The 276,336-nt window shown below is 28.6% G+C and overlaps 8 protein-coding genes across 15 annotated transcripts; 3 read left to right on the top strand and 5 right to left on the bottom strand.

The window, feature by feature from the left end:
• Window positions 1-5,447: 5,447 nt before the first annotated feature.
• Window positions 5,448-15,948, bottom strand: Duba (Deubiquitinating enzyme A). Of its 2 annotated transcripts, none has more exons than XM_016058600.4 (2): window positions 15,671-15,948; window positions 5,448-7,684 (listed from the first exon to the last, which is right to left on the bottom strand). In XM_016058600.4, exon 2 carries the CDS (start codon window positions 7,575-7,577, stop codon window positions 5,973-5,975), a length of 1,605 nt encoding a protein of 534 aa, XP_015914086.1. In that variant the 5' UTR covers window positions 7,578-7,684; window positions 15,671-15,948; the 3' UTR covers window positions 5,448-5,972. The 2 variants fall into 2 exon arrangements, with proteins under 2 accessions (XP_015914086.1, XP_015914089.1); XM_016058603.4 differs by lacking the exon at window positions 15,671-15,948 and adding an exon at window positions 15,478-15,532.
• Window positions 15,949-16,139: 191 nt separating this feature from the next.
• LOC107444464 (leucine-rich repeat-containing protein 40) lies at window positions 16,140-42,968 on the top strand. Of its 7 annotated transcripts, none has more exons than XM_016058612.4 (15): window positions 16,140-16,268; window positions 18,202-18,404; window positions 20,567-20,760; window positions 24,349-24,422; window positions 26,231-26,360; window positions 27,862-27,985; window positions 29,394-29,536; window positions 31,466-31,638; window positions 33,382-33,472; window positions 34,696-34,859; window positions 36,730-36,837; window positions 37,068-37,178; window positions 38,559-38,636; window positions 40,648-40,833; window positions 42,753-42,968. In XM_016058612.4, exons 2-15 carry the CDS (start codon window positions 18,212-18,214, stop codon window positions 42,859-42,861), a joined length of 1,878 nt encoding a protein of 625 aa, XP_015914098.1. In that variant the 5' UTR covers window positions 16,140-16,268; window positions 18,202-18,211; the 3' UTR covers window positions 42,862-42,968. The 7 variants fall into 7 exon arrangements, with proteins under 7 accessions (XP_015914098.1, XP_015914096.1, XP_015914099.1 ...); XM_016058610.4 differs by having other exon boundaries at window positions 16,146-16,200; XM_016058613.5 differs by having other exon boundaries at window positions 16,152-16,281.
• Window positions 42,969-48,492: 5,524 nt separating this feature from the next.
• On the top strand, window positions 48,493-104,255 carry LOC107444469 (multiple PDZ domain protein). Its single transcript, XM_016058620.4, has 35 exons — window positions 48,493-48,731; window positions 52,939-53,045; window positions 53,901-54,035; window positions 54,779-55,087; window positions 55,928-56,054; window positions 56,993-57,084; window positions 61,094-61,229; window positions 61,563-61,637; window positions 62,077-62,153; window positions 62,321-62,482; window positions 64,900-65,223; window positions 68,089-68,331; window positions 73,218-73,286; window positions 74,644-74,869; window positions 76,176-76,377; window positions 76,504-76,623; window positions 79,393-79,413; window positions 79,737-80,053; window positions 81,671-82,005; window positions 83,012-83,116; window positions 84,054-84,236; window positions 85,305-85,380; window positions 85,956-86,152; window positions 87,289-87,383; window positions 89,396-89,465; window positions 90,593-90,649; window positions 90,772-90,873; window positions 90,985-91,056; window positions 92,875-93,037; window positions 96,038-96,240; window positions 97,796-97,879; window positions 99,078-99,299; window positions 100,436-100,552; window positions 101,458-101,555; window positions 104,180-104,255. The coding sequence occupies exons 2-34, from the start codon at window positions 52,977-52,979 to the stop codon at window positions 101,536-101,538; spliced, it is 4,866 nt and encodes a 1,621-aa protein (XP_015914106.1). The 5' UTR covers window positions 48,493-48,731; window positions 52,939-52,976; the 3' UTR covers window positions 101,539-101,555; window positions 104,180-104,255.
• Window positions 104,256-114,309: 10,054 nt separating this feature from the next.
• LOC107444457 (E3 ubiquitin-protein ligase MARCHF2) lies at window positions 114,310-120,862 on the bottom strand. Its single transcript, XM_016058595.4, has 4 exons — window positions 120,577-120,862; window positions 119,387-119,496; window positions 115,598-115,833; window positions 114,310-114,761 (listed from the first exon to the last, which is right to left on the bottom strand). The coding sequence occupies exons 1-4, from the start codon at window positions 120,749-120,751 to the stop codon at window positions 114,491-114,493; spliced, it is 792 nt and encodes a 263-aa protein (XP_015914081.1). The 5' UTR covers window positions 120,752-120,862; the 3' UTR covers window positions 114,310-114,490.
• Window positions 120,863-123,477: 2,615 nt separating this feature from the next.
• Window positions 123,478-152,225, top strand: LOC107444460 (RNA-binding protein 47). Its single transcript, XM_016058604.4, has 7 exons — window positions 123,478-124,308; window positions 139,575-139,749; window positions 142,610-142,796; window positions 145,327-145,450; window positions 147,074-147,200; window positions 149,057-149,143; window positions 151,102-152,225. Exons 1-7 carry the CDS (start codon window positions 123,637-123,639, stop codon window positions 151,155-151,157), a joined length of 1,428 nt encoding a protein of 475 aa, XP_015914090.1. The 5' UTR covers window positions 123,478-123,636; the 3' UTR covers window positions 151,158-152,225.
• Window positions 152,226-154,091: 1,866 nt separating this feature from the next.
• LOC107444467 (chitinase-3-like protein 1) lies at window positions 154,092-181,831 on the bottom strand. The gene is made up of 9 exons (XM_016058616.4): window positions 181,760-181,831; window positions 179,304-179,393; window positions 175,954-176,163; window positions 173,471-173,727; window positions 166,991-167,094; window positions 164,095-164,218; window positions 159,994-160,179; window positions 157,761-157,886; window positions 154,092-154,629 (listed from the first exon to the last, which is right to left on the bottom strand). The coding sequence occupies exons 2-9, from the start codon at window positions 179,371-179,373 to the stop codon at window positions 154,108-154,110; spliced, it is 1,599 nt and encodes a 532-aa protein (XP_015914102.1). The 5' UTR covers window positions 179,374-179,393; window positions 181,760-181,831; the 3' UTR covers window positions 154,092-154,107.
• Window positions 181,832-185,959: 4,128 nt separating this feature from the next.
• On the bottom strand, window positions 185,960-265,602 carry LOC107444465 (sodium channel protein 1 brain). Its single transcript, XM_016058615.3, has 28 exons — window positions 265,358-265,602; window positions 246,953-247,232; window positions 242,445-242,572; window positions 242,015-242,095; window positions 240,529-240,657; window positions 240,220-240,326; window positions 239,246-239,352; window positions 236,787-236,941; window positions 232,709-232,853; window positions 231,274-231,408; window positions 229,377-229,617; window positions 224,195-224,382; window positions 220,362-220,440; window positions 219,232-219,437; window positions 216,954-217,124; window positions 211,157-211,350; window positions 209,288-209,513; window positions 207,241-207,460; window positions 205,386-205,468; window positions 205,169-205,269; window positions 203,837-203,969; window positions 201,900-202,073; window positions 199,951-200,070; window positions 196,335-196,598; window positions 193,539-193,730; window positions 190,872-191,026; window positions 189,896-190,122; window positions 185,960-188,954 (listed from the first exon to the last, which is right to left on the bottom strand). The coding sequence occupies exons 2-28, from the start codon at window positions 247,190-247,192 to the stop codon at window positions 187,966-187,968; spliced, it is 5,190 nt and encodes a 1,729-aa protein (XP_015914101.1). The 5' UTR covers window positions 247,193-247,232; window positions 265,358-265,602; the 3' UTR covers window positions 185,960-187,965.
• Window positions 265,603-269,053: 3,451 nt separating this feature from the next.
• Window positions 269,054-276,011, bottom strand: LOC107444470 (flavin-containing monooxygenase 5). The gene is made up of 3 exons (XM_016058621.3): window positions 275,744-276,011; window positions 271,497-272,146; window positions 269,054-270,095 (listed from the first exon to the last, which is right to left on the bottom strand). Exons 2-3 carry the CDS (start codon window positions 272,130-272,132, stop codon window positions 269,097-269,099), a joined length of 1,635 nt encoding a protein of 544 aa, XP_015914107.1. The 5' UTR covers window positions 272,133-272,146; window positions 275,744-276,011; the 3' UTR covers window positions 269,054-269,096.
• Window positions 276,012-276,336: the final 325 nt, after the last annotated feature.

The raw sequence follows: 276,336 nt of genomic DNA, 5'->3' as shown, positions 1-276,336 counted from the left end.
TAATTAGATTATTTTAGTTATTAATTTTCTTCAAAATTAATGGGTAAAAATATGTATCAGTATTTAAAATTCCTATGGATGTAATATTATTTATAACTAATTAGTTCATCTAAGTTATAACTTAGACTTAAGTTCATTGATGATTTTGTATATATATGTTTATTTGATTATACATAAAATAGATGAGCAAATTTACTTTAGCAATAGTTTTTAAAAGTAAATTTTTACATTAAAAGCGTTTAAATTTAAAAAAAATATTTCATAGTTTCATTTATTTTAATTCTTGTTTTAAAATAGCATATATATAACTCTTAGAATTCAAATAATTATATTTATTTTATTTTATTGTGTTGGACACTTACTCATAATATAACAAAGAAATATGGTATTTGGTTAAATTACTATAATTCAGATTTTCACATGCTTTATCCAATCAAAATTTTGTTAATTAATTACTGACTAATTAACGAATTGTAAAGTTTTTAGCATTCACATCATATTTTTCTAAAGAACCCTTCCAATGGAAGAATTAAAAATTTTCATCTTTATTGTAAAAGATAGGGATAACATAGTATCACTGGAAGATTCAATGATAAGCCATATTTTCAAATTCTTCAGTTAAATGTTTCTGATGAAAAAAACCCAATTACTTCGAAGCATGTAATAAAATATTTCTGTGTATTGTACTGCCTTCTAGTATATGCCAGCATATGTCTTTAAACGTTTAGCATATTTATATTATTTAATGCAATTTTAGTTCAAGTTAAGTTTTTAATAACTCAACATGTTGTGAAGAATTCTGGCTAAATATATTTTAGTAAATTCAAGTAAAGTGCTTATTACAAGAGTGTTTCTAGTTTATTTTTAGATTTCGATTGCAATCAAAAGAAAACATATTTTGATAAATGAGCATTTAGAAGGCATACTCATATCATGAATATTATTCCTGTTTTTTGAAGGAATGTCATATATCATTTTTAATCAAAATGTATACTTAAAATCCTTTTAATGTAGTTTTTCTCTAGATAAAAATTAGTTTTTAAGTGAAAAGAAAATGTAATATTTTATCTTTCTTCTTGACTCATCACTATTTTTGTCAAATAGTGCCTTGTTCATTATCAAGGATCAATAAATTGTACATATATGCATAATAAAACAGACTTTTTTCAAAGTTGTTCAGTGTGAGCTTGCTTTAATTTCCAAAAAAAGGTTTTATTTAATCAGCGATGCAAAACCTATGACACCTAAAGTGTATGACTTGAACAGTTTGAACTACAATAGTAAAATATATAAAAATTGTGAGAAAATGTCTTTTTTTTTCAAACTTTGAAAAAAATACTGCTGTATTAGAAAGTTTTTCTATTATTAATTTTTTTTCTTACTGGTCATCCTTCTCTCTTACTGGTCATTTAGTAAATTAAGACCTGAACTTAATTGTAACCATTTTAGTTTTTAAGTTTCATTTACGGCCACGAGTTCCATGCTTGTAGGGAAATCTAATTTCTTGAAAATTGTTACTACACATATAGATCGATGAATTCCAATTAGAATCTTAATCCACTTTACATTTTTATGATTCTGTTGTGTTGTTGACGTATGCCATTAAGGCAGAGGGGATGCGAGTGTTCTTGTTTTCCAGTGGCGCCATCTATAGCCAAGAATTCGTCTTCTGCCACACCCGTTTATAGGGTGGAGCCATTCATACATCCATTTATTCATCCACAGATCGTAATTTTGACCTGAATCAGCGAACGATCAATCTCCAATTCAGTACCCCCAGAGGTATTGATTTGTTATGAGGACATAGAGACTCAACAGATTTAACGTGCATCAGTCACAATTTACTACACATAGAGTCTTTAGCCGGCAGGGATCGAACGCACGACCACTTGGACATAGGCCCAGTGCCTTACCAACCAAGCTATCCCGACCTTTTATGGTTCTAGATTTACCTACTCAAGCTGGCTCCAAACATGGCATTTTTTAGTTCTTGTACCCAATTACCAAAAAAAGATTATGCATACCTACTTTAAATGTTGTTTGCTTTCATTAGACACATAACTTGTCATCTATTCAACGACTAAATTTTATTCAGATTATTATTGCATAGGTAATAAACAGATTGTTGTTATATAGGATGTTCTAATATAGGGTTCTCTAAATATATATTGGAATCCTTACCGAAAGGAAACAAAGTATAAAAGGTTTACACATGTTGAAGATAAGTTAATATTTAAGCAAAAAACAATGTTTGATTGCTACTGAGAAAGTTCAAAACCTGTTAGATGGCAAAAGAAAAACAGAGTGGTTGAAAGTTGATCAGGTAATTTAACTGATTTCATATTCTTTATCCTGCCTTGCTCTATAGTGATTAAACAGATTTTGACAGCATTTAGTTGCTTAAGTATATCATTTTCTCCATATGAATTACGAAATTTAAGTTTTTTTTATCCCTTCTGTAAATTCATAAAATGAGTAAAGATATTCAAATATCATTATTCATTAGTTAGAATGTGAGCGAGTTACTATTTTCCAAATATTTGTTACATTCCTTATGTAAAGGGCAAAGAGAAATAAACCAATATTCCAAACAAACTTTCATTTTTAAATACATTTTATATTTACAACATTGTATGAATTTATAATTAATTTTATCATTAATCTCTATATTTAAAAAATTTTAAAATGTCACAATTTTTATATCAATGGAATTATTTAACACCCTTTTTAATAAAATTCCCTGCAGTTTTTGGTATAGATTAGCTGACTAATTTTAATCATGGGCATCATATATGTAAAATAATGGAATGCCTGTGTCATGAATACATGTTTCCTGAAAATTTGCAGTTTACAAATAATCCCATTGGTTACAGTTTATCACTATCTGCCTGCAAAGCGTAGTAAGGGCACTTCATCAACAAAAAAAAAAATATACTAAATTTTACAAAACTCTTCAGTGGCTGCTTTAACAATTTTCTACAATTTATTGGTTCTGTTTTGCAATAATTTATTCACTTGTAATATTCAAAAAAGAAATTTTTTATAGTTTTAGAAACAGTATAGTTACAAAATGTTTCCTTGAAATTAGTATTTATGATACAAAATAGTCAATATTGTATACCACATGGAAACTAAAATAATGTAACTTTCAATTAAAAACTTCTATAAAAAAAAAAAAAAAAATTAAAGTACCAATAAGTCAACTACATATTATTTTAAACTTATCTTTCAAATGTTTAATACATGAGAAAATTTTTTTTTAAAAAAAGTCAAGATTACATGGAACATACTAAATATAAATTTTAAAAAAAATGACCTGCTCACAATTATCTTATTTAAGTACTACTACTTTACAAAACATACTCTAGTTTCTAATGCCACTTAGGCATACCAAGCTTGCCAGCTATTGGTCTTTACAAATTAAGTCAAAAAGCGCCTTTCTTTGAGAAGAGAGTGCCACTAGGGTGAAAGCGTAACTTAGCTCAGAACTCCCAGATAAATGGCAGCACCACTCATTCATAAAGCTACATCCACAATTTAGACAAAGACCTGAAGGGGAAGAAAAGTTTTTCTACATCCCTGTAATTGTGGTACGGCTTAGTAATCAACTGCAGTACTTTTTATTCCAAATTTTCCTAGCATGTATATCGCATTTACTCTGGTCTCAGTGGCTTTTAGGATGAACATGACCAAAGTTTGATACTCTAACCACAGGGCTATCATGGCCTCTTATAAAACGAAATTTAGTATTCATTTTCTTCCTTCAAAAAAATTGTGTATCTATTGAAAAAATTGTATGCATTACCATAAGATAATTTTTTATGCTTAATATAATAAATCAGAGTGGAATATTTCTATTCGGAACTCACCAACCTGAATAACCTATAAGAGTCATTTTGTTGAGTTTTATAACAGCATTTTAAAAAAGATACAGCAAGGATCAATTAATTTAATAACAATATTTTAACAAAAAAAAAAAACTCAAACTTAATTTTTTTGAAGAAAAAAATTATTTTACTCCTTTTCAGCTGGCAATGTCTATGCCTAATTTTAATATTGTATTCCTATCAGATGATGAAGACAAAATATTTTCTTGTTTAATATTGATATAAATCATGTAGCGACATGAATATCTTACTGAAATACAATCTTGAAATTAGGTACACAAATTACATAGAAATTTTAAAAAAATATCAGAAAAATTAAAAATTTACTTTAAAAAAAAAAAGAAGCAATGTTTTCTTGCCATGTTATCTATTTTATAAAATGCTATCAAAAACTGAATAAAATATTGCTCTCTGGGTCAATTAGTTCTCGAGTTACAGCAATTTAAAACAGGAAAGAATTTGCAAATATTCAAAAACACAAAAATCTAAAAAAAAAAAATCTGGAAATTGGTATTTTTTTAGTCATTCTGCCTTTTCAACCTTAGAGTCACAAACCTAACAAAATAACCTTAATACAAAGACCAAACATTTTGACCAGTTGATTTGATGTGGAATCACCTACAAGTCCTTTTATGCATTCTCTGAAATTCAAAATTTAAGGTGTGTTACTCCGAGATGGGTATAATATATGCTACATTAAATATTTTTAAATAACCTTTCATCATATGAATGCTTTTTAGATAATATACTTTTTTTATTACTGTCGTAATTTACACAGTAGCAATCCATTATGAAGAAAAACAAGATTTTAGAAAATGAATAGCATTAATTAATTCCGTTTATTAATACTATTTGAAAAGTTTTTTTTACTAACCTTTAGTCCTATTTTTCTTTCTTTTTTTAAGAAAATTGATTATTTCTTTGTTTACATAAAACCAAAGGTTTTTATCAACTACATTATTTATAGTTTAAAACCAAAAATTTGCTTCAAGTTAAAGGTACTAAAACTGTGGCTTATTTATTTTTATTAACAATTGAGCTTTGAAAAGCATTCTTAAAGAATCTTTAATTCATTCTTTCAAGGTAACTCTACATTTCAACCTCGTTTAATCATAATTCAAAACTAAAATATATTTTTTATTTAGAAATGCAAGTGGTTTTGAAAGATACTGACGAAACAAAATCAGAATATATGGTTCCACCTGATGAAATGTGATTAAAGCTTAAAATCTGTATCCTATGTGTTGTATAACTGTGTTGTTATATTTAAACACATTATAAACTTTCAGAAAATACAAAAAAAGCTAATTTTCGGAGAGGTTTAGATTGTCTTCTTAAGAACTTAAGATAATGAGAGGTAATGCATTGCTGCATTACCACTCATTTTAACACATTATACTCATGAGAGGTAATACCTCACTGCAAAACCTCTCATATTAAAACACATTATACTCATAATGAGATGTAATACCTCTCATTTTAACACATTATAAACTTTCAGAATACAAAAAGGAGTCAATTTTTGATTTTCAATCTCCTACATAAGAAAAATAAAAATTCTTTTGCATAGTATGTACAAATTTATTTATTGGAAATGATAGCAATATAGTCAGAAAATAAAGTTTAAAAACAGCAATGAGCAAACATTTAAATATAAAAACAGAATATCTCAGAAAAACAACAATACATACTAATTATTAATTTTTTTTATCTAAATTTATTCTGATTTTAAATACAAAGAGTTAACAATATTTCCACACTGCACTTAAAAAGCAAGGAAAGTAACACTATGAAGAACAGACAGCAATTTTCCAACCCTCTGCAATGTTTCAAATCCTTTCTGATAAATTTACATAGTGTCTTTTTAATCAAATACAACAGAAGCATAACTAGAAAAAAATATTTTTATACATATAATTCTTATAATTTTATGATTCAATTCTGGCCATGCTTTCATGACATCACAGTAAAAGAAGTAGAGTCAAATAGAAAAAGTTTTGACTGAACTATAGTGAGCACAGAAAGAAATGTCACGGTAAAAATACCAAAAAGCTAATGATAGGTATTTAATCGGATGAAGTTAAATTAGTTGGTACTGGTACGCTTCAAGGAATCAATATATTCTTGCTGAGACTCGGCAAGAACTTTTGCTAATATACCAGACTCTTCCCATTCACTTAAACCGAACACAGATGGTGGAAGTTCATTGAGAAATGAAGCAGATTCATCCAACATAAATTCATTATTACCAGAGGAGGAGGCACAGCTACCGGCCATTCCATCTACTTCTTTTTTTCCAAATAAAGCATCATCAAAAGAAGTACCACCATGACAAGCTTCAGGCGTTTTTGATTTTTTATCAGCAGCATGACAATCAGATATTTTGGGACTCGAAGAAGCAGAAGTAGAGCACCTTGACTTTGTGTGTGTTCGATTGTTGGACTGTGGTGACAAGCTGCCAGAGTAGCAATCCATTAAGCTGGAGCTGCTAGTTGCTGTTGCAGTACGTCCATTTTTCTTTCGAGACTTAACTTCATTGTCCCTGAGCCATTCTAAATAAGATTCTCTGGCAATCTGCTCTTCTATCGCTTCATTTGTGGCTTCCCAATCTGTTGCTCGCAATTTATCTTCCAACATGGCTTGTTCAAGCTGAAGGTTTTCAGAAGCTCTTATTGCATCTGTAATTAAGGATTTGTTCATTACGTCAGGCTTAAAAGAAGGCAAACCCAATCCAACACCAATGGTTGCTTTGTATGGGTCGACTATGGAGTTATAATGGACATTTCTGTGATAACTGAGCCGTATTGGTTCATTATCAGTTTTTTGAGAACCATGGAAAATATTGATGGGCTCAGAACTGTAATGATAAACTTCGATGTGTCTGTTGAACATTTCAGACATAGCCTGCATCTCTATATGATTTCCATGAATATGGTCACTTCTTTTACGTTGAACGTATTTTTCAAAATCTTCAGTTACATACTGCGAATAATAATCAGAATTTTTAGCCATGTAATCCATGCATAATTTTCGAACTGCTGCATGCATATCTTGGTCTCCGTAAATTTGGTCAGCCACAGCTCTGAACATACAAGCTCCGTCTTCACCCATCTTTTTAATTGAATATCCTTTTTTCCCTAACCTTTCTTCAAACATCTTTTCTTTTTCTAGCAGCTCCTCTTCGGTCATGTTGTCTAAGGAACGATCATATTCATCTCCACTATTATATCCAGATGGATCATCTTGGCACTCAGAAGCGTTACCTTGGACATTATTATTTTGTCTTTCCTGAACAGAAACTTGAACCTGGGAAGGGCCAGCAAGAGGAGGATAGGTCAGGGGGCTGCCAGCACTTCTTAATGAATGATTAGAATGAGTACGAGCTTTCCTGACACTGCGGTGTGGAGAGGTCTGGTGACGCCGTTTTGAATGGCTTGGCCCTGAGTCACTACTTCCATATTCATCGAATCCCTGTCCTGGAGAATGAGAAGGCCTTTTTTCTTCACGAGATGAATGCAGAGGCCAAGCAGGAGGAGAAGTTCGAGTCGTAAAATTAAACCTTTCTCTACTTTCTGGAGGATGTGCAGAGTGTCCATGACTTTCGTTAGTATAATTATGATTGACTGAGTCAGCAGGCTTTTCTGTCTCAGACTTTTGTTGAGAGTTTTTCTTCTTTGGTAAGATAGTCATGTTTGTGTAAAATCAAAACATAATATTTAGAAATATATAAGTTGTTTAGACGAACTAACCAGTAAGTATAAAAAAAAAGTTCAATATCTCTTCTTAAATATCCTTACCTATAAAGCAAAAAATATACAGAATTACTAAACAGTACAAATTAAAAAAATGGTACAAAATATATGAACCTATTAACAGTAAACAAGTATAACATCATAAATTGTAACTGTATTGAAAAAAATCTCACATTTTCGTTAATAAGAAGAAAACCAACTATCGAGTTATTGAAAAACAAAAAAAAAAAAAACTTTGCTTTATATTTTCAGGGCTTAGGGATTTTTGACAATGTAATATCTAACAAAAAATAAATAAAATCAATTTTGACAACTTACATTATTTTGGTTTGGTCCACAGAAATCATATTTACGATTTAAGATGTTATGTATTTTGTAAATAGTATATGAATATAAAAAAATTCTGTCAAAAGTTAAAAAACTTTAAATTGGAATAACTTTACACTTACAGGGGTGATTGTGAGCCCAACTCAAAAATCCTGAAAATTTCTCCAATAAAATCATTAATTACGTATTGCAAAAAAATAACGTCTTTATAAATTTAAATCATTGATATTTTCAAAACATGAAATTCTAAATAAATTATATGCAGCATAATTTAAATGAATAATTATGCATAAGTTTACTTTTATCTCTAATCACATTTATTATTTTACTAGAAAAAATATTTACAAATGAAAGAGATGCCAAGTATATTAGTTCTAAATATTTCTAAATAAAACATAAATTTTTTTTTAATACATAAATGTGATTAATAATTTCTTGAAACTTTTGCACCTCGGATTTCCGGAAACTTTTGGATCGTGTTTACCGAAAAATCCAGAAATCCGGATTTTTCCCGGAGCACTATCATCTCTGCACTCAAAATATTTTGGGGCATTCTGGGACTAATCTCTCTAATACCTTTCCACAAGATATTTTTAATAATAAAAAATATATACATATTACAAATAGAAAATTTATTAATAAAAAAACCGTATTTTAATAAAATAAAATTGTATAAAATTTTTTAAAATTGAATATGTAATATTTCTTTATTCTAATATTATTGGCGATATTCTTGTATTTTCTAAACCATCATCACATTAAAAAAATAATTAATAATCGCGAAATCGGTAGCAGTTATAACCGTAAAAAAAGATCAACGGCGAAATCATGCAAATGGTACTCTGCAAAATGGGGTTATTTGACTTGTGCTTCAATACCAGATTCAGTTGTCATAATAAGTAATATACTTTAATAACTTTTTACCTCTCAAACGAAAAATCTTTCTGTAAGAAATTTGCGACAATGTCGCCATGCCTTCGCGATTCTGGCATGAGGTATATTTCTTAGAGTTCTCCCTGGGAATGAAAAAGGGCAGGGCACCCATTGTAAAAACTTTCAAAATGTGTAAGATTAGGCAATAACTGAATTTCATTCTCAACAATTTTTAAATTACCCTCTTATACTATTTCGTATGTAAATTTCAAAAAATAATTCTTACTCATTATCAGAATAAAGAGAAAAATTTGTAGTTCATAAGAATAATTAATTGCTAAAACAATCTCTGAGCATAATTTTATTTTTTTTAAAAAAGCAATCTAAAAAAAATACTAATTGATAAACAACTTAAAAGATTTTTAGATAATTTAAACTGAAAATTATAAGAAAATAAACAGTTAAATTTTAAAAAGTTATTAATATCCCCCATGGAAAAAAAAAATACATATAAAAATTTAATGAGTTGAGATTAATCCCAACAAAGTAAATATTTGTAATATAGTAATCAGAATTAAACCTATAGACACAGATAATTTTACTAGCATGTAATTATCATTTAAACAGTGAATAATTTTGTTTTTAAATGCAATATGAATAAAAAGGCAGAGTTTTTAAGGGATGGTGGTTTATTTTTACTTAAAGGACAAAGAGAGAGCATTTTTACAGGGATCAAAGGGCAGACAGGGCAAACCGCCCTTTTTAAAAATCCTTAAGGAAAACACTGTATATCATTTACAAATTTCCCATAATTGCCAATAATTATTTTTCCTTCTTTAAAGAAAAACAGTTAATAAATTATAATTGTTTGATATCAAATGGATATTCTGATATAGTTGCATTGTATCTAATTTATTTTGCTACGACTAGAGATGAGAAGATGAAAATTTTCAAACGTCATAATTATGCGATTTTTTAGTACAGTAGGGAACCGATTATCCGGAACGGTCGGGATCATCGCTATTCCGGATAACTGATTTTTCCGGTTTTCTGAATCGCTACAAAAAGCCGTTTTTTTTATTGTTAAACCCAACTTAAAAAAAAGTATTTGAAAATAATCTTAAAAAGAAGAAAAAACGATGAAGTGATACACTAATGATTATTTCCAAAATGATGGTAAGGTAAAAATCTTTCAAAAAAGAAAGAAAAATCCTAAAATCTTATGAGAAAAAAAAATCTTTTTTTAAAAAATGGCGAGAAAATTTATCGAATTTCGTTCCGTTTTTTTGGTTTTCCGGTTTTCTGATTTCCGGATAACGGGTCCTGTACTGTATATTTTTTAAAGGAAATATTTCCACTTTGATTCTGTTTTTCTCCAAGTACTTATACTGTTTTAACATTTATCATACATCATTCATAACAAATTCACACTATTTTAAAATAAAAGACGATATTCAGAACCAAATGTAGATCAGGATTTTTTAAAAAAACAAAATAAAGTCTGTTTTTTTATTTAAAATAAAAGGTTAAATATTTTAAGGCTCAAAGAAAAAGTAGCCCAGTGTTTTCACAACAGCGCGAGAATCTCACATATTTTTTTCTTTTCTCGCATTAAAAAATTATTACCGCAAGAAGTTCGCGCATTCTATAAAACCAATTTTAAAATTCGAGAATTTCTAGCATTTTGAAAAAAATTTCTCATTGCACCATTCAGAATAAAATCCGTTTCACTTTTCTTTCTGTATCTTTCATTATTTTCAACATCTGTTCCATTATCTAGCTTCCCTATTTACCAGTGTTGTTCAGAGCCTTTAAGAACAACGAAACACCATCCCTCCGAACCACGGAACCTCTTTCAAAAAGCATTTCTCTGCAACCACGTGTTTACCGTAGGTAAGGTTTCTTTATGTAAGACGTTCAAATTTTTCGCGCAATAATGTAAGATGGACAAATACCTTGTAAAGGCAATATCTTCTACTGCGAAACGGACAAATTAAAATGAAACAAACGCGGGTAGAAACGATTAAAACGAAACAAATACGCATTTGAGCAACCTAATGAGAATAGCTGATGAAAAAGTAGATGTAGAACATTTTCCATATGATGATGCAGCAAAAATATTCAATGCTTAAAAAATTAGAAGATGTTAAAAATTTATTATAATTAAAGAAGTGATTTTTTTTCAAGTGTCTGAGTTTTTTTTTTAGAAATCTCACCCAGTTTTTAAAAAAGGGTGAGAAATTCTCACCCATTTTTATTCTGTGATGAAAACACTGTAGCCAAACCATTAAAAAGCATTTAACAAATATCTTTCTTAACTATTGATTAAAATTAAACAAAGAATTCAAAAATATTCACTTTTGTTCCATTAATATGCCAAATGATAAAACAGCATAATAACTTAAGATTTTAAAGAAGCCTAATATACTTTACAACTCCATTTAACATGCAAATAAGCATTAAATATCAAAATGTTTTAGAAGAGCTCGTAAAAATGAAGTTTTCTTCTTAACCAGTATGTATAAAAATTTCATGTTTCAGCATTATTTAATGTCATTATTCAGCAGTACAATTTGTATTAATTGTTAAGATGAAAATTTATTTTCTTAATTTAATGTTACAAATTTTAACATAAAGGAGCATGAGATATTTAAGACAATGAATGTACCACTTCAATTAAAAAAAATTTCAAATTAATAGAATAATGAAAAGGAATAAAATTGCTAAATGGGCTACTTAAATAAAAACACATATACTATAAAAGGTATAATTTTGTTCTAATAGTTAGAAAAACGAATAATAATGCAAAGAATTTCTTTATCATTTATTTTAACATTATGAAGCTTTGAATATAATTATGTTTTTATTGATGCATTGTAAGATTAAAATGCATTAAAAATATTTTAAATGAATTTTGAATATTTTTTCTAAACAATTTTTTATTCTTAAAATATAGTATAAAAATTATAATTTAAAAATATAATAATAATGAATGTAAACATACTGCATATAATAAAAATTCCTTTACCCAAATTTAACACAAAATAAATCCAAAATCTAACTGAAAAATAAAATTTAGAAAAGCACCTTATTCTAATTTATACTAGCATTATTATAGCAAGCATTATGCATCTTTTGTATAAAAATAAAGTTTGAGAAACTTTAATTCTTTCACAATGTAGCTAATTTTAAAACTAACAAGACATGATATTAGTGATGGTCTATTTTATTTTAAGCATTTTTAAGAGATCCCACGATTTTATCTTAAGCTCACATAAATTTATTTTACATATAGATATTCTTGAAGGAAACTCAAAACATTTAAAAATGCTTAACCATTAAACATTTAAAACTATGTAACCAAATGTAAACATTTAAAAATTATAGATTAATATTTTTTTAAAATAAGCAAATTTCTATTAGCAATATAACTCAAAATTACAAAAAATGTGACAAAACCATCTTTTTTTCATTTTGTAATATTCATAAGGAAATTTTTTTTATAAAAATAAGAAGGAAAAAAAAAATTTTGTAGTTTTTTTTTTTTCCATTTGGTTTTAACCGTGGTTTGATCACATTGACTGGTCACCATAACGCTGATCATTTTGAAATGTTAATCCACATTATCTTAGACCAGTGGTCGGCAAAGTGCGGCTCCAGAGCCGCATATGGCTCTTTGGCTCCTTAAGTGCGGCTCTGGCACAAATATTCACGGAAGACGCAATAATATTTTCATTTAAAAAAAAACTTGGCAAGAGAAAAATTACGTCTTATTTTGATAAATTAAAATTCTTCTATAAATCGAGAACATGCATAATTTTTTGTTTAAGTTAAAAGATAGATAGGTAATTAAAATTTTATATTGTTGTGAAAATACGTAACATCGAGTTTAATTTTATTAGTTTTTGTAAACGAAAACACAAACCATGTACAATATACCGGCTGAAATTGTTCGTATGTTTTCGGCGTACTCCGGTGTGATACAATGGTACCACAAGCATGCGCGCATACTTTTCTAAAATAGTGGGAGTACAAATTGGCATCACAGACCTGTCGTGTGAAGTTATGTCTTATAAACCGTGTCTGCCGTTGTCCTGTCTTATTAAAAAGTTGTTGTATTTTTCAATCTAGCTGCACATTTTACAGGTATTTTTATACAATTTTATTACACCTGCTATGTATGTTTGCGATTTCGGTACAAAATTTGCCATCGATTCTTCGATAACTTCTATTTGTCCAAATGTTGGAAGTTTTCTTCCGATGCTTTGCATTGCAAGCAGATTTGGCTCCCAATTTTTTATTAAATTGCTGTAATGTTCATATTTGGCTCTTTGGCTAATAAGTTTGCCGATCACTGTCTTAGACCAAGCAATCCTGTTCAAAAATTTCAGATCATACTTTCGTTTCATTTCAGATATCGAAAGATCATTTTAATAAATTTATCGATTTAATTTAATAAATTTATCGATTTAATTTAATAAATTTATCGATTTAATTTAATAAATTTATCAATTTAATTATTTCATAAAGTTAATTAAATTACCCAAGATTGTATTTTCAATTATACTGAGACCACATTATATTAGATGCATGATAATATTAAAGAATCATTATATTTTAACTTTATAGCTTTAAACACAATTAAAAACTTATAGATCATAATTTCTTTGTGTCATTTTCTTTTTTTTTCCTTTTTGGAAGAAAAATTCAAATGGGTAACATATTCAGAATCTAGGAAAATACTCCAGTTTTGTTTACATGTAACCTTAAATGCATGATAGTTTAATTTGTGCAATATCTATTTAATTTAATGTCTTAAATTTTCTGGAAAATTTACAAAACATTTCCCTGAAAATTTCCTGGAAAATCATCATCTCTAGTTACAACAGCAGAAAAATATCAATATAAACAAATTACATAGATCTTTTACATAGACCACACAGGCATTGTTAAGTAAATTCTGATATTGCTGAAGATTTAGAAATTATTAAGATTAAAATTTGATTACAATTCAAAAAAGGTAAGCCGTATCATGATCTGCAATAGAATAATCAACAACTTGGCAACATTTGGACAGCAGATCTGCTGTCCAAAAGTGAATGGAATTTTTAAAAAGAAAAACATCACAGAATGGGACCAACTCATAGGGTATAACTCACAGTCAACCCTTGTCAAACCTCTACCTCTTACATTAAAAAAAAATAATAATAAATTAAAAGAAATATATCAGAGTTTAAGATTTATTTGGCACCTTGGCGAAGTAGTAAAGCTTAAGATCACGATATGGAAATATACTCAAATATCTCACTTTTAAGTTATTTTCTGCATCAAGTAGATAAAAATTTACAAAGTGAGATGGGCTATTGGCTATTGCCAAATTTTGCTACTAAAAGTCTTAAAATTTGGTTAAATAAATAGAAATATACACATCGATTAAAAAGTTCCATTAGTAACCGAAATAAATATTCTCAAAATTCTTTTACTAAAAAATTAAAACCAAGCTTTTAAGTCCATATGCACATAATCTGAAACCAAATTTACAGTCAACCTACAACATCAAGAAATTCAAATTTGTTTTAGACCTCAATGCATTCAGACTTGTAAACATTAGACATAATCAACATGGATTTAGCATAATTCGTATAGAAAAGATATGTCGTTTAAAATTGCACAAAAAGTCTTGTGTTTAGAAAAATGTATAATAATTCATTTTGAATTCTATTCAAATATACTTTTTTAATAATAGGAATAAATTTCTGTGTAATCATTATAGGACTTGTAACCAAATAACCATTCAGTTAATTATTAAGATTTTTAGAAATTTCAGTAAAACTAAGTTTTTTTTTTAAAGAAAAAAATCAATCTCCTTTTGCATATATCTCTAATTACTTATCTCAAATTTTTAACACATGTAAAAATTTTCCAGAAGATTACCCTACAACCTGGAAAGTAAGAAATCACTGTTTCTATTATGATAACAAAATTAAGGATTTTATTCATTTAATGTATATTAAACTAGAGTTAAATATAAAATATCAAATTATATACATATCAAATCATAACGCTATTGAACTACTTTCTATGCTTAAATATATAAGAAAAATCATATAAAATTTAATTTAGTTTATCTTTTTACACAAAAACATGGTAAAAACTTACTTTTTATTTTAATTTTCGTAAAATAAAATCTACAAACATAATTAATAATTAGGATTCATTCAAAAAATTTCGATTGATGTATTTAAAAATTTATGATTTTGATAGCGACTTTATGAACTTGAAAAACAAAATCGATAACAAAAGTAGTCAGCTCGAGGTATAACAATAAAACGCGTGCCTAGATTGCTTTCAGAAAAATATATCTCCAATCTTAGGATTTTTGAAACATCTTTCACAATATGCAATTAAAATTTTAACGAAACTTTTAAATTTAGAACTACAGTTTTAACTTTTTTAAGAGTAGAAACTAAATAAGATAATCACGCTAGTACTAAATAGCATGATATGTTAAAACTTTAGAAAATATTTACTTGAAACATTATAAACAAATAAAACATCATATACACAGAACAAATTAAATGATTTCTGAATAAGTAAATCACTTAAAATATAAAAAGTATTAGAGACAAATTTCATACGAGGTCAAATTAGACATGGCGGAGTAGTACCTACTATTCAAGAGAATTAGTTTAACGTTACGATTATGATGTCCAAATAATATTTGGAACACAATGTGCAAAAAGTTATATCCAAAATAACATAAAGTAAATATACCAATTAATAATAAAATTATTAGAGAAAAAATCGATCAAAATTTAAGAGTAGACATACTATTTATTCCTCAATTGATTGAGAAACAGGAAACAAATAATAATTTGAAATCAATTCTAGAATATTCACGCAACACGATGTTAATGAGTTATCAGTATATATAATATAAACAATATGCTATTTCATTCCACCTTATGGAAATATGCTCAATTTGAGATGAAAACTGAAAATATCATTACACTACTTCTCCTAATTCAACTAAAAATAAGTAAACATTGCTATCGAACAACTGCCTATGCAATAGAAAACGCATGATAGAGGTCACCGCCCTGTATGGAAACATATGAAAGAAATTTACACATTAGTTGATAGGTGTCACTACAGTATATATTTCAGTAATTAAATTTTAATATTCAATATTGTATTAGTTAAAATTTTCATATTTTAAATTTATTTAGCTGTTCATTTGTTTTTGAAATACAGTTTTTTAATTTCTTTTGAAACGATATTAATTTCCATTATTGATGATGGAAACAGTAATGTTTATTTACAAGCAACGGAGAAATGTCAACAAACAAAAATTTTAAAATGTCAGCTGATGCGGTTTGAAGTATAATTTACAAATAAAGATTGAATGTCACTTGCGTCAATTATTTATGTAATAATAAAATGTATATCACTTAAATGAAGTAACAATTACGCAGTATATATGTTTCATTTTAAATTTTTGGCTAGTTAAACGAAATCATGTTAATTTTAAATTTTCATTTTAAATTTTAATGATTTTGTCATTTAGAATAGGTTGTAATATTGTGCGTTGAAAAAATTTTTGTTGTTTGTTATATATTTTTAGTTCTTCAGTGTAAGGCTCTATGTTATTATTTTATTACGTACCCGCAACATTCTACGTGCAGTTAATACACTGACCAATTATCCTACAGCTTTGTGTGTCGGCTTGCTAAAAAAGAATATGAACACGGCTGTATCATATCATTTTTAGCTAACTTAGTAGAAAAAAATTTCTCTGACTATCAAATGACTTTAATTTCTGGAGTGCAATTTGCCCTTATTATATTTGTATCTACATAACTACTCTTTGCTTATAGTTAGATTCGTTTCATTTCCGCTACTTTATTTATTTATATTTTCTACTAGACAAACTGTAAAAGAGTATTTACAAATAAATCCTACATTTAATTTTTTTCTCTGTAATTTGTTTATATGTATTTACAATTATTCATGACACTTGAAAATAACTTAAAATACACTTGAGCTAAAATCAGAGATGCACAACCTCTCCTGGGTAGGCTAAAAGTAACTCACAAAGCCTTTGGACGCAGTCCTTGAATGTCTTCAGTATAAATAAATTATTAATTAAAAGAAAATAATAATTTTTTTTAAGCCTTGTTCTGTCATATTCAGTTATCAACTGAGTTAGTCCATCCATCCCAAGAATTGTAATCAAATTCTATAAATCAAAACCATCACCTTATCTGATGCCTTAATAGTGACAAATTCTGTTTTCTTAATAGTTGTAAAAATTAACTTCTGGAATAATGAAAATTTTTAATTCTTTCCCTTTAGTATACTTTATTGTGAATTCATTGTTATAATTTGCTTTGAAATTGCATATAATTAGATATATCTAATGTAATTATATATTTAACAACATACTTTAAACTCTATTTTTAATAAATAAAAATATTTACGTAAATTATATATTTTAATTTATTTTTTTCGATGTTAGGATTTAGGACTAGTGTTTAAAGTGTCTAGTCCTTAAAACCAGGTTAAAACTGTCAAAAACCTGTGCTAATGGTCGTGATGCATTGTGAAGAGTTGTGTTATATATCTAATTATTTAAAATACAGATTTATGCCTAATCAGTATGTGCTAATATATAAATATTGATATCTAATTAACAATATTTAGACTTAAAAGTGAAATTATAATTTTGAGGAGAAAAAATTACTTTATGTTCTTTACTCTTTTATTTTGAGAGCTCCTACATAGTAAGAAATTTTGAAATAGAATAATTGAAATCTGTATATGTTATAGATCTCAGATTGTTCAAATGAAAAAGTAAAATCTTTATGTTTAAATATATATACAGTTCCTTCAACAAAACAATATTAAATTTAAATAATAATATTAGATTAATTTTATAAACAAATGATTATTATACTGAATTAATTTTATAAATATTACAAATTTTTTGTGCTGCTATTTTATTAATATTTATTTACTTTTATCAAAAAAAAATATTATAGAGGTGTGTAAATGGACCGGTGATAAGGTATACAGATTTATAGTATCTATTAGTGGTTGTTAATTTCAACCCTTGTTTTGTCCATTTTTATAAGGATCAGTTTTAAACAATATTAAATTCAAGTTAGTATTGTAAAATAAACAGGTACATTGTTTTAATGTTCTTATAATTATCAAAGTATTTATAATCATTTTGAGAGTTATTGTTCTAAATAGTATAGATTTTTTTCCATAATTTTTACCATGTACTAATGAATAAATGGAGATGTTTTCCTCATCTTTAGCCAAACATTTTTATGAATTTATTTATTTTGATATTTTAGTCAATTAACCATGTCATCCAAACTGAAAGAAATTAAAGCAAGAGGTTTAGCTGAGAAAAAGAGACAGGCTGGAGCTGTTGTTAAGGATAATGTTGAAACTTGTTTCTTTCGACAATTGAAAGAATCATCATTGCACCCAAGAATCATCAAACAAGCTCGCCAAAGTGGAGTTTTAAATCTTTCTAATCGGGGAATAGCAGAAAGTAACTAATGATTCCTTTATTTGGATAATAATTTACTGGATATCTAAATAATTAAATGTAAATAAACATTTTATTGTTATATCCTAATTTATTGCATTATAAACATTTGATGATATCAAAATGCTGTATTTTAGTTTTTTGTACTAGTAAGTTATTTATATTTCTTTGCTATTTTTTATAATAACTGTGGGTGCCACTCTTTAGTTCTGGGGACTGAAATCAGTCTTGAGAAAAAATTGTGAGACTAAATTTCATCAATTAGGTAATATCTCTTTTCATTTTGTTCTTTGAATTAAAATGTCCTTTTTAACAATAAAAATATTAATTCTATACAAAGATTACAATTTAAAGAAAACATTGTTACTTTTTATTATTATTGCGAAGTGATCTAGTAACGATGTCACACCGCAATGAAAGAATGGGATTGATTGAACTTCAGCTCCTGCTTGCTTAAACAAAATTTGTACAATTGTTGTATCTAAATTTATTTCAGTTTTCATTTTTCCTGAAGTTGTGAAATGCTGACCAAAGTTAAGATTCTTTTTTGTTTTAATTTATAGAGATAGGACAAGAAATAAATGCTGCAGCAAAAAAGAAAAAAAGTAGACCTATAAAATATATCCAGTGATTGGTGCAAAAAAATCTATGTTAACTATTATTTTTATCTTGTTTGCTAGGAAAAACTAAATTAACAAAATTAAGAAAAAAAATCAAGTCATCGATTTAATATTTGTGTCATTATTATAGAAAGTTGCATTTTGATGTCAGTCAGCTATAAATTTCTGAAAATTCTGGTAAATAAAGCTCGTGTTAGTTATTCACAAAATAAGTTCTGTCTTAAAGTTTTTTAGAGTGGAACCCATGTAATAACTAATTCCCTTAATGTCTTGTTTTTAAGTCAAATAAAAAATTTTTTTATTTAAAATTGAAAAGTTTAAGTTACCACTATTTGAAATAAATGAGTGAAAAAGTTAAGAATAACTAACTGATACTTTAATTAAGTTTTTTTCTTTGCTGAACATACACAAAATCCTACTTTTTGAAGTCAGAAATAGAGGATTAACTTACGTAACAGCAACTTGATTACCAGAAAAAAATTTTATTCTTGATTTTAGTTTTTTAGAAGGAAAATTTCATATTTAACAAGAATAAGTCCAAAGGTCTGTTTAGAAGAAGTTTGGGTCCGTTAACGGATCCTTCACAGAATATCTTTTCATAAAAACGAACCCTTCACAAAATAATATATCTTTAAATTGGACCCTTCACAAATTTGTTTATCTTCATTATTGTTTTGTTAATCGAGTAAACCCTTCCCGGGGGGAAGAAAGACGGTTCGAGACAAACTAAGTTCCCTAAGTTTAAATTCCAAATGTAGTATTCTAAGAAAGTATTTTTACTTTTGCAAACATCCTGTGTGCATTCTTATTAATATTAAATCATAATTTTTTTGTGAATAAATAATTGATCTATTTATATTTATTCATAAAATTAATTATAATAGAATATTATGTAAATAAAAATTAATTTATGGCAATTTTTTAAATAAAATATTATAAATTTAAGAATTGTTTAAGTTTACTTAATGCGTAACACATTAAAAGTGATACATTACTAAGGTGTGTTATTTAAAATACGTAAATTGAAATTATTAAAAATGTGAGTGATTTTGTTTATATTATTTATCCGAAATGAATATTCTGTGTTGAGCAGCAGTATAGGCTAAATACCAAATATTTGTATGTTGCATCCCTAATTTAGTAGCAGAAATTGTTGAGCAGAATCTTGTATCCATTTACAATTTAAAAACTTCTTGAAAAGGTTTTTAGCAATTTTTGAAATAACAGGACCTTATTTGCACAAATTCACAAAAGCAGGATCCTGGTTGAAAGAATGTGACTTAATGTTTATTTTATATTCACAAATTATGAATAGTTTTTTCACAATTTTTCAAAAACAGGACCTTTCACAAAATGTCTGGACAGACCCCTGAACTCACCTGTTCCCTCAACATTCACGAAATCCTCTGCTTTAAAGTCAGAAATAGGGGGTTAGCTTATAGGACAGAGCAATTTCTGTACCAGGAAACATAGTGATAAGTTATTTATATTGAACTAACCAATAAACTAAATTGATCTAGTATCTTATTTTTTTTTTTCTTTCAGTGCCTGATATAGTCTGGAATGTAACCAATCTTACTGCTGAGGAAAACAAAGCTTTGTCAGTATCTTTAGAATCTGCAAATGATGATGATAAGTGGTGGGAATATGTGGATTTGACTAAGCTTGTTTTGGCATGCAATACTCTTAAGTTCATATCCCCAGAAATTTCAAACTACCGGCGTCTTAATACCCTTGATGTGAGTATATTTATTGATTTCATAATAATATCAATATTTTGTTGCTTATGTGTCTAGTACCCCAAGCTTAACACCAATTGCAGTGAAAGAGACTTTGAAGTGTTTGGCATAGTAACGTAAAATGTTCGTTTCTAATTGGTAATGAAATCCACAATGGTAAAAATAAGCGTTAAAAAAAGTGAATATTCGTGGTGAAAAAAAAACGGATCTTATGAAACTAAAAATTAACGTTGAAAACTTGGTTAAAATAACGTAAAAAATGCGTTAAAAAACGGATCCTCTAAAACTGAAAATTAACGTTAAAAACTTGGTTAAAATAATGTAAAAAATGTGTTAAAAAGGAAACCAACTTCGTTAAAATAACTTCAAATATTGGTTTCAAAATTCATTATAGTCAAAATAAGGGTAAAAATTGATCATTTTTAGGACAAAAAGCAACCAAATTGTAAGGTTTATTTAAAGGATTTGAAACTACCATTGAAACCAATAAAAAACGTAAGATAGAAACGTTAAAATGCTCGTAGCCTTATGGCATATTAATGTTATTTTCGCATAAATTTTACTTTTCTCTGCTGCATGGGTTAATATGTTTCAGAAAATTACTTATTATTATTTACTTGTCTTTTTAAGATTGTTCTCATTTTTCTATTTCTTTATCTTTTTTCTATTTTGGTAAGTTAGTAGATTTTTACCTTGTGAATCTTGTTCCAATTAGGGAGCTTAATAATCTGTGGTCAACTTATAAAATTCATAGCTGCCAACTCTACTGGATTTTCCAGTAGACTACTGGATTTTTCCAGTTTCTCCTGGTCTACTGGTTTTATAAAAATTCTCCTGGTTTTTGTACATTTTAGAAAACTCCCTAAAATTGAGTCAGTTTCATAAAAATCCCTATTGAGATAGAATTTTTATATAGAGATTATTGCTTGAATATTTAAATAAGTATTACTAATATATGATGAAGAAATCCTCATTTATAAAAATCAGTTAGAAACTTTTTTTGTTCTAAAATGTTCGGTTTATTTTTATTCAGAACTCCCTTTATTACATGTATTAAAACATCTTAATTATTTCGTATGAATTATATGCTTATTCAAAATTACGAGTAAACATAATTCACAACATTTCAAGCATATTTAACGCCAATTATGACTGGAATAATTGCAGTTTTTCTATTTTGATGTCTATAAAAATCCCTAAAATTCCCTGTGTTTAAAATATTTAGCACATTTTGCTACAGTTATCATGAAATTTATATTATTTTGTAAAATCTACTGGATTTTTGTCTATCTATGTTGACAGCTATGAAAATTATATTTGTACATTTCATTTGTATTTTGATTCGCCAAAGTATTAGCAGACACATTTTAGAAACATTGTGTAAATATTCAGTAAAAGAAAATATTTTTGTTATTCTGTTTCGAAGAACAGAAATAGAAATAAAAACTTTCAGAAATTTTTTTTTTTTTGTTCAAAAATACCTGCTTAAATTTCCAAGATTTTATTACACTACTAGGGTAGTTATAACCTCCAATTTTCTATGGACTATGCTACTCACAATATATAAAAAAATTTATGTTCTCAGTAAAACTGTAAATCTATTAAATGTTCCAGCAAAATATTATTTAGTGGTGCATTTGTGATTAAATTGACTTTTAACTTATTTATTCAGGTTTCTCAAAAAATAAGTTTTACTTTCATCAATATCCAAGTTCAAGTTTATTGAAGAAAAGAACTTAGTAATGTGCAGAACTTCTCCAATTATCAAAGCCAAACACCATTACCTCGGAGCAATTTTTCTTTCTAAAAGATGTATTTTTCCTAAAGTGCATGAATCATTTACAAAAAATACATGTGTGTACAGTGATTTCGCTTACATGCTTAAGTATCAAACTGGTCAAAAATCGTACATGGGACTAAAAAAAGTTATGGCACGTCCTCTGAGACGCATAGTTTTCCAATGGAAAAAAATTTGAAAAGAAAAAATTTACCTAACCAGCAGATTTATGTTATCCAAAGTAAACCAAACATTAAAAGGAAAAAAATAATTTTTACTTTTCTGCATTAATAGCATAAGAAGAAAATAAAAATAATTCTGAGTCTCAATTTATATAAATGCTTTTTCTTAATGCAAGTGTTTGATCAGTTTTAATTAAAAACTTTGATTTCAAATACAACTCTTTCCTTGTTGACTAACTTTTTTCCTCCTTTATAATTTTGAAAATGCAGTCGGACTTCTATTTAACGAACTTCCATTTTACGAATTTCTCTATTTTGCGAATTTTTTCGTGGAACCAAGAACATTTTGGAAATTTCTTCGTTAAATAACTTCTAAATAGCGAAGTGAATTTTCTATTTAACGGATTTTTTTTTTAGATCTACTTTCCCCATTTCCCAAAATATTTGAGAAAATTATTAACTAGTTAACGCATTTTATGAGGGAAATAACCTTGAACTGATTTTCGCATCCCCTTAACTTTTAGAGAAAGCAGTAAAATTCCTTTCCCTTTTTGTTTGCATTTCATACAGGAAATGCAATCCCACTAGATTAGGGGGGAAAGGGTCAAATTCTTTGAATAGGAAATGAGCAGAGAAGATAAAAGGAATGGGTCATCAAAGTGTGTGGTCCCTGGTCCCTTATTGACATGTCCTATTATCTCCACCCCCACTGTTCGCTTCCTTTCTAGAAAAACTTTCAACTTTCTCGTTGTTCACTCGGTAGAGCTCCTGTTTTAAGATTGCTGATCAGAGTGCTGCTTGTTGCTTTTCTTACGGCTGCAAAATGTCGAAGCGAAAGTGCCTGACTATTAAAGAAAAAAATTACAAGATAAAGGTGCATCAATTGCAATTTTAATTATTTCTAGTATCCATGAATTTAAAACCTATTCTACGTTGTGTAAGTATTTCCAAAGATGATTTTCTATTTAACGAATTTTCCATATAACGAACTTTTTTTCGGGATTTAGCGACTTCATTAAATAGAGGTCCGACTGTATAAGACTTTTTAAATGATTAGATTTTTAGAATAATATAGATTTTAAATAAGAAACTGCTTTTAGTTAAAAAGAACCTGGAAAGTCTGTTGTTCTCAGGACCCATAGTTTCCAAAGTCTCAATGGACTGACTAATATAATTAATGCATGTACTTCTCATAAAATGGCTAAGAACTATTACTTTCTGCCTAAAAAATTCAAAATTGGTCCAAGGTAGAATTTTCTCTATAATCATTTATCTTAATTCATTCAACTTTATTAAATATTCCAGTGTATCAAAACCTTTTTTACTCCTATAAAAAGTTGTATTGATACCAACCAAATATGTCCTAATATTTGATATTTGGTACACTTTTCTAATCCGTTTTATTTATACCTTTTTATAAGAAAAGTTTAGTTGTGTCTTGCATTACACATTTGTAGAACAATTTACACACAAATTTAAAAAATAAATTTTTTATTTGTTCTTTTTCTCTTTTTCAGATTTTTACTTGTAAAGGTAAACTATAATCAGAAAATATTTGATTTATTTGAAATTTTTTTGAGTTTTAAAATAATTTTTACTTTTTTTTTAAAAAAAATAAAATCTTTTTAGTTGCATGATAACTGTCTGTCAGATCTACCTAATAGTGTGGGAGAACTTGTATGCCTTACTAAGTTAAACATAAGGTTAGTTGATTTGATTACTATTTATTGTCATTATTCTTGATTTACTTTGATTACTGCAGATATTATCTATGAATTATTCGTATAACTTTGAAAAGCATTGTTTTTAACCATCAAATATAGCAATCAATGTATTCTCAGATTTTCTAGTCTAGTAAAGATTATGAAATTTGTTTACAATATAGTAACTATTATAATTTAATATTTTGATTTCTTTACTTTCTTAATGTATGCATATTTTCTCTTAAATTCAGTAGCATTATATTAATTATGTTAAAAATATTTGTTGTAAACAAGTCTCAAAAATTACTGTCCTACAGTGGACTGATCGTCAAGACACAGTTCCCAGTAGAATACCGAAGTCAGGCATCACTGGCTGTGGTCAGTGCGTGGGTGGATTACCACTTTGATCAGACTGCAAAGAGACCAAGGGCGTGCGGTATCGGGCCTCGTTAAACTGTTCTACCATAAAGTGCTCGACTTCGCGCATAAGCCCTCAGGCTACCAAAATAGGAGAGCCATCCGCTTTGTGGCGGATCAGAATTGTGATGGCATGTCTTCTGATCATCCTCAGGGATGTTTCCCAAACCGTCGCCAATAGCCCATTGTGCAGCTCTAGTGCAGTGTAAATCAACAGCAACAATAAAAAATTACTGCAGTAAAACAAACATTCTAGTAATTTTCTATTAAACATGATAGTAAAATTATTTCTTATTGTCTTGAATTCTGAACATTTTGAATAGTTATATGCTAAAACTATTTTATTTAGTTTGTAAACCAATCTTATGGAGTTCCTGAAATATTTCACACATCATTTTATTGTATTTTTCATGACTTTATTATTTAAGTTTAAGAAAAGAAAAGTTGGACATATCTGGATTAAATTAAAATAATTTTTCTTTATAATTACTAAAATATCAAATTAAAAATTCATTAATGAATTAAGCTTTAAATTTAACTATTCAGCTTCTAAGGATCTCATTTATACCCAAAAGGGATTATAATTCCTTAATGTTTATCTACCATGAATTATAAAAACACAATTTCACTTTTTGATAAGTAGCAGTAGCTAGTTATCAAATTTAAGATATATAAGTCTTTAAAAAAAAAAATTTAATATTCCCAAGTACCAAATTTTAAAAATATTTACTTTAAAATTTTGTAGAAAATATGGTAACTGAATTCATTGAAACATATTTCAATGAATAAAAAAGAACAAAACATATTCAAAAATACCACTTAGTTGCTTAATAAATATCAAAGTTATATTCATATAATGCTAAGCTATTAAACTCATAACTCAGTGGCGTGACAGCACAAAGAGGGTGAAAAGTGTGTTTTATTAGATAATTTAATCATAAATCTTTGTTCAAAAAAATTATATTAAGTATGAATGGTATATAAATTTATATCTTGTTATCGAGTTTTTGCACATAAAATGTCAAGGTTTTTTTACGTTGGGTCACAACTACCCCTGTTTTTATTTGTTTAAATATATGACCATTTAAAAGTGTATTACCCCCAATAATATTTTAATATTGCATTTGAATAAGTAAACATTTAATACTATAGCAATTTATGTCTTTTTTTCTTACAAATTTTGAAATATTTTAATTTAATGTAACATTCAAAAATGTTTTAATGTTGCATTTGAATTAGCTTCTTTCTTTTCTTAAAAATTCTTTTAACGCCTCTTTGGATACTTTAAAACCTTTCTAAAACATTTATAATATATTTGGTTATTTTTGGACTTTATTTTGTCAATTGCAATCTTTATAAAAGAAACTAATGTGTTACTTATTTTATTATAGTCGAAACAACTTCAATAATTTGCCAGAATGTATATTTCTTTTGAAATCTTTACTTATTTTGCAAGCTCAGCATAATAATTTGTGCACTTTAAATGATGATATTGGAAATTTATCCTTCCTTGAAGAATTGGTAAGATTATCATATATTTTTTTATCTAATGCTTTAAAGAAAACTTTCTTAATAATATTAATTGTTTTTTTCTTTGAATTTTTAGGCTCTATTTTAGAGTAGAAAAAAGTAGAGTAGTTTAGAGTAGTTTTTCATTACAGAAAAAAAATGAGAGAGAATTTCTCACCCTTTCTCAAATACAGGGTGAGATCTCAAAAAGTTAAGTGAGATTTCTAAAAATTAAAAAAACGCGAATAGACTTGGAAAAAAAAATTTTCTTTAATTATAATACATTTTTAACATCTTCTAATTTTTAAAGCATTGAATATTTTTGTTGCATCATCATATCGAAAAGGTTCTATATTTACTTTTTCATCAGCTTTTCTCATTAGGTTGCTCAAATATTTATCAGTCATTTGTATACGATATTTTGTCTTACTAATTTGGTTTTGAGTGCTGAATGACCTTGCAACAGATGCTGAACAATTCGGAATCACTTAGTAAATTTGTAGCATTGAAAAAAATTTAAACGTGTTACATGAAGAAATCTTTCCTTCTGTGAATACGTGGTTGCAGAAAAGTGTGTGCTGTCATTCGGGGGGAGGGGGCATTGTGTTCTGCTGTTCGCACCGGTTCTGAACAATACTGGTAAATGGGGAAGCTAGATAACAGGGATCCATGTTGAAAATAATGAAAGATCAAGGAAGAAAAGTGAAACGGATTTTATTCAAAATTGCAGAAGACTAATTTTTTTCCAAAATTCGCTCATTTTGAAATTGATTAATAGAGTGTGCGATCTTCTCGCGTTAATAATTTTTTAATGCTAGAAAAGAAAAAAATAAGCGAGATTCTCGCGCTGTAGTGAAAACACTGTAGTTATTTGTTAGCATAAAATCTCACATTTCAATTATATGCTTGAATTTCAATGTTGCAAAATAATTTTAATGGCAAAAAAGACATTACATTTTATTTTATAATCTAAACCTAAATATGTTATTGTATAATATCTTTTAAACAATTTTAAGTATATTCAAAGTTAGTTCTAAGTTAGTTAAAACATAATACTCATGTAAATGGTAAAGCTTTGATCAAGATTTATTCTTTTGATAAGCAAATTCAACTATTCTCAAACGGAACTTTAAAAAGTCATAAAAAATATTGTTTAGCAGTTGAGCAGCAGGGCTTAAACTGGCCTTTTGATTTAGATGTATTTCCAACAAAAAAATTTAAAGATTAAATGAAATATTAACTGATGGTAGGTACTAAATGAAAAATTAACTGATGGTAGGTACATGGTCATTCCTTCAATATATTCATCTATTTTAAATTATTTGCTTTAATTGAAATTTTATTGCTTCTTTTTCTTCAGAAGATAGATATTTGTTTGAACATGAGAATCAAAATTTGTTTTTGTTTTGATCATTAATTGTATACCTTCTGCATTTTGTAGTTTTTTCAATGCTAAAATATTGTTTCTTGACATTATTTCATTAAATGTAGATTACATTTTTATTGATTTTAGGATTTATCAAATAATAAATTGAAGAAACTTCCTCACTGTATTGGGTTTTGTTCAAGGATCACCCACTTTAATATTTCGAATAATGAATTGGTTGTTTTGCCTGTTGAGATTGGAGATATGAGTGGTATTTAATTTAATTTTTTCATATTAGCTAATTTAATATTCCGAGCAATAAGATGTTTTCAGAATTCTTTTTATTTTATTAGTGATGAGCTAAATATACATATGTTCATTATTTCTTCAAGAATTAAATTTATAAAGAATATTTGTCTGATTCCATTTAATTACAGTTTAGCACATTTTATGTAAGCATTGTAAATCCTTCTCCAGTCTATCTATTGAGTTTTGTTAATTATGATAAGAGAGAACTTGGTATAAACTTTAACTTAACAAAACTCTTCAAGACAAAAAATTTTGCTACAGAATTATCTGTAGGTACTGAATTTGCAAATGTTTTTGTACTATGCATGGTAAACATTTTTAGATCCATAGCAATTGAAATTAAAAGTGAAATTTTTGATTTGTTTCATTGCCTGATCCAGCCTATATTCCTGAATCAATATTAATTTTTCAAATAGTATTAAAATTATGAAGCTGTTATTTAATAAGTGACATTTTTTCTAGAGTTTTTCACACGTGAAATATTAATTTAAGTTTTTTAAAAAAGGTCAGAACCTCTTCCTAAAAACTTGTACCTTCATTAAAAGAAAAGCTTGCTTAATTAATCTAGATTTAATAAAGTGACAGTGAAATGCCTCACATTTAATTATGTCTGTTCAATTATCAATCATGTAAATAAGGTGTATGGAATAAATATGCAATTTTTCATTGTGCTCTTTTAATTGTACTAAACGTAATATTTATTCTAAATATTTAAAATTTTTAAAGTGCAACTACATTTGATTATATTATATGTACTTGCACAAAAAGTATGTATACAAAATATTTAACAAAATTAACTCTAGATGTGTTAACCCTATATAGACTCCTGAATTTTGCTAATTTTGCAAAGTCTAGGTAATAATGTAACATTTTAACATCTTTAAAGATTACGAATGTTAAATTGTATCCCTGATTTATATTTTAATATATAAGTAACATTCATTTACTTAACATATAAAAGTAAACATTCATAATGATCATAAATTTATTTTAAAATTCAATTTTTGACTTATTGGCATAATTTCTTATAGTGGTCTTTCACAGGTTGATAATAATTTTAAAATATTTGACAGAGTTGAGTTATTTATAATTCTAGTTTTTTTAAGTTCACTATAGTATGAATAGTAGTGAATATTGTTATCTTATTGAGATAGCTCCTAAATCAGGATTAAATTTTATTCCTTTAAATTTCAAGTAATTTCATAATAATTCGTGTTCAATCAATCTAATAAGTGTTTTGCTTTTCCAAAATTTAAATTTTGTTTTTGTAATTCAAAAATAAGTTGTCAACTTCATTAATTATTTTGTTTCACTGTTGAACAGAAAATGCACCTTTTTGTACTTTGACATTCTGCTTTACTTATATTTAGCTCTAAGGCATTTTGATGTATCAAAAAATAAATTGAAGTCCATACCAAGCTCAGTAGGGATGCTTAGCCATTTGGAACAGTTTTACATTCAACATAATAATATTGCAGATATCGCTCCCCTGTCTTGCTGTTCGTCAATAAAGGTAAATACTTGCAACATTTATTATTTTAAAATTTATTATTAAAAAATGTACAAGTAATATTAAATGTTTTTACTTGAAAATAATTTGTTAAATGTAATGCTTGCAATAAAAATAATTTGTATGAACTTTAATATACAAAAATTAAAAGCTTTTTTCTCTTTGGCATGTCAACAGTTAAGTATACAATTTTTATTATTATTATCAACAATATTTTAAGCTAATAAACATGTTTATGTGCCTTGGCTAGTTTTGCCTCTTAATCGTAAGCAAGATATATGATTGTCTATGTGACTATTAATAAGCTTTATTACATTTAGTTTTAAATTTTTTCTGGCTCTTGTGTGCAATATTGCTTGTGTATAATAAAATCTGTTTGTTAAACTTTCACCCCGTATGATTGTTTTTTATAAAACATAATGTGTGTCGCAATTTCCATAAAAAAAATAGTAATAATTATAAGCTTTATTGCTTTTTGAATAAAAAAATCTTGTAGCAAAAGCATGGTTTGGAATTTGACTGACAGCTCTGAAATTTTCCAGGATAGTTTATATAAGTCTACAAGTTTTATTTCTGAAATTGAATAGGAATCCTGTAAATATAAAGCCACATCTTTTAAATGTGTATAATAAAAATAATTTAAATTTAATTTTAAATAATAAATTTTAGCCTTGCTGTCTTAAACTTCCCAAAACAAGGTATTGCAATGAAGTTTCACAATAAACAGTTAAGAAAATGGCTGAACCTATAACGGGAAATTAATCTGTAATTTTAATTAGGGAAACATATTTAAAACATAAATGGCTGGTTTTTTTTAATTATTCAAAACTACTATTTGCCTGAAGTGCAATTTTAATCAATATTATTTGTATTTAAAAATATTTCTTCAATATCATTATGTGTCTTAAAAATAATTAGCATAATCTCAAAAATATAATAAATTGTGGAATTTCAGTTAGTTATGGGCAAATATTTAAAATCAAATATCAGGTTAACTATACTAAAGATATACATTTATTTATGTGCACTGAATGCACAATGATTACATTTGGAGATTACAATGAAACAATTCAGATTTTTTAAAGTTTAAGGTGGTATTGAGCAATGAATCCCATGCATCTTATTCGTGATACATGTACAAATAAATAAGCTTTTTTTTTATCTGTGATCCTAATTTAGAATGTAGGAATTCTTAGATGAATAATGCAAACCTGATTTTTATGAGAAAAAAATAATCTGGCTTTCAAGTGCCGCAACAAAATATCATAATTAAATTCTTTTTTAAAGTACAAAAAGCAACATAAATTTTACTTCAAGATTAATAATATATAATAAATTATGTATAATATTTGTAAATCGTAAATTAAATGAATTTTAATTGTTTTCTTGTTTAATAAAATTAAATTATAGTAGTTAATTATAAAAAAAATAAAGGTTTTAATAGTTTAAATATGAATACTTTAATTTTGAGTGAAAAATTTTTACCATTAGCTATTAAATAAATTATTGAATTGCATTTGTTTTAAATGTATTTCAAATGCTGAATATGTAATTTGTATCTCTATAATTTGTAATTTTAATGCTACCTATAGTTAAAGATGTGTTTTAAATATGCATATATCTGTTCAAAAGGAGAGGTGTTCCAGAATTTTTTTTTTTAAACATTCTAATATTTGAATATTATTTAGTATATAAAGTATATTTTACTTTAAACAATAAGATAATACATGTGATCTGTGTGTTTCAATGGTATAAATCATTTAACATCCATTGCATTAAAAAAGTGTAGGTTATTTTAAATGTACAATAATAATTTAATATCATTAATGATTTTAATGTTTGTATCTTTTGGTTTTTGTATATTTTTTATTTGTTACACATAAGTTCACAGATATTGTATTGTATTATGAAATGTGTTTAACATTTTAATAGGAAGTGCATGCTGGCTTCAATAACATTATTGAACTATCCCTGGAATTCCTAGAATCTATTCCTAGTATAAAAATCCTTGATTTTAGAGACAATAAGCTTTCTCAGTTACCAGATGTGATATGTACTTTACAAAATATTGAGAGACTTGATATTTCAAATAACGGTTTGTCTAGGTTTGTTGCTTTTTTACCTTCATAACCTTTTCATAATTTCATTGAAATGCATTTTCTGCTGCCATTTTTGTTTTTTATTTTCTAATATATGTTTATTTTGATGAACTCAAATGTTGTGCTGTTCAATTACTTATAATGAATACTTAAGTAAGTTTGCGAAAAAACTGTTAAACTTTTTATTGCTGATACTGAACTCAGTTGGGGTAATATTTGGTTGTTTTCCACGCAGAAAATAGTTTTCTTTCATGTTATTCCATGGAAAAACTGTTGCAGGGAAAGTCTGATTTTGACATTCGTCATCCTACATCATTCATATAGTCACTTTGATGAATGTCTTTAATATTTTCAGAAAATTGCTTTGTGCTTATATTGGTATTCGATTACAATTAAGGTAAACACTTGGAATCTGTCTTAAGTATTGGCAATTTTATGTGAACCACAAATACCTGCCAGATAATGAGATATTCTTATGGTTTTATTAATAATAATCACGTCTTTTAATTAGATAAAATACCCATTAACCACTTTACCAAATATTCCCTATGCTGGTGCTTTATTTAGATTATTTAAAGGTCCAATATACTCTAAATAATTATAAATAAGAAATATGTTGGTCATTCCCTGATCAAAAAAATTTATTCACTTCAAAATACGTAAAAAGGAAATAACAATTGACATGCTTCAAACACTTCAAAAATAGGTGCCCTCTTTCGAGACTTGCAAGGACACGAAATATGAAAATGTAAAGTTGTAAACAAAAATGGAAGAATAAAGATGAGAAATAAAACTAAAAAAACCATAGTAGCAGAGAGAGGAAAAAATGATGAAAAACAAAATCAAAGGGTAATCAGGGTAATCCCAAATCAGGGTAAAATGCATTTCCACATGCTTTGGTGAGGTGGCAAAGAACTAATTTTGTTAACAAAGGAATCAGCATTTGTATTATATATTAAGAGAATCAGCATTCACATTATAAGCTGATTTATTCATATTGTTTACGCGGAAATGCATTTTATTCTGTTTTGCCCCTCTTGGCCACTGTGATTTTACTTATTCTGTTTTTCCTTTTTTTCTCTCTCTCTGCTACTGTGGTTTTTCTAGTTTTGTTTCTCATCTTTATTTTTCCATTTTTCATTGGCAACTTCACATTTTTATGTTTTGAATCATTTTTGTTTCTTCTCATTAACATCTGGCAAGTCTTGAAAATGAGCACCTATTTTTGAAGAGCTTGAAACATGTTGACTGATCTTTTCCTTTTTGTATTTTTGATGCAAATGAAGTTTTTAATCAGATAAAATCTAACCGCTTCAGTTTCTTGGGATTATTTATTTAATATTAGTCATTCATTAAAGCATTATGTGAAAGTCAAGAGTAACTGGAGATTGTTGTTATTCACTTATTTTCGTTTTTTCTTTTAGTAAGCTTTTTTGTGTAAAAGTCCTATAATCAGCCTACAAAGAACATTTTTTTCCCATTTATAACTTTAAGTATGTAGGAATAAATAGAAATGGACATGCATATTATTTTTTTCTTTTGAAAGGATTTTTCTTTTTTTCTTTTCTGCTCTACAGTCTAAAATAGCTGAATGCATATTTATGTTTCATAGAAATTTTAATAAAATAAATGAAAAAAAGTTTTGTTTCACATTTTTAGAAAATCTACAGCTACTAAAATATATGATATATTACAATTTTAAAATATTTTGCAATTCCACTTTTTTTTATTGCTTTAAAAAAATTTCAGCTTGCCATACACTCTTGGCACATTACCACATTTAAAGTTCCTTGCAATTGAAGGAAACCCTATGAGAACCATAAGAAGAGATATTATTCAAGTAAGTTATTTAAATTGATCATTACATATAAATAAATTAATTGATCATTACTAAATTCATTACTAAATTGATCATTACTCAAAATATCAAACAAAGCTATGAAAATTCTAACTAATTTATATTTATGCCTTTTCTTTTGGAAAAATACTCACTTTTTTCAATTAATTTCATGATACATCTATATAATTCTTAGGAAATACAAAAAAAATCCATATATTTTCAAAACAAAGACTTTATGAATCAAACATATTTTTGTGAAAATTTTTATTTTTGTTGCATGTGTATTTTAAGCCATTTTTATTTCTTTTGAACTTATCGAAATGCTTTGAATGAAAATCAAGAAAAGTATTATATATTACGAAATAAAAAATCTGTAAAAGCTCTAAATTTTTCTATTTTTTTTCACAATAAAATTTTTTGTGTTTCTCCTTACTTAAAATAGTTTACATAATGTCTCTAGATACTGCATGAGAAAATAATATATAAATATGAGCTAAACTCAGTGGCACGACAGCAGATAGAGGGCCAAGGGTTACTGTGCACATCTCAGTTGTCTTGACCTTTGGGCTCTGGAGTGCAAGAGCAGATATTTCGGTTAGGTGGTCAGCCCAACGCAGAATGAAACATATTCCTTATAGTAAAATAACAATATTTTTAGCACAACAAATTGCAACACTAGGCTTCTGCTAAGCTTCATGATTTTTCGAGACCACTAACAAAAAGAGAGTGTGATAAAAATCATTTAAAACAGAAAAATTACGAAGAAAGCATTTAATGTTTTAACAACGTTTGTCTTGTCGGCCCTCATAGTTTCTTCTCTATTTTTAAAAGTTTTTATTGCACTCTCTTCTCGTTTGTGATTCCAAAAAATGGCAATGCTTAGCTAAAGCCTTGAATCGCAATTTCTTGTGCTAAAAATATCCTTCCAATTCCATTTTATGCTTTTTACTGTAAAGATTATGTTTCACTCATAAAAAGTGGTTGTTGCAATTTGAAATTTTAACTTTAACCGTAACCGCAAGAGCTACGCAATTATTTTGAACATCATTCTTCAGCACATAGATCATAATACCAATGTACAAAATTTTATTTAGTTCACTCAAATGGTATGCTCTCCGGAGGGTCATATGCCGACAAAGTTATTTAAAATCGCCATGTATTATGCATTGCCTATATTTCAAATAAATGCATCAAAAAAAAATTTTTTTTTTTTTCAATTTTAGAGAGGCACTGTGCAGCTTTTGAGATGGCTTCGTAGCCGGCTTGAAGATCCTGATGCTGTTAAAAGTATGTCCAATTTATCAACTGAATGTGATGGATCAAAAAATTCGTCTGCCTGTGATGTTGATAAATATGCTTTAAAGTCTACTAAAGCTTTACCTCTAAGGTATATATGAAAATTCAACAGATATTCTAATATACTGTTTCAAGTCACATTTTCTATACAAAAACTAGTGCATTAAGTTTTGTTTGCTATTCCACTCCCTTTAATGCCCATTATATGTTATTTTTAAGCCCATTAAAATCTGAAAATTACAGGCAATAGTTTTCCTTTCTTTTTTAATAGTTTTCCTTTTTTGTACTAAACTTTAATGCTAATAATTGTATATGTGTCTTTAATAAAAATAATTTGGCATTATTTTATGGTTAAATTATTTAAAACAAGTGTAATTTTTATCTGTCAATTTTATTGGCTATAAAATTAGCAATATTATGTTTTTTTTTCTTTACAATTTAATGATAAATATTTATAATCTAAAAAAGTAATGTACTTTTTAAAAAACCTTATTGATTAAAATACAAATGAATATCTCTTTTTATTTGAAACAGAAATTTTATTGATATTTATTTTATTTTAATTATTCTGATACGTTGTGTGAAAATGTTCCTTTAGCATATTCTTTGATAAAAGGGATGTATTTTTTTTTCACTTTAATCAAACTTACACATTTTTATTGTTATTATCTAAACAAATCTCATGATCAAAACAGTTTCTGTTCAAGTTATTCATTTTCTTAACACACATTACCTTTTAGGGTGCTTAAATTTTGTGTATATTTTCCATTCATAAAAAAAAATATTCTGATTTCTGAAAATAATTCTTCTTTGGTACTACTTTAAATACTCTACCTTTTAGAACATTGCCAAAGTTAACTTGATATAAGTCTGGAGTTAGTGTTGTTTAACATTTCCCATTATTAAGACATTCTAGTTTATGTTTCCTATTGTTTAACACTTCCTATTTTACTTTTATTCTAGTTTTACTGAAGTTAAATATTTAAATATACGAAAAAAATAATAAAAATAAAATCCTAGTTAAAGTTTTTCCACAATTTTTTTAGCTATGTTTTAGTTGAGTTTAGTGTGTTTGTTTTTAGTTTAGTTTTAGTTGATTATTTTATTTATATTAAAAGAGTTCTTTTTTAAAAAAATGTTTGTTATTTTGTGAAATGTTGTTACTAAAATCTTACTTATAAAAGGATAATTTTTTCGACATTCTTCAAATCATAGAAAATAGACAGTGGTGAAGAACAAAATTAATTTATTATCAAATATTATGTATAAATATGCAACCTTCTTGATATCATTAGCCATATCTACATATGGTTTAAATAGCTTAAAAATCTTCATACTATAAAAGTAGATCCTAATTAGCAATAAAGCTCTTTTTCAGTTTGAAAACTAGGGTCTTCAAATCAACAAGGAACTACCTTCTTTATCATGTTCACTTATCTATTAATGATGTCAAAGGGTAACTAAATTTAGTTTTCTTTAAGTTTGTATAAAAGTTCTAACCTGGAAAAGCACAAAACCTCCTAGCTCATTGGACGTCATTTAAAGAATTGATGAACTATTGTGCTTAATGAAAAGGGAATGTTCATCGTTTGTCTTGCATGAAGACTAATATTTTCTGACCAATAAGAAGCTTCAAACTCCTTTATGACCATTTCATAGTCTTCAAAAAATCGGGGGTTGTTTTTCCAAGAGAAGAGTTTAAAGCTCCTTCAATCTTATGCCAAATGTTGCATCTTATGGCAATTATGTCATAAAATGCATATACAAAACTATACATATTCTTCAGTATTAAATCTATTTTGTTCTTCATTTTTGTCTTTTTTTTCTTTGGTGCAGTTGGATTTGAAAAAAATATTATTTTAGTATTTTATTTATTCCTTCCTATCTTGTGGTTAGTTTTTGTCAGTAGTTTGATTAATTATTTTAAATTTATTTCATTTTCTAAATAATTTTTTTTGAAGCAATAAAAAGCTAAACACCATTCCTAAAGATGTTATTGAAACTGCAGCAGCATCTGATGTGACATCAATAGACTTAAGTAAAAACTGCATTTCTGAAATTCCTGAATAGTATGTATGAGTTTTTTCATTTTACTTCCCATTGTTTTTTGTCGATATTTTTTGTTTTCTATTTGAAATATAAGTTTTCTGTCACATTTTTAATTTTTAATATTTTAATTTCTATTATAATAAATTTTTAATTTCTACAAATATAATGAAACTTTATATACCTATAGAATAAAATGTCCATATCGTAGTATAATTTCTATATATTATAATATGTATTATAATTTTTATAGCTTTTCAGTCATATTACCTAAGGCAGTGGAAGTTAATTTGGGCTATAACAAATTAAATAGCATTCCTCCCTTCTTTGGATGTGGTGAACATTTACAATACTTAGATTTCAGGTATTCACTCATACTATTTTTTTCACAATTATTTAGAACAAAATTGATACAATTTCAAATAAATTGTTATTCTACCAAAATATTTAAAATAGTAATATGCTATAATTATTGTGAAAACACTCATCCCTGATTAAGCAATTAATTTAATATTTGGTAAAAATAAATATCTTGGTTAACTAAGCAAAGTGCTATCTCCATCCACTTCTCTTTAATTGATTTTTAATTAGTGGATGGGCATATTCAATGAGTCCCTATTCAGAGTAAAGTTTCATATTGTATTGTGACGATTCATAATATGATTCGAAAAGCTTCGTAAAAAATGGAATGGCAACTACTAAGGGAGTGGTACAAAACAACAACACCTGCTATGGTGTCGCGGTAATATTCTTGTTAGTGTTGGTGTAAAGTTCTTTAATAAAAAATATATATTAAACAGTGTAATTAATAACTAGATTATAACCACAATATATTTATATGCTGTTCTTTAATTACAAATCCTGATCTTCTTAAATGATTTGCAAAGTAATGGTATTGTTATTTTTTTATTAGGATAATAAAACACTGATATATATCATAATAATTTTAGTTTCCTAAAACTAAAGTTATGTCTCTAAATTGAAATCCAGTTATATCAAATATCATAACTTAAAACTTTTTCTTACCAAATTATTTAAAAAAAGCATCAAAAATGTCCTATTCATTTTTGCCCCATTAAATAATGTCTGTTATACACTCTGGGAAATATTTTTTTCATAATTCAATATTTTCTAGTTTTAATTAATTAATTTATTAACTCTCTTTAATTTGGGACTTACACCACATTATAAGACTTTAACTAGGGTTAAACATTAATACTTTGTTTTATAACTAGTAGTTGAAAATGTTAATGAATCAATTAAAAATATGAAATACTTACTTGCAAAATTGATTAAGATAAAAAGCGAAGAAATGAGGAATCATGAAGTGGCGTCCTCTAACAAAATATCAACTACTAAATAGTTCCATAGGTGCTGTTCAACTCCAAATAACTATGTGTTGCCAAGTAAGAATGATAAACAAAAAAACATACATGCATCATATTACAGAGACAGACAAGTTCCAAAGAATTTTTTTATTCTGTTTCAAGGCTGTATGAAAAAAATGTTAGTGGGGCTTAAAAGTCCTGTTGGTACATAAAGGGTTGACTGAGTTTTGTTTTACTTAATCTAATTATTTATTGTTATTTGCCAGTAGTAATTTAAATTTAATTGGCATATTTACACTGCTCATATGTTTTTGTTTTGTTTTTAAATATTACATAAAATTAAATAACATTATAAAAAAAGTTGTAGAAAAAATATGCTTTTTATTAAAACTAAATTTTCTTTTTTTTTTTTTCAGAAATAATCAGCTGAGCAGTTTGCCTGCTGAAATAGCTAACCTTTCGCATTTGCGAGAAATGAATGTATCATGTAACAGGTATACATTACAATGTTTGGTTATGTATTTTATATATATATATATATATTTTTTATTTTACACTGGAATAAAGTATTTGAAATGTATTTCAATATATTTTGAAACTGTATATGTTTATTTATTATTAAGTTAATCCTATTTCAAATTCTATGTTAAAAGCATGATGTATAGCTGTTACTCTTACTGGAATTTTGAGGAACCTTATAGTTTCTTATCTAGTTTTATTAAAAAATTTAATTTTTTTGAAACCTTTATAAAAAATTTCCTTGTTTTTGAATTGTATTCATTTTATTCAAACATACAGTGCCTGCAATATATAAATTCATTGATTAGTTAAACTAGCCACTTTTTATCGTATTTAGACCTATCAAAAAACAATTCTCATATTTAAATTTTTTTCATTATATTTAAATATTCAGTGTCTACAGTTTGTAAACTCATTGTTTAGCTAAACTAGCTGCTTATCTTTAAAGAATTTTCAACTACCGAATCAACAACTACTGATAGATTTGAAATTTCTTCCGCTACTGAACTTAGGAAAACCGAATATTTGAATCAAAACTTATTAATCAATTATTGAAACTAAAGTACTAAAAGTGAGATAAAGCTTTTGATTTAGAAAATTGCCACTTTTAAATTGAATTAAATTAAATTCTTTTAAATTGAATTAAATTAACTTCAAAGAATCCTATTTTATATTTATACTCAATGATGCTGTATAAAAAGGAGAAAGTGCTATCTCATTTCTTATGCAAAGCAGATATTCTCTTAATGGACTCTAAATACAGAGTTTTAATTCTAATATTTAACATAGTTAAAAGACAGTTATAATTTTCTTCGAGTAGTCATTTGGATTACATTTAAACAGTAAGCACTGTATTAATTCTTATCGAAGTAAAAGTCTTTAACTATGCTAAATGTTACAACTTTAGTTGAACTATTTTAGTGAACTAGTAAATATTTTTATTTCTTTTTAAAATTAAAATTATTTTAAATTATGTATAAATTTTTTTAAATTTTTGTTACTTTAAAGTAGCATATTACTAATACTAATAGAAATTGTGCATTGTACAGTTATAAAAACAGTATGTAAGGAACAGTGGTAGGCACTATAAGGAATAAAACTGTTTCTAAATTTTTTTTGTTCGATAGAAAACAATATCTGATGTATTTTTTTTTACATAATTAAGTGAATCATCACATTATTTACCACTGATTCTAAATTGTCTCCAAAATTTGTATATATGTATGCATATTTCTTGTGTATTGTATTTGAGCTGATACATTCTCATGGTTTGCATTTTCAAATTATAAGCCAAGTTATTCCCTGAATAACTGCATATTTCTTATTTTCATAATTAACCAAGATTGTGGAGCCTTTATCTCCATGACCCCTCTGGCTCAAAACAGGCTATTGTGGGAATGCTTTCCTTATTAGCCAGGAATTCCTCTGCTTTTATTTCACATACTTTCTAATAATTGTTATTCAAGAAAAATTCGTAAATTTTGACCACACATTTTCTTTTTATTACTCAGTCCTATTATCTCATCTACTGAGTTAAATGGTCATCAAATTCTAGTTACTCATATTTCGATGATACTGTTTCCTTTTGCTAAACTTTGTTGCTATACATGTGTAAAACACCCATTACCTTTGTTTTGTTTAGGAGTTAATTTATTGTAAATTCCTATCTTATTATTTATTTCATTATCATAGTGTTCATCCTTATGTTCGCTTATTTCTGAATGTTTATTAAATTTCTACCTGTTCTCCGTTTGTGCTATTCATTAAATGAGCCTGTGTCTCAGAGAGTCAGTGTTTGTGCTACCTACTCCAATGTTCAGTTATTATTATTATTATTATTATTATTATTTTGTACAGAGCTGGTGAGCTAGTATTCCTTTTGAGATAAAGTATTTCACAAAGTTTGCTAAGACTCATGTAAATGAACATTTTATTTAGGCTAATAATTTTATTTGCCTCATTTTTAAAACTTTCCTTTTTTTTAAGGTTAACAGCTTTACCAAGTTGTTTATATGGTTTGAAACACCTTGAAATAATATTGGCTTCTGATAATCAAATTGAATTTATTGATGTATCTGGATTATCAAGTTGTTCAGCTCTTGCTGTGTTGGATCTTCATAATAATAGTATTAAAACAGTACCTCCTGAACTTGGGAATTTAAAACAACTTAGGTGTGTTACCTTTAATTTATGTCTGAATCTGAAAACTAATTTTGCAATGGTAAAAAATATGCTTTCATAATGCTTCTCAAAATTTGCATGCTATATTAAATATTTCAATGTAATGTATTCGTGATTTTTGATATTGGGTTTTTGTCTTTTCCTATTACAACCAAATTATTATATTTCTCAATAGATATTATGTATCTGATATATGCTCTAGGGTCAGAGTATGTCAGTCTGGAAGAATTCAAATAATGAATATTTTATGAGTAATAATGAATATTTATAAATGTAATTAATGATTTACAAAAGTAATAATGAATATTTTATGAGGTTATAAATGCTATAGGCTTTAATTTCACGTCAATTTAAATAGTTCAGTTGGCTAATTGCTACACATATATTTAATTTTCAAGCATTTTTTGGTCGATAGTAATTAGTTTAAGCATTTTTTTTTCCCTTGACCCTTTTCTTCCAGTTTTTGTTGAATGTGGCTACCCTGATGACAAAGATTTAAAATGTATATCCTTTATTCATGTTTTCTTATTACTGTATATACGAGGCTCATCCAGAAAGTAAGTTTCCCGAATTTTTTTTTAAAAAAAGAACTCTCACTTTTAGGAACATATTTATTGGCAACAAGTGCAGCAATGTTTCAGCTATTTTTCAACATAGCCACCACCAGAATTGAGACACTTGTCGTATTGTGGGATCAACTTTTGTATCCCTCTGACATAGAACTCTGTCTCCTGTAAATGGAACCAGCGTGTGACAGGCGTTTTCAGCTCTTCGTCGTTGCCAAAACGCTCACTAGAGGACAGGAATTTCTTGAAGTGCAAGGAAACGTGAAAATCGCTGGGAGGCTGGATGATCAAACAACTCCCAGACAAATTCTGTCAAAACAGCTGCTGTGCATTGTGCCGTAGGTGGACAAGCATTGTCATGGAGGAGCACAACACCCACAGTAAGCATTCCACGACTCTTGTTTTGAATGGCACGTCACAATTTCCTCAGTGTTTCACAGTAACGGTTGACGTCTGTCACACGCTGGTTCCATTCACATGCGGCAGAGTTCTATGTCAGAGGGATACAAAAGTTAATCACACGATACGCCAAGTGTCTCAATTCTGGTGGTGGCGATGTTGAAAAATAGCTGAAACATTGCTGTACTTGTTGCCAGTAAATATGTTCCTAAAAGTGTGAGTTCTTTTTTTTTAAAAAAAATCGCGAAACTTACTTTCCGGATGCGCCTTGTATTCTGCCGCTCCTTTTTGCTTAATTAATGTAACAATGTCATACAAACAATTTTTTATCACTTTCAAAGAAACTGAATCGCAGTTGTGAATTAAATTTATTTTAATTATTAATTTTATCATCATTTGTGCACATCCCACTCAAGAAGTGACATACCTCGGGCATTAATTTACAGTGCCCAAAGCCAAGAATTTGAATAATCATTGTGGTATCGGTCTTTGCATGGAAAACCATCCCCTCTGCAGAGGATCAAAATTGCGATGGCATGTCTTTGGATCATCCTCAGGGATGTTTCCAAGACCAATAGCCCGCTGTGCAGCTCCAGTGCGACGTAAATGAAGTACCTACCTGGATTAATCATAGATTGCTACACATTATTCAACTTGTAATAATAGAAAAAAGAAGTTTTTTCTAAAATCTACTTTTGCACAAGCCAAAGCCAAGCAAAGGTAGCTTATGTCTTCATAATCCGCATTTGAAGAATTGTGAGTTCAGTAAGGATAGCCAGTTTTATTTGTTTTTCTTTTTTTTTAAAAGTTATGTGCTTTTCCACAATTTTAAATGAATTTCTTTTTGTGGTAAACTGGTAATTGCAATGAATGACTTATACTAATACTATTTCAAACCGATTTTACCATTGCTTCTTTAAAAAGTTATTCACATGAATTTTTCAGATCATTATTGCTGGATGGGAATCTATTTCGCAATCCTAGGCCAGCTATTCTCTCTAAAGGAACACTTGCTTTATTGGAATTTTTGCGAAGTCGTATTACACAAAATTAAACTTCTCAGAAATGCTTGTTATTGGTTCAACTCTGTATTATTCGTGTTTTAATTAAAATGTTGATTTTTTTTACAATTTGCAATGAAATAAAACAACTTTTATATAATTTTTGTTCTTTGTCCATTCTATAGGTTTGTTAATGAATTCAATTTATAAAAAAAAAATATGTTAAGTCCTACTTCATTAGTACTTTTTCCCATTTTTTTATGTTAATATTTAATTAAAATTATTTTTGTTTCGTTTTTAGCAATACTTTCAAATGATATTTTTATAATCCTTAGATGTCTAAACTAATTTATTTAAAAGCAATGCAGTTTTTAAAAATTAGTGATCAATGGTTTATTTTCGAAAATAAAATAAGGTGTATGTGTATTCATATTTTTAGCACTTGATAAGTCACTGAATTCTCTTGAGTCTTCACCAAAAAATTTATATTATGGAAAAACAGAATAAAATAGGACTTTGAAGTTGAAATTGATGATATTCTGGCAAATGAGAATAGTTAGTCAAACTATTCTGTTTGTTTTTTTTTTTTGTTCTTTTTTTTCCGTATAAATCATAAAAAAGAATCGTAAATTTTGTAAAGAAACAGAATATTTAAATACAAAACTGAAAATTCTGATGCCATTAGTTTTCTTCTTTTTTTCATAATTTAATTTTTTTCCAAAATACAAGAAATTATAACAATATCATCTTGGTTAAGAGTGTTACTTATTGCTTGTGCTAAATTCGTCATTTGTTCCTTCATATCTTTTTGTATTCAAATATTGCTGAGAATTTGTATTAATTTTTAACTTAAATATTGACGCCTTTTATTTCTGACAGAAGTGAAGATTCCTGACTGGCCATGTAGGACTTAAATTTTGAGAACGATATAATTTTATATGTAAGGTTTATTTACGAGCATTGAGTTATAATTTCAGGTGGGTTTGAATATACAATTTGGATAAATTTGACTAATAGCGTCACACTAATAAACTAATATATATATACTAATAAACTATTGGGTGATTATGTCATTTTCACTGCATCCGAGTTTATTGACGTTAAGTCTATACCTGTACATTTCACATCAGCATGATATAATTTTCTAACAGAAGGAATGAAAATATTTAAGAATCTGGAGCAATGTATTCGTTTTCAGGAATGATCTAAAAACAATACTGGGGCATGCATTCACTATATGGTGACACATATTAGATGATGGTTGTAATCATTTGGAGATTGTCTCACATTACCTAATTGCTGCTTATTTGATGAGCACGCTTAGAGTACTATTTTAAAGCATCCTACTTATGCGTCTGCTTGAGTAGTTTCTATTCATGCATTTTCTAATCACTCGCTGTCTGTTTATGCCACACTTACAGGCTGTAAATGGCACTGGCTGTTACTCCTATTGCATTTTATTTGCAACTTGCATATCCATACACATAGAGTGTGGCAACTCAAGCCACGAATAAGGTTAAATCCCCACAAAAGGGATTTCTACTTGGCGTCTTCCCTAACCGAGGGAGAATTCAATCAGATTGAATCTTGAACTGGCGGGATAAACATCTCGTGAAATCGGAAAAATCCGATTTGAATGTATAATGCACAATCAGAAAATTTTTATGTTTATTTGTGTTTATGTTTAGTGTTCCTATTATTCTGTTTAATAAATATATAAAAAAGAGAAATTTGGAAAATTATTACAATTTCAACGGAAGGCTATCACTATTGAATAATGCAACCTACAGGCTTGAAAGATAAATAAAAATTACATAGAGTGCTATAAAAGGTGCCCTGCATAAGTAGTTTTTTTCACGTGTGTCGTACCGTACGCAAGCAAACCAGATGTTCACACACCGTCTGTTAATGTGATACATGCTGGCTGTTGGGGATCATTCAAGTTGCATCTGACTACCTTACTCGTGTGTAAGTACTTCTAGATACTATCTAGGAGCATTCAAACTGAATGCGGTAGCTGCATTTTCCATTGTTGTCATGAGACAGATGGAACTTAATTGCTAAGTTTTTTCTAGTGACATCATATTTCTCCAATCGGGCTGTCATATTTTCTCGGCAGTGATTAACGTTGGTGAGTTCATCTTGTGTTATTCTAATGAAGCATTTTCACACTAGATGCAATTAAGATGCTTGCATGAAGGTTTAGAAACTATACGTAGGACGAACTGCCCTTGCAGGACCGATCCGTGCCGATTTTCATGTGTATGCATAAATATTTTTGGAGACCTCTTACTTTAAGAATAGTAATAAATATGTGCGGAATAAAATAAATTTTAGTCAATCTACAATTTTTTTTTTTTTTTTTTTTACAAAAATGCGGTACAAGCTACTCATATAATGTACTTTTATTTAAATTCGATAAAGCAAAAAAATGTCCTTCCCTTAGCGATTTCAGTAGAGCAATCAAAATATCAGATATCTATGTATTATATCTACATTTTTATCTACTTATGATTTATGCCTGGTATTCTCAAATGAAAAAATATTGTTTGCATACAATTATAAATCTTACCTTTTTATATTTTGAAATTATTTTATTTGATAATGATAAAAATAATTGGATAATAAATTATATAATAATTTTGTTTTACTTTTTCATGACGAAATACAAGACATAAACGAAATATTGCTAAAGCCTCAAAATTGCCCAAATTATACATTAGATTATTCAGGTATATGCAGATGTTTCTTACTTGATTATGTGAATTCACTGCTAAATATTTATTATAAACATTAGTACATTTCTTTATTTCATTCATCCACCCCCATTCATAATTTTTTCATGGGCTGTTTTGTACAGCGCGTCTTGAATAATCGTGTAAAATTTAATGAATAAAGGTAGGATCACTTCAAACACATATCACAATTAACCGACTTTAAAAAATCAGATTTTCATACATTCTGATCAGTATAACATTTCAAAAATACCTGTTTCTGACATTTTGCTTAAAAATAAAAATGATTTTTATCAATCCGATATTTCAATTTTGTAAACAAGATAGCAAAGAATTTTTAATAATGTGGACATTTACATAAGTAAATTAAAATAAGAAATAGTTATTGTTCAATTGTATGTAAAAAATACATTGCAAATTTTTTTTACAATATATTGTACAATTTAATGTAAAAAAATGACATTTCCGGTACATCTAATATGATATCAAAAAGGATTGATCGCAAAAACTTAATGAATTAATAAAAATTAAAAAGAAAGATTAATGTGATAAATGTCATAAAAATAAATGTCTTAATGTCTCAAAAATAAAGTCAAAATTTGACGCTTTTAAAAATTTTCAAAATTTTTATGGAATGTAAGAATAAAAAGTAAATACAGTGATATAATTTTAAATTTTTTTATATTTAGGACATTTTTTTAAAAAAAATTTTATTAAGAGAACATTTTTAAGAAAGCGAAATTAAACTGAACTAAAATACAAATGTAATTACTACATTTTGAAACGGGAAAAATAAAAGCAATGTGTTGAACTTTTTCTGAAAAACAATTATTATATATTTAAGATTATACTTTATCGATAGGTGAGGTTAAAAACAATATTATAATTTCTAATTTTTTGAAATTTGACACAATTTTAAGTTAAATATTTAGAAAATTAAGGCACAAAAATATAGAAACACATAAAATTTTGAAATCTCAGGGATAAAATCACAAAATTAAAGAATAATTAACCAATGATTTCAATTTAAATTAGAAATGTTTGAAATCACAAAAAAAGGTAAAGAAAACACAATAGATGAAGAAGAGGGAAATTATTTAATAATTAATTAAGAAAATCAGTACTAATCTAACAGGTTCACATTATTTCATACTAATTTTTAAGTTTTCATAATTTTTCTTAAAATCAAAGCGTTATTAACAAATTATATTGTAATGGTAAAAGAAAAAAAAACAATATTATTATAAAGCTTTTAATTTAAGTGAAAATTTATAAAATTATTATTCAACTTGAAGGAAAGTAAAAAATTTTGTATTTACTTTTAGAAGGAAGCAAAAAGTAACTTGAATCTGAAATTGCTAATATACTCTCAGAATTTGAAAAACTAATAAAAATTTTAGATGGATATTTTCTTTAAATTACACCCTTGATGGATATTACACCCTTCCTCTAATTATTAATTTATGTTAATGTTAATGAAATAACATGCCATGGTAATTGTTAATTTTTCTGAAAAATTCGAACCACCTTTCGCTTATTTATTTTCTTTAAAAATTTAGACTTCTTTTTTTTTTTTTTTTTTTTTTTAATAGACCAATGTACAAGGTTGTTGCACCAATAATTGCAATTTCCCATTTTTCTTTTAAAAAAAAAAACGCTTTCCTTCAAAAAATAATTTTTCTTAGAACATTTTGGGAGGTGAAATTATTATAAGCGAGCCGCTCCTCTCTCTTCAAAGGTTTTTTTTTTTTTTTTTTTTTTGTAGAAACATTAAAGGAAACTTAACATTAGTCTCTATCAGTGACAGCTATCTGTATCTGCAGATCGTAACTTATCAGGGTAGAATATCATCGGCACTCTTGAAAGAATCTAAAACAAGGAATGCTGCATTGCTCCATAGTTTGAAGGGTTATTTTGTTACCTGACTATTAATATTTAAACATTTTATTATAAGAAAATAAGTACACTTTAACTTTTATTTTTCAGCAAGCAAACGAAAAAAAAGCTTTTATAAGGAAAAAAAAAGTTTTATTATTATTATAATGCTTGACTCAGGCACTCCCTTACTCGTCGCCCTACGCAGCCGCTTACTGGGTTTATACCTAGAACCGACCCTGTGCATACGCATGCGTGAATCACATTATACATATGTTAGAGCCGTGATAGCTCAAGGGATACAACGTTCGCCTTTCAATGAAGTGAACCGGGTTCGAATCCCAGCGATGGCTGGTCGATATGAATTCCGCATACGGCTTGCACCAGCAATAATGCTGACACAAAATATCATCAATAATGGACGTTTCATGGGTTAGAGTCCCTTTGTTGTCAGGCTATCCGTAAGAGGTTTTCATGGTTTTCTACTTCATGTAACGCAAATGCGGGTTAGCTCCATCAAAAGTCCTCCACGAAGGTAAATTTCTCCCAATATTGGTTCCAGGAGTTCCCTAGTCTTCTGGATTGGGTTCAAAATTACAAGGCTATGGAGTTGAACATTAGTAGTCGCAAACTCAAAAAGTTGGGTTGGCTGATCAATGACGTCTATAAAATAAAATAGACATTTGCGAATCGTATCCAATGAGAATGTTTTATATCACAAAAGAGATCATCATTCATTCACGACTGGTTTTCGCTAAATCTGCCGGGTTTACAAGTCCTTCAAGTTCCATAGCAAATCAATACCTCTGGCGGTACTGGATCAGAAATTGATCATGCTCTGGGTTAAAATTATAACCTGCGAATGATTGGATGTGGTGTGTGAATTTGTCTTTCCTGTAAAATTGGATGTGACGCATGTATTTTGTCTCCACGGGTCATCCCGGTCATCCTCAGGGTTGTTAGACCGTCGCCACGAACCCATTGCGAAATTTGCATTTATAGGCAAAAATATTTTAAGCAGTGAAAACAGTGCATAAATGTGCTCATGCTGTTTTTTTTTTTTTAAAGTTAACTGTAACTTTGTTTAAAAAGGTTTCGTTTTCTGAATTTCGTCGTAAACCCTGTAAAAATATTATAATAACGCAAAATGCTTTGAACTTATTATTTATTTACGTCAAAAATGTTGCGTATTTTTACCCTCGATTGTTTTTATTTAATGTGTACCTAATAATTCTTTCTTTCTGATCTCATTATTTAGAATAATTGTTGTAATTGTTGATGTTATACCTGCTTTCTCCCGAAAGCTTGCATAGGTAAATTTTTAAATGTACCTTTTTCAATTTTTATTTTATTTCCTTTTTGTTGTTTTTGAGTATATTACAGTAAAACCGCTGTGGTTATACAAAATATTTTCTTCATGCTTATATGACTTAGGCTCTATTTATTATCTTTGGCTGTAGATTTGTTTGACTACTCTCTATACAATTTATTTTATGCATTTTATGTTATGAAATTTGTCAAAAATGCTGAGTAATATTGAAATTATCTTTAAATATTCTATTCTGCTCCTCTAAGTCTAAATTTACTTTCGTTAGTCACCTGTTGGTTTATTATACTCGAATTTTTTTAAAATCATAACTGCTTCTAATTTTCTAAAACAGCTTATATCGAAAATATCGCAGATATCTTGTTTATCTGTTATTCATGATAAGTCATTTGCATGGTTGTAGTGGCAAATTCAGTGGGTGGATGCTAAAAACTGTAACATTTTATGTATGTTAATCAAAATTATTGGGAATATTTTTGTATTGTTATCGATGCCAAAATAATCTCTAAAATTTGAAACTAGAAACGCCAAGCGAGAGACTAAAAAAGCAACAAAACAAACAATAAACTTCTGCAACTTTCTTTTTTAAACTTGCAAGTTTAAAACCAATTTGTCACTATGATAGTAGTAGTTGGAGCAACAGATTATGGTATGTAAATATCCCCAAATTTCTTAAAAACTGCATTTAGTTTAAGATGTTTGACATCAAAGGTGAAGTTTTAACTATTCGCATTAAATTCATAACAAAGTTTTATGGTGCCTTAAAAATATAAAATAAAAAGGTTGTTATTAACAAATCTAAACATCATCAGGGCTGCGTGTAAGGATTGGCGAACTGGATCACCACCCGGGGCCGCTAAAAATTCAGGACTGATGAACAGTTTTATTACAAGTTTTTCTTTACATTTTCTAAATCCTGTATGTATTTTTACTATTCTTTGGATTTACTATTCATGCAAGTTATTGTAATATATATTTACAATTGTGTCTAATTTTATTTCAGTTAATGTTCCTTTTTATCAGAAATGTAATTTTTGAAATAACAACAGGGAACTTTTTGTTAACTTTCAACTTTCATGTCATAGAAATTTACTGCATTAAGAACTACAACTATTACCAATTTGTGTGTGTGAGGACGACAATCTGTAAGAACTGCTGCAGAAAATGTCAAGAAAAATAATAAGCAGGGTTGGCATGTTTTAAAAATATGTAATTAAAAAAAATCATAATAAATTTATGATTTTTTAAGATCATAAATTTATACTGTACTACATTATATAATAATACTGCATGATAATAAACCATTGATGTCAAATCTCTGATAATAAATGTTTTATTCATAGAATTAAAGAGTAAGTTAATAAATTAAAAAGAAATATATCTTTTTGTTTGTTTGTTCAAGAGGTTCTTTTAAATTATAATTTTTCATTATTCATTTCTTATCAGTTTCATATTTTAATGTGCGCTTTGTAGTATGTAAAGTAATTTGCTGTTTTATTATTTATCAATAAATATACACAATTACTGTACACATTAAATTATATACATATTTATTTCAATACAAATAATTTGGAAACTTATTAAATGTGTAGTTAGGCTATCTACTTGTAAATAAAGAATAAAAACTTGTTTTGCAAATATTTTATTTTTTAAAATTTTTTCAGTTCTAAATTAAATAACTTTTTATTTGACAAGTTTGTTCTCGGCTTTTGTAATTCATTAATGTTTTTAGTTAGATGAAAAAATAACTGATTTAATTTATTCAGTAATTAGTTGCAATAATTAAATAATATTAACCTTTTTATTATTAGTGGCATTAAGAATTATAGTTGCAGTATTATTGTTAAATAATATGAAGTATTATATCTACATTTTGTCATAGTTTTAATTGTTTAATGCGAAAACAATTTTTAGAAAAATCTCATTGAAGTAACAAAAATCCAAAGTTTAATATGTGCTTAGTTAAACAAAACGTGATTTTTATTAATCATGATAAATTACTTTAATGTTTCACCCAGGGCCACTAAAACCCAAAGCAAGCCCCTGAACATTATACATAGTTATTAATTTTTATTTCATTTCAAAGTGAGGTTCCTTAAATGGTTGCTTTAAATTTATGCTATTAAGATTGAATAGAAAAAGTCAATTGAAAATGTGGTGTATATTCTTGGCAGGTGGCTAAGTATTTTGCATTAAATATGCTTCAAATAATATCAAGAAATAATATTGCATTGAAAACTTTTAAAAAATATTCTAAATCTAATTATATGCATAAAAAATTGTTGCATTAAGTGGATTTCACAACAAATGCTACAATTCTAAATTTAATTACACTTTAACATTTATAAAAATGTAATTTTATCAAAAAACCAATGTTGGTATGTTTTTACTACACCTCTAGTTATTCACAAACTGTAGTTTATGTTAATATAATCTCACTTATGATATTTAATTTAAAACGAGAATGTGTGAAGAATATTTTGGAAATGCAATAAAGGCATAAAAAAAATTTTTTTTTGTTGCTCTGAACTGCTTTGGTGTTTTTTGTAATTTTTTTATTTAATATTTTTTTATACAAAATTTAAATTTGTATCTTAATTAAATCTCAACTTTCTTAATAGCAAAAAGCAATTTTTTGTGGTACATTCAATTAAATTACTTGTTAAAGTATTTTCAATCATTATTTGTATGAAGTAATCTCATTATGATCATAGGCAGTAGAAGCCTATTGTGAAATAGTAAAACACTTTTAAAAATATAAAGCAATTATTTCCAATAGGCTGCTTGTTACAGTTAATAAAAATCAAGTGGGGTTAGAAGGGAGTTATTTTTTTCTCTTTGAAGTTAAAATCAGTTAACTATGACAATTTAGCACCTTTTGACCTTTTATTTACTTTACTCACTTCACAAAATGTTTGAGTTTTCATAAATTCACTTTCTATGCACAGTTGCTGTGGCACATTTCTCAGTGAGGGAATGCTGAAAATTCCAACATTTTGTGTACTCATTTAAGAAAAAAAAACACTAATAACACTCAGTAGTGTTATAAAACTTTTGTTTTGAACTGTATTTGGTATAAAATTCTTTAAATGATAACCATTTTAGACTAAGTTTATTTTTATGTAGATTTTTGGAGGGTAGCTTTACTTTTTTTTGTCAAATAAAGCAGCTGCAAGAAATGATACTGCACGCAAACTTTAATTACACATAAAATACAGAAAAAAAATATACAAATTTTAAAATAAATGGATAGAAATTTACTATCAATAAAAAAATGCCAAACCAAAGAATAGCAGGGATGATTTTATTGAAAAACCTGTAAAATATACCTGTGGGGATAGTGTTATCGACCATGCCAACCTTTTTCTATCAAAAGATACCTGAAGATTAAATCAAGTTAGCATGTCTTATATGCTAGTGAATTGATGTTTAATAATCATAGTGGTAGTTGCACCACAATGCTCCCCCACCAGAATTTTATCAGGGATAGAATTCGATGAACAGACGACCACAAGTAGTTGTATTTGCCAAAGGATGGGAGAGCTTTAGCACTTGTCGTGAAAGCCGTATTAAGTTCACAGTTGTGTCTGTAGTGTCTTCTGTGTTGCTATTAGCATTCGAGTGTACCCCAAGATTGAATTGAGTTAGCATGTGTTATATACTAGTAAATTAATGTTTAATAATCATAGTGGTAGTTACACCACATACCTATTCCCCTCATATTCCCCCCATTTCAAATCTAATCCTATTGGACACTCAAGACTTTTGGATTTCTGCTATAAAGTTATCTTTGGATTTAAATCTGTAGTGGCAAGATATAGCAAAAATTATTATAAAAAATATTTTTGTTTGGATATAATTTATTCTCTTTGCTTACCTTTCTACAATCCTTTTTCATTTATAACTTTCTACCAAACATTAAAATAACATGATGTAGAATTATTATAAACCGATTAAAAATTAATACTTTTCATGGTTGTCAATGTCAGGAGAATATGATTTTGTTACAAATGAATTATTTAAAATTTGTTTAAGGGAAAAAGAATTCCTTTTTTATTTCAGGCTTTTGTCCTATATGAATCTCCCTTATTTATAATAAAGACTTTGATATTAGAGTATATTTCATTATATTTTTGTACTGAAATAGGTGATAAGTTTCTTTATTATTTATATATTTGATTGTATTATTTCAGTCAGGATCTGGTGCTTTCATGTTTTATCAGCTGTCTCTATGTTCATTCAGGTGGAACCTGTCAGAGCCTCAGTTCTGGATGTATTAGTCTGTTGTGTAGATATGGTTGTGAGTAAATTCTATTTATGACAGTTGTGAATCTTTAGCTTGCATTTAACTATAAAATTCCTAAAACAATAGGTGGTTTAAGTGCTACATCATTTTGAAACATAATCATTAATTTCTTTTAAGTAAATAACTGTGTGAGAATAAGTTTATACTGTATTAGAGTCATTAAGACACTTTATGAAAGACTAGGGTTCTATCCTTAGTATAGCGGTTTAAGGCCTCCTCAGCTTTAGATCAATGGGCACCAGCTTGTCTTGGAAGTAAAGGAGGTTGGTGTTCTATGCTGATCTCATTTTATGTGCACCTGGTTTTGTAACCCTCAGGATATGATCACAAAACTTTAACCTTCATTATCCTCCTTGCCCATTGCTTGCTTTTTTTATAGAATTTTGCTTTATATAGAACATTTCAGATATCTTTTGACTTATACCTACTAAACACGGCAACTTTATTAATCTAAGACAGATCAATCATAAAATGTTTGAAAATAATTTTTAGATACAATGACTTAAAGGCACAATAATTTGAGCTTAAGTATCATTTACCCCCCCAAGAAATTGAAATTTCCTAGAGCATTAGAACTTATAATAAGTTTATCAATTTTAATTTGGTTAGCTTTTGAAATTGTAACCTCTTAACAAATAATATAACAATTAATGTAAAAAATATAAGGTTCTTGATTAGTTACAGAAATTTGTTCAATGGGATTGTTATTGTTTACAACCCACAAAGTTAATCTGGTTTATGGAAGATTGTAGTTTCTAGAATTGTGTTATATCCATTTTTAACTCTATTATATTTCTATAATTTATGTAGTGTAATTTAAAAGCTCACTACAGGTGTTTTTTCCCCCAGCTTAACACCGAATGGGTGCAGATTGAAGCAATAGACTTAAATAGTGATGGTTCTTCTTGGGGATTTGGTATAACTGGTGGTAGGAGCACTGGTGTTGTGGTGAAAACTATAGTTCCTGGCAGTGTTGCTGATAAAGTAATTCTTTGTTTCATTTATCCTATTCTTATTAAAGTAACTTTGCTTAAGTTCCTGCATGAAACAAAGAACATATAGTTAATTTATTTCTTTTTATGACATTTTAACCCCTATGTCACCTGATAAGTAGTAATATAAGTACACAGATAACATCAAATGGAATTTCTCATATAGCTACTTTTTTTATTCCCTAACTTGCTGTGCTAAGCATATTAAATTTCTATTTGTTTTAGTGAAATAAAGTTTTAAACCATTTTGTTACACATATATTTAAGCTTGCTTGCTCAATAATGGCATGCCTAATGCACAACAAATGCTACAAACATTTTGGGTTGTCATTTTTATGTATAATTTCAGTTATATTTATTAGTGTGACTGATTGAAGTATATATATGGATGATTGTTAATTTCATAAAGCAGTCAATTCCTAATCAGAAAATATCCATTAATATACTCAGAAATTGTTTTTTCTTCTTTGTGATACACTTTTTGTTAAGAAATTAAGTGTTAAAAAAGTAATTTCTAATAAATTTTGAACAAAGAGTAAGTAAATAATTTTTAAATCAAACTTCTAACCTTCTGGAAGTTTAACAAACCAGTTACATTTTAATATTTTCGACAATTTAATAGTTAAACAGTGTGGTATTTATTATAATTATATTCTAACTTTGTATAACAATTTAAAAGCATTGTTTTGACCATCTTAGAATATAAATGATATACTTTGACTTTTTCTCTTTCAGGATGGCAGATTGCAGATAGGCGATCACATTATCCAAATTGGAGACATAAGTCTTCGAGGTATGGGTTCAGAACAAGCTGCCATGGTTTTAAGACAATGTGGTTGTCAAGTCCATCTTATAGTTGCTAGACCTGTTGAATCTAACCCCCCTAAGGAAAATCTAATTTCAAGTGCTTCTGCTATCGTTCCTACCCGTATTCTTAATGAACCAGAAGAGTTAGAACAACAACTTAATTTATACCAATCTGGATCAAATGGTTTTCCTGATTCTATGTTGACAGATATGTATTGTCAGGAAACTCCGGCCTTAGTGAGTGTTTTCTTTGATGTATAGTCCACTAAAAAGTAGGCAGGGGTTTCTTAATGGTAACATGTTGTGCTTTTAGCTGGTATCAAACGTTAGTTCATTATTAAAAGTAAAAATGAATCTAAGCTGTGATACTTTTTGAGTAATTTGTGCGGGAAATAGGAGAAAGTCAGGAGCTAAGAAAATCACAATATCTAGATGCCTAATATGCTTTTTATGATATTTCAAACTCTTCTTTGCCAAGCTAGACTTTTAAATATACTTTTTATTCCAAAAATATAGTTCGTCATTTTTCTAAGCATTGGTATTTCCCCATTTATTCAGGAGACAACTATGAAAAAGATTTATATAATTTTAAATGTTTTTTTCAATCATTGTTATTTAATAAATATTATTAATTTTAATTAAAAGAAACTGTCATTTTCAAAAATTTATTAATAGTACTTAAAAACAGATTGTAGGTATAAGTTTTATGTTTATATGTTTTTGTTATAAATTTATTTAAAGATAAATGACGTAAAAAACATAACATAAAATCTTGATTTCATTCCAAATATTTGCTTTTTCTTTGTGATCTTTTTTAATCTAAGTAATTAATGATTCAATTTATAAATTTTCTCACTTGTAACAGGTTTTCAATTAGATTCAGTAAAGTATAATTATGTGTAATGTATGAGTTCTCAATCAAAACTAAAAGTATTGAGTAATTGCATAGTAATTAAAGTATACCTGATTATATGAATATAAATCAAAAGTTTTTGATATTTTTTGCTTAAGGTAACTTGTGACAAAATTTAGTTGTTAAATGAAATTGTTAAAAACTTTCATAATTTATATTCATAGGTTCATAGAGATTCTGTAATATATAGAGGTAGAAGTGATAAAATGGATATGGAAAGTTTTGAAGTCAACTTGGTGAAGGATCATCAGGGATTAGGCATTATTGTTGCTGGCTATGTATGTGAACGAGGTAAATTCAGATAACATACTTGTTGGAAACAAAATATTTCCTTTTAATAGATTTATTTTTACTGTGATAATCAATTGTTTCTTTCTATAACTATATACTTTTAATAAAGCTGGTTTCAAATATATTATATTTATAATAAAGTCAAACCTTGATTCTGGAATTTGTCAATAACTTGGAGAAAAAATTTCCTTTGCACTCATTTTCAAAAAATCTTATGTTCTTTTCCTGTTAACTTCAGTTTTTTTTACCACAATTGAAATTGTATTTTTATCCTAAAGGGGAAAAGAAGAATAAACAATTACAAATTTCTAAAGGAACACTTTTTTAAAAAATTGGAAAAATAGTTTCATGTGATTCCAAATTCTTTATTGTACATTGTGTTATGAATAATACAAGCAAAAGTATTTAAGTATTGTAACAGTAATATCCACTTTCAACTTAGCTGGAAATTTATGGCCACTGTGTTTTATTTATTTTTATTTCATATCTTATTTATTGTTAAAAAATGTCTAGCAAATTTAAAATAATATATTTAGTTAAAAAAGGCACTTATTTCTCAAAAATTCAAATGTACGCTACTACTCTTTAAATTCAACTACTTTTTGCCTCTCTGCTTTCTTTTCTTTTTTAATTTTTCACCAATAGCATGCAAAATCAATGTGATAACATGTAGCTGTTGCTTGTTGCTTCCATCTATTTCTGTATAATACATATTTTACAAAAAAAGGGAGATGAAAATTAGCTCATGGTCACAAAACGAACATTTCAGAGCTAAGTTTTGACCATTTCTTTATTTTATGCAAAATATACATATCGTTATGTATGCAATATGTTACGACTATGTGTCATCTTGTATCAATTAAAAAATATTATTTTGTCTTTGTCTCTTGCTGTTTGTTAGTACGCTAAATATAATTGTATTGCTGTGTACTTTTTAGAGGACATATCTGGTATCTTTGTTAAAAGTATTGCTAAAGGAAGTGTTGCAGACTTATGTGGCCAGATACGAGTTCATGATCAGGTTGTAGAGGTAACAACAATTGTCAATGTATTTATTTAAAAAACAATTATTCTTATACAAAGTGTTACTAAAGTCTGCTAATAAAACAAGAAACATTATAATAAAATAGTTTAGTGCAGAACACATGACTCTTAAATTCATTGATTAAACCAGAAAATAATAACTCTTTAATTGTTTAAGAAATGATTATTTGCAACTTATGTTTAATTTTGAAGAGATTATGTTGCTCTTTAAAATGTAGTTCTAGAATGTTGTTCGCTATCAAGTTAGCAAAGTTCTCTAAACTGATATATTCTGTTTCTAATTTTCTCAAACGAACAAAAAAGTTCTGCTCAATTATCTGTGCTAAATGAGTTTCAACCCATGTTTCTTAAGATATATATATATATATGTAACATAAAAAGCTTCAATTAATCTTTTTATGTTAGTTTCTTTGCTATAAAACTTCATCCTAATTAATTATTCTAAACGAAATACTTTCTCACACTTTTAAAAGCCACATCCTGTTCTTAAATCTATTTTTGGCTCAAGTATGCATTTAATTAAGAGCAGGACATTTTTCCCTTGCTTTGTGTGGGAAACGCGCGATCTCTCTCACAAACCAATAGCAACTACTAAAATTTCCCTCTTTCCCTAAATTAAGACATTTTACGGATTTTACTTTGCAAGATTTTCCCTAACATATAACCAAGGAGCGCAACTTTTCATGTGCACTTTTACTCATTCTCATGACTGCTCTTGTCTAATAATTAATAAATAAATTTTGTACCCTCCTTCCCGACCTATGACCTGTTTTAATCCTTCCACTCGGCAACGACGTTATAAGTCGCCAGGATTGAACGGTCGGGAAGGGGTACAGTTCGTACGGTACATTAAAGATATTAAATATCTCATTTGAAAATAAATAAATCATTTTCGGAAGAGGGTACATCAAAAATATGGAATAACTTCAAATCAATTTTTCAAATGGACATTTGGTAAATAAGCAGTCAAATTCTTCTTCAACTTATGGCAATAATTAATTCATCCTGTATCTTCATCAAAAAAAAAATAATCTCTTCAATCATCAAACGTTTAGTTTATTATAAATTATACCTACGCACAGTGGAACTAAACGATCATCCGTTTTCCATGTCTATGCTGCATATTTTGTCTACGTTCCTGAGAATACTAGAAAGCTGAGCTTCAATTCCTTCCTTGGACTAAAAAGAAAAACTGCATCGAATTCCTGTTAATTAAAATGTTTTATTGAAACTATCCCTTTGAGAAAGCGTTGATTTTGCCACTCTTAAGTGCTGAGCTGGATCTTATCGTCGATGAATAATTGTTCTCACACCCACGATGGTCTACTTAAATATTCGACATTCAAAAGAAAAATAAGCTTCAATTTCTCCGTCACTATTGGTGTTAATTTACGATTCATCTTAACGAAGAAACAAATTTTTTCCCTAGCAGCTCACGTCTTTGGTTTTGGAATTGTGTTTACGGAATTTCAACGCATTCCCATCTCTGTTGTGGTTTTCAAAATATCTCGGACTAATTCGAACTTTTTCAGGTATCCTTTGAGTTAAAGTTTTTTACATTTCTCATAAATCTATTTCTTAAATGATTATGATTTTAATTTTTTCCCATATTTGATGTTTCAAAGTGAAACTACTTTTTATATATTGATAGTATTTACTGTTGAAATTTTTATTTCTTTAAATTTTTATTTTCAGTTAATTGATTTATTTGATTGAAAAGTGTTTCGAGAAATTATTTTCATATTGTTTTATGTGTTACAGCTTCTATGATTTTTTGAGTAGTAGAAATTATATTTTTGTTTTACAGTGATTAGGGTTTAAATGAAAATGCCATTTAAATTTTTTTTTCTCTTCGTAATGCAACTGCAGTAATTATTGAAATTTAATTTAGATATGTGAATGCAATTACGGTGTTGCAAAAATTAAATCAAGAAATGTTGAAACTAATGCAAATAGTTTGGAAAAATGAATAAAAAACTTGTTGTTAGAATTTAAATTGAAGTACAACCAGACATTAATGCTTTAGTCCAACGTTGGTAATTAGTTCATAGCTCAGATATGTCCATAAATAAACAAAGTCTCTTATTGCTGAGTGACAATCCCAGCATAAAGATAGGAAAATGATCAAACACAAATTGAAACATTTAGTAACCATCACACTTCAAAAACACGTTTAAAATAGAAATGAAAAAATTTGAATTCCCTAACAAAATTGTGACAAATGAAATTATCAATTAAGATCTCTGCACAAAAATTACTTTAAAAAAATATCCGAGCTAAAATTTTTTTAAAAAAAAAAATATTTATGTCCAAGAAAAAAGAAAGAAAGAAAGATAGAAATGAAAAAAAAAAAAAAGGTAATTTGCAAAATAACCAAACTTGCACCTCAGATTAAAAATAAGGAAAATAGCTAGATCAGTCAAAAATTAAAAACTGATTTACCTTAATACCATATTGAATTTGAAAGCTTTGTTTTGGATTTCAATTAGCGATTAATTGTGTTAAACGGGTTGTAATGTAAAATCTGAGAAGACTGATCACCTTTTCTGATAATAAAAGCAATTTGTCTGTACACATATTTCCTGAAATCCGGGTTAATAATTGCAATAAAAATACCAAGAAAGAAAATAAAAGTACAAATAAATAAATATAAAGAAAGTAGAAAGAAAAGAAAAGAAAGTAGAAAGAAAAATAAGAGAAAAGGAAAAGAAAAATTTTACAGAAGGCATATTTTGGACATAAAGAAAAAAAAAAGAAATTTTTTTCGGATAATTAGCTATTAAAGTGATAAATATGTAAGGTAAATAATAAATAAAGTGAAATGAAGACAATACTGAAATCTTGGACTTCAGAATAACAACCACTGTGTCATTTTTGTTTTCAAACAAGGTAAACAAAACTCAAATCTAATTTCAGATTGAAATTTTTCCTGTAAAACTGTTTTTTGCATTTTGTGTTTTACATTTTAACTTGCACATTTTTTAAAATGTTTATAAATTTTTTTATCATGATTGAAGAGTTAACTTAAAAATTGTTTTTATGAAGAATACTTCTTATAGTGAAAAAGCTGTGTTGTGATTTTAAACAAAATACTTTTGAAATTGAAAAAACTGCTAAGTCAAAAAAAAAACATGTTGAAAATTTTAAATTTGCTGATGATGCTACTACAGATTTTTAATTGTGTTAAAATTTTTACAATAAGAACATATGTAAATGTTTTATAATTTATATTACTTTTATATATTGTTACCATTACAAATTTGGTTATTTTATTTGTACTTCTACCATAGGGAAGATTTTGCAAATGGATAATTTCAAAATTTTTGGATTCTAATTAGACAATTTTGGCGAAGGGGGATGTAACATAAAAAGCTTCAATTAATCTTTTTATGTTAGTTTCTTTGCTATAAAACTTCATCCTAATTAATTATTCTAAACGAAATACTTTCTCACACTTTTAAAAGCCACATCCTGTTCTTAAATCTATTTTTGGCTCAAGTATGCATTTAATTAAGAGCAGGACATTTTTCCCTTGCTTTGTGTGGGAAACGCGCGATCTCTCTCACAAACCAATAGCAACTACTAAAATTTCCCTCTTTCCCTAAATTAAGACATTTTACGGATTTTACTTTGCAAGATTTTCCCTAACATATAACCAAGGAGCGCAACTTTTCATGTGCACTTTTACTCATTCTCATGACTGCTCTTGTCTAATAATTAATAAATAAATTTTGTACCCTCCTTCCCGACCTATGACCTGTTTTAATCCTTCCACTCGGCAACGACGTTATATATATATATATATATATATATATATATATATATATATATATATATATATATATATATATATATATATATATATATATATATATATATATATATATATATGTATCCCTTTTTATTAGCTTAATTCAAGAATATCTTATGTGCAATATAATTGATTTTGTGATAATACAAAGTTTATACTTCAATTTTATTGATTTCACATTTAGGTTGATGGCCACCCTTTAAAAGGTTATTCTAATTGTGAGGCTGTGGAAATTTTAAGGAATACTGGAAAGTATGTTAAACTTCAATTAGCTCGGTACAATCATGGTTCAAAGTTTGAACATTTGCAAGAAGCAATGGGTATAGTATAGAAACACTTTTTTCATTCTTATAGTTTTTTTTACTTACTATATTCATGATATTAATTCTAAGTAATTATTTCAACATTTGATCTAGTATAAAAACAGAATTACTTCATTCCGATTTATTTTATGATTCAGTTAAGAAAATTGTTTTTAATATTTATGCATTTTTCTCTAAACTCTTCGAACTATTAACTAAAAATGTTTTTTATTTCATAGCTACTAATTTTGAGCTGACAAAAATATTACCTCAGATTTCTTTCCATTAATGTTCATTAAGGTTCAATAAAAGTCATTAACATTAGGTATTTTACTCATTGTTTTAATTTAGGAGCTGAAAGAATACATAATGCATATGATTGCACAACTTATAGGAAATCATTAACTACTTCCATTTCTGATAATAGTACGTATTCAAAACACATTTTTTCTATGTATTTATTTTTATTTCCTTCAAAATATATCTTTTTTTTTTACATTTATGTATGCTATGCAAATAATGATGCATATATTTTTATGTGTAGAAAATGAATAAAAATTTATTATGTACTCATAAATTATTATAGATGTAAATCGTCATATAGTTAAATGCTTAAATATAAAATATAAAAACTTTATTATATAATAATAAAATACTAAATATTTTCGCCCCAAGATGTTAGTTTTTAAAGGTGTTTATATTTTTATAAGTTATAATTTTAAGTCGCATTTTTTAAAATTATAATTTTAAGTCACAAATTTAAGAAAAAAATGCAATGATCAATTGAGCTAATTTTGTGTTTTTACATTTGTAATTTACTCAAAATCTGTTTTTCTTTTTTAATTTTAAATTTTTTTAACTGCAGACTTTCCTGTGCAATTTCCAGTTGAAGAAATAAAATCAAAGTGGGAAAAATTGCTAGGACCTCGAAGTGAAGTTATTGTAAGTTACTACTTGTAGTAGAAATAGTGTTAATAAAAATTTGATTTTTTATCTTTTATGTCGACAAGATAGACAATTACTATTTCTCATTCATTGTAGCTTAGTACCTTGCAAAATAAATGCACACATATATGGACATGATAATAGTTATTTCATATCTATTTTAGGTTAGCACTTTGCAAAAAAATGACAACGAAATAGGGTTTGGACTAAATGTTGAAACTAAATGGGACGGCTGTTCTTCTCTTCACCATTTTATTTCAGATATTTGTAAAGATTATTCTGTTGATAGGAGTGGGATGTTTTTTATTGGAGATGAATTATTAGAGGTATATTTATTAACCATTTCTAACTTGCTAAATATGTATTTGAAATATTAAATATAAGCCCTGAATTGCTTGCTTTGATTTATATGCATAGGTTTATGATCCTTTTTTCCATTACAACTCAGAGCATAGTTTCGAAACAACTTAAAATTCTTGAACGTTTGCTGAAACATTAAATTTTGTTTTTTGTTAGAAATTTTGTCTAGAAATATTTTTTTTAAATACACCAAAAAATTCACAACAAGAAAGTTTTGAATAAAGTTTAACATTTAGCTGCTGTTTTATAGAAGATATTGAATGTCAATCCTTTTCTGCAAACCAACTGTGCTAAATCATTAGGCAAAAATGTTTGCCTAAAGGGCCAACATTTAAGTGAAGAATGTGAAGATTTTGATCAAAATCAATTTCAATGCCTACTCCAAGGTCGGCTGAAAGAAACACTGTCTTAAAAGAATATTTTAAAATCTGATGTTGAATATATAATTTTAAAGAAATTCTCACCAGTTTTAAACTTCTGATTCCCTGACATTTTTCCAACCTAGTTAAGAAAATATACATTACAAATTTATTTGTTTTAATTAATAATTGGTCAAATAGTCCTCAAACCAAATAAATTGCAGATTGGAATATATTTATATATCTAAAAACCACGTAAGGGAAAAAAATAATAAAAAAGAAGAGAGATTAAAGAAGAAAAATAATTAGTTTCATTTACTGCACATGAAGTAGAACACATAAAATAAGTAAAAACATGATGAATACATGGAAAAAAATGTATAAATTTTTTAAACAAAAGAAAAAAAATCAATAAATAAATTATTTTTAAAAAAATATTTAAAAATTAAAAAGCCAGAAAACAATATAAGGAAAAGATATCTCTTCATCCGCTCACATGATTAGATCTGCAAAAAAGAGTGCATTTTAATATCGTATTAATATAGCCAAAGCAAAATATATCAATACTATATTGTGAAGAGTACCAAAAAGTTGATGCAAAAATGGAACATATTAAGCGAGAAACAGAAAATAAAAATCCAAGAAAATAAAGAATAAAACACAAAATGTAATGTATAAAGCAAGTAGCGATTTCAAATGTACTTACACTTTCTATTGACGAAAAAAAAAGTTTTTTAATTGTCTTCATAATATGTATACTTTTTTATTTTCTTACCAATATAATTTAAGAAAATGGGTCAATTCTTTACACTCATATGTACAAAGTAAAGTTCATTTTTTAAACAGCAATTTCTGGTGATGAAATTCTTTACGCTATTATGAAAACAGTGGTTGGTTCATTCTCTGATCATGTTTTAAAAAAGTTGATCGCTAAATTATGTATTTCAAAAAATAAAACAAAGAGAAAGCTTGTTATAAAATTTTCATTTTATCCTTTTGCCACAATTTTAAGTTACCTAAATATGGTTGAGATTCAGCGATAAAATCTCATTGATGGAAATCCCAACATATGGTACAAATTGGTAATGTAGAAAGATATTCCTCATTTTGAAACACTTTTATCATGTATTTATTATTCCATAACAAATATGCTTTGAGATGTGTTTAAACTTTTTCTCATATGTCAGATGTTGCTGATTTTTGGAAAATTTGAAATTAAAATATCAAGCAAATTCTTACAGAATTAAATAAATTATAAAAAATAATATAAATATCTAATTTTAGTTTTTTTTAAAACATGTTTATAAATTATTTGAATTTATATTGAGTAAACAGAACATTTTTCTGAGAAAATATAAAATTCACTATAAATAGAAAATTCTTTTTTTTTCCTTAAAAAAATGTAAAAGTGTTCCTGTATGAATTGAAATGTTTGTTTGTTGTTAGCATGCTAGTTTCTTGTATGTTGTAGTTTGTTTCCTTGTACAAATGGAGTGTTTAATTTTTGTTTAGGAAAATGCACTAGCAAATAAAAGTGAACTAAATATTTCATTTTCACTATTTTGAAAACATATCTATCATATCTAAATAAGTGTTAAATTATTTATTTTGATTGCTATTAAAAAATTATAAAATAATTTTTTTTAGTTAAAATATTTTTTAAAGGTATTTCAAAGTCAAATAGTATATATATGTTTTAAAAATTTCAGTTTTTAAAATTTAAAATTTTCGTTTTTAAATGGAAATTTTCTTTTAATTTTTAGGATAACATTTGCTTCCAGCAAATTAATTCAGAATAATAATAAGTGCTTAGTTTTAAATAGTTCTCTTCAATTCATGCTTGTAGAACTGTAATTTCATGCACAAAACATGATATGAAGATTAGTTTTTTAGATGTTTGCTATTGAATTTAAAAAGCAGAAACGACTTACATTGATAAATGAGTAGTTTATTTCATTACTTTTCTTTTATGCTTAATATACAAATTTGTCTTATTCAACTACATATTTCCAATTTTGTTTTAGGTGAATGGTCATCAGTTGCGGAATGCTGAATATTCAGAAGTGCTTTCCATTTTTAAGTCACTGCCTCCAAACATATATTTAGTGTGTGGGAGATCACATCATTGGACTAGTAATTTGTCTCTCATTCCATGGTCAGAAAGAATGGTGAAAGCAAAGTCCGACTCCTCCCTCTTGACCAAAAAGTTCTGTGAAACTGATTATAACAACATGAACAGAAGATCATTGGAAGTTTTGTCATCGCTTGCAACATGGAGCAGTGATCCACACTTCATTGATCTTATTAAGGGAGAGGAAGGGTTGGGATTCTCTATAGTGGAATACAAGGTTTGAAGTTGATTCAATTTTATTTAGTTTACTGTGGTTTAAAATTATAACATAGTGATTTTATGCAATGGAGGGCACCAAATTCAAATTATTCCTCTTCTTGGATTTACCCTTCAAAAATAAGGTGGTAGTAAAATTTTTTTTTTTTTTTTTTTATTTCTTCCGTTAATAAAACAACTTTATATTCTACTGATAAAAATTATATTTTTGAATATGTTTTTTTTTCTTCTTCAGAATTTGATAAAAATAATTTGATAAAAATGTATTCAAATCCATTTTAAAAGAAGGAAAGGATTATTGAAACATTGAGTATCAAAAACGAAATGTACTTTTTATTTCAAAATTTGTCCAATTTAATTAAATGTCATTTTTGTTTGTTATTTTATTTTCATATTTTTAAAAATTTGTACATGAAAATTTAGAAATTTTAGAAACAATTTGCACCGAACTTTAGAAATTTTAAGAACCGATGTATATTGCTGATTAAATCTCGTTACTAATCATAGATTATGATTAAAAACTCATTCACATGACTTATTTTAAAAGGGGACAAATTGATAGAAATAGACAATTTTCAGTGTCTAGTAATTATTGGAAAAGGAATGCACTAAACTATATTAGTGAAATATTAGCAACCTTTAATGCATTTGGTTGTATATTATATTAAGGGTATGTTTTCTTTTTTTTACTGTCTATCTTTTTTTAAATACATGTTCAAACCTATATTTGAAAAAAGAATATTTTAATGGTAAAGAAATTTAAAAAAAAATCTTTTATTAAGATTATTATCAGTACAGTTTAGAAAGTTTTTGATTAAAGATATTTTTTCAATGTATGATTATTTTTATACATTCTATTTCTTTCCCTTAAAGTTTATTCAGAAAGTTTTAATCCACTTTGTACCAGATGCTTTTTAATTGTCACAATTCTTATACATAACAATTTAACAAAAAAAAGGCTTGTTGAAGTATACTTTATGAATATGTGATTACAATTATATTTATCAGTGTGTTTACTTGCCTTGATCAGGAAAATTTTTAATTTCTAAAAAAATTCAGGTAAATTTTGAGTCTCAAAAGAAAAGAAAAACATATCAAATATCAGAAAAAAAAATATTTTACTCTTATGCAATGAATTCTTTTTACACACTCTCCATGCTGATTTTTGATTTTACCCTCTAAAATTTAAGTTTCACCTGATCATTTTTTAATTAGTTGTCATGAGGTAAGGAAACTTCAGTGATAACTTCGATTTTCTTTGTATTTATAATTTTTAAGGCATGCAAAATGGCATTTTTTTAACAGCATGATTTTAATTGTATTTTTTGGTTTATTCATATGTTGCATGCATTTTTTTTAATTCAATTCTTTATATATTGACTTATTATTATTATTTTGTGCATGGATGTCTTGTCCAGTATGTGCATAAATGCAAGCTTGAACTATTTTGATTATGTCTTGAATGTTTAAATTTTTGTTTTTATATACTATTATGTATTTCACCTTTAGGTTGCATTGATATGGTTGGCTTTGACTTGTTAGCTGTAAATTTTCGGCATCTGACTATATTGTTTGGTATATTTTATTTTTTATTTACTATGCAATTTTATTATTTTATTTTTAAAATTTTAAATCAATTTAAAAAAGAAATGCTGGTTTTTGCTTAAAAAATATTTTTGTTTTATCAGATGCTTCTGTAGGCCTTCATTTTAAGTGTTTGAAAGATAAGCATAACACATGTTTAAAATAATTGGAATGTGTAGATAATATATCCTATTTATAAATAATTTGCTTAATGTCTTTTTCATTGCAAATGCAATTTTTATTTCACTTTTTTTCAAAATGTGTATTTTTTTTAGTTCAAAATCTTTTTATTTAATTCTAGTATGCTTAGTTTTAATTAAAAAAATTTCAGAACTAAATTATAGTTATCTAATTTTTTATTAAAGTAAGGTTTTTGAATTTTTTCCAAAACTGAGAAATAATATTAATCTGTACTGTAAAATTAAGCACATTTATAAATAACAGGCTTTGTTTTAGCTAAAAATATTTTAATCTTTATTGTTTTCTCCACTACGTGCATATTTTTTTGTTAAAATAAAACCTTACTCTATCATTATTTATGAATAGTTAATTTTTTTGTTTCGATTTCTGTTTTCTACTTGTGTAATGTTTTCCCAATTAGGGAACCTAATTACAAGACATATTTTTTAAGTGTTCCTTTTTTGTAATTATTTGAATTAAATAGATACTCAAAATATAACTCAAATGTATAAATATGAGTATTTTCATGATATCAAATGTGTTATTACCATTTAACCATAACCATAATTAAAGTTAGCATTTATGAGCAGCCTGCATCAAAAATTAGGCTATGGAAATTCATTAAAATCAAGTAATGGTTTAATTAAATTGTGAGAATTTTATTGAATTAATAAAATATAGTAAAAAATTTTATATTTTGTAAAATAATAAAATACTTTTATTGCTTAAGACTCATCTTCTATTTGTTTTTTATTTAAGGAAATATTAAAAAAAAATCAGTTTATAAAATATTATAAAAAAAATGAAAAGCAAAATTTAAAAAAAACCTAATCCTTTTATAAAATGCTTAAGAAAATGTATAAAAATATTTTCTATTAAAGTATAAAACTCCATTTGCTAGATTAAGTGGCAGTTTATCAAAAAAATATTACTATACATTTTTTTATGCTTATTAGATGATATATAAAATTATATGTATAACTCTAATTGATTTTGAATCTTTATTAGGCATTTTGAGACTCCTAAACTTATGTTTTTAATAGTATGCTTTGAACTTCACTTCTTCATTTTAACTTTAATTGGTATAATGTTGAATTTCTAGGACAATTTAGCTCCTACTGTCCAAGATGAAAATGTAATCATAATTTGGAGCTTAGTACCAGGAGCTGCAGCGCAACGAGATGGTCGACTCTTGCCTGGAGACAGGCTCCTATCAGTAAACAACATAAATTTCCGTCATACCAATGTTGATATGGCTACTCAAGTATTAAAACACCTGCCTAAGGGGGTTGTACGCTTAGGAATTGCTAAACCTACCACATTATCCAAAAGTGTTCCTTGTAAGGTTTGTATTTTATTTGTGGTTTTTAAATTTTTTTTTTTGTGTGTGTGTAACATTTTAGTATTTCATGATTTTTTTATACATTTGGAGTTATTTTAAGAATATAAATATGTTGTTGACTGTTTTATGGTATAATTTTGTATTTTATTTACACTTTTATTGTAGGTATCTTAAAAAAAAAAAACACTTAAATTAATTGGGTATCTTGTTCATTAAATTGTGCTGACAATTAAAAAATTTTAGGATTTCTTTTAATTTTTTAATTAATTCTTAATTTTTTGACATGGAAATCTTGAATTTCGGAAAAGTGGGTTAAAATGTTATTTTGAATGTAAATTTTATTTTTATTTCAATGGGACAGAATAAAATTTTTGAGTACAGTGGAACGTCGCGTATCCGGAATCGGTGGGACTTCCCGAAGTCCGGATAATAGATTTTTCCGTATAATACACCCCTAAGATAAACAAAGCTTAAAATGATCTAATAAACGATCTGAATCTAAGAAGCAAAAAATAAATAAGCGTTATTTTTTGGGCAATAATGTTTTAGTATTTGAATGTGATATTTAATCAATCGAAAACAAAATATTAGAAAAAAATAATTAGTGCTTAAAATTTAGAAAACGAAAAAAAATTGACAGTAGTAATGAAAATATTAATTTGCTCTATCCGCCATTTTGAACTAGAACGATTCAAGGAAGAAACGGGATTCCCCGTCATTCATTAAGGTGGGTAGGTGGGGGAGAAAAATCCATTCCCTCCTTATTTGTGTAGAGAAAATATGTGTAAAGAGATCATTCAAGTTGAGGGCGGGGAAGTTATCAATCAAGCGTTAGGGCGCGGCATGCTGATGGAGTTATCTTTATTTTTTCTTGTGGGACTGAAAGAATCACGTTAGTGGTTGTCAAAACAACGTTAAGGAAGGGCATATTAATTTCGCCTGGCTTAAGAGGGGGAGGATTGTTATCACTTGACAAGTTGAAAAGAAATCTTTTAAAGAAAATACACAGCTATCCTTTACTAAATGAGGTGAATAAAAGAATTGCATTGGAATTCTAAAACGGCCGAAATATGTCTGTTCTTTATTCATTAATAATGTTTAAATATTACTATGCTTTATTTAATCGTTTAAAAAATAATCTGGCGCAATATTACACCTCGAGACATAATTGACCACACTAACTTAGAAAAAATACAGAAAACCATCGTACTTATTGAAAACGACAATCGACGTCACGATTATCGACACGCCAAACTGTTATTTCTTCTTTTTTTTTTATTTAAACTTTAATACATAATTTGTCAATTTATCGTGGTCGTCGGGAAAATCAACTAACCATTAGCATTATAGAAAATTGATTATTTATCAAAATTACGCCAAATACGCAGTTATAAAATGCATTAAAGAAGAGGGAATTACTGACTCAACCATCTAAGGAAAAAAAAACTTCTGATTTTTAAAATAAGCATAGTATAAGTCCATAACACATCACGTAAATAAATCGCAACTAATCACTTAAAAAGCTTTAAAATGACAACAAAAAAAATTAAATTAATGTTACAAGAAACCAGAAAAAAAATTGCCTTTCTCAACGATTTAAATCAAACAAAATATTAAAAAAATAATGCTTACGTAAAATAAAGATCAATTATTTACCTTACATAGAAATCAAAAACTCCTAATAAAAAATGCGTAGGCACTATAAGTATTTTATTTTTTAAACATATCCTTTAAAGAAAGCTGTTTCATTTTCGGTTTCTTATTGAGCAATTTTTCCTTAATCCTATGAAGGGACATGATTTCTTGTTCAGAAATATAGTCTCTTTGTTCCAGTCCTTTAATGGCAATATCTAAATGATTAACTAAATCGTCAGTTGAAATCCTCTCTTCTGCTATTTCTTCTTCACTATCTACACTTTCTGTGTCACTATCCTGCTTGTTTAAAGCTATGTTTTTGATCTCCTCGTCGGTTAATTGGGACACAGTTGGGGCATCATCGTCGCAGTTTAGTGTTTCTACAACATCTTCTTCATCTAATTTTTCCCTCTCACAATGACTTTTGATGTAGTGCAACAACTCTCTCACACTTTCTTTCTCTTTGTTTGGACGAAAACCTTCAAAGAGGGGCTCGTCCTCATCATTACCAAAAAAAATAGTTGCTGGCCAAATATTATTCCAAGCATTCTTAAGGGTCTTTTGATCAACTTCATCCCACGCTTTTGCTATATTCCATATGGCAGTCTTTATGGAATAAGACTTAACGAAGTCTTGGCCATCATTTAAAGAGGTCAGCATTGACATCAAGAATTGCGTTTTATATTTGCACTTGAAGGATCTTAAGATACCGTTATCCATCGGCTGCAAAATTGACGTGCAGTTGGGTGGCAAGAACACAACAGAAACATTTGCCCTTTCCATCAATAACGGTATTTTGTGGGCAGAGCAATTATCCAGTATTAAAAGTGGTTTTTTTCCTTCCAAGCCAATCGACTGAAAATGCTTTCTGACTTGCGGCACAAAATCGTTGTCCAACCATTCTTCCATTAGTTGCTGGGTCATCCAGGCTTTTCTGTTAGATCGATAATTTACGGGTAACACTTTAACACCCTTTAGGGCGCGAGGGCGTGCACTTTTACCAATTGTAAACAATTTGCATTTGTGTGTACCTGAAGCATTTGCACACGCCATAATTGTCATTCTTACTTTACAGTCCTTAACACCGGTTGGATTCTTTTCCTCAGCTGCGGCTAAAGTCTTTCGGGGTACATACCGCCAAAACAGTCCAGTCTCATCGGCATTATATACTTGTTCTGGTGACAAGTCTTCATTTTTAATCAATTCTTCAAAATCTTCTATAAATTTTTCAGCAGCTTCGGTGTCAGCTTCCGCACGATCTCCGCAAATAGATAGCTGGCGCATACCATGTCTTTTTTTAAAGGCTTTCAACCATCCAGTGCTGTAGCTGCACTCCTCTTGAATGGCCATATCCTCATGAAAAGTCTTTGCTTGAGCCATTAACATTGGTCCCGTTAACGGTACGCCTTCACTACGGCATTGTCGTACCCACTCAATCATAACTCTATCGTGATCCTCGTGTTTAGCATTTCGTATATATTTTCGATCCTTCATTGCCAGAGGTGTGTCTGAGTTTGAAAAATAGTCAAAAAGCTTCTCTTTCTGTTTCTTTATATCGTACACAGTAGACTTTCCTACTTTATATTCGTCGCACAACTTAGATACTGATGTGCCCATGTCCAATTTTCTCAGTAACTCTACTTTTTCTTTAATTGATAAAGAAACATTTTTTCTTTTCTTCGACGGACGTGAAGACATCGTAAGAAAAATAAAAGGTAATAAACAAAAATAACTTTTAAAAAAACTTAACACAAATAACAGTAACTCAATTAAAACTTAATAAAAATTACGCAGTTAAAAACTTAAAAAAACAATAACTTGTCAAAAAACTTAATAAAAATAATTAAAAGAAGCAAGCTGTCGATAATCAAAAATTCTTAACTCACAAATGCTAGATCGGTAAAAACGAACAAATGTGACGTGTTGGATTGCTTTAAATACGAGATATTTGGCGAGAGAAATTAATTTCAGAGTATTTTGCAAGACTTATTTCGCCAAGGTATTCGCCTGTTCCTATAATGTATTTGCAGGTGCACTGCATGAAAAAAAGGAATAAATTTCGGAGAAATCTAATTTCGTTCTTGGTTTGGAATAAAAGGACTTTTGTTAGTCAAATTCATATTTCAGTGGCATGGGAGTCTTGAAATCTTTTTCATGTCAATGCTAAAGAAAGAATGTTACCCCCTTTCTTTTCCCCGCCTCCTAAATATTGAATGGACAATGTTTCTCAAGGACATACTCCCCCTCCACGTTTACCCTTTTCTACAGTAAAAAGGTTCCAGGAAATGCCTCATCTACTAGCCAGCTGCATACGAAAGAAGGGGGGGGAGGGGACTCAGTTGTGCTCTATTGAAAACAAATTACCCTCTTCCCCTGCATTCCAGAAGAGGAGCGTCACTAATGGTCACTCCACGGACTTGGTGGTCTTTTCTGTTTCTTTTTTCTTTTCTTTTTTTTTGGGGGGGGGGGAGGGGAAGATCAAGAGATGTTTGTTTATTTTGATTGTTAAAAAGTGTCCGGGAAATCGATCCTTCCGGGAAAGGGACGTCCGGATATGGGACGTTACACTGTATAACATTTTGGGGGTGTAAATCTTAAAATCTTTGTTATAGCTAGCTTTTATTGTACTTAATTTGTTTAAACTTTTGTTATAAAGTAATTACTGAGCAATCTTAAAGTAAAATTGTACTTTACTCATTTAAAAAGTAATTTTTTTATTTTCAATTACTTGGACTCAGGACTCATTCTTAATGATTTGCAGATATAACCTTAAATTTACTTATTATTAGTGCAAACGATATTTTAAGTAACAAAATTGGATTTTCTCTGATTGAATTTACCCTTTTTTTATGGATTCTGACTCAAAATATGGAGGCTAGATGCAGTCTGAAAAAAAATGGTTGAAATAGTATGTTAAAGACAATGGAAAGTTCAGGCCCCTTAATATTTATTTAATTTTTTGCGTATTACACCACCTTAAATGTTATTTCAAAATTTTTATTTCTCAATAATTATTCGACTTTTTCCTTTCAAATGATGGATTTTTTCATTTAAAATTACCTAGAATAAATTGCAATAAATTTTTTTTATTAATTATCGAAGTTTTTTTACCATTACCAAACAATATGAAATAACTCTTTATGTATGATTACCCTGATGATTCGATAGTGCATACTAAGTTTTTATTGAAAATTTCTTCACTATTTATTATTAATTGTTATGTGCAAAATATGGGACAATTGATCTTCTTACAGATATCTTTTAAAGAACCAATTGAAACCAAACGTGAATATCTACCAAATGGATCTTCTCTGCGAGTTTTTGTAAGTGAAAACACTCGCCTTTTTGTTTTAAACCCTTTTTTCATGCATCCCAGTTTAGTTATATTAATTTGTAGCATAATAATATACATTTTTATTAGCTTTTTATAGCAAACCTTCAGTTTTGAGTATTACATTTTTGCTAGTATCAAACCCTCATTTTTTTATTAAATTCCAATTTAATTTTTTAATTTTCTGCATTACAAGGCAATGCTTTTTATAAGCTTTATACATCAGGATCTTCAGTTTTCTGAATGGTAAACGTATTATGAATATAAGATTATTTTATTTTTATTTAAGAAAGATGTTTATACGTTTTTTAACCCATCGTTTAACTGTATGCTTTAGTTAATTTTCAGTGTCTTGTATTTAGTTGCATCTGTCTATTAATCTAGATTTGTTATTCCTCATTAAATTTATTTCTATTCATTAATTTGTTTGTTTGGTTGTTTATGTTTTTGTACTACAGTAAAAGTCGTCTATCTGAAATTTGATTTATCAGAATGCTCAAATAACGAAAATTTTCAGAAGTGATGAAATAGAATAATGTAATAAGTTATTTTTGCTTAAAATCAAATCAAAACATTTGAAAAATCAAATCTCATTTCTTTTGTTTTTAGTAAAACTGGATTTTTCTGGAATTAAAATAGAATCTTTCCATAAATTTAGTTAAAATATTGCTTTAAAATATTCCTGCTCTTTTTCAAAGAAAAAGAAGAAAAAAACTTTAAAACTAAGGTAGAGTGAATTACAGAAGCCATTAACAAATTAAAAAGATTTATAAAATGATGGATATGCAGGTAATGTTGATTTCCAATAAAATTAAAAAGGAGAACATATTAGAAATGTGTGTTATGTTGTTTTAATTTGTGTCTTAAGTTTCTTTAAATTAAACTAATTACCATATAATTTCTCATATCTTGAAGAAAAATAAAACTATTTCATGAACTATGAATATTAAGTAGATTGGATTAAATGGGAACAGTTTTGTTCTATTCACTATTTTGCAATTTTAGTTTATTTTTATTATTTATTTTTTTATTGCTGTTATTCAGTTTTTCATTTATCTTTAACCATAATTTAGAAAACTACTATATTTAATAGGAAACTAGAAATAAAAAAAAATTCTGACTCTTTCTCTTCTAAATTTTTACTTAGCAATTAAATTTTTTTTATTTACTTTTAATGGTTTTTACGGCAATTATAGCCTAAAAGATAATAAGCGTTGGGACGCTTAATAATCACGAAAGCTTCAACACACATCAGAAATCTGGGTATTCCAGATAATAGAGCTTGTACTTTGCATTTTTTATTCTTTCATTGAATTTCTTTTGTCATCACTAATTTTTATGTTCTGTAGGAGTACAATGGTGTTTGTCATACTTATGAGGAGCCTTTAACTTTGTATGGGACGCGGTCTCAAACTCCTTCCTCTTTATTCTCCTTTGGAAATGATTCTCGTTGCTCAACTCCTTTTAGCAGTCCTGGATTATCATCATCTGGAAAACTTTGGGCCTTTGATGTGCCTATCTTGCCAGCTGCCCTTGAAAGAATTGTAAAAATTAAAAAAGGAAATAATAAACTTGGTAATTTTCTTATATTTTTAATACAGAAGTGTGAAATAGCATTTTCAGATGTGGTAGCAATATAAAATATTTGCTTCACCATTAAAAAAATCAGCTGAGAGAAAAGAATATAGCTACAAAACTTATGAGAATTTAAAAATATTTTTTATTAAAATATTATTCTTTAGTAGACCTCTTGAAAGAACAGTAAAGATTAAAAATTAAATACTATATGTATCAGTGTATAAGTCAGCTTTTCACGCATGTAAGATTTTGCGCATACAATTGGGATTACTTATACAGCGGTAATGAAGTTGGACATTTGTTGATCAAAAAATACCGAATCATGATAGATATGAATAACTTGATTTACCTCTTTCAAAAACTATTTTTAATATGTTATATGCAGTTAATTTTTTATTATTCTTTCATCAAAAAATTTTTACACATATAGTTTTTTAAGAAATGGTACTTCAGATACCTAGATATACTTTGTTCAGAAAAAAAATTAAGAATAGGAAAAGTTAAGATAGTTTATTCAAGAGTAGAAACAGTGCTTTGAATTTTGTTCAGAAAATTAATTTGTTCAAAAGTATTTTAAAAACATAGCAAAATTTAAGATAATAAAGATTCAATAACGTGTCATCATACTGATCCCTGATCCTGTCATACAGCTTCTACATCATCCTCACCTTCTGTGTCCCACAAAAATTAATCTTCACCCCCATCCAAGAATTCAAAATTCCATATTTTTTAAAGATCTTACAATAACATTTGAATCCACATTTTGCACCTAGTATAATTTATCATGTGATATTAATAAATTTTCTATTTTTGTAAGCATTTTTGATGTAAAGTAAACTTGAGACAATTTTTGTAGACTTCATAATTTTTTTAAGTTTTTTTATTTATTTTGGAAATTTTTATATATGTTTTTTTTTCAGCAGTCGACTTATACACCCAACATACCAGAAATTTGCTATATCATAATAAAAAAATAGAGGGTTGACCAATGTTTACCAATATATTTGATAAAAACTTGATTAAATATAAAATTAGTTAACTAAAATGCAAATGCAGATTTCAACACTCTTTACATAATATATCATTCTTTTCTATTTAATTCTTCATTTTCTTCTTTTGCTCATGAAGGGGTTGTAATGATTAAAAAAGGAAATTATAAATTTGGCAATTTCTATTTATTTTTAACAGCTGTGGGAGTACTCCAAAATCCCCCTTGCTGTGATGTTAGAAAAATTATTAGTTTAGGATAAAAAATACAGCAACAGTAACTATGATTTAAATTTTTAATTATTTTGTTTTGTAGGTCTTATTCTTGACATAGCTGATAGAGGGCAAAATGGCATGATTGTAAAATCTATCCGTCCTGCAAGTGCTGTTGACAAAGATGGAAGTATTCAGATAGGTGATTACATTTTAGGTGTAAACTCCGAAAATATGCGAAATATAACTAGATCGCAAGCGAGAGCTATAATAAGGCGAGCAGAATTAACCAGTTCTGATATTGTGTAAGTTTGCTTCATACATACGTATTGAATTTATTATCGTTTTATTATTTAGTGTGAGTTTTCTCATGCAAAATTTTGAAAGTAATTTATGCAGTTTGAAGCATCAAATATTTTTTTTACCCTTAGGGTCAAATACATACCAGCTGGTGATGCTGCTGTACATCAACAGTCTGCAGTTTTAGCAAAAATCCATGAAGGTTCTGTTTCACCTACACCTTCAATTATATCACGTCAACCATCACCAAGGTACCTTTTATTTGCTTTTATATCTCCACTAATTTTACATAAGAAAGCGGATTTTTTGTTGATGCTTATCAATCTTTTTTTTTTTCAATTAAATTTTTTTTTAATATTGTTCGCACTTTAAATTTTTTTCTGGATGGTATTGAAATATTTTAAATTTATTCTTGGTTGGGAAATTATAAAAGAACATTTAGAATTTCCTTTGGTCTTAAGCATTAAAACACACAAAAATGTATATTGAGAATATTCTTGTATGGTTTAGCAAACCTCTTTATGTTGAAAGTAAAACTTGAATTTTAAGAATATTAATCTTCAAGTAATCTTTGAATCTGTAATAGAGTATAATAGAACATTGGCACCATACCAAAACCACAAATTTTCTACCTTGGCCATTGCAAAATTAGGCACACCATCCAATCATGGCCAAGCGCCTAGCTCCATTTTTAGGGCTCTATCTTTTAACAACCATTGAAAAAATGGACATATTTTTTACCCTGATCAGATGGTAGCCTGGTCAGCCTAATCTGGTATCCCTCTCTCCAAATTTCCACACCTTAACCAACAAGAGGACTTTCGGCTATGACAGATTTAACGTACACCTTGCTGCGTATACATGCCAATTGTTTTATTGGATGCCAGGATTGAACTCACAACCCCCAGCTCTCCAACCAGCGAGAGTTGGAGATAGTCTCATGCTTTAGGCATGGTGCCAATGATATATATACATCATTAAAATTCTTTGTTACTATATAATGATAGTTGTGACGTTCAGTCAATAATTATTTACATTTTAATGCTCTGTTATTTTTAGTATTTGATTTTTTTTATCATGGAATAACTTACATTTTTGATAGGGCACTCTAAATTTTCTAATTTCTTTCATATTACCATGCCTTAAGGAGGAATAAAATGCTCTTCTATAAAAATATGATTTTCTTCTCATTTTTTTTAAAGTTTTTATTTTAAATTATGTACTTTTAAGTTTTAAGACGCATCTTTAGCTAAAAAAAAAGCTGTTCTCAGCCTCAATTATTTGCATAAAAAATATATAAATTGCCATTTCTTTATGCCTTAGAGAATTTTTTATCTCTTTTTGTTAGCAAATTATTATTCACAGTTATCTTTTAGGTAGAGTTCCAAAAATGTATCCTCTCACAGCAATTGTTTTTTTGACAGAAATTACAAAGTTGTACTTTCTTTAAAATTTTATCTATGGCATGGAATGGTGCGTGGCATATCAGACGCTTAGGGGGAAATGCAGCTTTTTTTTTATTTTCGTGCCAACATAAATATATTCTTCCAAATATTTTAAAAGAAATGCATTAAGTATTTTTATTTATAGATTTATTTTCAAACAAATGTCTTATTAAATTCAGTGCTAAACTATTTTCCTTGAGATATCAAACTTCATTTTAAATTTTGATAGTTGTGTGATATTCTATATTCTAAGTAAGAATTTTACAAAATTTGTAACATTTTTATATGAAGCAAAAATTTTATAGGTTGAATTTCTTTAAATTAATAATAATATACAAGGCATTATTTAAAAATTGCAATAAATACATTAGTAGGTTTAACTTACACTCTTAGAATTAATTTTTAATATTCATTAAATAATTGAAACTTGAAGACTTTCATTAAATTATGATGAAGTATAAAATGTTTAAAAATATTTTATCAAAAAAAAAAAAAAAAAAGAAAAAAGATTACTAACCAAATAAAATGCGAAATTCAAATTCAAACAAGCTTTATTACTAATGCATTAATACACTTACTGTGGGAAAATAGTGAATAAAAAAGTTCAAATGTGTAGTAAATCTCAGTAGAATTTAGTGAAATATCTTGTTTAGTTCATATTACATTTACAAACCTAATAAATTCTTAAGCTGTTTCATTTTCTGAAGTTCATATCGGATTAATTTCTTAAAATTTGATAAAATGTTAGCCTTATGCTGTCTAAAATTATTCCTAAATACAGTTTTAATTGTAAAAATAAATAAAAATTAATTTAAAAAAAACTTATATCAATTTTTAAAATATTTTATGTTAAAATAATTTTCAAGTTTGGAATATTGTTAGCCTATTAAATTTTTCAACTTTTGTAATGTTTAAAAAAGTTTGAATCAACCTTTGAATTCTTTCAAAGGATATCAAATAATTTATAATAAAGTCAAATAATAAAGATTTTTTCCCCATTATCATTTTCATTCTTTTTTGTGGAATTTATATATGTTCTTTAACTGAAATATTTGAATTCATTTTTAATTTTCTAATTTTAAAATTCATAACTTAATTAATTAGTTTATTTCGTGGTCAACTCTCAAATTATTTGTGGGTCAAATTCAAAATTGCAAATAATTTATGCAAGTATGTTAATTCTGAAAGTTTTATTTTGTTCATTGCAAAAAGATGATTTCTTTAATGCAGCATATTCTTAAAACTTTATATTTTAGAGCTTAAAAGTTATTATTTTTCATTGTTTAATCACATTCTTTAAATAAAAATCTATAGCTTTTCTTAATTTATTTTTCATAAAAGGAATCTTATTTGAGACAAAAAGTACTGTAAGAAGCCTTATAAGTTCTTTTTCTTTTTCACTTTTCTTTACCCTCTTCTATCACTAATGGGATTAAGTTATTGGATTGTCTGCCTTTTACACTTCTGTGTCTCTCTTTAAAGTGATAATGTTGATGATCTTTTCCTTGTCTTCCTAAATTTTCATTTTTTAAAAATATTAATTACCTAGTGTTAATTAACAATTTTCTTTTGCAGAGTGTTCCCAGCATATTACAGGTAAGCATTTATTTATATTTTTTACATTGCTATCCCTGCAAAAATATTATTTAAAAAAAGGCAATAAATTTTATTTTTAATTTGCTAAGTTTCTCCTATTTTTTTTAAAATTGAGGGCAATATTGATAATGTCTAATTTCTCCCATATTTTCCCAAGAGATATTTTTCATTGCTCTGTAGATTCTCTTTTCTTAGTTTTTCTGTGAAAATCCTATTAGAAATGTGGAAAACAAAATACTTGAAGTCTTGAACAAAATACTTGATACTTGAAAAATACTTGATCTTTTAATGTGAAACTGATGTGAACTTTAATGATTCTTTAGGTCTCCATATTTTCCTCACAAGAGTTCAAAAAGCACACCTGACCGTGATGATGCTGATGGCCAAATTTCTCCCTTCAGCTTCCTGAGTGAAGATGATGTTTTAGCCACTCCTTCATCTTTGTACACTGACAATTTTGATTCTTCTTCGGATGATCTCTTGCTAGATCAATCTTCTGATGGTGGGATGAAGGAAAACGAGCAGAGTGAAGCATTTCCTGGAGTCGAAGATAGGATACTACTCTTTCAGGGAAGTAAACATCAAGTGCCTTCAAAATTCAGCAGAATGTCAACTTCACCCACAGTGTCTCCAGTACAAGGTTAGGAAATTGTTAAATGCTGGTCAATAAATTTTCCAGACGCAAAATTAGCCATCCTTCTTTTAAACGAAAAGATTTCAGTGCTTTGAATAGTTTTAGGGTATCCTTCTTATTTTGGATTGAGCCTACTCACTCAGGGGACTACTAACATGAACTAGTATGCTTATTTTAATACTCTGGATGATAAGGTGTTTTACTAGAGCAATGGTTCCCAAATGGAACCTTAGGGTTCCGTGTAAGGATCACAGGGTACCGAGAGTTACTGCTCTTGTTTCAACCAGTTATGGTCTTTTAAATAAATAATTTGCATCTAATTAATAATGCATTATTTATTTAATATTTCTGCTATTTTTTGAATTTATTTAAGTGAGTTGCTTTTATAGAAAGAAGATTCAAAACAGCTTTTCTATTAACAATGTAACAAATGAATTATGAATGGATATGCATTTATGAAAAACAACATTAGTATTTCACATCGAATAAAAATAAGCAAATTCAACAAAGGAGAAGTATGTCTCTCTGATAATCACTTTCTACATTTATTTCTGTCTTTTGTTTTTATTTAAGCAGAAATCATATTTCAGCTCAATCATTTTTCAGTATATATATATGCACTAAAATCAACTTAAGAACTAATCTAGATACCACCTTAGACCAGTTAATTCAACTGTGTAACATGAAACTTAATTTTTAAGACTATTTTGAACGAATTTCTTTCTTCACTCTCTTTGGATTACAAAATGAGCTCAACTACTGCAGTATGAGCAGTATTTCAGCTTATTCGTATATTTTTTTTTGTCATGAATAAGATTTAATGTTTTATTGAAAATAAGTCTACAATTGAATAAGCTTCCAATTTTAAAAATATAATTTTTAAAAAGTTTTCCTATTGATTGTTGCATTGAATGTTGGTATTAAATTTTGTATCAAATAAATGTATCTTAAAGCCGAAAGAAGGTGAGAAAATGAGCTAAAAGTTACGTAAAAAATCATTTAGATCTGATTATAAATTCAACTTTTTGTTATAAGTTTTCAAATTTTATTTTAAAAACTTTTGTAGCATTTTAAATAAAATTAAGGCAAACTAAATAAATTAAGTTAATTACATTTTTCAATCTTCATATTTTTTGTTGTCACCCAGTCAGTATGATGAATATGATTTAAAATTTTTATAATTTAAGTTATCTGTTCATTCAGTTTATATTTTTGAATTTGGGATGAGAGAATTTTCACAAATATCCTTTTTTATTCTTATTTTGTCAAATTTTTTTTTTCCTTTCTCCTTTCTGCTTTTCTTTTATTTCTATTTTGTCAAAAATTATACCATTATCTTCCACCTGAGAGAGAGAAAGTGAAATAATATTTGTATTAAAAATGATAACAAATTTATTTTAGATAAAAATCAACATTTCTTAGCTTTAAATTTTAAGAGTAATTAGTAAGAAGTGTCTTGTTGAAATCATTTTCAATATTGTCATCGGTTTGATTTTTTCCCCATGATATGTAATGTGAATTTAAGATGTTTGTAAATGATTGGGGAAATTGTTCTTTGAGTAAGATTTTTCAATTAAGAATGGAGCAAGCTGCTGAATACTATACAATTTTTAATTTTTTTAGATGAATCACCTCAACAACAAATAAGTCCTGAACTTCTAAGTCCTGACTCAATTCCAGAGCATCCATTACCTGAATCATCATCGATGATTGTAAACTCTGAAGTAACAAGTCCAGTAGTTACTTCTGTTGGATGTAGTTGGGGTGTGAATAAAACAGTTGAGCTTGTTCGTGAGCCTGGTCAAGAAATTGGAATTGGTGTGGTCATGGGATGTATTGATGTACAAGAAGAAGATCAACCTGGAATTCCTTTGTCTGGAATATTTATCAAACATATTGTTCCAGACAGTATTGCTGGGAGGCTTGGAACCATTAATCGAGGAGATCGTATTGTTGCAGTTAGTTGATATCTTGATTATCTCTATTTTGATTACTATCCTACATTGTCTAATATTTTTTTATGCACTTTTGTAACTTGGCATTTTTCGTTTTATTTAAATTTTCATCATAGAAAAATCAAATTCTCTGATTAATTATTTAATTTAATATTTTAATCGCAAACAATTTACTATTATTAACAATATAAAGAAGTTTCAGTAAACAAAACAATCATAAAGGAATAATCTTTGAATTAGATTATGCAGTGTATGGCATTTTTTGGTTTATTTGAATTTTCTTCTTAGAAAAATGAAATAATCTAATTAATGTGTATTTGATTTAATATTTTAATCACAACCAATTTAGTATCAACAATAAAAAATACTAACAATAAACAAAGCAATCATAATGAAATAATCTGTAAATTAGCTTATGTAGTCCTTTCAAATTTAAATATTGTCAATATCATCATTCAAATATTTTAAAATTACATGAAAGAGGAACAATTGTTAATTATTATGTATTTTAGGTAATCTGTGTAGAAAGAGGTTGTTATTTAAAAAAAATTATTACTAAATACTTATAGTATTATTATAATGTAATATTTTTGCTTTCTGGAGAAAAAATATAAGCTGAACTTTGTTAAAAGTAGATAAAAATTATTTTGTGCTTTTAAAAAATTTATAAAGACCACTAATTTTATGTGCTAATAATAAAGGATGAGTGTAACCAGTGCCTTGACCCATAATTACATTTTAAACCTTTCTAGATCATCTTTGTTATTGAGTTAAATTATCTTATCCAAAATTGTCTAGTTGTTCTGTTTTCTTTTATAATGTTCCTTGCAGAATAAATTATTTTTTGTGTAATTACTATTATTTATAAAAGAAATTTTAAATAAATAAAAAATTTTCTTAGTTCGTTTTTTAAAAAAGGAACTATTTAAAAAAATTATTGTTAATATATTTAAAGGAACTATATAAAAAATATTGAATATTATTTTTAATTTAATTTTGAAATTCCTAGGTCAATGGAATTGATTTACAGAATGCCTCTTATAATGAAGCTATTGATATTATTCAAAATTCAGAAAATCCTATTCGTCTTACTGTGCAGAGTTTAGTGCCTTGGGTATGTAACAACAATTTTCTTTCTTTTTAACTAATGGCAAGTTATAATTATAGTAATTGTATTAAATAAATAATCCCAAGAAATTGAATCAGTGAGAAATTACTTAATTAAAAACTTCATCCCCTTCAAAAATGTATAAATTAAAAATAATAACCAGATGTAAAAGTCTGGTAAGTCTTAAAAACGGGCACCTGTTTTTGAGCCCTTGAAACATGTTGACTATTATCTCCAATTTGTATATTTTTGAAGTGAATGAAGTTTTTAATTAAGTAATATAGTGATTATAGTTACTTGTATTCTTAAACTAATTTCAGATTACATTTTCAGAAACATTTATAACCATCTGAAATTGACGTTAGAATTCAATTATCTAAAAATTGAGATCTTTGCCAAATAATTTGGAAAAGTACGATTTCTTAACGATATATGAAATTGAATTATTACCTATTAATTAATGAATTGTAATTCAGTGTTATTTACATTTGTGTATTATTTTCTGCTTTTGAGTTTTTGTTTACACCTTACCACTTAAATTTTACATAAATTCTATCCACCATGAATGCTGTTTTTACTCAGAAATTTTAACCACTTATGTATACCACTTATTGTCTTTTATCCTTTTGATGATCCATATGATTGAAGTTTGAATAACTAAAATCTTACTCTATTTATTTTTGGCATTATGAATTATGAAAAAAGGTCACTGATTGACATTTACACTTAAAAACTATTTGTGTTTTTCACTTTTATTTATGTTTCATAATTAAAATTTCAATTTTTGGATTTTTTTTATAATTGAAACTTGGATTTTTATTTAAATTACTTTTGAATTTAATGAACTGTTTGAATCTTTATTAAATTACCTTTCTATTTGTAAAAACTTAAAGATTTTTTTTAAAATTTAAATATTAGTATTTATCATTATTTGTCATTATAGCTTCCATCTAGCAATGAAAATATAGCACAAAATCCATCCCCCGAGCCAATATCTAGTCCACTTCCAAGCCCTCGAGCATCTTTCCATGCTGAGAAGTTAAAACAACGTTCAATGTCTGAAGATGAAGATCTAATACTTGATACTGATTTTCAAGGAAAGGTATACACTTCCAAAGGAGTTGAGGTATGTATATTTTTTTCAAGGGTTTGTTTGTTATAGTGTAATTGTTACATGTTATACAATACATGTTATACAATATTACATACATGTCTTGTTTATTAATGTACTTCAAAATTTTCATGTAATTTACATTGTTGAATATTGGTGGCAATGGGATACTGTGCAAATTCCTACCTCTTTTCAAAATTTGCGCATCAAGTTCAGAAACAGCCAATATAAAATTTTTTCATTTAATTGTCATTTGATATTTTTTAAATTGTGAGAGAAAAGTATTTATCAAAATGTATAATTTCATAAAATCAAATGATTTTTTTTCTTCAATATTACTGCTTGATACACTATGTAACCATTATTTTTTCAAATCGTTAATATTATGATGTTTCAAACTCAATTTATTTTAAAGAAATCCTGTTCGTTACTAACTCTAATTGCCTTGTTAAATTATAAATTCATTGTTCCACATAAAGTTCAGATTACAATTGTTTATATAATGGAACAAAAAAAATATGTACTCTCCTGTAAAATATTATTTTTATATATAATTCATTATTCTCTGAATATGATTCATTATTTCCCGTTAACATTTTAATATTTTTACAAAATCTTTTTTAAATTACACAAGATACAGTACTTTATAGTGTTGTAATATTGCACAATAGAGCCCTTATTTTTTGGAAGGGAATTATCTGTGTTGCTGCTTAATCGTGAGTTCCACTAAGAGATCGAAAATTATATGGCACCTGATCAGTTCCGAACCTTTCATTCTGAATATATGAATTTTTATTTATCAGCACTTTTATGAAATATGATTTTTTTCTTGACCATTCATTGCTTATGTAATTTATATGTTGAACAAAGTTTTTTGTTGCTTGAATACAATGTATACGCATATATGAATGCATTTGAAAATTATTAGTGTTTGAACCTTACTTTATGAGATTTTTTTTACTATCTGGGTTTCTTTTATACTCTCTTGCCTCCCAACTCTGTGGATAATCTGTGCTCTGTGTTAATTTTACTATAATTTTTTTAAAACTTTTTATCAATTGTAATTTGCTCTAAATATTTTAGATTGATCGTAATAGTGCTGGATATCTTAAAATACCTGATGATGATGAAGAAGAAGATGAATTTGGCTATACTAACAGTATGAAGAATTTTTTATATATATTTTTGCTTCATTATCAAACTGTTTAATAATTTTTAAAGAAAGATTTTTCCACCAAACTGTTGCATTTGACTTTAGATAGATATCTATACCTAACTATTAGATGACATTGTATTTATTGATTTATGTATTTTTTTATTTTAATCGAATTTTTGAAATTTATATTCCGTTTTATTAGAATCATTCTTAAACTAGCAAAATTTAAAACACTTTTTTTCATGTTTTGCAAATTACAAACTTGTGTGAATATTTTTTTTCTTGTACACTATTTCAGAGAATTGGGGAAACTGGTCTGCTATGCACAAAAGCATGCATGTTAAAATGTAATTTTCAATGTAGTGTAATGAGACAAAATTTCTTTATTAATTTATATTCGACACTCGGGTAGTCAGCAACAAAATAGAGTTCCATATTATTAACTATTCCTTCAGTATTAAATGCGTGTAACTAAGATAAAAATATGATACAATTTATTATTTTTATTGTATGCCTTTACGTCTCTTAAATATATCTTTTAAATTTTTACATTTTCTAATTTAATTTCTTTTTTGTAGGGAAAGTTGAAAGAAAGTATGGTGATTTTAAAGGTAGTGCGATGTTAGTTGAAATTGAAAAGGGTGCTAATGGATTAGGTGTTAGTTTAGCAGGTAATAAAAATCGCTCTAAGATGAGTACTTTTGTTTGTGGACTGTTCCCAAATGGGAATGCTGCAAGAACAGGTACAATTTTAGTTGGAGATGAATTGTTGGAGGTAAGATAAATTCAGTTGAAATAATTAATAAGATTAATTTAATCTGAAACATAATTATTTTCTTTGAAATTCAAAAGTTAAAGTTATTTTTAGTTTTAATTTTTATCAATTTTCCATTTCAAGTAATGTTTTAATCCATATTCTTTAAATGTTTTAATCTTAGTGTCATACATTTATGCCTTTTGAATATTTTGGCCCAAAAATTCCGTGTATTAAATAAAAATTAGTATATTAAAATTAGTAAATAAAAATTAGTATATCCTCTAATTATAAAAATTTATTTCTTTTTAATTTTATAACCCATTACAGTGTAAAGAAAATGTAATTTCATTGATTGGTAATGCTGAATCATAATGTAGATTATGAAAAAATGACCAATGACAGATAACTGTTAAAAATTTTAATTTGAATACATTTTTTAAAAACATCCATTTTTTCTTCTTTTTTATTTGGCTTTTTGGTAGTAATGTCCTATTATTTCTATAAAACTTATATTTGTTCTTTCTTTGCTAATCATTTCATTTTTAGTATCATTCTTGACAGAATTTATATTCATTAAGATATCTATTTATGATAAAGATTATGTATTGTTTATTAATAATCATTATGTTTTTCATGTAATAATTTAAAAATTCTTATATTTCTTTACTTTGAAACTGAGAAACATATATTTTAAATGAGAGGGGAAAATATAAATCACATCTTAATGAAGTTGGTCGCAGCTTCTTCTATATAATTGAAAATTATTTTAGATAACTTTGAGTAAATACAATAGATAATTAAAATATTTGTATAACTTTGTGTAAATTAATTAATATAATTTTATGTCTTAAACTAACAGGTGTTTAAATGAGAAAGAAAAATTTGGGACATAGCTAAATGTACCACTGTTTTCTATTTATTAATTAGAAATGGCTTAGAATAATTTCGTATAAATAATTCTTATATGTGTAATTGTTTTGAGATACTTAATAGTCAAAAAATAAATATTACTATCTACGATAAAATACTGGATACTTTGCAATTTTCAAAATTATATATTCAATATCTTCCTCTATAGTTTTCAATTTCTTATTTAATATATTCATTTTGAAATTTCAGTCATCTTAAATTTGACTCAATGTTTTCCGCTATAGGTGAATGGAATTGTGTTATACAACCGGTGTCATTTAAATGTTTCGGCTACAATTAGAGGGATAATGACAAAAACATGCAAGTTTGTTATTCTGAGGTAAGTTTATTCTAAAACTTTATTAATTTTAATGCTTATTTATTTCATTTAAAACCTGCAAAATTGTTTACACCCTTTGATCTAACATATTAAATATTTATTAGTGGCAGAAAAGTTTGTATTTCAACATTCATAATAAGTTCAATTCGAATTATAAAATCGGCAGATAAATGGGTGTTAATAATAGCCAGATCAAGGCAAATAATATATATATATATATATATATATGTCACGTCGAAAGACCGAAATCGGTGGTTGTTGACTTTCACCGGTTAATGTCGACAAACATCAAATACGTCGGTGAAAGATCGAATATTTCATTACATTCTTGTACATTCGGACCCTCACTGGTGTATGTCGACAATCACAGATATGCTTTGGTGAACGTCCGAATTATTTATTACATTCGATTTGATATGAATTTAGTGGATATAATTACATTTTTTCGATATTTTAACCCTACACTGATGTTTTTTTAGGGTTAAGCGCCACTGCCCGGTATACCCTACACTGATGTTTTTTTAAGGTTAAGTGCCACTACCCAGTATACCCTACACTGATGTTTTTAAGGTTAAGTGCCACTGCCCGGTATACATTTGCCTGGTATACCCTACACTGATGTTTTTTTAAGGTTAAGTGCCACTGCCCGGTATATATTTGCCCGATACTCCAAACACTGATGTTTCTTCTAATCTATCGTCAGTAAGTATTAAAATATAGAATAAATATAAATATAGTAATATTAACAAATAAATTAATATTAAATCGGATATAACAAATATTTTGGACATTCACCAAAGCGACTATGTGATTGTTGACATTCACCGGTGAGAGTCTGAAATAAGGGTATTTAGCAAATATTTTGGACATACACCAAGCAACTATGTGAATGTTGACATTCACCGGTGAATGTCGACATTCTCCAGATTTCGGTGTTTTACTGTAACATATATATATATAAATGGTTATCAACAGTTTTTTATGGTGTGTAAATATTTAGTTTTGGGAGTCCTGAATTCTTGAACTTAATTAAGAAATTAAGAGAAACTTATTGAAATGACAATAAGAAAAATGGGACACTAGTAATTTGGCACACATTCTTTTGATCGAAAGACATCTTTATACAACCTAACTTGTATTCACTGTACTCAAATTTCTGCATTATTTCATATAGCTAGGAATTATGTCAGAAAAACTGTGTATTTTTGCAAGAAGTCTTCATTCATGTTGATTTTCTGCCATGTTTTAAGCAAAACAATAGCATATTTTAAAGTAGAGCTCTGTCATATTTTAAGTAAAGTATTGGATGTTTTTAAGCATCTTAGAGTATTCGGTGATGTTTTGACTTTTTCTATTATTTAAATTTTTTATACCCCCCTCCCTTTAAAATTTATATTTAATTTTGTTTTAAGTTATATAGTTATCTTTGATATGAAACTATCTAGTTCGGCCATTAGCTTATGACTTCAGTATTTGTAACTGCAATGTTACTAAATGAAATAGATCAGTCTCCATGATGTTGAGCTAACCAAGGAATGATTTTCATAGTTTTTCTCCTCATATAATGTAATTGTAGATTAGTTCCATCAAAAAGTCCTTCATTAAGGCTAGTTTCTCCCAATGTTTAATCCAAAAGTTTCCTTGTCTTCTACGGTGAGTTCAAAATCACAAGACAAAGGAGTTGAACATTGATTGTCATAAACTCAGAATTTGGTCGGCTCTTTAACGCTGGTTTTAAAAATAAAACAAAATGCTTACTATGGTAATAAAAAAATTATTATTGATGTTTGCAAATGAAGGTCCTGAGGCAGTATAATGATGATCCACATTTTAAAATCAAGCAGGTAAATAATTTTTTGTTAAAAAAAAGCAGTTTTGACGATATCTGAAAACAATATTAAAGAACAGTTTATAAAAAATGTCACCTTCAAGAAAAGTGTGACTTATCACGGTGTTGCCCTTCAAATACATATGTATATTTTAGCTAACAATTTATGTTTTGAACTTTTTAGGAAAGAAAATAGTATTGAGGAAATGGCTGTTAAGCCTCTTACACATTTCCCTATGGACTTAGAAAATGAGGTATGATTTTTCATTGAACTTTCTTTGTTTCTTTAACTCAGCTTTTCCCATTAAGGTGAAAGTTATAAACTAGAATAATACAAAAGTAAAGAAAGTTTGGGTTTTATGCTGCATTACATGCAGTCATTGATCACATAGTTGCCCTCAAGCTGTACCCCTTGTCTTACAGTTTCAGTGCTGTGTGCTTATTTTTCAATTTAGAGACTATTTTTGAAATTGCATGCATTCATAAAAATATTCTGTTAAGTGTGTTCAGGAATCTTGATTTGTAGTAAGTATTTCACATGTGGACAAAATCTCCTAATTTATTTGAAAGATTTGTTTAATGAGCCTGGCTTCAAATTTTTTTTTTTAAAAATTGAAGCAGTTGTTGGTTTCTTACTAAACAAAGCAGCGATATTTGTTTAGTAAGTTTCTTTGAATATAATTTACTATTTTTCTCACAAATAGCTTATTAATTGAACAATTATATGGTAAAAACAATATACCTGTTAGTTTATAAATTTCTGTGGAATTGAAATTTTTTTTTTTTTTTTTACATTTTAGAATTTTTGTTCTTTTTTTGTTTCAACTATTTTATGTGTTTTTCATTTTATTACTTTTTTCTAGTTCTGTTAATTATGTAGTTCTTTTACATAGGATGAATGCATATTCTTGTATAACATTTTGAAAATTGAAAAAACAAATAGTTCGTTGGATTTTATCCTTGAAGTCGTTTTCTATTGCAGCAACCATTTTAAAGTTTGAAGACTTGGAATTAAAAAAATGGCTTGCAATGTAATGAAATTCAATTTTGAGTTAGATGGGTGGTGCAATTTACCAGCAATCACATGCTTCACATAGTATAGTTTATAGCTGTTTTTTTTTATTATTATTCAAGTTAAATTAAGATTAGTTACATTTCTGTAGTCAAGCATAACTCTCTGATATTTATTTATTTTTATTAATATAAATTTTTTTCACTTAAGAAATAAAACATTTTTTTCTCTATTTTCAGTTAATGTTTTTCATGTATTGAAAATGCAAGTGTACACAACTTTAATTATATATAGTTTCATTACATGCATTGTTTTATTTCATATATTGTTTTATTACATTTATTGTTTTATTGCATACACTGTTTTTAGAAAATGGAAGATATTATAGCTGCTCATCCAGGAGTGCGGATGATTACAACCAAAAAGGTGAATTATTACAATTTTTTTGAAACTTCAATTGTGCATTGAAATGCTTCTTAGCTTTTAAAAATAATTTTCATGAAATTATGTATTTACAGAATTTAGAAAAATTGCTTTTATATTTTTAGGGTGACTGTGGTTTAGGAATCATGATTTTAGAAGGAAAACATGCAGAATTAGGTCGAGGTATTTTTATATCTGATATGCAGAAAGGTAGTCCTGCTGAAAAGGTATGCTATATTACCTAAACTGTTTATTTTTTTACTATTTATTTTGGAAATAGCAATAAAATTTATTTTGTAGACTTGCAGTTTTTTATTTTGGCATATTTTTTATTGCAGTCTGGGCTTAGTGTTGGTGATATGATATTAGCTGTTAACAAAATGAAACTTATTGGTGCTGATTATGAGTTGGTATGTCTTTTTATTTTAAGTTCATAAAGTAAATTTTTAAATGCTGTATAGTTTAGTTGGAATAAATTTTGAAAACTTATATTCTAAAACAATATTCTTTGTGTTTCGGGCACTGAAATATCGTTATGAAGAACTGTGGAACCCCAGCTGCAAATAGAAGTCCATCCAGCTTCAGATCCATGTGTACCAGCTTGTCTAGGAATTAAAACTGGCCTGGCTGCAATGAGGACCACATTGTCACAATCATGCCATTGGTCATAATATTGTGGACCCCTAACCTCTATTACCCCTATGGCTCATAGCAGGATTTAGCTCGAATACTTTTTATGTATTCGAAAACTAGATACTTTTCTTAATTTAGTGATGTGATGCCACAATATGCATTACATATTTCTTAGCTTTTAAAATTTCTTTAATTTCGTAAACTTATTTTTTTAATTATTCTTAACCAAATTTTAATTAAATTAAACCAATTGTTTAATTTTTGTTAACATTTATAAAAAGGGAATATAAAATATTTTATTCTTTTCTTAATGATCAACGTAACGGCTAACTTAGTATTAATTCACTGTTGCGACCAACTCGAAAACAAAAATCTATTTTGAACTCTTTATACTTTATTTCTTACCACAAAAATGTTTCTGTTACATGGTTATACTAATTCGAAGTCTTTTTGGCAATTTATTTTCACCAAATTATTTTCAAATTTAATATTGGTTATGGGGTGTTGGCTTCATTTTTGGCTATGTTATCTTATGATAAATCACCAACCTTGGATCTCTTCTCATGCTCCTAACTGTCTGTTGGGAACTATTCAATAACTTTTTAATTTGACTTTTGATTAGGCAGGTCATGGGGGATTTATCTCCCATGACCCTTGAGATTAGTCCTTATTAATATTATTATTCAAAATTTATTGTTTAACTTAGAGAGTTTTATTATGGATAAAATATGATTTTGTATCTGGAGCTCTACAAATACTAAATAAAAGTTTTATCATAATTGTGATCCAGTTTTCATCTTCAACTGTCATTTTCGTTATTCTGTTTTCACCACGATGTTCAATTAGTCAATCATACAATTCCAACCGCACCTAATTTTATCATTATATAAAATATACTAGAGAAAACCCTTGAATTATATCTGAAATAGTTTCCTACAAATATTCCTATTTTTTATGTTTAAGCACATTTGCTATCGATCTCACACCAGCCTGTGATATGATAACCAATAAAATAGCATCACACACTGGTGCTAAATTGGCAATAAATGATGCATTAGAAATAGAAAAGTTTCAAATTTGTTGATGACACAAGACAAAATATTTGTCCACAACTTTTCATCATTTGTAGCAAAAATATCATTATCTAATACCTAGATATGATCCATGGTGGCTCAGTGGTTAAGGTAATGAACTGCCATTATGAAGAACTGAGATTTGTTCCCTGATGGCGGCCTGAATCCTAACTATCTTTAGATCAATGGGTGGAAGCTTGTCTGGTAAGTAACAGCGGTTGGTGCACAATGCTTCCAACATTGTCTCCATCATGGTGTTGGTCACGAAATTGTGAACTCTTAATCTCCACGACCACTATGGCCAACAATGATCAGATTTAGGAATGCTTTAATTTAATACCTAAATATTCGAAAATTCTTTAGAACGAAAATTCTCAATAGAATGTGTAAAGGGATTCTAAGTTTAAAATTAGGCTATTTTTTAAAAGTATGAATATTAAGGCCAAGTGCATTAAAATGTGTTTGATCTGTAAAGTTAATTTCTCCGAGGCTTTCTAATAACTTAAAACGTTTCACTTTTAGGCTGCTTCTGTCTTAAAGAATGAAGATGGCCCTATAACTTTTCTAGTTGTTAATTCACAAAAACCTGGTTCTTCCTCCAGCCCAGTGCACAATGATATCAATCACGAAAAGAAACCCAGAAATAGCTTAATACCTCTACCTGAAACAAATGGCCGTCGTAAAAGTAAGTGTTCTTTTGGCTGAGTTATTGCTTTTCTTTATTATTGTAATTTTATCTGAGAGAAAAAAAACTAATACATTCAGACTTGATTTATATTTGTTTAAATGCTAAAGTATGATGATTTCCATTCGTTTTTATTTTAATTCATCATGCATCATCAATTTAATGCATCATCATGTTTTAAAAGTGATTTGTGCTTTATAAAAGCATACATATTCATCCAAATTCAGTGGATTAATGTGATTTGCAGTGTTGTTCACAGTATAAATTTTTTAATGTTAAATTTAAATAGTTAGAGTTTATTAACCCTTACACGATTGGTTAATTTTCAAGAAAACGGTCCTAAAAGTGACTATTTTGCCAAATACACGTATTTGATTAGTGCTGGCATTTAGTTTAAAATAAACTATCTACAATTGCCTTAAAAATATCCTGGTACTGCCATCTGGCGTGTAAAATGTGAAATAAAATGTTTTCTGGAAAAAAGAGATGAATTAGTTTCATTCTTATTGGTGCATTACTACTGAACGCTCCAGCCTGGAAATTTCACGGGAGCGAGAAATGGAGGGCGAAACCTCACCCCGTCATTTTCATGGAAGCAAGAAGGAAGGGGTAACCTTTTGGTACAATCACAAATGGGTGGATCATTTTTACATCCACTAATGTATGCGTGATTAGTTTGTCATGCTGAGAATCGTGAAGACTAAAATGTTATTTTCGACATTCAGAGGGTTGAACATGAATTGCATTGAAGCAGCTACAGTGCTTATTGCCATTTGAACATGCTTTATTTCTTTTTTCTAATTAAAGTTTATAATTTAATATGGTTCTAGTTAACTTTTGTATGCATAAATTTTATTTCTACTGCACAAATATATTTTAATTAAATATTATTACATATAATGAGGGAGATGTTTTTTAACATATATCTTAAGAGTTAAATAACAATGAATAAAAGGTATTTCAAATGCTTGGAAGTTCTTATGTCAAAAGAATTAATCTAATTAGCTATTTTTTGGAGATTAGCATTTGTTATGTGTTTCTACATCTTGAGATTAGATGATGACAATTACTTTAGGTTGGTTAATTACTTTTTAATTTTTGGAACTGTGGGTTTCTAAGTATGTCTGTAAAATATAATGATGATGGAAAATGTTATGTTTTTTAAATTAATTACTTTGTCTTAATAAGCAATTCTACATAAAAAGATGAAAAAAAATTGAAATATATTTCATTGCTATGGAAAATTTAAATAAATGCTTTTGTTATATTTAATTGAATTCTCCATTTATTCAGTATTGAGAAAGAGAGAAACTTAACTTTCCAAATATAGAGCCCCTGTATAAAAGTGTATGGAAATTTCCTGTTACACATTACCCTCCCATTGAATAACATGGGGGAAATCAGTTGTTTGATACCGGAAAGCTTGCAGCTAAAAGTTCGGAAAAAGCTGCGAATAACGCTGACAGTGCTAAAATTGGTTTCTTTCTTTGTGTCTCAATTGTTTGCTTAGTTGCAATATAAAGTTTAATACAAAGTATATGTGAAATTATTTTTGAGTCAGGGCTCAAAAAATCCACAAATTGTATTCCCTAAACTTAAAGCTTTGCGTGACCAAATTTTTTTTCTTTGATTGCATATTGATAAAAATTTGTGACCGTATTTATTATTAATCTGACAAAAGAAAAAACTTTAACAACATTATATTTACATTAACCTTTTTATTTTAAGTATTCGGTATTATTAGCAAAAAATATATTAATTACAAGTAAGTATTGAAAGAGTTACCTGAGTGGATATTTCATTCGCTTTAAAAATAAACAAATAGGAAATAACAGTCAAAATGTTTCAAGCGCTTCAAAAATAAGTGCCGATTTTCAAGACTTGCCAGGCATAAAAGTAAAAAAAAAAGTTTTGAAATAAAAAATGTAAAGTTACCAATGAATATGAAAAAATAGAGAAACAAAACAAGAGAAACCATAGAAGGAGAGAGAGAAAAATCGCAGTGGCCGAGAGATAATGAAAACCTATTTTTGAAGCACTTAAAACATGTCAACTGGTTTTTCATATTTGTTTATTTTTGAAGCCAATGAAGCTTACAATCATTTAATATCTTACTGTTACAGTTTCTTGAGATTATTTATTTAATATTGAAAGAGTTGTTTTGCGTTGCTTATTGGTTTTTTTTATACAAAATAGGCATTGATGAAATAAATACAGAGCATTATTATTAAAAAAATAAGTATGATAAGTGGATAAATGCTTTGTATATGCCTATTTTCTTTTGTGTAATCTACAAAATGTTCAATTTTAGCTAATGGATGAAATTTTGAAGATTCTTCTTTTCAATCGATTTTTATTGTTTTTTTCAGTGGTTAATCTGCATAGAATCGTGATTTTAACTCAAAATGTTGCATTGAATCCTTTCTCATAAGTAGATTCTGATGAAATGTATACATACTTACCAGTCATGTGAATTATACTGGAAAAATAACCACTCACCGTGTGGTAACTTACATAAACAACTGGTCACTTTTTCCTTTCTTTTTTTTTGAAAATTGTTTAATGATAAAGGTACATCAACACAAAAAGATTCTGGAGTACAGAATTTTCATTAAAATGTTAATGTCTCCATTTAAAATTTTGATCCTTCAGAATCTAACTATTTGTGATGGAACGATTCATGTGGACAGTATATTTAACTAAATTTTGACACCGGCTCATTAGGTTTGAGGAAAAAGTGGCTACTAAATTTTAAGAAAAGTTGCCGGCCACTGGTTACCAACTAAAAATTTAAATTTTCAGGTCTAATATGAATGCTTAACTGCTATATAAAGTCTAAATTTTTACCTGTATAGCTATATAATTTTCAAAAACTCTTTTGCAGAAGTGTATATAAAAATATTTTTTTTTAGTATCTAATCTATTTTATCTAGTATTTTTTTTTAGTATCTAAGGCAATTTTGAGTGATTTTTTTGTTCATTAAAATCATTGTTTCTTAGGTTCAACCCCTTCTTCCACCTGTCCATCGCCATCCCCAAACAGTGTATCACCAAATTTGCCTGTTTGTCCTATTCCTCCACCTGCTGAGTTTTCTGATCCGTGTGTTACATTAGATTCTGTTGGAAAAGAGATGGTGATTGATATACACCGTGAAAAAAATGGCCTTGGTTTGGGTATAGTTGGTGGTTCAGACACCCCTTTAGTAAGTGTATAAATGCAGTTTGATGATATATTCTTGAGAATATATTATGTATATAATGCATAGAACACTTAATGTAATTATGTTTCGGAATTCATGGAACCTGTATAAGAATGTGTTATAAAATAATGGAATATGTTATAGAAATAAAGAACATATTACAATGTAGAAAAATTTATTCTAACAAATCATTAGATTGGTTTTTAATGAAAAAATCAAGGTCTTATTGTTTTTGTTTGAAATCAATTCTTTTTTTAAATTTGATTTGAAAATGTTACATTTAGTCTATCTTAATCTGATCCCCTAAAATACTTCTTATACATAAAGATTTATATTATGTAGAGTGCTCTGAAATCCCCATTCTTAATATGTATTGTTAGAATCCTTCTAAAAAAAACAAAAATGCTATCAAAATCTGTTGAAACAATATTGAGTAAGAGGGGACGTAAAACATTGAAATCAATTTGTTTCCTTGAGGGAATTTGGCTTCATCGTATAATTGCCTAATTGCATAATTGGCTTTAACTTTTTTTTCCTTCTGAATAGTGTGATAAGTTTCAATGTTTTGTTCGCCACTTTTACTTTGTTTCCTTTCAATTATAATTAAATATTAGTTTGCTACCATTTATGTTTTTACTTCTTTGACTTCATTTTTCACTGAGGTTTTAAAATTATAGGTTTAGGGCAGTCATTGCAGAACATCCTAAAAATTGAGTTAACATCTAAAATATTTTTAGAATTAGCTTGTACAGTTAGGTAGAGGTAAAAAAGAGGCTGGGTGGCTGAATGGTAGCGCTTCACGCTTCTGTGCCACGGATCTGGTGTTTTATCCTCAGACTGAGCAGAATTGACTCAGCCTTTTATCCCTTCAGTGGGTGGATTAAATGAGTATCAAGCATGTTTGGAGACTAAACACTGGTGGTTCTGTATTTGACTGACCATACACCTAGAACATCCTTTCCTGCACCCCAGAGCCCAAGGGCAACAAAACTGGGTTGGGCACAGAAAACCTTGGCCTTCCATGTGCTTACATGCTACTGAATTTGATTTAGTGGTTAAGAAATTCCATAGACTATTCAGATAATAAAGTCAAATCAAATTTTATATAATTAAGAATAAATTAATTTCTAATGAAACTATGTTTAGTGTCTGTAAGAAATATAAATGAAAGCTTTTTATGAAATGATTGCTTATTTCTAATCACTGTCTTTATTAGTCATATTTTCAATATATTTATTAAATTTTCCGTATTACTTATTAGTTTTTTTTTATTAATAGTGTGAGGTGTGAGTGATCTGTCTACATTATCACAAATATATACATATATATATATATATATATATATTGTTGAAATTCAGTATGCATGATGCTGTTTTTCACCATTTGTTCACTCTTTGTTTAATCTCTTTTTATGTTTTATACACTTTAATCTTGGAATTTTCATTTACTTTCTAAGGTGTTTACTAGTTTGTTAAAGTTTTTTAAACGCATGAATTTGTAAGCTGGATTTGTATAAAATGTTTAGAAATAGTTCCTTATTTTTCTGTTTTCTAAATAGGGTTGTGTAATAGTTCATGAAATTTATGCTAATGGCGCTGCTGCTCTAGATGGAAGGCTAAAACCTGGTGATCAGATCCTTGAGGTAATGCTTTCTACTTATTAATAATACTGTGGAATAATAGATTCATTTTTAAAGCAGTTTTTTTTTTTGAAGTTCTATATTGTTATGGAGAAGGTTATAGTGAATTAGTCTGAGTTAATTAAAAAGCTTTGCTAATAGAATGTAATGTATATGGTTGTTATGGAGAAGGTTATAGTGAATTAGTCTGAGTTAATTAAAAAGCTTTGCTTAATGTGATGTAATTGGCTTATTTTAATTTAATAACCAATTTAATTAGCTTAGACTTTTTATTTTTATAACCAATATAATTGGCTTATGTTTTTCATAAATGTTTACTGTGCGTTATGTTAAAATGTGATTCATTTTTATGATAGTGTCATACTTTGAATTTGAATCTATTTATTTGAAAAAATTTTTTGTCATTTTCTTGGTTTAAATTTTTTTTTTCTCAAGTGCTTTTAATTTCATAGATTTTTGTGTCACAATTTGTCTACTTAAATTTTTATTACTAATTTGAATGAAAGTTTGATTAATCTAATTATCTTTCTTTTTTGGCTAAAATTATAGCTTCCAAAAACCAGCATTACATTTTCTAAGAAATGCCATACTTATTGAATGGACAATTGCATTTACCTGCTGTTGTAACTCAATTAATAGGCCAAACATTTATAACTGCCTTTTTTAATATTTTTAAAAAAACTATTTATGAAAAGTAAAATTATTTTTATTAATAATACAATAAATTGTTTTAGCATATATTCAACTTTATTTGTATCTTAAAATAATTTTTCAATGTACAAGTAAAGTTTAATGTGTGCTAAAATGATTCATTGTTCATTGCATAGCTAAGAATTTTTATGAACAGGAATTCAAACTTTTTATTTTATTCACAATATGAATTTCTATAAAAAATAAATTTTTTCTTTCTTTGTCTTTATTTTTACTTTCTCATTATACGCAGTAAAATATTGTTTTAATTTTGTCACCTATTTAGTGCAGTGCAGTTCTGTGTAAGTATTCAGTACAATGTTAATTTAACAAATAATTTATTTTTTTTATTCTTTAAATAAAATAAGACTTGTAATATGTCCTTTGACGAAATATTAAAGCCGAGTGTATTTAGTACGGTTTTATTGTATTTATTGTACATTTAGTACAAATACATATTATTATTGTACTAAATAATAGAATATTGAAATAGTATTGTCTTACATTTTAGATTAGTAAACATGATGTTAGAGGAGCTACTCATGTAGAAGCCATTAATTTACTCAGGCATTCCATACCAGTTGTAGAATTACGCATTTATAGGCATAAAGAGACTAGTGAAGTTTCATCTTTGGCCGAGTTTACTGTTGAATTTTTCAAGAAACCAGGTCGTGGTCTGGGATTAAGTATTGTTGGAAAACATAATGCTCCAGGAGTTTACATTTCAGAAGTGGTCAGTAACATTTTTTATGTCTTAAATAAAGTTCAAATTTTTAAAATTTCTGTTATTCATGCACTGGGAATGATATTTTTTTATATTGTGATGAATTTCGAATGTTGTAAATTTCCAAGCAAAAAATGTTTTTGTTTTTGAAATTATTATCTAAAAAGCAAAAACCAGTATTTACAGAGCAGAGAATTTATTTTAAAATGAGTTTTTTTTGTTAAATCAGTGTAATTTTTTACAATTTTACTTCCGTAATGCTCTTTTCTTTTACCTCTTGATCCAAAAGTTGGTCATTCTTAGAGAAAAGTTTTCATACATAATTGGTCTCACTGTGAGGCGGTTGCAATGTTACAACTCAACATGACTTTCTGGCTGGACATCTTTTTCAAAATTGGTGTCTTTTCTGTGTCTAAAACTGGTGTCATACTGCTGTACACTTTGCAGGAAACACATCATTGTGGATGGTCATTAATTTTTCTTGGAAATTTTTCTTTTAGAAATGAAATAATAGTTTCAAAATCAATAGAAATTTTCAGTTTTATGGATATAAAATCTAACAAAATTAAAATTTTTTCCATTGAATTAAGCCCAACCTTATTTTATTAAATAGTTTTTATCAGGTTCAATGTCTCGAACTTGATTAAATATTAAAAACAAATTATAATATTTATTTTTTGTGTCTTTACCCAAAGAAGAATGACTCATTAGTTTTCTTTAGCAGCATGAAATTTATATTAAAAAATTATTGAAGTGAAATTCATAAGAAAACTTGAATGTCTTTTTAATTATTTTATTTATTGAATGAAATAAAAAGTGTTAAATATTGTAAATGATGGAATCAGCTGTGAAATTAATTATATTAATTTTTACTTTAATTTTGTTTAGAAAAATATGAAGTTTGGAACTATTTGGTTGAATCTTATAATTTAATCTTTGTTTAATGCTTATTTTTTACTTTCAAACTGTGATCACTATTTACCAATATTAACCTATTAAATTTTTAACTTTGATCATGGAAGAGAAAATACAATTCTTCTCGGATAACTTGAATTTTCTTTTTTTTAATTATTATTAATTTGTTAATAATGTATCTTTTAAATAGTATTTTTTAATCATTGCTTGTGCTAAAATGTTAATTTTAGATTAAAGGTGGCGTTGCTGATGTAGATGGGAGTCTAATGATAGGGGACCAAATTTTAGAAGTAAATGGGCAAAACTTAAAGGAAGCTGATCAAGAAATTGCTGCTATTTTATTAAAGGTAAGCTTAAATTAAATACATCCTTTTTATCCTTTAGGCATTGTTGATTAATTAATATATTTCACCCTGAGGTGCTTTCTGATAAATTATTTTTATAAATTGCTTACTCGTTCTTATTGACCAAAAAGCAGTTTTTTAAAATTTAGTTAATTAACTCAATTTTATTAATAAACTGTAAACATAAAGGCTTTAGATTGTATGAATAAAATAAGGTGTAATGATGTTCATTTTTCACTTTACTGTATTGATACCAAATATAAATATAAATGTCATCAAATTATCTTTTTTGTATATTTCTCCCTTAAATAGTAACAAAAAAAAACACATTTTTTGTTTCTCTTTTAATGAAAATAGACTAACTACTTTTAATTTGTTGTAAACAGGCAATTTTTTAACTTTAATATTTTGACAGTGACTTTGAGGCTTGTCATAGCAGGCTTCCCTTAACATGCTGCACTTTTCCCATAAGGCATTTACTTTATCCAAAATTTAAATTAATATTGTACACAAATACAATTATATCTGCTTATTAATTAAAAAAAATGATAATAAGATTTAGAATAAACTGTTTTTCTTTAAGCAAGTATACTGAAAATTAGTTTATTTGTTATATAGGAAAAGAATTATTTTTTCCTTATTTTACTGGAAATTTTTTTAATCATTAAAGTTCTGTAGTATTTTTTTCTTTTTTTGCTTAGCTTTCTGTGAGTATATTTTTATATTGCTGTCATGTGATGTATCCAATTGCCTTAATGTTTATCTTGAACAGCTTTGTGATATTACTAACAAAAGCAATTCCTTATAATTATTTCTATATTTTTATTGTAAAGCATAATCTCTATGATTTAAAGTTTCTCTTCCCCCCATCCTAAATTTATTTCAAACCTTACATTTTAATTTTTCAGACTTGTGTAGGAAATATTAATATGAAAATCGGGAGACTAAAATGTGAAATAAATCTTCCACCTAGAAGATCGATGCACTAAAAAAATGCTTCTTATAAGTAAGTGATTGATACTCATTGATTGTTTGTTTAAATTTTATTATTTTTTATTCTTCAGTATAGCTTAGAAAATTCGAAGTTACCAAATTAGAAATTCTAACCAAATAAGAAATTCTAAATAAACCAAATTAGAAATTCTAAATATCTAAAAATTTAGATAATACATGTTCTCTCAAACAATCAAAATAGTAAGAGATTACTTCTTTTACCAAGGATGTAGCCAATAAACTTCGTCTAAGTGCCCAGTAGCAGAATTTTTGTGATCAGTCAGCAGCAAAATCATTATAAATTCAAAATTGTGTGAGATTTTAGCACTGTCAGACCAAGACTAAATTCTAAATATTAGGCTTAGTGTAGCATGTGTATAGAAAAATTAACACATAAATAAAAAAATAGTAAAAGCTTTCAACAATATTATAAATAATAAAAAATTTAAAATTAAATTTATTATTCTAATTAATTATTATTCTATTAAATTTATTATTCTAATTAATTATTATTCTAATAAATTTATTATTCTAATTAATTATTATTCTATTAAATTTATTATTCTATTAAATTTATTATTCTAATTAATTATTATTCTATTAAATTTATTATTCTATTAAATTTATTATTCTATTAAATTTATTATTCTAATTAATTATTATTCTATTAAATTTATTATTCTATTAAATTTATTTTTCTAATTAATTATTATTCTATTAAATTTATTATTTTAAAATTTATTATTCTAATTAAAAAATTTTGTGCACACTTAAAAACAAATGGAATAATTTAAGATTAAAAATGTTTTAAGTTCTTATGCAAACAACTACAAATATCAATTAGAGCTTTTGAAAATTAAGAATTTATATTTTTAATTTTTCTTGTTTTTTAATTTTCAAAATTTCATTAATTTAAAGTAACTTTGTTCCTTTTTTTTCTTTTAAATTTGAGATTAAAATTTATCTACTGATGCTGAGATGATTATTTAAAAAAAAAAAATTGATTTGAAAAGCAGTTTGAAGCTGTGCTGGAAAATTGCTACTACTGAGAGTACTACTGCATTTTTTTTCTTAAAATTATACTTTTTTAACCTCTTAACTAATTATCACTTTAAAAAAAGGCAAATGGTTTTTATTACTTCATTGGTTTACTGGATTTTTATTACTTCATACTTACTAGGTTTGAGCCAGCATTTGACTCAAAAATTCTGATTTCTTTTTAATTTAAATTCTTTTCTTCTGATTCTTTTTTTCCCTACTTCTTTAATATTTCTTACCTTTTCAGCTAATTTTAATGACTTATAAGGAGCTTAAACATTTGAAAATACCAGTTAGAGCATATAAACAATACTTAATACACAAAAAAATAATAAAAAATGTTGCAAAATTAATGCTACATTAAATAATTTACAAGAAATGCCACGACTCTAAGACCTAAAGAATGACTACACTTTTGGAGAAAAGTTTCTTTTCAAACTGCCATGAAATTGAGTCTCCTTTGAAAGTGATTTCACAAAAGTGACAGGCTTTAGATGAGAAATGCTTTATAACTCTTTAGGACCTTATGCAATTTGAAAGTACTTTATTTTATGTAGCTCAAAATGTAAAAAGTTCTAAACATTATTATAAAAAATTAAAGGTAATTCATGCACACTTGAATATATTATTTATTTTAAGATCTTATATTATGTGTTATGTAGCAGCTGGGTATTTTTAATGTTAAAATAGTAGCTATGTGAAGAAATCAGTTAAAACTTGTTTAAAATTAATTTAGTACCTAACCTGCACAATCATGCAAGCTCAGTATTAAAGAGATAAGGAAGAAAATCTCGTTTGGTTTTCATTAAAAAGACGTTTTTAGGAACAGTTTTTGCAAAAGCGCCATGACCAGAAATTTAGCATTTCAAAACTAAATGACCAAAAATGGAACAAAAGCATTATAAATCAAATATGTTCTGTTCCGTCATAGCCTATGAAGAAGAATAGCCAGTGCTTCTTTAAACTGTAACTGCTTAACATAAATTTCTTTGGAAAGTTGGATTATTTTTGTTTATTTTCTAAAGGAGATTGAAACACTGAATCAGTTGATGGTAATTGTGCAAATAATTTGAATTATCCAAAGTTAAATTTAATTTATCACCATTGTTTTAATATTATTTTTATGCAGAATTCTGCATACTGAGAAAAATTCTAATTATATAAAATTATTAATTAATTAAGTTCAATTTATGAACTACTGGTACACTATACTATAGTATTATAATACATTATAATATAATGTACACTATATGTAATGTAAATATCTTTTATGCTTGATATTTTACTCTAAGAACACTATTTTCTTATAAACTCTTATTTTCTAACAGTTTTCTGAAATATATTATTAGTTTTTCTAATTTTTGATAATTTAAAACTCTTATATTGTTAATAATTAGCAAATTATTTATTTTGATTTGTGTTCTCGTTGAAAGATTAAGTAATCTTACAGTTTTTTTTGTATTATAAATTTTAAAATATCAAACATATATCCAGAGTTAAATAAAACGCAATTTAAATAAAACTACTGTAATGCTATTGTATTGTCGTTTATATCAAATATGTATATTAATTTCTATTTTTCTTGAAAAATATTTTCAGATGTATAGCACCCAAGTACCTTATATTGATATCCTGTGACTATGCAACTTTTCATCCCTATGCAGATAAAGAAAAATGATTTTTAGACATTTTAAAAAAATATACTGCTTTATAATTTTCACAACTTTTTCCAGTTTCAAATTGTAATGAAAATTTCCAGTTTTATAGAACAATAGATTGTATGAATCTTAATCTCGAATTTGTTAATTTTATCTTCTTACAGATGAAAATAGTACTGAATCCTACTACTTGATATTCAAGTACTTTTAATGAATAATCTAGTTTATCAATTAATGTTGCAATGATGAAGTTTTGAGATATTTATATACTGTTTTGTTATTTTCAAGTTATTTGTAGTCTTGAATTATTGAGTATTTGTTTATATATATTGCTAGTTCATTTTTACATTAATGTGAACTCTCTATATTATCATCTCTACTTTTTGATAGTTGTATTTAAACATCAATGATAAACCCTTGATAGAAGGCAGATTTTTTATTTAAAATTAAATAAATAAATATGGCAAAATAAAGAAGATTTTATTTGAAACAATGTTAAACAAGGCAACTATATTAGAAGATAATTAGTTTATAAAACTTGTTGTTCCAAAGAACATATGAATGTGATTTGAATAATTTTTAGATTAGAATATTTGTTTTTACTTTTTAGGTAAAAAAATATTTTTAAAAAGTTTTGAATTTATTGACTATTTGGTTTTTTGAATAGCATTTGATTTTATTCAGTAATTTTCCACAGACAGTGGTTGAATGCATTTAGATGGTTTTCTCCAGCATTTAAACTGTTTTGTGTGATAAATATTTATTGTTAAATTTGAGTCGTATAGTCTTTTATTTTATTTTTAAATCATATGCATTAGCACTAAGAAAAGTCTGACCTATATGATCTTTTAAATAAATATCTAAGCTTCGGAAATTTTCCCTAAAAGTTGTTGGTGAATACAATGTTTATTATGAATTTGTTCTATGTCTTTTAATTTTGTGTTTAGGTTATATGACTGACTTTCTTTAATGCAAACTTTTTTGTCTCATAAAAAATATAATTATAATATAAATTTTTAAAAACTTTCAATTCTATGCAATTTTTAGTCAAATAAATGTAATCCGCTTTCTCCAAAGAAAGAGCATTATAAATGAGAAATTACCTGCTTCTATCAATGATGATTGATATTGTTTTCATGAATTCATTATAATTGCTAATATTTATAATAAATATTAACAAATATTTGTAAAGAATTAGTTGCACGTCTTTTTATTTTTGTTGACTGATTTGCTTTTATGCAGACTTGATTAGTTTGTCACATAAATAATGTATGTATAATAATAAATTTTAGCCAATGTCAGTTCTATGCAATTTTTAAAAATCAGAAATGAATGCTTGCTTAAAAAAAAGAGCATTATGAAGTGCAAGAGCATTAAAAGTTAATTCGGTCAATAATTTTTTTATATTTTGATGTACTGACTTAAAAAAGGGATGCAAACTGTTTTTTAATTTTAGTTATTTCAATGATAAATATTGAGAAAATGATTTTCTGTTACTCATTCAGAGTTTTGTCAATTTTTCATGTCAGAGTGCCAGCAATCCATTTTTCTGACATTATCAAAGAGTGGTATTTTTTCCTCATTCAATGGTTAAATTATTTAGTGTGATCAGAAACATTGTAATTTTGGATTTTTAAATGCTACTGTGGTTCTTGAATATTATGAATTACATCATAAAATTTAGTCTTTCTTATTCATTTCAATTTGTTGTTTATAAAATTTAGAGTGTCTTAATCTTCCATTTTTTCATATCTTATGAAATAGTTCTTGCTACTTTTTATTCCTTGTAGTATTGATCCTTAAGTCCCCTTTTAAATTAATATTTAGAATTGTTTAAAAGTACTTATATTACACTGTACAACATGAAAAATATCTTTTAGATGAAAATATGTATTTCTTGTATATTTTCTGTTAAAAATAACAAATCTGTAAAATAATTATTTTCTTCGTTTACACGCACCATTTTCTCTAAAAACCTTATTTTAGCTTTGCGACTTAACATAGTTTAATAACACATAATAAAAATTTTTGGGCAAAGGAAATGCTCTCATTGACTCTGAGACCGTCGCCAACATTTTTGATCTCAGAAGCCTCATCTACCTTTCTGAAATTTCAAGGATATGGATTAAAAGTCGAGACAGTAAGGTGATGGGCCTTTTTGGTTTTAAAATATGAATCAAGCGCTTTCTGTTATAAAGAATCACCAAGTTTCAGCTAATGGACAGTAAAAATGTTTAAATTTGTTGTACAGTGTTATTATTATTTAGTTTTCCTATAATAAATATTTTTAGAATGCTTTAACATGGATTATGCTTATAGAAAAGGTGCTTATACACAATGTTTATGTCAATGTTATCTAGTTGAAAGAAGTAGTGTAAATATACTAATTCAGAATAGAACTATATAACAATGTGCACTCTTATAACAGAGCATGTTTTTAAAGTAATATAATTTTTTTTCCATTATTTATTCAATAGAATAGAGTCTGTAAAACACTGTGATTTGTAAAACCTATAAAGCAAAATTTCAATTGCTCAAATTAAATATTTTCCAGGGAGTTTATAAACACAACTTAAAAGTCATGAAAATGTATATATTTGAGCTTGTGATTAATGATTTCTTTTCTTAAATTTTTTTTTAAAATTCAACTAAAAATATACTAATGTTTCACATTTATTTTTCTTCACATATTTTGCATTTCTGAATGCATATGTTGTAATTTTAATGACAAAAATGCAAAATATTTTTCCTATCAATGTATTAAATTTCCATTATACTTTTTAAAAGGACACTAATCAATGTGAAAAATTTTAAAAAAAATTACAATTTTGCTTAAACACTGCCTAGTTCTCTGATAAGAACTTAATTATTTTCTTAGAACAATTGAAATACCAGTATTAAGTATATTTTCACTGGTTTTTTAGTGTTGTTTAAAATTGTTGTCAGTATTAGTAAAGCATAATTGAATTCATTCCGCCCACATTGAATCTAATACTATGCAATCTACCATTGAATTAGACCATCATTCACTTAAATATGTTATTCTAAATGTTAAGATATTATGTAGATGGGCAGTAATATTGCCAAACATATGAAACACACACACACTTTTTTCATTAAAACATTTGATTTTACTTGGCGTTTTCACCCCCCCCCCCATTTATTAAGAACTATTTGCTCTTTCTTTATTCTAAAATAATTTTTTATCTTTGATTATTATCAAAACGTCTTCAGGTGAAATTTTTCTGTATAAAATAAGGGAAATACTTTATTAACTTAAGATCTAATGATCGGATTTTCACATACTAGTGCTTGATCTTTGTAGTTCTGGAGCTTAATCTTAATTTCTGTTAATTAATTAGTACCGATGATATTTTAAGATAAGAAATCAGATACAAAAATGTACTTTCTCTGATTTAATATCCATTTATTCAACAGATTTGGATTCTAAACCTTTAAAATAGGGGGTGTTACGAATCTAGAAAATATGGTCCCAGTTATTTAGGCAAGAAAATTAGCTCCCATTATGTTAATTTCACTCTTTTCTCTAATATCGAATTTTTGAATTTTTCGTATTTTGAATTTTTATTTCTTATTTATACTTATTTCCTTCAAATTGTGATTTCTGTGATTTAAAATTATGTTCATTAAATTGATGTAAAAACTTGTATACAATACAATTAAGAATTTTTGGTAAAATAATAAAGAATACTAAATAGTAATGTAATAATAAGTAATTATAATATAAAATAATTACTAATTATAATTTTTTTTATTTGGATTTATTTTAGAATAAATGACTATTATAATTGTGTGCAAAACTTTTCGATTCAAAGTTCCCGAGATCTGACAAAATGTGCAAAAAGTTAAACTAACATAAAGGGTACAAACTTTCAACGACTCTCCTGCCTAAACAATCAGGACCATAGTTTTGAGATTGCAGCTACCACATGCTTTGAGGGTCAAGAATCTAAATCCATGTAAGAAAAAAGTATACTTATTTAGAGAAAATGTGTTTTTGTCTCTGATTTTGTAGTTTAATATATTCTCTGTACAAATTTATTTGCTTATTGAAGACTAGGCCCTCAAACAATTATGTTCAAGTCCTAACGTGTGAAAATTGTGTTATTAGTTTTAAAAAGTTCGCTTGCCTGTTTTGTGTACTGTACATTGGCATATAAAACTTTTGTCAAGTACTTCCCTTGCTAGTTAAAAAGATTTCTAATTTACAATTTAAGAATATTATAAAACATTTACTTTTTTCAGACATTTGATTAGATTTACTGCATATGGGATGGCAAAAGTATATATACATAAAAAATAAATAAATAGAAGAAACTATATTTTAACCCATTAATATATATATTTAAATGACTCTGTTAACTGTCATATTTGTCATTAAATAAATAGACTAAGGATATGTATGTGAGTGTACTTCATTAAATTACTGTACCTTTAATTTGTAAAATCAAGGCAAGTTTGTTTTTGTGATAAAGAAAAATCATGTTTTTAGTGTATAGTAATAGGCAAAAGTTTATGTATGTGCCAAATCCTTATAAATTCAAAATTTTATTTACATAATCAATTAGAATTTTTAATATGCTTATTTCATGTTTCAGTAATTTCTGTGTCCTAAATATGATGCAAATATAAAAACTAACTCATTGTGTACTGTTTTATAAACAATCATGAAAAAAAGATGTATGAATATTTCATTGTTAGTTTAGGGCAAACCTTTTTTTATTTATTTGCATAATAAGTTCATCTGATAAAAAATAAGTCACCCCTAGTGAAATCATTAAAAGCATAATTTAATACTCTGTAACTCTGGTTCTGGACTTGATGAGCGCCTAGATTTTATTAGGATGTGAATCCACCAGTACTGCTGATACGATCTAAACCACTTGGTAAAGGTTTGGTCTTGCAAATTTAGGCTTTTGTAAAGATGTTAATTTTGGCGTATTAACCATTGTTCTAATATGTCTCACAGATTTTTGATGAGATTCAAGTCAGGTGCTTTTTCAGGCTGGTTGAGATGGATGTGTGGACCAGAATAATGAATTTTGCTACTGTCATCTTAAAAAATCGATATAGAGCAAACTCGTCTTGAAGTTGTTGACTCAAAGTAACCCACTTAATAACTCAGAATGTTAAAATGAAAATACTTTAAATGTTAAATATTTGTGTATCATTAAAATTTAACCCAAAGTGGCGCTATAAGTACACTAACGGTGTAAATGAAGGGAGCGGTCGTTTAAACCTACTTAATGAACTTTTTTGATTTTGATCCTGAATTATTTTTTTTTCTGTAGTTTTAAGTTGTAACTAATAATACGAGAAATCATCAATTGCTGCATATTGTTGAAATTTTGTTCATAAATGTGATTTTGACAATGTCAAAATTATTTCTACTCCAATCACACCAGCCTATCTTGTTTTATTCATATGAATGCTGATTCCCTTGTTAACGACACTTGTTCCTCACCACCTCTACATAGCGTGTGAAAATGCATTTTACCCTCACTTACCTCTCTTGGCTACTGTGGATTTTCTTGTTTTGATTCTTATATTTATTTTCCAATTTTTTCATTAACAACTTTAAGTTTTATATTTCAAATCCCTTTTGTTTCTTCTAATTTACGCCTGGTAAGTCTTGAAAATGGATGCCTGTTTTTGAACGTTTGAAACATGTCGATTTTTCAATTTGTATTTTTTATTTATTATTTTTTTGTAGCAAATGAAATTTTTAATCTTGTAATAGAGTTTTGTTCATGTTGATGTGAAGTTAATGGGTCTTATCTTTAATAAGAAAATCTCATAACATCACAACTTGAGTTACAAAAAACAACGCATTTCATTGTTTCTCTGGGGTGATTAATTTTTTGTCTTATGTGCTTAGTTACCTTATTGTAAGATTTTTTTTAGTTGAAATCAAACTGAAATTTATGTGCCAAGTACTTTATATAAAATTCATTGGATTTAAATAATAGGCGATCATTTCTTCATTTTAATATAAAGGTATTCTTCCATTTTAAGCTGATGCTACTTTTTTAATCTAATGGGACTAAGAAGAGGGGTATATAAATAATTTGTTTGAGCGGTATATAAATGTTATTTATTTTATTTTAAAATCTTTGGCCTATTTCTTATATTTTAAATCTAAGTATCAAATTTAAAAAGTTAACTGGTAGAAATGAAGTAACACACTGTAAAGTTGTTACTAAAATCTGCTAAAAAATAATGCAAATGTTTTTTTTTTTTTTTTTTTTTTTTTTGAGTTGTAAAATATAAAAAGAAATTAACTATTAAAATAATAGTTTATTGTATTATTTAGACAAACTTTGAAACCTAGAATATTCATGCAGAATGAATCCTTATAAGTTATATTGAATTTTAATTAAATGATTATAATAAACTAATGATTATAATGAACTAATGATTTAATATTAATAATTAGTCTTTTTTAAGGTGGTGGTACCGTAGGTTTTTTTTTGTTTTGTTCTTCTATTTCATTAAATAAATGAGAAAAATGTTTCGATTTACACTATTATTCCAGAAATGTAATGAAAAAATGCAACATGTTAATACAGTAAGAAACCCTAACTTTTGAAATCTCTCTTGGCTAAGCTATTGGGTCACAAAAGTTATATTTATTCAGACACGCTACATTTTTTTTGTTGTCTCATTTCATACCTTGCGTCCACATTGTGTGAAAATCTGATTACCTAGTCAAAAGTTATGTAGGGTGATTCTGAGTGTAAAAGAAAAAACGTTATTCATTGAATTTTTTATTGTTGAATGATTCATATGATTTACTAAATTTAGTACTTTTTTTCTTCTATTTCACAACAAAATTAGCAAAACAAAAATGGCAAAATTCTTCAAAAATGTACTACCATCTTAAATAGATGTGGCAAAATAATTTTTTTTTCTAATGAACTGAAATGAAAAATTGTTTTTACCTAATAATTAGCCTAATTTACATAAAAATGGCATTTAACAGAAATTAGTGTCTACTATAAATATAAGAAGTGTAAGTATTTGATGAAATTAAAATTAATCGGGAAGTATTACCTAAATGTTTCTAAATGTAATACTCTTTTAGGGATAATAATGAAACCGTATCATAGTTATCCGTGTTATAAACATAATTGTTTATTATTTATTTATGTTTATTATTGTTGTCTTTAAATTATAAGCATTTATATATCATTTGCATTAATACATTCATTTGTAAAAATTAGTTTGTATGTGTTTATTTTTGTATTCACAAATATGCATTAAAATATTTGTATCATATATATATGTAATTTTTCTAAAAAAATTAACTGCAATGGTAATTATTAATCAAGTTCTATCTTGCTTTCAAATAATTGTAATTAAAAGAATGTAGTTATCATGCTTTTATTGTTAGTTGTTGTTTGTTTCTTTACTTGAGTTTGAGAATGTTTTCATAGCTTGTATATAAGCCAAGTTGTTTACATTCTTATCATTGACATAAGTATAAACATATTTCTGTAATGAGCGCCAAATAAATTTAAGTGTACTTTATTAATTTTAGACCTTTACTATGCATGGTGTTTCAATATTGTTACAAAGTATATGCTTGATATTAGAGAGTACATTGAACTGTTATTTAAAAAAAAAAATATTAATGTTGATTCTTAATTTAAGAATAATTTTACTTGTTAGGCTTTTGGCTCCAAAAATATTTCAAAGTTTTAAAAAATTTTGCTAAAAAGATTTATGGAATTAAGTACACTTTTGAAATGGAAATAAAATTTTAATACCCACTTTAAAATGTTAAGAAATGAAAACCATTTGTATATTTTTGGAGTCCTAGGCTGATATGGCTCTGTATATAAGCTGTTAATGGCTGTATGTATATAGATCTTTCAATGCCTTCTTTAAATCTGGTTTAAGTTTTTAAGTAGTTTCAGTTCATAACTATGCAATGTAAATGAGATCTTTCCCTCCCTCCTCTTCTTTATATCTAGTGATGCCTATTAAAATATAGGTTCTTCACATTCTGGCATCACTAGTTTCATCTGTAGAAATGCATTCGTGTGATGATATGTGTGCAAAATGCATCTGATGCGATGTAATCATGAAGCTGAAAAGTGTTTTATCATTTGTTTAATAAATAATGATTTTTAAAATTACACTGAATCTTTTGTTTATTATTATTTACTAATTGAAAAGGTTGTTGTTTCTAATGTGACTTGCTAATATCAGTAAATCTGCTTGATGAAACCAAGCAGGCTTATATTAAAAGTCGAGCGAATATTTAAAGCCGAGGGTGTGTCTTTGTTTTTCAGTAGCACCATCTATGGCCAAGAATACGACTTCAGCCACACACACCTCACAATCTGTTTTATAGGGCGGGCCCATTCATTTATTCTCAGATTGTATTTTTGACCTGAGCCAGAGACCGATAAATCTCCAATTTAGTACCCCAAGGGGTTTAATTTGTTATGGGAACTTGGAGGACTTTGAGACCCGACAGATTGACATGCACCAGTCACCATTTCCTACGCGACGAGCTCTTGGACATGGGCCCAACGCCCTACCTCCCAGGCTATTCTGGCCACATTGAAATGCTCTGAAAAGGGTAAAATAAAATTTGTGTATAATATTATAACTGGCTTTGAACAGCCGACCCTTTTTTTGGGTTTACTACGACTGTCACTGTTCAACTCCGTAGCCTTGTAATTTTAAATCCAATTTAGAAGACAAGGAACTTCAGGACCAAATACTTGCCTGCAAACAAACCTTGGTGGAGGACATTTTGATGGAACTAACCTTCATGGACCACCATGGAATATACTCTCCAACTTTTGAAAAAAAATTTCAGCTCTTGTGTAGCAAATAAGTATTTAAAACAGAACTTGAATAAAACTTTTGGGAGAACTTAAAAACATAGCCTTTTGATCTGACCTTTAATATGTCTATATAAATGTTAAAATAATATGTAAGAATTTTAAAATTAAAGTTTCATAACGAAATAATATCATAATATTTCTATGTACTATTTATAATAAGAGTCCTCTTAATATCCGTTGCAGTTAATCTAGCAATTTTAATCATCTAAACTAGCAGTTTACTAAATCCTTTTAACTATAGAGCTATTTGATACAGTTTTGAGCCGCAGTTGATAAACAGTTGAAGAATTTGCGTATCCTCTTTTTCGTTCTTATGCTTATGATTTTAAATAAATGGAACTAAAAAGAAAAAAGTATCGAGTCTCCCACTGTTAACCAACGATTTATAAAAAATTAACGAAAAATAAAAGTAGATGGAAGTTATTGTTTGCTGCGTTCTGTTTAGAAAATCAGATTTTTATTCTCAAGAAGTTTCAAAATTAGTCACAAAGTTTATCAACAGATGGCAATGACACTGTTGCTTGGAAAAACTTGTAAAACATTGTTTCTTGCAGCATTTCAACAGACACTTTTGCATTACTATCTGTTAATTTTATCCTGCTTGTGCAACCTTGCTATTGCAAATTGCTATTGGTTTGGTAATGCTATTGCCTTGCTATTGATTTAATTTAAAGCGTTGTTTTAACCCTTTTTTCAGTCAAACGAGTAATCTGCTGGCGAATTTCGTTGCCAATTTTAAAACTTATGTTTCCAATACAGAAAGCAGCAAAAAAATACATTTCTAATTTAAAAAATTTTTTTTTCGTAATTCTTGGTCATTTTGAAACATTTTGACTAGCACAACACGAGTGCACACACAAAAACTCTTAAGTGTTTTGATTTGGTGTATATCTTTGTCTCTTAAATTTGGCGATCTTTGAAGAAAGGAAAGTGGTTTAACCGGTTCTATTTAGTAACAAGCTTTGCTTTGTGTATTTATGAGGAAGGGAAAATCTCTTCAGCACGCTTCACAACCGGATTTTGAACACATTCAGTGCAAATCTGTGGCTTTTATGAGGAAAATATTTACGTTTTGTCTCGGTTAACAGTTAACTTACTACGTCACAAAATGAAAATTTGCTAGTTGTCCATTTTGAATTGATGCGTTGCTTATATTGTAATGTGTATACTACACCGTTCGATAAATTCAGCAAAGCATAAAGAATTTAATTTTTAATAAAAATTTAGATTTCTGAATAGACAAATGTTAATTCATTGTAAATCATCGAAAAACCATATCACACAAATACCTCTTACAATATATACACAGTTTATAAATATCAAATATTTTTGGTATAAACTACCATGTTACATTTTATTTCATTCATGCCTCAAACTGTTGTTACGCGACTAGTGATTGTGATGTACTGGATGTTGGACGCTGGTGGGGATGGCTCAGAGTCTGTACTGTGACCTGCATGAGATCTGTCTGCCTGTACAACTGGAATTAAAGGCTCCAGTAGAAGTATTGCACCAGGAGTAGATTGTAATGTAAGAGATTCTTCTGAAGTTACTGGTGAAGATTCTAGTGATGATTGTCTGTCAACCACTTGCACGTTCCAGCTACGATTTCTCCATCTTCTCCAAATCATGATATGATATCTAACAAAAAAAAAAAAAATAATATTTATCGTTTTTATTCCGTTAAAAGGAGATTCCCAATAGCAGATGAAATTGTTGTTACAGCGAACTTTTCCAGATAAGCAAATACACATATTTATTTAGTGTTAAAAAATGCAATGAAAAGTTTCAAAAACGTTATCAATAACAAGTTGCCAAAAGTTATGCAAAGTTTTTGCGAGAATTAAGAAAAAATGAAAATGCAATAGCTTTTGACGTCATTGTCAATATGAAATGTTGTTTTTAATAATAAGCTGTTGATAAGGAAAATTAAAGGTCAACAAAAAGCGAATTCTTTTGCAGTGTGAAGCAAAAATCCTGAAAATAGCAAAAAAAAAATTTTGTAAGAAAGAAATAAAGTTTCTCTTTAGTTACCCACGCATGTTTGCTTCAATATGCATAAAAAGATTGTAAGATGGAATGAGGATAAAATTATGTTCGTTTTTTTTCCCCAGTATAAAAATGTCTTCCATTTTGTCCTTATATGCATAACATTGCTCATTTAATTAGCATTAAAGCATATTTACCTCAATTTTTTTTGTCGCAATAGCAAAATGCTAGCAATATTTAACTCGTCATTAACATAGAAATTTTCTAAAGTTAGTTCCGGTTTTAAGAAGCTTTGTTTGCTCTTGGTTATCCGAAATAAATCGAATTGGAGTTCGTATCTTATTTTTTTGATAATTAAAAAAAATTTCTCGTTATTTTATTTCTTCTTAAAACAAGACAGAAAACTAAAAATATAAAATATTTTTTCCATATGAAAAAAAGTTTTTAAAGAAAGAGTTAAAAACATTTTTAATTATTATAGTTTTTACCGTGCGCATAAGACAATCCATGTGAAATAGGCAAAAATTAGGAATATCGCCAGTATCACTAGGGCAACTGTTTCCACTGTTGAGTTTTTCACCTTGAAATAATACACAGCACCTTCAATGCATAACCAAAAAGTGGCAACGCCTAATGGAGTTAGAAATAGGCAGCATGTACAGTCTCCTGCCAAGTTTCTTCTGTCATTCTGAGTATCTTCTTGTTTCCACCATTCCCAGCAACTCTAATAATAAATATTTTCAAATTAAATAACTGGCTGTGTAGCCTTGTCTATAAAGAATCGTCGCATAAGACAATCCATGTGAAATAGGCAAAAATTAGGAATATCGCAATCGACTCCGCTAAGATCCACCGTGTACATGCGATATACGAGCTTGTAAAATCTGTAGAATCGGAAGTCCTGTGATCCGTTGCTGAGCAGCACCATAGGTACATGGATCTCGAGAAAACTTCCTTCCCCTTCAGATCTATGTCTAAATTGGGGAGAGAAAGTGACCTCACGAATAAATGGTGCTGCCATCTATCAATGGAGTTCTGAGCTAATTCGAATTTTCATCATTGTAGTGCTCTCTTTCTAAATGAAAGGCGCACTTTTTTCACGTAATTGGCAAGCGGTCAATGGCTGGAGAGTTTGGCTTGTACAACTGTCATTCAAAATAACAAATTAAATAGCTTCCAAAAACGATGAAATGTGACTCAGTTTTAATTTTTTAAAAATATACTTATAAGCCTTTGGATGAATTGTGAGAGAAAAAAATATAATACTGCATAACTTTAGTACTAATGATCAGATTTTCACGAACAAAGTGCTGATTTTCAAGGTTCAAAAGATTTATCTCAAATATGTTAATTAAATAGTGTCAACTGTTGATTTAGTCACGGAATCAGACACAAAAAAGTTCTTTTTCAGAATAGACATTCTTTTCGACAGATTTAGAGTTTTGACCATTAAAATATGGGAAGGGGTTAACCACAATCAGAAAAATAAGATCACAATAACTTGGGAGAGCGGTCAAAAGTTTGGTCCCCTGAATGTTCGCTTTATTTTTTTTACGTATTTTGCCTAATTTTTAAGCGTATCAAAATGTTTTTGCGTGCAATTATAAAATTTTTTTATCCGAGGAAAATTCCATGTAACGAAAATTTTTTATAATTATTTATTATTATTTTATTTATTATTATAATGGTAGATAAATTTTGAACGATATAATATTCAATGACAAAATCCGAAAAAACAACTGGAATAGTTTTTGGAAAATATAAGTTTAAACCTACAAACTTTTTTGAAATTTCATAACTATCGAACTGTTCGCAAAAATTTCGACGAGGTTTTGATTAGATATTGTTGTTGTCACATTATTTGAAGTGATGTTAACTTTTGTACACTTTATGATTTAAAAATTTTTCCTACATTTTTAAATAAAACAATAAGGAAAAACAAATGATTGTCACGAATTATTTTTTACATGGATAAACAAATTTAATAATTGTGTGCAATAACTTTTCCATTCACTAAAAAATTCCCGAGATGAGGCGAAACAAAAGGAAATCATTATTAAGGTGGTGCCCAATATTTTGACCACTCTCCTGGTCAAACTATTGGGATAATTTTTTTTCTTCAAAATGGCAGATACTGAGATGGAATACTTAGTGACTCAGGGGAAAGAAAGTTTGCCTTCAGATGAGGTGAGCCTGGGTTCGAATTTCAGTGGTGGCTGGTGGGTATGAATTTTGCTCCCGCTCGCACTGACTACAGTGCTGGCTTAAAATATCCTCAGTGGTAGCGGATCATGGATTAGAATCCCCTTGCCGTCGGGCTAACCATGGGATATTTTCGTGGTTTTCCTCTCCATGTAGCACAAAAGCAGATTAGTTCCATCAAAAAACTTGTCTCAATGTTTACTTGATCCAGGAGTTCCCCTGTCTTCTGGGTTGGGTCCAAAATTACAAGGCTATGGAGTTGAGCATTGATAGACGTAAGCTAAAGATTGGGTCAGTTGTTCAACACCGGTAATAAAATAAAATGGCGGTTGCTGGTACCACCCATCCATGTTTTAATGGTCAAGAATCCAATTCCGTCGATAAAAAGGGAAATTTATTCAGTGTAAATACGTTTCTGTGTCTAATTTTGTAAATTAATCAGTAGTTAGCACTGATTAATTAGCACAGTTGAGGTCAACCCTTTGAATCATGAAGATTTTATAACCGTCGTTGAACAGCTGACCCAATTTTTGGGTTTACAGTTCTTGTTTTTCGGGTTACCTGGCTACCAGTGTTCAACTCCGTAGCGTTGTAATTTTGGACCCAACCCAGAAGACAGGGGAACTCCTGGATCAAGTATTGGGAGAAATTTGCCTTCATGGAAGACTTTTTGTTGGAACTAACCCGCATTTACGTTACATGGAGAGGAAGACCCCGAGACCCCCCCACGGTTAGCCTGACGACTAGGGGACCCATGATCTGTTTATCACTGAGGATATTTCACGTCAGCACTGTGGTCGGTGCAAGCCGGATGCGGAATTCATATCGGCCAACCCGGTTCAATTCATTGGAAGGCGAACGCTCTATCCCCTGAGCCATCGCGGCTCTGAACCATTAAGATTGGCCTAGTACGTGAAAATCCGATCACCAGAGCAAAAAATTATTAATTATTTAGACAGAGATTTTTTTAGTTGTTCATTACGCAAGTTTTCTTACCGCCTTCTCCCATAATATTTTGCATACTAATATTAAATGCTGTGAAATAATCTGAAAAATGCTTGAAGTGCTTGTTTTTTTCTTAATAAAAAGAGAATTTTCTTCTCTTCTAAAAGAGTTAGATTTAAACAATTGTTTTCTATACTTTAAAACTAATATATAAAGAAAGATATATTTTCGTTTGTATATAAAGTCTATGAGTTAAAAGGCTGATTTTAGTTTAGTTTTTTTTTTTATTAAAAGTCTTTTTCAGGAAGTAAATATCCATTTTCAGTCTTAAATGGAGTGATATTTCATTTCATATTTTGGATATTACTACGACCTTTTGAATTTCTCTTGTCCGATATTTTTATGCTTGGAATCTGATTCGAGTACGATTATTTAATTCTGATTCATGTTATGGCGTTCAATTGAAATTTTAGAGGGAGAACGACATACAGTTTGACAGGTGACGCATTAGGGAGCGTTGTCGTTGAGAAATACTGTGTTCAACTTTCCTCGTTGATTCTAAAACGCATGTCTCAGTTTTAAACCATATTTCATCGTCCCTATCAGCGTTTATTTCATTTCTACGATGCTTAAAATTGATATATAAACTGTTCTGATCCTATAACGCCATAAAAGATGAATTTTAAGACGTTTTCAGGGTTATGATGGGGAGCTGGTATGACATGGGCATACAAAAACATTTTCAGCGTTTACAAAAATGTAAGGATTGATGATATGATTATGTATAAAGCATTGTAAATTTTCAATTTTTGACATGATATAAACATAATGGGAAATAAGCGGATTTTGTATTTCTAAAAATACAGGAAACCTGCCATTTGGCCGTTGCATATGTACTTTCGAATAAATCTCGAAATAAATATTCTTTGCGAAATGTTATCAATAGATATTCTTCAAAAAATTGAAAAGTTTTATAATATTTAAAGCATTAAAGGGTAACTTTTTGAAAACTTTGATAACAAAGTGTGATAATAAGCTCAATATGTCTATTATTGAAACAAAAGGATTGGAAAAGCTGAAATTTTTATCAATAGTTTTTAGGAAAAAAAAAGAAGTCGAATGAAATTTACCTTTCTTGTTCTTCGAGTAGTAAAATGATGGTGGCAAAGTTCACACGCCTCATAATTCGTTGTTTCAAGCCACCTCTCCAAACAATTTCGATGGACGTATTCTATCGTACCTGATAAAAGAAAAATTCACATTGATCAGAAAATGAGTTAATAATTCATCACATTTTTTGTTTTACTAAAGAAAATCTTTATGTCTACCAAAAACTGACAGTATTGTGCTGTACGGTGGCTGGATTTTGAATCAAGGTAGGTAGGTACTTTATTTACGTCGCTTTAGAGCTTCACAATGGGCTATTGGTGATGGTCTGGGATACATCCCTGAGTATGATCCGAAGACTTGCTCATTTGTGAGGTCTCTTCCTCAATCTAGTCATAAATTTGATGAGGAAGAAAATTTTCTTCAGATCACTGTACTCATGGCAGTGCTTAGCGACCGACCACAGGACATTCGGAAACCACAGGAAAAACCACAGGACCACAGGACACAGGAAAAAACAATGCTAAGTTGTGCGATTTCTAAATTCAGAAGGTGATGGTATCATTCCTTTTAATCACATCAGACAGTGTTGCCCCGTTATCACGAGTCGTTACTCAACGATTACCTCCAATCATTTCATCAACAGCAGAAATGAATTTTCACGAGAATCAGGGTGCTTGTTTGCCTTGGGCTTGGGCAGATTCGATATTGATGTACATCTTTCGCGAAAACTTATGTAAGACAGCTGTGTTCTTTTGAAGTTTTTTTAGAACTTTTGCGAAAAACTTGATTAAGAATTTATGTTTTTGGTATTTATTGAAACAAATTAGCAATTCTTAGGTTAATATAACAGGTTAACATAAGAATAGTGTAAACGACGGCTATAAACAATTATCATGAAGAACAATAGCATTAAGGAAACAAGAAGCTATGCTGGTATGAAAGCGCTAGCAGTTTACCTTACTAGTTTGGCGTCAAATCCAAACCGGGAAAATTTCTTAATACTTGCTATTATAATATCATATTATAATGATGTGCTATTATAATGATGTGCTATTATAATGATTGTGCTATCATAATGATTGTAATGTCATATGTAGTAAATCAGTTTCATTTAGTTCTTTTTTTTTGTTTAAACTATTTAACTGTGTATAAAATAACGAATCCTTCTCTAACTGTGCTGATTTTTTTTTTTTAAATCAATTTTACCTACCTTTACATTTACAAGGTCTCAAGAGTCGTTCTCTACTCGGACCGCTATAACAAATCCTACACATCTGATTATTTTCTAAATTACCAACTTGCAGCACTACATCACTTGGCACTTTATCAGTGGTTAAAGTTTTTGCGCTGTTTCCATCTGAATTTGGGCAAAGAATTTCTTGCATTTTACACTTCGTTTCAAAATTTTGTCTAAATTTTCGACATTTTAAATGGTGTTCCGATGAGTGGAACTGCTTTGCATTTCTTTCTACGTTATGGTTTATATTGAGACTGATATTTGGAATTCGAAGTGTTAATCAATTTTAAAATTCTGCTTAAACTAGCCTTTGAAAATTCAAACTCTATGTGTTCATAATACACATAAAGAGTTAAAAAAATAGCGCACTTCGAAAGAGTTGTTAGAATGAAACAAAATTTTAGTTACGTAAGTACAAAATTGATATAAATAAATGATTAAAAAGTCAAAGAGAAATGATCAGTTATTGCAGGTATTAACCATTTACCAAATTAAAATTTGATTTTAATTCATCGTACTCTTTGTACATTTTTAACACTCTATTATACAGGGTGTTTATAAAGTCCCGGACCCATTCTGATGTTTAATAACTCATAAAATAATAAAGATAGATTAAGATTAATAACATAAATGGTTAGATAGACTCAAAAAGTTTCATAACCCTTGTCAATGAACTTCTAAGTGTGCCCCCTTCGTCGCACGGAAAATATCAAGTCGATAGTCAATTTCAAGGCAAGCAGGTAGCGGCAAGAATGTCGGCATCTACAGAGGCTATTGCGGTTGTAATTCTGGCTTTTTGGTCATCAATGTTCGACACGATCCTCCTGTAAACATTGTCCTTTATAAATCCTCAAAGAAAAATGTCCAGCGGCGTTATATCAGGTGAGCTGGGTGGCCAAGGAATTGGACCTCCTCACCCAATACATCTTCCTGGAAAATGGTCATTCAAAGAGCTACGAACGATGTTACCCCAATGAGGAAGTGCACCATCTTCTTGCAAAAAGACATGAGGCTGAAGCTCTTCTAGTTGTGGAAATACGAAGTTTTCCAACATGTCTAAGTATACGACTGATGAGACCGTCTTTTCTGTAAAAAAGAAAGGCCCAATGACTCGGTCGTGCATCAGTCCACACCACACATTAACCTTTGGGGAATCCCTTTGTGTCTCACGGTATTCATGGGGGTTTTCAGATCCCCATATATGCGCACATTATGGCGATTAACAATGCCAGAAACATGAAAGGATGCTTCGTCGGAGAACATTATGTGCTTCAGAAAATCAGCATCATCTTCTATTCTTCCTACCATATCTGTTGCAAACGCCATCCTTCTAGGCCTATCGTCCGGTTCCAAACCTTGAACAATTTGAACTTTGTATGCATGCAGTCTTAATTGTTTCTTAATAACCTTGTACAACGTCGAAATTGGCATATCCAATTCTCTTGCCGCTGATCGCACAGATCTTCTAGGATTGTCTAAAAATGTCTGTCTGACACGCTCAACGTCAAAATCACTTGTGCTCTCCGAGCGACGAATATTCTCCGTGCGACGAAGTGGGCACACGTGGAAGCTCATTGACAAGGGTCATGAAACTTTTTGAGTCTATCTAACCATTTATGTTATTAATTTTTTTTATCTTTATTATTTTATGAGTTATTAAATATCAAAATGGATCTGGGACTTTATAAACACCCTGTATTTCAGGTTCCGATTTCGTTTATAATTTTTCGCAGAAAAACAAAGTGTAACGTAGTTACTTAAGTTAGTTAGTGTAAAGTTAAATACTCAAAACAGGTGACGAAAGCAGCTATTATTTAATGCAGACAGATTCCATTGAAAACTATTTTTCTATTTTATTTGTGCCATATCAATGTGATGTTTATTTTATTTTACTGGACTTATCAGTGTTTTAAATACTACGAAGTAATTCGAAAAATTACCCTTTTCTTTCATTAAAATTTCCTCAAAAAATGCAATTATTTACTTGTACGCTTTCAGAAAAATTGGTTTCATATTGAAGCATAATATCGGTACCTTATATACCTTAATTTCGTGAATATTTGCTGTAACCTGAAAATATCTTAAATTGAACAATGTTTTACTTTCAGTTGAATCATAGTATCGTTTAATAAAGTTCAAGATAAATTACTATGCATGGTAATATGATTCAACTTAGCACTTTAGCAAGGTTGCAGCAAATGTTTACTGTTTATATTTCAACGCACCCTAGAATTTCTGAACGTATAGTTTTCGAGGAAGTTATAGCCTGATTAGTTATAGCCTACAAAGATATTCTATGTCCAAATCATTTAGAATTATCCAAAAATTGTAGTAATTTTCACACTCTTAACCGAGCAGGTAATAATAATATTGTATACGACATTTTTCATATTTATTAATTTTTTAATGTATATAGCTCGTTAAATTTAAAATTAAGTCTCTTTTACCTTTTGTAGGGCGGAGAAATTGGAACAAAAATTTTTGTCTAGAAAAGCCAGGAAAGTTATGGTCTGACCACAAAGAAATGGCATTCTTCATTTTTATGTTTACAAAATTTTCAGTGGTTAGTTTAAACCTCCGTAGTTTAAGAGATAAAAATTCCTAAAGTTTTAGTGTTTTATATTATTGTCTATAATAAGTGGAACTGTTTTTCCCTCAACGCTTCTAAAAGGGTTAAAGTTTCTATAACCTCAATTTAAAAAAAAATAATAAAAACCGTACATCCCGGTTTTGTTTGTAATACTTTACTATTTCTGTGAATAAAATCAGTGATAAATTGATTCCATTATTCAGCATTTGTTAACGAGTTTCTTTCTTAGCTTTCAAAGAACAATGATACGATAGCACTAAAGAGGAGACAATACAAGCTTTATCTCCTTCAATTCCTTATCTCTGTTAGCTCAAGGTTCATTCTTGGCGCTGCGACAGATAAATCAGGTACTCAGTTGACACCCAGTATCTGGTAGCGATCAGAACCTTCGTGGGTGTTAAATTTCCATAAGGGAACACGCCCCCTTCTTTAAATTTTCAAAAATGACCCAGGTCAACATGGGAACTCCCCCAAAAGCCAAAGAAGAAGCTATTAACAAACTTTTGGAAGAGACCGGCTTCGAAATTACCAACGAAAATGGACAGCGAAAATACTGCCCCAAGGACCCCACCGGTCCCCCACCCGCAAAAGGTAGTGAAGTGTTTGTGGGGAAACTACCTCGAGATGTTTTTGAAGATGAGTTGGTGCCACTGTTTGAAAGAGCCGGACCCATCTATGAAATGAGATTAATGATGGAATATGGGAACAATAATCGTGGTTTCGCTTTCGTAATGTATACTTGTCCTGAGGACGCTAAAAAGGCCATCGATGAGTTAGATAACTATGAAATTCGCAAGAGCAGATTCATCGGAGTTTGTAAGTCTGTCGACAATTGTCGGCTGTTTGTTGGGGGTATTCCCAAAATGAAGACTAAAGAAGAGATTCTCGACGAAATGAAAAAAATTACGGATTCCGTGTCAAAAGTTATCCTGTATAGCAGCATTGCAGATAAAACAAAAAACAGGGGTTTTGCTTTTGTTGAATATGAGAGTCACAAAGCAGCGGCTATGGCAAGAAGAAAACTAATACCCGGTAAAATACCCCTTTGGGGACATGACATAGCTGTGGATTGGGCTGAGCCGGAACCAGAAGTTGATGAAGAGACCATGTCTAAGGTAAAAATACTTCTTTCTTCAAACATCTCAGTCGGGCATTTTTAAAATTGATATATGTCAGTATAATATTATTAACAAATTGGCAATACTAATGTCTCTGCTGAAGTTTCTCTAATTTTTTTCCACTTATATAATAATGCATTTTATACTATGTTCTTGCGTTTGAACAATTATTTGTCTCTTAAAGCTGATGAAATATTTCTGGTAAAAATGAAAACAAAAATTGCTTCTCTTACAAAAGACATAACTGCAAATTCTCTATATTTATATAGTAATTTCTTAATAATATAAAATGCTCATGCATATCTTATTAATCAAATTCCATAAGCTACTTTTTTATAACCGTCGTTGAAAAGTCGACCCAATTTTGGTTTCATGATTGTTGATGTTCAACTCCGTATCCTTGTAATTTTGAACCCAATCCAGAAGACAATGGAACTCCCGAATCAAGTGTTGGGAGAACTTTGCTTTCGTGGAGGAGTTTTTGGTTAAATTAACCCGCATTTGCATTACATGGAGAGAGAAACCACGAAAACCTCCCACGATTAGCATGACGGCAAGGAGACTCTAACCCATGATCCGTTTACCACTGAGGATGCTTTACGTCCATACTGTGGTCGGTGCAAGCCGAATGCAGAATTCGTATCGACCAGCCATTGCTGGAATTCGAACCAGCTTCACCTCATTGGAAGGCGAATGCTCTATCCCCTGAGCCATCACGGCTCTATAAGTTAGTTTAAAATGTTACAAATTATACAACACTTTTAGTGAAGTACAAAGATGTAAAACGCTCTTGAATGTCTTGGCAGTAGTCGCACCACACAATATAAAATGAATTTTATTTATTTATGTAAAAATAGAAATGATTGAAGAAATATAATGGATTTATGTGATGGAAAAGCAATGGAATAGTAAAGATCTTACTTTTGATTGAAAACAAAAAAGAAAAATTTATTCTTGGTCCTTCTCAAATAAATAAATAAATAACCAAAATAAATAAATAAGTAAAATAAATAAATAAAATAAATAAAATAAATAAAATAAATAAAATAAATAAAATAAATAAAATAAATAAAATAAATAAAATAAATAAAATAAATAAAATAAATAAAATAAATAAATAAATAAAATAAATAAGTAAAATAAATAATAAATAAAAAAAATTAAAGTGGGAAAGGTTTCTGGTGTTAAGGCTGTAATGTTCCTTACACCATCTTTTCTTCTAAACTATAATGTGTAGTTACTTCGTAACGACTAACATGCTCTTTGTAATTTGCGATCAGAAATATGATCAGGATAGATATAGGAAAAATTAGTAAGTTTATAGGATTTTGCAAATTATACTACTCTCATACTTGTTTGACTCAAATGTTTAGAAACATAGTGTAGAGCTAAAGTTTTCGTAAAAGTAATTTCGAACTTGAAATAAAATGCTTGTTTAACTTTAAACAAGCAAACAAAAACTTCAAATACAAAAGTTTTAGCAAAAACAAGTATATCAACAAATAGCAGAATTTCACGTATGTGATAATACATAGGAAATCTAAAATAAGTTTATCCCTAGATTTAAAAAAATCTTTCTTTTGTATAATTTTGATCCAACAAATTGTTGTTAATCATTGAAATTTATCTAGACCCAGTTAACTAAATTCCTCCGTTGCTGATTCAATATGCATTACTAATCTTTGCAACGAATGTTTCCTTTATGCTTGTAATACGCAAGATAATCTTTTACTTAAAAAAAATGTTGAACATTTAATTCTTATTATCATATTTTATATAATACATCGCTTACATGCATTTTACGTTCTTATACTGAGAAAAAAGTATAGTGAAAATTGCCAGTATATGGTAAAGTTTACCGTGTTCCTAGCTCTATGGGGAAAGGCTCAGTAATTTTTAACGAAGCGCTTTGATAATGATTTTGGTAAAATTAACCAAATATGGTTTTATAATTTGTGATAAAATTTGGTAATTTTATAATGATGTCTTAGGACTTAGCATAAAAATCATTTATTCGGTTATATTAATTTTTCAGTTTTGTATTTTTGAGTAAATGTGTACTAATAAGAACTATAATTTTGAAAACCAGAATTTCCGGCAAACCATTACCACCTGAACGGAAAAATTACCAAATGAATGGTTTGAATACTGTGTATTTTTATTTTATTACTTTTTTTCCTAAAGAAATGTCATTAATCTTATTTTAGTCCATCAAATATTATACATTTTTATATATCTTTTACCTATATTTTTATATACTAAATCTATAAATACATCTAAGGAAATTTCAGATTATAATGAACTATAATAACTATTATAATGACTTTAACTATTATAATGAGCTTTAAAATAATAATATTTAAAAGAATTTATTTTTACATCAACGATATGATTTTAATAGTCACATTCAGGAAAAAATATTAAAAGAATGTCTTAATATTAGCAAATCTTACGAACATAATACATAAACCAAAACATTGGGATTCAAATTCGTTGAATATTTTTATTATTGAGATCACATTTTGTATAATATTTTTAGGGGAAAAAAACTGCTAGTGAAACTATCGTACTGTATAGTAATGATATTCTTGGTTAAAAAAAAAAAGCATAATTCTGCTTAAAAAACCAAAATATACGAAATTTAAACCATTCATTTGGTAATTTTACCAAAGATCATTACCAATGCTCCTCGGTACCAAGTTTGTGATGTTCCCATAGAGCCAGAAATACGATAAATTTTACAATATTCAGGATATTTTGAACAAACATTTTTTTCTTAGTGTTCGTTGTCCGTTATCTTAATGAATATCATCTTTAAATTGCTGGATAAATGTTTCAAGTTTTTAAATACTTCTTAAATTTTTTGGAATTTAAGTTTTCTTTCTAAGAGTTGTATGTTCTGTCTCTCAACAAATACAATTCTAACAATCAAACTTTCGAGTTTATTTGTAAAAATAAACTCCAATATGATATATTGACATATAAAAAAAAAAAAAAAAAAAAAAAAAAAAAAATATATATATATATATATATATATATATATATATATATATATATATATATATATATATATATATATATATATATATATATATATATATATATATATATATATAAAAATAAATACAAGAAAACACTAAGAAAGTTAAGAAAAACAATAAGTATCATTTATTGCGCTTAAGCTGCAAGTAAACAGCACTCATTAGATAAGTTCAAAATGAAGAATAAAACAAAGAAAAATTATAGACATATGAAAAAAAGGGGGTGGGAAATAATAAGTAAAAAAATAACAAACAACATATTATTTTAAAAAAAAAAATATTAAATTTTAGTTAAAAAACCGGAAAAAAAGCCGGAAAAAAAAGATATAATCTTTTCTTCAGCCCACACGATTATATCCGCAAAACAGAGTGCTATCTGATATTGTATCAATAAAGCCAAAGCAAAATATATTAATACAATAGTGTGAGGAGCACTCAAAAATTTTTTTTATAAAATAACTACATAAAAATAGATCATAAAAAGTAAAAATAACATGTAAAAACAGATAACATGTTATTTTTTTATTTACATGTTATTTTAACTTTTTATGATCTATTTTTATGTAGTTATTTTGTAAAAAAAATTTTTGAGTGCTCCTCACACTATTGTATTAATATATTTTGCTTTGGCTTTATTGATACAATATCAGATAGCACTCTGTTTTGCGGATATAATCGTGTGGGCTGAAGAAAAGATTATATCTTTTTTTTCCGGCTTTTTTTCCGGTTTTTTAATTAAAATTTCATATTTTTTTTTTTAAATAATATGTTGTTTGTTATTTTTTTACTTATTATTTCCCACCCCCCTTTTTTTCATATGTCTATAATTTTTCTTTGTTTTATTCTTCATTTTGAACTTATATATATATATATATATATATATATATATATATATATATATATATATATATATATATATATATATATATATATATATATAAATCAATATATATATATATATATATATATATATATATATATATATATATATATATATATATATATATATATATATATATATATATATATATATATATATATATATATATATATATATATATATATATATATATATATATATATATATATATATATATATATATATATATATATATATATATATATATATATATATATATATATATATATATATATATATATATATATATATATATATATATATATATATATATATATATATATATCTATATATATATATATATATATATACTTTACTCTTCAGCAAATTTAATAAATTTTTAGTTCAATTTTTAAGTTAGTTTTTTCAGCTCATATTTTTAAATTTAATTGTAAGATTTAACTACTTATTAACCCCTTGATATACGAAAACGTCTGGGAGACGTCATTTGCTACTTATATCAAAACAATAATTGGCGTGTCTCAGGCATCTTCAACACGGAGATGCCAACTTGCTCCGGTCAGCAAATAAATATTTTTAAGTGGTAGTTTATCAATTGTGATTCTCGGTTTAATAAATTCAATTTAGTAGATTTTTATCCACCGCTATTTCCAAGTAATTCGTAGGCTTATATAATTCACACTTTATAGTAGTTATGTCATGCTATACCTTTTAAAAAGTAAGCAAAAATAGTCAAATATTTGCAAAATTTAGTTTGTAGTTATTTACCGTTTTTTTCTTTTTTTTTAAGAAAATTATTTTGGCGTGTCCGGAGCAATTGGCATCGTTGCTCACAGTACAATCGAAGATCATTTCTATATCAAGAAATGATACGTCAAGGGTGTTAACAATAACTATAGGGGAGAGTGGGGTCAATTGCAACATTTTTTACTTAACTATTTTTAACTAACAAAAAATCCAATATATTATTAGTATTAATTGACAGACGAATAAAGTAGACTATCCTCTACTAGAAAATAAATATATACCTTATTTTAAATGTTATTATATTAGTTATTAACAATTTTTGACAGTCGTGCAGTTGTTACAATTGTCCCCACTTACGGGGTCAATTGTAACAGTTCATAAATTCAACTAAAACATAGTCAATTATACATATTATCATAGTTGTGATATATTTTTTTATTGATCAAAATAGTAGTGATATTTTAGGAGGAAAAATAGTAAAAATAATTATGAGCAGAGACAGGGTTAAACTTTTAACTTTAAGAGGTTAAAAATTTTAATTTATGCTGTGAAAGGGAACAAATAAAATAATGCACATGCAACATAATATGAATCTTATAGGAAACTATTGGTGGTTCTTAAAGAGTTAAGTAATGGTTTGTAAACATAAGATTATTTATTTTCAGCTGTTACAATCGCCCCTTTACTTATTATTACAAACGTCCCCATGACGCCATTTCAGCTTCATTTGTTAAAAACAATGCTAGTTAATTAACAAAACTAATTTTTTTTTATTGAAATGTTAATTAAGGTGTTCACTTACATATTCGGTTAATAATTTTTATTTGCTTAAATAAAATTACTTTGTTACAATATAATATTCTAATACCAAAAAAAGTACTTACGTAGCGTTAAAATATCTTTTGTGATGTAACTCTTTCAAAAGTACATAAAAATGGTTGCCAGCAGGTGTGTACATGTAGATTTATTAAATACACCTTGTGCGCCACCTAGGAATCAAATCTAGAACCCGACACTCGAAATTTTTGCTCTGTTACAATCGTACCCTGTTACAATTGACCCCACGCTCCCCTACTCTAAAATAGTACAGTATATTGTGTGCGTTTTTGAAAACATAAATGAAATGGAAAGTAAAATTATCATACAGAACTATTACGAAACTTTAAAAAAAAGTTTTGCCTTGAAACCGGACATAGCATCATAACCTATCTGAGACATTATCATTTCCCATAAAAATTATAATAAATTACGTAACATAATATTTTGCTTTATTTCTAATTGACGAAGAAAGATATTGAATTCAAATTTTGAATATTTTTAGAAAGGGTAAGTGATGAAAATTTAGAAGAAATGTTATTCTTTGACGCATTTATTATACACTCTATGACAAAAAAATCGACGCACCAAGAAGGAGTTGTTCGATTGAAACGAAAATTGGAGGATAGGAAGACAATGTACAGAATAGTAAATGATTAAAATTTCAGAACAATTGAATAATTTATTGCAGAGTTACAGTAACAAGTTCAATAAGGTGTTGACCCGCCTCTAGCCTGGATACAAGCTGCCACATGGCTTGGCATAGACCGATTAAGCTCCCGGATGATCTCTTGCGGTATTTCCTGCCAAATTCGATCCAATTGTCGAACGAGGTCATCAACATTCCGTGCCAGATGCAATCGCCTTCCAATCATATCCCAGACATGCTCGATGGGAGGGAGATCTGCTGATCTGGCAGGCCAAGGAAGAATTTGACAAGCTTGCAGACAGTTCATAGCAACACGTGCCGTATGTGGTCTGGCATTGCCCTGCCGAAAAACCAGCCCAGGGCGCTGCAAAAGGAACGGTTGCAAAACAGGTCTTAGGATGTCGTCGACGTACCGCTGTGCAGTAAGTGTACCTCTAATGACGACCAAAGGGGCCCGGCTGTCAAAGGAAATGGCACCCCAGACCATAATGCCTTGTTGAGGGCCGGTGTGGCGTGCGATAGTGAAGGCAGGATCCCCCCTCTGCCTTGTGCGTCTCCAAACACGTCTTCGATGATCGTCAGGACACAGTTGGAAGCGAGATTCGTCGCTAAAGACTATACGTCCCCAGTTGACATCATTCCAGCCTGATCGAGCGTCGATTTTGCGCGTCTTAGTGCGTTCTTGGTGCATCGATTTTTTTGTTATAGAGTGTATATAGACAACTTTAGAAATTAGTACAATAAAATGAAGTTCACATAACAATGTTAAGAACGCTTGCTTTGTTTAGAAATCAAAACATACGTTCAAATCTATCAGTTTTAAGAAAATAATTCTCTAATTAAACTTAAATGAGTCTTACTTAAATATTGAATAACATCAAATTCAAAATATTATTTGCATTAGAACCGTATTTCTTTACTAAAGTAACGTTAAAAGTAGTTTGCCAGGAATCGATGCAAACTGCTGTTTTTTCATATCGCTCTACTAACTACACTACTTTTTTAATAAAGTAGCACACTGCACTGCAAATTACGAAAGAAAGTAGCGACTACAGCAGTTGCAATACTTGAAGTGAGCTGCTTCCGCCCACTGGTCACACATTATACATATCTAAGTTTTTTCTTTTCAAGTACAGTTGATTATTTTTCTTAAAAAAAAGCTCTAGTTTCATATCATTATGACTAAAATATTAATAAAGTTTATTACATTAAGTTATAGAATAGTACATTATAAAAACGAAACTATCCCTTTATTATCGACTTTTAAGGAAAAACCTTTTCAAAAGAGGGGATAACGGTTATGTCCATGGATTAACAGAGTATGGTGAAGTTTACCGTGTTTTTGGCTCTATGGAATACCAAAAATCTCGATAATTATAGGAGAAGTAATGATTTGGTAATGATTTCGGTAAAATTAACTATAAAATACGTTATTATAATATGTGATAAAATTTGGTAAATGTGGTAAGAATTGGTAATTTTATTATGATACTTTTGAGCATGGCATAAAAATCCTTTATTCGATAAATTATTATTATTTTTTTTAACAAACAAAAACTTTATTGGGTACAAAAGCAAACACATAGATACAAAGGATATATATTCGTCGCCAAGAGGAAAATCCGGTCCAGGCGACAAAGGTAGGTAATACCATAAATGTAAAATAGAAATAAAAAAAAATTAAAAAAAACATGAAACCATATTAAAAAAAAATAACAAAGGTAACATAAGAAATTCATTTGGATTTTCACAAGATTGGTATAAAAAATCAAATGCTTCCTTTAAAGTGAAAAATAGAGGTCCAAATCGGCAATGTTCATCACAAATTGAAATAAAGCAAGCTTAAAAGAAGAATATATTTGGATATTTTGCAACTGAAATGGTAATTTATTATATAATTTAGGTGCTAAGTAAAAGAACTATTTTCGTGAAATTTCTTTTGTAATCTCATATATTTCAGTTGGTCTCCTTTCAGACACATTAGTTTTTAATTTGCATATTAATTTATTGTTGTGTAAATAAAGTAAAATACGAAGAAATACATTTTGGAGAAGTGGTAATAGATTAATTCTTGTATGTATATTGGTAGTAGTTATACTTGAATTATTTATATTTAGAGAATTAATAATCTTGAAGCATTTATTCTGAATTATTTTCTGATTTACTTTTCATTTTTGTATTTTTTACTAAATGCGTGCTTATAAGACAATAGGGTTACAATAGGGATGAAAAAATTACCAAATGAATAGTTTAAATACCGTAGGTTTTGTTTACCAGAAATGTTATTACCGTAAAATACGGTAATTTTACCAGAATTTTTTTCTCCGTGGGAGATTGATTAAGGAATAAAATGGTCTAATTTAAAATAAAACACGTTTATTTTATATATATATATAGCATTGTATGAGAATTGCAGGAAATGTGTACGGTATTATGGTTTAAGGCAGCAACATCGGTTAATAGTTTCGGCTTTTCTTGTAACATTGAACATTTTTCTGAAAAAGTATTAAGTTTTATTAAATGCTTTATATTTATGCTGAATGATTAGAATTAATTTTTTTTAGTTACTGATACTAATTAATTTTTAATTATGTTATTGCTTAAAATTATTAATTATAATGTATTGATTGTTAAAATTCTTATAAGCCTAAGCAAATAAAGCGTACACAATAAACATTTCATTTTGGTAATCAAAATTATGCTGTTGTTTTTTAATTATACAGTACGGTAAATTTACCAGAATTTTTCCCATATATATATATTTTTAAGCAAATTGAACAATATGAATTTAATTAGAATTGAATAATATCAATGTAATAATTACTGGAAAATTTCTTGAAATATTGCAAAAGCGTTGCCAAAATTGCTGATGAGTCTTTTTTCCGAATAACAATATAACAGGCTTCATATTACTTGGCAACGAAAGTCAACTGGATGTTTACGCGATTATTAATTTTTAGAAATGCTCATTCGGAATGCGCGGTGACTCAAAGGATAGAGCGCTCACTTCCCAATAAGGTGACAAGGTTCAAATTCAAGCGACGGCTATTCGAAACGAATTCTGCACCCGGCTCGCACTGGCCGCAGTACTGGCGTAAAATATTCTCAGTGGTAGATAGATCATAGGTTAGAGTCGCCTTGCCACTAGACTAATCGTGGGAGGTTTTCGTGGTTATCCTCTCCATCTAACGCAAATGTGGTTTGATTTCATCAAAACGTCCTCTACGAAGGTAAATTTCTCCCAATCCATGAATTCCCTTGTCTTCTGGAATGAGTTCAAAATTACAAGGTTACGGAGTAGAACATTGGTAGTCGTAAACTCAAAATTGAGTCTCGGTTGTTCAATATCTACAACGACATTATATATATATATATATATATATATATATATATATATATATATATATATATATATATATATATATATATATATATATATATATATATATATATATATATATATATATATATATATATATATATTATTTCTTTGTATATCGAAATTGTGTTGAGATATATCTATGAAATAAACATTTATTTTTAATTTCCCACATTTGTGTTATTTATTGTCAATGGGTTTATTTTATCTATTGTTTTCGTGGATAGGAAAACAAAATAAAAATGCAACAACTTTAACCGCTTCATTTTTTTACTTACAAGTTCACTAAAATGTATTATAAAATATTACCATACATTCAGCTTATACAATACTACTCGTTTTGGGGTCTATCTGGTTTAACAATTAAATTCTTGTTCTAAATATATTAAATTTTCGCAAAACAATTTAAACGAAATTAAAGATACATGAGAAATATAGGAGTTTTCTTTATTTAAAATTTTTTTTTTATCTTTTGTTCCGAAAAACTGTTCTAAAACCGAAAAACTAAAAGTAAAGAAAACATCCAAATACCTTTTTTTAATTTATTATTGTTTTAAATTAGACGTATTGTTTTAACGTTTTGTTTTTAAACATATTATCTTAAATTAGATATTGAAATAATAAAGAACGGTAACTTTATAAACCCGTTAATTTAACTGCAAAAAATACAGCAAATAAACATAACTGAAGTATTAAAAAAAGTCAAAATCTAACTTTATCGTCTTTCTTAGCCAGGCGTTTCCCGATAAACGTCGTTATCACCCAAAAAGAAATATCATTCTTTTACGGTTGTTGAAACTATGTACAAATCGCTATCTGATACGTTCAATTGTTTGCAGACTAAATATGCCTTTACAAAGGGAGTAAAACCCCATGAATAACCGTGATTACAGTGACCTCATAACACAGTTATCTTATTTCACCTTAGATTAGTGCAGATTTTTTTAAAACTTTACTCTTTTTTACCTCTTTTCTAACTTCTAAGCATTATTTAATTTCTGAAATAGCAAAACACTCTTATCAAATTTATACTCCACTAATTTAGAATTCCAATTTCAACTAAAAGACAACTTACATCAATCTTAAAGTCATCGAACTCAATAAATGGAGTTACCTATAGTGTCTGATCGAGCCAAATATGGTCTAGTTGGGGCTGTTCTGGCCTGTTATGGGCTGGTCATGCTGATGGAAATTTGAAATTTCATCATTTTTAATATTAATGAACATTGAGAATGTTATAGATATGTTATATTTTTTCCCTTTATTTTGTGAAGATGATGGTGCAGTTATGGTTATTTATAAATGGCGATTACAGGTTTCAAATAATAATTTAAAGCGAACTAACTATGCCTTTTAATGTGTTAACTACACTAAGAAAAAAAGCACGGTCTAAAAATTCTGTTAAACTACCAGAATATATCATATCTATATTCTGGTAAAAATTAAAGAATATGGTAAACTTTACTGTGCTTCTGGCTTTATGGAAACACTAAAATACTTGGTAATTTTTTTCCGATAAAGATTCTGGTAAAATTAGCAGTAAAAAATGGTTCTATAAAATGTGATAAAATTTGGTAAATGTGGTAAAATTTGGTAATTTTATCATGATATCTTAGACCCTGGCACAAAAACAATTTTTTCCGTAAAACTTGCTTTTTATTTTTTACTAAATGTGTGGTAATAAGTACTGTAGTTTTAAAAATCAGAATTTCCGGTAAACCATTACTGTATGAATGGAAAAACTACTGTTCTTAAAATAATAGTATTTGTAGCTAAAGTTCTTAATATATTAATCAAAATAAAAATTAATTAAATAAAAAGGCAAAATCGATTGTAACGCCCTTAAATCGTTACTTCCTAGAGTGAGTTTCAAAAGAAAAAAAAAAGAAGAAAAAAAAAACTGTGCGATTAAATTTTCGACGAAAGGTATATTTTATAACGTGCTTTTAAAGTTCAATTTATCTCTTTAAACTAATATGCTACCCAAGAGTATCTAAATATGTCTCATTTTTTTCAGCAACAAGAATTTAAAGTTGAAAATAGTTAAATAACAGGGAAAAATTTTAATTTATGGAATAATATTCTCATTAAGTAGTGCTTCCTTTCTCAATTTAAAGAATTCTTTTTGAACGTAAAAAGGGAAAATTAATCAATTGGAAAAATATTCTAAGTTGTAAAAAAAAAAAAAAAAAAAAAAAAAACATTTAATTTTTTTTTCAATATTTCTTAAAAAATTTAAATGCGGAATTTTATTATTTTTGCACAATCAGAGAAACAACTTTAAAAAAAAACTGAGCATTTTTTTTTCTAAAAGTGAAACTACGGTAAGTAAGTACGGAAACTACGGTAAGTAAGAGATTACTATCACTAAAATGGTATGTTAAAAGTAATTTTTCTTCATAATGTTATTATCTGCTAAAGCAAATCATTATTCAACTTTATAATTAAGATTACTGGTTGTATCTAACTTTTCTTTAAAATTATTGTCCATTATAAAAACAATTGATAATTTTAGCATTTTAAAATATAAGATTTGTTGAATCCGTTCAATTCAAAAAATGATAAGATAAGTATATTCTTTATAAAGAAAGAATTAGATAAAGATACTTATTAACAAAAGCTTTAAATCCTTCCTTTTTAACTGAGAGTTATATCTTTCTCTTCCATTTTATCAAAGCTTTTCTATTGAAATAGAACATAACTTTCTCCCTTTATCAACGCCATTGAACATAAATATGATAACAATTGAAAACATTTACAGTGAAAAGGATAAGGACTGTTCATATATTTTGGTTATTAACTTTAAATCAAAACTTTTTCAAATCATTCTGTAGAGAACTATCATCAAATTAGAAAAAAAAAATTGTTTACTAGTACATTTTTTAATAAAAATCATAACACTTACCTGCTTTATAAACCCAGAGTATCCAAAATGAAATGTTCTTTGCTTGAAAATTTTGTTCTCAAAAAATATATATATAGATTATTCTTTCATTACTTTAAGATGACAAACTACAAAATACAATTTTATAATTGTAAGATCTCGATATGAATTTCAATATGTAACTTAAAAACAGAATAGCTGAATTCTAGTTAAAATTAATCATTCAAAATTAATAAAATACTTACGAAGAAAACGAAAAAAATTTATTAATAATCGACACAAATGATGCTATTTGAAGCAATACGGATGATTCTTTATTGTTGTTTTCCGAATTATATAGATACAGAAATATATATACTATTCTATAAAGAAGAAGAATATTTTATGACTATTACAGTTCTGCACTTCTGAAATCACATTTATTCTTTGGAATGAAGTAAGCAATGTGGACTTAAATAACTTTCCTTTAATTTATAACGAATTGAAGACAAAAAAAAAATGATTTTACCTTAATACACACATCTTTAATAGTATGTGATCACGAAATCGGAAGTTATCAGATGCAAGTTCGTTGATAATGGAAAGGAATAAATTATTGAGGAATTGTTCTTCAAATGTTGGGCGCGATCTGTTTCCAATTGATTTACCAATTTCCAGGGTCGTTTTTTGACGTTCTTCTCTCTTTTTCTTAGGAATATTTTGCTTCTTATTTGCTGCTGAAAAAAAATGGCGTCCTACTCTATCAATGATTCTGATAGAACTAAATGAAAACTTAATAAATAAACTTAATATAAAACTTAATAATCAAGAAAAATAGTGTGAATATAAAATATTTAAAATAAATCATAATTTACTTTACAAAATGTACTTTTGTCTTCACAAACACACGACATCTGAACATTTCATAGAACAAAAATGAAACAAACCAAACGATTCTAGAGAACTTTATAAATTTACTAGGGGGCTCCGCCCCCTGCTCGCTACCGCTCGCCAACCCCCGAGTATTGCTACGCAATTCTTTTTTGTTTGCTTCGCAAACAAATTTTAATACATTTATATAAGGATATAAATGCGCGGCAGAGCATAAGTACGACTGTACGATTCTCCCAAATACTGATTTTCATCTATTTCTCGAAGACGATTAGCTGCCCTACTTCGATTTTCTCTTTGGCGGGCATTAGTAAGCTCTCGATTATTTTGTCGATTTATTCTTCGACGCTCTTGTTCATTTTGACGAAACGTGGGATCCAATCTCCGCTGTCTGCGATATTCTCGATCGCGATCTGTCCTGTCAGACATTATACTGAAATTCCAAATGATTGAAATGAGTTGAATAAATAAATGTGATTTAAAATTTAACCATTTTAAGGTAAGCAAGCCTCAGTAAGCTTTATAATAGCAAACAACAAAAATGTAAACATTAAAAGATATCAATCACTGGATAGGCATAAGAATGATAAGATAAGATGAGATGTAATCAGCAAAAACCCACTCAAAGTAAATCAACAAAAAGCTTTGACGCGAATGCGTTCTCTTTTCTGATTGGCTTAAAACTGTATCCTCGCTTGGATTGGCTACTTCTTTCGTACTGTCACGTGATACCTTAGATTTCATTGGCTGGTGCGACACCATCATTGGATTTTTATATATAGTTAGAAATGAAAATTGTAAAAGAAAACGATAAATTTGTCAATCTAACTAGAAATAAAGCTTTTTACCACATCATGGTGATATAATCGTTTGAGCTAGGGTCTCCATTTTACAGTGTATTAAGAAAAATAATAATAAAAACGCTTCACGATTTTATATGCTCTAACATTTTAGTGGAAACTCTTTATATATTTCTCTGTGAATAAAACGAATCATATAAACTTTGTATAAGCTTTAATATTTAGGGACATTAAAACCTTAATACATATAAAAGAAATATGAATATTTATAAAAATGATTCTCTCTGCAAATCATAAAATCTGAAACTGATATTAGAACTTGATTAGCTTACTAGTAAGTAGTACTGAGTATAGTTCTTTAAATAATCTTTACCTTTTTAATAACTACGATATTTTCTAATTACAATTTATATCAACGGAAACACTTCTTGTAACCTGTTTTTCATTTATTAAATTATTTAAAAATTGCAATAAGTCCGTGTGTATTAAGCAATGTGACAAAATTTGAATTATTCACATGTGCATGTATATTTATTAAAATATCCATGAAATAAAACAAATGGCGTCTTCTGCATTTTTCAGTTTTTAAAATTAAAGATATTAATCTTTGAGATTAAGTGGCAGATCTCTTACTGATTAGTGATGGTTACTTTATGACTAAATTCCTTTATGATAACTATCTAGACGCTTCAATAATACGTTTTAGTAATTTTGATTATACTAACTAGTTATTTAGTTTTCAGTTATATATTTTCTTCTTCATCAAATTCAACCCATTTTTATGTTTATGCTGTTATTTAAGTTATTATGCTATTGGCTAATAAATATAAATAAAATTCGAGTTTCCATTATTTATATGTACTAAGCCTAAATAAGGTTTTTTTAATAATTTAATACTCAAAAACTACATATTTTTGTGATTAATCACAACTACAAATTTTTTATGACAAATGTACGTTATCGCAAATGAGCATTTAATTGCTATAAAAAATAAAAATTCATCTGTGGTTGACCTCGATAACGCTTCGTCTCCAGTTGATAATTAATTTTTAGCTTTCTATCTTAAATATTAAATTACTATCTCTAATGTGTAATACCTAACGACAATATTTCGGACAAGATTTCAATAGATTAAGAATTTGGTTAACGGTTCACTCATGGGCAACCCTCAACTTTTTAACACTTGTTTTGTTTCAGGTGACAATATTGTATGTAAGAAATTTGATGATGAGTACAACAGAAGAAAAGATCAAAGACATTTTCTCTCTTCAGAACGAGTTAAAAGTTGAAAAAGTGAAAAAACTGAGAGACTTTTCATTCGTTCACTATAAATCCAGAGAAGACGCCGAGGTGGCTCTTGAAAAATTAAACAGTAAGGGATATAAGTTAGTATATTTTCAATTACAAAGTATAACTGTATGAGATTTTTAATAGGATTTAGTCATATTTAAGAACGATAAAAATATTTACGAACTTTCACTAATTATTATTTTATGAATTGAAACAAATTTAATTTCGATAAATTTTTTTCTTATTTTTTCTTATCTAATCATTTTTTTACTCAGTTGTATAATTTAAACGTTAAGAAAAATTATGATTTTAGTTGAAAAACGAAAACGAAAACTTAATTGTTCTATAATCAGTACTTATTGAAAAGCTAAAATATCAAAACAGCATTGCTAAAATCAATGAAGAAACAGACGATAAAATAGTAGAAAATATGATCATAGCTGCAGTTTCTGTTATTTTAATTATTACAGTTTAAAAGCACATTCATTTATAGTTAAGTTATTAACAGTTTATATTAAAATACTTAATTAAAGTTATCGAATTATATGAATCCATTTGTGTATATATTATTAAAACAAAAAAATATTTTTTCTTGTTAATCTGGTACTTGCAATTTAAGAAAAAGAAGAAGGTTATTGACTCGCACAAATATGACCTATGACGTCAGCACCAGCTGATCGTTTATAAGCAAAATGGCGTGTGAAAGTTAGGCTTAATTTCTCCACATAAGTTAGAATGTTAATTAAGTTGAAGTTAATTAAATACATTGCCATATCACACATCAAATTTGTTCAAATGGAATTTTTTCTCGTCCACGTCTTTTACTTAACTTATATTTATTATTTGTTTATGCATTTTATTGTAACCGTGAGGCATTTTTATTTTGTGCACTTGGCAACTTCCATGCGTAATTAGTTTGTTCCTCATGGCTTCATGCCTGTCTTTATGTTAAGTAAGAAATATATAGTGAAATAATGGAAATCTTTGTGAAAGAATTTTTGTGAATGAATCTTTGCGAATGAATCTGTGTGAAAGAATATAGAATGTATCATTTAAGGGAATTGATACTTGATGGGCTTGGCGTACTCGAAATAGAAAGGAAAGAACAGTTGCGAACGTAAGCAACCCATCGAGAAAACCACAGTACGTCACTTGCAGGTATCCCATTACACAACTCTTTTTTATTGTAAAATAAATTAATAAATAAATTATAAATTCAAAATGGAAAATTAGAGAAACAAATACGCAAAAACGAGGGGGGAAATCAATTGCAAAGCATACTAAAAGTACGAAATTAATCACAAATCATGATATAAAATTTTATCCTAAAAGAAGAAGTGTCTTAATAGAATAAATTTGCTGAAAAATACATGGAAGAAAAAGCTGTTAATAAAAGGGAGAAAAATCCAAAATTCAATTTTAATTACAATATATTTGTCAGCCCCAAATTAAGTATGATTGTTTCATGAGGCTAAAAATAAAACTTTTTAACCATTTATACGCAAATCGCATTTTTTCAATGATTCTTTTACTCAATGTCAAGAAATCAACTAGAAATTAATGCATAATACGCATTAATTGATTATTATTAATGGATTAAATAAAGATTAATTAATATAAAAATTGGTCTAAAATGTTTTGTTTTATGCTAACAAGTTTAAATATTATAATATTTAGTTATGTTTTTTTAAACGTAAGCAAGTTATTAAAATCTAAATTTGGGTGAAAATCAAGAGAAACAGTAGTTTTGCATCTAGATTTTCAAAAATATTTTTTAAATGCGAAAATTAAATTAATAAATAACAAAGTAATTTGACTCCGTACATTTGGAAGCTGTCAGATGCCAACAGTAGATTGTTTACAATCGAGCACGAGATGGTAAAAGTTTGTTTTGTACGCTGCAGAACATTCCACGTAACCAGAAGTTAATTAGAAATAAGTTATAAGTTACAAAAACATGAATAATATTAGATGTACAATAAAGATAAATATGTTCTTATAAGCAACTTTGCATAAATTTTTTAATTGTTGTAAATAATTTAATTATATTTAATTTCTATTCGCTTTTTTTAAGCTTAATTAGAATTCATCTGAACATTCACTCTGTGTTGTGCGTATGTTTGATCAACTAACTAATTTTATTTTAAGAATTAGAGTATATTTGCATTCTAAATTAATGATTCTTACTTTACATTTGTATCGTTAAAATAATTTTAATGACTCTTATGTGCGCCCGAACTTATTGTTATAAATTTTATTGTTATTGAATAGCGAAATTTGTGGCGCTACTTTACAACAAATAGTAAAAAAGAACCTTCTTTGTGTTTTTTTTTCTCTACACTAGGAACTATTCTTTGTTCTTGATGAAGTGAAGACCAAGAACCAAGAGTTATTTTATGGTGTTTCACTTCACCAATTTGGTGTAGAGTAGTTGTTACTATTTTCGGATTTGACATATCGTGGAAGATAAGAGCGTGGAACCCGAATCCGATTAAACATCCAGAGTGTAAAAAGCAGTGAATCGCTCAACTATTAAGGAGAGACGATCAAACAGAGTGTAAAAAAGCAGTAAATCGCACAACTATTAAGGAGTTAAGATTAAACAACCAGTGTGTAAAAAGCTGTAAATCAAGCAACTGTTAAGGAGAGAAGATTAAGCAACCAGTGTGTAAAAAGCAGTAGATTGCAAGATAAATCTGTCAAAGCTGAAAGTCCTCTCGTTGATTGAGGTGTCGAGCTATGGAGAGAGGCATACCACCTAAAGCAAGGTATATGACATCTGTCAGGCTGACCCCCAAAAAACTGGCTAAGCTCTTGGTTATGGTTGGAGAATTTCTGTTTAACGTTAAATAATGAATGTTTTCTTTTTATATTCAGAAATTTAATTTGTTTGATAAAAGTTGTTTTCCAATAAATGAAATATGAATGTTGTTTTCTGTTAGATATTGACATTGATGGAAGTATCATAGAAGTGACATGGGCGAAACCAGCAGATCGCGTAACACGCCCAAAATGTCATTCCAGACCGAATCAACCAGCACCCGCAGTACCTGCGCCATTTCTTTACGGAGCACCTCCTCCCGGATTTGATCCTTATAACGCACATTTACCTTTTGCACCATGTCCTGGGTAAGAATTAATTCAATCAGTACGAATTCATTCATTTAATCCGTAAGAATTCCTATAATAAATTACGATTTTAAATGGAATATAGATTACCTAAATCAATTTTTAAAGTTCGACAAAGAAGAGCTTTCAAATGTCACGCAGCAATCACAATAAATCCTATCAATGGCGAGAAATATAGTTTTATTAATGTAACACACATTTCACTCATTTCTACTTTGGTAATACCTAGCATAGATTAGCTAGTTGCACAATAGTGACATCCTCTTATACTCTTTCAGAATTCATACCAACAATAGTCTCTTATACTCTTTCAGAATTCCTACCAAAAATAAGTTGAACAATATAAACAGAGGAGTAGCAAATTATTGTTTAAATAATTAAAAATGTTATCTAAAACTGACGACTCATTAAGGAGGAAGGCAATATGAAAAAAATTGTTAGATTTAGTTGTTGGATGATAAATTGAAGGGTTTTTTTTTTGAATAATCACCTTCTACTTTCTCTTCGGTAATTAAACAAGTTATATTAAAACTCCACCTCCCACGTTAATAATTGTGACATTTTGATACGGTTCATATTTTTAATCACTTTAACGACACTTGATATACACTGTAAAAAATTCCGAATCAAATTTAAATGGTAAAAAGGCGTAAAAAAGAATGGTAAGAAGTACTGGCATTCAGAGTGCCGGTACTCTTTACCGTAAACTCCATTTATACTAGAACATGCTACGGAATTAAAATATGATATACCGTATTTTTTACAGTAAAAATTACCGTAAAATCACTGACTAACTCAAACTTAATTAATATATTACTGAAAAAATTGCGGTATAATATTTTACAGTAAAAATGAATTTTCGGTAAAATGAATTTTAAGGATGATGCACCCAAAAGTGCTGATACTTTACACCATAATTTGATCCGAAAATTTTTACAGTGTACCTATCCTTTCAAACTCCCTTGTTATCATGACTCTAAAAATATATATTAAGGGCCGTGATTGCGGAATGCCTTAAGCCTTTTCAGTTAATCGTAAAAATAAATGTATAATGGTTTTTTTTCTCTCTCTATTTTTACGGGAAAAATAACATAGAAAGATTATATTTTTGTAAGTTATTTCATTTAGATTTAAAAAATTAGTAATTGAGAAACATTATTAGAGATACTCTAAATAGGTAGCGTACGTGAATGTATTTTTTTTTGGAGAAAAAGAAATCCTAATTAAATTACTATTCTTTACGGTAAGGACATTTTTGGTTTAAAAAACCTATAATTCTGGTTAATAAAATCCAAAATAAGATATTTAAACCATTCATTTGGCTTAACAGTTTACCGAAGATTCTGGTTTTGAAAATTATAGCTCTTATATCTATACATTTAGTAAAAAATGCAAAACTGAAAAGTAAATTTTATCGGTTAAATGGTTTTTATGCCATGTTTTACAACATCATGGTAAAATCACGAAATGTAATTGCATTTAGTAAACTTTCCCACACACTAAAAAACTATATTTTATTGTGCATTTTACCAAAATCATTACCAAAGCGCTTCGATAATAATCCCCAAGTTATTTTTTTTGGCGTTTCCATAGAGACAGAAACATGATAAATTTTTATCTTACTCTGGTAGTTTTACCATATTTATCTGATAGTTTTACCATATGCTAGCATTGTTATTAGGGGGTAAGTAATAAATTAAATTGGAACTTTAAAATTAAAGTAACATTATTTTCACGCATTTGAAATGTTCTCCTATATCTCAGACATTAAATAGGGGTTCTGTAAATTGTACTGAAGTATAAAGAATGGTCCAAACTACCGGAATATGGTAAATTTTACCTTTTTTCTGGCTCTTATGGGAATAGTAGTGCTTGGGTAATGATTTGGAAGAATTAATAATAAAATATGGTTTGATAATCTATGATAAAATTTAGTAAATATGGTAACATTTGGTTGTGTTTTCACCATACTTTAGAGCATAGCATAAAAAAAATTATTCGGTTAAATTTATTTTTCAGTTTTGCATTTTTTATTAAACGGTGTGGTATTTAGAACTAAAATGTTAAAAACCGGAATTTCCAGTAAACCGTTATCTTATAAAAAAAATTACCAAATGAATGGTATATTCATTTGGTATTTAAATTGCATATATTTTAGTTTGGGGAACCGCCATTATGTTTTTTTTTTTTTTACCAGAAATGCCATTACCATACAGTATGATAATTTTACAGAGTTTTTTTTTCCTTCGTGTTTGTGTCACGTATTTTTCAGATCCTTTTATAAATTAACTTAGAAATAATTCAGATTATGAGAGTTGCAAGTAAATATTTAATAACAAATTTCAGAATTAAATAAATCCAGATTCGGGATGATATTGCATTTAACTAAAAGGAGCAACTTTGACGTGAGATGTAGAAAAATTATCCTGTTTAATTAAATAATTGTTATTATTTATAAATAGAACACAAAATTGTTTAATATCCGTGCATACTCGTGTAATTTCTTCAATAATTATATTTGCTATTTAAGGAGAGGTGGTCTGATTCATCGAGTACCTGCATTCAGAGGACGAGGAAGAGGTGCCGCTGGTGTCAGACGCTTCAGAAATTTCATACCTGCTCCAAACCATCCAGGATCATTCAAATCTACAGAGGTATATTTCGAATTATTTTCTTTATTCTAAAATGAGTTGATATTAGTTTCGTGAAAATAAACAAATAAATAATATTTTTGCAGCTTTACACGTAAAAATTGTTTGAAATGTCCATGAAAGATTTTCTTGTTTCTTAAAACGCAAAACTGTATTTTAATTTTTGTAAACACTTTTAAATAATTTCATTTATGTCTATGAAGCGAAACATAAGCATCAAGAATATGTTTTAAATGACATTAAATACTATGATATCAAGCATTATGCTGCCATCTATTACTTAGAGTTTAAGCTAATATATTTTAGTGCCAAGTCTTTACAAAATTCATGAGAAATTTTTGTTCCTTTTAACGAAATGCAGTTTATGGATTAAAACTATTCCATTGGGAATTTGTTTTTAGTGCTTTCGGTGATTTTCCGTGCTATCCTATAAGTAATTAATTTATCCTATAAACCGATTGCGTGATTTTGAAACAGATATTAACAACATTAAATTCGCAGCCAAAATAAAATATTTCAAGAAAGGTATCTAAAAGAGAAATAGTAAACAGTATGTTATTTATATTCTATCAAAAGATAAAAATATGAAACCATTTCGAGAACACATAGAAACTGAAGTATGTTTTTAGAAGATTAAAAATAGCTTTGAAAACATAAATGGATTTTTTTTAAAACTTTAACTACAAAAATGATCCTTAATCGTTTCTTGAAATTTTAATAAAAAAGAACTCTAATAAAAACTAGTTCTAACATTAAAATCTATTTTAATATTTTTTTAAAAAAAATTTGCGACAACTTTTTAAAATATGACTAGTAATAATATATTTTTAAAAAAAACTTAACTCAGTGACGCGACAGCCCATAAAGAGCCAAGGCCTACTGTACCCATCTCAGTTTTCTTGATCTTGGGCTTTGGAGTGCAGGAGGTCAGATGGTCAGCCGAACTCGGAACTCCCAGTGTTTAGTTCCCATGCATGCTTGGTACTCATTTATAGACCCACTGAAGGGATGAAGGACTGAGTCAACCTTGCCCGGCTCGAGGATCGAATCCAGGACCTGTCGCACGGGAGCGCTGCCACTCAGCCACTGAGGGTCAATAAAATATTTCAAGTTTGCATAACTTGATTGATGTTGTTGTTGTTAATTTACGTCGCACTAGAGCTGCACAATGGGCTATTGGCGACGGTCTGGGAAACATCCCGGAGGATGATTCGAAGGCATGCCATCACAATTTTGATCCTCTGCGGAGGGGATGGCACCCCCGCTTCGGTAGCCCGACGACCTGCGCGCGAAGTCGAGCACTTTACGGTAGAACAGTTTAACGAGGATCAATACCGCACACCCTCGGTCCCTACGCAGCCTGATCCAAGTGGTCACCCACCCGCACACTGACCGCAGCCAGTGATGCTTGACTTCGGTGATCTTCTGGGAACCGTGTCTTAACGATCAGTCCACTGCGGGACTTGCATAACTTGAATTTTCTGGAATAATTTTAAGTCATTCGGAGTTGTTTTGATGCCCTGCTGTACCATTGTCTAACTGTCTAAAACAAAAAAGAAATTTATAAGTACCGAAGAATTTTGCGTAATACTTTTCAAACTGAACATCATCCGTTTAATTTTATAGGCAAACCATCCCGGTCATTCTACACATTATCCTCAGCATGCTTCAAACAAAGTAAGCAGATCTTTAGAGAAAGGCGAACAATACACTCCTGAGTACGTTTTGATGCAATTACCTCCAAATGCTGATGGTAAGTAAGGAGTGACTCGAAATTATTTTCTCATTTTACGCAATAGCATCATAAATAAATAAGATTTTGATATTAAGCTCTGTTGCAGCCGTATATCTCAGTAGCGAGCAAGAAGAATTTTTTTTAAAACTTTTAATAAAATAGTTTTTTTTCTTGTTTAGATGAGTTACTTAAATTTAAGAAATGCGATTTTCACAGCTAGGAAAAAAATATTATAATTGCTGCTTAGAATTTTTAATCTGATTTCAACTAAATTTGTTATGCTAATATCAAGCATCAAGAATATTGCTGATATCTATGAGAATATTAATATCTATGAATATTTTTTACATTCTACTTTAGATTCATAGTTCAGCAGCTCTGAGTCTGATGAATTGTTGAAAACTGATAAAAAAACTGATGAAAAGCAACTCACATAAATGTAGTGAAAATTTATTTAAAAGTTGTATATAATAAACCTCTAAGACTCTTAAAAGTACTCTGAAATTCCGAAAATAACAATTTAGCTGCAGTAAATCTTGACAAGTAGAGATGCCTAGATAGGTCGGGAAAATGATAAACACTATCGATCATCTCCAATATCAATCTAGACACAGAAAAGCCAATTTGAAAAAGTGCAAATAAGAAATTATGTGCTGTCCTGAGTTACCATTGCAGTAGTTTAAGTGTTGTACAGTGTGCAAATAAATAAATAAATGGACCACCTTGAATAGCTTTTGATCTTATGATTCACGTTCTAGTTCTCAATCTTAATGGTTTAATTGGCTGACCTTAGTACAGGCGATATTTTAAGTTACAAAATCAGAATCTAAAATGCACTTTCTTTGAATAAACATACCTTTTTTTTCGATGGTTTTTGGACTTTCGACCTCCAAAATAAAGGGGGTAGCCGCACATGGTAAATATATTCCCAATATTTTTCTCAGGAGAGTGGGCCAAAGTTTGGACTCCTTAATGTTGATTTTATTTTTTGTTTATTATCTCGGGAACTATCTTATATCTTGCTTATTATTACCGACTGGAAAAAAAATTTTACGCAATTATAAAATTCGTTTACCCAAAGATAATTCGACGCAAAAAAGTTTTAGTAAGCATATATTATTTTTTTATTATTTTATTTAATAGCAGTCGAAAAAATTTTGAATTGCAAGGTACACAATTATATGAAATGTGTACGCATATACGCACCAAGCGTAAGAATCGTGTTAAGAAATCTGTTCATTAGTGAAATGTGAGTTGCAGAGTTAAAATTTCTGATCAAATTAGGTAAAAAGTATCAACACTGAGGGTGTTGGTATTTTTTTTATCATGAAATCCATTTCTACCGAAACATATTACGGAACAAAAAAAATCTGATTTACCGTAATTTTTACAATAATAATTACCTTAAAATCATAGAATAACTCTAATTAACTAAATATAAATAGAATTGGTGTATGTGTATGCAACCTAAATTACTGACACTTACTTAATATTTTTGCATAAAAATAACTTTACAAATTCATATTTTATTCTAATTATAAATTTTAGCATTACTGAATTACAAACATGGTGGTTGGTGGCGACTATTTTACACCACGTAGTGTAAAATAACATTTTAAGTTTTTCAGGAACAATCCTTGGGTTTTGGTGAAGTATGGAGCACCACTTTGGTGTTAAGTAGTTGCCACCCTTTTTGGTTTCATTCAAATGGCGACAATTTTTTATAATGCAGTTGTGCAGTTAAAGGCCCAAAAAGTCATACTTTTAAAAAAATTTCTCAAGAAATGTTTAACTGGTTCTGTCAATTAACGTTACATGACAAGAGCTTTATACTATTTTATAACTTTCTTCTATCTATTTTTTTTTTCTTTTAGGTATTGATCCACCTTTAGCCGTGCCAGGACCTCCACTTGTCCCACACGGACGCGTTGCTCATCCCGCATATTTGTACCATCCACCAGGTAAGTACAAAACGATATATTATTGGCTATTTCTTGATCGATGTAAATAATCATTTATTGGTTAGAACAGTAGTTCCCAACTTTTTTTGGCTACGGATCCCTAAGTAGTTTAGCTTCTTTCGGCGGAGCCCCGGTGTTATGAAAAAAAAAAGCTTATTAGCAGCTATAAATATACTAATAATAATTAAAAAAGAGAGAGAAAAAGAAATCTTGGTTTATGCGTTTGTTGAAAATAAATTTCAAAAAGAAAAAAAGATGTTATAAACATTGGGAATAATAATCAGGGAAATGTAATTCATTATTTTTAAAAATAATTTTACTTATTTTGAGTTGAAAAGCTCGATGAGAATTACTTATTAATTTTTTTAAAATCCCTATTCTTTCCATACCTTCGTTATTAAAAATAAATATTTTAGTAAAAATTTTGCTAAATTTTTTCATTGGCCTTTTACGTAACTAATTTCATATAAACAAACAAAATTAAATGAAATATGGAAATGTTGATTGGATATAAATATAATCTTAACAGGTTAGAAAAAAAAATTTAACTCCCGGAGCCCCTGTAATCCTTCCACGGATCCCCAGGGTTCTGCGGAACACCTTTCAGGAACCACTGGGCTTGAAAATTTAAGAAAATTATCAAAAAAGGAGAGAGAGCAGGTTTTTAACAATTGTTTTTCACTTATGTATAACTGAAGATCGTTGTAGTTTCAACCTTCTTTTATCCGGATTAAAAGTTCCGTATACCCCGGTTTTGTCACAAAAAGATCAGTTTTTAGCCTTAAATATACTTATTCGGTTCAATTTAAAATATAAAAATCGATATGTTTGTTCAATTGAATACCTGCAAGTGACCTCATAGTAGGCAATTCGTGGCAATTTTGCTAATTCAGAACCAGATCAAGTTCGACACACACATGTAACGCCGATTACAGGTAAACAAAGAAATTTGATCACATGATTAGGCATAATCACCTCACTTTTTTCTTGAATTACACACACCCAATAGTTATTATCAAAAATGTCATATTTATAAAGTAGTTTTAAATATTTTTAGAGTTTTTGGTGCAAATATTTTTGCTGATTATTTTTAAAAAAACATATAAAATTTGTTTAAAACTAATTTAAAATAAGCTTACACTTTTGAAAGAAGTTAAAAATATTTTATAAAATTCAAGGTATTTTCTAGATACGTTAAATATCTTAGACAATCAACATATATGCTGTTTTCAAATTCTGAACAAAAATATGTATTTAAGCACGGGGAAAAAAGTTCTGTTAAAAAAATTCTGGTAAAATTACCGTACTGTATGATAATAACATTTTTGGTTTTAAAGCTATAAATATCGTTAATAAAACCAAAATATCCAGTATTTAGAACCATTCATTTGGTAATTTTTCCATTCATATGTTAACGGCTTACCAGAAAGTTTGATTTTCAAAACTATAGTTTTTATTGCCACACATTTAGTAGTACAAAACTGAAAAATAACTTTAATCCAAAAAAATGGTTTTGATGCTATGATTTAATGTATTATAATAAAGTTACCAAATTTTACCACATTTATCAAATTTTATCACTCATTATTAAACCATATTTTTGGTTAATTTTACCAAAATCATTATGAAAGCGCTTTGATAAAAATTACCGAGCTTTTTGGTGTTCCCATAGAACCAGAAGCAAAATGAATTTTATCATATTCTGATAGTTTTGACCAAACATTTTTTCTGAGTGAGAGGATTGAAGTTATTAAATGTAGTTAAGAGTAACTTGGGAAGTTTCATAAAGAAAAGTTATTTCTCAAAGTTTTTTTTTAAAAATTTCATGAGTACTTCAAATTTTTCAAAATTTTTTAAAGCTTTTTCAAATTACGATAAAAATAATGCATACTGTATAGTTTTTTTGTGCCTCAATATGAATTTTAGTGTTTTGATTTTTGATGTAATATTTTTTCTAGGATATGAAGATATACCATATTTCACATACATACCAGGTCCTGTTTCTGGTTACTGAAGTTTAAGCGTCGGAGCTTCCTAAACTTGTGTATATTTGATGACAGTTGCCATCATTGGTTGACATATTTCTTTCTTTATATTTATTTAACTTTTTGTTTCAAGAAATACTTTTTCATGTTGACGGTTCTATAGTTTAAACAGTACAAAAAGTTTGTTTAACATTGCATTCATAACTGACCTTCGCTTTATAACTCAAATTATGCAAAAAACTTTGTGTCGCGACACAGAATATATATTCAAATATATATTGAAATGATTATATATTTCAAACACGTTTTTTTTAAAAATATAATTTGTATGTTTTGAACTTTTCAACTTATTTATTTTTCGTTTAAAAAAAAGATAATGCAACTCCAATTTGGACCAATCAAAACCAATTAAATTTATTGCTTGATTGAAAACTTCATTCGTTTCAAAAATATACAATTTGGAAATTAATAGTGACATTTTTCAGCGCTCAAAAATAGACTCCCATTTTCAAGGTTTGACGGACGTGAATAAGTTTCATTCCTTTTTTCGCGTCTGACAATTCTTGAAAATGGGTCCCTATTTTTGAAAGCTTGAAGCATGTCGACTATTTATTTCCAATTTGTATATTTTTAAAACGGCTAAAGTTTTTAATCAAATAATAAAACGCAATTTAAGTGAATTAATGTTATAATTATGAGTTCACTTTTTTCGATATCATCAACAACAGCATTTTTTCATCATTGTTGTCTGTGCTTGAATTAAGATGATTATATTTTAAATATTATTTATATCGGTATGTATGCAATGTAAATTAAACTACTTGCTTGAAAAAAAGCTTGTTTTTTTCGTAAGTATTTGCGTAAACATGACATTGACAGAGTGCTTTTTCATTAACAAAAATGATGCTACGAAACTTTTTTTTTTCCTCTGATGTCTTAAACATCAAGTTCACACACGTTTTATGTTTTAACTTATTTCGGAGTGAATTTTTGGAAAAGTATTAAGAAATAGGATTTAGTATTATGAATTGCTTTATTTAAATACTACTGTACTCTATTATGTATATTTTCTTAGTTAAATAAAGCGTATCAAGCAATTTTTTTCGTACACATTGCTTAAGTTTACATACACAAACATACATTTCATACATTTTCTTATGCTTTTAATATTTTTAAGTTTAGAAAGTTGCAGAAGAAAATTTTATTTTCTTATGCAATTTTTTAAAATATATTTGAGATTAGAAGAAACAAAAACTGCGATGTAATCGAACGAAATATTACAAAGGAAAGTGATTTTGAAAATATAAAATGTGCTTGATTGTATGAATGAACAGGAAAGAGATGCACTGTAAAACAGTCTAGATAAAATTATAGTTTAAAGTATAAAGTTATAGTTAAAAGTTAAAGTCTATATAAAATTATAGTTATAGCACTTTGAACTTAGGGTGCATCATCGGTAAAACCGCTTTTCACCGTAAAATATTATGTCATTATTTTTACAGTAATATTAATTTAATAAAATCAGTGATTTTACGGTAATTTTTGTCGTAAAAATTAAGGTATCTAATTTTTTTTGACTCTGTAGCATGTTCTGGTAAAAAGCACCGAGTCCCTGAGTTCCGGTACTTTTTACCGTAATTTGATCCCAAAATATTTGTAGTGAGCATGTCTATCTTTAGATACACCTTCAAGTTTCGCCAGAGAATCACACAGGCTTATATGTTTTTTATTCAACTTTTCTTAAAAGATTATACTTGTTTTGATTACTTTTTATTTCGGATCGCATGCAAATCGAATCCAGCTTACAATAATTTACAATTGTAAATAATTTAGTTTCCAATTTATGAATCATTAAATTTAAAATTGACTTAAGAATATTATCAACGTGATCGATTACAGAGTTTGCTTAAATTGTTCATTATCTGTTGCGCACTTAGTAAATTTCCTGATACCCCCTGATATTTGTTTCATTTGAAGGAAAATGTGTGTCAATTTTTCAGAAAATATACAAATTTCTCCAGAAATATTAAGGAATAAGAAGGGGTTTGTATCAGATAGAAAATGATTAAGTAGTCTTAATTAACAGGCTTTTTTTTTCTTCAGATCGAACCCAATTCTTTAAGGTGTGTAGACAGAAGGGAAAAATTCTAAATAAGCTTTTAATCATCTTAGTATGCACACGCAAATCAACTGTGCTGTATACTTTCTCAACTCGTCAGTATCATTAGAAGCATCACTGCGAAGAAAAATAAAAGATTTCTTAAAATTCAGCATAAATTAGTCAAACTAGCTCCGAAACAAATATAGTCAAATTTGAACACCATCTGCACATCATTGAGTACAGTGAGTAATTAAATCCGTTTATATCACTGTACTGTAAAAACTTCAGGGTGACAAGGGATAACTCAGGGATAAAATTACGTCAACTCAGATATAAATACGTCAACTTAGGGATGAAATTACGGTAAAAAGTACCGGCACTCAGGGTGACGGTATTATTTTTACCGGAGCAGTTTAAAACTGATATATCGGAATTTTTCAGTTATAATTACCATAAAATCACTGAATCACTCTAATTAAATAAATATTACTGTAAAAATTAAGGTATAATATTTTACGATAAAAATAGAATTTGTTTATCATGCACGTAGAGTGCCGGAACTTTGTTTCGTAATTTTATCCTGAATTTTTTACAGTGTGACTAATTTCCAAACGAGTATTTGTCAGAAAAAATTTGTTTGTTAACAAATAAGGACGAAAACAATAAAGAAAAAGACAGTTGCCAGAAAAGCATCGTTGCTCTCTCAGATTTTTTTAAAAAGAAATACACATCAATCTAGAAAAAGAATTCAAGAGGATTCCTCAGCACTTATTGAGAAAGGGTAATGTTCTCACACAGTACTTTTTCTTTACCATCAGAGAAAAAATAATGTAAATAAAATTTGGCTAAAAGGAATCACGAATTTATAAACAAATATTTTAATAATTCTTTTCTTTACATTCAGGTACATTGACAGGAAAATTACAAATTCGATCTTTTTCACTAAACACGGTGCCAGCACCACAAGTGAACAAGTAAATTAGGTAATCGTTGACAAATCCTGGTCTTTTGGGTTGGCACAAATAGAAAAACTTACAGTTTTCTGGATGTCGGAAATAACCACTTTGCGAACAAGAAAGAACATCTTTATTTGGGAATACCGGAATTTTGTTTGATCTAGTTGACCCCGTCACTACTCTTGGCGTGGTTGAAACTGTAGTTGATGGAGATGGCACAGTTGGTTTTGCTTTTGAAGTCGGTAATTCTGTTGAAGTCTTTGGAAATATGGAGTTATCATTGTCAGTCACTTCCTTCGGAATGGGTTCTGATGAGCCAGAGAGAACGGAGTTGATTGTTTGTAATAGTGGATATTTATGACCATGGCACCTTCCTCTGAAATCATCAGTTTCTATTGACCAGATCATAGCACCGCCAAGATTCATTTTAATTAGATAATTTACCTGAAAGGGTAATAACAAGGTTTTGGACACGCATTATTAAGGATTTTTCCTTTTAAGAAGTAGATATTTGATTTTTTTTTAAAGTCTAGCTTTATATTTACTCTTTTAAAAATAAAGTTTAAAAAACATGAAACTTATACACCAAAGAGCCATTACATTATGACCACCCTGCTAATAACATGTAGGACCCTCTTTAGCCCTCAAAACTGCTAGCACTCGTCGTGGCATTGATTCCTCAAGGTGCTGATAGGTAGTCTGAGGTATCTGGTACCAAGCGCTCGCCAACTGGTCCTGCAATTCCCTCACATTGCGAGGGAGTAGCGTGGCAGCACGAATTTCGTTTTCCAAGTTGGACCACAAATTCTCAATTGGATTAAGGTCAGGTGAATTTGGGGGCCAAGACATGACTTGAAAGTCACTAGAATGTTCCTCGAACTAATCCATGACGATTCGACCTTTATGACATGGTGCATTATCCTGTTGGTAAACACCATCCCCCGCAGGAAAAACTGTTGCCATTAATGGGTGAACCTGGTCTGCAACTATGTTCAAGTAGCTTACAGACGTCAGGGATTGTTCTATGAGGATTATGGGTCCTAATGTGCCCCATGAAAGCATTGTTCCTGGGTGAGAAACCATGAAAACTTGGGCGAGCCCTTTGTTATAGATGGAAGGTGGTCATAATGTAATGGCTCTTCGGTGTATATCCCGTGAAACCTTTGATTTATAAACATTTCATTCAATATATTTTATTTATGTAGATTTCATTGTAGATTCATTTAGATTACTAATAAATTCATTGAATTTTCCGCATGAAAGTTATAAATTTGAGTTCTTAGAGACGCATTAGTCTATGGCTTTTATTCTAACAAAAACTCAAAAAACGAATGAAGGCCAAAGAAAAGGCAGGAAAACGAAGGGAAAAAAACGAAAAATAGTTAAAAAGTAGGTGAAAGAACCGCGGTGGCTCAGGGGATAGAGCAATTGCCTCCAAATGATGTGACCCAGCTACGAATTCCAGAGATGACTGGTTGATACGAATTCTGCTCCTGACTCGCACCAATCACCGTGCTGACGTAAAATATCCACAGTGTTAGATGAATCATGGGTCAGAATCCCCTTGCCATTGCACTAACTGTGGTTGGTTTTCGTAGCTTCTCCTTCCATGTTACGCAAATGCGGGTTGGTTCCTCAAAAAAAATCTTCCACGATGGCAAACTTTCTCCCAATACTTGATCCAAGAGTTCCCTTGCCTGCTGGGTCGGGTACAAAATTACAAAGCCATGGAGTTGAACATTTGTAGTCGTAAACTTAGAATTGGGTCGGCTGTTCAATTAATGCAACAAATTAATAGAATAATTTATTTGCTTCTATGAATTGCTCGATTTTTACCTTTCATTTCTGCCCAAGTTATAGCTTAGTTTTTTTCATCTTTTCATTGCCAACTCGAGAAAAGAAATTTCACCACTTTTATATTAATATATGCAACTGTGTTCGATATAATATATATTGTTTTACTCATTGCATATAACAACTATCTATGTTAATGTTCGACGTTAAAACTGAATCTCCGATAATGAATATTAATGATACTGATTTAAGCAAAAATTCTGCCTAATTTTTGTTTTTTAATTAGATTTATAGTTAAGTTTTTTTTTCAGGTGCGTTTTTCTGTGTGATTTTTTAATTAATCTGGACTTATAACCCATTCGCGTTCAAATGAGTTGCTCTAGATTACGTCTATATTATATGATTCCGCCAATACGTCCTAGTATTTTAGCTTTTTTTCCATCGTAAAGTTTATACTTTTTCCTTCAAAATTAACTGTCTCATTTTTTCTTAAGACGATTTTTTTTCTAGTTAAAAAAAAGAATAATTTCAGAAAAAATTTTTTTCGTCATTTTTTACTCCCGAAATATTTAAATTGTAACATTTGTGAATCAAAAGCTGATATTAACTCCAAATTTAAGTAAATATATGTAGCCCCTTTTTATTTAAATCCCGAAAGAAAAAAAGCAAGGAATTATACGATTTTTAATTAATTTTTAACCATATAGAAAATTTAAAATTTCCGATTCCCTTGGCAATTATTTCTAGCGTTCAAGTGAGATTATTTAATCTCTCTATCAACGCATGCGCGTAAGGTCAATAAAGGAAGAGATCACTTGTACTGGGAGATAACAAAATTATTAATATTGTGATATATCTTGAGAAAATATAGATATTTTACGATATAACTAATTTATATATTTATCGCATCAATGTTTTTTAGAACATTTTCGTAACTCAAATGAAGACATTTCTTTTCAAAAGCATTTTAATAAATCATAACTTTATAAATAACTGATCATTTATAAAAATTTATCTGTGTATTAAATAAGAGATAGAAAAGATTTAGTTTTATTTACAACAATTTAGCGTTAAATGAGAATTTTTTCGAATTAATTTTGATTACTGATCTAAATAAAATAAAAGGGGAAAAAGTATACTACATATTTGAGCATATTACAAGTATACTACATATTTGAATATTATTAAATAATGATATTTTAATGACGCGATATCCTCTTTCAGCAACCGGTAGTCCAAAATATTGTCAATTTTACTCTTAGCAGAAGATTTTTCTACTTACCAGAGGTGTTGAGAGCTTTTTTCTTCGATAGCTCATTTTTAAATATTCATGATTAAACGGCAACTTTCTATGTGAAGTCCTGAAGCAACATCGCTTCAGAATAAAGAGGAAGTTGCAGAGCAGCGAAAACGTGCACCATCTCACCCTAATGCTTTAATTTGTTTCTAAAAATACCAATGCCAAACATTCAGAGCAATGCTGCCAAATACAGAAGAATCAATGTGGAGCCACAAAGAGGTGACTTCGGAAAGGCGGAAGACAATGAAGTGATGAGTTCGGGTAAATGATATAACTGGTCGCCTTAGACGATTAGTATTGAATGTAATAGATAATTAGTACTAAAAATAATACAAATTGCGACAAGTAGAAAAATACTCTTTATCTGAGCTTCTTTATTGACGAATTAAAATTTTTAATTCTCCGAATAGGAAAATTTGTTGCAATTTGTAAAATACAAGTTCGAATAGTTTAAGTTTTAGGAGTAAATCATACAACTTACCTTTGTTTTTATGCTTTTGATATCATCGTAACCTATCCATTGCCTCTCTTTAACTGCATAAGGAGCAGCGATATGTTTCTCAACTTTAATATTCCATCCTTTTTCAAACTCCAATTTCTTGCAGATCTGATGTGAAATTAATGTGAAAAAAATATTATCTTAACAAAACAAACTTTTACACTTGAATGTTTGATATATGAAGTCAGACACGTTAGTTTTGGTAATTAGTTATTAGACCTAATGTAACTAGTTATAATGTAATTTTTACTGAAATGATAAAAAAAAAATATTTGATAAACCATGATGGTAATTAACTGATAAATTGAGGTAAAAAAATGTGTTTTTTTCCTTAAACAACACTATAAAAAATTCCGGATCAAATTAATAAAAATTCCTGCTCCCCTGTGTGCAGCATCCGTAAAATGCATTTTACAAAATACGTTTATCTCATAACTTTTACAGAAATATTCCTTTAATTACAAAGATTTATACAAGAAATATCATTGTAAAAGTTGTGGTATATCATAATTTTTGTTCCGAAATATTTAACGGTAAAATTGAATTTGGCCATTATTTTATCCGGTATCTTTTAAAAAGTGTTCTGGCTTTATATCGATGCTCTTTATTTAGAACCTTTCTATTTACCAGTCAAGCTAGCAAATTGAAAAAAAATAGGTTACAAGAGATTTGACTCTTTTGTAAAGATTCATTTTTTTCAACAGTATCTTAGCTCTGTTTTACTGAGTAATAATTCTAAAAAAAGAAAAGAAAATTTTGTGGAATCTTAAAGATTATTGGCAAGCAACATCACAAAAAATTTTCCGATAAGACTAATTTTGTCCAAAATTCATTTATTTTAATTTGGGAAAATTATACTATCAAAATATTTGCTGTACAACAATAGGTAGCACAAAAATTGTCTTAGTATATGTAAATTTAATATTTTGAAATGAGAAATTGATTCTCTCATCACATTATTTTAGTCGAATTTTTGAAATTTCTTTTTTGGAATACCACAAAAAATTGCTATTTTAAACAAAAATAAAATGTTAAAAATTATATGTTTTTAACCATTGAATATTAACTCTCTGAGTTGGTACTGATAATTTTGCTTTTTAATTACTTTAAAACATGTACATTTCTGAATTTTGTTTAGATTGCTCTTTGTTTCGTTTATTTATGTTTATCACATTTTTTCCCTGCTTCATATGAGTTTTATTTTGACACAGACGTGGAATATTTATATAATAAAAATTTTAATTTAATTGCTTGTTTAGTGGTGTTTTGGTGTTCTACTGGGAACCGTGTGTTTACAATCAGTCCACTGCGGGATGAAAAAAACAGAACAAGAAAACCACAGTGGCCGGGAGGTGCAAATCAGGGAATTAGCATTCATACGAATAAAAAATTAGGAACCTATTTTTGTGCGCTTGAAACATGTCAACTGTTAATTCCAATTTGTACATTTTTGCAGCGAATGAAGTTTTTAATCGAGTAATACTTCTTTTCATATTTAATTTCAGGTAATCAATCAAAGATTTGAGTATATAAGATATTTTTTGTATTTCTGAATATTAAAACAGGTAGTTATATTATAAAGGTTATCCGAATTCCACGCTACTCAATTTCATAAAACATTTTCTAAGCTACATTTCCGTAAAAAAAAAAAAGTAAAAGTAAAATTTTCCGGATCAAGTTACGGTATCGGCATTTTGGGTGCACCATCCTTAAAATCCATTTTACCGTGAAATCCGATTCTATTGTAAGGTATTATACTGTAATTTTTACAGTAATATTTATTTAATTAGAGTGATTCAGTTATTTCACGGTGTTTCTTACTATAAAAATTACGATTTATCAGATTTTTTGCTAGTAAAATGGATTTCACGGTGAAAAGTACCGGCACATTTTACCGTAATTTTATCCCAAACTTTTAAAGGGTTATCAAAATTACTATTATTCTTGAGGGATTGCTTTTAAATTATTGCGCATTCGATGCAAGATATATTCACAGACTTGATTAAATACTTAATTCTTCAATTTTACATGGGAATTATGCCAATAAATATTGAAAATCTTTGCAAAAATTTAAGTGTAGATCAAATGTTTAAACTTAAACTTAAAATCAGCTAACACTATGAAAAATTATTTAGAAACATACACAATAACAAAATTTTTGCTCTCATTTTGAAAAAAAAAGAAAAAAAGGAAAAAAGAGAGAGATTCTTTTTACCTCGTTATATCCAAGGAAACCCTGTTCTCTTGTAAATTCTCCAGCTATTCCTTTTCCGGTAATAGGAGCATTTAAATCATTCTGTTCTGGATCACGTAGAGTAAAGCTACGACCGTAGAATGGTAGTCCTAAAATTAATTTTTCAGCTGGAGCTCCTTTTTCCAACCAGTATTTCACTGCAAAATCCTAAAAACATAGAATTGGATTTATATTATTACGGTTTTTAAAAAATGTAAGTTCTTCAGAATATTCACCTTACTCCTCATTAATTTTAATATATTCATTGTTTTCTTGTTCAGCTTTTCCAAGTAATGCACAAAATTTTATATATACCTTATATATATATACTTCACTAAGAAATTTATCTGAACAATTTTGTTCAATTAAACTAACCCACACTGAGAGAAAAAGTATGGTCAAAACTACCAGAATATGGCAAAATTTACCATGTTTTTAGCTCTATGGTTGCACCAAGAAGCTCGATCATTTTTACAGAAGCGTTTTGGCAATGATTTTGTTAAAATTATTAATAAAATATGATTTTATTATATGTAATAAATTTAGGCAATTTTATCATACCTTAGAGAATGCCATAAAGACATTTATTTGGTTAAATTTACTTTACAGTTTGGTATTTGTTATTAAAAGTGTAGTAATAAGATCTATAATTTTCAAAACCATAATTTTTGGTAAAATGTTACCATGTGAATGAAAAAATTACCAAATGAATGATTTCAATACGGAATATTTTTGTTAATTTTTGTTAATTTTAATTTGGTTAATTTTTGGGTATATTTACACAACGTTTCAAAATTTAGGCAATTTTATCATACCTTAGAGAATGCCATAAAGACATTTATTTGGTTAAATTTACTTTACAGTTTTGTATTTGTTACTAAAAGTGTAGTAATAAGATCTATAATTTTCAAAACCAAAATTTTTGGTAAAATGTTACCATGTGAATGAAAAAATTACCAAATGAATGATTTCAATACGGAATATTTTGGTTAATTTTTGTTAATTTTAATTTGGTTAATTTTTGGGTATATTTACACAACGTTTCAAAATTTAGGCAATTTTATCATACCTTAGAGAATGCCATAAAGACATTTATTTGGTTAAATTTACTTTACAGTTTTGTATTTGTTACTAAAAGTGTAGTAATAAGATCTATAATTTTCAAAACCATAATTTTTGGTAAAATGTTACCATGTGAATGAAAAAATTACCAAATGAATGATTTCAATACGGAATATTTTGGTTAATTTTTGTTAATTTTAATTTGGTTAATTTTTGGGTATATTTACACAACGTTTCAAAATTTAGGCAATTTTATCATACCTTAGAGAATGCCATAAAGACATTTATTTGGTTAAATTTACTTTACAGTTTTGTATTTGTTACTAAAAGTGTAGTAATAAGATCTATAATTTTCAAAACCAAAATTTTTGGTAAAATGTTACCATGTGAATGAAAAAATTACCAAATGAATGATTTCAATACGGAATATTTTGGTTTTTATTACTAGATTTTGTTTTATTGCTAGAATTTCTTACCAGAAATATCATGACCATACAGAGCGGTAATTTTACCGAAACTTTAGACGCCAGCCGCCGACACATTGGGGTCTTTTAATTGTTATTAAAATTTTAACTTCAATCACAAATACACATAATTAATAGGACTTAGAATTTACATTACAGAAACATTATTAATCCCTAGAAACTGATTTGAGACGTTTAAAGTAATATTTACACAACGTTTCAAAATTGTAAGCGAAAGAGTTTAATAGTTATTGTTAGAAAGCGGAGACTTCGGTATTTTCTTTTTCTTGCACCTCTTCACTCCTTAGGAAGCATAGAGCGTTTGTTAGGAGTCTCCATCTCATCCTGTAGGTGGCCACACACTTTATTTCTCTCCATGTTATTTTTAAAAAAATTTTAATAATCGTCGTTGAACAGCCGACCCAATTTTTGGATTTACAACTTCTAATGTTCAACTCCGTAGCCTTGTAATTTTGAACCCAATCCAGAAGGCAAGGGAACTCCTGGATTAAGTGTTGGGAGAAATTTCGCCTTCGTGGAGGACTTTTTGATGGAACTAACCAGCATTTGCGTTACATATGGAGAGGAAGACCACGAGAACCTCCCAAGGTTAGCCTGACGACAAAGAGACTCTAACCCGTGATCCGTCTACCACTGAGGATATTCCACGTCAGCACTGTGATCGGTGCAAACCGGATGCGGATTCATATAGATCAGCCATTGGTGGGATTCGAACCCGGTTCAATTCATTAGAAGGCGAACGCTCTATCCTCTGAGCCATCACAGCTCATGTTTTATTTGTAGTCTTCAATTCATTCATAATAGTTCTGCGCCATATCATTTTAGGTCTACCTCACTTTCGTTTACCTCGGGGTGTCCAACCCAGCGCCTGTTTCACTTTAAAATTTTTCGACTTTCTGATAGTGTATCCAATCCATCGCCTCTTACTTTCTCTGCTCTGATTTCTGTTTCTATTGGTTTTTGCTTACTGAATTTGAATAATTCATCTATATTATATAAAACGCTAATACGTACGTATGTATGTATCAATAAAACCGATGATATTTCTTTTCTCGCGCTGGCAACAGTTTTCATTTTTAATTGATTGGATTCGGCGCGCAAGAGCACGTAGTGAGCAACCAGATAACAATAACCAGAGTGAGCATTATCAGGTTGTTCAATTCAGATTCATGCACTGAAAACATGACAATATTTAATTTAAACTCAATTAGGAATTAATTAATTAATTGAAGTGAGAATGCTTTAAAAGGCCGCTGTTGAATTGATATTTTTCTACTCGGAGCTACCTAAACGTCTAAAAAACGTTTAAGTGTTTGTATTGAATGCATTGAATTTTTTTTATATTTCGCGTTTATTTATGCATTGAATTTTCACGCTTTAAAATGCAGAATATTAGTGAAGCAATATTTGATAATTTATTTTGCTAATATGTTTCTTATTTAGCAAATGTTTTGATTTTTTCACCATGTACAATCTAAATAGCTAATATACTTTTTTAAAAGCCAATAAGAACATTGGTAGAATTCTTCTACATAAGTACAATACTGTGTCTTTGATGATAAAATACTATGTCTTTGATGATAATATAAATATGTCTTTGTGCTAGAACATTGTGTTCATTGGCGAGTGAGCGCAGCGAGCCATGGTTCACGGCGTGAACCACATAGGATTGCGTAGCAATTCTCGGGGGTTGGCGAGCGTTAGCGAGCAGGGGGCGGAGCCTCCTAGTTGTTATATATTTTATGAGACCATTTTATATTAAGAATTCTAATACATTTGTTGATGAAAGCCTATAACTTATTTGTATTTTTTGTTTCAAGTTGTACCATGTTTCTAATCCGTATAAAAGTACTGATTTCACTTTTAAGTTGAATATTTATATTTTTGTTTCATTTGAAATGGTCCTAAATGCCCAAAATTTATTTGGAATAGCAAAATCACAGTATGCTGAAAATAAATACAGTAAAAAACACAGTGAAAAATTAAGATTAAATTACGTTAAAAAAAGCACCGGCGCCCTAAGTGCCGTTATTTTTTATTTTTACTGCAAGCTGAACTGATACTTTGTTCATTTTTACTGAACAAAGTATCAGTTCAGTGTACCGCAATTCGAAGTATACTGTAATTTTATATAAAGAAATATTTACTATAAAATCGCAGATTCACTGTAATTATACAAATATTGCTGTCGAAATTGAGGAATACTGAGGAATTGCGGAATATAGCACGGAAAAAATGGATGCACTGAATGAATGAATGCGCCTAAATTCATTCATTCAGTGCATCTATTTTTCATGAATGCGCCTTTTATGAATGCACCTAAAGTGTCGGTACTTTTCACCGTAAATTGGTTCGAAATAAAGAAAATTATTTTTCCGGAAATAAAAAAATTATTTTTTTTACTTTTTTCTAATCAAGACAAATTCGGCTGTACTATTATAATTATCATTATTCAAAAAAATATTAAATTTCTGATCATCATTCAATATCATAAGTCAGTAAATTAAAAATTTACAATAATTGTATCTAAACTTACCACATTAAGCTTTTTGTTATCTTCTGAATCATTTGGTAATAAATATAAGGGAGCATTGTGACCAGTTAGTTTGTCCCAACCACCATGAAAGTCATACGCCATTAAATTGATAAAATCCAAATATCTGTATAGAATATATAATGAAAAGTTTATGATGATATGTGAAAATCAAACTGTTATGCATATAATACAAAACTATCCACACAAAAATTAAAAACAACCCTATAGCTACATTTTGTTATATTTTTCTGCTTTTATGATTTGTAGCATCATCAATAATGATACGACAGCGCAGGATGGGCTAAGACCTTCCTAACCTGTCGTTTCCAATCACTACAACTGGTAACCAAAATCTCTCATTCATGAAAATTGCTTTAGTATTTGGAAGCTATTAAACACTACTGAATTTAACAATAAAGAACCGTGTTTTCCTGATACATATTTTCAAGGTTTATTTTCGTTCTTTTCGTTTTTATTTTAACGAAAGCCACAATTATTATTTTATATTCAGCTTATGCATTCACCAAATCTAATGAAGAACTAGACTGGATGCGAACTCCAAACCTGTAGGATCAACTATCTGATGTCAAAAACAATTTTAAGCCTAGCATTTGATGATACGATACGATGAAAAAATTTCATTCTTCATTCATTCATTCACTTTTTTAAAAATAACTTATGAAATTTCAGATGCTAAATATTTTCAGAATAATTAATAATCGTGCGTTGATTTATATGCTTACATTCGCTTGCATTATGCCTCGCCGAAATCAAGTCGATCGTTTAAGTTTCCATAGCCGAATAAAATTGGGAGCCGCTGGTTGATGGCGTCAGATGCAAGCGTTAGAGTACGCCTTAGAACTAGCACTTTAAAGTACTAGTAAAGGCCTGGTTTCTTAGGACAGGACGCCGTCAGATGGAAATCAGCGCTAACCTCTGATTGGTCCATTTGTGAGTTTGATAGTATACGTCATCGAGTTCAAGATGAGCGTTCGATGACGTACACTATCAAACTCACAAATGGACCAATCAGAGGTTAGCGCTGATTTCCAGCTGACGGCGTCCTGTCCTAAGAAACCAGGCCTTAAGATACAGTATTGAAGTGTAATAAAGAATTTTAACAAGACTTGGAGCCATGGTGGCTCATGGGATAAAGTATTCGCCTTCCAATGAGGTGAACTGGGTTCGAATCCCAATAATGGCTGGTTGATACGAATTTCGCCCCCGGCTCGCATTGACCACTGTGCTGACATAAATACCCTTAGTGCTATATGGATTAAGGGTTTAAGTCCTCTTGCGGTCAGACTAATTGTGGGAGGTTTTTGTGGTTTTCCTCTCCATGCAACGCAGAAGGGGATTAGTTCCATCAAAAAGTTCGCCACGATGACAAATTTCTTCCTATATTTGATCCAGGAGTTCCCTTGTCTTCTGGATGGCGTTCAAAATTACACTGCTACGGAGTTGAACAATAGTAGTCGTAAGCCAAAAATTGGGTCAGCTGATCAACGATGATTATAAAATAAAACTTAGGCTTAAAAAGGTTTTGTATTGTTGAATTGATGATGTTGTAATAAGGAATTGATGATGTTGTATTGTTGATATTGTATTGATGATGATGTAATGAAATTCTAAATTTTTAGCTCATACAAAATTAAAAATAGAGGTATAAAAAAAGCTACGTTGCATTGCACCAAGCTCGTATAAATGTATAAATATGTAAGACATAACACAAAAAGGGAAATCAGATAAATAGTTTCTGACATTAAAGTTTTAAAACTCGATTTGGAGAAAAAATGTCATTTGAAAATCAGAATTTCGATGAAGAAAGCTATAAGAATTTCTGGAACTTGGTCGACACAGAGCTCCAGAAAATGAGTGCTTTATCTATGTAAAGTAGTCGAAATTTTGATCCCGAGATACCATCACCACAGGCATAGAAACGAGTCAAACGTAGTAATGATAATGGATAATTTACTTCAATTTCCTAAAACATATTTTAATTGAGTTACAAGCGTTCTCAAACAAGTTTTACCATAAAATAATAAAATTTTTTAATAATTATTCCATTAAATAATGGGTTAGCTTTGTGTGCAAAAAGGTAAAAATAGCTCAAATTAGGCCGAGTATAAATAATGCAGTTTCGGTTCTAAAGAGAAGAGACTTTTCAGTCTTGGAACACAGAAGAAACAAGGGAAACACAGAAATGCAGAAGAAAATTACAGACAAATCACAACAAAGAAAAAAGGAATTGAATAATAAGGTAGGACGAACAAATTGAAGGAGATAATCAAACAAAAGAAGGGGGATAAGAAAAATTGCTCTGGTGAGGTCACCGTTGCGAAGTGTAAAGATTAAAAGACAACATATTTCTGAACTTTTGGAAAGAGCACAATAACATATGTCAAACATTTAGAAAGATGTTTGAAATTCCATTTTCTTTAAATGTCAGCATTTAAGGGTCTCACCCTACCACTGCACCTTTTTTTCCTCATAACCTTTATCTTGTTACTGTCTTGCTTGTACCCTATTAGTAAACACTATTTTCAGGCTGTAATTTGTTTGCAATTTTCTTTCGCATCACTGTGTTTCCCGCTTTCATTATATATTTGGATATTTAATGAAACTCTTAATTATAGAGACAAAACTACAAGTTCGTTTATATGTTATTTGCTCTCTTTTCACTTTTAGCTTTATTCATGTTAATAAATGAATAGTATGAAGTTTATAAAAGCTTTCTCAATTCCTGAAACTGCTTTAAGACATGAAACTAGGAAAGTCATTATTTGAAATCGAAATGTGCTCTTTTCACATTGGGAAGACATTCTCGAACCTTAAATTATAGATTACTTTATTTAATTATTATCACAATAAAAATATGAAAATATTACATACTTACTTTCCTAAAGCTGGTATGTCATAAGCGCCATCAATTGTTTTCTGCCCTGCAGATACGGCTGCTGTTAACAACATATTATTTGGTTTAAAGGCTTCTCTCAATTCCTGAATTAAACAGAAAAACCATAAAGCAAAGAAAAAAATAAACTTGCATTTAAAAGCATGTTAAGTTAAAATTAAGATTTATTAAGATTAAATTAAGTTAAAATTTAGATTTATAGGGTGAGTCTGAACAAGAGGGCTAAACTTTACTGGATGATAAAACACATCTACACGAACAATTTTACCTTTACGTCGTAGAATGTATGATCGCAACACAGGAAGAAGTTAAAAGATATATGTGGGGAGAGTATTTATCGACAATGTCAACCTTCATCTATGAAAAGGTACCCCAACATAGAATCGAGTTAACACGTCTTGTATACTAGTGAATTGGAATTGTACTTTCGTAGTGGTAGTTACACTATAGTACTTCCCCACCAGAATTTTATCTGTGATAGAATTCGATGAATGGATACCACTAGTTGATTCATTGCTGTTTTGTGAGAATCCGGGAGAGCTGTATTAAGATCATCGTAAGTTTGAGTACTGATCGTGAGAGCTGTATTAAGTTCACGGTCGTTATCGCTCTTATGATGCCATTAGAAGTCGAGTGTATACAGGCCGACGTTGTGTGTGATCGAGACTGAGTAACAACAAAGCGAGGAGGTGGAAAATGCTGCAGTCAGAAGTAGCAAGTCAATATTTCAAAGTGGACCATCCATCGGAGTGGATTCAGATCGAAGTGGGCGTTACTGCAAAGGTAGGCGTGTTCACACTTTGTCCGGAAGTCACCAATGTGGGGAGAGTAGTTATCGACAATGTCAACCTTCATCTATGAAAAGGTATTCCAACATAGAATCGAGTTAACACGTTTTATATACAACTGAATTGGAATTGTATTTTCGTAGTGGTAGATACACTACAGCAGTGATTGTCAACCTTTTTTTTTTTTTTTTGTTGCGGCACACTTTTAACGATTTCGAAATTTGACGGCACACAATCAAAAAAATTAGATTAAAAGTTGTTTAATTACCTATTTTACACTGTGTTAAATAGTTTGTGATAATAATTTTGAATGTGAAAAAAATAATATGTACTACAAAAGCACATTTATTAAGGGATTTATTATTTCTCTCGACCAATTTTTTATTAGTTAGTAACAGTTATTTATTTTTTTGCTAGTTATCAATTGTTAAATTGTTTTTTATAATTATTAACTGTTATTTTTTTGTGATTTCCTGTTAACTAGTTTTCTTGCTAATTGTTAATTGTTAGCTTAATTTTTGTTAGTTATCCTTTGTTAAATTGTTTATTAATTGCATATCTTACTTTAATGATAAGCTCTTATAACATTTTTTAAAATTGTATGTCATATACAATCTGAACACTTCCATCTTATTTTAAGATTGTCAGAGACAATACAATCGCCTACAAAGATGCTCACGCGCTTAAAGCGTGAAAAAATTATAAAAAGTATATATAGATATATATATATACTATATATATTCTCACGAGAGCTGTCATTTTTCAGTTCATAAAATCCCAAAAAAGTAAAGTGAATAAAAAGCTCTGGAACTTTTTATATTAATAGAAATATGTAATGGCATTATAAAGAAAGTATATATCCTATAAATTATACTTAATATTAAAATAAATTAATTAATTTCACTGTTTAAAAAGTGAGGGAATGACGCTAATAGTGAGGGAATGATATTTTATTTTAATACATGTTTTTCTCTAAGTTACAGCTTCTTCAAGTTTGAAAATGATAACATACTAAGTATATCTAACATTTATTATAATTTAGTTTTATGTACTTAATAGCTTTTAAAGGTTTGGGAAATAAAATTGGCTGGCACGATTGAACAAAAAAAAAATTAATAATATACTCATCTTGAATCATTCCCTCACTTCAGCATCATTCCCTCACTTTATACACTAGTGAGGGAATGACAAATTTAATAAAATTTAAAAATAACAGTTAGGCCTAATTAATTTCTGAAATCAATCACAGACAATTATATTCATACAAGAAAGCAACATATAATTATCCACTTTCTCGATGAAGTTGTATTTTATTTTACTCTAAAAAATGACATGAGGGAATGACAAATGTAAAAATTTTTTCCTGGTTTGATTCATTCAAATTTATTCCACAGCAAAGCTTCTTTAAGTTGAAGATGGAAACATACTGCAATTTTGTTCTATGATGCCAGTTGTTAACCTCTAAAGTTTCTATTAAAATATTTTTATTCTAAGGAGATTGCAGGTGATAAAAACATTGTTGTGAGGGAATGACGCGAAACACTAGGGACAAAGTTTAAAATAGTGCTGTGTTAATATTTTTATCAGAAATTAAATTTAAAATTGATTTTCTGAATTCTATATTTCAATATTCTGAAATAAAAAACACGAATTTGTAAATTTTTTAATTTTTATTTCAGAAACAATTTTTTCTCTTTTTAAATCAACAGTGGGGACAAGTGAGGGAATGATATATTGGTATATTTTAATTACCTAAAATAAATAAAAAATAAAAATTGATAATTTTATTTTTATTCTTTTGTTAGTTCTGAAGGAACACTTCCCTGAAATTTTTTTTTCGTAAGTTGTAAAACAAACATAAAATATACTGGGGACATGAAAATGACTGTTTTTGTGAGAATGACCCATATATATATATATATATATATATATATATATATATATATATATATATATATATATATATATATATATATATATATATATATATATATATATATATATATATATATATATATATATATATATATATATATATATATATATATATATATATATATATATATATATATATATATATATATATATATATATATATATATATATATATATATATATACACTTACACTTTTCTTTTATTTAAACTTTACACATAATTAAAAAAAGCATTATAATTTTTATTGTATCATTTCTAATATTTGCGGTGCATTTTTTAGAATTTGGCGGCACACAAAAAAGCCGCGGCACAGTGGTTGAGAATCACTGCACTACAGTATAATTTTTCACATTTAAGGAAAAAAAACAAGAATGGAGAAAGCTGTTTCAGAAAACTTTTTATTCACTGGAACATGACTGATGTGTACAGAAATTCCTCAAATTAAAAAGGATGTAATTGGTGAACAAAAAAAGAGATGCTGAAAGAAATTGCCTGCCGTTTTTACTAATATGCTGTGCGCAAAAAAATAAAAGCGAACAAAACTGAATGACTTTTGATCTATTGACCGGAACTCCGCGTTTTAGGACTAAATCTAAGTGGCTCCAGGGGGTGACCTCAAAAATGTGCTAATTAATTACTGCAGACGTTATTTTCTGTCATGAAATCAGACACAAAACATACTTTCTCTGACTAAACATAACCTTTTGTTGACGGATTTTGACGTCTGACACCCAAGATATATTTCATTTTATAACCGTCGTTAAGCAGCCGATCCAATTTTGAGCTTGCCACTACTAATGTGGAGAGGAAAACCACGAGAACCTTCCAAGGTTAGCCTGAACGCAAGAGGACTCCAACTCATGATCTGTCTACCAGTGAGGATAATTTTCCCCATCACCGTGGTCCGTGCAAGCCGGCTGCGGAATTCCAATCAGCCAGCCACCGCTGGGATTCGAACCCGGTTTACCTTACTGGAAGGAGAACGACCCATCCCCTGAGCCACAATGGCTCCCCCCCCCCCCCAAAAAAAAAAATATTTGCTAAAATTTATTTTTTTTTGCATGGAATTATCTTTAGATAAACGAATTTCATAATTGTGGGCAAAAATTTTTCCATTCGCTTAAAAAGTTCTCTAGATATGGTGAAATACGCAAAAAGTAAAATTAACCTTAAAGGGCTCAAAATTTGGATCGCTCTCCAAACTAAATTATTGGGACCATATTTCCCAGATATCGGCTACTTTCTATGTTTTGTAGATCAGAAATCCAAATCCATCGAAAAAAATATATGTTTATTCAGAGATAATACGTCTTTGGATCTGAGTTAACAACTTAAAACATCGTCTGCATTAAGTAATCAGCATATTTGAAGCCACCCCCTTGAACCATTAAGAATGAGTCCTAGAACGTGAAGATCCGATCATTTTATCAAAAGTTATTCAGGATTGTCCGTTTCTTTTTCTCTTCACACATGCATGTGTGAACGTGTCACCCTTGCTTGTGTGAAGCCTTACACGTGTATTCTTTTGAGTATTTCTTTGAGTAATTCTTTGTCCATCAATCATATTCCCGTGAATAAAAAAATTTCTGGAGCATCTATTTCCCTTCGCGTGTTCATTCTTTTAATGCAGCTTTGAATATTTCAATTTCTCACGGTTTATGTTCCGTGATGATTCGAGGACGAATATTGCGCGTGTTCTAACACGCATTAAAGTTTTGCTGTCTTGTCCAGACTCACCCTGTATATCATCCAAAATTTAGAAGATTCAAATTAGTTTTTTATATTAAAATTTTAATTAATTAATTTTATAATTTTAAAAATTCTAAATTTCAAATATAAATTAAAGCAAGTAAAGTATATAAGAACTCATGCATGAAACAAGTATCCCTTTTGAAGAGTCAAAAAGATGCGTCATTCCGACAAATATTGACAATGAACAAAGCTTCTGTCATCATTCATATAACGATTTGATTTTTACATTCTTTAAATAATCTATTCATCTTTTTTTATATTAAATCTATTATATTTTTCATTAGTTATCTTTTTTTCCCATTCATCTTTTCTCTCTCGTTTATTCATCAAAAATTACTCATAGATATTTAATTTGTGATGCTACAAATAAGCATAAGTAATAAATGATAATAAATAAATATAAATATTAAAAGAATTTCACTTTTCCTAAGAAATCAACAATGACATTGCTTTTTCTTAAAATTTAATTATAGAATGATTAACATTGTCTAGGTTTTCTGCATCAGATTTTGGCAAGGAAATATAGAGTAAATAATTCTATGTTTTACCAAAACGCCGAAATTGATTAAGCTAAGGCATTTGTTTTCATATGTAGCTGCAATAAAATAGTTTTACATGTTTTTTAAACTAGGCTAATAGTTTAATAATGGCACAATTTATTTATATGTTTAAAGTTAGAAAATGGAAAGTAATGTTCAAAATTTATTTTGTAAGTTATCTTCCTTCAAACAATTGTTTCAAAGCCTCACTGTAAAAAATTCTGAATCAAACTACAGAAAAAAGTACCGGCAATCAGACTGTTGGTACTTTGTACTGTAAATGCAATTTTCACCGGAACATGTAACGGAATGAAAAATCTGATATACCGTAATTTTTACAGTAATAATTATATATTTTACGGCAAATGTACTTTACACCGTAATTTGATCCCGAATTTTTTAAATTACTCCTGGAAATAACAGAAAATCACTAATTTTAGTTTAATATTCCAGTTCCATCTTGGCAGAAATCCGATATCTCTTTCAATATAAAAAAAGTGGAGAAAATGGCGAAACTTGGCTTGGTTCACCTGCCATGAAATTTAGCGAAATGGCATAAAAAAAATATTTTTTAAGAAAATAAATAATTAAAAAAAAGTAGAAGAGAATATTTGTCGAATAATGCTGCTATCAAGTTGAATTACTCAAAATATTTGTTATACTACGTTGCAAGTTAAAAAAAAAAGAAAGAAAAAAAAACCTTTGCGGTATAGGATGTAATTAATCATCTGCGACTGCATATAGTTCCGTTTTATTTCGTTATCAAATTATGCAAATATGCTTTTAAAACAATACAAAAGCTTTTAAAAGTTAAACGCGTCAGAAAAAAATTTAATTCGTGCTGTCTTTTACGATATATATCAAAATATATTATTTAAAAAAGGTTGTACTTACGTAGCCTTACTGGAATCCTAGACTTGCGACATATTTCGATAAACAAAGCGAACGCTCGTTCTTGAAATAAAAACAACTTATATGACGCTGCAAGAGCATTGAATTTGATTGGACCACTAAAAATAACACGCCTATGCTGACATGCTATAAACAAATCAAATGCGAGATGATTTTTTTTTTTACTTTTGTTTCCCTGTAGAAAGAAATCGTCTGCAAGAAACAATATTTATTATTCTTTCCTCTGTTTTTTTTAAATGCTAACAGAAAGACGTGTAATTGTATTGATTTTTAGCTAAAATTTTTTATTAATTCTCATTTCGTGTTTATTGATTATTGTTGCAAATAAGAAAGAAAGCAAAAAGGAGGCTGTGCAACGTTGTATAAAGAGGTGGCGACGTTGGCATCCATTTGACGTGCACTTAGATGCAATTAGGCTATCTCCATAAGGATAATGGTTTTTTCTTAACTTGCAACAGAGTATATATAGAATAGATTTCTTTTTCTACCCAGACACTTACCAAATTCCAAGTAAAGCTAAAAACAAATTTCATACCATTAATAAGAGAACAAAATTCTTTTTGTCTTCTGGAGTACCACCTCTTGCTGCAGGATATTCCCAATCAAGATCCAGGCCATCAAATCCGTATTTAGTTAGGAAGTTGACGCAGCTCTCAACGAAAATCTTTCGACTCGAGGGATTTCTGGCCATCATGGAATACTTTGTGGATCCCTCATTCCATCCGCCGATCGCAAGTAGTGTTTTCAGCTCAGAATTTTTCTTCTTCAACTCATTGAATCGATTGTAAGCTCCTAAAATCACAATTTCATGTTATTCATACGTTAACATGTTTGAATTAAACAGTTGTAAAAGGTCGATATTATGAGGTCGTTGAAGGTAAATTAAATCGCTGAAATGGTTAAGCAAATGGAGTGTTAATGGAGCAAATGGTTAATGGAGTGTTTTCAGCTTAGAATTTTTCTTCTTCAACTCATTGAATCGATTGTAAGCTCCTAAAATCACGATTTCATATTATTCATACGTTAACATGTTTGAATTAAACAGTTGTAAAAAAGTCGATATTATGAGGTCGTTGAAGGTAAATTAAATTGCTGAAAAGGTTAAACAAATATGAGTTGATGCAGGAAATTTGGAAAATAAACGATGTCTGCACTTGAAGTATTATTGAACCTACACTGTGAAAAATTCCGGATCAAATTACGATATAGAGTACCCGAACTTTGGGAGCATCATCCGTAAAATTTATTTTACCGTAAAATCCATTTTAATGTAAAATATTGGACCGTAATTTTTACGATGATTTTATTGTAAGTAATACTGAAAAATTTCCGTATATCAGATTTTTTTGCTTCGTAAAAATGGATTTTAAATAAATACCCATAAAAATGGATCCATATTCCGGTAAAAATGGATTTCACGGTAAAAAGTACCGGTACCCTGAGTGCCGGAACTTTAAACCGGAATTTTATCAGGTATTTTTTACAGTGTAGTTTAAATTTTTTGCCTGGCTCAGCGCACTTTTAAAAACATTTCATTTAAGATCTGTTCTATTTCATTCTTGTTTCTGAATTTATTGAATTTTTGAAAAAGTGGTGAAATGAGGATCTTTTTTAATAATAAGTAACCCAAAAAGTGTTCAGAATTAATGTGTCCGTGAAATATTTATTTTGAATTTCTTATACATGCGTAACAGATAACAAATGTATATTTATCTAACACACAAAAAATTAGTTCTTAGTATCGAGAATATAAGAGTCATCTTTAAGGTTCTCTGTCTCTTTCAGTTTATAAGATGTAATAAATATTTCTTTAGGTTAAGAGTCATCAAAGTAGTCGACATCGATTCCTGGGGGTCGGTATAGTAAAAGTCAGGGTATATTCGATCTAGGATTTGATTAAAGGTCGATGAATACCGATATTATTTAATCACAAATTTATTGACGGCATTTATTGTAAGTTGAAACTCAATGTTTACAAAAGCTTGATATACACTTTCTTCGGATCCTTATTTGAAGTAAAAAAATTAAACTGAAGAGTAGCATAATTCTAAACGTACTGTAATTTAATTCATGGTATAGTTACAGAGAAAAAATATCCTTATGTTTATACTCGTATTGACAGTTTAAAGATTTTTTTTGCCACAATGTATGTTACAAGAAGAACATTTCGAGCTGTTCGAATTGAAGTCCATCATTTCTTAACATTCTTGCCTATCTGTAGGTGGATTTATATTTTTAAGCAGAAATTTTTAGTTTCTTTGGAAAGAAATATCAAAATCTAATTTTTCCAAGTTTCTTAAACAATAAGATATTTTAGTTTAGTAACCATTACACTGCAAAAAAAATCTGTATCAAATTCCAGTAAAAATTACCGGTACTCAGGATGCCGATATTTTTATGGTAAAATCAATTTTTACCGAAACATGTTACGGAACAAAAAATCTGATATACCGTAATTTATACAGTAATAATTACCGTAAAATCAGCGAATTACTCCAATTAAATAAATATTACTGCAAAATTAACGGTGTAATATTTAACGAAAAAATGGAATTTACGTTAAAATGAATTTTACAAATGATGCTCCAAAAATGTCCGTTCATACCGTAATTTGATCCCGTTATTTTTTGTAGTTTATATATTAAACTATATTTAAATGTTTCAACGGTTTAAAAAATTTTGGTTTTGATATTAATTTTAAAAAAAAACTCAAGTTTTAAAATTTCGAAAGCAAAATTTAAAGATAATTTAATTTTAAGTCGATCAATTTTTAGTAGATCAGTTTTTAGTAGATACACTAAAATATTCAAATGCATCTCCTTCCATTTTGAAAAATCTTTTAAACAACTTTATTAAATTCAAAAATTATGTAAATAATTTCATTACATTTATCAGCAAGTAATTTTTTGGTAGAACTTATAAAAATTATGAATTATAAATAAAATTTTAATTATAACTTATTAATTATTCGCTGATGAATTTTATCTTATAGATATTCGGTATCATTTCAAGACTTACCCAGTCCCCAGTTTTCTTTTAAATCTAAATAAGTGTCATATGCAGCAATCTTGTTGTCGTGGCCAAGTTTTGCAAAACCATAAATCAAATGAGTACACAGCCTTGGATCAATGTCTTCAATAAGAAATTTTCCATCACCATACCTGTAATTAGCCCAACTTCCTAAGTAGCATACGACCTTATATGGACTTTTGGATTTCGGCATCAAATCTTGATTTTAAATATAAAAAGGAAATCGATAAGATATAAAACAAAAATACAAACTTAAAATAAATATTTTTTTGAAAAAACATCAAAAACAAAAGTAGGATATATAATATCAAGTGATGAAATAAATCATTAATTAAAAGATAATTTATGATTTCATTTAATTATTTATTTGTTGTCTTTCAAATTTCCATCGGAAAAGAAAATTTAATTAAGGTACAGTTTTCAAAGTTAAAATGTTGTACAAAATACAAAAAGGAAGAAAAAAAAATACAAAAAAATGCAACAAAAAAATTATTTCATGTTTTTTTTCTTTCTAAAATGTGTCCAGAATAGTAAAAGCAATTAGGTTAAGTCGAATATTGCGGAATGATACATAATAATACCGTTCTTTATAAAATCGTTGTATTTCATTAAAATTTTTTAAGGCCATTTTCTTTATTAAAATAAGACACTAAGATAACTTTTCTCGTCACAAATAAATTCACACTGTTCATAAATGGTGCATAAAATGTAATAGTTAGTTTAACCACACTTCTTACTTAAATTGTTCAGACTATGTCGTTTATACTTAAGTAAAAAGAGGTAAAAACCTCTTTTCAAAATTATTAAAATGTCCCTCTCAAAAATAGTTAAAGCTCACCTTATACTTAAAGTTAATACATATTTTTAAAAGAAATCTTTTTGTCATCTATTATAACTTTTTTATCATGTTTATGTTAAAATCCCTTTATCTTCAATGAAATGTTTCTTTTAATAAAATTCGTCTAATATAAATTAAAAGTTTTTTTTATCAAACAAAACTCTCCATATTTTGTTTTTGACTAAATAATACCTTTTTTCTTAGCAATAACTGTACCATTAAGCTTAAACAACAGACATGGAACTTCTTCATTCAGATTAATGAATAAAGACTTTGAATACTTCCTGAATAAGGAATAAGACTTTAATAATTGGACAGAAAAATGTTGACCAATGTATTAATTATTCATCTTTTTAAAAACATTATTTATTATTAATAATTCAAGATTTATTTTATTATGACTAAACGGTAGAAACATTGTCCAGTATGTTTAAAAAAAAATTCCGAAAAGGAAACAAATTTTTTTCTTCTTTTTTCACATAAATAAGGCCCACAATAGAAGAACTCGTAAAGGAAAAAAAATCGGAATTCATTGGAATGAAATATAACAATATATTTTAAGAAAATTAGAAAAATAAATTTATATATTTTTTTAATATCGAATCAGCTTGCGACTGCTTAACATCGGTTTGCAGTTGAATTTATAGGAGTGGTAAAGTGATCAAGCAGGAAAAAAAAAGATTTTTGTCAGATAATTTTACAAAGACACACTTTCTCTGAGTAAACATATTTCTTTTTTCCCCCGAATTTGGAATTCTGATTAGTTTTGAACGAATAAAAAATTCAAATTAATACTATCTCAGGAAATTTAGGACTCTTAATGTTAGTATTTCTCTCTACGTAATTCGTAATGTCTTTGAAAATTTTTAAGCAAGGCAAAAACTTTTTGCACACAATTATAAAACTCGTTTATCCAAAGATAATGCCCTGAAAAATAACCTTTAATAAAAAATATTTTTAATTAATTAGTCGAAAAATATTGAATTGTAAAATGCAATTTTTTAAGTAGTTCAGCAAAGTAATTTTTGGTATCAAATTTGAACAAAATTGGTCGATTACTATTTTAGAAAATAAATATGTAAAAACATTACTTTTCAAAATTTATAAATTCGAAACAGTTTGACCCCTTATAGTTCAAGTTTTGTATTTTTCATCTAAAATTTTGCAGTTTTAAATTTAATCGAAATCGTATAACTTGCAATTAAAATATTTTGACCCTAATTTTATTAAATGAAACTCTAAAAAATAATAAATAATTTTTAAAAAAAATTTCTTCTCATTGTTATTTAAGAGATTCCAATTTTAAAAAATTGTGAGCAAAATTTTTAAATTTGATTAAAAAGTTTTCAAGATATGGTAAAATATTTAACGTTTGGGAGCTTAATTTTTTCGATCTCTTACCGGACATACTTATTAGGACTTTATTTTTCTGAGTATAGCTATCCCATCCATTTTAGTAGTCAAACATTGCATCAAACTAAGTTTAATCAGAGAAAAGTACGTATTTCTGTTTAGTTTTGTTACTTAATTTACAGTTAGCATTTAATTAGCACATATGTGGTCAACACTTTGAACCATTAAGAATAGTTTTTAGAACAATCTGATCAATAGAACAAAAGTTATTCAGGGTGATATAAATTTTTCGTTCATTATACCAAGTGTAACAAATATTTAGGCAGTTCCTTCAGCTTAAACCTACTTTTTAAACTTTCGTCAAATTGCAGATTGGTAAGGGAAAAAAAGCTGTAATTTGAAATTAAATGCTTGAAAGTCGATAAAAGGGTGTGTTTTTCTGCTCTTGTACGTGTATTAATGCAGAACCCTAGAATAAATTCCACCAGAAATGTATATGAGATTTGCAAATTAAATTAATTAGTTAAAAATTCCATAAAAAGTAGTGTTTACCATTGATTTAGTCATTAACTATCAATCAAAAATTCGTAAAAATTTGCATATTGAATTTAATATAATGACTAAATTTTGAATATGAATAATAATCAGACTAAATTTAGTCATGATTAAAATTTTCGAGTCTAATTTCAATCTCTGTTAAATAGTATTTATTTCTTCATTTAGAAAAAATCTTTCTATTAAACTTGCCTTTTTTTTAATTTCTTTTTACACAAACGCATGTAAGAAAACTCACTATCGCAAAAAAGTCCTTGTTTATTCACGGGTTTTGGGTGAATTCGATGTTGACGAACTGCATTATTTTTAAAATTTAATAAACTAATTTGATCAACAGACTTTCATAGCTAGTTTTCTCAAACTAAATATTTTTTTTAAATTTTAGTTTTCTTAAACAAACACTTTTACTCTTTTCAAAACATTACTTATTCAATATACTGAAATGGTTTAATTCGAAAAATAAAACTAAAACAAATAAAAATTTTTGCATAGATAAAATTTCGAAATCATATAATTCATGCAAATTTTTACTGATCATATAAAATTGTTACATATATAGTTTTATTAAATACTGAATTTACTATAGACTTACCAGCTTGGATAGAAATTATAAACCCTAAAATAACAAGTAAACTCAAAATTCTTCCCATTGTCTTATGCATCTTCGGTTGCGATGGTCACCCTTTGAATGAAAAACATGGAATCAGTACAAACAGATTTTTTTTCTTAGCCTTTAAAATAAATTCATCGAAAAGTTTTTAAAGTAAATGATAATTCGAGATATATTTTCTTTTTGAAATACACCAACTAGTTCCGGGGAAAAATCAACAAAGCGCTGCTTTAAAAAGTGACATGTCTACAAAATTTATAATGCCAATATAATTTCTCTGGCCTTTTCCCCATAATCACCAGTGTTTTCAGGTCCTTGACTTTGCACTTTCATTTTTGTTTAGTCCCGACAAACATTTTCAGGTTGTTTAGGGAAAAGAAGACATAAGTTCTTCGAAATCGAACTCATCGTCCACTTAGAATAAGTTAGATTTTCCCGCGAATTTCTTCAGTTCTAAATAAATCGTTTGAGTTAGGTGAATTAGATGCATGAACGTCTATTTGGATTCAGTTGAGTTGCTTTGAAGTCGTATTTTTGGTAGAATGTGCATAATTTACTTAAGAAATACGGGTGCGTTGTACTTTTTGTTTTGATAATGTTTTAATATTTTATTATTTTTATTTATGTTATTCTTAAGTTGAGCTTATCAGTCACATCATAGATTTTTATGCTTTAAATACTATAATGCATGCATTGATGCCTGTTTTTACTTTAGAATTAAAGCATTCAATTTATTTGAATAAATAATTTTATTTTTGAAATGAATAATTTAGTACAGATATTTATTTTTATAAATAAAATGAATTATTATTTACGTATAAAATCGCACTATATGAATAAATATAATCATTTGTTGCGATCGACTCATGAAATAGTAAAAGTTATTATTAGTATTCATATTTATAAATTATTTCTATTATTTTTCACTATTTAATATTATTTTTATTATGCTGCATTTTTCAATCACAACATAGGCTTTTGTTACTTAAATACTATAAAGTATGAATGGAAGTCTTTTTTATACACACGAAGAATGAAACGGTTGATTTGAATAATTAATTTTATTATTTTAATTTCCTAATAAAATTATTTAATACCGATTACAGAAAAATATATCACCACTCTATTGCTAAAACACACACGCACACCCTCCCACATCTGTAATTATTAAAATACTTTTTATTTTCAAAGCCTTGCAAAATGGCGACACTCTGTCTCAAAAGGTTTCACCAATACGCTAAAATAAAAATTTATTTATTAGTAAGATTGAGGAATTTATCGTTTTCTCTAATTAAAGTAAATTCATAGTTTTTTTTAATCGTTTGGTTATTTATTTTATTTTAGTTCTATAAAATGAGTATAGATGTTAATTCCTTAAGAATCTCGTGAGTTAGTGACGTAAAAATTTGTAACGTAAGTAACATTTTTATTGTAATTTTTCACCATTTTTCTTGTTCTTAAATTTATTTCAATGTTGAATAAATGCATGTTATTTTAGATGACATGCAGAATTTATCTTTTTAACGAAAGCATAAATTCCGAAAAGTGCTATTAATTTAGGTTTCTTTTATCTCTGTTTATAGTAGATTTAATCATAGAACAAATGTAGCTAAAAATATTACAGATGTATTTTTTATGTATATAATGGGACTAAAAAAGAAGATTATATATTTGGCATTGCTTAGAAAGTTTTGTGTTTCTATATAAGAACATAGTACGAAAAACACTAACATAAATTAACACAATTCTATCTTTATCCAATAATTTTTATTGGAATGAAGTTATGACAAATACGACTTTAAAACTATGCACTAACCTAGGGAAGTATTTCATTCATTTATGCTATAAATATGATAATCATTTATGAAATAATCATGCAGAAGAGATAAAAAAATATTTCACTTAGTTTTCAGAAAGTAATTGTTACGCGAATTATAAACAGCTAAATTTGAGCTCTTTTTTTCTTAAATGGCGGAGTTCTTTTTCCATGGCTTTCCGAACTATGCTCGTGTTATCTTACTACATTCTCATCGAATATAAAATGCTCATTAAGTCAACTAGATTAGTGATGCTTAAGCCTGTGTATATGGATCAAATTTATCCATAAATGCTTATTTTTAAAATGTTTCTATAAAATTCTTAAAAATGGTTGGAGAATATTAAAACCAAATTGTTTAAAATAGTTTATGTTTGCAATGTTAAGCCTTAATATCGTGTTTAATCGAGATTAATAGTAGTAGGAGTAAAAAAAAACCAAATTCATATTTGAATAGCTTGAATTATTTCTATTATTAGATTATTTATAGGAAAATTTTTGTTAGTAAAGTCATTTTACAAAAGATGTTATCTTAGCAGTTTTATCGGTTTTAGACTTTTTCCTTATTCCAATTTCAAAGAAAAAATATTTGATACTTTAAATATTTGTAACTATTACTTACCTGCCCAAATAAGCTAAAAAGACAAAAATGTCGACAACCGATGAAACTGAAAACTAAAGTTTGAAACAAAAAAATCATCAATTTCTTTTTATGCTAGAGGAAACGAAATTATCATCCCTCTTATCTTTACCACAAGTAATATTTTAAGACAAGAGGAATACCTGTCGATTTTTTTTGACAAGTTGCAGGATTCTTTTATTTATTTTAGATTATAATTATTTAGACAAAACCAATGGCGGTATGATCTTTTTCTTCATGAAGTAAATATGATTGAATTATGGTGCGAAATTCTTTGGACGATGTGCAATATGAGATATGCTTAAATTGTACAAGCTGTAAACAACATTTTGTAAGAGTTGCGTAAGTTATTCAATCAAAAAACAATTCGCTCAATATTTTAGAAATTTACATTGCGAAAAAAAATACATGGAACAATAATCATTGGGTTATCACTTACTAGAACCCAATTTCAATGGTTAGAGGGGGAAACATAAAATATAGTAATTAATTTTTGCTAACAATATTAAGTAGCAAAATCAGAAACTAAAACGTACTTTCTTTGAAGAAACATACCCTTTTTTTTGAGAGATTTGTATTCCTGGCCAAAATTTATCGAACAGCTCTAAAAAAATCAGCCACACTGCTGAGCTCTTAGAAGGGATGACGTAGCACGGCTTTTTACCTAGCATAGTTTGGACTAAGGAAATGCTTGTTAAAAATTTTGAGTATTTATTTCTTCACAACTATGGGTATATTTGAAAAATTTGATGCTAACTTTTTAATCTGAAACAAGCTACAAATAAGCGTCTTCATTTATGTTAACAATATATATGCTTCTAACCGTCGCATGGTTTAGCCTACACAAATGCTTCTTAATAATGCTTCTTAAATGCTTTTAGTATTTATTTCCTTACATCTATGGGTATTTTTGAAAAATGTGAAGGTTTATTTTGTAATCTAAAATAAGTTTCAAATGAAATCGTGACTGGAAAAAAAATTTGCAACTATTGAAACGATAAAAAAATTGCCCCCTTTATTTTTATAGTTACGCTCTTAGCGTAGCATTTTTTGGACAAAAAAATGGCTTCTTAAAAATTTTGAGTTCATATTTTTTAACATATACGGGTATTTTTGAAAGAATTGATGCTCATTTTTCAATCTTAATAAAGTTTCCAATGAGTTCCCCGCTGCAAAAAATTATAAAAAATTCGTAAATTGCCCTCCTTTTCGTCAATTATATATATGCTCTCAATGTGTGATTGTATGGAGTAAACAAATCCTTCTTTGAACTTTTGATTACTTATTTTTTTACAAATAAGGGTATTTTTTGGAAAAAATGGTGCTCACTTGATAATCTGAAACAAGTTTTAAATGATTTCCTCATTGCAAACAATTATTAAAAAAAATTGCAACATATCCTTCATTACGCTAACTATATTAATTCTTCTAACGTAGCATGGATCGGACTAAACATATGATTCTTAAAAATTTTAGATATTTATTTTTTCACATCTAGGGGTATTTTTGAAAATATTTAACGCTCACTTCATTGTTTGAAGCAAGTTTGAATTTATTTCTTCAATGCAAAAAATTAAAAAAAAAATCTCAAATTTTCCTTCAATAAATAAATTATACATATATATGCTCTTATAGTGAGTAAACAAATCATTTTAAAAATTTTGAATACTTATTTCATGAAACATATTGGTATTTTTTTCAAAAAAATGACGCTCACTTTGTAATTTAAAAGGCGTTTCAAAATACGAGAAAAGTAGTGTAAAAAATTCACAAGGTGCCCTGCATTATGTTAACTTAACTATATAATACAAAGTAAGCGTCATATTTTTCTAAACTCCTTATAGATTAGAAGAAATAAATACTCAATATTTTTAAGAAGCATTTGCTTAGTTAGAGCATATATATAGTTAACATAATGGAGGGAACTTTGTGAACTTTTTATAATTTTTTGCAATGCGAAATTCAATTGAAATTCATTTCAAATTACAAAGAGAGTGACATTTTTTTTCAAAATTACCAATATATTTTAAGAAGTCAGTACTCAAAATTTTTAAGAAGGATTTGTTTACCATGATGTGTTAAGAGCATATGCATAATAGACGCAAAGGAGGGCAATTTGCGACTTTCGTTTTTATAATTTTTTGCAATTAGGAAATCATTTGAAACTTGATTAAGATTACATAATGAACGTTAACTCTTTCAAAAATGCCCGTATATGTGAAAAAATGTGAGAACCTTAAAATTTTTAGGAAACAATCTTTAGTCCAAACAATTCTAAGAGCATACATATAAAAATGAAGGGGGACATTTTGCGAATTTTTTGTAACTTTTTCTAATTTGAAATTCATTTGAAACTTGTTCAAGAAAGTAAACGTCAAATCTTTAAAAAATGCCCATAGATGTGAAGAAATAAATACTTGAAACATTATTAAGAAGCATTTGTGAAGTCTAAACCATGCGACGTTACGAGCATTATATGGTAAACATAAAGGAGGACACTTTGCGAATTTTTTTTATAATTATTTGCAATGAGTTATTTATATGAAATTTGCTTCAGAATAAAGAGTTAGCGTCAAATTTTTCAAATATATCCAAAGTCGTGAAGAAGTAAATACCCAAACGAAAAGAAGTGTTTCCTTAGTCCAAACTCTGCTGCATAAAAAAGCATGATTTGTCATTCCTATTAAGAGCTTATCAGTAGCGTTGTAAAGTACTCATCTATACTGAGGAAATGTTGTAAAACACTCATCCCATAGCAATATAGTAAGAGAGGTCATCAACCCTATAAGTGGGGTGTTACGCTCATTTTTTCCCTACAGGTCTGCACTAATTATTTAGCATTTCTCAGGTTAGCCCCTCCAACAATTAAAATTGGATCTTGGTACGTAAAAATCAGATCCTTAGATCCACAGTTATTGAAATTGTTCTGTATTTCTAATTTTCTATTTTTTGCTAATTTACATACACAAGTATTTATAAATGTTAATTGTTAACTTATACCCTTCACCCCAAGAATGACAGAAAGAATCTAATCTTGAAATTTCAAATTGAAAAGTACAAGGGAGAATCTTAATATATGGCGAATACCTTGAACCACGTGTAATCAGTTTAATTGAACAAAAAAAAAAACTGTTTAATACAGTTAATACTGTAACTGTTCTGAGTTTTTTCGAGCCCTGGGACAGGCCGTCCTCGGGGACGGGTAAAATTTCTGAGTTTTTTTCGAGCCCTGATAATACCTATATTTGAAAGCATAACTCAAGTACATAAGTATAGGAATGTCATTCTCCTGAAGATTAAATACCAACATTTTCTTATCTTCGTTTATCCTAACAAAATCGAACCTCTATATGCTTGGTTTACCATAAAATTGAACCATAGACCGCTTCAACAAAAATCTGCAACAGATCTAAAACATGTGTAACTTACTACAAATATACTTTCCTATAAACGTTGTCTCTGACAACATTCACAAATATTTGTGTCCTTAGTAAAGCTGTAAATTTTCACGATATTCCAATAAAATGCTCTTCGGTATAAAGTTTATAATTAATTATATTTAGTTTAGCTTAAGGAGGCTACATGAAAATCAAGTCCTACACTGCATGAATATTTTAATTCAATTAACAAACCGGTTAAGAAGAATAGAACTCAAAATTAGTATAAAAGAAAAAATACTTAATGGTCCAAAATAGAACATATGGTGATCCAAGATAAGACAACGTGTTGTATTTTGACCATTTTTTCTTATTAAAAAACTGTGAAGCATAATACTTGAACAAATAATTTTTTGAGAAAATATTGAAATTTGAAATCTAGAAGCTTTTTTGCAACAAATTGAAAACTTTTTATGGACCCAGTATAACACTATGCAACAGAATTCTATTAATTCTACATTTCATATAGGGTTATTCGAGAAATTGTGAACGTGATAATGTCATTTGCGCCATAGCAATTAATTATAAGCTGTTCACATAACTTATTGGCTCTTACCAGTTTATTTCAAAATCTGTCACATGTGCATGGAGCTGTTCACAATAATTCATCTTAATTACTATTCAATTTAAAAGTTATAACTGAATAAATGTATTTAATGTTGATGCTAAAAAGTGCAGTTCCTTATTTTAAAGAATTTTGTTTTATTTGTTAAAAAATAGTACAACATGTAAATAAAGGCAGCAATCTTTGAAGAAAACACTTTACTTTTCAGATATTCTACATTAACAAAAGTGAAATATGTAAATAGTAACATAAATTTGGTGAGAAATATCAACGTAAAAATAATACAAAACTAAAGAAACATATAATCTAAAATTATTTTAAGACACTCACTGTTGCTTTATTCATACAAAAATTTGCTCTTAGAAAAATCTTTTCTGTATTGAACAAAAATATCCTGCATCATAAAATCTAAGCAAATTTTTAATATCCTAATAATGTTCCAAATTGAACTATTTTTTAACTTAAACCATAGTTTCGTGAAATCGCGGTTAAACTGGTTTAATTTGCTTGAAAATATGGTTCATATTAGCTTTTAGTTGAGGTTACAGAAAAGTAAACGATATTGTGGTTCATTGCACTCTAAGTTTTCTAAGAATGTACAAAAGAAATGTTATTATAATCCAGCATTTAACTCAAAAATACCCTATTTTTAATACTAAAAACGATACTTTGTTAGAATATCTTTTCAGATATCTGCATTTTGAAACTTATCATTATATTTTTGTTTAATGCATTTACTAACTGTTTGATCTCAAATGTATATATTGTAAACCAGTTAGTAAATTTTTCTTAAAAGTTGATTACGTGGTCTAGCATACTTTTTCGTCGGTATATATCGCTTTACGTTTATTAAAATATGGTATAATAAATACACAAGAAATTATTTCGGTTGAGAAATACATAAAGGATAAGAGAACAATACATTTAATTATGAGACTAAATTCCTTATATAAAAAGAAAATGGAAATCATACATGGAGATTCATGAGTGGAAAATGAAAACAAAAACGGATTAAAGTAATGGAAAGTGGCGAATTTTCTGTGTCTTAAGTTAGCATTTAAAAAGTAATATTTAAATGAAAATGATTCATCGCTAGAAAAAAAATAAAAGAAGTAATACATTAATAGTTATAATAAATCATGCCAATGTATTTTCGTTTCTAAAAATGTATATAGTATTTACAAAAACAGAAAAAGAACGCAAATTGTTAGCAAGAAGCGTTATTATAATTTATTATATCATGATCTATGATTACTTGTAATTATTAGAAATTGAAAAACGCAGAAACCTTATAAATGTAAATACCTTTTTAAATTTGGAATTTTGTCAGTTTTTGTTCAGATCATACATTCAGTTATTACGAAAAATGTGGGCATTATGTAGTTTATTACAATACTGATTACTTGCTATCATAGTTTACAATATCATGATATATGATTACAATTATTACATTACTACAAATAATCTTGATTTCATGCCCAATGTAATTGCTATTACAAAGAATAATATTTACTAAGATATTTAATAATACGAATGATATTTTGCTCAGATCTGTTACAAAATCAATAAAAATGTTCATAAGATATTTTTATTTCAAATGAATTAAAATTAATCTCTTAAACAATATATGCATTAAATAAGTGGTTAGTGTTATTAACTATAGGAAATGAAACTATTAACTCATATCAGGAATGGCAATAATTAATGAAATTCAAATATGGAATACGTTAAAAGATGTAAGATTGTTAAATTTAGAATCTAAAATGACAAATTAATTTTGAAAGTGGAAAATTATGTTAGTTAGTCAGGTTGAATTGATATTAAAATTTATACATTGCAAAATTATTCGATAAATTAAATTTAAATAGAAATGAGTAACAACGAATTTTCAAATTGAAATACCTTAAATAAAAAAGCTTATCGCAACATTCAGTTTGTGCTTTGATAAAATTCAACAGTATAGTAATAAGGCACATGCATAGTGCAACAGTTATTAACAAAGTAAAGACGTCTTTTGTTGCTTTTCATGCCTATAAGGCAGTTTCTCTCTTTGTTATTCTAGTTTTATATTAAGGAAACTTGATGAATTTTGCAGGTGCATTTTCAGATTTCCTTATGTGAAGAAAGTTTGACCATTAGCACACAGAATAATATTAGTTGCGTAATATTTATTGATGTACTTCGAATTATAAGTCATCGCTTTTCGTCCTAGATTTTAAATTGGATATGTGTTTTTTATACGATTTCTGAATCACTCTGGCAGCATTATCCTGTTGCTTTCTCTTATGAGTAGTTGAAACAATTTCAACAAGATTTCTAGTAGGAAAGCTTTTCCTAAACCTTTGATCAACTTGTCGGCGTATGACACGGAATTCTTCAGTGTCTTCAACATCACCTAACACCAAATTCACGAGACTATGTAGGATATCTAGGCAATGGATCCTATCTCCTGAAGCTATTGGGAGATCCATCGCGACCAATGCAGGCTCGTTAGGCTTCTCGATTCCCAGTGGAGGATCCAACGAAGCTACGAAATCCGAAAGCTGGCAGTGACGGATGAATTGCGATGCGTTGGGATCGAATTGCGACCAGCAAACATAAAACATCTCGATGTCTTCTTCAGAAATGCCAGTATCTTCTTTACTGGCCTGACTCAAGTTCTCTAAAATAACGGCGATATACATATTGATGATGACCATGAAGTTGATGATGATGTAAGTAACAAGATAAATGATGGCGATAGTCGGATGACCACAATTGCCATTTGGTAAATTTAAATAAAGTGGATCACAATTAGGTGGCTGAATCATGAGGTTATCGAGAACATCGTTCCAACCTGCTGATGTCGCCAATCGGAAAAGAAGAACCATGCTGTTGGCGAATGTTTGAAAATTTATTAATTCAGACAGTCCCCCACCTACACTTCCTAACTCTGGAATTTTAACATGACCAAAAATGGACATTCCGACGATGGCGTAAACAAATGTAATCAGAAAAAGTAAGGCACCAATGTTGAATAGAGCTGGTAGAGATATAACAAGAGCGAAGAGAAGCTTTCGAATTCCTTTCGCAGCTTTGATCAGTCGGAGAATCCTCCCTATGCGTATGAGTCGAATGACTCGGAGAAGCGTGGGGCTTATTACTAGTGTCCTGAGGGCTTCTTCGAAAACAATACCTGAAAACAGTAACGGCATGTAAGAAGAAAAATTAAATCGAGACAAAAAATCTAAAACTGAAAAATAACACAAGTTTCAAAATAATGTAATAAACGGGCTCATTGTGAAACAAAGGGAAAACTTTAAAAATATAGCAATAAAAAATGGTTTCGCGAGTTCTGAAAACTTCTCTGAGAATTATTAATGCGTAAAACATTTGTGACAACCAGAAATGGTTAGACTGTAATTTCTCATGACACGATCTTTTTTAAAATTGAAATGGTTCTTAAAAAGAGATTAAATTCAGTACACTTAGTTAAAAACTATACTATATATAGCTATATTTTTATGTATTTGTTTTTTCTTTTTTAGGTACAAAGTAAACTAAACACGAATTTGAGAAACACTAAACCAAATTAAAAGTTCAATGTTGGATTGATATTTTATTTGAAAGCGTGAATTCTCAGCAAAATATTTCGACCTTTAAGATTTCGTTAAGTAAAAATGCATATTAACATCGCGCAATTTTTATACTTCTCAATTCAAATTGTTTTGATTATTATTAAAATAAACGAGTTAAAAATGATAAATAGTTATTTAAAATGTATTTTAAAACTATTATTTTAATTATATAAAAAAAATTTTATTCACGTGAAAATTTTTACAGATAAATAAAAGTAACATTAAAAAGCTTTAACTTTCATACTATCTCCTATATAACATTAAATTCAAATTTCCATATTACGGTTAGACTCATATTGAAAGGTCTGAATCCAAATTTTTTTTTTTTAAAAGTGCTTTCATCATAAGTTTATATTTTTGCACATATGTTTGTAACATAAATGATACATCTGTGGAAATGATATTTATCACCTGCTCTAATTATTTAATTTAGATGTATATGTAAAATAAAATCTTTGTATATGAATATTTATAGCATTTTTTTATACTACATGCTTACCTACTACAGACATGACAATTACAGTCAAATCAAAGACATTCCATGGAAATGTGAAATAATACTGCCGCAAACCAATTATTTTAATGATGGCCTCGATGCAGAATAAAAAAGTGAATGCAATGTTGAGTTTATCTAAGATAGATGTAATTTGCTCGGGCTGCTGGTAATGTTCCACTGTCATAGCAATCATGTTCAAGACAATTAGAAGAAAGACAATCATCTCGAATCTAAAAATAATGAGCATTAATGAATGAATCTAGTTTGAGAAGGTAAAAATGAGTGTATTTTATACGAAAAAAGTTCGCAAACTATAGTTTATATAAGTAAATCCTGTATAGCAAGTTCATTGTTCTTAAACTTTGACAAAGTTTTACCTTCTAACATTATAGATCTTTATCATTTCTAATGAGTCGTCAATTATAAAGATATTTAAATGTCATAGTCTATTGCTTTACAATGTGAGCCAATTGGCAAAGAGTCTAAGATTTTTTACTCAAACTGTTTTTTTTTTCAGGATTGATAAAATCAACCCATATGCCTTTCAGGTAATTAATTCAATTAGCCTGAAGATATTTTAGCGTCTTGTTCCCCTTACTTAAAAATGTTTCTGAGTTTATTTTTCATAGAAGTTTAGTGTCAGATGGACTATTCAAGCCATATTTGGCAATATTCTTGCTTATTTAGACATTTTAAAACATCTAATAAAACAAGGCGTGTTGTTTCCTTTAGAAAAAGAATAATTTTCTTTATCACTTACATTTTCCCTCACATAATATTTTCATTTTTTCAAAAAAATAGCATTTGTTTTATATATTATGCTAACTAATACTCATTTTTATCTTTTGTGGCTATAAATTATACTTTGGACTATAAAATTTTCTCGTCAACTATTAGAAATGTTGAATAAATATTTATAATACCCAAAAAGGACAAAATGAATAAAAATATAAAATATAATATTTAAAATTTGGACTACCTTCTGCTCATAGCCACGTCATAGAATACTTGTAAATAAACATTGTGCGGACGGGTGACAATTCGTTGAGGTTTGCGACGTCCAAGCTTCAGCATAGCAGTATAGTATGCCTTTTGACTCTCAGTCAAAAACATTTCTACGATGCCTCCTTCATACTAAAACAAAAAATAGATATTGGAGAAAAACTATTATCTTAGTACACTGGGTATTCTCAAAATATCACCCTTAACATTTGTTTTTTTAATTAAGTCCCATCATAACATCTGGTTTGCATACAAAACAAAACATAATCGTTGTTACGTTTCGTTTAACTGAAAAAAAAGCAAATTATTTGAGAGTACAGAGCACAAAAAAGAAGCACCCTCAATAACTTTTGATATAATAATTTGTTTTTTACGTACTGGAATTCATGGTTCCGGGTAAACGGTCCAACTGCCTAACCTTAAATATGATAACTAATTAATGCAGATGATATTTCAAGTTTCGATATCAGACACAAAAACGAATTTTCTCAGAATAAACATTCCTTTTCTTTCAATGGATTAGGATTCTTGAGTCTCAAAATAAAAGAAGTTGCTGCAATATGGTAAATATGGTCCCAATAGTTTCGTCAAGAGTCAGCGCAGTAAAAAGTTTGGACCTCTTAAAAATAATTTAACTTTTTGCATATTTCTCTATACCTCAAAAACACTTTAAGCAAATTGAAGAAATTTACACTCAATTATAAAATTCGTTTATCACATGGTAAAACCAGATAAAGCTAATTTTTATTAACCGTTTATTATTAATATATTTATTTCATAAGGGTCAAAAAATGTATTATTAATACTAATAAGATAAATAAGGTTATTCAATAAGGAAGTAAAATTTTCACATGACTTTAAAGAACGCAGTTTTAAATTAGAAAATTCAAAATTTGAACTAAGTCGGCCGAACAGTTTGTAAGTTGTGCAATTTTGAAATAGTCGTACGTTTAAAATTCGATTTCTCAAGAACTATTCAACCGATTGCGTTCAAATTTTGCATTTGGTGTTTAAAAATTACCCACTTCAAAATGACGCAAAAAATTTTCAATCTTACAATACGAACAATTTTATCAATTAAAACTATGAAATGTAATAAATAATCATTTTAGTTTATTTTTACATGGATTGGATACATAGATTACATTTTGCATAGATTAGGATGAACGAATTTTATAGTTATGTGTAAAAGTTTTTCAATTCGCTCAGAATGTTCTTGAAATATAGCGAAATACGCAAAAAGAAAAGCATTAAGGGACTCAAACTTTCAACTGCTCTTCTGACTGAACTATAGAATTTCTTCGAATCATATTTCCCTTATTCCGGTTTCTTTGCATATTTTAAGAGTAAATAATCCAAATCTATGGTAAAAAAAAACAATATTTATTCACAGAAAATGCGTCTTCATGTCTGATTTCGTAAATTAAAATAATGTCTACACAAGATATTTAGTGCATTTAAGGCTAATTTTTTGAACCATTAAGATTAAGGCCTGGTTCATGAAAATCATTAGACCAAAAGTCATTTAGGATGACCACTTTTTTCTTTTTCCTAGTTGTACATATATTCACTTAAGTTATTCGGGAAACACGCTAAAACATGTATATTCAAAATTACACTTGTTATATAACACTATAACAGCAATAAAAGGTCAGCAAGCAACAAAAAAATATTATTTGTAAGTACCTATTAGGTTAATTAGGATATTAGGTTATTACGTCTATTAGGTAATTACTCTTATTAGGGTATTGGATTCTTACGTCTATTAGGTTAGGTTATTACGCCTATTAGGTTAATTAGGGCATTTTAAGTTATTTTTCTGGGTAAATTTTAATCGGCAATTTTAGAAACCTTGTTTTGAGCATGAATGTTAACTCACGTTTCATTAGTTGCATGTTTTATTGAAGTTTTTAACTGCATGCTTTAGAATTGCGTTTTTTATAAAAATAAGTTTATAAATGGAACAATTCTTGGCAAATTTGAATAATTCATAATTCTACTCTCCAAACTCGCATTTTTTGATCTAACTCCCGTTAAAATATTTTAAGCAAAATTACAAGCAGTATATTTTTTTGTCTAATTCATTTCGTTGTTTACATTTTCATTTTGATATCTATTCTATATTTTAATAACTCGTTGCTCTTTCCTGTGCGTTGTGACAAAAGCCACCACACTTTTCTACAAATCTATGCATATGAATATTCAGGCGTGGTCTGTGTACAGTCTATAACAATCAATATACATTTCCATTCGATTTATTTAACTGAACTTAAATCACTAAATTAAATATTTTAAATTTTTATATCCAAACACTAAACTTTTACGCGAAATGAAAAATTTAAGTTTTAAACTTTTAGTTTATTTTACTAATAAATGTTTCGAGCAGTCTATGCACACTTATTTGAACCTATTTAACCTCTTTTTGTTAACCTATCAACATAATTAGCGCGATTAAAATATTGAATTCTTACTACTGGGTTGTGTAACCCTATATGCTTGTAAAAGAAAATCTTCATTAAATTACTCAAAATGATTCAAATGGTTGAATTGTCTGATAACAGAAACTGAAAAGTGACATTAATAGTGCTTCTAAAATTCTTTAATTTTTTCGCAAATAATGTGTACCAAATGAGATTATCCCTACCTTTTTCTTTAGCATGTTGAAATTGTCGATGATGACACCAATAAAGAGATTGAGCGTAAAGAAAGAACCACAAATGATGAAAGTAACAAAATATATGTATGCAGGGAAATTTGCTTCGGTGTAAGGCTGTTGACCAACTTCAGTTGCATCAGTTGCATATTCCATTACTTCTGTCCAGCCTTCAAATGTTGCCTTTGTTCAAATTTAAGCACAAAAATAAAGAAAGAATATAACAATCAGTCTGTTTTATTACGAAACATCAAGCTATTCATAATAATAAGAAGTTTTAAATTTAACTCTTTCATCATGACGGACGAGATAATTCGTCTTCAAGGAATATTCGCTGTGTACTATTGTTACATTAGTGAGTATTTCTATAAATTGCAATTGAATAATATTTTTAAAATGAACTAAGCAAATTTTAAAAGAATTTGCGTTTTGTTTCAATTTTAGTTCTACGGGAGGGAGGAGCTCTTAGCGCAGAGGGTGGGTCATAGGCACACAATTGCCGCGATGAAAGTGTTAATTCTAAATGTAATAAATTGCTCGTATTTTCTGTTGGGTAGCCTGTCACGAATTATCTATGCAGTAAATCACGAATTAGAAATTTGATTTGTAAACATTTCAGATAATTTTGAAAATGATTAGAGAGATCAAAATTAATTCACTCGAAATATGGCCGCCGAGTGAAATTAAGGAGGCGTTATAATGAGCACTTTAAATATTTTTTACATTAATCATTACTATTGTACAAATAGAGTACAAACTCTGTATTTTAATCACGATAGACATACAGCGTGTAAAAAACGGACCACTCTGAATAACTTTTTATCTAATGATCGGATTTTTCAAGCTCTAGGATTTAATTTTAATGGTTCAAGGAGGTGACCTCAAATATGCTAATTAATTAATGCAAACTATATTTTAAGTTACGAAATCAGGCAAAAAAAAGTACTTTTTCTGAATAAAGAAAAGTTTTTTTCGGTGGAATTGGATTTCTAATAGGAGGTAGCCGCAATCTGGGAAACGTGGTCCGAATAGTTTGATCAGGAGAACAGTCCAAAATTTGGACCCTTTTTATATTAATTTTACTTTTCGCATATTTCGTCATATCTCAAAGAAATTATAAGCAAATTGTAAAATTGTTGCACAAAATTATAAAATTAATTTATCAAAGCAAAAAATAACTTTAATTAAATATTTATTACTTTATTTTTTATTCAATAATAGTGTACAGTTGCAACATCATGTAAAAAAAATACAATTTTGCATGAGACAGCACAAAATTTGAACGATATCTGATCAAATAGTTCTTGGAAGTCGCAATTTTAAAAAAAATCGTATTTCTATTTTTAGTTGCATATTTGAGGTTACCTCCTTGAACCTTTAATGTTGAGTCTTAGAACTGGGAGATCCGAACATTAGATCAAGAGCTATTCATGGTGGTCCGATATTTTGTTCACTGTACATTAGAATTATCAAATGCCTGACTGGAGAACTAACAAAAAAAGGTAATTAACTCCTCATTCGTCAAACATATTGAATTTTTACAAGATAATTTCTATAAGATAATTTTTTAAACCCATTCTTCCTTGGTTCTGGAATTATTCTTATGTAAATTGATAGGAATTGCTTTTTATGTAAATATCTTTCATATTTATGCTGAAAAAGTTTTTTTATTATTTCCTTGTAATTATAGCTTTTTAATCATATCAGACAATATCTCAATGGGAGCTTCAGTGGGTGAATGATATTGTTCCTCCACCAAACGCTCTAAAGCATTGAAACAGAGGGTTTTAGATGCACCTTAATCCTGTGTTTCAGGGGACTAATTTTTGAATGTGACGAAATTAAATTACGCAGACACAATAGTTTTCTAAATGTCACACACAAAGAAAAAAATCTATAATGAGCTAAATACCTGAAAAAGATTTTCCGCTCTTTCTTTTTTTTAACTTAAAGAATTTTAAATTGACGGTAATTCGCATCAATGTTCCTTATTTAATTACCGTCGTTCAACAGCAAAACCCAATTATGAGTTTACGACTTCCAATGTTCAACTCCGTAGCCTTGCAATTTTGAATCTAATCCAGAAGACAAATAAACTCCTCGATCAAGTATTTGGAGAAATTTTCCTTTGTGGTGGACTTTTTACATGGAGAAGAACCCCACGAGAATCTCTCACGGTTAGCCTGACGGCAAGGGGACTCTAACCCGTGATCCATCTACCACTGAGGATATTTTACGTCAGAATTGTGGTTGGTGCGATCCGGGTGCAGAATTCGTATCAACCAACCGTCGCTGAGATTCAAACCCTGATCACCTGAGGTCACTCTATCCCCTGAGCCACCAGGGCTCAATTTTCTTTATCTGAAAAACTGAGGGAGACTTTTAGAGATTTTTAAAGTATTGAGAGGAACACATACCCACCGTCCACTCGCCAACACGCCAGTGCCTGACTTATATTCTGTTATCTGTGCTAACTGTTCTTCAGTTCGACAAGTATTTATAAACTGTTATTTGCATTGGCATATACATGACGCCATCATATAGATATGCAGTTCTCATATACATATGCAGTTTGAACATACAAAGCTGCATATGTATATAAGAAAGAAGCGTTCCAGTATCAACTATCAACTGCTTTTAGAACTAATATTCTTGTTTATGCTAATAACTTAACCATGCTCTAAACTGCCTCTCATCAAAGTGTAAAGCTTATTGTTCTATTTTTGTAGTACTTTAACTATAATTAAAAACTTTTATATGTTCCTTTAACAATAATCCTTAACTTACAACTTGGAAAAGAGCCAGATAGGCATTCCCAACATTATCAAAATTGATATCTCTGTTCACCCATGAATAGTTCAGGCTTAGGCACTGTTCCACGTTTGATGTGACGTTGACCGGCAATGTTTGTCCATCTTCTCCAACACACCGATAGAAACGACCACCGAAAAATTGTACTCCCATTATGCTGAAAATTAACCAGAAGACAAGGCACACCAACAACACATTGAAAATAGCCGGTATTGCTGACATCAAAGCATTGACTACAATCTGTTAAATAAAAAAAATATATGATTTGCTTTAAGAATTTTCAAGAATTAAGTCAAAGAAATTTTAAAGATTTTAATTTTCAAGAAAATTTATTAGTATTTAATATAAATTTAAAGATATAAATACTAAAACAACAAAAATTGTATTTAAAAGAAACGCGTTTACCTGATCTTATATCCACGCAATGTTAGAAATTTCATTCTAAAATTACGGTAAAATAACTGGCGGTAGTCTGTCCATCCAATGAACCGTAAAGTTTACGGTAAAGAACATTTTTTTACTTTTACGGTTTTGAAACCGTTTACGACTAATATGAAATATTTACCCCGACCTGCCCCAATTTAGGGCATACGGGTAGTTTACGACTAATATAGTTAAAAAAAACCATGAATACAATAAAATACGGTAATGTACATTGGAGTTAGGTTGTGGTTTATCAAAAGAAATTATTATGCTGGTAATTAATTACAAGGCTGGGCCTCGAACTCCCATTATGTCGGTCATGCGATTAACAGATTAACCCTTTCTACTGTAATATGCATCCAGCCGCAAGCAGCTAAGCAGGCTTCATTAGATGGGCCTAGTTGGTGCGATAAAAATTCTGGTTCTTTAATTGTATTAAGTGAAAGCAGTTAATCAAAATTTTTTCTAGCATTAAGCAGTTTGAGTACCATTTTATTTATGGTTATTTGACTTGTTTGTTTGAATATAGCAAAATAACAATTAAACAAATTGTTATTTAATCATTTTTCCCGAAAAACTTCAAAGAGTGTGAAGTATCACCTATTTCAGCGTCATATGTTCACACATTGAAACTTTTATTTAGAAAATAAGGTTATTTCAATAAAATTACTTATTTATTAATTTTTCACTTTGAAAATTACTTAATTTTTTTTATATTTATACCATAACAATTCTGAATACAATAAAGTAACATTGAAGTAGAAATGTATTATTTGGATTAAATTTTGTAAGAAAATATTGTGATTTGCAAAAATTAAAACAATTAAATGTCATTGTTTACTGTTTTAGGTTTTAGTTTAATTTATACCATAGCAATTCTTAATACAATAAGGTAATGCTTTTTATATAGGAATGTAACAATTGGAAAAAATATTTCTTGAAAATTATTGATAAGATCAATCATTCACAAGAAATATTGAGATACCAAAAGATTGATTTTTACTGACAAGATCAATATTTTTTGCTATTTTTAACCGAAAATCATCCAAAAATATTATGAAGAGTATGATCAGGATTTTATAATTCCAAAACCATCTGCTCATCGAGACTTGTCAATAGTTGCATTATGCACTTTACCGAAAATGTGCAGCTGATTTTAGATATATCAATAATTTTTCTTAGCTGAATTAATGCGCTTACATTTGATTCGGGACTAGTAAAAACATTCGGAAAAAAATATTGTGAATCGATTTATCAAAGCATCGTTACCTATGGTTTATCATCGATTTATCGATTTACTAAAAGAATTAAATATCTTCATTTATCGTTTTATAGATAAAACTCTTATATTGTATTTTTCATTTGTACAAAATTAAGCTTTTCTTCTATAAACCCTTTTTGAGCTTTAAACAATAATTCGTAATATTGGGTTCAATTGTATATTTACGCAATATTTTTAAAAACGTAAAGACGAAAGTTGCTTTCTATGGGAAAATGAAAAATCAGTTAACATTCCTGATGCTTAGATACATTAAAATGATGTCTATAAAATTAGCGCCTAAATCTAAACTTTATATAAGCATTAGCTAATTGAACATCAAGTAGTTGATTATTTTTGTAAATTATTTTTATTCTAATTTTAAATTTATTTTGAGCTAGTTCTTAATTTGTTGACAGTATGTTTAAATACATAATGCTAAAAATAATATACCATGATAAATGCTAATACATTGCTATATTGGCCACAAATGCTATATAAACAAATGCTATATTGGCAACATTTGTATTAGTCAACATTTTCTTTGATTTGTGATATTTAACTTTCAAACGATAGTATTTTTCAAAAGATACTTAAAAGAACACTTTCAGAAATTTTGTTTTCTAATTTTGAATGTAAATTTTATGTCTTTTAAATAAAAACTTTCAACAAAAGTTGTGTGTCAACTAGAATTTCTTATTTTCGGTACCAAACTATTGTTGGAATTGAGTTTAAAACGGACTAAACAAACGCTTGCAACGCCAAAAAGTTTCCTTAAACAGTTGTTTTTACAGTCCAAAGATCAATTTTCCTTCTTGTTATTTAAGGAGAAAGGAGTGAATTAAAAAGAAACTTCAATAAAAAAAATGAGAAAGGAGTGAATCACTAAAATTCTAATTATTTTAATCTCTTAAACAACATAGTTTTAATCAACCACTTTTTAATTCGAAAAATGTAAAGATGAAGCAAAATTTCTTCATCATGAACTATGACCACTGTTTTTATGACTTTTTTTGGCCAAAGTTTTTTGGATTGAAAAAACCTGCCCCGCAAAGCATTAGTAGTATCTGAATTCCGAAAAAATTTCTGAAGAAGACTTTAAAAGTTGCTTTTAAAAATTTTTATAGAAGAATTCAGAAGTGTATTACATGTGATGAAGGTTTCTTTAAAATATACTCAGATAGCAGTGCAAGATTGATTTTAATGTCAGCAACAACCTTTATCAGAAAGCCCAACGATCTTCATAAAAGATTATAACCATGCAAGTTTAAAACAATGTTAAATTTAACTATGCTAGTTTACTCACTTTGAGATTCGCAAACATAAACAATTCTTTTATATCGAGATTGAATCTGCCCTTACGAAACAAGGTTAGAAAAAACTTCGGGAATGGATGATGAATCTCATTCTCAAGTAAAGAGTAGAAAGTATTCTCAAACCGATGATGAATTTGCCTTCTCAAAATTTTTTTAGATTTCATGACCATTACTGAAACAAGGTTTAGTTGCGCAGGCTTTTAAATACTTTATTTTGCACTTTAAAAGTGAAGGTTTGCCTAATAACTAAGTTTTCAACACAAGCAAAATGTTGAACAAAGTTAGCCTGAACAAAGTTAGCATGAAAAAAAGGCAAATAAGGTTTACAGTACTAGTAAATAGAATCTAAGAATGAGATTTTTTTGTAAAGGTTTTCGCATGCCCTTATTAATCTATAAGGAAAAGGTTTTTATACTAATACTTCTTTTAAATTAAAAAAAGAATTAATTAGCCAACCAAATGGAAGTAAAAAAAACAAGTTTGCCGTAAGGTTGTTTGTTGTTTAGGTATGTAAAACTTACATTATTTTCTGGAGTCATTAGATAAATCCTGAATGTTACTAGCATACCTTTTATAGTGTTTTAACGAGACTTACTTTCATTCCTTCCCACCGAGATATAGCTCTGAGAGGTCGTAAAGCTCGTAGAGTTCTAAATGCACGTAAAGCATATAAACCAGAACCAGAGCTTTCAGCAACTATGCTTACTACTGACACCTACAGAGAAAAAAATAAAAATTATTCGCAAATAAGGAAATGTCTGAATACATGATAAATTTCTGTTTATTGAAACAAATTGTAAATTTTTTTCACTGAACAATTGTATATATGTATTGTAATTGATATAAATTTGTTTTAATAATTTGAATTCTCCTAGATTTCGAAAGATGTCAAATAATTGACTAGACTTTTTAACACAGTTTTAAATTTAGGCTGCTTATTTTCCTTATTAATGTGTTAAATTTTTTAATCAAGTTTTAAAATGTTCAAGACATTTAAAAAGAAAACATGCGGGGAAATTTATTACAATGAAAAAGCAATAAAATTTTCAGAGCAAAAGTACCGGCATTCAGGATGTCGGTACTTTTAATCATAAAATCCATCTCTACCGAACATGTTACGGAACAAAAATTCGGATATACCATATTTTTTCAGTAATAATTACAGTAAAATCGCTGAATCACTCTAATTAAGCAAATATTACTGTAAAAATTACCGTGTAATATTTTACGGTAAAAATGGATTTAACTGATGATGCTCTATAGTCTATATCATAATTTGATCTGGAAATTTTTACAATGTAGAGTCTTTAAGTTTACTCTCTTCATAGTAACACATTTTGTGATATTTTACAATATCACAGAAATGATTGTCTCCAGCTAATATATTCGCTACAGGGAATATTTCGTTATGCGGAATGTTGTGGCCTTTTGTAGTGATTTGATAAACATTCTGAAATTCTTTGCTGCCGTGATAAGTTCAAAATTAGATAATTTTGACTTAATTAAAAATTAAGGTGATACATGTTATAAATTTATTAATGTCATTGATTTTTATTATAAAAATAAAATGAAATAAGTGAAGAAAAATTATCCATTTAAAGGATAATACTTGCTTATAGGAAAATAGGCTAAATAGGATTATTTTACTTAATTTCCGGAATTTTCAACGGTTCAAAATTTCATGAAGTTCTCATAAAAAATTTCCTTTCATTTGGGAAATTTTTTAATGGTTTTGAATGATCATAACGTTTTAGTCCAAAAGACCGTTTCCTGTTTTGCGTGTGAAGATTCACTGATCACTATGTGAAGATTTCGGAGTCACTGTCACTTTCTTAGTCTTTATCGTTGTTCATTATACACTTCAAAAAATTCCAAATAGAATTACGGTATAAAGTATTGGCACTTGGGTGCATCATTCGTAAAATTCATTTAACTATAGTATCCATTGTTACCATCAAAGTACTATTTCGTAACTTTTACTATAATATTTATTTAATTAGAATGATTCAGTAATTTTACGGTAATTAATACTGAAAAAATATGGTACACTAGATTTTTTTTCCTGTAATATATTCCGATAAAGGTAAGAGTACCGGCACCCTCAGTGCCGGTGCTGTTTGCTGTATTTTGATCTGAAATTTTTTACTGTGTACTGTTTAAAATATCTTCATCTGTAGGATGTGGTTCAGTTAACAAAAGAGTTACATCGCAAACTATAATAGTTGAACCTTTTACCATTGCCATCATTGGTTTACCATTACTTTCTAATGCTTCAACTTATTCCAACATACTAATATACAATTGCAACTATTCAAAAATGCCAAAAAATCAAAAAATACATCAACTCAAAAATTTCGAAAAAAAATAAAAATAAAAAAGATTGAAGTTTGAAAAATTTGTTGTATGGAAGATGTTTTGAATGTTATGTTTACCATCCGACTAAAAATTTAGTTGTAGGGAAACTATACAGTATATATACGAAAATAAGATAATTTTGAAGTAGGAAATTTTTTTTTTTAATATTTATAGAGGAAAAATACATACGCAAACGATTGTAAAATCTAATGTTGTCCAAAGACTGCTGAAATATACAACAAATCCATAAGCCACCCATTTCAATAGGACTTCGAGAACAAAACAAGCCGTGAAAAACAAATTGAGGTGTCCAAGAATCATCATCATTTGAGGTTTCTCAGGCAGAAATACATCTTCAAAGCACTAGAAAGTATCAATACACTTATAGAAAGTTCGATACTCTAAGTCTCAAAATTGCAACATTCAAGACATACATTTTATCATTTATATATTTTTTTATTTGACTTTATTATGAAAATTATTTATTGCTTTTTGCATCTACCCCTCGTCAGCGTAACGGGTTGATAAAAAATAAAATATCCTGAATAATTTTCCGTATAACTTTGTCTTGTTGTAATTTGATTTTTCTTTACAATATAGTAATATAAACAGGTATAATTTTTAGGTTTAATTTCTTTGAGGGGAATAGACACAGTACATTTGTTTAAATTAGAAGTGAAAATTAGAAATGTATTCGTAAATTAAATTGAAGAATAACCCTTTGACTACTAAAGAGACTCATTTGTCCCAACAAATATTTAAAAATTACTAATGTTCATATGTATCCCTCCATTAAGTACTGCCGGGACATATATGTTCCAGCCTCTAAATTGATAATCGCTTGTCAGAAAAATCCCAAATACTAAATTTGCCTTACATGTGACCTATTTTGTCCTTTTGGATAATAAACGGGACAAAAAAAAAGCATTTTTTAAAATTCGTAATCAAAGGGTTAATGGAGTAAAATAATTTTGAAAATAATCTTCTATCGTTGAAAGATATAGTTGATTCAAAGAAAACAGAAATTTATGTAAAAATCCCTCAAAAATGGTCAAGTGTAAAAAGTTTAGGAAAGATTAAAAAGCCAAGCATTCGTGTGTAAAATAAGTTTCAGGGAGGCTCTTTATTTGTAATTTGATCCAGAATTTCTTACAGTGCATTTCTAAAAGCTTCACGCAAGAGCTTTCAAATCGGGCCAACAATTTTGTCTTGTAAAATCTCCCGAAAGTTTTGCTGCTAAGAGAAAAATTGTTTACAAAGAGTGAGTATAGAAGTGTTTCCATAATTTTGTCCAACCCCTTTAGATTACGAGTACCATCGTACGAGGGACTAATTAACAGGCGTAATTATATGCAAGACGTGCTTTTTTTTACTAAGCGGTTTTACAAAATATTGACTAATTGCTTTACTTATCTTTATTTCCTTATCTTTAATTCCGTAAAAATAACGATGAGACAAATTTTGTACCATCTGGTAAATTTGGTACACGGTAAAAAATTTTGGATCAAATTACGATTAAAAAAACTCTGGCACTCTGAATTCAGCATCCGGAAAATCAATTTTACCGTAAAATTTTATACAGTAATTTTTACAGTAATGTTTATTTAATTTTAAAGTAAATATTACTGTTAAGCGCTGATTCTTTTTGTTTCTGCTTAGAATATTAGACTGATATCATTAAAATTACTTTTAAATGTTCCATTGTTTTGAAACAGAAATAGAGATCATGCGTTCTATAGATAATCTTTGCTTATTTCAATGATGATTTTATGATTGATCTACAATGATTAATAATTGATTTAGTATGTACTAATTATTATTTTATCACACACTATTTTTGTCGGGTATAATTTTCTCCATTATTTAATACACAGAACTCTAAGTTTTAAATATATTAACTAAGAAGTACTTAACAAGTAGCAATAATTTTAAAAACAATTTCTGCAGGAAGACCAAGTTGCAGTTTTTCTATATAAAATAATTGTACTATAGAAATGTAATTATCATTTCAATTACTTAAATTTTGTTGTATCTTATTATGTGTATTATTTTAAATAACATTATGTTAATCGTTTAGTTCCGCAAATATGATAACTTTAACAGTTTTAATTTAAAAAAAGACTTACTAGAACAATGCTACTACAAAATATGAGTACAAGAACACTGTATTCAAACGCTTTGTGATCACAAATCCTAAGAATCAGTCGTCGACTTAGTTTCCAGTATTTGTAAAAAGGACGGCCTTCAGGATCGAACCATCTAAAGCATAAAATTGATATAATTTTATAACATGTTTTATTTTAATTAAAACGTTTTATCAATTATTATAATCTTATCTATAGTATTATTTTATTATAATTACATCCTATTATTGAAGTTATACTTCTTATGCGACTTCCAACAAGGTGGCGTTAAACGTTTAACGCTACATTTTTATTGACCGGGAAATCACGTGGTAGGATCCAGTTTTCCCTCATTCATTTCCATATTGCTTTGGTTCTCACTAGCATAAAAATAATAAAAGTCATAAAAGTATTGTTTTTCTATAAATATTTTTTTAGTTTGTTTTGATACACATATAATTTAATGGGGTAGTATATTTTATTTTCAAATTTAGCGGATAACAATTGTAAAAAATGAGTGAAAACAATCCCACGGACAATGCAACGAATTTAAGGTTATGTCAAGGTACGTCTCTTGTGAATATCAATTGATTGTTTCTCATCTGAAATTACATTATGACGCATTCACATACATTATTAATAAAAATACATTTTCCAGGGCGAGACGATGAGGCAATCACAAGCACTTCCACTGGTTCAAGAGGTCGGCGAGGGAAAAATGCACTATATTACCGTGATTACAGAGCACGGAAAAAGAGTCGTTGAATAGAACTAGTGATCCTTCTACCACTGCTGATTCTTCTATAATTAACGTTGCGAAGTTTAACTTCTTCCGCGCGGAGAGACTCCACGCACTATTTTATATATATATATATATATATATATATATATATATATATATATATATATATATATATATATATATATATATATATATATATATATATATATATATATATATATATATATATATATATATATATATATATATATATATATATATAATCTGGATTAACAATGTAAGGTGAAGCTAGATTAATTTATCTCTTTTAGTGGTGTCCTAATTTTTAGCTTTTTCTATTGAGCAACAGTTGTTGAAAGAAGATGCATTTTCAATTAACCAAATGTGGAAGTTTAGGTTGAATTTCAACATTAAATAAAACCAGTTGCTCACATGACTTTTCTACAATTACTTGTTGATGACATTCATTTGCTATTTTACCAATGCGCATGCAACACTTTATTTAATTAAAATTGGACAAGAACTTTTTTCTCAGTTAATATATTTAAAGGGCCGCATGTGTGGTAAAGAATATGTAAATACTTCATCATTACCCATAAAAATAAATCGGGAAACAGTTTGGTGGCTCTGTTACTTTTGTAGAAGACGTTTGAGACTTTGATGGCGTCACATCTCTTGTAGAATTTTGGGAATCCTATTCTAACAAAAATAAGAAACCTAAATTTATCTTTCAGATAAAAAGACAAATAATGCATTTATAAGGGTACAGACTGAAGTCTGGAATTATTTTGAAATTTGGGAAATCTTTACCTGCTCGACCATTTCCACAGTTGGCAAAGATACGTGTACTTCCGTTTCGGGTATTCTGTTGGGAACAGCAAGTACGCTTGTCTCTAAACAGAGATATTTAATAAAATAAGTTATGGTGTTTTGTAACTACCATCCTTAACATGTATTTAACAATATGCTCGTTGAATCTCGTTATTTAAGAGAAAAAAATCAAAAGAGTTAAAGAACAGAAAGGAATATCAAAAACATCAAAACTAGGTAAGATTGATTATTTAATCCGAAATGCACTTATATCTCTTGACACAGAATTTTTATTAAACATACTTTTCATACTTTTCTCAATGTTCTGTAGTAATTTAGGTCAAAGTAAGTGAAAAGTATTATGTTTAGCATTTTAATATTTTATGGTTATGAAATGCAGTATGATACACCGTAGTCATTTTCTGTGCTGAGGATAAAATCTTCCAAACACGAAAAACGCGTTCCGAACGTTCAAAAGTTTTTCTCATTCAATCAATTGTTAAATATTTTGATAGCATAATAATTCTTTGGATGTTGAAAAATAAATAAATAACGTTATGCTTAATTCCTTAAATATAATAATATTTTAAACCATTTTATTCTTTATTATTGTAGCTTTTAAAGTGATTAATGCTTTAGTCTATCAACTAATTCGTTGACCGTTTTATTGTAGTGGCTTAATTTTTTATGGAGCGGAAAATAAATGAATAATATTATATTAATTAACGAGTAACGAAACGTTGTTGGTGTTCCGGCAAAGATCTTATTTGCACTCTTAACAGTGCGCATCTAGTAGGTAGTACACTGTAAAAAAATTCTGAATCCAATAACGGTAAAAAGTACCGGCACTCAGAGTGCCGGTACTTTTTACCCTAAAATCCATTTTTACCCATACAAAAAATCTGATATACCGCAATTTTTATGGTGAAAATTACTATCAAATCCCTGCATCAATCGAAGTAAATAAGTATTACTGTAAAAACTGCGATATACAAGTATTATTTTACCGTTAAAATAAATGTTACGAATGTGCCAGTACTTTATACCATAATTTGATCCAGAATTTTTTACAAATAGTGTGCAGATAATCTATGTAGTTCATAGATTATCTGGGAAATTTGAGAAATGAATTCATTTAATCGCATCACCCTAGTTCAGGGATGGCGAACCAATGGCACGCGTGCGATTTATGGCACGAGGCACAATATTTTGGGCACGGCACTGATCACAAATGTTATTACACTATGAAGCATATGTAACAATTAAAATAAAAATCAAAAAAAGCAAACAAAATAATTAACAATTATTAATAAAAAAATTAACAATTAATGTTAAAAAACAATTAATAACAATAAAAAACAAGCTAACAATAAAAAACTAGCAAAAACAATTAACAGTCCTGCTTAAACTAACATCTTACAACCTAATATAAGTTATTTGTCATCTAATCTGCAACAACAGAAGTCACACTGATATAACTTTAAGTTTAATTACGCGTATAACTGAGACACTGCAAAATGTTTTCTTTTTCAATGTAAACAAAGAGTTTTGACAGAATTTAATATTATTATTTTCCCAATAAACACGAAGTCAAAATTATTTGACGGCACGTCTACGACATCATTAAGCAATTTTTTTAGAAAAAATGGCACGTTGGTGAATAAAGGTTCGCCACCCCTGCCTAGCGCATTACCTGGATGATTTGTAAATTAACTGATTTCAACGCTTTATTGGTAAAAATTACATTTCATTACTATTTCATTGATATTTTATTTCTATTATTCTATCCTGCATTATTTTTATTCTATCTATCTGCATCCTGCGCAAGAGGAATTTATCGTTACATTTTCCTCACCTCGATTCTGACGAAGTTGCTGATGGAATACAGCCGCGATGTCACTGGCTCGTCTTGGAGATTCAGGTCGTTCAGACATTTGAGGTTCAGTTTTCCTTCTTTTTTGAAACACGTATTCTTCGGGAGTTTCGTCAGTCCATTCTGCATTACCCCGACTAATGACTCCTTTAATCCGTCGAAATCCTTTCAGCAGTTTTGAATCAGAACTGGTTGCCTCTTTCTAGAAAGGAACTAGGTGTTACAATTTTATTAGTGGCCACTTACTTCCTTCACCCCTCTGGACCTGGCGTCCGATATGCCGGACATCAATTTTCAAACTACAATCATTCATATTAACCAAATCATATTAACGGAAACCAAATTATATTCATTCATATTAACCAAATTAATAACAATCTGAATCACAGAGTTTTTGTTTAATTTGATGATGAGGACGCTATTGCTTTCCAAAGGGACTGATATCTTTAAATTGTATATGCCGATTGAAGGATATTTCTTGAAACTATGAGACATATTCCAAATGAAGAGAATATCTTGAAACTATAAAAATTTTCCAACTGAGGAAGCTAAAATGGCGTAATCTTTTTATTTTAATTTATAATTAATTAATAATTTAAATTAATTAAACTAATCTTTTTAAATTATAATTAATTAAATTAATCTTTTGATTTTAATTTATAATTAAATTAATTAAATTAATTAAATTAATTAAATTAATTAAATTAATTAAATTAATTAAATTAATTAAATTAATATTTTTAAATTATAATTAATTAAATTAATATTGTAATTTTAATTTATAAAAGGCTTTAAGGCTAACAATAGATTAAACACCTTAAAGTGGAATCGACATTGATTCATAGTTCACTCGTCATTCTATGTTTTTTTCAATTGATTTTTTTTTTGTATTATAGATATGGTAAATAAAGTGTATTAATTTAGTCGTATTGTTCTTTTTTTATCAATAGGCTTTATTTAAAATTATGCCCTTCAAATTAGCATTAAATATATCTATTAAAAAACTTAAATATAAACCACAAGAACTTTAAAAGTTTTATTTTGTTTACAAATTTTGAACAGAGCGAAATTTTTTATAAGCGTTAGTTAGATTTAAAGTAAAATAAATACTTGCAAACAAATATTTTTTTATATAATAAAACAACAGCTCTGACCAAAAAAATTTTTTTTAAATCAATTACTGAATAAATTCTTTTGAAGAAATATCTCGCTTGTATAGATTCCAACAACAATCCGTAGTGGGATACGAGTTAAGGGTAAGGCCAGCAGGAGTCAGCGCTGCGCGCCAACCACTTTTACTTCCCTTCCAAGATTAGCTAGAGCTCCTTGATCTAAATATGGGTAGGCTTCAAGCCACCACCAAATGGGTGATTCCACAATGGTGTAAAATAGATTCCTTAAACGAAAAGGAAAATTGTGTGACAAAATGTTATTAAATAAAATTTCTAGGAATATAAGTTCATAATATTAAAAAAATAGTGCCGAATTCGGATGTTTTTCAGATGTTTAATAAATATCTTATTTTTTTAATAAAGCATTTTTTAAATAGCCTTAAAAAATTAATTTAAAGCAATTTTTACTTAATGTGCACACAATTTACCACATTTTCTATTTCCGATTAATATAAAACTATTTATCCTCCCAGGACAATATTAATTAAAATTATTTTTCTTATTAAAAGTCAGAAAACAATATGCTTCATTCTTGAAATCACAGGCTATCAATAATTTTAAATGTAGTTTTAACATACTATGCTGTATCATGTATTTTTAAGTACATAAATTATTCTTCGTAATTAGTTTGAATGCCTTCAAAATTTAAAATAAAGTTTTAATTATGTCCTTTTTAAAAATAACTTTAAATTATTATTTAGAATCAACATAATTCATTAATTATTGAGTGAAACTGTATTTATCAATAAAAAGGTTATGTTAGCAAATTTGTGAAGTAGTTTCGCGGGATTAAACAGAATATGTATGATTCGTAGTCATAATTACTCAATATGTAAGATTCAGAATGAGAATTGTACCTTTTTTTGATTGAGCTCTTTTGAGTTGAAGGAGTTAAGAAGCATGGCAAGAAAGAGGTTGAGCACAAGAAAATTTCCCATCGTTAAAGCGACGAGAAAAAGAACGATGCAGACTTGATACTTCTCACCGGAAGCTCTCATGCAATCCCATAATGGCTGCACCCATTCTCCGCATAGAATTCGAAATATCATTAAAAGTGAATGCCAGAAATCTGTAAAATTCCACCTAAAGATGACATGTTAAAATATGTAGGTGACTTCGGAAAAAAATGGCAACACCACATGATGAATACTTTTATATTTAGTTTCTGTGGTGTATGATGTCAAACTGTTCATTAATTCATGCTTGTTTTAAAAAGCTATAATTTATTTGTCATAAATACGCATAAAAAATACATCCAATTAAATTGTACCAATTAGATATCAGTTCGATATTATCTATTTGAGATATGAGCCTGTTCAAGCACGAGGAATTTAAAATAAAGCCAACCCAAGTCTGAGGTTGATCTAGATGAAAGTTGAAATTTCAGAAGATTTAATGGTAATATTTACGAGGAAACAAAAAGAGGAAGAGAAAAGTCAAATAAAAAAAAGAGATTACTCATTTACAAGTAGAATACTTCTTAATTGTCAATATTAAAAAACGAAATATTTTAACTAATACGCTATGAGCAATAAAAATTTTAACAATAAAAATTGTTAAAATTTTTATTTATTTCTGCTATTTTTTATTATTTTGAAGGAAAGCGTGTAGAGAAAAGTTTCGATTAGAAATGGTGATTTCTAATATACCTCATTGTACATGAAGGGCTTGGAGCATTACATTTTTAAGGGGTTTTATTATTTAATATCAGTCATCTGACAGTTGAAATTTCAGAGGATTTAAAAGAACAAAAAGAGAAAAGCCAAATAAAAGATATGATTGAGATTATTTATTTACAGATATAATACTTCTTAATTGTCAATGTTAAACAAAAGACAAAATATTTTATGTAAAGCACATTATTAAAACTTTAATTTATTTATGCTATATTTTTATTATTTTTCTAAAAATTTTGAAGAGCGAAGTTTTGATAGATAGTTTCGATTTTTTTAAAAGTCTCTTTAATAGCAACCTTGTTTATAATGATAAACAAGGTTTTAAAACTGTTCAAGGAAGCGTTTTCGGTAATAAAAAAATAAAAAAAAAAACTTCTATTTTCATGGAGGCAATAAGATATTTCAGTGTATTGTGCTGTTTTGTAGAGGAAATTTCAGAAACTTATAAAATATCTATTTGGAAACAATACTGAAGAGCGGTTTAGTGTAATAATGTCACCTTTAGAAAAAGAGTGGCTTATCACCGAATTTTTGAAATCTTTCAATGAGAACAAAATATGGTAAAAATTACCAAAATGTGGTAAAATGTATTATGTTTCTGGCTCTGGAAACACCAAATAGCTTGATTATTTTTAGCAAAGCCCTTTGGTAATGATTTTTGTAAAATTAACAGTAAAATAAGATTTTTAATAAGTGGCAATAAAATTTGGTAATTTTATATGATACCTTATAGCAGGACATAAAAACCATTTATTCGGTTGCATTTACTTTTCAGTTTTGCAGTTTTTACTAAATGTGTGGTAATAAGAGCTTTCATTTTGAGAACCGGAATTTCCGGTCAACCATTGGCATATGAACGAAAAAATTTCCTAATGAATAAATACCGTGTATTTTTTTTAAACCTAAACAACATTTTTCTTCATCACAAACATCAATACTATACAGTACGTAAATTTTAGCAGTGTTCTGTGCCTCTTTACTTTTTAAATGAACTCCTTAAGAAAGAATTACATATTTAGTTTAATAACAATAAAAAAAAATTTAAATTACCTTGGCACTGGCCCAGGAGCAAAGTTTTCTTCTGTATAAATGTCACTAAAGAGTTGCACCCCTAAAATTGCGAATATGTATACGATGACTGCTAGAACCAATGTCATATTTCCAACAGCGCTTAGGGTACTCGCAATAATCGTTAGCAGTAATCGCATTGTTGGCCAAGCTTGAGCTAATTTTACCACTCTCAGCTGCGAATAAAAAAAAAAACAAATAAGAGAAAGTCTACGATGTGAATAAGCAGTTTTGATAAAAAAAAGTATAATAATTATGATTACTAATTGTATGATAATATTGTTTTAATTATAATTACTAATCATTAATTGTTCTAGTTTGCGTTCCATTTTATTTTGTTGTGCAAAAGTTGTTAAAGTTAGAAACTTAAAATTACGAAAGTGTGTAGAAAAATATGTAGCGAGTACGATAAATTAAAATAAGGGAAATTCAATAATTAGTTCAAAAAATAATAACTGTTTAACTTCTAACTTTAACTTCCAACTTCTTAGTTTAAATTCTTAACTTTTTCCGAAATTTCCTTTATTCGTAAGTAGTTGTTATTTTAAATACTTATTTCTGTTTTTATTTTTTTAAGCAATTATTATAAGACTTTTTCCATTGCTGTAGAAAAACTTATTTATCTTTCCCAAAATCTTAATTTTATAAACTCAAGTTTAATTTGATATCTGAAGTAAAAAGAATAATAGAGAAAGATTAGATTTCATGATGCCAGATATGAATCTAAGCACTTATGTTAAATTTTCTAAATACATAAGAGATTGAATTAAGGAGAAAGGAACACCGTTTCTTGTTAGAACTGCTATAATAATGTAAGTTTCATTATTGAGTAAAATTACTTCTCAATTGATTCTTATCTTTCTTATCACACACTGCATTAGTAAAGATTCTTTTTAGCACAGTAGATTATTTCCATGAAGCAGTCGTTGCTGAAAGCCCTTATATAGCAGGACTGCAAAGAGCACAAACTGGTACAAAAGATATTTTAATTCTAGCAATTTTTTCGGGAAAAATAAAATGTTTGTAACTATCAAGATTTCTTTTATAATTTTCGCATATATACAGGGTGATTCTAAAAAGATGGGCAAAATTTCAGGAAGTGATAGTACACACTCAAGCAAACAATTTTTATCAAAGAATGCATGGTCGAAAACAAAACGCAAAACCACTAGAGGGCGTCAAAGTTTATGTTCTTATATGAGGCAAAAACACACAAAGAACGATGAAGTTATAAAAGCAAATTTAATGGCATGTGATTACAATAAGTGTTCAAATCAGTGGCCGGCAGCGGCTATGCACGCAGTACAACGGCAAAGAAAGGATAGGAAAACATTCTGCAACACACCATGCACATCACGAACTTTCCCTGCAGCGGCCGCAAGCTTGGCGACAAGTAACGCAGCACAGTAACTCGCAACAGGAATGGAGCTTTCACGTTTGCATCAAACAACTTTCCAAATATATATATATATATATATATATATATATATATATATATATATATATATATATATATATATATATATATATATATATATATATATATATATATATATATATATATATATATATATATATATACTAGCTGACCCGGCAAACGATGTTTTGCCATATGAATTATTTCTAGAGTATGAAAATATATCTTATATTATATAAAACGCTAATACGTATGTATGTATCAATAAAACAGATGCTATTTCTTTTCTCGCGTTGGCAACAGTTTTCATTTTTAATTGATAGGATTCGGCGCGCAAGAGCACGTAGTGAGCATCATATGGTTAATCTATATTATATAAAACGCTATTACGTTTTAATTGATAGGCTTTGGCGCGCAAGAGCATGTAGTGAATATCATATGTCTAATCGGGTGAATTCTCACCGAATTATCAAGAAAATTCTCACAAAATTATCTTCATCGAAGCCGATGCTTTACATCCGGCGTTCAGTACTATTACATATTGTTTTACAACACATGGTCTTAGCCCTCTGGTGGGAAAGACTTTAAAACAAAATTTACAACAGTTACTTTTCTCAACAACTGAAATTTAGAATAGTGAGATTAAGAAAAATATGCGAACTGTTTTCAATTTCAAATTAATATTGAAATGCACAGGTTTAGAATTTTCTACAGTGAAAAGTTTTCAGAAATTCAGTGTTCAAAAAAGTATACAAAAGCTAGACGTTAAGAACGTATCCAATGAGCGAGCATCGGATTGTGAAGCAATCCGAAATGAACTGCGAAAGCAGTTCCGGGGGTTGGCGTGCGCCAGCTAGCAGGGGGCAAAGCCTCCTTGTATCTTATTTATTGTAAATGTGTGCATATGTGGTATATGAGTGGAAGAGGCATGGAGCGCTGTGAACGATGACGGAATGTGAAAGTAACAACACACCAAATAATATTTTTTTTAAATTTATTGCAAGTTTTTCTAATAAATTATATATACAACGAATTCTGAAAATATTAGTCAACAATATTAATCTCTTAGTGCAATGGAGTGCACAATATTTTTTGTCATTCCATCTTTAGCTAACACAAATAAACTGGATGGTTTGCCCAAACGAGAGTATGCCACGTATCCGCGCGAAAAACATGGTGTGTTCAAATCTAAGACGCAAGCAGACATTGTTTGGCCTTATCATTGCGAATGCCAATCTAATGTGGAACTGAATGCGCTTAAATTGAATTGGCACATCTGTGGGGGCATAATAGGCATAATAGGGATTGGCACATAATAGGGATTCGTGGAAGTAATTTACTTTCATCCCGGAATTTGTCATTTAAAATAATGACTTTGATGACGTTGTTCATTAATTTTTAATGACTAATCGCGTGCCGTTGCACAGCCAAGGTGGGTTCAAATTACGAAACAAAATAACCGGAGATCCAACTTTGAGTACTAAATTATACGGTGATATGCCAGGTAAATCCAATGAGTTTAAAAACTCCGTTGGAAAATTTGCAGCTTCAATGGGATCGCAAACTGCATCAACGGAATTGCATGTCACCAAGTTACCTGGCAATAACTGTTGCATCTATAGATTCAATTCGTTGACGCCCACATTTTTTGCTGCTAAAATCACCCTTTCTGCCAGCCACTCATGATGAATGCATTGCGTGTGTACATCGGGAAATATTAGGCTAATGAGAGCATCTTGTGAATCAATCATTGTGCAGAAATCGTCCGGTAATTTAAGCATCCAGTCTCATCCTTAGTAACCTTTCCATCACCGATATCTAACAATTATTTTGAGAATGTTTCAGCAGATGGATCTTGAAGCATTTGGATGCGCATATTTACTTTTAGTAGAACTTTTTCAACATTACGCCAAAGTGGAGATGATCTCAAGAAAGCAGTGATCTCATCAGCGTACATTAAACGCGGAATGACGTGAAGTGTTTGTCTGAAATCACCTGAAAGGAGTAACAGAGTGCCGCCAAATAATTTGTCATTATTTTTTTATATCTTTCAATGTCCTGTTCAACGCCTCAAGCGATTTTTGTGTTCCATAGTGCAATCATCCCAAATGATAATTTTACTGTGTTTTAACACTGTGGCCATAGAAGAAATATTTTTTATGTTGCACACTGCATCTGGGTTGTTTTGAATATTTAGTGGCAGCTTAAATACTGAATGAGCTGTTCTGCCTCCGTCCAATAAAATTGCCGCAATGCCAGATGATGCAACGGCCAACGCGATGCCATTATTTGATCGTATTTCACCGAGAATTAGCGAAGTAATTAATGTTTTGCCAGTTCCACCTGGTGCATCAGGAAAAAAATCCACACTGTACTGCTGAAACTGCGAGCATAATGCGGTCATAAATGCTCCTTTGTTTCTCATTCATTAGTGGAACATTGCGAGTAACAATCGCTGCCATTTTTATCGTATTGTATTGAAGTTCACGATTCATGTCAGTGTTTAATAAATCAGATGCACTTCGATTTGGTGAAAGCATACCGAAATGACTGATTGGCAATTTGGCAATAATAATGCAAAGATCCTCAATAACAATCAGTGCTTCATTGTACATAGCATCGCTGAATACTATCGTTAGATCATTGCAACGTGTGCGATATTGATACCGTATATCATCAGTCATCGAATCTTTGTGATATTCTCATAACGTTTCTATACGGGCCGGGAAACATGTAACTAATACTATAGCAAATAGTAGACGATTTTGCTTTGCAGTACAGTTCAATGCTGCTTCAGCAAGCATACATTCCCACTGGTTGTCGTCTTCCAGCAAGCCGAGTGCAAAGCATGCATCTTTATACGTTGGATGCTGATTTCCATCGACTTTACATATATCTTGAAATGACAATGAGCCGGTGTAATTAACCAACAACAGTCGAAAATAAAAGCACTCAGTCTGCCTTGGATTGACTGTAAATATTCTCCCCAAGGCGTTTGATTTGAATAAACCGGGACATGCATCAACCGGTGTGCCTTGCTTGTGGGGTGTCTATTTTTTTGAACCCATGTGAAATAGGGTGGTACTTCTGAGTAGAGTAATGTCCGTGCAAAGACGCCAAAAGCATCCGTACGATTACCCAATTCAAAAAATTTGGCGAGTGTAGTTTTTGGTGGATTTATAGCTCGGTCAATCGCTGTCTCGTTCGTGAAATATACGCTCTGACCGTTTTTAAGATGGACGGCTAAATTAATAACGGTTGGATCCCGTTCATTAATTGGGAAACCAAAGATACGCCAAAGAGCTTCATTGGAGCTGATGTACAGCGTTATTTCGTCGTTGTTATTCACTGGAAGAGCAGTCACATTGGTATTTTCAACTCGAAATACTGCTATATCATTGCCTTTATTCACATACTTGCAAATATATATATGATGCTCTTCTTTTAAGGGTGAGCATAAGTATTAGAGTTTAACATGACTTGTTGCAACGTGCGTGAATATTATTTTTGATTTATTATGTTTCTATGTCTAGTTTGGATCCGAATACGATTAAATAAAGATATATTTAAAATATACGTTAAATTTGTCCTAAAAATGAAAAAAAATTAGATACAAACCATTCTCGAATCCTTCTGAAGGTACACAGAAAATTTCATTTAAATCGGTCCAGCCGTTTAGGAGGAGTTCAGTGACATACACACGAACAGACGAAATATATATATAAAGATATGAAAGCGGATGTGGAAGTAAAACAATATAAATAAACTTTAATAATTTTTAATGCCGTTCGATAAAAAGTTAACTATCACCTATGTGTAATGGTACACCACAAGTTTTGCAAATATATCGGGTTTTGTAAAGTTATAATAAATTGGTATAGAATTTAAATAGTGAAACTTGAAAAGTAAGGAAAATTACGCCCACTTTTAAAAATAGTCGCCACGAGAGATCATTGCTAGCGAAAACACGAGTTAACTCGTGACCGGTCAGGATTGTGTTAATATATCAGCAAAATACTCTTGCATAAGATTCTGATATTTATGTATTTTATTAACAATATGTTTTTGTTTTTTTTTAAATCAAATATCAGATTTTTTTTTAAAATTATGAATTAGAATCAATCACGTAGATTTGTCAGGGAACAAGCAGGATGCGGAACTTTTTAGCCATTTAAAAAAACTATGTTTTTCAGACAGTTTTCACAATTAGGGTTTATATCTTCCAGAATAAACATTTCTTTTACTTAGTTTCAGAATTATAAAATTTAAATCAGATCTGAAAAATTAGTTTGGAAACGAAAAACAAAATTACAGACTAGCTTCTGGATGCGATTCTAAAGAAGTCTTGATCTTTATACTCACCAGTCTGAATGTTCTAAGAACTGATAATCCCCCGACGGTTTCAAAACTGAGATCAGCAAGGCTAACCATGACGACAATAAAATCAAAAAGATTCCAATTGCTGAGGAAATATTCACGACCTAAAGCAAGCATCTTAACGCAGGCTTCCAGGCAAAATATTACAGTAAAAACCTGAAAATATTTTTTAAAGAACTGTCAATAGAAAAAAAAAACTAGAAACATAGATTTTGTCAATGAATTTCGATTTTTAAAAGTCAAAATAAGATCAGGATTGCAGCAATCTGGAAAGTTGGAGTACCTTAAGGTGGCCCCCTCATATTTTGAGTATCAAAAATAAAAATTAGTGGGGGGAAAAGTATGCTTATTCAAAGAAAGTACGTTTTCGTGAGTAATGCTGCAACTTGAAATATTGTTTGCACTTATTATTTAACATATTTCAGATTAACTCCTCCAACAATTTAGATAACACGTACAAACGTGTTGTCCAAATTGTTAACCTGAACCTGTTAACAATTGTTAACCTAATTAACCTGAAAATCAAATCATTAGTGAAAGAATTTTTTCATTTTATTTTATAATCGTCGTTGAACAGTCTATCCGATTTTGAGTTTACGACTACAAATGTTCAACACTGTAGCCTTGTTATCTTGAACCCAATACAGAAGACAAGGAAACTCCTGAATCAAGTATTGGGAGAAATTTGCCTCCTTAGAGGATTTTTTGATGGACACTTAGACAAATACAGACTTGCTAGACGGGAATGAGAAAAATGATTTTTTTCTGATTCACGTCTGGCAAGTCTTGAAAATGGGCGTCTGTGCTTGAGCGCTTAAAGGATGTCGACTATTACTTCCTATTCATATATATTTTAAGTGAATGAAATTTTTAATCAAGTAATATCTTACCGCTACAGTTTTTTGGGATTATTTACTTAATATCAGCCCAATTCAACGAAGCTCATTTTAATTCGATAAAGTATAAAGAATTGCTTCAGGAACATTATTTCACTTGTCAGATGTGTTGTTATATTTGAACAAAAAGTGCAAAACAAGCATTGTACTTTTTGTTCATAAAACCGTTGTAACAAAAACTATTACTCCTATCATCTTCTTTTGATTGTCTTATTTGTTTGGATAAATACTAAATAGCAATGTGAAGAGTGTAAGTAAGTACAAGTCAAAAACAATACTTTTTATACATTAGAGTCCGAGCAGCTTCTCAACAATTTGTCCAGTTAACTCGAGTCTGGTTTCAAAAATACATAAGATAGAATTTCTTATTAATCTATATAGCAATGTTAGATCGTTATATAGGTACAAATACAAAATTAAACTTTTTGTCATAAAATCCTCATAACTTCTAAGCAATTAGTTTGATCATTACGATCTTGACCTCATTCGAATCGGTGTAAAAAAACTCCATTAGAAACAATGCCGATTTTGACTTAGTAGTAGCAAAGTTCTTACCATATATTACATTCTATCCATTCTGCCAATATCTGATGTGTAATAATAAATAGGTATTAGTTTTAGAACTCATTCGATTTATTCAGAGCAAAAAATCTTCATCGGAAACAAGACCTGTTTTGACATAGCAGTAGTTTTTAAGTTTTTATTATCTATTACCTTTTTTTCCTCCTACCAATAACTGATATGTAAGTTTCATGCAAGTTTTGACCACTTACTAAAAGGATGGTACCTAACAATCTGCTGCAGTGCCGAATTTGACTTATTTATTTATTTCAGGTGCCCAGATAAAACCCTATTTTTGCCAATGAAAAGAAGCATATTAAACTTTTTTCCTGGGTTCCATTAACTTTCTTAATGTATTGATTACAATTTTGAGAAAACTAGTATCTTTATAACAATAATAAACAAATAATCGCAAACGCGAATAAATGTTTATACTTACATCGTTAATTTTTCTATTTTCTTCCATTATTTCCAAAATTGTATTATTTGCGATATTATAAGTAAATTATTTCCATAACGAATCATGTGACTGTATCATCATGTATTACAGTCACATGACTGTCATTATGCGACTGTAATACCTCTGGGGGTATTGGACTGGAGAATGATCGATCTCTGATTCATGTCAAAATCACGATCTTAGGATGAATGAATGGATGTATAAATAGGTTCGCCCTATAAACGGGTGTGACAGAAGTCAAATTCTTGACCATAGATGGTGCCACTGGAAAACAAGAACAATCGCACCCCTCTGCCTTAACAGGCATACGTTAACAACAACAAGAAATATATTATTCTACACTTACCAGATTACCAAGACGCAAAATTCTCTCTGTACATGGCGTCATTCCATAATGTTCAATGGATAAGAAAAGAGTGTTGAGCAAAATACAGACGGTGATCACCAAATCGAAGAGTGAGTCATTGACCGTCACCGCCAAATAGTGCCTGAAATGTGCAAAAGCTCGCAGAGATGTCTGACATAATCTAGTACACTGATGACAAAAGTTGCCTGCAATGGACGTGTAAAAGATATATGATATAAATACTTCAATTAAAAATTTTATTCATTTTGCAAACCAATATTACATACATTTTAAACATTCACTTTACTACACGTTAGAACGTGCTCTGAAATATCAAATATTTAGTTAAGCTGCTACAGGTTTAAGTAAGACGGTTTCTACACTGTTGGAATTTCAATCTGAAATTACATTAAAATAACCGACAACAGTCTGTTCATCCAATTTACCTTTAAGTTTACCATTAGGAATATTTCTTTACCTTTAAGGATTTGAAACCAAACTGATGGAACTAGTAGGATTGAGGAACCGTATATACAAAACTATAACTGGTATGATCAAGGAACCGTATATGCAAAACTATACGATTTTGTAACCATTTACCATTGGCATGGAATCAAAGCCGTAAAAATGAAACTTTATACAGGAATTATTTAAGGTTAGGTTTTTCACTTAGTAATGGACATTGGAGAGCTCGATTGAGTCGTGGTTTGTCAAGGGAAGCGTGGAATACGACTTAATTAATTTATCTAGTGGTGCCATCTATCTGGAAAGCTATGAAATACTAGATTTTTTTGTTTGAAGCAACTCTATACTACTGCCATCTATGCGTTAATCAAAGTTTCATATTCCAATAGTCCAAGGTCACCAATTGAAAAGTGTAGGACACTTCTAAAATTTCCCATGAGTTGAAATAAATAGAGGAAATATTGTGGTGTCAACTCTGGGATTGAAAACCCCGTCCATTTGGTCATGAGATTGACAGATTAGTCCTCTCAGCTAAAGTATATGTCCAGTCTCAAGAAAATAGGCGGCTTTATAAGGTTTGGTTTTTATGAGTTTTTTTCTTTACCAAAAATATTAATACCATACGGTATGGTAATTTTACCAGCATTTTTTCTCCGTGTACTTACCAAAATATTCTCTAAACCGCGAAGCTGAAAAGTTGAGCTCACTTGAGGATCTTCTAATGCGTTCATCAAAGCCTCTGACCTAAAAGAGTTCATATTCTACATTATCAATCATACATATTTCATTTTTCATACATTGCAAATTTAACTAAAACACTTAATTAAAATGTGAATAAAATATTTACATGATTTTTTTAAAATTTATAGTTTGCAAATTTATGGGAGAAATAAAAAAATAAAGTCTCAGATTACTGAGATTATCAAGTCATACATTAAAGTCATGACTTTTCACTATGATATGTGATGACGTGGGAAAAAATTCTACGTATCTATTTGATTATGAAAAAAAAACCTATAACCACCAAATGGTTAATTTTTTTTATAAACAAATAAAAAATGTGCCTTAAATCTTCATATTTTGAGATGCAATATTTAGCGGTTAGCCAAACGCAAGCGAAAAGTCGCCAAAAATACAGACTTTCACCAATTTTTTCAATTCTATTTTTTAAACACATTAAAGCTAAATAAAATGAAATAAGTAAATAAATTTTTTAAAAAAAATAGTTGAATTTCCTTGTGCCTGGCTGACCGAAAAGTACCCATTTACCATTATAAATGTTTTTCAGAATTCTGTGTTGAGGTAGAAAAACTATCATGAAATTGTTATTTATTTGCTAATAGTTCTTTTTTAATACTATTTTCAATATAATTAGCTGTATAAAGAATAAACAGCACTCAATATAAATTAATTTAAAAGTATTATTTATGCCATAATGTTAAGCACTTTGTTTTATTTCCTATTTAATATATTTAGTTAGATTCAATAACTACTTCATTTATTTTTAAAGAAATAATTAATTTATTTATTGTAGAAACAATGAATGGTTTTTCACAGTTAATTTTTAAACATAACACTAACAAAAGTATTATTGTTAAATACAATATTTACATTAATACTAATATTAATTATTCTCTGAAAACAAGAAATTATATGCTTTTAAAACAATAAACTAAATATCACCATAGTTTAAATAAGGCATAATAAAAGAATATTCCTCTAAAATATAAAACAAAATCTTATTTTAAATTATTTTTATAACTTAATTTTCAACTATGGCATTAGATATAAGTCATTATTTAAAATATAGTAAAATAATAATTGCGAAAAAATCCCAGTTATTACTGAAAATATTTAATCTTTGTAACGAAAAAATCCTACCCATTAAAATGATTTTTCTAAATCTCATCACAGTTTAAGCTAAGCTTAATTAAAAAAAAAAAACTCTCATTTTATTCTAAACGTTAAAAACTTTCTAATTGAACCTTTCATCAACGTCCACGATATAATTCTACCACGCCTTACACATTTCTGTAAAAATAATTAACAACCAAAACAATACCGAAAGTAGAGCAACACAAAAGAACAAAATCCTTTCTCTCCGGCTAAAATTGTACCAAATATTCAGTTCGATTTATATAATTTTTTTTTCTTCTCCTGTCACTATGAAGAGAATTGTTCTACCTGAGCAGTGCAACGAGCAATCCCTTTAAATAATGACCTGCACTCCAGTGGGAATCATTATTTCTGAGTTAATTTCTATAGTCTGATGGCCGGTTAAGATTGAAGCATTTTTGTGAAGCTTTCACAGCTCACTTTGCCCGAAGTCTGTTGTTAGAAATCATGATGACGAAGGTTGTTGCCAGACAGAAATAGGAAAGGCTTTAATTTACGAACGGATTTTACCTTTAACCTTCAACAAAAATTATATACCATTGGATTTGCCTGTAAAATAGACCAATGCAGTGGAATATTTTTTCTGGAAAGCGTTACAGAAACATTTATTTCTGAAAAATATGTTTTGTGCCTTTCACTAAATTTCTAAATCGCTCGATGAATACTTGATTTTATCTAATTTTTATTTAAATTGTTACCGACTAATATTTGAAATCATACAACAAATTATTATAGTCTATTTCATTGCATTAGATAAAGATTAGACTGCCAAATCGCTCGAAGAATACTTGATTTCATCTAATTTTTATTTAAATTGTTAACGACTAATATTTGAAATCTTACAATAAATTATTATTGTTTATTTCATTGCATTAGATGAAGATTAGACTGCTAAATCGCTCGATGAATACTTGGTTTATCTCATTTTTATTTAAATTGTTATCGACTAATATTTGAAATCTTACAATAAATTATTATTGTTTATTTCAATGCATTAGATCAAATTATTAATGAAATATTTTTTAAGGAATAAATAAATCATTTTAACTGACCAATTTTCTTTCTAATGTAAAATTACATTAATCTTTTTTAATGAAAAACCGGTAAGTTTGAGGAAGGTTTATAGCAGATTAGCATAGCACATTGTTCAAATCTGTTTTGTAAAAAGTTATAAAATATTTTTAATTTGCTATTTCATTTAAATAGCGTTATTTTTTTTAAAGACATAACTACACAGACATTTCTGTGAGAGATGTTATTATAATGTTAAATAAATATGGTTTCGTAATGTGTTATAAAATTTGATTAATATGTTAAAATTTAGTATTTTTATCATCTTATGGCATAAAAGCCATGTATTCGGTTAAATTTGCTTTTCTGTTTTTTTCCCCACTAAATGTAGGGTAATAAGACCTGTAATTTTGAAAACCTGAATTTCCAGTAAACTGGTAACCATATGAACGGAAAAATAATCAAATTAATGGTTGTAATATCGTATATTTTGGCTTTACTAAGTAGAATTATGTTTTTCTTTTTTTTCTTTAAAAAAAAAAAAAAAAAAAAAAGCAGAAATGTCAAAACTTAACAGTACGGTAATTTTCCCAGAATCTTTTTTCTCCTTGCACAACATTGAAAGAGGGGTGGTCTTTTGAGTAGTAAAAGTAGAAAATGCAGGTGTTTTTGAAAAAATATGTAAGTATTTATATTCTGTACTTTAATAATATGCTCAAAATTTAAAAATAATATATATATTTATTGGAAATTTTCATACTTGTCGAATTTAAGCCTACAACAAATAACTTAAGAATAACTTAAACCAAAATTAACTGAAGGAAACTATCTAACGTCAGATTAATTATTCTACCCAGAGATCAAGAAACCTTTGTTTTTGCTAACACGATCATTCTTTTGTGAATAAATAATCCCTACAAACTGAAGCAGTAAGGTATTACTTGACTAAAATTCTAAATCCAATTCTAAAATATAAAAGTTGGAAATAACAGTTGAAATGTTTCAAGCGCTCGATAAAAGACACTCATTTTCAAGACTTGCCAGACGTAAATGAGAAAAAACAAACAAAAGTGATTTGAAAAATAAAAAACGCAAAGTTGCTAACGGAAAATGGAAAAAAGGTGTGAAGCAAAAATGACCACTGTAAGTTTTTTTGTTTTGTTTTTCATATTTTTTTTCTCTATCGGTTACTGTGGTTTTTCTATATTTGTTTCGCATCTCAATTTTACCATTTTTGTTGGAACTTTATATTTTTATAGTACAAATCACTTTTGCTTCTTCTCATTCACATCTGGCAAGTCTTGAAAATGAGCGCCTATTTTTGAGCGCCTGAAAGATGTCGTCTAATATCTCTAACTTGCATGTTTTCGAAGTGAATAACGATGTTTCTTGTTTACAGTGTTGCATAAACTGTATACTTTTCAATTTTTCCTTGAAATGCTTTTAATAACGTTTATTCTATTTAATATTTTTATAATTTTCCAACGTTTATTATTTCATATCATATTTTCTAACGTTTATTATTTCTTTAGCAATTGTCCATCAAATTTTCTTAAATTTATAAAAAAAAATTAAGTAAATCATTACAAACTGTTTCATTTTGTCGTGAGTTGTCTCGTAATACTCTGCCAAGAGATGGAAGGGTTCCTCCTGTACTGATCACAATATCCGGTGTATCTCCTAAGCACGTGGAAGTAGAAGACTTCGCATGTCGTCGAGAGGAACACTCTTCGTCTTCATCTTCTTCATATAAAGTCTCACCAGGAGTAAAAACTCGACCTGCAAACAGCATACTTACCCTGTTTAAATGTTCAATGGTTTAGCAATTTGAACGTTCTTAGTTCATAAACGCTTGAAACAGTTTTTGCAAGAATACTTTACTAAATCTGAGTACGCAGGGTGTTCAGAAAACAGCGACGGTCTTCATTTTAAAAAAATATTAGGAGCATAAAAATCTATACATTAACCCTTTTCCCACTGATGATGCCATCAACAGTCACCACTTTAAATTAAAAAAATTTTATGCCTTAATATAGTTCGTTCACCAGGAGTTGGCACTTGACTCTACCTCCTCGATAGCAGAGTTTATTTCAGCACGGGAGTAAGTGGAGAAACAACTCCGTGCTTGAAAATGAAACAACCCTCAATGCGCACCAAAGAAAAACAGGGAATTCTTTTTCAGTTACTTCGTTTTATATTGTGCTATTTATTATATCTTTCGCAACTCTAGCTCTAATAAAATATATTTTAAATTTAAAATCTGCTGTATTTTCCCCACAAGAGTCTCAAAAGAAGACAAACTATCCACTAAAAAGAGAGAAATATTTAATTTATGAAATATTTAATGTTAAAAAAATTCACATATAAAGATTGCGAAATAAATATTTTCGTCATACTATCACCAAATAGCAACCTTGTTCAGGATTGTTTACATCCTTCTCCCAAAAATAGCGAAAGTATCGTCGAATTACACGTGATGAAGGCGGAGCCAAGTGCCAACTCCTGGTGAACAAAATTAATTATATTAATAATTTTTAAAAAAAAAATTTTTTTAACTTTTAAAACATTATGCTAAAAATTTCAAAAATTCAAAAATATACCAGTACCTCATTATTTTAAGAATTTTGAAAAATTATATAAAAATACTGCATTTTAAATGATTTAGTGCTTATCTATATTAATTTGCCTTTTAAAGTACTCGGACTTATAAAGGGTTAAAAGTTGTAAAATTATACTCCCGAAAGAAAGAAAAAAAACTCATTTGCAATTTCTGATGTATCATTAATGTCGAAAAGTAACAGTAAGAAGTGCTTATAGTTAAAAGTACAGTTTTTAGAACCATGCATCTAAATGATATTTTGCATAAATGTGAAAATATTAAAAAGAAATTACATCTGCAAGTTTCATTTATGCTTTAAAAAATTTCGAGCAGACCTGAAATTTGAAAATAAAAACATTATTGGCTTACGTCTTTTATTTGCAAGTTAACTTACTAACCAACCTACAGGAGCATTTATTTTAATCAAACTACCAATTTAAAAGAAAATTACAGATGTTATTTGGACATCTAGCCCCAAAAGAAGAGCAAACGAGAGACTTGAAATTTCCCTAAATAACGCCATGTCCAGACTCTATTCCTGGTGTCTAGAAAACAATATGATCGTCAACACGGTGAAAACAACCTACCAAACCTTTTCATTATGTCATCAACCATTACAACTACATATATCGTATAATAATATAGCCCTACCATGTAGTGAAAGTACTAAGTACTTGGGAGTAATTTTCGATCGTAAACTCACTTGGAAATTATATATTGATGATATCAAGCAACGGGCTGAGAAGCGTATGATACTCCTTAAACGCCTCGCAGGAGTTAGGTGGGGCTGTGCTACCACAACTCTACTTGATACCTATAAGACTTTTATAAAACCTGTCATGACTTACTGTAACGCTCCTCTTATTACAGTATCTGAGGGAGGTATAAATAGACTGGAACGACTGCAAAATAATGCACTTCGTCTTGTCACCGGTGCTGTCAAGACCACACCTATTGACGCACTTCTACTATATACCAATGAATTCCCTATGCAATATGAAATAAAGAAATCGGCTTTGAAGCTTTATCAGAGGCTGATTCGTCTTCCTCATAGCGATATGTTGACCGAATCTGAACCTCGTAGGCTGAAGACACAGGACGGCTACCTTCAAGCTGTATTAAAAGTGATGGATGAATTTGATATATCTTCCCGGATTGAACCTTTGCTCCCCCCCTTAAATCCTATGGAAGCTAGCAAAATATTATATCACCTGGACCTTATGAGTCCTGTCTTAAAAGCCCAGGATTGTGCAGCAGCTTTGTTCAGCGCGGGGATGGAGACTATCCACAATCGTTTTCCTCTTGAAGCATGGTTGCACGTATACACAGATGGCTCAAAGCTTGAGATGGATGGCGTTGCCGGTGCTGGTATTTTCTGTGAGCATTTCTCCCACTATCTTTCGTTGGGAACAGCCAAGACCGCCTTTGATGGTGAGGTTGAGGCAATCAAAGTAGCTTTAACTAATTTAAATGCTCGTCCTTCTCTTTACGATCAAGCTGTCATCTTCTCGGATTCCCAAGCTGCGATTCTGGCCATTTCCAACTACTCTCAAGCCCCTAGCTCTTTGTCCATTGTGAAATGTAGATCTTTAATGACAGAGATAGGTGAAAAACATAAAACGATTGCCTTACAATGGATCCCATCCCAATCCCACTGTGGTATCCCTGGCAACGAAAAAGCTGATGCACTGGCCAAAAAAGGTTGCTTTGTTAATCAAGCCCCAAACAACTTGGTTAGCTATAAGTCCACTTCATTAATGATTAATCATGCAATTAAAACAACACATATATCATTGCTAAAAGAACGAACAAAAGAAAAATCGTGGGGAAATGACATCTTTAATCTCCCCGATTGCCCAAGAAGCAGTGCTGTAGCTGCCTTTCGTCTTGCTACCAAGCACGATTGCTTATACGACCATCTTTTCCGTCTTAAAATAGTGGATAATCCTGCCTGCCCCCTCTGCCGCAGTGGTGCGACGATGAATGCTGGACATCTTCTCAACTGTTCAGTTCTCACAAAGAACTGCATCTACTCCCGATACTGGGAGGCCAGAGAACTTTTGTTCAATTTAAGTTCTTGAATTAATTTTTGTGTTTGATGTTTTGTTTTTGTATTTTGTATATTTCATCTCCTTCTGTATTTGTATTTTTGTTTTATTTTGATCTCTGTACGGCGTTAGGATAATGTCCGTATCGCCTGCTGCATTGGAAATATAAAAAAAATTTAAAAGAAAAAAATCTATCGTAATAAGGCGTGCGTTAGTTGAAAATTAAAATGTTAACATTTTTATTATAATATAAAGATAGATTTGTAAATACAAGGTATTTCCTATGTATTTTCTTTTAATTTTAAAAATCAAAGCTATCCAACTATGTAAAAATAGATCATTTCGACGAAAATGTCGATTTTTTTAATATTATTCATATTTTTACTTTAGTATATTAGCTTTCCAAAACCCTTAAATGTTTCCGATTTTCAGAAATGAAGTTATCATTGTTTTTTCGTTTGCAGACAGACGAAACCAAACCCCGAAGTTAACTCCCGAAAACGAAACTAATATATATATTTATTTTTAATTTTTCTTTCACGTTTTGAGTATTTTAGCCTTTTTATGTTTGAAGAAATTATATATTTAAGACAAATAAAATTCAATTTCAGATATTAATTTTCAAATTTTTAATTTTTTTTGCTGTCCGAATTTTCTCGAATTTTAAATGCATTTTCTGAAAAATTTGTATTTTCAGAAAATTTATTTACGCTAACCCACATTGCAGAAAAAATTTATCATAGAATTCTTAGAAATTTTGTGTGTAGATTTTGTATAATGTTAGCTACGTTTTGAATTAAAAGCTAAGGTTTAAGTCCAAATTTGTTATCTTTATCAAGCTTTAAGTGAAAATATTTTGAATTTTTCCTTAAAAAATTCAATATTTATTTCCATTTTATTTTAATTTTTTTTTAAGATTTCAGTTTAAAACACAGGTATTTACATTATTGATACAGAAAAATAACTATTTCGAAATTAATGCATTACAATTTATTGTAGAGCTGCTTGCACAACATGACAAGTTTTAAGCTCAAATTTGCCCTTATTTTGGAAAAATATTTTAAAAATTTTTAAGCTTTACTTTAAATTTATAATTTTAGAATCCCTGATTACCATTCATAAAATTAAAATTTTAATTAAACTGTTTTTTTTAAAATTGTGTCGAAACCTGTCGGATACTTTATCAACCAATTGACTTAGATTAGCATTCTAAAAAATACCCTACTATTGATTAAACTTCTATACATAATGCTATTAGAAATATTTATTATGTAATTACTAGAGCCCGGATTTTGATGACCTAAAAAATCTCAACTAATGCCCTTGAAAAATGCAAAAAATGCCCTTAAAAATGCAAAAATTGTGCAAAAAATGCCTTAAATAAAGTAAAAATATGGAATTAAAAAAATGTTTTGCTCTTTAAAATTATTATGAGTCATTTAAAAAATATAAAGCAATGCAATACTTGTTCTACGTTCATTAAAGTTTGAAAAATATGTTTTATATCCTAAAATAACAAAAAAAGGAAAATATATTGACACCAAAATATTTTTCTTTTGTAGAGAAACTTTGAGGGATATAACAACTCCCATCTCATAATATTACTAAATATCAGAATTACATTGGATTATTATTATTTTTTTTTTTTTGATAATTTGAAATGTAAACGAGCGTCTCTTGCCTGAAAGTAAATTTTCATTCCTGCAGAAGCTTCTTTCAACGTCTACTGATGTTATAGGCGTGTACTTGAAAAAGACGGTCTCACTTACTGACAATTCTTCTTCAATTTGAAAAGATTTTGCTTCACCTGTTAATATCTTATAGATTTTCTTCATTGTTTGGAAGCCAGTGTAATAATGAAAATTGATAAAAAATAATAAAAATTGGAAAAAATAAACCGAAAACTTTAAAAAATGCATTAAAATGCAAAATACGCCCCAAAATTTAAAGAAAAATGCCCTATAAATCTAAAAAAATGCTCTAAAAGACAAAAAATGTCCAAAAATGCAAAAAATGCAAAAAAATGCAAATGTCATCAAAATCCGGGCCTTAGTAATTACAAATTGTTGAATCAGAAAAAAAGCAAAGAAGGAAGAAAAAAAAGATAGATGAAAATGCATTATTACTTTGAGCAGTGGGTTGCGTTGTTCTGAAGGACTCACTTCTAGGTACAGGTATTTTCGTAGTAGTAATTCTTGTGGAATTGGGAAGCCCAGCACCCTTTCTTGGACTGCACCATCTCTGCGGTTGTTGAGAAACTCTGCTAAAAGGATGTCTAAACACCTGAGTTTGAGCTCGTAAGGCCAGAAATGTTGAATACAATCGTGTTGGAAAACTCACTCTAAATCTGCGAATGCGATCTTGCTCCTGGAAAATATTTGACAAAGCAATTTGGAAATCTTAGAAGAAGGACAAGATATGTCATAATTTAAAAATACGTCATTGGTCAGTTTCGAGAAAAAGTTATGTCGGTTACGTTTTTTTTTTTACCTCACTAGCAATGATAGACACGAAATAGCAACGCCAAAAATGCAAACAAGTGCAATTTAATAATAGTACCTTTTATGCATAAAACTCTTTCAACTTCTGAGCTATTATAGTTCTTTTGACTTGGGTTTGATTGTGCTTTGAATTGTGATTGAAAACGAGAACAATACTCAATTTCTCTAGATTATTATGTCAGATGTACAAATAGATGCAAGAAAAACATTAGATTTTTATTCTTACAAACCAATATAACATCTAAACTATTACTTTTATTGTTTTTTGTAGCTTGATACCATTCTATTCAGTCTCAAAATACATCGGAAAAAATACCGTTCTTTTATTTTCTTTTTTTTAGATTGCAATATTTACCTTCCCTTTTTCAACCTCTTCCACCAAAACCCGACGTGAGAGGTCGTGCAATTTTTTACTTCTTACTAATAGAAGGTACCTCTAAGTTTGTCTTTGGAAAGAACTCCCTTCACCATTCGTCTGGAGCACTATATTTGCGACATTTAGCTTTTTGAAGTAATATTGTTGAGTTGTAAGTATAAGTTGAGTCAATATTTGACAGGTTTTGCGTCAGGTCAGTGAGGGAAAGTGAATCAGGTAAGAGAGAAGCTCCCCTCTTTGAATTCGCTGTTTCTTGTTTCCATAGCAGCAGACTGTCGTAGACTTTGTGCCAAGGAGAGTTCTTTTCAAAAAAAGTTTCAAGGAGAATTCATCATTTTTTCGAAGGGTAAAATGATTCATAAGCCTTATTCTTCCTTCTATGGTCTAAGCCTGATTCTTATGCCAGGTTTAAGCCTTATTTTTACTGTACTAAATGAATATGAGACTAACTTTCTGCTAGAATTCATTAACACAATGAAAACGAATTCAGAGAAACTGTTATTTGATTATATTTCAGTAAATGTAAAAAATTGAAATCAACAATTACATTTCGATCAAAAAAGATATCATTTACTGCTGTTCAAGGATATGAAGTTATACGAAAGTTAATATTAATAGAAAAAACATACAAATGATATCTATATTCAGTTATGCTTTGAATCGTATTAGCCACGACATTTTACTTAAAAGTAACTGTTACTATTCCTTTTAAGCTATAACTAAATTTTATAAATGCACACTTAAGTGCTTGGGGACTGTTATATGTGCAATCCAAGAGATCGCTGTTATATGTGCAATCCATGATGGTTAATCTCTTGCACTCCAGAAAACGTGTCAGCATGGCACTTTCCTGAAGTGATATCTCTGTATACATGGTTGTTTAGCTATGGACCACAACTTAAATTGGACAGTGACTGTCATTCTTACTTCTAAATCATTTCATTGAGCATACTTGATCTTTGCTTGAGCATTAAAAAAAGCTTTTTTTTTTCATTATCAATTATTTTTTATTTAATTTGTCTGCAAATGCTTTACATCTGATTATTTTATTTTTTAGCTAGACAAATGTCTGATACTTTCTGTGAATATTTATGTAATCAAAAGTAGCGAGTTTATAATAAATATGTAAAAAGCAGTTATACTTACTCTTAAAGTTGTTGCAGCTTCCTCTTCGTAGGCTATAGCTACCACAGCAAGTGTTAAATTGATGAGATAAAATGAACCAAAAAATATGACAAGCATGAAGAAGAACACACTTGTAGGACCTGTCGTGGCATTAATCTGTGAACAACGATTTTAAAGATTAATGAACTCAGATTGGTTTCTTAAAGTAAACGAAAGTGCTTTTTAGTAAATTTGGATAAATTAATAGTCCATAAATTTTGATTTATCGAATTTAATTTGGAGCCTCAAAGCGCGTATCAAAAAGATAAACTTGAGATTTTTATTTTACATCTTTAGTTTAAGTATAAAGCATAATTTTAAAGTCTTAAGAAAAAAAAGTATGGTCAGAATTACTAGAATATGGTAAAATTACAGTGTTTCTGGCTCTATGGGAAGACTGAAATTCTCGGTACTTTTTACAGAAGCGCTTTGGTAATGATTTTAGTGATATTAACAATATATTGTTTTATAATATGTTATAAAATTTAGTAAACGTGGTAAAATTTGGTAATTTTATGATGATAGATAGAATATGAATAGATTGATGATAGAATTTTATGATGATTTATAGCATTGCATGAAAACCGTTTATTCGCTAAGTTTTACATTTCACTTTTGTATTTTCCACAAAATGCGTGGTAATAGGAACTATAATTTTGAAAACCAGAATTTATAGTCAACCGTTACTATATGAACGGTTAAATTACCAAATGAATGGCTTAAGCATTGTATTTTTATTTGAAATGCCACACAGGGTAATTTTACCAGAATTTCCGTTTTCCCGTATGCCTACTTTCTATTATATTCACATTTTAGGATAGGGCATCCTGGAATTTCATGCCAGCTCAGCATCCGTGGTTATTGGAAGGTGAACAAGACCAAATTTTAAGAAGCAAACCCCCTCATCATTGCAGTAACGAAATACTTTCATTTCGCCAAATAAAATACACATTTTTATAATAATATATTTAGGATTTTTTTAAAACTATATATAGAGTTTCAAAGACTCAGTGATGAGAGCACTGATGAAAGTCATTATGAAAGACACTGAAAGTCATTATGAAAGACACTGAAAGTCATTATGAAAGACACTAAAAGTCACTACGAAAGACACTGACACCGGCAGCTTGAAACCACTCCAGCTTCAGATCTCTGGAAACCAGCTTTTCGGGAAATAAAGGTGGATGGCGCGTTGATTGCTACCATCATTCCATTGATCTTGAAATGTGGAGTTTTAAGCTATATGATTCCTAATTGGCTACATACAATTGGCTATTACGAGATTTTTTCATTTTTTTAATAATATTTAAGTGTAATTTAGTATAAGAAACAACTCTATAAACATGAAATCACCTTTGTATGTTCTTTTTTTAATTTTAATAATTTGAAATAAATAAAACGATAAGGAGTAATGTACCTTGTTATATACGTCTTCCCAGTAGTCCAAAGTGATAAGTTGGAATGCAGTAAGTAAAGCCCAGCCATAGGAATCAAAATTTGTGTAACCGAAATTCGGGTTTTCTCCTAAGTTTGGAAGACAAACATATCCTTCTGGGCAGTTCCTGTTAAATAACATAACATCATGAGCATTTATGTATTTCTGTTTACTTCTTTGTCAGGTTTAAAGTTAAAAAAGAAGGAATGTTTAAAAAAAGTAACTACACGCGCATAATTGCTTCAGTCAATTAAATGAACTCGTTAACTATCTAATTTTTTGAATAAAGCCAAAACAAAGGAAAAAAGCACAAATAGCGTCACTTGGCCTACACTCATTCCGGTACTACAATAAATCGTTTTCTTTAATGTCGAATCACAGAAATGTGTGTTCGATTCTATGTTCCATTGCTGTGCTTCATTGAAGAAGGAAACAAATTATTATTGCTTATAATATATGAAATCTTCCATGTTGTTTTAATTTTATCCATATTCAGTATGCAAAGTATTACAACAGAGAACTATCGTTTGCATATTTTTAAGTATAATTATTATTTATAATTTTTTTAAATCGATTATCGTATCGTTTCCGTATTTTTAATCTTTTATAGAATTGTAGTTAAAAATCGCTTAGTGACATTTCGTTCTATCTCTTACAGGGTGAGGTTGAGATGAATTTTCTTTAGAAACATAATAAAAATTTATTTTTAAAGCAAGTATTTGTAATTTATTCCCTTCAAGTTTCATTTATTCCTTTCAAATCAGTTAAGAAAAAAAGTTTTAACTTAGCTTTTAACACAGTACAAAATTTACCTTTTTTTTTATTTAGATCACAATGCTGACGTAAGTATCTCATAGAGGCTTCTTTTTTTCTTTCTTTTTTTGTTAAAATAACAAATTTTTTTATTAAAATAACTGAGTTTGTTTGTTAAAGCAAGAAAACAATAGTACTTATCTGTTTTTAAAACAGGCGTTCATTTTTAAATAACAGTATTTTTTTTGCAAAATAAACTGTTTCATACCGGCACACAAGCTGACAGTTTCCTTTTGTAAATTAAAAAATTTTTTTACAATGTGTGTAGTAAATATTATGCACTTGTGCTAAGATATTTTTCACATATATCACATCACATTCAAATTTATTAAAAGCAAACTTTGAAATCAGAATTTAAAAGAATATTTTTTATTTTATTCAATTTCGAAATGCCTAGTAAATTGCCCTATTTTCCTTTATTCTAAAATAACACCAAAACTCATAGAAAGCAAATATTAAAATTTTTTACTTGATCCTGAATTGAGATCCTCAAACTGAAATGAAATTTGATTTTTATAACTACTTACAAGCATGTGATATGACTATTTTGAAATTAATGGTAAAATAACCATAATTTTGACCCATTTATTTATAATTTCAATAGTTCGAAAAGAGACAAAAAAAAAATTCTATAATTATCCTATTTTAAACGTATTTATAATTCATATGTAATAAACATATTTGAGAAACAACTATATGTTTTACAATCATTTATTTTAATTACCAAGTTCAAAAATTTAAAAATAATTTGTGAATAAGGTTAAAGTGAATAACATAAAGTGAATAAGGTAAAGTGTAATGTAAAGTGAATAAGGTAAAAGTTTCGATTATTTAACAAAAGAAAATGTGAATGAGTAAAGACGAATACATTATTAATAATAACTCATTTGAAGGAGCAAAAATATAATAAACTATCGGCTGGTTTCGTCAATAAAAATTGCTTTATCTTAGTATCTTATGTACTCTACTTTAATTAAGATTCGGAAAGTTTATGAATATTTTATGAATTTTTCTGACAGTTGTGACAGCATATGTCAAAGATGCCAAGAATCTATAGAAAAGTTTTTCGGGGATAAAATATGATATTATGATTGCAATAATATAAAATAATAACACTGTTGACGCAGCTTAAATGTCTTTTGTTTATTGATTTTAGTAAGAAAGAGTTCTATCAGCAAAGGTAGTTTTATTTTGATAGGAATCATCACGCTAACAACATAAGTAGAAATAGCTTTTCCTCTTTCAAGTTTTTGAAAAAGTATATCATTAGAGGCTTTATTTTCACTAAGATCTATACAGTAAGTACCCGTAAAAAATTGTAACTTGAAAAGAAATTTCGAGAAATGGTTTTGCGGAATATATATTTAGAAAATCATAGGTTTTTCATTTATTATGAAATATTATTTTGCTGCATTTGAAACTAAACGTGACGCAGTATTTTACATGCAAAAAAATCGTGTTTAAAGTAGTATATTTTTTTAAAAAAATCGCAAATTGAAAAAAATACCCAAACTTTTTAGCCAAAGTTAAAAAAAAAAATTCTAAGACCTACTCATATAAAAAATATACTTCGTGAATAGTTCAATAATAAAATGTACTTAAAACTCTTGGATGAAATGTTTTAAATTAGAAACTAATGAACCGTACTCCACTAACGTTTTTTCTATGAAAAAATAAAATAGTAAAAATTAAACAAATAATATGTTCATAATGCATTGATTTTAAAAGTGGAAAAAACAAACGCATTATTGAAATGAAAAAAAATTCCTACTGAGAAAGACATGATAAAAAAAAACTACCAAAACATGTTTGATTGCCGAAGAAAAAGAGGAGTTGAAATAGGATTATTAGAAACACCTCCAATTCATAATGCTACCAACCTGGTTTTGAAATTTTTCTTTTCCCTTCCTCACTAGAGATTCTAAAGATTCCTATAGAGCAGGGATCGCCAACATTGATCATCGACCCCTATATAATTTTTCGAAATCTCAATCGACCCCCACAAAAGTAATTTTCTGCTAATTAAAATAAAACTCTATTAGATACTGTGTTTGTACATTTATTTTATGATTTTAAACATTTATTAAAGTAATAGTACATTGTATAAAAATAGTTTTATGAAAAATATATTAATATTGAAATTTAAATACCTTATTATTAAATAATAAGTAACTATGCATAAATAGATATAATAAGTAAAGTAACTAAAGATTTACTGTTTCTTGATCAATGAGATGGGTGTGCCTGGTGTTGTTTTTGCAAGGTTCGCTATATTGGGTTCAAAATTGGTCAATTTTAATTTTCGTCAAAATTGGTCAATTTTGTAATTTTCGTAAAAAAATACAAAGTGTGCTATATTTTTGTCTCGGACTGTACTAATCCATATTATTAATGCTTACCTTCTTTTTTGTGCATTGATAATTGAAATTGATATCTAAACTAAACGAATGGCTTTATCGAAACAATAACTAATTATCCAAAACTGTAAAAGTTTTAATAATGACACTGCAAATATTCAACACAGTTAGCAAAGGTAGCTGAAACTGCGTATGATATTTGCATTTGTAACGTCAATGCTCGTCACACGTGACATTTGGACAAGCGCACATATGCATATGACTTATAAACTGCGCTGAGTTCGTGCCAATGAGCGGTGGTACGTAAATACTTGTTTCACCCCAATAAATATACGTTTGTTAATTTATGTTTTATAAAGAAACTGATATTGAGTCAATTATATAAAAAAAAGTCACAAATGTTACATACTTAGATAGGTATGTATGATTTGCGTATTGAGAACTTTTTCGACCCACAATCGACCCTTCCGAATCGGATCGACCCCCATTCGCCCCCCTGTCTCAGATCGACCACCGCTTTTCTTAAATAGACCCCTGGGGGTCCATATAGACCACTTTGGCGACCTCTGCTATAGAGTATTGCGTTCTTTTCCACGCATTAAATCTTAATTGCTCATCTTTGCTACTTATTTACCTTTATTACTATTTATTTACTTTACTACTTATTTACCTTTACGATCCTTAATGTACTTACCTTCACTTTTTTACATCGTTTTTAACAGAATTTTTAAAATTTATATTAGGGGTGGTGATTGTGGAACACCCTATGTGCCTCTTATATGTACAGATCGGTTATTAAAGGGAAAGTTGATATATGAGGGAAATATGAATTTTCTGAAAATTAAAATTAATAAAAAAAAACTTTAAAAAAAACTAAAAATCAGACTTACCTAGCTCCTGTTTTGTTCCCACACACAGTTGGTTGTCCATCGACGTCCAAAAGCCATGATGACCGATTACTGACATGAAGATGATAAGCTCGATGAGAAATATTCCCGAATGTGAAACTTCTAACACATTTTTGTCGTAATAATCCAATGTAAAGCTAAAATTATAAATAATAAAAAAAAATTCCTTTAATATTTTTTTATTATTACAAATTTAAAAGGTTTGAATAATACAGAAATTTTTTTTTAAATATAATGAAAATTGAGGGGGAAATTCCTGATGGTCAATAATTATGAGTAAGTAGAAATATCTAAGTTTCTAATTTAGCACTTATGTTAAATTTGTCTCACAGAATACCACAATTATAAATAATAAGGAAATAATAAAGCTTTCTTATTTATTCAAGTCATTTATATTAAATAATTATTAATATAAATTTTTATAGAGTTAGTTATATTATTTATTATCATTATTATATGCTTTTTAATCCTTACTTCAGTTTTCAAGAATCGAATTGAATAAAGCTTAATTTTTCAATTGTGTTTTCTCATTTTTCCTTTATTAAACTTTAAAAACTAAAGAGAAACAATCATTAATATTGGAAAAAAATTTATTGGGATATTATTCCTAGACATTTTTATGAGTAAATTAATTCAAATCTGACATAAAACTGTAGCATTTCGTTGGAACAGTTTTGAAGAAAAGTGAAAAAAGTTAAAGTCACTTTTTTTGTTTAACATTTTTCAACAGTTCTTTTTTTCAACAGTTTAATACCAATCAAAAAAGATTAATCGAAAAGCATTAAAAAAATGGATATTATAAATAACACTCTACAATTTTTATGCAATAAGTAATTATATATACAATATGTAACAAAACTTATCGAATTTAAAAAAAGAATTTCAAAATATTTTTTAAATGAAAATTGGTTGAAAATTTCAACTTTTATTTTACGCTTGATTGGCCTCTTAAAAAAGGGCTATTTTCGTTAATTGCTATTTTACAATACTTTATTAAAAATATATTCATTTAATCTAAAAACTAAAGTGTAGTTCTCCTTTTTTATATTATTCAGGAGAAAAAAAACTCTCCTAAATAGTGAAAGTAAATTTATAAATTCCATATTGCACAACATATAACATATTTTACTTGCCACGAATATGATAGTTTTGTATAAATAGTATTTTAAAGTCGTTATGAAGACATGAACAGACACGTGTCATTCAAACATTTAATTTAGTTTTTAAAAGGAAAGTCTGATTGGATCTTTACATATTCGTCAAACTGAGTTATTCCCGAAATAAGTACATCAACCTGAATATTTGAATAAGGCGTAGAACATAGTGAACATAGAGTTTGACCTTTAAAAATATGTTTAGTCCTGAAAGTAATGGGAATAGTAATTCAAATAGGACATGTGTGTTCGTCTGAGTAAAGATTACGAAAAAAAATGGGTAATTGCTTTCTCAAAGAATGAAAGATTAGTCCTTTAGTGCGGGAAAATATTTCTTCTTTCTATAATGCCAACAAAAAAAAACTAAAGGGAGTAACAAAACAAACAAGAGTAATTTCAATAACAATATTATCAGAAAAATTAGTGTTGTTCTATTGTAATTTATAATAAGCATTTACTAGTTGCAATACTTTAGCTTTCAAATAAAAAAAATATTGTACAATATATTTTAATTAATCTTTTAATTAAAATATATAAGAAAAATAAATAATAAAAGGAAATGGAAATATCAGGATAACATTGAATATTTTATGGCTTTTCGGAAAGTATAAGAAAATTAATTAAATAATTTTGCTGTTTTTTTAATTTATCTTTTCTTAATTAACTTTAAAAGGTGAATTAAATTATAGAGGATAGAAAAAACAAAAAATTAGAAAACTCAAAATTACTGTAAACACAACTGTAAATAACAAAACTAAAATATAAACATTTAAAAAAAATTTATTAAAAAAGAACAAAAGTAATCTTTTTCATTAAAACACTTTTGGAAAAATTTAAAATTATTTTAATTAAAAAATATCAATGCCGCTCTCGTTATCAGAACCCAAGCAATGGTTATCCTTAGCTTTTTTAATTGCTACGTATACAATCAGTTTAATTTTTGATTGATTTGATTTTAATTGATTTGACAATATAATTAATTTACAACTGACTCAACAGGTAACGAGCAATCAAGTTTCGAATATTTAATCTTATTTTACATGGTTAACAAGGTAACATTAAGAAGGTATAGTTTTATCAAAATCTTAATAATAATAATTTTTATTCATTTATTTTTCTTAAATGTGAATTACAAGCATTAATTGATAGTTTATACAAAGCGGAACAAAAAATTTCTCACGAATAGCATTCTCGAATTTCCTTTAATGAAATTTAGTTTCCTACAACATAAATTAATAGTTCGAAATTACATTCGAAAACTCAAAACGAAATGCTACAGAAAACTACCTGCAAAGCAAGAAGTGCAAAAACCATCAAACAAAACACTGTTAATGTCATAACTTCCAGCAACATCCCCATTGAATGCAGCATGGCATTGACTATAGTTTTAAGTCCTACAATTAAAATAAATTAAAGATACATTTTAGAAATAAAAATTATGGCAAATCGATTTTATTTAGCAATTTTGACAGAATGGTTTCAAACCATATAAGAATTTATACATATTTATTGCTAAACAGATATAGAAAATATAACTGATATTAAAAAAACATTTACTTCGAAATTGATAATTTTAGTGAATGAGTTTTTAAAATAATGCCATAAGACAATAGACTTATAGTATTTATTCCAGCATTAATTTATAAAAAACAACTTTTTTTTTCTATGAAATGAGACGATTTTATTAAATTATTTAAAAAATTTTATCGCTTTTAAAATAATTTCGTTTTTATTAACCGGCGCAGATGGGTCGTCGGTATTCCTTTTTATATATTTTTTAATAATGATTTAAGCATAAATAATGATTTAATAAGCAAAAATAATGATTTAATTATAAAAAAAAGCAGTTTAATAGTTATGTCTGTTAGATCATCGGATTTTTATTTTTATTAAAATATAAAATTCAAAAAAGTAGTTTGAAATTTTGTTTCATTCACATTCAAAAATTTAACAATAATTGATTTTGTGAATTAAAAAAAAAGCAATAATGAATTTCTGTTCCTCTTAGATCTAAATAACTACGAATAATTGTAAATTAGAAAAATTGTCGGAGAATTTTACCTTTAACACAGAAAGGAACACCCGGTGTTACATGCTTTATTTCATAACCGAAATTTATTAAAAAGCTGAGTATAATTTTTTACTTATTTTGGCCTAAATTAAAACAAATTAATGAAAAAAAGTATGAAAAATATCTTTAATGAAAATTCTGCAAAGTGTTAATAATATACTACGTATAAACTTATATATTTTATAATTACCTGGAGTTATTGACACTGTTTTAAGAGCTCTGAGCACTCGAAATGTGCGAAGTCCGGATAAATTTCCTATAGCTACCCCTATGGCTTGTAAGCTCAGGGTAATATACCTGTAAAAAATAACCTGTAAAAAACCAAGAGCAAGAAAGCATTTTGCCAAAAAAACTATTTTGAATTATCGTATATTATTTATTTTTGATAAATTTAGATAAATTAGATGAAAAATTATTTTTGACTAATATTTTAACAAGTTATCAACCATTAAACATTTATTTATTACCAAATTTACAAAGATACGTAAAAATTACTCACCCAGAAAGTACTACAATAAAATCAAGCCAATTCCATGGATTTCGCAAGTAAGAATATTTATTTAATATAAAACCTTTGGCAATTACTTTGATTATCATTTCAATGGTATATATGACAAGAAACACGTATCTGTAATGTAAACATCCCAAAATCAAGGTATGGTTTATAAGTTAGACATGATCAAAATAAGATTACATAGCATAACGCATAACACTCTAGAGCAAGTTCTTTGCTGTATTTATTCAAATACTTGATCTTGCCTAATTTGGGATAAGGGATTTCAAATCTAAACTTAGTTTTGTTCCCAAAACAACAGATTCTTATAAATGACATTTTTTTTGTCTATTTCTTATTGAAATATGTAAACTTAAAAAATTCATTGCATAACAGAGGGTGCGTAACTGCTTAGACAAACTTCTAGGGGACTTAGGGCATATCGTCAGGATTAAAATCAGAATTATCGTCAGGAGGCACATATGCTCAGAAATGCTGCTGTACGCGGCTAGGGATGCATCTCTATTATGACATGCTCAGAAGCACACGAAGAAACAGTTCATAATAAGGAAGCGCAATAAGACAAAATTTTCGGGCATGGGTTCTATGCAATTTTAATCCTGATTATATGCCTTAACTCCCCTAGAAGTTTGCCTAATCATTTATGCGATCTCCTGTTAAATATAGCGTTTTTAAACTTTTACGTTTCAACAAAAATTAGACTGAAAGTTTCATTCTTAAATTTAATTTAAAGAGAACTGTAGCATAGAGAGGGTAACTGATTGCAGATTTGAAATCAGCCATACGGAGGTACTTAGGATCTCGTTAAAAAATCTCATGCAATAGAAAACAACAAAAAAATTGATCCCCAATGTAATACATTACTATGTAGAAAATATGAAAGAGATCAAGGTAATTAAATTTTAAGAACAATCAAAGATTGAAAAGAAAGTGTTAAGTGACTGAACTTAAAAAATTATCATTATTAGGAAGCTGTTTCAAAGCATTTTTATTCTCGTTAAATGTAGCCACTTAGCACAAGGTCTTTACAGGAATATTACTAATCTACAAAATAAAAAGATAGAAAAAGAAAGAACGAGTACGTTATTTTCCAACCATACGTTATTCCCGAGTACGTTATTTTCCAACCGTTAACTAAATAACAATGAAAGCCATATTTAAAACAAAAATTATCAAAAAAAGCAATTCTAACTATGTGAGATAATAATAAATAAATAAAGATAAAAGTTAAAAATTTCAACATTACATTGTATAAATTTTTTGATTAATAATATGTTATTATATATTTTCATATCTGGTTACTTTGTATTTCCATATCATTGTAGTTATAAAAGCACAAAATTTAAAATTGTAATTATTGTAAATAATATGTTAAATATTTTTGCTCAGTTTGTAAAAATATTTAACATATTATTTACACCTACTGATAAAAATAAGTTCTTTTTCAAAGATATTCTGAAATTAAACTTACTCGGTCTCTTCAATTGGCTGTGATAGAGCTAGGAAGACGCAGTTGATAAGAATTGTGGTCATAACCACTAATTCAAAATACCTAAAAGAAAAACACCCAAATTCTTAAAATCAGAAATTATTTTAGGTTTTTAGTTAAGAGATAAAACTTTTTACGTTCATAAAATTAAAAAAATTTATTTCAGAGAAAATGTTAAATACAGTCATCAAAAGTTAAGAGGGGAAGAAGAGATTTGCTAAGTTTAAATTGGACAAAAAGATCTAAGTTTGACGCTATTGTTTTTAACAATTCTCTATTTTAAATCAAATATCAAGGAATTCAAAAGCTTGTTTCAAAAGATAAGCAAACGACACTGTTAATTTAAAAATTTGCCAAAGAAAACTTTATGTAATAAAGAATAGTTTTATAATAAAAAGATATCAAAACTTACCTGTGACAAGAAATTCTAATTGCATATCTTCTAATTATGGACCATGGGCTAAAAAGAAATAATGAATCTTCGGCAGAATATCTGTACAAATAATAACTGGAAGACCTTTTTGCAATCACGCAGAAAGTCTGGAATGTAAATGAAAAAGAATAATGTTGCTTGTTGTTAACTAATCGTCTGACAATGAAAATAAATTTTTTTCTCACAATTTCATTTCCATTAAATCGTCTGAAACATTCTTTTTCAATTTTGAATGTAGTATAGTTTATTTCTCTTGCAAAGCTGACTCCAAAATTATTAAACAAAAATGTGCATTTTTTCACAATTTTTTGCCAATTAATATTTAAGCCAATAATGCGGAAATATTTTTTCAAAATTTCGAATAAAATTTAACCTTTAAAGCTATCTTTAAAATTAAAAACGATCCACAAGATGTGGTCAAATTTTTTTCATATTTCCTTTCCTATGAAATTGTCTAAATTAATATTTTCAAAGTTTAAAAAAAAAAAAAATATTTATTTCCTCAGAAAAGCTGCTTTTAAAATCATTAAACAATTTAAAAATGGGACAATTTTTATTTGTTCACAATTGTGCTTTGATAAAATCATCTGAAGTTATATTTTTAAATAAGTAATATTTTCTTTCCTTATGAAGACTACATCTAAAATCATTAACGAATTTGAAAAATGTTGAAAAATGTTATATGTCAGGTAAATGCAATGATCAGCTTGAACATGGCAGCAAAGACTACGTCACGAAATTAGCACTCTTAAATTTACCTGAAAAGACGCGTTTATTTTGTTTATAGTTATGCCTTAAAAAGGAGTTTAAATAAAACTCAATGATTTAAAATCAAAGATATTTGACATAAAAAAATAAGTTAGGCACATAAAAGAAAAACTAATTTAGAAATAGAGCTAATTCGTTTAGGAGAATGGAAAAGAAATCACTACAATTAACACATTCGTTTGAAACCACTACAATTAACACATTAACACATGTTTGATTAATTTTGATACTAGGTACTAATTAAAATAAAAAAATAATAAGCTATGTACTAAAAGTTAAATTAGTGGATAAATAGTAGTTATTTAGGAAAACAAACTGCTGCTAACTATTGTATACTACTACTGGTGCTAATGATGCTTAATTTTATTAAAAGGTTCTAAAAGAAGTAATTAAAAACAATTATGTACTGAAAAGCAATAAGGTATTAATACATTTAGTGGAACTGCAAGAAATCACCGTACTATTATTGATGCCAATGATGCTCAATTAATTTTGATATGTATATAATGGGTACTAATTAAAACAAAAATGCTAAGCTAAGTGCTAAAGAACTTAACTAGTGGACAAATGGTACTAATTCGTTTAAGAGACACGTTAAAAAAATCCCCATTTCATTAATGACAGCAACATTTCTTAATTTATTTTGGTAATAAGCACTTTCGGTATTACAGTAATTGGTGTAGTTTTAATTAGTACCAAGTACACTAAAATTGGTACAATTAGTATATGGTACCTATTAAAACTGCTTCAAAAATATGCAATTATAAAGATGAAGGGAAAAGAGGTTTCTAATGGGCCATCGAAAAGGATAAGTATCATAAAAAAAGCACTTAATTGTGAAAAAAGTTTGACTATTATGTTTTTGCCTTGAACAAGAGCATTATGCCAAATGAATCTAAATGCAGGTAATCTTTATTTTGATAGGATTAACTACTAAAACGAATTTCATTTAATCTAATAGCGTAAAGCCATCGGTAATAACAAAAATTAATACTAAAAAAATCATTATTTTAGGTTTATTAATTGTGTTGGTAAACGTCAAGACCAGCCGGTCGAACACTTCCCGTGTAGTAAATGGTAACTGGTGCACGTTAAATCTGTCGGTTCACAAAGTCCTCCGTGTTCGCATAACAAAACATGCCTCTGGGGGTATTGAACTGTAGATTGATCGTTTTCTGGTTCAGGTCAAAATTACGATCTGGAGATGAATGAATGGGTTCACCCTTTAAAACTGGTTGTGACGTGCGTGTGGCTAAAGTCGTATTCCTGGCCATAGATGACCACTGAAAAGCAGGAAACGCACTCCCTGCCTTAAAGTCGCCTGGTTTCCTCAAGAAGACTTGCTGGTATTGACAAGTGGCATTAGAAACAACAACAACTGATTTATTGACTGTTTACTTCCCCCCCCCCCCGTAAGAAGAACGGGTATTCAACTATTACAAACTAATCTTTTAAGTGATATTTTAAGCATATTGTTGAACAAAAAAATTTACATCTTTACAGTTTGAACGAAATATTAAAGCTAGTATCGCCGAAATCCTCTATCCTCCCAAGGTTTGATCAATTTTCATAAACATTTACTTAAATTTTTCTACTTTATCGAGAACTTTTCCACGAGAATGGAAGTTTTATTTTAAATTTTCAATATCTCTTTGAAACTTTAAAAAAAATGTATTCCTTCGATTATTTAGATTAATTTAATAAGAGATTTCGCCAAAATATTTTTTTAGAAAAACTCCTACTTCACCAAACAAATATTTCATACAAAATTGGAAATAATTTTTTTAAAAAGACGTCATTAAAATCACTAGAAGTACATATTTATTGCTGCAAACAAATATCAATCATTTATGTTATGTCAATTTTTTTAGGTAACTATAAGAATATTAAACGCTGCTTAAAAATTTCTAGAGTATAAAAAATCAGCTAACCCTTTCGGCCCCAACGGAACATACATATCTCGCAGACGAAAATACTATTGGAACATATGCGTCCTGTCTAAAAAACCCAGTGGGACACATATATTCCAATCCCCCCTCCAATTGCCCAGATAATTCATTTTTTTTAGCAGAATATTGTTATTTTTACCTTATTTGATCCATTAAAATCGTAATTTGGCGTTTTACTGAAAAAGAAAAAACTGGTCTTTAAAGGGCTAAGAAGCCCTAGGCAAGACAATATATCACATCTTGACTTCTCATATTTACTAAAAAGATAAATAAATCACCCTGCGTCCTTGTGCCCTATATCTTAATTTATATCCATTTATTTAAAAAAATTAAGCTACGAGGTCGTCTAATTGGTAATAAATCAACCTTAAATTTTATACAAAGTTTCATCAACAGACATGTACAATTAATTACTCGAATCAACCCTTAATCTTCAATAACCTCATTTCCTTCTAGGTAGAGATTCTCTTTAAATCTATCGATCAGGAATAAAACTTACAAAAAATGTAACTTTTCTGTTGTTCTTCCGATAAGTTTACGAAACGAAAATGAATAGCTTCTAGAACAGTCTATTTTTAAAATCCTAAGCAACACGAATTTCCTGAAGGTCAAGATGTTGAACTACTATTTAGGACAAAAGGCCGAAAACCTAAATTGGGTATTTCATTGGCATGTTCTAATTATGCAAGCTCTACTTAACAAGGAATCGATTAAGCGAGGTCCGCTGGTAACGATTCATCTAACCAGTATTTATTAATTCCAAAGAAAAAGAATTTCTGGTAGTGCTCTTTTCTTAAATAGGCTTAGCTTCTATTAGTGAATGAGACATTGGATAATGTAAGTTGGAAGCTTATCTATTCTGACATAATTGACTTTCTAGAATGGACATCGGTAAAAGAATAATACAGAAAGACAAAAAAAATAGCTTAATTCTGGTAAAGTTATTGGGGGCGAAATTTTGAAAAACGCGATGATTTTCATGAGAGCATTTTTCATTTTATTATAATTTTATATAGCAATAAAACCTTTTTAAAAAGCAGAGCTAAAAGTTTTTGAACAATTAATTCTCATAGTGATAGATTTCCTTAAATTTCCATTTCTTTTTTTAACTAAGATGGCGACAATGTTTTTTTATGGTTTTCAAACTCATAGAAAGCAAGTCCTTTTTTTTTGTTTTCCCTTCTTTTTTTGCAGTTTGGAATAAAGTAAATATTTAAAAAGAAAAATAGAGCTTGATGTTAAGGTAATTTTTATTTTAAGATCAATTTTTTGATAATTTAGCAGCCACTTTTCATTTTTTCTTCACTGCATCATTCCAAATTTGTTAATATTATAGCAGTATTAGATGGCTAGGATATCTCTTTAGATATAAAAACTCTAATCCAACTAAATTAGTGATTTTTTTTTCAAAGACAGAAGGTACACGAAAAAGAGGAAGACCCCACGAGGTGGAATGATTCTGCTGAAAGAAATCTAAGGGATCTGCTCCAGATAGAGTCAGATGGAGGAGACTCATGCCCTGCGACAAACTGTAGTACTGAAGAAGAAGCATTATAGACATGACGATCAATATAGTGTAACCTTTGAATTTACACAGCTTACCTAACCAGAAAAATTATCTCAAAATTGATTGTAATGTATTAGATGTACTTAGTTTTATTATTTATGGGTAAGAACTAAAACTATTTCACAAAATAAAACTCCTACAAAAAGTTCTAAAAAGTTTAAATGTTTTGTGTTCAATATTAAAATGTTTTGCGTACAGCATACCTTATCTAATCCAAACTGGCCAACATCTTCTAACGGGGTATAAAATATTTTGGAAGGTAGCAAATCTGGTGCGATGCAAACACATTCTCTCTCGGGTAAGTTGGTGGCCCTCTCTTTTTTAAATCCATGCTCTTCTCGACGAGCTTCTGCAGATCTGCACCTACTCTCTTGGCGAGCAAGCGACTCGCGAGTATAGGGTACAAGTCGCAAGCTCCCAGCCGACCACGTGACTTCATCCATCCAGGTGATGATACTATCTCCTCATTAAACCAACAACCATCTGTAAACAAAAGGAATTATTTAATTTCATCCATTAACAACAGCTGGAATGAATGGAAAGAATACAAAAATTGAGAAAGGCCTCTTAAAATTATCTAAAATGAGGAAAACTTTTGATGACTGATATATGATGCATAAGTGGTGTAAGATATGAGGTAATAAAAAGAAGCAGAGAACAAAAAAAATTGCATTTATTGACGTCATTAAACAATAAAATGCTCAATTCAAACATATTATAAAAACAAACCAAAAATTTAATTTCTCGGATAAAAAGGAGTTTCATTAAAGACTATGGTTTCCCCTGACTGTAACCATGTCCCATGGAATCAATCAAATTTTCAAAGAGAGAATGCCACGAATATGTTCTATTGGGTTTATATCTGGAAAATAAGCTAAACAGTAGGCAGTAGGTTCTGAAAATAATTGTCCTATGACTTTGAGCCATTAGTGAGCCTATCTTGATAATGCATAGATAATGATGTTTTGATAAAGCATCTTGATAATGAGAATTACTGAGATGATTCCCTGACTTATTAATAGTTAGCACTTATTAAATAGAAGAATTTGGGGTCAATCTTTTAAAATATTAAGGTTGATTTTCAGTTCGGAAAAATACAGTCGTGCTTCTATTTAACAAACTTCCATTTTGAGATTTTTTTTTAACATTTTGTAAATTTCTTCGTAAAATAACTTCCAAGTAGCGAAGTAAATTTTTCTATTTAACGAAATTTTCTTCCAGATCCACTTTCCCTATTTCCCGAAATATTTCAGAACATTTCAAACTTATTTTATGGGGAAATGACCTTGAATTGATTTTCGAAGCCACTTAATTTTCAGAGATCGTAGCAAAATCCCTTTCCCATTTTGTTTGCATTTCAAACGAAAATCTCAAATAAAATTAACGGATTTTATCAGTATCAATTAAACTTCAGAACGTAATGTATGTTTAAAATTGCTTTTATAATAAATGCAGTTGTAATTTTATACATAAATTTAACCTTTTCTAAATTGAAAATGTATTTAGCATGATAATTTAACACTGGATAATGTTTTGCTCTATTCTTGCTTTCCGTGCAGATTTCTTTTATGGTTAAGATTTACAAAATAAATAGTAGATACTAGTTTACAAGATAAAGGTGTATGAATTGCTATTTTAATTATGTCTACTGTTTATGAATTTACAACCTAATTTGTGTTATTTAAGTATTTTAAAGGGTAACTTTCTATTTAACGAATTTTCCTTATAACGAACTTATTATAAGGATTTAGTGACTTCGTTAAATAGTGGTCCGACTGTATGTTATTAGAACAAAAGTTATTAAGGGTAATGTCTTTTTTTTCCTTTTGTTTCACTATACACAGAGTGTACTCGCCCGTAAAAAGTATGTTCTTCCACTCATCTCGTCCCCATCTGAGATGGTCCTATGACCACTTTCTGCAGGCAGTATAGTAGTTCCTTTTCTTCCAAACAGAAATCATAGGTCTGTATGATGGAGCTTATTTCGAGCTGTTTGAGTCGAAATACTGAAACCAGTATCCCGCTGAATGTTCTGAAGCAATAAAGTGGTGTTCGCATTGCCAGCTCTTTTGTCCGTTTGTGTTAAATACTTGTGGGGAAAGGCCAGTAGACAATGTCAACCTTCATCTAAAAAAAGGTACCTCAAGATTGAATCAAGTTAGCATATCTTATATACTAGTGAATTGATGTTTAATAATTGTAGTGGTAGTTAAGCCACAATACATCCCACCAGAATTTTATTAGGGATAGAATTCGATGAACGGATACCACTAGTTGCTGTATTTGTGAGAAACCGGGAGAACTGGATTTAGGTCACCGGGTTTTGAGCTTTAGCCATGAGAGCTGCATTAAGTTCATGGTTGTATGTGTAGTTACTCCTGTGTTGCTATTAGCAGTCGAGTGTGTGCAGGATCCCGTCGTGTATAAATGAGACTGAGAAGCAACAGCGCGAGGCGGACGATGTTGCAGTCACAAATAGCAAGCCAACTGTTTAATGTGGACCATCCATCGAAGTAGTCGTGATCATATAACGTGCGCAGATCACCAATGTGGGAGAAAAGACCATTAGACAATGCCGACCTTAATGTTTCAAAAGGTACATCAAGATTGAATCAAGTTAGCATGTCTTATATACTAGTGAATTGATGCTTAATAATCGTAGTGGTAGTTAAGCCACATACTGATTCTCTATTTTCGTTGTTGCAGGCGTACGAACTTATCCAGATTTTCTGTGAATATTCCCAGTTTCCAAGTACCAATTTCACAGTATGGAAATGACATTTTGAAAAGTCCCTCTCCCTTCTGCTGCAATAAATTATGTTTATCCAAATATATTTTATACTAATAAAATTTCATCAGATATCGCATTTTGAGTATTACTTATTTATATTATTATTCAATTGTAATGCACAAAAGCATTACCATATCTCTGAAATAAAACTATCTGCACTAAGTAGTAATTGTCTGCATAAAATTACAAAATCCATTTATTCGCATATTGTTCTGCACGAAATAATGCAATAGTTTTAATTATAAATTATTTTTAAATGACTATTAAGATTTTTATCAGTTATTTTTAGCTAGTTACTAGGAATAATTTTTTTCGAATTATAATGTATAATGTCTTTATGATTATTAATGTAAAAGTACATTAATTCGTACAGTCCTTACATTGTGCAATTTTTTAATTTTAAAATTCGAAATATCTCGCTTTAAATGTTCTTCACAAATAGCAGTTAAAAAATACAATGTTTTTAACTTTATTTTCCTGAAAACTTTTTTAACGTGAAATATTATATCTTGCTAGTTTAAAATTTATTTATTAGAATCCCAATATTTTCTGTTATCAAATGTTTTAATCGGAAATACTAACTTTATAAGTCCTTTTTTTCCAAATATTGTTCTTTTGTGATTATTTTATGTTACTATTTAAATATTATTATTTAATTACAGTGAACTAAAACACCCCCAAATTATTAAAAATAAAATAACTGCACTAATTAGAAAATATTTACAGGATATTGAAGAATTTGTTTATTCACATACATTTTCATAAAAAAATTATGAAATAATTTTAATACTGATTCATTATTGAATAAATAATTATCAAATTTGCTTTTTAGGCTATTTTCATTGGTTAATTTTAATAATTTCTCATGAATTATTATATTTAAACAAGTTTACTCTAAGTATAATTAGGGTATAATTATAAAAAGAATTAAACTTTTCGCAAATTTTACAGGCTTTTATAATAATTATGCTGTATAATTAACGGTGTAAATAGTTGTAAATGTACCGGCATCCTCAGTGCCGGTACTTTTTTATAAAAATTTTCAGTGCACTTTTAAAATTAAAAATGCATAGTTTTAAATTATTCGAAACTCATTTATTTCCTTATAAAAAGTCATATGAATAAGATTCATTTTATGAATTGATGTGGATTCTCGGGTTCATTGTGAACTTTAATTCCTTAATTGAACCTAAATTTGATTTGAACTTTAATTGAACCTAAATTTGAGTTGAAGTTTAATTGAACCTAAATTTGAAATTCTGATATATGAAGATTTGTTTTAAGAAATGAAAAAATAACATTTAATTTCATGCTACATTATCTCATGTTTTCTGAAACTATATAATCATCACAGAAATTAGATTCATCACTTTTGAGGTATTGGACTGTATTATTAAACTGCACTTCTTTTTGAAAACATACCCGTTTTTCCACTCCGTTTGCAACAAAGTTACTAGTATAGTTTCCCGTTTTAGTTACAAAGTCATTTTCAGGCCTGTTAACAGAATTAAAGTCCCTCTAAGATCCTATTAGTATTAATAACCATTGTGGCATTTACCACGTCCATTGAAAACTTGGTTTCAACGATTAAACCAGAAGCTCTTTAAAATTTGGATTAAAGGAGCACTATAGATATCCATCAGCAAGATTTTGATAAATAATTTATTGCTGCACTTGTTGGATCCTTGGGCATAAAATTGATTTCAATAGTGCAACATTTCTTTCCACCCCTGTCACAACAGCTCATCTTGATACTCTGGTATCTTGTTTCATTCAATTCTCTCTTTAACTTAATGAGTTTCTCAGCACTTTTCTATGGAGCGTGGAAATGCTGCCTGCTCTGAATTGCCTCTCTCAGCCACATAGATTTTTCTAAATTTGTTTTTCACCTTCATTTATTTTCCATTTATATCGTTGGCAACTTTTCGTTTTTTGTCTCACTCTGGCTACCGCAGTTTTTCTAGTTTTGCTTTCTACCTTTATTTATCTTTCATTTTTCCTTTGGTAACTTTACTTTTCTTGTTTTAAATATTTTTATTCTCTTTATTCACGTCTGGCTACTCTCGAAAATAGACGCTTATTTTTGAGCACTCGAAACATGTCTAATTTTCCCACTTTTTAGTTTTTGAAGAAAAAAGAATTTTTATATTCTATACATTAATTATTAGTATAATATATCATATTAATTATTATATTTATATTAATTATTATTATAATATATTATTTAATATATTTTATATATTCTATATAAAATTTTTATATTCGAAAAGATGTACTTATATATCTTTTCGCTTTAGTTACAAGGTATCATTCATTTCATTTAAATTTAATTAATTCATTTAAACTCTTTTAGTTTTCTTGTGCAAGATATTTTACTTTCCATGAATTTATAAAAACAATTTTCTAATAACAATTTTATTAACTAAGGTTTGTTCTTAATTACACTTTCCAAAACTGTAATAACTTCGATGGGCAGCAAATATATTAGCATGTCATATAAAAATGGACTTAATACTCAGAAAAAAAGAACGAAGATGGACATAATAAATAATGAAACTGACATGAGGTTAAACATAAATGACAATCTAATAAATCTTAAAAATACTTGCAATCACTCAACGTTTTTACTAAGGCACGCAATGCGAGTGACTATATTTATAAAACACATTTATAATATTATTATCTTAGAAGCATATAGTTTACAAAACTTAGAAAAACTTAATAAATAGTTCTATAAACCGATGTTTGTATTTGTATCCAATCAAACTTTGTAATGTTGTTAGACAAGAGCATTGTATTTAGAAAATTGTATTTTATATTGTTTGGAGTAACTTTCGTGATCTTTTATTTCTAAAAGCGTATTAAGTAGTTTAACTTATGAACCTATATTATACAGAATTCAATAAAAAAAATAAAATATAAAAAATTTTGACCCTCAAAAGCTGTTTGTAAATAAATCTTAAAATTTTTGTTAGATAAATTTATGGCCACATTAAGAAATTTTATTTAGGAGAAAAAACGATTTAGTTCGCTGATGCCAAATTTAACGTAGTATAATATATATATATATATATATATATATATATATATATATATATATATATATATATATATATATATATATATATATATATATATATATATATATATATATATATATATATATATATATATATATATATATATATATATATATATATATATATATATATATATATATATATATATATATATATATATATATATATATATATATATATATATATATATATATAACATAATAAATAAATACATTAAGGACAAAAAGAAAAAAAAACTCGAATAAAATTAAGGAAAATAATAAGTTATTTATTTTATTAACATTTATTAATATTTATTTTATTTCATTTAGCAGCATTTTATTTTATTTTATTTGTTGCAAATATTTTGTAAAAAAAATATTTTGAGTTCTCCTCACACTATTGTATTGATATATTTTGCTTTGGCTATATTGATACAATATTAGAAAGCACTCCTTTTTGCGGATATAATCGTGTGAGCTGATGAAAAGATTATATCCTTTATTTTCCGGTTTTTTATTATTTCCTTTCCTTTTTTTCTGATTTTTTTTTCTCCGGTTTCTTATTATTTTTATTATTATTTTCCACCACCCCCCTTTTTTTTTCCTCCATTGCCCTGTAATGTTTTCCATGTTTTCTCTACATTTTGAACCGGAAAATTGTCTCAACTTATTTAATGGACTAATTGTAATTACTAACATTTCCCTTTTTGTGTATGATTTAAGAATTTATCGGGACTTGTTTGCAAGATTCTCTCTAGCTCTTGAGAGAGAATTGGATTTTCCTGCTCTCCATACAAAGATTACTTAATATATATATATATATATATATATATATATATATATATATATATATATATATATATATATACACTACCGGTCAAAAGTTTGCGAAAATTTTGAAATCTACAAAGAAAAGGTCTAAATTCAAATGTTCACAGAACTGCGAAAAATCATTCAAATTGCATGAAAATTTGATATGTTCTAAACTGAACCCTCTACTGTTAGTTACATATGATCAAATTGCAATACTTTGTTTTTGGCGAACTGAATCTAGCTTTTTATCATAGGTTGTTTTTATGGTGAAAAAATTTGTTAAGTTTGAACACTTGCCAAATTCGCAAAAAATTTTTTTTGTACTTTCTGAAAATAGAAAATAGTTATTCGAACTGTTCTATGCAAGCCCTCAAAATTTCAAATCGATTTGAGTTTTTTTGACAAAGTTATAGAATTTTGAAAAATATGTGCACTTTTCTCGATTTTTGAGCATTCCACATATGCAGTCTTTTAGTCTATATATCTTCTACCAAAGAACATTTTAATTTTAATGTTTTCTATATTTTCAAATAATTAATATTTATTATAAAAAAAATATTCTTATTCATTATTGTAATTATTGTTATTACAAAGAGTTTATTATGAATATAATTAAAACAGTATCTCATAGATGTTCCTGTATATGATTGTACACAATGCGCTGGTTCATTGAATACTACAAGTTTAACAAACAATACTTTACTTAACAATTGTAAATAATCAGACCAAAATCATTGCACTATTGCAATGGTAGCCACGACTGACTCAAACAAGAGTTCAAGAGCAACTGACTAGTTCGAAGCAATTACAACAGATGGCGTTTTGCTTAAGACCGAACAGTCATATTTCATCGAAAATTTGTTTGAAGAATGTACTATAAAATTTCATTGACTAATTTTTTTACTTTTAAATTATTTCATTTGAAGCATTATTATAAAAATGTCTCCTAGAAAAGAAATATCTACGGAAAAACGTGCAGCTATAGTATCTTTAAGAAAAGCAGGTCATACTATAGACAAAATCGCAGCATTAGAAAACGTTTCATTATCATGCGTTCATTCTACAATTAAAAGGTTCAATGAAACAGGACTCTACGTTGATCGAACACGTTCCGGAAAGCCAAAGATTACATCAAATCGAGATGATCGAAAAATTATTGTTACAAGTTTGAAAAATAGATTCGATACGCCTGCACACCTGAAGTGTAAATTATTCCCAGGTTCAGAAAAAGTTTCAACTTCAACAATAAAACGGCGTTTGCGTGAAGCTGGCTTATTCGGACGTGTCGCAGCAAAGAAACCTCTTCTTAGACCCAAAAATAAAATATTACGATTAGAATGGGCTCGCAAACATCAGCATTGGTCAATCGTAGATTGGAAAAGTGTACTATGGACTGATGAATCAAAATTTGACATTTTTGGGACCAAACGTCGCATGTTTGTAAGGCGTCGTGAAGGAGAACGAATGCAACCAAATTGCATTCGACCAACGGTTAAACACGGAGGGGGTTGCATAATGGTTTGGGGATGTTTTGGAAACGATACTGTAGGAGATTTAATTAAAATAGATGGAATAATGGACCAAAAAAAGTACCATTCTATTTTGCAACGTCATGCTATTCCTTCGGGTGAAAAAGTTGTCGGTCCAAATTTTGTATTTCAGCAAGACAATGATCCCAAACACACGTCAAAATTATGCAAAAATTATTTTAAAAAAAAAGAAAGCGAAGGCCGATTGAAAATTATGACGTGGCCAGCTCAGAGTCCTGATTGTAACCCGATTGAACTTTTATGGGATCATTTGGATCGACAAATTCGATGCTTTGATATTTCGAATCAAAATCAGTTATGGGACATTTTACAACAGGAATGGAACTCTGTATCACTTGAAGTGATTAATGGTTTGTTAGAACGAATGCCACGCATATGTAAGGCTATAATAAAAGCAAAAGGTGGATGGTTCGAGGAATCTAAGATTTAAATGTTAATTTATTGAATTACAAAATACGAATAAGAATATGTTAAGTATTTGACCTGTTGTAAATAAAAGAGTTTAGTAAAAATGCAAATTCTTTATACTATTGTTATTATTTTTTTAGAATTATTTATGTAATTATTGTTATAACTTTTTATTTTAATTTAATGTAAAGTAAAAATATCACAACAAAACTAATACATATAAGCAATAAATGTAAACAATAAATATAAACGTTAATAATTACAGTAATGAATAAGAATATTTTTTTATAACAAATATTAATTATTTGAAAATATAGAAAACATTAAAATTAAAATGTTCTTTGGTAGAAGATGTATAGACCAAAAGACTGCATATGTGGAATGCTCAAAAATCGAGAAAAGTGCACATATTTTTCAAAATTCTATAACTTTGTCAAAAAAACTCAAATCGATTTGAAATTTTGAGGGCTTGCATAGAACAGTTCGAATAACTATTTTCTATTTTCAGAAAGTACAAAAAAAAATTTTTGCGAATTTGGCAAGTGTTCAAACTTAACAAATTTTTTCACCATAAAAACAACCTATGATAAAAAGCTAGATTCAGTTCGCCAAAAACAAAGTATTGCAATTTGATCATATGTAACTAACAGTAGAGGGTTCAGTTTAGAACATATCAAATTTTCATGCAATTTGAATGATTTTTCGCAGTTCTGTGAACATTTGAATTTAGACCTTTTCTTTGTAGATTTCAAAATTTTCGCAAACTTTTGACCGGTAGTGTATATATATATATATATATATATATATATATATATATATATATATATATATATATATATATATATATATATATATATATATATATATATATATATATATATATATATATATATATATATATATATATATATATATATATATATATATATATATTATATATATATATATATACCAGGGGTGGCCAAGCTCCTTGATAGTCGAGCCGTTTTTTAAAATTTGAAATTTTTCGCGAGCCGCAATTAATTACGTATTTAAAAAATAGACAAAAAAGGTGTGAATTTTTTTTTTTACAGAAGTTATATTTATTGAAAACATATAAATGAAAATACAAAACACGTGTATTGAATTTAAATTCTGAAAATTAAGCACATTTATTTTACTTCTATTGATAATTCTTTTAAACTAAATAATTGGTGACAGCACTTCTCAGTAATTCTTTGAGATGCTGGTTAGTTAAAACTGATCGGTGTTTGGATTTCACAAATTTTAAAGTGGAATAAAATGATTCACATAAGTACGTTGTTTCTAATATTGAAATAATTCGACAAGCAGCCAGCCTTTTTTAATTCAGGATACTTCGATTCTGGTACAAATTTCCAAAATTCAGTAATCGACGTCGACTTATATTTTAATTGTAGAGCTTGATCTTCTTGCATCTCTATTAATTATAATTCTACAGATGCTTTTTGGGGTATAATTATACTGGAAATGGAAAACTCACACTGAATTACACTCTATAACAAAAAAATCGACGCACCAAGAAGAAGTTATCCGATTGAAACGAAAATTGGTGGATAGGAAGACAATGTACAGAATAGTAAATGATTAAAATTTCAGAGCAATTGAATAATTTATTGCAGAGTTACAGTAACGAGTTCAATAAAGTGTTGATCCGCCTCTAGCCTGGATACAAGCTGCCACACAGCGTGGCATAGACCGATAAAGCTCCCGGATGGTCTCTTGCGGTATTTCCTGCCAAATTCAATCCAATTGTCGAACGAGGTCATCAACATTCCGTGCCAGATGCAATCGCTTTCCCATCATATCCCAGACATGCTCGATGGGAGAGAAATCTGGTGATCTGGCAGGCCAAGGAAGAGTTTGACAAGCTTGCAGACAGTTTATAGCAACACGTGCCGTATGTAGTCTGGCATTGTCTTGCTGAAAAACCAGCCCAGGGCGCTGCAAAAGGAACGGTAGCAAAACAGGTCTTAGGATGTCGTCGACGTACCGCTGTGCAGTAAGTGTACCTCTAATGACGACCAAAGGGGTCCGGCTGTCAAAAGAAATGGCACCCCAGACCATAATGCCTTGTTGAGGGCCGGTGTGGCGTGCAATAGTGAAGATAAGATCCCCCCTCTGCCCTGTGCGTCTCCAAATACGTCTTCGATGATCGTCAGGACACAGTTGGAAGCGGGATTCATCGCTAAAGACTATACGTCCCCAGTCGGCATCATTCCAGCCATATCTGTTCAAAACATTCATGCATACAAAATTTCAAAGCAATCGAATGATTGCTTCTTGGTGCGTAGATGTTTTTGTTATAGAGTGTATGTTAATTTTAAATGGATTCAGAAAAAAATCAAGAGACGATTTAAAATATTTCAAGTTTGTTCAATATTGAAACAAATTTTTTTAATTCGAGATAAATGACACAATATTTTATTTTTAATGTCCTTTTGAAAAAGTCGTAATTTAGTTTGAAAACAAAATATACACTGTGAGAGGTCAGATTATATTTAATCTTTCCCCTGCAATTGCAAATTCAGTTTTTGCAAATGTTCCATGACATCAGTTAAAAACATTAAGTCTTGTAACCACTCGTCATCGTTTAATTCTGAATAGGTTATTTCCTTTCATTTTAGAAATACAGTTATCGGATCAAACAAATCTACAAAACAATTTAATACAATTGTAGCTAGATAACCATCTAACAATGTAAAAGAAATTAATGTCATTTGGAAGTTCTTCGTCCTTTAATTCTTCAAGGAAATTTTTGAATTGTCGATGATTTTTTGCATTGGTGGGAATGTAATTTACAATGTGTAACACTGTTTTCATAACATCAGGATATTTGAAATATTTTGTAACGAGATGTTCGCGGTGAATTATGCAGTGAATCGGTATGAATTGCGGAATTTGAGAATCATTTCTTAAAATCCCAATAAGACCGATTCTTTTTACATTGCCGTAGCTCCATCAGTTGCAATGCTTACAAGTTTATTAAGAAGTACATCAAAAGTTTTTATTATGAAATATAATGCATTTTTAATATCGACACCGCGGGTTGACTCTTGAAGTGCTACTAAATCTAATGATTCTTCTTAAACAACGAAGTCAGGTGAAACAAAACGAATGAAAACTGCCAATTGCGGAAGATCTGTGATATCTGTCGCTTCGTCAAGGGCTAAGCTGAATGTAATACAGTTCTTCAAATCCTTTTTTAAATTATATTCAAGAGATGTATTAATTGCAGTTATGCGTTATTCGGTTGTGTGTCTCGAAATGGGAATTAGCAAAACAACTTGGTGCAATGCTGCATTATTTAGATCTAAAACTTAAAGTACATCTTCCAAGTTTTTTTAATAAACTCTCCCTCTCCATACGGGCATTTTGCACTAGCAATATTCCAGGCAATAACTAAACTGGCTTCAGCCACATTATTAGCTTGATTGCAACAGATCATCGAAATTGACTGTTGTTTATTTAAATTTGATTTTAAAGAAGCAAGTTTATCTTTTCTTAATTTGGAATTTGGTGGATACTGATTAGAAAACTGAGGATGATTGGTTTCATAATGTCGACGTAAATTGCTAGCTTTATAATTTCTGATCGTAGAATTACAACTGCCGTAAAAACTGCCAATTGAGGAAGATCTGTGATATCTGTCGATTCGTCAAGGAACGATAATAATTTTGTTAAAATATTATAGCACAAGAAATGAAATAGGAACTCGGGTACATTTATCGAGAGCCACAAATAATCCTTCAAAGAGCGGCATGTGGCTCGCGAGCCACCCCTGATATATATATTATGATTAACTAGGGTGATCTGAAAAAAATTGTTTCATTTCTCAAATAACTTAAGAAATATGCTAACTAAGTAGATAATCTGGGCTAGTTCAATCGAAAATAGAATCTTTTCTGGAACATCGTTTCAATATACATAAATTAATATAAAGTCATTTATTTATTTTTCTCTGAAAAATAAAGCTACAGTACTACAATAACAAAAGAAAAATAATAAAAAAAGCGTAAAAAAATAACATTTAGAATTATCATGAACAGTTTTTATTTGCAGAAGATATACTTTTATTTTTGTAGCTTTTTAAGATATAGATTCTTTAAAAGATAATAAATACCATAAAGTTTCATAATATAAACTCAGAATATCCAGAGGGTTTAAAAAGGTATCGTGCATATTGATGAGGCATAGTGCAGGATAGCGCATATTTGATAGTGCAGAATAAAATGCGACAAAAAATTTGAACTCAGATTGATTCAACTTATTAAGCAACAAATAAATTTTATTGACTTATAAATAAGTTTAAATTTTAGAGTAAAAAACCATTCAAATAAATATTTTGAACCATTTTCGTCACATATCTAATTGATGGTTCAACTTCAAAGTAAAAATTCAAAAAACTATTTTCCAAATATTTATTTAAGCATTTAAAAACTTAATTTTATATTCAAGTCAGTTAAAAACTAAAAACGTTTCCTTTCTCACTTTTTCTGAAAAACATATTTGTCAGGAATGAATAATAGTTTTCTCATCCTAACGAAATAATTAGTTCTTCACGAATGCAAATACATTTTTAAAAAATATTTATAGTTCCCTCATAAATGTATTTTCCGACTTTTAATAAATTTTGAAAACTGCGTCGCAGCTAGAAAGTTTTCCAATTGTAAGATATGCTAAAAACGTGAACAAAGAAAATCTTGAAAATATCTTTAACATGTTTACAAAACATGTTAACTTTCAAGTTTATTAAATTTCAAAACATTTAACTTCATCATTATAAACGTTTTTAAATCATCTATCTCGAGTTGACTATTATTTTCTCTGTGAAGCAAAATAATTAACTCGTAATTACGAATGCAATTGCATTTTATATATATATATATATATATATATATATATATATATATATATATATATATATATATATATATATATATATATATATATATATATATATATATATATATATATATATATATATATATATATATAACATAATAAATAAATACATTAAGGACAAAAAGAAAAAAAAACTCGAATAAAATTAAGGAAAATAATAAGTTATTTATTTTATTAACATTTATTAATATTTATTTTATTTCATTTAGCAGCATTTTATTTTATTTTATTTGTTGCAAATATTTTGTAAAAAAAATATTTTGAGTTCTCCTCACACTATTGTATTGATATATTTTGCTTTGGCTATATTGATACAATATTAGAAAGCACTCCTTTTTGCGGATATAATCGTGTGAGCTGATGAAAAGATTATATCCTTTATTTTCCGGTTTTTTATTATTTCCTTTCCTTTTTTTCTGATTTTTTTTTCTCCGGTTTCTTATTATTTTTATTATTATTTTCCACCACCCCCCTTTTTTTTTCCTCCATTGCCCTGTAATGTTTTCCATGTTTTCTCTACATTTTGAACCGGAAAATTGTCTCAACTTATTTAATGGACTAATTGTAATTACTAACATTTCCCTTTTTGTGTATGATTTAAGAATTTATCGGGGCTTGTTTGCAAGATTCTCTCTAGCTCTTGAGAGAGAATTGGATTTTCCTGCTCTCCATACAAAGATTACTTAATATATATATATATATATATATATATATATATATATATATATATATATATATATATATATATATATATATATATATATATATATATATATATATATATATATATATATATATATATATATATATATATATATATATATATATATATACCAGGGGTGGCCAAGCTCCTTGATAGTCGAGCCGTTTTTTAAAATTTGAAATTTTTCGCGAGCCGCAATTAATTACGTATTTAAAAATAGACGAAAAAGGTATGAATTTTTTTTTTTTACAGAAGTTATATTTATTGAAAACATATAAATGAAAATACAAAACACGTGTATTGAATTTAAATTCTGAAAATTAAGCACATTTATTTTACTTCTATTGATAATTCTTTTAAACTAAATAATTGGTGACAGCACTTCTCAGTAATTCTTTGAGATGCTGGTTAGTTAAAACTGATCGGTGTTTGGATTTCACAAATTTTAAAGTGGAATAAAATGATTCACATAAGTACGTTGTTTCTAATATTGAAATAATTCGACAAGCAGCCAGCCTTTTTTAATTCAGGATACTTCGATTCTGGTACAAATTTCCAAAATTCAGTAATCGACTTCGACTTATATTTTAATTGTAGAGCTTGATCTTCTTGCATCTCTATTAATTATAATTCTACAGATGCTTTTTGGGGTATAATTATACTGGAAATGGAAAACTCACACTGAATTACACTCTATAACAAAAAAATCGACGCACCAAGAAGAAGTTATCCGATTGAAACGAAAATTGGTGGATAGGAAGACAATGTACAGAATAGTAAATGATTAAAATTTCAGAGCAATTGAATAATTTATTGCAGAGTTACAGTAACGAGTTCAATAAAGTGTTGATCCGCCTCTAGCCTGGATACAAGCTGCCACACAGCGTGGCATAGACCGATAAAGCTCCCGGATGGTCTCTTGTGGTATTTCCTGCCAAATTCAATCCAATTGTCGAACGAGGTCATCAACATTCCGTGCCAGATGCAATCGCTTTCCCATCATATCCCAGACATGCTCGATGGGAGAGAAATCTGGTGATCTGGCAGGCCAAGGAAGAGTTTGACAAGCTTGCAGACAGTTTATAGCAACACGTGCCGTATGTAGTCTGGCATTGTCTTGCTGAAAAACCAGCCCAGGGCGCTGCAAAAGGAACGGTAGCAAAACAGGTCTTAGGATGTCGTCGACGTACCGCTGTGTAGTAAGTGTACCTCTAATGACGACCAAAGGGGTCCGGCTGTCAAAAGAAATGGCACCCCAGACCATAATGCCTTGTTGAGGGCCGGTGTGGCGTGCAATAGTGAAGATAAGATCCCCCCTCTGCCCTGTGCGTCTCCAAATACGTCTTCGATGATCGTCAGGACACAGTTGGAAGCGGGATTCATCGCTAAAGACTATACGTCCCCAGTCGGCATCATTCCAGCCATATCTGTTCAAAACATTCATGCATACAAAATTTCAAAGCAATCGAATGATTGCTTCTTGGTGCGTAGATGTTTTTGTTATAGAGTGTATGTTAATTTTAAATGGATTCAGAAAAAAATCAAGAGACGATTTAAAATATTTCAAGTTTGTTCAATATTGAAACAAATTTTTTTAATTCGAGATAAATGACACAATATTTTATTTTTAATGTCCTTTTGAAAAAGTCGTAATTTAGTTTGAAAACAAAATATACACTGTGAGAGGTCAGATTATATTTAATCTTTCCCCTGCAATTGCAAATTCAGTTTTTGCAAATGTTCCATGACATCAGTTAAAAACATTAAGTCTTGTAACCACTCGTCATCGTTTAATTCTGAATAGGTTATTTCCTTTCATTTTAGAAATACAGTTATCGGATCAAACAAATCTACAAAACAATTTAATACAATTGTAGCTAGATAACCATCTAACAATGTAAAAGAAATTAATGTCATTTGGAAGTTCTTCGTCCTTTAATTCTTCAAGGAAATTTTTGAATTGTCGATGATTTTTTGCATTGGTGGGAATGTAATTTACAATGTGTAACACTGTTTTCATAACATCAGGATATTTGAAATATTTTGTAACGAGATGTTCGCGGTGAATTATGCAGTGAATCGGTATGAATTGCGGAATTTGAGAATCATTTCTTAAAATCCCAATAAGACCGATTCTTTTTACATTGCCGTAGCTCCATCAGTTGCAATGCTTACAAGTTTATTAAGAAGTACATCAAAAGTTTTTATTATGAAATATAATGCATTTTTAATATCGACACCGCGGGTTGACTCTTGAAGTGCTACTAAATCTAATGATTCTTCTTAAACAACGAAGTCAGGTGAAACAAAACGAATGAAAACTGCCAATTGCGGAAGATCTGTGATATCTGTCGCTTCGTCAAGGGCTAAGCTGAATGCAATACAGTTCTTCAAATCCTTTTTTAAATTATATTCAAGAGATGTATTAATTGTAGTTATGCGTTATTCGGTTGTGTGTCTCGAAATGGGAATTAGCAAAACAACTTGGTGCAATGCTGCATTATTTAGATCTAAAACTTAAAGTACATCTTCCAAGTTTTTTTAATAAACTCTCCCTCTCCATACGGGCATTTTGCACTAGCAATATTCCAGGCAATAACTAAACTGGCTTCAGCCACATTATTAGCTTGATTGCAACAGATCATCGAAATTGACTGTTGTTTATTTAAATTTGATTTTAAAGAAGCAAGTTTATCTTTTCTTAATTTGGAATTTGGTGGATACTGATTAGAAAACTGAGGATGATTGGTTTCATAATGTCGACGTAAATTGCTAGCTTTATAATTTCTGATCGTAGAATTACAACTGCCGTAAAAACTGCCAATTGAGGAAGATCTGTGATATCTGTCGATTCGTCAAGGAACGATAATAATTTTGTTAAAATATAATAGCACAAGAAATGAAATAGGAACTCGGGTACATTTATCGAGAGCCACAAATAATCCTTCAAAGAGCGGCATGTGGCTCGCGAGCCACCCCTGATATATATATTATGATTAACTAGGGTGATCTAAAAAAATTGTTTCATTTCTCAAATAACTTAAGAAATATGCTAACTAAGTAGATAATCTGGGCTAGTTCAATCGAAAATAGAATCTTTTCTGGAACATCGTTTCAATATACATAAATTAATATAAAGTCATTTATTTATTTTTCTCTGAAAAATAAAGCTACAGTACTACAATAACAAAAGAAAAATAATAAAAAAAGCGTAAAAAAATAACATTTAGAATTATCATGAACAGTTTTTATTTGCAGAAGATATACTTTTATTTTTGTAGCTTTTTGAGATATAGATTCTTTAAAAGATAATAAATACCATAAAGTTTCATAATATAAACTCAGAATATCCAGAGGGTTTAAAAAGGTATCGTGCATATTGATGAGGCATAGTGCAGGATAGCGCATATTTGATAGTGCAGAATAAAATGCGACAAAAAATTTGAACTCAGATTGATTCAACTTATTAAGCAACAAATAAATTTTATTGACTTATAAATAAGTTTAAATTTTAGAGTAAAAAACCATTCAAATAAATATTTTGAACCATTTTCGTCACATATCTAATTGATGGTTCAACTTCAAAGTAAAAATTCAAAAAACTATTTTCCAAATATTTATTTAAGCATTTAAAAACTTAATTTTATATTCAAGTCAGTTAAAAACTAAAAACGTTTCCTTTCTCACTTTTTCTGAAAAACATATTTGTCAGGAATGAATAATAGTTTTCTCATCCTAACGAAATAATTAGTTCTTCACGAATGCAAATACATTTTTAAAAAATATTTATAGTTCCCTCATAAATGTATTTTCCGACTTTTAATAAATTTTGAAAACTGCGTCGCAGCTAGAAAGTTTTCCAATTGTAAGATATGCTAAAAACGTGAACAAAGAAAATCTTGAAAATATCTTTAACATGTTTACAAAACATGTTAACTTTCAAGTTTATTAAATTTCAAAACATTTAACTTCATCATTATAAACGTTTTTAAATCATCTATCTCGAGTTGACTATTATTTTCTCTGTGAAGCAAAATAATTAACTCGTAATTACGAATGCAATTGCATTTTAAAAAAATTATTTATAACGTTATTCATAGATGTAAGCAATTACTCGTACATTATAACTAGTAACACATTATTCCAATTTCCGATTATTTTATATTTATTATTTCCAATTATTTAATGAATATAAAAATCAGCCGCCTTTAAAAGAACTTTTTCCAATCATAGCATTTGTTAAAAATGGAAACAAAAATTTATTTGTTTAATATATTACTTTAAAACATGTTCTAAAAAACATTTGGAAACATGCTTTAATTTTTAAGTTGATTAAACATCAAAATATTCTTTCCTCACCTTTATTAAAATATCCGTCTGTAATTGTCGTAATTTGTCTTCATAACAAAATAATTGACTCACAATAACGCTTCTACATTTTTTCTTAAAACAGTTGCTTGCAATAATGGTTAACTCCTAAATATGTTTTTCAATTTTTAGTAAATTTGGAAATCAGCTTCAATAATAGGATGTATTCCAATTGTAGCATCTGTTGAAAATGTGAACAAAAAAGAATCGTTCAACTTTCTGCACGTCGTCTGGTTAATGGACAGGTGCCGCTAGTATCGGTGCCAAAATTAAACCTACCCATCCCCTCCTTCCTTTATTTTTTCCATTTTACCGTCTTTTCCAGCGAAGGAATAAATATTGGCTTTTTGCCTAGGTATGTATTCGGCGCATCAACCCCCCACGACGACCAGCGTTTTACGCTATTCTACAGAAATTAATAATTACTGGTTTCTCAAAGCTGTTATTAGAATAATTTTTCCCAGAATAGTAAATGAAATCATTTTTTAATGATGAATTGCTAAATTTAAAAAAAAACTATTCATGTTGAATGTGATGTTAATTATTACAGCGGATGTTTATCAGTTGTAAAAAGATCACATACACCATTTGTTGATTTTTAACATCTAAGTTGTAAAAGTTGGTAATAAATAATGGCAAGCTGTTATAAGAATATTTTTCCCAGAATAGTAAACGAAATCATCTTTTTAATGATGAATTGCTAAATTTAAAAAAAAAAACTATTCATGTTGAATGTGATGTTAACTATTATAGCTGATGTTTATCAGTTGTAAAAAGATCACCATTTGTTAATTTTTAACATCTATGATAAAAGCTGGTAATAAATAATGGCAAGCTGTTATTAGAATATTTTTCCGAGAATAGTAAATGAAATCATTTTTTTAATGATGAATTGCTAAATTAAAAAAAAATATTCTTGTTGAATGCAATGTTAATTATTACAGCTGATGTTTATCAGTTATAAAAAGATCACCATTTGTTGATTTTTAACATCTATGATAAAAGCTGGTAATAAATAATGGCAAGCTGTTATTAGAATATTTTTCCCAGAATAGTAAATGAAATCATTTTTTAATGATGAATTGCTAAATTAAAAAAAAAAACTATTCATGTTGAATGCGATGTTAATTATTACAGCTGATGTTTATCAGTTGTAAAAAGATCACATTCACCATTTGTAGATTTTTAACATCTATGATAAAAGTTGGTAATAAATAATTATTAATGTAATTTGTCTAACATTACTTTTTTTTAACATTTTCTAAAAAAATATATTTATTTTATTTTATGAAAGCCGACCCAATTTTGAGTTCACGACTATTAATGCTAAACTCCGCAGACTTGTAATTTTGAACACAATCAAAAAGATAAGGGAGCTCCTGGATCAAGCATTGAGACAACTAGCCTCCGAGGAGGACTTTTTGATGGAGCTGGCTCGCATTTGCGTTAAATCAAGAGGAAAACCTCCATGGTTAGCCCGACGGCAAGGGGATTCTAACTCATGTTTCGTCTTCTATTGCGGATATTTTACGTCAGCACTGTGGCCGGTGTGAGTCGGAAATAGAATTTGTATCAACCAACCGATGCTGAGATTCGAACCCGGGCTCCCTCATTTGAAGGCGAATGCACTATTCACTGAGTTAACCGCAACTCTAAAAAAATACATTAAAATTACTAAAATATTTCAACTGAATTTACTTTGGTCGATATAGGAAAATAAAAATGGAAAACATTATTAAAAGGCGCAGTATAGCCTACCGAAGGCAGTATGAAATAGCCTTAAAAGGGCAGTATAGCCGATTTCGAACTCTGCACCCTTAAATACTAATTTTTATAGTTTTTTTTTCCAATTACGTTCTAAGAAGTTGCAGTATTCTAGAGTATACGTTAATCAGCAATAAGTTACAGTGATAATATCAAACTGGCATATCAAGATTTTTTAAATGTTCTTAATGGAAATCTAAAAATAAATGAAAAAAATCAATTTGTAGTAATTATCTCTAGGTACACATAATTCCTTGAAACGAAATAAAGTTTTTAAAAAAAAGGCGAAGATCGAAGGAACCACAAACATTATGTTATAATATTTAAATTTCACTTGCAAATATGAATTGATTTTATTCGAATTTAACTCAGCAATTTATAAAAAAAATTTTATTCGATTCGTGAGTGAATTAATGCAGATTTGTTCCTTTTTTACATCTCTAACAAAGACCTCATTGATCGCGACTCTCAACATGCATTCTTAGAATTCTTGTCAACAACAAAAAAAAAGAGTGTATACGTGGTAGCGGTTTCAAATTAATATTTAATCTAGTAAAAAAAATAAGTGCTGTCGAAATCTAACGATATCCTGGACTACATGGATATACATGTGAAACATTGAGATCATTTTTTTCCACTACTGATTAACTCTGGATTAAAAACATTGAAACCAGTTTGATTGCCGAAGAAACAGAAAGGCGTTGAAAAGTTATAATTACAGACTGCTCCGTGTTTCATCAGACATCCAAACTTGTTTTAATGTTTTTCATCCAGCTTTTCACCCTAAAAGTTTAAAGAGAGCCGCGATGGCTCAGGGGATAGAGCGTTCGCCTTCCAATGCGGCGAACCGGGTTCGAATCCCAGTCGATACAAATTCCGCATCCGGCTTGCGCCAACCACAATGCTGACGTGAAATATCCTCAGTGGTAGACGGATCATGGGTTAGAGTCCCCTTGCCGTCAGACTAACCGTGGAAGGTTCTCGCGGTCTTCCTCTCCATGTGACGCAAATGCTGGTAAGTTCCATCAGAAAAAGTCCTCCACGAAGGCAAATTTCTCCCAATACTTGATCTAGGAGTTTCCTTGTCTTCTGGATTGGGTTCAAAATTACAAGTCTACGGAGTTGAACATTAGTAGTCGTAAACCCAAAAATTGGGTCAGCTGTTCAACATCATTTATAAAATATAAAGTATTATAAAATAGTTTGAAAAATTTTGCTACGATACAGTTGCATAAATATTAATTTACAACGATCAGTATTTATATATTTTCTTCTTCATTTTTGGATAAATATTCCAAAAATATAGATTAAGGGTAGTGAATATGTATGCTTTTAAGCACTATCATTTCTAGTTTATTTCTTTGCTAATATGGCAGCAAGCGGAAATTTTTTAAATATTATTGAATTTTCGAAATATTGATATAATATTTCGTCATTCCATTTTTTTCTAACGAAAGCTCTCTCAGTGCCTAATATATCTAACTTTTCTAAGAATCACTTCGTCGAGGGCACTATATAGCTGGGTCAATATCATTTTAATTACACGAGAAAGACAAATAGATCAGAGAGATTAATTGCACCCATGTTCGAAGCGGAATCTTCCAGGTACGAGGCCAACTCCTTGACCACCACATCCGGTCGGATTATTTCGTCTTTTTATTTTCGATCGTCTAGGCTTCATTCTAGTTTCATCATACTAATTAATAATATTCCACAATATACTACGATGAGGTTTCGAGGCGAGGGAACATTTTTATCATACATTTGAGAGCTCCCGTTTCGTCACAAATAACGTGATTTCCTGACGAAATGATTCTCAAAGTTAACGAAATATAGCTCAAGGATTCCTGTGTCGTCAAAAGGGAGAATTTTATTTCTGAGAGTGTATATATTCATGGCATTCCAAACAATAAACAAACGTAATGAAAGTTCTAAAAAATATGAGTATTTTTTTATTTTACACTCACTATAAAAACAGAAACATTATAACTAAGCAGACGTTTATGGTAACACTCAACCAGAAAAGCAAAGTTGGTAATGCAACTTGAAACGATTGAAAATGAGTGAAAGATGGATTCGTTTGACTACCTGAAAACGGTTTGGTTATCCGCAATGGGTATTTCATAATTGCATCTCTTGCTCCCCTCCATGGATGCGGACCTTCAAGCCTGTATTGATACGGAAGACTTGGACCCAATATACAAATCAAAAATAAAACTGGATCAAAAAACATCATTTTCAATAAATTTGGTTTTGCACCATATTCTGATGCGATTGAGTCAATGTACGTTAGGTAATCAACCTCTATTGTGTGTCTTGGTGATTCTACGTATCTCTCTTCCCTAGTTTTCTTTTCCAAACACGTGTTTTCTATCATAGTTTCTACCGGAGGCAGTTTCACTTTGCCTTTAAGAAGCATTGCGAACCATTGACACTGCGAATCTGCTATTGGAAACACTGCTCCATTCGGCTGGCATAATCCTATAAAAGCAAGCGAAGGATGCTGTAAAGACAAAGGAAACATATATTTGTATAAATCTACTTTGTTGTCTTTGAAATCGGCAAAATCCTCCTTTATGAAGGGGAAACTGATGTGGTAACCTGTGGCGAAGACTACTACGTCAACAGGAGTAGCTGACTCTTCGTTGTCAAAAACTACGCCATTTTCTGTGAATCTCTTTATGTTTGGTCTTATAATTATGCGTCCTGACATTATTTTTGATGGCATGTAATCATTTGTAGTTGGATGTTGTCTCAGAAATCGATGTTTCGGCTGCAGGCCATATAATTTGTGATCAAAAGCTACGTTTACGATAGTCTTTTCAAGAATGGAGCTGCAGAGATCATACCCAACAAGAGACAGTATAAAATAAAAGAGTCGACAAGTTAATGAAGGATCAAAGGGGTATCCTAAGGGACCACGCCTGGCCACAACCCAAGTTCCTCTTCTTGTGCTTAAAAATACCTGAAAAATTAAGAGAAACATATTTTTAAAATTTAAACTAGAAAAACTAACAAATATTGATCTGTAATACGATTGCACTATGACGACCACCTTTAAAAATTATTCTCAAAATATTCATCTAAAATGAAAATCGAAATATATGAGCATTAGTGGTTACTGTTTAATATTTAAAGTTTAATTAAGTTTATAATTAATACAATTGCACTGTGACGTCCACCTTTGAAGTACATTTTAGAATTTTTTTCGTTAAAAATGAAGACAGAAATATATGAACAACAGGGGTAGCAATATAATATTTAAGCAAAGAAAAACAAAACAAAAACATTGTTAAAATTTGAAGAATCACTAGTGTGGAAAACGGGAATAACGCATTTTGACTAACTCAATTGCCAAATTTAGTGTTGTCTTTAACAATCACGTTTCAACCCCTCTCAATTTCCTGCGACAACCAAACTGGTCTTAGAAATAACTAATTTCGTCTTATTTGTTAATGATTCGACAAATAATGACTTTTTATTCTTCCTCGTATAAATTTCAATTTTTTTATTTGTATACTTTTTCAGCTTCCTTTTTAAAAACATTCTCAAAATATAAACAATAGGCGATCATTACAGAGCATAACAAAATTCAAATAAACGGATATTTGTTTTAATCATTATTACTCAATTCATTAGTTAAAGAAAAAATACGAATTTAAATTCAAATCAATAATTGAACCGAAATGTTGAAGAAACTTCTACAATAAGGATTTTCATGATAAACTATGTATTTGTCTGTATTAATTTAAATCAATTTTGTGAGACAAAGTATTACAGTTTTGAATTAAACATTCCAAACTCTATCGTCTTTGTAGGCTCTTCCAGTATCTGCTATCTCATTCAATCTTGGTTCACCTTAAGTTTTAATTGTTCCAATTCGGGACGGGATAGCCTGGTTGGTAAGGCGTTAGGCCCTTGTCCATGTGACTGGTGCACGTTAAATCTGCCGGGTCACAAAGGCCTCCATGTTACCATGAAAAATCATACCTCTGATGGTAATGATGGAGATTGGCCGTTCTCTGGTTCAGGTAAAAATCACGATCTGTGGATGAATGAATTTGTCCACCTGATAAATGGGCAGTGACGTGTGTGTGCGGCTGAAGTCGTATTCATGTATAATCAAGAGATTCTTTATTTCCCTAGTATGACTTAGCTTAACGTATTACTAATTTTTTTTTTTTAAATTGCGTAAATTATTATTCAAGACAACCTCACAAAGTGAATAATAATTATAGTGTTGCCAATAGATAAATACCCCGAGCTTATGGTGCCATGTAAAAGAATGTTATTACTATTTTCATTATTATTATTATTATTGTTGTTGTTGAAATTACTAGCAGATTTATGAAAAAAGGAGTATTACCTGCTTCGCTCTTTCGCTCATTTCCACTGCTACGTCTGATCCTGAATTTGCAGCACCAACGACAACCACTCTTAAATCCTTGAAAGCATCACAAGTTTTCAAAGAGTGGGCATGTACAATTTTCCCTCCAAATAATTTTTGCCCCGGAAACTGAGGAAAATTTCTGAGCGCATGATGACCAGTACACACCATGACACCATCGTAATCTTCTTCAACCTCTTCAGCAAATTTTTCACTCATTTCATCGACTTTTCGCACTATGACAGTCCATCTTCCCGTTTCCTGATAGTCTCTGGCTCTAAATACACTCACAACTTGATTATGAAAACGAATAAACGGGCGTATTCGAAAGTGGTCAGCATACATTTCAAGATACTTTAACATCTCAGTGTGGTGCATGTAGTTTGGAAAGTCGGCTGGAGGTGGGAAGTCAGTATAAGCACTCAGTTCTTTGTGACTGTTTACAACAGTGGACTTCATTACTGATGGTTTACCCAATTCATCATCGTCATGATATCGCCAAAGTCCCCCAATATTTCCAGTTTTCTCAAAACAAACGACATCTATGCTCTCTTCTATACAGGCTTTAATTGCAGTTATGCCACAAGGGCCTGCACCAATGACTGCAACTCTCATTTTTAAATCGGCACCTAAAGAATAATACGGTAATATAAATATGGCAATGTAAATTAGCAGAAACATTGAAAAATCAGCCAACAGTTTAAATGGAATTCGATTGTATTATAACCATAAACTCAATTGTCCATAAAATCTGTTACGACCTATACAATGGCGTATAAAGCGGGGAGCAAGGGAGGATATTTGTCCCGGGCTGTCTTAGTGGCGCCAAGATGATGAAAAAAAATTAGAAATGAATTCCAGAGTAAAATGCTTTTTCATTAAAATATCCCGAATTTTATGTGCTAATTGTGGGGCCTTAACCTCAAAATTTTATTTGTTTTACCTAAAAATTTAGCAAGATGTCCATTAATATTGTAAATACATGTAGGTTTCTTATTGTTATTTTAAACAAATTGGTAATATGTTTAATAAAAAACGTCTTCATAAAAAAATATAAAAAACGTAAAAAACAATAAAAAAATAAAAAACATTAAAAAAACAATAAAATGTCTTTAAAAACAATAAACACAATCAAAAGCATATAAGTGTAATAGAAACTATATTATTAACATACGCTGTTAATTTTTAAACCGAATCAGGTGAAAGTTATTCAGTTACGTTGTCTTAAAAATCATTGCATACAGTAGCAGTAATAAAAAAATAAAAAAATGCCAAGTGCAATTGACTTAAAGTATTTACAATATCTCAAACTTATAATTGTTCGGAAAAGCCCTTTTTTTTAAGTCCTACACCATCTTCTAAGGGGCTCAAAAACAGAGTTCGGAGCTGTGAACCTTGGCTACGACTCTCGACCTATATAAGAGCTTAAAAGGCTAAGTATTATTTTAGCAGGAAATTTAAAAATAAATAAATGAAAAAAACTGTAGAGTTTTTTAATTTCAGTTTTAAAAAAATTTGAAATATAGTTGAAATTATTTATCAAAACAAAATGTATAGTATTGAAAAATGTATCAACTGCATAACAATAAAAAAATTTTAAATATTCGTGCAAAAGAATTATTCAAGTGTCTAAGTATTATTCGATTTCAAGCTGCACATGCTTTGTACTCATTTTGCGAAACATGCAAGCAAAAAACAATCCTTGCATGTAATATGCGTATGAAATTTCCAGTTTTCGAAAAAAACAATTCGTGTTGTGTATATACGTATTTTGTTTCTTTCCTTTATTCTTCAAAGGTTTAAACAAATATCGTTCAGATATCTTCGATATCTTGACATTGTTCGTGCTTGTCAAGTATTTGTTGTGACTATTTTCGAATTATTTGCCGATACATAAATTTTAAAGATTTGTCGATATCGCATAGACTAACATCCTTCTATTTTCTTACAACAAAATTATTTTATAAGAAATTGAGTTGTTTTTACGTTTGTAATTTTTAAGTATATTAAAACAATATTGAAATTAAAACAAATAAATTTAATCAATATATTTTTACCGGTATTTTCACTGCTTGTTTGACGTTTAATAAAGGTATGAAATTTAAAAATTTAAGTTCCTCATTCTTGTGACATTTTCATTAATCCTTGATCTACTAACAGCATAAAAACAGTAAAAAACTTTTAACTTTACTTTTTAACTTTCAAAGCAGACCAGCCAACAAAACACTGATCCAAAGCAGTGGATACAGAACCAACAGCAATCGTTTATGCAAGATATGTCTTGTACATAAGAGCATTCCGTAATTGCTACAAAACATAACCAACAGCAATCGTTTATACAAGATATGTCTTGTACATAAGAGCATTCCGTAATTGCTACAAAACATAACCAACAGCAATCGTTTATGCAAGATATGTCTTGTACATAAGAGCATTCCGTAATCGCTGTCCTTTATATATAGTTTTAGAATTCATGTTAAAATGAAGAAAAACTATTTTGACTATTAAAGACAACAAATTATTGATTAAGATAAAAAGGCACAAAAATTACCACTAGTGAGGAAAATGAGATGAAATTATCATTATCGAAACTTTTTGGGTGTTTTCATGAAACCTGGAGGTCGTATTTCTAATATCGTCTTCCAACTCTTTTTTATTTCGATTGAAAATCAATCAGGTTTTTGATAGTTTAATTCCGCCTTCCTCAGTAGTGATTGATTAACTCTGATTGTGTTTTTCCCCGCTTAAAAAGTGTGCAGAAGGCGAATATCTATATGTTTGTATAATATCCATAATAGTGGTAGGTCAGTACCTTAACTACTATGCATCACGACTCACCTTCGTGTATAAGTCTATTTATAAAATACCTATGACGCTTGTTAAACTATATTAAAACTTAGATTTTTGAGATTCGATAAAAAAAAATTTTTTTTTAGAAGTAACAGCTGTGTGGGTTCATTTCAATAACAGAAGCTCTATTTTAAAGACGAATCCATTTTTTTTTTATTTCAACTTAAAATGCAATTACACTAGGATCTCCAATTCTTACGCTGCAGTAACTATATTGAAAATAAAAATATTAAAATCTTCTACGAAGAGTTCAATTTATTTTTCTAAAATAATACATTTAAAACCCGTAAAACATCCAATTGCAAATTATGATTTTTAAAAATACAGTTTAAAAGAATAATTGTATTTGCGTTTATTGGATTTTTGTTCTTCCAATGTACAATTTATTTCTCTCAACGTTTAATAACATTGATCAAGTATGAATTGGATAGCCAAATTTAGCTTTCAAAAATTATTTAAAGTTCGCAAGAAATAAAAGCAAATCAATGCAATTTTGAATACTTATGATTATACTTGTATCATTAATCAATAATAATTATTCGCGGATTTAGTTACTTTTTTTTAAACTTTACCAGTAAATTATGCAATTTAACTTGATATTTTTTTAGTTGATGTAAAGAATCTCAGATCATGACCAAGAATGACATATTCTCAGAAAAAATACTTACCAAGTCTTTTTAGCTTGATTTTGTTATATAGAGCCCTTTTTGACACCTTTCTTTTGTTTTAAATTTTCAGTCTTATTATGCAGCCAATTATTTTACAAAAATTAAATTCTTTAATTTTAATATTCGAATTCAAATGTTAAATTTTCCCACTTTCGAAAGAAAAAGTCTGCCAAAATTTAAAATTAAAGGAATTTAAAAAAAAAATACTTTTTGAAATTTATTTATATTTTCGAAGAAAAGATACCTCAAAATTAATCATTTTAACATGGATTGAAATTAACAACATCTGGCACCTTTTAAGACGATATGGGAAAAAATAAAAACTCTACACCATTTAAATATTTCTTTCTTTAAATCTATAACAATATTTACATATAAATATAAAATCTAATGAGAAAAATTAGCACTTAATACATTAAAGTTAAATTTTCCCACTTTTGAAAGAAAATGCTTGGCAAAATGTAGAATAAAGGAAATTTGAAAAAAAAAACTTTTTGAAATTTATTCATATTTTCGAAGAAAAGATACATCAAAATTAATCATTTTAAAATGGGCTTGAAAATAACAGCATCTAGCTCCTTTTAAGACGATATATTGGAAAAAACAAAAACTCTATACTATCTAAATATTTCTTTCTTTAAATCTATAACAATACTTACACATAAATATAAAAATCTACTGAGAAAAATTAGAAAAGTAAATTAATACCTCAACTCCAAGTCTAAACGATCGTCAATGTCTCAAGTTATTAAGCTTAATGCTTCATAATGTTACAAAAAGTCAACTATATTTTCCTTAAGAACAATTAATGTTATTAACTTGTCACATTAAATTTATTCCAAAGTTACCGTATCGTATACGGAAATCTTGCAATGTCAACGACGTCAATGTTATAACACAAAACACAATAGATTTGGCGAGTTTTGTCTCTTTAATTTTCATTCCTTCTTCGATTTAAAATACTCAACACGATTTCGGTGGGTATCTGTGGAAATTCCAATTACTTTGGTATAATTGCTAACTGCACGATGACATAATTTAAGTCATTCATTCGCTTTAAAGATAATATGTACTACAAGTCATTTTAAAGGACGTTTACAGTAATACTCATAAAATCCTATTCGCAAGTCTTGACAAGAATTTTAAAAAATAATAATGAAATTCGAGTGATTCATTTTTGATTTCCACTTTTTCTTTTTGAAAGAATCCTCGAAACTACTTTTAAATGAAGAAGGGCATTCGAATAGTAGAAACATAGTGTGATTTGAAATTTCAATAATTTTTTTTCTATTTATATAATT

The sequence above is a fragment of the Parasteatoda tepidariorum genome, chromosome 4, assembly GCF_982258835.1.
Source record: "Parasteatoda tepidariorum strain Cologne lab strain chromosome 4, Ptep-v5.0, whole genome shotgun sequence".
Taxonomy (NCBI): Eukaryota; Metazoa; Arthropoda; class Arachnida; order Araneae; family Theridiidae; genus Parasteatoda; species Parasteatoda tepidariorum.
Note: the sequence above shows the minus strand (reverse complement) of the source record. Positions and strands in the feature narration are given on the sequence as shown.

What these genes read in the sequence shown, in the direction of transcription:
- Duba (XM_016058600.4), bottom strand. Translation starts at nt 7,577, where the DNA reads ATGACTATCTTACCAAAGAAGAAAAACTCTCAACAAAAGTCTGAGACA.
- LOC107444464 (XM_016058610.4), top strand. Translation starts at nt 16,175, where the DNA reads ATGTCAACAAACAAAAATTTTAAAAT. An exon ending in TGAGATTGGAGATATGAGTG is followed by an intron (nt 27,986 to 29,393) that starts GTATTTAATTTA and finishes ACTTATATTTAG; the next exon opens with CTCTAAGGCATTTTGATGTA. An exon ending in TTACAATACTTAGATTTCAG is followed by an intron (nt 37,179 to 38,558) that starts GTATTCACTCAT and finishes TTTTTTTTTCAG; the next exon opens with AAATAATCAGCTGAGCAGTT.
- LOC107444469 (XM_016058620.4), top strand. Translation starts at nt 52,977, where the DNA reads ATGTTCATTCAGGTGGAACCTGTCAGAGCCTCAGTTCTGGATGTATTA. An exon ending in TCACGTCAACCATCACCAAG is followed by an intron (nt 76,624 to 79,392) that starts GTACCTTTTATT and finishes TTTCTTTTGCAG; the next exon opens with AGTGTTCCCAGCATATTACA. An exon ending in GGATGATTACAACCAAAAAG is followed by an intron (nt 90,650 to 90,771) that starts GTGAATTATTAC and finishes TTATATTTTTAG; the next exon opens with GGTGACTGTGGTTTAGGAAT.
- LOC107444457 (XM_016058595.4), bottom strand. Translation starts at nt 120,751, where the DNA reads ATGCAAGAAATTCTTTGCCCAAATTCAGATGGAAACAGCGCAAAAACT. An exon ending in GAGACCTTGTAAATGTAAAG is followed by an intron (nt 119,497 to 120,576) that starts GTAGGTAAAATT and finishes TTCTTTTATCAG; the next exon opens with GTACGATAGAATACGTCCAT. An exon ending in TGGATTGTCTTATGCGCACG is followed by an intron (nt 114,762 to 115,597) that starts GTAAAAACTATA and finishes TTTTTTTGTTAG; the next exon opens with ATATCATATCATGATTTGGA.
- LOC107444460 (XM_016058604.4), top strand. Translation starts at nt 123,637, where the DNA reads ATGACCCAGGTCAACATGGGAACTCCCCCAAAAGCCAAAGAAGAAGCT. An exon ending in GATCATTCAAATCTACAGAG is followed by an intron (nt 145,451 to 147,073) that starts GTATATTTCGAA and finishes TTAATTTTATAG; the next exon opens with GCAAACCATCCCGGTCATTC. An exon ending in ATTACCTCCAAATGCTGATG is followed by an intron (nt 147,201 to 149,056) that starts GTAAGTAAGGAG and finishes TTTTTCTTTTAG; the next exon opens with GTATTGATCCACCTTTAGCC.
- LOC107444467 (XM_016058616.4), bottom strand. Translation starts at nt 179,373, where the DNA reads ATGCATAAGACAATGGGAAGAATTTTGAGTTTACTTGTTATTTTAGGG. An exon ending in GTTTCCTTGGATATAACGAG is followed by an intron (nt 157,887 to 159,993) that starts GTAAAAAGAATC and finishes ATTTCACATCAG; the next exon opens with ATCTGCAAGAAATTGGAGTT. An exon ending in TCAAAAGCATAAAAACAAAG is followed by an intron (nt 154,630 to 157,760) that starts GTAAGTTGTATG and finishes TTACCCTTTCAG; the next exon opens with GTAAATTATCTAATTAAAAT.
- LOC107444465 (XM_016058615.3), bottom strand. Translation starts at nt 247,192, where the DNA reads ATGGATGAAGTCACGTGGTCGGCTGGGAGCTTGCGACTTGTACCCTAT. An exon ending in TTTTGCGTCTTGGTAATCTG is followed by an intron (nt 217,125 to 219,231) that starts GTAAGTGTAGAA and finishes AAATATTTTCAG; the next exon opens with GTTTTTACTGTAATATTTTG. An exon ending in TAGATTTTACAATCGTTTGC is followed by an intron (nt 200,071 to 201,899) that starts GTATGTATTTTT and finishes TTTTCTCTGTAG; the next exon opens with GTGTCAGTAGTAAGCATAGT.
- LOC107444470 (XM_016058621.3), bottom strand. Translation starts at nt 272,132, where the DNA reads ATGAGAGTTGCAGTCATTGGTGCAGGCCCTTGTGGCATAACTGCAATT. An exon ending in TGAGCGAAAGAGCGAAGCAG is followed by an intron (nt 270,096 to 271,496) that starts GTAATACTCCTT and finishes TTAATTTTTCAG; the next exon opens with GTATTTTTAAGCACAAGAAG.